General features: G+C 41.7%; 1 protein-coding gene and 1 long non-coding RNA gene across 13 annotated transcripts; one reads left to right on the forward strand and one right to left on the reverse strand.

The window, feature by feature from the left end:
* Positions 1 to 28,735: 28,735 nt before the first annotated feature.
* Positions 28,736 to 32,368, forward strand: LOC123375570. The gene is made up of 2 exons (XR_006581516.1): positions 28,736 to 28,874; positions 31,323 to 32,368. It is a non-coding gene; the product is annotated as an uncharacterized LOC123375570 (long non-coding RNA).
* On the reverse strand, positions 32,274 to 216,893 carry TGFBR3 (transforming growth factor beta receptor 3). Of its 12 annotated transcripts, none has more exons than XM_045026569.1 (18): positions 216,653 to 216,893; positions 189,046 to 189,225; positions 131,276 to 131,460; positions 98,523 to 98,660; positions 84,759 to 84,942; positions 78,573 to 78,741; positions 76,076 to 76,223; positions 70,759 to 70,948; positions 67,214 to 67,536; positions 65,486 to 65,638; positions 62,950 to 63,090; positions 62,656 to 62,829; positions 57,222 to 57,521; positions 55,669 to 55,789; positions 47,342 to 47,365; positions 44,918 to 45,025; positions 37,061 to 37,100; positions 32,274 to 35,845 (listed from the first exon to the last, which is right to left on the reverse strand). In XM_045026569.1, exons 2-18 carry the CDS (start codon positions 189,104 to 189,106, stop codon positions 35,797 to 35,799), a joined length of 2,508 nt encoding a protein of 835 aa, XP_044882504.1. In that variant the 5' UTR covers positions 189,107 to 189,225; positions 216,653 to 216,893; the 3' UTR covers positions 32,274 to 35,796. The 12 variants fall into 12 exon arrangements, with proteins under 12 accessions (XP_044882504.1, XP_044882502.1, XP_044882495.1 ...); XM_045026567.1 differs by having other exon boundaries at positions 47,324 to 47,365; XM_045026560.1 differs by lacking the exon at positions 37,061 to 37,100 and having other exon boundaries at positions 47,324 to 47,365; positions 189,046 to 189,222.
* Between the last annotated feature and the right edge of the window lie 49,111 nt (positions 216,894 to 266,004).

Consider the following 266,004-nt stretch of genomic DNA (forward strand, 5'->3'; position numbering starts at 1 on the left):
TTTCCTCGGTGTCTGGCTGGTGAGTCCTTGCCCACATGCTCAGGTTTAGCTGATCATCATATTTGGGGTCGGGAAGGAATTTTCCTCCAGGGCAGATTGGCAGAGGGGCTTTTTTCGTCTTCCTCTGCAGTGTGGGGCATGGGTTACTTGCTGGAGGATTCTCTGCACCTTGAAGACTTTAAACCACAAGTTGTGGACTTCAATAGCTCAGACATAGGTCAGCGGTTTGTTACAGGAGTGGGTGGGTGAGATTCTGTGGCCTGCGTTGTGCAGGTCAGACTAGAAGATCATAATGGTCCCTTCTGACCTTAAAGTCTATGAGTCTATGACTATTTAATTTTCCTCTTACTGTGTTTTAAATAGTTTCTAACCCTTGATAATGCTTTCTCTCACACCCTATGACTACTCAGTTTCCTTAACCTCTTGTAAAGGACTTTAACAAGGTTTTTGAGAGTCTAAATGAACCATATCATCCAATTCTCTTTTTCCTCTATTTTGTTAACACACACAAAGAAAACTAGTAAATTAAAAGGCACAGCTGTCTTTTACAGAAGCTGAGCTTGCTTGTTACTATCAAATCATGTTCATCTATGTATTTAAGAATTTTATTTTTAATTACCATTTCAATCAGTTTTCCTGGGACTGAATCCTGGCCTGTAATTTCCAGGATTACTCTAATGCCATTTTAAAAACAGGCACAACATTTACCACTCTCCGGTCAACCAGGACAACGGATTTAAATGAGATTGCATATTTTTGTTAGCAGGTTAGCCACTTCATTTGTGAGTTCTTTCAGAACTCCAGATTGAATATTCTCTGGTCCTGGTTCCTAGTAATATAGTGTATTATATTTATTCCTGCATCTATTCTTTTGACACACCATTCTGACAGTAATTCTTCTTTATTACTTGAAAAGAGTGTTTGGGGTGGGTCTATTCCCAAAATCCTCAGCAGCAAAGGCAGAGGGAAAGAAAACATTTAGCTTTTCTGGAGTGTCCTTCTCCTCCTTAATTGCTCCCTTTTATTCCAGCAAACCCACTGATTCTCTCAAAGATTCCTGACTCGGATATACTTAAAGACTTGTCATTTGTTTGTCTTTGGCTAGTTGTTCTTCAAATTCTCGTTTAGCCCTCCTAAATTCCATCATACGCTATACCAGCCATACTTTATTATCCTTTCTATTGGGCTGGATTTCCAATACCTATGTGGTTCAAATAACCCCCGCAAATTTGCCATTTACCCACACTTTTTTGAAGCATACAGTATACTGCATTAAAAAAAGAAGTTATGTTTTTGAAGCAGGTCAGTCTATTGTTAATATATTAGCTTTCCTATTCAAGTGCTTCAAACAATTACTATTCTTTCTATATACTTGCATACAGCATGACACCATTCTTCAGACTGGATGGCTAAGGAAGGACCTTTCAAACTTCATAAACACCACTTCAGCCACAAGACTCACTGCACCTATCAAGACTGGACATGCCATACATACAAGACTTCTGGACTCTGCCAGGCTAGAGAATAAACTGAAAATATATTTATTTGTTTTGTTTTGTTACTCTGTGCAGTCAGTTATTATTCTGTCATGTACATATTTTCATGTATTCCACGTTTCTCTTCTCAACACAATGTTCCTAGCATGCACAGAAAACTGATTTTGACAAAAGACTTTCAAGAGATAAAGCTTGTAGTTTTTCTCTCCTATTTGTATTTACTTATTTTTCAAGGATACAAAACTTGTTGGTTACAATTTGTACAACTTTGGAGATGAAGTGGCATTGACCACTGTCAGAAGACAGAATACTGGGCTAGATAGACCTTTGGTCTGACCCAGTATGGCCGTTCTTATGTTCTTAAGACAAGTTGGCTGAGGCTTCTTCCAGACAAACAGAAGTTATGCTGGTGAGATGAAGGAAACAAGCTTTAAAAAGGTGTTAGAGGTACTATTAGCTCCCTCCGTTGGAGGAGATTGCTTGCCTTTTGTTACTCAGTTTTGCAACCTGGAGTATTGCAAACTGCTTCTGCATGCCCAGCTAGAAGCAGTAGCTTACAGTGCTTTTTATCAACACATGTGTCTAAACTGTTGTTGCTGTACGTAAATAATCTTTTAAAGATTTACCCATCCAGGGCATAAAGTATATCGAGTAACTCTCATAAAATAGAAGAGCAGAGTAAAAGAATCAACGTTCAAAACAAATAGGTGGGCCAAATGTGAATAAAAAGCTCCATCAGAAACTGAAAAGGCAACATTTGTGTGTTTATTCTGTTGTCAAGATTTACCAAACCTTTTCACTCTAATAGAGAATGGCAGCAAATATGGTTTTAAAGAGATTGACTTGTGGGAAGGCATCTTCAGTATTGGGGCAGAGAGTCAGGAAAGATCAGCAGCATCTGAGAAGGCGGCAGGTTTCTTGAGGGAGAGTGGATTTCAGAGCTATCGAGAGAGTCTGTGACTCCAGCACCAAATGTATCCACCCCCCCACCCCCAGCCTCCTCATCTGTCCTAATCTACAACCCCCAGAACCTTCCCTGAAAAAAATAGTCTAAGAGATTTAGGAGACAGATGTCTGTAAATAGGACTAATGACACCACTCCTATAAGGATTTTTATGAGTGCTGGAGGTAGGAGTTCTATGTAATGGGATACAAGCAGTATGCCTCTGAAATAATTTCACAAAGGCGCTGAAACAAACAATGGTAGACTAAAATAGTACAACTCCTGAAGCACTAAGTTTTTAAAGGAAACCAGGAGAGCCAAATCAGTCTTTGTTTCTTCTGTGGGCACAAAATGAAAATACACTCTACTTCTCATTGTAGAAATTTGTGCTGAGGGCAAGATCAATATCAGAAAATTGATTCTTCAAATTCCTCTTAACCAAAGATCAGTCTGAAGAAAGCATACTGAGAGAAGCCTGAAGTGCAAAGGTTGCTTCCCTCTTTAAAAAGGCCTACTACAGCAATATTTAAAAACACTGCAGTAGTGCTGTTGTAAACTGGTAATGTTTTGGACCATTGTGCGAGTATTTTCTCCTAGGAGGATTACTTCCAAGAACATGGAATGAGTAGGTCATGTTGTTGCAGCAGTGCTTCATTTGGCTACCAATACATTAAATAGTTTAAAGTTTTATTAGGTTTACTGGACTACCTCATAGTCTCAGCCTATTTGGGGATGAAATACCCATGCATCAGGGTTAATCAGAAACAGCTAATTCTAAATCTATGCAAATAGCAGCACCGGTAACTCTTTTTAACATTAACAGGAGTTATGCCTCTGCACTGAGAGGAGATTATATTACCCAGAGAAGTTACTTTAACCCCAGAACTCTGCGGAAGGGAAGCCTATTAAGCAGTTGTAATCCATTTTCTAATGTTCCTGTTCTTTTGAAGTACAACAGTCCATAGGCACTAAGTAAATTTCCTGAAAAACAGAACATTCTCTGCTTTCTTTTCTGATTGTCAGATATTTCTTTTGGAATCAGTCTAAGGACAAAATCCTTTACTCAAGGCAGTGGTATTGTTGCTTATGTAGAAAACTGCAAAATGTGACTCTAAGGGCCCAATCCTGAGAGGTGTTAAGATCCTTACACAGAGAGCTACACTGGAAGTGCCCTGCAAATGGCAACAGGTTTATAAGGCCAACACAACCCAGGAACTCTACTACATATTGTTGAGCATTGGCAGCTCAACTTTTTACATATGTATCACATTCAGTGTCTGATCCAACATCCTTTGAAGTCAATAAGAGCCTTTCCATTGACTTCAAAGGGCTTTGAATCAGGCTTTTAAGAGCACTCCTGTAAAAAAAGGTGCTGTGATTGTCCATTCCCTATTCCCATTGGCTCCAGGGAGTTTGAATTATGAACCTGTTGACATTCAGGAGATTTCAGTGGTTTCCAGGGGAGCTGAGGATACTCAGCACCTCAAAAGATCTCTGTATTCAGAGCCTGATGCTGATCTTTTAGATCAAATTTGTTTCCCTTTAGGAAACACTTTCTCCCATAACATAATTTTCTATTCTTAATACACCAAGTGCAGCACCCTTGTTGGATACTGCTATAATTTACAAAAAGTGGATAAGGCAGAAGCCTCCCCTCGGGAAGAGATTTTTAGAAACAGCCTTAAACCAAACAAACAGAGGAAAGTGAAAATTATTACTGATATTATTTGTTCGGAGTGGTGCCAACGGACTCCAGTCAGGGATCAGAACCCACTGGACTAGGCACTGTACAATCACAGAATAAAAGAATAATCCCTGCTCCAAAGAGTTTACAATCCAAACAAAAACACTTAATTTTAAAGCTTGTTTATAATCAATCTTGACAGTACACTGCCTCTGCTTTTGTCTGTGAGGTTAAAACACATTAATACTAGATCAGAAATGAGGTTTTAATTAAAATTCGGGTCCTCCTTTTCTAAGCATAGATTTAAAAGGAAGCATAGAACAAAGATACAGTAAAATATGCCTAGTATGATCATACCAAAATAAGAATGCAATAACAACATGCTATTATAAGTGCTTTTCAGACACCAAGCAAGTTCCATTTGGACTGGAGGGCCCACCAGATCGAGCCTTAATATTGTACTCATAATTCTCTCTATTCCTGGCCACATGGGGTTAATTTGCTATCATGAAATACAATATAAAACATGTGCTTCAAATCCACACAGCTATTTACACTTAATAAACACTACACTGTAATTATGCACAGCTCCTCACTGTCGACTGCACGCTGGAGACTTAAAGAGCATCAAGTTGGCTCATAAAGAGGCATTCCCAGCAACTGCTAACAAAATGCCTCTACAGAGGAAGAAAACCCTCTGTTGTGAAAGCTAAAGAAAAGGAATTTTAGGCGTGGAAGGTGACTAGATAGCTCATCTATTTCCAGCTCCCACTTTGAATTAGAACATTTTTTCTTAAGAGAATCCTTCACTGTCTTAAGGTTTCAACTGTCAAGTGTATGCACTTAGTTTTCCTATTAAATACCACTGTTTTAATTTATAAATTATTTCTTCAAATTTTTATAATTCAGGCATAGGTGTCCATCTAGTGCATCCCAAACAATTATAAAACACAGTATGCATATATCCACCTCAAGCCCATAGCCTCTCCCACAGCCTCAGAAGAGAAGGGGAAAGATTGACTTTGCATCATGCCTGGAATCTTAACAATCTCAAACTCTGGCAGACCATTGGGGGTAGAAAGTTCCCAAACATAGGACCTCTCACAGAGATCACCTTGCCCACGTCTCCCCCTCATTTATACTGAGGGAGCTCCAGTTTGAGCCCTTCTACTGATCTCAGCTGTGGCAGTATACTACACAGAGAGAAAAAGTCTTTAAGATAGCCAAGTCCCAAACCATTTAGGGCTTTATAGGATAAAACCAACAACATGAATTGAAGCCAGTGCAAATCATGGCACACGAGTGCAATGTGCTCTCCCAACATGCAGCTCTATTTTAATAAGCACTCTGCACTAGCTTCAGCTTCCAAAAGGTCCAAAGGTGTAGTCCCATGCAGAGGGCATTACAGTAATGGAATCTTAAGGTGACAAAACCATGCTTAATTGTGGCAAGAAAAGGTTGCACGCTTTTTCCAAGCATATATTACTCCTGGGGGGATTCTGCACCAAAAAATTTAAAAATTCTGTACCAAAAAATGTAAAAGTCTGCAAAATTCTGCAAACGTTATTTGTCAAAATAACACTACATAACCACACCAGTTTCAATTATTTTGGTAATTTATTTAAAAATACCTGCCAGCAAGTATGTCTGTAATAATACAGACACACAGAATATTCTCCCATGAGTACAGAGTTAAAGAAACCCCTACGACAACCCAGTTCCTGTTTCTCTGCCCCTTTCCCACTCCCCACCTGAGCCCAGCCAGGTGGCCATACACCCACAACCCTTACCCCTCAAGCCCAGCTGTGGGGGACCAGATACCTGCACCCCCTCCCTCCCAAAGCTCAGCCATGCCCCCCTCCCTTGCCCAGACACCCACCCCTCCCCTCCTAGAGCCCACGGATTCAGAGGGAGAAACTGCCTGATGCTTGGTCCCAGGCTTGCACAGAGTCTCCTGTGCGCCACCCCCTCCTTCCCTCAGGGCATGCTGGGAACTGCAGCTGTGAGGAATCCACTAGCTCCCTCCCCCTTCTCCCCAGCAGTGGCTTCTATGTGCAAAGTAGGCTATGCTGAGTCCAGCATCCCCTAGTGGTGGCTAGCAGCACTGCAGGTGGAAAGGAAATTCTGCACGCACAACATTAATTTCTGCAAAATTCTGCATTGTGCAGTGGTGCAGAATTCCCCCAGGAGTAATATATAGAAAAAACACTCTTGGCCATATCTTCTATCCAAGCATCTAAGAACAGCCTAGAATCTAACATCATGCCCACCTGTTTTACAAATGACTATCACATTCTGTATGTGAGGGGGCACTAATATAAATTCTGTCAACCCTTTGGCTGCTTACCCTGGCCCAACATCATTCCATAGCGCCTTTCATTTGAGGATCTCAAGTGCTTTACAAATATTGATTATCCCTCACTGTGAGGAGTAAGGGACCACTTCACCTGTCACTGAAATGCCACTAATGCTGGGGTGGAACACAACAATTTGCAGTAATGCTACACAAAACATGTATGACTGTCCTGACTTGAAGGAGTTTGATCAGAGAACAATGTTTGAAAGAGTACCACTGCTTCCCTGACCGTGCCATCAAACTGACCTCTGTAAAAACAAAATAAAACAGCATTTAACATTTTAACCTCATCATTTAACTCATTAATCTCACTTTGACCCGTATGTTAACACCTCACTTCTACCCATCGATCTGATCAAGGTCTTTTGATTTCAAAAAGAGAATATTTGCTTATTGGAGAATACCCAGTGTATAGCTCACAATAGCAGGCAGCTCTACTCCTTCCTGAAGTGTTGCTTAATTTTTCTTTTTCTTTTTCCTGAATTACTCTGTTGAGCTCGAGTAACAAAGATCCTCTTGTAGGAGAATTTTTATTTGGGGTTTCTCTTAATGTGGTGAGATCTTGCTCTTTGTTGCCCACAACCCCTTCCCAAGTCCAGAAGTATACACTAATTATGACAGACACTAATTTCCTCCTTTTATTTATTAGTGCCCTAGTTGGGTGAATGCTGCAGGTGCAAACTTAACAGTTCTGAGTTTGCACTAATATATTCCTCTCGCTTGCACACAGGGGAGTTACTGCCCAGTACTTCAGTGCGTACTGCTATTCAGATCTCCTTAGTCCAAACTGCAAGGCACTGCAGACATGCCTTAGGCCACAAGCTAATTATCCCGGGCAACTAATAACATTTCTCTGTTCCTGACTGAAGCCAGAGTTCACAGAGTAGTTATTGTGCTTTGGTCAGCTATTTACTTTTTCTCCAAATTGTTCTTGACCACTTTAGTTCGCTGTAAGTTATTTATCAGAGGGGTAGCTGAGCTAGTCTGTATCCACAAAAACAACGAGAAGCTGGGCTCCTCGTTGTTTTTGTAAGTTATTTAAATATTCAACTACTCCTTACACCCTAGCTAGCTCAGCTGTCCAGTTTCCTACATCTGTTTCTCTTGTAGTGCATGCTCTCTGGAGTAATGACAGCAAACTTTCCTTTCAGTAAGCTAGTACTAAAAGAGACAGGGCTTCCTTCAAGGCTATCTATCTGGATCAATCAACAGAGACTGTGAAAGCAAGTTCACACCAGAGTATCAACATCATGGAGTACCAACACCTCTTGAATTTTGTCCTGGAGACATAGTTCATAAAAATCTTAGTTTTCATTTAAAAAAAAAAGTGTCTAGTCCTTGTGATTGCAGAGAAAATCTTGAAAGTGTGAAGCCTAAAAGCGTGAAGCTCAGAGGCTGTGATTTTAATATAGATCCTTTCCCCCAGTTCAGCAGCAAACCGAGTCCAAAGACTGGTGTTGGCTATGTGCCATGCCTTGTCCTTCTCAGACCAAGGAATGGGTGCCATGATGCAGGGCGTTGGAGGAGGATATGGGCGGGGGGAGGGAGCGGCCGAGGTAGGTCAGCAGAAACCCTCCAGCTCAAGAGCAAAAATGGGAAATGTCAATCAAAAAATGGCAGGCGAGGCTGAAGGAAAGACTGAAATGAGTGGGAGGGAACAAATGCATTTTACAAGAGTGGGATGGGAGAGAGAAATGCACAAAATACAAAGGAGAATGCAAGAGAAGAAAATTACCTGAACTGATTCATTTCACTGGGGACTCAGCCAGATAACACGTGAAGCTGTTTGTGTTTTATTTTTTGGTTACTGCACCAATTCAGTTAATAGTGACAGATTATTGGAGTGGTAGCTGAGACTCAGAAATAAAAATCTATTCTCCAAGATATTAGAATTTCCTTCCCCCCCAGATTCAAATGCTCCCCTCACCAGGAAAGAGAGAGTGCGCATACATACATACATACACACTCGCCCGTCTCTTCCACCCCCGCCCTCCCCCGCCACAACTCAGCTCTTACTAAATGCCTGTCAAAAAAACATGAGCTTTGAAGAATGCCATTTGGGCTATTTCAGGCCAAGTGAGAGTGAATGCCATAAAGAAAGGGTCCTCCCGAAGCCTCTTCAGTTTGAACATTGTATAAGGATAAATGCACCTCCACTGTAGATATAACTGTTCCATAAAGCACCAGTAATCAAACAACCGCTCCCCCCAGATGGGAAGTTTTTTAAAAGGTCAAACTATAATATTACTTTGTAAACAGCACAGGTCTAAGACTGCAGTGCTGAACAAAATGTACTTCTTTTAACATTTGATTCCAGTAGTTATCAGCTCAAGGATATTGAAGCGAGAGATTGTTGTTAATGACCTTCTGTATCTTATTTGATCTGAGCTGCCTTGTCCAAGGCCAGATAATGAAGTATACTTGTCCTTGATTTATTAGTGTGACTTGTATTAAATATACTCTTACTCACAATAGTACAGTAAGGATTTGAAAGTTCAATGTCTTATACTTTGTTCTTTCTAAGTAAAAAAGCATAAATCAGCATCGCAAACTCCCATTAATCCATAAAATACAAGTCTTTTAAAATATAATATAAAGCATGCTCCTGAGAACATGCCCAGTGGCTTTAGATTCAATATTCAGTGACACACTAATTGTTAAAACAAAATCTTTAAATCCCAGCATTCCTGCTATGTTTCAGACCTACATTTTAGCTGTGACTGATCAAGGAGTGAATGTCTGAGGGCAAGTCAACACTTAAAATGATGGTGTAGTTGTGCTGCTGTAGCGCTTTAATGAAGATGCTCTATGCTAACAGATACCCCTGAGATGTGGTAGCTATGTTGATGGGAAAAAGTGTCCCACTGACATAGCACTGTCTATGCAGAGGGTTAGGTCAGTATAACTACATCTCTCAGGGGTGTGACTTTTTCACACCCCTGAGGGACATAGTTTTACTGATAGAGGTCTGTAGTGTAGACCAGACCCAAGTCTCCCCTTAGCAGAGGTAATATGGAGAGCTCTCCCCTAGCTTTGTATAACTGCTTTGGCGTCTACATAATTGAGAGGCCTTGTCAAAGAAGTACCATGTTCCCTAATGATCATCACTATAATGTATTTTAAATATGAGGGATTTTTAGCTTATTGTATTGCTTTCATTGATTGATTCATTATCTCAGTTGTATTAAAAAATATTACTTTTCTGTGAGATCAGTCACTGCTACCATATACGTGGATTATTGCTTAAGAACTAGGGACTCCTTTATAGTATTACAATTAGATACCTTTCATTGTTTTTTCACTGAATTACTAGTCTTTGTCAAACCAGTACCAGTGCAAGTTCATCGTGGGGCAGTCCACTGAAGTCACTGGAGATACCCCAGACAGGAATTTGCCTGTACTTCTCCTCACTTTACTACCAGACCAATAGACAAGAAATTATTAATGTCATTTGAATACAAAGCTAAACCAACTGGAATTTGCCAGTATCACTTACATTGCATAGAACTATTGTTGCAAAAAGAACTTGTTGCATCTTTATCATCTCTTGTATTAGTATTTTACAACCACAGCAAAGTTTTCTCATACTTCTTGAGTAAGGTCCATTTGGTAGTATCCAGCGTGTCTGATCAGCTGAAACAAAGAACATGGATTTGCTTGCTCTGCTTATCAATTAAAAGGTGACCAACAAAGAAAATTAAAGATGACTCAGCCATTACAGCCAAGGCACATTTGTGGGGCTGGGGCTTGGGAGGATGTAGACCACACACCCTGGGACGTGCATGCTTGGTGGGCAGGCCCCTCTTTACAGGGAAACCCCCATTGGGTGCTTCGTGTCACCTGCAAGGGAAACAGAGATGGTCTGTCTATGGGCTGGAGCAGCCTGCAAGAGGCCCTGCAGCCAGGAAGCTGCTCCGTGTCAAATTAGGCATCAACCTCTGCGAAGGCTGGAATTAAACAACACCCCTCCCCACCTACCCCCCAAGAACACAAACACAACATGTTTTATAGAAGACCTGTGACATGCCTTCTTTAGAGGCTCGACTATTGATTGGTATTTATGAGAGGCACTCAGATCCTGTGGTGATGGGACTATATGAGTATTTAGATAGATAAGAACCAGAGATAGATGGAAGTTCCACATGTACCTTAGAACAGTGCCTCACTCTATATCCAGGCAAATTAAATGAAGGTTAAGCTACATACGCCAGAAAGTCTCAATCAGATAACTGAGATTATAGACATTTTTACTGAGGCTAAAATATCATTGCTGTATAATTGAAATTTATTACACTGTTGTTTATCTCGCATTTTAGATCTTTGTCCTCTGTTTCTGGGGCCCCATAGTGAATAAATAACCCATTAATGTTCTACATTGCTCGTGAAGATTCTAAAATTGAAAAAGCTAGCCCAACAGAAAACAGATAGGAATGATGTTTCTGTATGACATCAGAGTAATAATAGTAAGTTTCATTGTGGGCACTAACAACAAGTCTGCATGGGTATTACAGACATACATAAACCTGGAAAAGTTTTCACAAGCTGGGACAATTATTTTTAACTAAACAAAGTCAAACCTTTTAACACCAAAACCAGAGATGGAGGCTGATTGGCACTAACATCAGATTTAAAATCATCAGGAAGAAACAGTCAAGAGTCCTTGGGGGATAGCCGCATTTTGTAACAAACAATCCCTGCCTGTGCTACACACACTGAGGGAGTAGGAGGATAGAACAAAGGGAATGAGAATAAAAATCCTGCCAGTCAATCTCACCGCTTTTGGGAAACAGTACAACACTACATACCAAAATGCCTCAACTGTTTTTCTTCCCTTATTTCATTTCCATATGGTTTCATCATTTTCTTTCTTGGTCCATGGACTGGTTTCATATTATTAATTTATATTTATGGAGAATCTTTCAAAAGGTTTCCCCAAAGTACTTCATAAACTGATATAAAACCTATCTAATAATATGTATTCATTATACAATAATAATAAAATTCATGTAGCACTTAACTGTTTCTTCAGTCTCCCATCCAACAACTACCCCATTTTGCTTAACTGGTGAAATATTATGGGATCACAGCACAAGGTGAAATGGCTATACCAATCTCTTCCAACCCCTTTTGTTTCAAAGATCAGAGAAAAAGCAAATAAACTACTACCTGCATAGGGCATTCAATGGTCATTAAGCAAACGTATACAAGTTACTTACCATCTTACAAACAAAAGTTTTAATGAAGTCAATACATTACACAACAGCGTCTGTGTAAAGAAAGAAAAGTTAGTTTTTCCAGACTTGGAACTGTACCGGAGACATTGCAGACACATTCACAGCTGTTTTTTTCTGGCCCCAATCTTGAGGTGACTGAACATTGAGCAGGTGGTGATCTGATGCTCATTTGTAAGTAGAACTCAGTTAAAGGAGAGAGGAGATCAAGTTGTTACAATTGTATTAAAGGTACCTCAATTTAACAGACTTAGTTACAGGTCTAATATAAAAGCATAGGTCTATTCATCTTAAAGGAGCTTTAGCAATAAGTATAAAAATGGTACTCCAATGCCGTTGGCTCCATTTGACCTACTGATATCTATTGATATAAATATCAGAAAAAGTAAGAGCTGACAATGAGATTTTCTATACAGTGAGTTCAGGTAGGTCTTCTGCCAATATTCTACATCTATTTACCTGTGTTTCACTAAAAACCTAACTCATACTGTAAATTCACTTAATCTATGGTTTATTTAACTCATTCTTGGTCACTGTCCTCTTTATTGAGTCTGTATGTGCCAAAACCAACAAATCCTAGATATTTCTTGAGCATTTCAGTACAGATCAGTATTACTAATATTAATTTAAATTTATTTTGTTTTAGGTGTTATTAATGCAGTTTAGAAAACTAGTGCATTTTAATAAAATAACATGCAAAATAACTCCCATTGACTTGGTCAAGGATTAGATCACTAACTTTATTACTCTGATTACTCAAAAAGAACTGTGAACATTAGATGTATTGTTCCCCATTCATGCTGTTAGACTAATTTTGAATTTAATTCAGCCTGAACAATGACTCCAGACTAGCCAGTTCTCCCTTCTGGTTCTTAGGCACTAAGCACAATCCTGTTATGTTGGAGGCTGCAATATTTCTAGGAAATATTAGAATTTTTTTTTAAAAGGTATTTTCTTGAAATTTTTATATAATTTTCACTGAAAGTTAAAATACTCTAAAACACATGAAAGGCCAATTCCTCATGCCAGCCTCCAGCATGAGCAGCTGGGCTCAGCTCTGGGCAGATGCATGCTCGGCTGAAGAGGGGGGAATCTAACTGGCTGAAGTAGTTGTTTCTTCATTCCCCTGCCATGGTGGGGAGAGGAGGGAAATCAGAGGATTTGCTCAATGTTTTATCTTTGGCCCATTCCTACTTAGTCTGTCCCTATTTCCCCCACCCCTATGCATTGGCACACAGGGAGCTCCCAGGGGTCAGGATTCTGTGCAGTGTAATGGCCACCCTGTGCAGCCCCCTCCATTCATCATTGGGACCCTTCCAGTTTTATCGCCAAGGGATCCTCCACAGCCCAGGTGATAGGATCAGCATTTGCCCCATAATATTCCTGTCCCTTCCCAAGTCCCTCACCAGACACAGAGAACGTGTGTCCTGCAAAACTCATTAAAATAAGCAGTTTGAGGGTTTATGAATCCATTTTGATGCTTTAATTGCAAACAAAACAGACATGAGAAATGGATAGAAAAGCTCAGACATAACCACACAGTCCGCTGGCCCCCATTCCTCCTCCCAGGAAAGTCAATGGGAGTTTTTCTGATGACTCCAGTGAGAGCAGGACTGAAATGCTCATTTTACTTATCCCTCAAGTGCGTGTGAACAGTATTTTATGAAGAATTTTATATCAACAAATATTACAAGTAGTTTAATATGCACATTTATTCCTCGAAATAAGTCCCTCTCCACTCCATTCCCCCATAGTGAGAAAAAAACAGAAAGCATATCTTTCCCTAACTCCTGAGTGAAGCTTGATCCATAAAATTTAAATTGAAGTAACATAAAATAATATGGTACTGATCTGACATTCTAGTTAGTCTTATGCATCACTACTGTGCATGGTCCATAACACTCTCCATATACTATTCCCTCCTAGCAGATGCAGCATCTCTCATACAAAGTCTGTGGGATCAGTCTTGCTATCCATTCAATCTTTGTCAGAATTTATGCATGGTCTTTCTAGTGTCCCTCTTTGCTGCCATTAGAATACAGCTGTACTTTAATAAGAGTCCCTGGAAATAGGCATTGTGGGGTCTATATTCAGCGTGTCGGTGATTCTAGACCAAAGGAGATCAGTTTGTAAGCAAAAAGAAGGTTTCTTAAACTATCCTGCCTTGATTTTTCAAGTTCACAATGGGCTCAGACAGTCAAAGCTGGGTTTTTCCCATTATCAGCTGTAAAGAATCTGCAGGCCAAGTTAGTAACACCTTTGCAATCCCATTGCCTTCAGTGCACAAGTGTGACAGATAGACCCTGTAACTTGAATTTAGTAAACTGTTCTGTTGATGTATAAGAACAGCTCAAGCCCTTTTAGGAACTACAGAGCTCACAGGAGCAAAAAGTAAAAAAAATAAATACAAAATTACTAAGAATAATTTTGGTAATAAAAATAACCCTGAATATACCTAGAAGACAGATCTAATGAGTAAGCAGAGTCATTATAACAATTTTAGTGAGTCTCTTTTCAGAGTATAATCACACCTTAAATCAACACACGATAAACTGATAATTATCTGTTTCTTCCTTGGAGATTATTCCCTTTCTCACTGCAGAAAATGGAATGATTGACATAGGTGATTGGTCCTCGTTAACAATAGTGACAATATTCCTATTACTTTGCCAAAAAATAAAACATTTATTTTAGATGCATATCTCTTTATATAGAACATTACTAGTCAAAATACTAACCTTACCGTACACGCAGTAAGAAAATGCAACTCAGAAAAGTAAAGAACCAGATGTTGTTGCGCTTGACTATTAAGAGATTTCAGTTACAATCATAGCTGGATGATTACATAATAAGAGAGATATTTCATACACCCCCCCAACCACCCATAAATTTCACTGAATTATGTGCTTGACTTTTGATTAAATCCTTGTTTTGCTCTCCACTTCTCCCTGCCTCAGTATTTACTTTGCTCATCTCCCTCATGACCTCCACTGCAGGCTGCATGGATAGTTGAGAAAGTGTCTTCCTTTGAAAGCTATGTCATGCTTAGTCTCAGAACAAGAGGGGAGTAGTTCAACTGAAATGGGAAAGCATGAGTTCCACAGGGAGTTTATTGAAAAACTCTGCAGTGATATAGCCAGCCTCTTCTGTTTCTCTCTGATCCCTGTGCGCCCCAGCAACAATGAATGAGTCACCGCCATGATACAGCCACTAGTTAGTGCACACAAATCCATCCCAACAAAATAATGTGGAAAGGGAATCTGTGCTAATGTAGATTAACATGGGGTGGGGGGAAAGAGGATGACCTATTTCCCAGAAAAGTCCCAGGAGAAAGTCCTTCTTCCATTTTCTATTCCCTAATTTCACAGTGGCCAGGATGGACAAAGTGCACTCACATCATAGAAGCATTTGCCATACCCCTCCCATTTTTATCTGTTCTTTGTTTGTTTAGAATAGGGGTAGGCAACCTATGGCACACGTGCCGAAAGCAGCACACGAGCTGATTTTCAGTGGCACTCACACTGCCTGGGTCCTGGCCACCGGTCCAGGGGGCTCTGCATTTTAATTTAATTTTAAATGAAGCTTCTTAAACATTTTAAAAACCTTATTTACTTTACATAGAACAATAGTTTAGTTCTATATTATAGACTTCTAGAAAGAGACCTTCTAAAAACATTAAAATGTATTACTGGCACGCGAAACCTTAAATTAGAGTGAATAAATGAAGACTCAGCACATCACTTCTGAAAGGTTGCCGACTCCTGGTTTAGAACTTACCTGTTTCTGACTGTTCTCAACCCTAGAATCTGTGGGAGGAAGAGTCCAACATGGAGGAGGACAGGCAATTGATAGAAGGAAGTATTGCTGTGGGCTGAACTATGCTAATCGGGAGGTGGAGCTATGGTTTGCTATATAGAGAGTTCTGTATAGAACTGTTTACAGCAGATAATTAAAGTAGTGCTAGAGAAGGGAGGACTAGTGAATTCTCAGCCCCTAGAAACCAGGAGCCAAGCACAGATTCATAGCTGTTCACACCAAAAGGGACCACCATTATGTTAATCTAATCTGATCTCCTGCATAACACATTTCACCAAGTAATTTCTTCATCAAGCCTATGACTTCTGGTTGAGTTAAAGCAATATATTATGTATATATTTATTATTTTTTCTTTCTGATTTGTACTGTTTTTATAACAAACGCACACACACACAGTGTGCTCAGCCTAGAAGTTTAGAAACATGTTATTATGGATCATTCTGCATTACATGAAATACGTTGTGTTAACAGACAGGACAGTCCTACAAATGAGGCCCTGAATCAAGGATGAGGCTTCAAGAGCTCACCACCTCCATCAGCCACAAGCCATGCTGTGTGTAATCCATTCTGTATACAGGAATGGGGAGTAATGGAGACCAGAAAAGAGCGTCTCCCCTGGGGTGCACAGAAAATCTATGAAGTAGTGCTCTGTAGTGTTCAGAATCACACACTGCTACCTGGGGTCCCCAAATCCAGCTTTGTCCCTTCTAAGTAGAGACAGGGAGCACCACAGAGAAATGGCCACATTATTTAGGTTTTCTCACACACCAGCCTAGATATCCCTGCTAACACTAACTAAATTCTGCAGGTGCATGTAGCTGAGCATTAGTTACTGAGGGGGAATGACACACAACAGAAGTCTAAGGCAGGGGTTCTCAACCTTTTTCTTTTTGAGGCCCCACCAAACATGCTATAAAAACTCCACAGCCCGCCTGTGCCACAACAACTGGTTTTCTGCTTATAAAAGCCAGGGCCGGCATTAAAGGGTAGCAAGCAGTGCAATTGCCTGGGGCCCCATGCCACAGAAGCCCCCCAAAGCTAAGTTGCTCAGGCTTTGGCTTCAGCCCCCCCATGGTGGGGCTCAGGGCCCCAGGCTTCAGCCCCATGCAGCGGGGCTTCAGCTTTCTGCCCTGGGCCCCAGTGAGTCTAACACTGGCCTTGCTTGGTGGACCCCCTAAAACCTGTTCAGGGCCCCCACTGGTCTAACGTTATAACATGAAGGCAAGGGGAATTCTCCATAACCAACTCCCTTTTGCTCATAGATGGCTGGGAAGGGAGGGTCAGAGGAGAACCCAAATGTTCATGCCTGAAAGCTCTATCTATTTGGACCCAAATCCAGTCAGCCCTAAAGTTCAGGATAGTTCTAGTTTTGGCTCATTTCTAATTTAGAAGAAGTAGTGAGTAGCCAAGAGCAGATTGGCGCTGGCTGGGCATTTGGCATTAGAGTGTTCCTGCAGCAGTTGCAGGATAGGATCACAGAATCCTAAGACTGGAAGGGACCCCGAGTGGTCATCTAGTCCAGTCCCCTTCACTCATGGCAGGACTAAGTATTATCTAGGCCATCCCTGACAGGTGTTTGTCTAACCTGCTCTTAAAAATATCCAATGACGGAGTTTCCACAACCTCTCTACACAATTTATTCCAGTGCTTAACCACCCTGACAGAAGTTTTTTTTTAAACATCCAACCTAAGACTCCCGTGCTGCAATTAAAGCCCATTGCTTCTTGTCCTATCCTCAGAGGTTAAGGAGAACAATTTTCCTCCTTGTAACAACCTTTTATGTACTTGAAAACTGTTATCATGTCCCCTCTCAGTCTTCTCTTCTCCAAACTAAACAAACCCATTTTTTCCCAATCTTTCCTCATAGGTCATGTTTTCTACACCTTTAATCATTTCTGTTGCTCTCCTCTGGACTTTCTCCAATTTGTCCACATCTTTCCTGAAATGTGGTGCCCAGAAATGGACACAATACTCCAGCTGAGGTCTAATCAGTCCTGAGTAGAGCAGCATTACTCCTCGTGTCTTGCTTACAACACTCCTGCTAATATATCCCAGCATGATGTTTGCTTTTTTTGCAAGTGTTACACTGTTGACTCATATTTAGCTTGTGATCCAGTATGACCCCCAGATCCCTTTCCACCGTACTCCTTCCTCAGCAGTCATTTTCCATTTTGTATGCAACTGATTGTTCCTTCTTAAGTGGAGTACTTTGCATTTGTCCTTACTGAATTTCATCCTATTTACTTCAAACCATTTCTCCAGTTTGTCCAGATTAGGGATGTAAATATTGGTTAAAAAAAGTTAATCAATTAAATTATTAAAATGATATAGTTTAACTGATTAACTGTTAACTGAGGTCACTTGCTCTGGCCGGCCAGCGCAGGGAGGCCGGCACTGGAATCCCTCTGGCTGGTGTGGCACAGCTGGGGTCACTTCAGCTGTTTGGCAGGGGGCGGCACAGGCTGGAGTCCCACCGGCACAGCCGGGGCTGGGTTCCCTCTAGCTGGCCGGCTCAATGCAGCTGGGGCTGAGATCCTTTCAGTGAGTGCGGGCCGCCGGGGTTAACGGTTAAGGTCAGTTAACGGTAAGCCTAATGCTTACTGATTAATCAGTTAACCATTTAACCTTTTACATCCCTAGTTCAGATCATTTTGAATTTTAATCCTATCCTCCAGAGCACTTGCAACCCATGCCAGCTTGGTATTGTCTGCAAACTTTATAAGTGTACTCTCTATTCCATTATGTAAATCATTGATAAAGATATTGAACAGAACCAGACCCAGATCTGATCCCCATGGGATGCCACTTGATATACCCTTCCAGCTTGACTGTGAACTATTCTCTGGAAACAGTTTTCCAGCCAGTAATGCATCCACCTTATAGTAGCTCCATGTAGGTTGTATTTCCCTAGTTTGTTTATGAGAAGATCATGCCGGACAGTATCAAAAGTCTTACTACAGTCAAGATATACCAAATCTACCACTTTCCCCCATCACAAGACTTGTTACTCTGTCAAAGAAAGCTATCAGGTTGGTTTCACATGATTTGTTCTTGACAAATCCATGCTGACTGTTACTTTTCATCTTATTATCTTCCAAGTATTTGCAAATTGATTGTTTAATTATTTGCTCCATTAAGTTTACCGGTACTGAAGTTAAGCTGACTGGCCTGTAATTCCACGAGTTGTCTTTATTTCCCTTTTTATAGATGGGCACTATATTTGCCCTTTTCCAGTCCTCTAGAATCTCTCCTGTCTTCCATGACTTTTTGAAGATAATCACTAATGGCTCAGATATCTCCTCAGTCAGCTCCTTGAGCAGTCTAGGATGTATTTCATTAGGCTCTGGTGACTTGAAGACATCTAATTTGTCTAAATAATTTTTAACTTGTTCTCTACCTATTTTATTTTAGGATGGCTCAGGCCAGGCCAGGCCAGGCTGGTTGGTATGCTTTGCTGTTTCTTTTTAGACCAGCAGCATGTGCTCCTGGCTAGCATGTGCTGGCCACAGCACATACACAAACTAATTAGGGCATTGGATGACTCCTCCTCTAACATCACCAATGTATTACATCAAAGTGTTAAGAGACAGTTTAACGTTATTCCTTGGCCCCAATCACCTGAAGTGGATCCTAGGTACAAAGTCTAATACCCCCATCGCATGGCAAAAGTCAATATTCACTGTAGTAGTTACAGATGCATTTGAGATATCTGACATGGCTTGAGTAGCTGTTCCCAATTCCCAATGTTATCTGAAGTGCCCTGGAGGGATCTTGCCCTGCTAACTGTGTATAAGGAAGGAGTGGTGTCTATACCTTCTCCGCACCACACACCACCCATGTGGCACAGGCCAGGATTTTGTCCCTAATCTCCTTGAAATGTTATAGTTTAAAATATGGAATACTGTGAAGTCTGGTGTAGGATGCAAGCTGCGGAAGTACTTCACAGTGCTGAAGCAGGGAGGCTGAAGAACACCTATTACTTATTTGTATTACAGTAGTACTGAGAGCTCCCAATCGAGGTAGTGTATTGTGTGAATCACTGTACAAACACATAGGGAGAGGCAGTTCCTGAAACAAAAATATTTATTGTAAGTAAAAAAAAAGGGTGAGAACAAAAACAGAGAGGGAAAGGCCCAGATCCTCAAAAGGTATTTAAGCACCTAACTCCTATTGGGCCAAAGTACTTGTCCAAGGTCACAGAGCAGCTTAGTGACAGAGCGAGGATTAGAACTCAGTCCTCAGTTCCCAATGCAGTGGCCTTATCTGCTAGATAACTACTGAGGTCTACAAATGAAGCTACCATATACTGAATGCCTCAGTGTTCATGATGTGCACAGCCCTAGTGTTACATCTAAGAGTACAGCATGAGCAATTTTAATTTAAACTAGCTTTGGTGGAAGTGATAGATCCAACTTATTTAAAAAAAACTTTTAAGCATTCATGATGAATTTTAAACCAATTCTCCTTATACTGTCCTACAAATCAAGTGTATTAAGCAAAGGTATTTTCTGTCCATCATCAACAGAACATTCTCCTTAAAAAAAGTGAAAAGTTGCATTAAGTATAAAAGAGAGAGCCCTGCATTCATCTCTCGGAGCTGAAGTAGTCTCAGAACAGGCAATTAGTTTTGAAAAATACAGTCAACAAAACACAGTTGTTTTAAGTTTACCTTGGATAAAGATATTTCCTCACCATGAGAAACCCTTTCTGGGGCCTCTTGTTCCTTAGAGTGTTTAGTTTACAGCATGACATTTAATACTTGTGCAGACTTACTCTTCCACAAATTACATCTGTTGTGACATACACATGGTTCTGTGTCCACACCAGATGCTAACCAAAAAAAGACTAGATAACACTGAGGTTTCTCTCTCATACTCAAGGTATTGTCCTTTTATATAGCTGAAGAATTTATGAGTACACAGAATTTCAAAACAGAAAGGCAGTTATATCAATAAGGAGATCACTTTCCCTCAAAATAGCAGCTCCTGGGTTCTAGTTCTACATGCAACTACACTTAGATAACAATAAAACAGCCTCACTTAATTCTAATTCATGGTGTTATTTACAGAGGAAAATACAATCAAATATTTCACTGAGCTTTACCTTTGCAGATAGTTTGGGCGAAAATAGATTAATGATTGAAATGAGAAAAGGCTCCAGAATTTAGTTTAAAATGTAATTAAAGCTTTCTTCACTTAACTCCTGAAAAAAATTCTATGAACTCTGAAAAAAGGTGGAAAATACAAATTTTCATACGTCTAGCTGGCATAAAACATGAAGTTGTTTAGTAAGGGAAACGCTTATTGAAAACAGGTTTTTAAATAATCTTTTACATTTTGTTTTTGATGCTAATTCACTTTAAATACTTTATGTAAAATTCCTTGAGAAATCAAAATATAATATAAAGAGGAAAAGAGTCCCAATACTTTAAACTTAGATAGTGTCCTGCATCTGGGGTTTCACACCCTTCTTTGTAAAGTGATATTTCCACTTTACAGACAGGGAAACTGAGGCACAGAACAATTAAGCAATTTGGCATTGTTATTGACCGAGTGAGGTATGCAATCTGGTTCATGTGACTCATCAGGTTTGATTCTCCACTTGCTTGCACCTTGCATAATTGTTTATACCTGCGCAGAGTGGGTAAAAATGGTATCCTATCAGAATGGTATTTTGACCACATTCACTAGGGCAAACCCCTGCTTGATGGGGAACGGGCTTTTTCACGATCATATAGGGCAGACAAGCGATGCTCCAAAAGTGCCGCAAAGAGTAAACTGCATGAATCTCAATTTATTTTCCATAAAGTATGAAGGACTGATTTTCTGGGATTTTATCTGTTTCTCCTGAGTCTGGGTGCCTGATTCTGATCCCACTCTGCTGAGAATCAGGAGTAATGCCACTGAAGTCATTGGAGTTATCTTAGTGTGAAATTTGAATCAGACTCTCTTGGTGCTTTCAACCTAATAGGCAAGGTAATCTGACTCGGTGTCTTCCACATCTAATTCACCGTATATGAACCTTTTACTCTGAAGGTCAGTGCACAAGTATTGCGAAGCCCGGGGCACATGAAGGCAACAGGAGCCAATAAAAGGTAGGCTGCTAAGAATTATCTGTCACTGTCAGGAATTAACGGAGGGAAGTATGCAAGAGTAGCTTTTATTGAAAATGAACTCAAACTGTCAGAGGAGAGGATACATAAATAGAGATCAACAGTAAAGGGACCTATTGTTCAACTGATCTGCAGGAGACTGAGATTTACATGGGAAATTCCCACAGGAGCTCAAAAGATTTATTCACAAAGCCCCTGTACATTGATGGGAAAACAGATCCTTAATATTAGATTGCATTTATATACTAGAAGGCAATGCAATTTTCAATTCCTTGGGATCTGGCTGTTCATATTGACCTCATGGAATATCAAAGAACAACCTACTACTATGAAAAGGAGCTACTAGAGGAATTGTTGTTCTTTATATTCACTGCTAAAAGCTTGTTAAGCTTTCTCCAATATGTGTAATAATTTGCTGCATACACTAGGTTTACATTTTAGCTTTGACTAATCATTTCTCTGCTCTCCCCCACATAGCAGACATCATTTTGTGACAATGAGTGAACTCTTCACAAGAGTATTTAAGAAGTCTCTCCAGTATTGTATTTTGACTGTTACAGTGACAACCCACATAAAGAAAATGAACAACCCAATATCTTCAAGTCTCCGAAATAACAAAGCAAATGTGCAACTAGTCGATTTCCTCAGCCAGCTGCATCTATAATATCTATTATAATAATAAATAAATAATAATAATTGGAGATATACCAATCTCCTAGAACTGGAAGGGACCTTGAAAGGTCATGGAGTCCAGCCCCCTGCCTTCACTAACAGGACCAACTTTTGCCCCAGATCCCTAAGTGGCCCCCTCAAGGATTGAACTCACAAACCTGGGTTTAGCAGGCCAATGCTCATCCCTCCCCCTCCATCTATTGCTGAACTCAGAGACAAAGGAATGTAGTTGGATGATGTAACTTCATTAAGCAACTTGAAATAGGCTTAGGTTTTAACACTAGAAAGCATCAGATAAAACAAACAGACCTAGAGAAAATAACCTTTTCTTGTGGAAGAGTTTGACAACTGTGTTTGAATCACACATTTCATAAGAGCTATCAGTCAAATATCACTTAACAGGAGTATCAGAGGGCTTGGCTACACTTACAAATTTGCAGCGCTGCAGCAGGGTGTGAAAACACATCCTCTCCAGCGCTGCAAATTGCGGCGCTGCAAAGCGCCAGTGTGGTCAAAGCCCCAGCGCTGGGAGCACGGCTCCCAGCGCTGTCCGTTATTCCCCACAGGGAGGTGGAGTACGGACAGCGCTGGGAGAGCTTTCTCCCAGCGCTGGCGCTTTGACTACACTTAGCGCTTCAAAGCGCTGCTGCGGCAGCGCTTTGAAGTGTAAGTGTAGCCAAAGCCTAAATAAATCTAAGCAAACCATGGAAAGATGAGAAATGCAGCAAGTATCACTACTATAACTTAGCTCTGTAAGAAGATGAATCACATTGGGTAGGTTGAAACCACATCTCATGTTGTATGAAGAGAGATTTATTTTCATTCAACTATGTTACAAAACTGCCACAGGCTATCTTTATATCACTGCATGACAGTTACATGTATCTGTGGAAGATCTATAATTTGAGAATTTAAATTATATTTTATTTATAGAACAGGGCAAAGAATTCACAATATCCAGTGTATTTAGTGAATGTAGTTCTTTTTCCTGTTTGCTCATAGTTTGAGAACAGAAAATTACTTACTATTTTGGTTGCTATTTGAATGTATTTGATGCATCCTGTGTGTGAACACATTTCAGATTATAGATTGGTTGCAGACTCTTCACTCAGAATATTTACGATATGTGACTGGTTACCCGAGTCACATGCTATTGTTTCTGTTCTCTGACTGGATGATCTAATTTATAAACTACTGCTCCCAGAAGGTGAATAGACTCTACATAGGTCAAAAGTGAAGAGAAGTTTTCCTTTGTCAAAACAGTACTATAGGATGGACTTTAGGTATAATTCTTAACACTGGAGGGGCAAAGAACTGAAGGGAACAAGAGCAAGAAAAGATCCTGTCTGTACTGGTCAAGGAACCATTGTTAAAATCCCACTAGCAACAATTGTGCTTAATCACAGATAATGTTAACTAGCATGGTCTCAGCTATAGCATGGACAAGGCTTTAAAATGGTTGCCAGTTACACACATCTGGAACCATGCTATCTGAAGAGAATGCATAAATGGGTGGGATGATTACAACTAACTCATATGTGACTAATCCTAGCACGTTCCCTAGAGGCCTGACCACATGGATACGAATGTGGTGATGGGCCAGTGGGTGATGTCATGGTTATCAGAAGTGATTCTGAGGTGGGTGAGTGGCTTGGAACACAATTTGTTCTAGACATTACACGTTGGTAACAGCTAAGGCAAGCAGATTCCATCTGAGGCATCTTTAGAAATGTTTCCTCTATCTGACAAGGGGACAATAGAAGTTTGCCTCAGAAAGCCACTGTGTCAAATAGCTTTCTCCCAAACTGAACGGGTATATCTGTCTCACTTCAATTTAAGAGAGGCCATAATTTTAAGCCAAAAAATGAAGGGAAAAGACGTCAGGTGGATGTCCCTGGATAAAGTTGTTGTTGAAAATCTGATAAACTAACTACCAAGGTCTTTCCAAGAACAGAAAGAACCTGTAAGCGTTGTTGTGAAATCGATATCTAAATGACTAATTAACATTATCCAGAACACCCACTAGTATCTCCTTAGGGTGATTTGTACTAAGATCTGCATTGTTCACTGAGGTCAGAAGAGCCCTTTATGCAGGCACTTAGCATACCCCACTTTGGATTTTGTATGTTTGCTTGTTTGAATCAAACCATTAAACTTTACATTTGCTAATCCCAGAATGAAATCCCTGATATAAATACAAACACTGATGCCAACAATGTGTAAGTGAAACTCTTTTTTGGGAATGTGAGACTCTGAGTTGGTCTGGGAAGGATTAAGACTTTAGGAAAGAACTTTGGTGCTACAGATTTAAAATCAGGTGTACGGGGGGGGAGTGCTGGAGTAAAATTATAAAATGTCTGATTTCAGAGACAGGGGAATAATTCCAGTTTTGAAGAAACAAATAAAGGGGGAGGAAAAGAACTAGAATCTAGGGAATAATATTTGGATCTGAGTAAATATATTGGCCTGTATTCAAACAGGCTGTTTGTCAGATTTATATTTCTGGTATTCAGTGCAAAAGAACAGCTTGTACACTTAGGTCAGACCCTTAATTGGTGTAAACTGACATAACTCACTGATGTCAATAGAGTTAATTTACACCAACTGAGGATCTGGCCTTTGAGTGTTTGCTCCAAACTTGAAATAATCATCCTGAATAATTCCTGAATGCTAATCAATCATTCTTCCTGGCACATAGCATTGATGCACCCTCCCCCCACCCCACATATACACACACAGTAAAAATTATGAATAAAGCTTGTTTATAAAACCTCACAAGTAGTGAGCCAACAATAATCACTAAATATTGAATTAACCTATCTGAGGAAGCAGGTAGCTGCATACCCTTAGTCCAGTAACCTTCCTTTTCCTTTACCCCATTCCCACCCAGCTGTTTGGTATCCCCATTGATTAAGTCAGAACTACATTTAGGTTGCAAGCTCTTTGTGGCAGGGACCATACCAGCCCATTTCTATTGCATAGCACTCAGCACACACAAATGCTGAGAAAATACTAATTAATTCCAGTTACACCACAAGATATTTATGAACTTTTTGGATTAATGTTGCTGCCCCCGGCCCCAGAAATATTCCAATATTTCAGGTCAGAAAAGGCTTAGCTACTGTGGCAATAAGCACTACAGAAAAAACATTGGAATAAACTGCCTAGGGAGGTTGTGGAATCTCCATCTCTGGAGATATTTAAGAGTAGGTTAGATAAATGTCTATCAGGGATGGTCTAGACAGTATCTGGTCCTGCCATGAGGGCAGGAGACTGGACTCGATGACCTCTCGAGGTCCCTTCCAGTCCTAGAGTCTATGAGCTTACGAATCTATAATCTCTGTCCGTTTTCAAATCTCTCCTTAAAACCCACTTCTTCTGAGAAGCCATTAACACTAGAATGACCTATACCTCACCAAGAGTACAGCCCTGCAGCATCACACCATGCTGGAATTCTTGTCCTGTGTATCGTTTTGTCTGGGTCAGACTCTTTGGGACAGGAACCTGATTCTTGTTTATACAGAGGCCGTTTTACACCACTCCGCCTGTGTAAAGGGGCCTTAAGGTGGGTGTAAATGTACTTTATGCTCACTTCAAGGTCCTTTTACAATGCCAGAGCACTTTAAATCAGAATCTGGACCATGGTTTATATTAATTGCACTACAGAAATAATGAGCAGTGACTAGTGCATGATGTTAAATAAACAGTGCAACGCATAAAAAGGAATTGGGAGGAACAAGCATATAGTTTTGAGCTGAGGGTCTAAATTCAGACCTTGTATAAACATAAACATAACAGAATTGCACCTGCTTACACCAGCTCTGAATTTGATCATCTAAGATTAAAACTTTACTCATGCAAAAGTAGAGAATAAAGCAATTAAGAAAAAAACCCAAAGCTTCTCTAACATGTTTAACACATCTCCAGTGCTATATATTTTTAAATAAAATAAGTTATTGTTTCTCATTCATGCTAGAACATGATGGTGCCAAATGTAGTGTATTTGAGACATAACCAGGTGAAAGTAAGATGATCTCATGATATATGAGTAGCAAAAACTTTTCACTTCATTAATAGTTACCTTTTCTCTATCTTCTGTGAAGCACTTAGCTCACTACTGGATACTGCAATAATTAATACATTATACTGATTTGTATTGGACTAGCTGTATTTGAACATATTTTGCCAAACCTGAAATTGAAAACAGCCAAATTGATTCTTAACTAACAGAGAAAAGACAAGTGTGAAATTGGGCTCACTAATTGGTGTTCAATTCCATAAAGATTTCAGAATCCAGGCATTCAGCATATCAAAGGAAAACTCTGAAAGGCATCTGAGAGCAGGTGCTATCACCATTCAGAATATTATAGATTCTGATTTATAAAACAAAATGTCCCCCATTTCAGATCTCATAATGTCAAATATTCCCCTCCAAATGTAGCAGTGGCTTGTCTCACCTTACTTTTTTCCCCAGCAGGGTGCAAGAGTTACCTCAGCTTTCCTCTTTGGTGGGTAATTTAGCTCTCTGACTAAACCAAAAAGTCTCCACCCTTCCAGTGTGAAGAAAGTCCACAAATAGAAGCCAAATGAAAGGCCAAACCATCAGAGCCTCTCTCTTTGTGTCACAGCTTTCCCAAAATGACTTGTCCTTCTGCCCCCTTTCTGCAGTACAACAGCAATGCCCCTCTGTTAAAGGGAGGTCCAGCAGAGGGGCCCTCAACAGCGAGGCAGATGGCATCTCTAAACCTGGCTTCTCTTCCCCTCAGAATTCCTTCCTGTCAGGAAGCAGGACCCACAGCAGAGCCAGGCTAGCAGCAAGGCCTGCAGCAGAGCCAGTATCCAGGCCATGTAACGAGCGCAGCTGGCTTGCAGCCTGATTAGCCACTTCTCCTGGTGGTTGGAAAAGTCAGCAGATGGCTCTTAAGCCTAGCAACAGCAGTTCACTGGCTGCTCAAAGTGTTTGCCCATGGTTGTGATAGCCCCTGGGTGCCTGCTCCTTCCCGGCCCTTCTCCAGCCTCGGACTCTGTCTTGCCTCACTCCAGGTAACCTGGCTCTGATTGTGGGTGTCTGGCTTGAACAACTGGGCATCACTACCCACATCCTGGTCATATGATACTTCCTCTGTTCTGCCCCACGCAACACTTCTTCCAGGGCCCATAGCAAAGAAATCTAAGGCTTTTCCCTTTCTTGGTCCATCTCTGTTTGGAGGGAAAAGGTTGCCTGTATCTTCAGAAGCTCCTTCCCAGCATCCCTTACTGAGCGAGCCTCTAATGCCCATAAGCCATGAGAACTAGAACTACAAAATTACCTTGTTCTGGATTGAATGGACCAGCATCATGCTGGGCCTGTAGCCTTTCTTAAAGGCCAGCACACTCTGCTACATCACTAACACAGAGGGGAACAAATGGATGTTAATCAAGTGAAAATGACCCAAAAGTTTAGAAAGAGGGGACATAAGGTCAACACATCAAGCCTCCTTCCTCCCCACCCCAGAAAACCTTCCCTGCAGTTTCAGAGGAGACTGCCCTAGGCCAGTGGTTCCCAAACTTTAACAATCTCTGAACCCCTTTCACTAAAATGTCAAGTCTTGTGAACCCCCTCTTAAAAATGAATATTTCCAGGGATTTTCTCCCTTACCTGAGCATAAATTATAAAAGCAGTGATCTTGGAAATATGAAATTTGTTTTTATGACATGCTTATTACACACGTTATTATTATTTATCATTACAGTATTTTTATTACATTATGAAAACGGCAACACTCTTCCAAGATCTCACTTTCATAGCTTGTATCACTTTGAATAAGCCTGTTATAAGACATGGCTCCTATGTTTTATCAAAGAGTATCAGATGAGAAACAGCATGAAGGTATTTAAGAAGCCGACTCAAAGAGTTCCTCGTACACAAGCATTCAGGTCTTGAGCAGTCTAGGCAAACAACGCACGTTACAACAAAGCTTAAACTTGTTCTTCATAATAATTTTAAGAACAATACTAGCAGCCTATTTAATTTAAAAAACAGCAAAAAATATCCACCTCCCTTTCCATTTCTTATAAGGAAACTTTAAGTTTAAATCTCCACAGTGTGATATATATGCTTGCTTTGATCTGCTTAGCTCTTGGAAGTTCCAGGGGCTTTGGGCTGCTGGCCCCATGCTGCCCAAGGTCCCTAGGGACTGCTCTGTCTGCCATTAGGAAATTTTTTCACGAGAACCCCCTGTAACATTTCATGAATCCCAGTTGGGAACCACTGCCCTAGGCAAAGGTGCTGCTGGAACTAGGGGTACAGGGGGTGCTGCAGGACCCCCTGGCTTGAAGTGGTTTCCATTATATACAAGGTTTAGTTTGGTTCAATGGCTCTCAGCACCCCCACTATACAAATTGTTCCAACAACCCTGGCCCTAGGAACTGGCTGTAGAGGAGTTTCTCTACCCTGGAGAATCTCCAGCTGGGGAGATCTGTTTGCTTTCTCACCCATTTGCACAGTCACAGCTGCAGAAAGGTCCTGAACAGCAATCTGGCTCCTATCGCTTGGAGAGGACAGGGAAGAAGCTACATTGGGAGGTCTCTTATCTTGAGTTTCTGAATGTGTTTATAATATTTGCAAAGTACCTACTGAACTCCAGATCAGTGGTTTAGAAGTGCTTTAATAAATAACATGAACGTATCCCATCTGAATATCATAAGTAAATCGCACCTTAACTTGCCCTTTACTTCAGGGGTTTGTTATGGGTCCCTTTTAAATTTCACAGTGCTTTTTCAGCTACTGTAAAAGCTGCAGAGTTGCTGCTACATGGAAAGTTTATTTGCATTAGAACATAATTCTGTTACTATACTAATTGTGAGTCTCAGGCAACACATTCTGGAAATTCAGTTTCACAGGCCTTGCCACCGGGAAAAGGAACAATGCTGCTTAGGTGTAATTCTCTAATATTACTCATGATTTGTGAAAGTGAATTTCTAGTGGTATGCAACCTTGCCTTGTGGTATGGGGCCCTAACCTTAGATGCTGTTGGCATGGGTGTGGTGCAGACCCTTACTATAACAGACACTTTTTTATGTTGTGAAAGCTAGCCAAGACACTTAAGGTCCATGGAACATTTCACTTAAGTTTCATTTCCAGGTCCTTTATAAGTGCTTCCTTAACATTATTTTATAGTTTCCTTGCAATGATTTACATTTTCTACCATGTTCTGGCACTCATGATGTTTTTTAAGAGGGTAAATATTATCAGTGTAAATGCTCTGTGTATATGGCAATTTTAATCCTGTTTCGTTTCTTCTTTTCATTTACTAGTTCAGAAATTACTGTGTTATTAACCATTTACCGTGAAATCAAGCACTGCAGAGAAAGACTTGTTAAGTGGAGTCTTTTCCCTGATCCCAAGTTCCTTATGGCTCTAGAGAATACTTTTACTGAGACTAATGAGTAGTTTACGAACTTTTTGTTCTCTTATCAGTGCTCACAAGGAAAATCTGGAAATTACATGCTCAGCATACCAGCAGCAAACTGCTCACTAGAGCAGCTGCACATTGACTTTAACTGGGACTCCTTCAAAAATTAGCATAGCTTGCAAACTAAGCAAACTAGACCGAGCCATAGAAGGCATCTTTAAATTCAGCCACTCTTTGATTCACCCTCAAATTAGCGACTTAAAGAAAAATCTAAATTATTTCAATATTACTTTAAAGTACCCTATGTCCTTTGCTGGAACGCTGTCATGGGCAGTTTACAGGCTGGAATAAGTAAGAGCAGAGTGAAAGAGACTCCACCCAAACTGATTTTTTTAAAACTGTCTTTCAGATATAGATGCCAAAATAACTGAAAAACTTAAAAAAAAAAAAAAAAAAAAAAAAAAAAAAGGTTAGGTGTAACATCTTTTGCTCTCTTTGGTCGCATGACCCTCTGTTAATCTGTTATTTTTCCCTAAGTATATAGCAAAACTACTGGACAAAACTGAATACTAGCTGCATACAACCACATCCATTGCTGTGGAGCAGACCAAAAGCCATTTCAGTGTCCAAAGCTTTCCCTACAGGTTGTAGAGAATCCCTTATAGTTTCCAGTAAATGAAGAAGTCCATAAAAATGTGATTTAAGCTGTGACCTTTTTTGGGTAGGTGAAGTGATGTCATTTAATCTTTTTTTGTGTGTGGAATCCAGTCCATGTAAATGAACACAAGTTCAGAATGTCTGAAGAACTGGGAATAAAGTATAAAAATGAAGGCAGCAAACTGACGTCAATCCTCATAAATATGTTTTACAACTACAAAATGACAACTATGAAAATCTATCAAAATATTGGACCCTTTTTCTTGTATATATTCTTGGAGGGAATGCTGTTACACATTTAATTCTGTTTAGAGTAGAAAAGGTCTGGACTATGTTTTTCTTGAAATAGGCCCATAGTAATATTTCTTCTCTCTCCAAAATGCTTATATCATTCACAAGTGCCTGGCAGAAACCAACACTTTATAAATGTGGATGATCACTTAATAATATTGAAGGATTTTATTTAAGACATTTTAAAAATAGTCATGTAATCAACACAAAACTTGATGGCTGTGATTTTTTTAATGAAAACTTTAAGTAAGACACAGATCATCTTTGTTCCATATCACTCAAAATATAAACCTTTTTAAGATAGTGAAGCACAGACCCAACTTTTTTTTTTTTTTAAAACACTGAAAATTAGACCTGGACAGCTCTGTGCCAAAAGAAAAATAGCAGAAACTGAAATATAGTCACTATGAAGCTCTATATCTATTGCACCTAGGATGACCAGACAGCAAGTGTGAAAAATTGGGACCGGGGTGGGAAGTAATAGGCGCTTATATAAGACAAAGCCCCAAATATCGGGACATCTGGTCACCCTAATTGCACCTCTGTGAATTATAACTCATGCGTGCAATCTGCAAACTTATGACTGCATCTTATTAGTGAGGAATTTTGCATTTTTGGGAGTCTTGGCATTTAAAAAAAAATCACTGAACATTTTGTATCCCTTTAATAGGAATTTAAGATTGCAAATTAACTCGGACATTTGAGCAACTTTGAAGCTACACTCGACTTGATCTTGCATGGTGCCGATGTGGAGAGTTGTGCACATAAGCACAATGTATAAAGGAAGGAGCAGGACAGTGATCATCAAAACCCCGGGCCTGCATAAGAGCTGATGCATGGCTGCCAAGCTACACGTGCCTAGTAGTTGAAATAAGACCTATGAGGAAAAATACATACAGTAGCTAAGCTCCTCACGAACATGATGAAAATCATGCTGAGACCATGTCTCCTCAGACGTTCTCCTCTTGTACCGTGGACACTAGCAATTAAGAGAGAGAGTGCAACAAGACTAGGGACTTCTACTGATCAGTGTGAAGGATTATTGGTGGCTCCTTAATCTTACTTGTGCCTGGCATTTGTGCTGCAGTAAAACACCATTATATATTCTGCTGTGTACTATGTAAGGACTTGCAGGATCAGGATTAGGATGAACAGTGGTGGAGGAATTCAATATTTCTGTGTCTGTTTATTGACTTTGGCTGTAAGCCATGGTAATGAGGAGCCTGCAAAAGGCCAGAGATGAAATGTGGAAGGGGACGGAAAGTGAGGAAGGACAAAGTAAAGAATCAGACAGGAACACAGACTGCTCTTGGACATGCAGTTCTGATTGAAGCTCCTGGGAGGTGAATATGAGCTCTTAAGGCACAATATGGCCTATACGTTTTGTCAGTGTTCAATAATGCCTGTACTACTTCAGAAAATGAAGCAACACATTTATTAATAATTGATATATAACTTTATTATGCACAGACGAAGATGACATGACACTGTGGTTATCAAAACTGTACAACTAAGCATTTCCCCAAGTCTTCTGAAATACTGAACACAGAACTAAATACCAATGGGGTGTTCAGACTGGCCAGAGGGATTAATGGATTCATTTCTCCCATTGATTTTTTTAAAATACATCTGTGATGAAATTTTGTAATTAAGAACTGATTAAAAAACAAATCAAAGTACTGTGTTTGGAACCAGTTGAAAACATGATAGCTAATACCAATTAATTTCATGAACACCCCATGTCTGACTGACAAAAACAAAGCACAACAGTTACCTCACAGAAAGTGCTGTCAGCATAACCAGCAGTACAAGTCTTCTTGTGAAGCATGAGGTAGATACACATTACAGAAAAGACTGGTATATACATTACAGAAAACAATTAGAAGAGCAACGAAAAGAATTTACAATCATCTCTAGAGACATTATGCAAAACCCTCTTCCATCTGGTAAATGCAATGGAAAAGCCCAGTTCAGAATGTTTTGACTTCTTAAAACGATAATGTAACAGCTGCCCAACACCAAATATTTTTAAAGGTTAAAGCTAGTGATTAGACAATATATGAACACAATAAGCAGTCTGCCTTGGAGTTTAAGTATTTCACTAATGGCTTTTATAGTCAGAAGCTGTCTTTTTTAAAGCCCAATTCTGCCATCCTTCCACCGGATACCCCACTGGATTCAATAAGATTACTTGTGAAATTCACCTTGGCAGAAGTCCAGCACCAATTACGTCTGGTGAGCCCCATTTTGGGTAACTAAATGGGATGTAAATGGCACATAGGCCTTGTGCTGCTCCTCTCAACAAGGTACATCTCTCATTTGAGTAATGATGGCAGGATCAGGCCTCTTGATAGACTCAAGAAACTGTGGCTTTGCAGTGAAACATTCAATGATATATAACACGAATCAACTTGCAGTAAATATAAATGGCTGTTTTATAAAAGAGAAGTTTATATTTGTAGCAGTATTCTGAGTTGCAGTAGTCAGTAACTGCTGCAAGGTGTGGTACATTCTTCTAATAAAGCTATTCATTGGGAAATGCCCTTGTTTTACTTCTCTTGCCTACAGAAGTGACTGTTCAATCCTATAAGAAACTACACTTGCATTTGATGACATCCATTGTCCAATTAACATATTGATAATTTTCCATTAACTCAGTTTGAAATATTCTTAACTCTAAACAGTTAAGTACATCAAGCTGAGCCTAATTGAAATTCTATCCTGGATATAAGGCTAAAAAGTCAATTTTGTTTTTATGCATTGGATTTTTTGGTTTGTCAGTTTGGAAATATAAATCTGTAAATTTTAAAATTAGAGTAAATTATTGATAAAATCATTGATAATGCAGCATGTTTCTCTCAAAAATATACAATTAACTATCATAAACCTGTCCATCACAACAACAGAATTTTCTAAGACTTCCTATGAGACTCTACTTTTTTTAATCTGAGAAGGAAAGGGTTAAAATGGTAATAAGAATTTACAAAAATGTAAAATTCACAGTAACTGAAATTAAACATATATAGAGTAATTTAAATTTATCTAAAAACACTTAAATATATCTTTATACACAAATTTAATGTAGTAAAATATAGCTATGATTGACTTAAAGACTTTAGTCTTCTTTGAAGACATCTTTAAAGATTTTATACATAGAATATGCTTACACAATACATTCTGCTGAAGGTTAGGCAAAGCGCATTATTTTCAAAGACACAGGTAGCATATTTGTTCTCCCCACATGAAGGATGCAATCCTGCAAACACTTATGTATGTGAGTCATTGTGTTGAACTCAATGGAATTATTCATTGGTCTGATCTTGCAAAGGGTTTCACATGTGCTCAACTTTACTCACTCTGAGACTGATCACAGGGCATAAAGTTAAGTACATGGATAAGTCCTTGCAACATCAGGTTGGTCTGTAAGTTTACCCATGTGCATAAGCATTTGCAGGATCAGAGCCAAATGTGTTTAAAAAATTAAGGGCAAAATTCTGCTATCTGATCCTGAGTACGTATCTCTATTGCACATTTTGATCTCATTATACAGGCTGAATATCCATTGACAATATGAGTTGTATACATGGCATGAGTGTAGAGTTAGCAATAGAAATATTGAGTTCAGACTTAGGAGAATATCACCCTAATATAAAGAATTTTATTCTCCTGCTGTCGAATACAAGCAGCCTCTACTGAAGTCATTCATATCCTGTGACAAGAGAATAGCATTCACTTAAAAAACAACAACAACAACAAAAAAACAACCCAGAGGAATCAGAGCATATTACAGTTGCAAAGTGACACCATAATATTCAAAGTAATTCACATCTAACTTTTCCCTCCATTTGGGATTTATTGTAAGGTCAGAGTATGGCAAAAGCACTAAAATAATACTATGAAAATTAGTGCCTTATTGCCCATCTCACATTCTAACATTACTTTGGGAATATCCAATTGCAAAGTTCATATGACTAACTAGTAGTTTGACACAAACCACTGTGGACTGTTATCTTAAAAGCAGTTTAATTTTTATATGCAGTGTTATATACAGATAGGCTCGGTTATATATCCCTTGTGCACTCAAAACCACAGTGATGTCAACTGGAATTTGAAGCACACAAAAAATGTAGGACTGAGCCAAGTATATTTCAATATACTTTTTTTGTATATTAATTTCAAAATATGCATATAAACTAAAGAGCCAATTATAAATATCTAACAACATCCTCATGGGTAGGGTGGGATATTAAGATCATTTTCCCACTCTAAAAATATAGATATGCTAGATTAAGTAAAATTGTGTATACGGTGGTATATACATTTGCATAAAGATATACCATTAAGTATACACACATTAACATTAGTGCATATTATCTTTCTTTAATCTTAGTAAGTATAAGGGCATAGTGGGTAAAAACCCCTAACTGAAGATAGTTTTGGCCCAGTGAACAAGAAAGGGAAAGTTGCTTTAGTGAGCATTATAATTACCAAAGGCAAACACATTTTAAACACCTGAAACTGTACACAAAACTCGAAAGCAGGTAAGATGCTATAGCAGTCAAGCTCAAGAATACAAGGCACTATTTTGAAGTGGTTAAATATAGCTGAAGTAATAAAATGGTTTTTAACCAAGTAAATCTGAGCTTGAGACTTTCTTTTTCTGATGTGTAGGAATCCTTTGACCTAAGATCTCCTTTATTCTACTTATCGTGTTGAAATCCCTTTACGAACACCTTGTCAGTGAAAAAGTTTAGGAACCAAAAATTATTTTGTATAGACAAAGCAGCATTTTTCAAACTGGCATGTATTTCGCACTGAGAGCCCACACACCCTTTTAACAGGTTGCAGTACTGTAGAATTAATAGCTTTGTCTCATGTAGCATAACAGGCTGTAGAAAGGTCCAAAGACTGTATTTATCCAGAAGATCAGGTGATTTTTTTTTCTACAGTGAAATCCCTCCTTTCTCAAAAGAAACCAAATTAATCCTTCCAACTTTAGACAGCTAATGTCAACAAACTGTCTCTTTGAACCTCTGCCCTCCTATGATGCTCCTTGGACTTATTTCCCCCTGGGTTAGGCTGTACTGCTGCTAGAACAGGGGGTGCTTTGTGTGCTGCCGATACTGTGTGCGGCACTGCTGTTTTCAGAGGCTGGTGGGTATGTGGGGACCTGCTGTCTTCCTGCTGTTTCCCCTGGGGGGGAAAAAAAGGAAACAGAAAATGTTATATGCTACAGCAAAAATATTTCTACCAACTTCCAATGTTCTTGTCATTTTTATTTCCATAAAAGCTGTGCCCTGGATATATATTTCAAATGGAAATATTTGTTAAAGATGTTACTTGATTTTGACACCTCTGGGTAGTATTTAAATGGAAAAAATCTTTTCTAGTTGCTTTCTTAATTGTATAAAAGCAGCTGACAGTGAGCTCAGCTATGGATGCTGTGTGTACCCTACAGTCAGCAGTGTATCAACTGAGGTTCAGTCACCATACTCCTGGGGGAATTCTGTGCAATAGGGAGGAGAGGGGGAAAGGGTGTGGGTGTCTGGGCCAGGGGGCCCTGCGGCTGGGCTCTGGGGAGGGGGTTCAGGTGTATTGGCTGGGGGGCCCCCCATGGCTGGGCTATGGTGGGAGGGGTTGTGGGTATCTGGCCTCCCATCTGGAGGGGTGGGGGAAAAGGGGGCAGAGAAACAGGAACTGGTTTGTCATAGGGGTTTCTTTAACTCTCTACTCCTGGGGGAATTTTTGTGCGTGTCTGTATTGCTACAGACATACTTGTTGACAGGTATTTTCAAATAAATTACCAAAATAATTGAAGGTGGCGTGATTATGTGGCGCTGTTTTGACAAATAAGATTTGCAGAATTTTAAAATATTGTGCACAGAATTTTTAATTTTTTTGGTGCAGAATGCCCCCAGGAGTATCCCATAACTCAGATCAGGATCAGACCCTAGATTTTTGTGGGCTTTTCTGTTTGATGGAAAACAGCTAGAAAAGCGTAGAATGTTTTGTCTTAATGCCAACACATGGAGCAGTGCATTTACTAAAACCAATGAGTTGGATCTGAAAGCACTCTCCTCCCCCTCCTCAGTCACAGGAGGATGGCACGTATTCAACCATTTGTTTTCAGAGTAGGAAAACAGCCTATCCTGTAATGCTGAGTTGATTTGCATATCCCACTCTAAATGTAATGTGGCAGGGTTACAGCAAGCTTCCACATAACTACTACAGTATGAGCAGCAGTTACAGCACAGTATAAGGTACAATATTCTTGCAATTTCATGCTCAGAGTGTAAGTACACACACACACACTACTGTTAAAAGAATGTTATTTGGATTACAAAGTCAAGCACTAAAAAGTTAGAAAATGCCTGATTTTATGGAGGCCTGTGCAATATTAATACTTCCCTTTTCTTGTCCATTTTGTGCACTGAATGAGGCAGAGGTCCTGTGGGGGGAAAAATAGTATGATTGTGTAATTAAAGATAGTATCACAATGCATATGGGGGGAGGAGGGGATTAAGGTTGCACAGGCAACCATAAATCTGGCATTGCCTAACTTTGAAGTGCTTAACTTTGTAACCTTAATGTTCTTTTAACGTAGTCCTGCGGTTTCCTAATGTTTTTTAAAGAAAAAGGTTACAAGTTCTATTATTTGGATCTATAGCCCTCCTCCCAATCATCAGCAGTGTTAGAACCCTGAGTCTTCAGCATTACAACACAGCCTTCTGCTACTTGAGCTGCAAGATTAACAATATTTCCCAAAGGGAAAACAGGACACCATGCGGGGCTGGCTTGAGCCCTTCCCTCCAGTCGCCTGCCGCCCCTCCCCCCGGGCTGGCCCCAGCCACCCCCCCCCCCCCGCTAGAGGCTGCCACTGGTTACTCAAACCATGCCCCCCCCCATCCACATCGTGCCTCCACACCGCACTTTTTTGAGAAGTGGGCATTTGTCCCGTTTGCTCTTGCCACGTGATCCAACTTTTGCCAAAAAAGTCGAGATGGACAGGACAGGGCTTAAAAAGGGACTGACTGTCCTGGCCAAAATGAGACATATGGTCACCTTAGGCCTAGCAGCAAGAGGGGAGACAGAATTGCTGGTTCTGGAGAGTGTTCAGGGGAAGCCCAGGCCAGCCACAGCTGGGATAGCTATTGTCCCATGCGTTGTCCCCAGATGGGTGACTGACCCCTGGTACCATGTGCTGGGTCCATAGGAGCAGTTGAGGGGACGCTGACCTGTCTCTCCCTCCCTCCCCCACTCCTTCCCTGCCCAGGAATTGTCAGAGCTCCTGCCACACGTGGTGCCCCCAGTGGTAAATGGACTACGGGGGGCCAGGATTTACAGTGTTGGAGCAGGCTGGCTCACTCTCCTCCTTGTCCCCTAAAAGCTGCTCTGGCAGCTCCCCGTTGTTCCCACTGCAATGTGTGCTGCTGCAGCACCAGCAGCGACATGAGCCCAGCCTTGGAATGGTTCAGAAATTTTGGCAGGTTGCCAACATTTTCTGGCGGAACACAAGTGACAGAAAGGAAATGGTGATTTTTAACACTTTGTAGCTCACCCCATTTTTTTAATTTAAAAACTTTATTTGTATTGTTTTTACATAAAATATAAACACTTAACAAAACACATATTAACAACAACATTAAATGTCACTATTTGTAAAACCTGGGAAAAAACAGAACAAAACAAACCTCTGACCCCGTAGAGGTCAGGCAGGGCATCAAAGCTCACCCATATCTGAAAGGAATATAATGGGCGAATGAAGAGGCACTTCTGCAGCACAAGGGGATTCCCACCTACTAAATATCAAAGCCCTGCTGCAAACAATGGAGGTACGAGAGCTTGTCAAGAGAAGAGGTCACAAGAATCCTTCACAATTAAAAGTCCTAGGCAACCTAAATAGAGGGGTTGCTACCAGCTCATCTGACAATCACTGCCGTATGCCTAACTAGTAATTCCTACTATCTAAAGAGTGCACACCTTTTGCCTTGCACCCAACTATTTTCAAGAATAGGAAGAAAACTCCCCACAAACACTCTTCCTCAATTAAGTCAATGGCAAAAAAGGTAATAATTGGAGATATACCAATCTCCTAGAACTGGAAGGGACCTTGAAAGATCATCGAGTCCAGCCCCCTGCCTTCACTAGCAGGACCAATTTTTGCCCAAGATCCCTAAGTGGCCCCCTCAAGGATTGAACAGGCCAATGCTCAAACCACTGAGCTATCCCTCCCCCTAATGGCACTGCATTGCTTTAACAGAGATCAGAATTTTGCCCATGGATTCAACACTAAATAAGACATTTAATTTTGTGGGGCAGTTTCTGATCTGTACAAATCCAAAGTAATTCCACAAATTATAGACTTCTTCTATGTGAAACTGAATCTAGTACAGCATTTCTTAAATATTTCATTCCTATCTTTTCATTAGAAACAGCTTTGTATATAAACAAAGTAAACTGTAGCAAGTAGTTTCTTGTTGTGTTATCTTATTATAATTATAAGCTTTTCATAAACCTCGTTTGGGCATTTTCTCCTTCATTATAAAATGTTCCTCTATCCATTAGTTGTTTTGGGTATAAGCCTCCCTTCCTGTCATGTTAAAGGACATATCTATAAGTCAGTGATAAGTAAACTCCCTTTCATAAAAAAAAAAAGGCTGTTGCCACTGGAACACAGGAACTGCAGTTACTTCCATTCCCTTAATAGGGCCCCTCAACATCTCTGCCAAGAAAGCAGTTCTGCAAAACGTAGAACTGGCCCATATTCCCTGCTGTTAGGTCTTATTACAGCTTCGCTGTCACCCATTTTACAAACCGCATGATTACACATAGTTTTGCATCAGCATATCAATACGATCTGTATAAACTCAACCATAACTTAGTTTATATGCTGAATACCTCTTCTTTTTTAGGAAAAGTGACAAGCACAGCTGTCACAATCTCTTTAGAAGCCAAATAGCACTACACACCCCATTCCTCTGCTCTTCTGGAAAATTTCCTAGGAGGCATCTTCCTTTAAAAGTTTGGGGGTTGAGCACTTTGCCTCAGTGGCAAAGACTCTGCTGTCATTTAATTTCCTCTTCACTGCTCCATGTCTAGAAAATTATTGGCCGTTCTGACATATAACAATCTGTTTGTGCTGGTATCTCTGTTACACAATTTGCACTGTCCTTTAATTGAAGTATCAAATCTTAGTGAGACTATGAACAGAACCTACCAATATATTTAGACTGACTTTTGCTTAGTCTTATAGTTATTTTTCATCACCTTGATAAATTGTCAAATTATTTTGAGTTTTTTATTGAGAAGATTTAAGTGAAGAGAAAAAAAATTATTTAATACACCACCACCTACTGCAGCTTCTTGTGTCTAATGTTAGTGCTTGACCACTCCACAAAATGGCCATGTCCTATCTATTGACTGTAAACAAGCTTTTACCCATCTGAATGTGACAACATGTACTTTATTATTCACACTTAGGAAAACTGCCAGTAGTACTCCCTGTCCAGGAAGTCTGAATGTTTGCTTTTCTATCTCCATTTGCCAAATATAATTGGTTGCTATGTCAGTTTATTTTAAATCAGATCCCATTTTAAAAACAAGAGAAGGGGAGACCTTTAACTTCCAGAGTTCTGGAAAATTTTATCCTGTTAACTTGAAGCATTTTCCGAATAAGAGAAAATCATGCTTTCTAAGAGGATTAGGTGACTGATATGTGTGCCATACATAATGGAGGGTTTAAAATTGTTGGGTTTATGTTTAGCGAAGTCTAATAAGTTATCAAGCTATTCCATGTCCCTTGTACTTATCCCTTAAGCATGATAGTTTATTCACTTAAAGCAGAATTCTCCAGTCATAGATAATTTCAAAATTAACTCCTGAAAGGTTACTGCACACAAACAGGGTTGCAGCAAGACTTTTACTTCTTCTAAAAAGGCTCAGGTAAAGAGTATTCAATACTAGCCAAGCTCCTCTGGCTTCCTTTGTTCTAGGATCCTCTCCAGACAGATATTCTATTATTGTGGAAAGGTTGATAGCCACCTTTCATGTTCTTTAACCAGTTGGAAAAAATGGACTAAAAGAGAGAGCTCTGGCCTGAGAAGGAGGATAGAGCACCTCTCCATTGCCCTGCTCTCTTCTTTGCCTCTCCGTCCTTTAGTACTCTCTGAACTCAAAGCCCTGTGTGCCCAATGGCAAACTGGACCCAAATTTTCCAGTAAAACTGCTAGATTTTTGTTGACATTCTGGTGGAAACTTTGCAGCAGTTTCAGATAATTTTTTTAAATGTTATTTGAATGAAATCATTAAAGTGAGTAATACAATCAATAACTTAGCTACTAAGTTGTTTGTTTTGATATTCAATTGCATTTATTTTATGCTGTCTCTACATTTTCAGTTATCTTTTGGTTTCAGAGTTAACAACCTATTAAGATGAATGGGGGAGTTCATTCATTTAGGGCCTGGTCTATATAAGAAAGTGTTTGCTGGTACACCTCTACCCCGATATAACGTGACCCGATATAACATGAATTTGGATATAACGCCGTAAAGTAGCGCTCCGGCAGATCAAAGCAAGTTCGATATAATGCGGTTTCACCTATAACACAGTAAGGTTTTTTGGCTCCCGACGACAGCGTTATATTGGAGTAGAGGTGTATATACTAGCAAGCCTTCCTAATGTAGACACAGCTAATACCAGCAAAGTAATTCTTTTGCAGATGTAGTTTATACCAATTCCGCAAACAAAATAAGGTAAACTGGCAAAATATTTCTTTTGTTGGTATAACTGCATCTACAGTCTGGCTTTTGCCAGTATCAACAGTCATTTAAACACCCTTCCCGCCCCCCACCAAGCATCACTACTATGCCAGTAACAGACCTAAGAGAGATTGTTTCACGCTGCCTGCAAACCTAGGATGAAACCATGGCATCACTTTTGAAAGATAATGTTATGTAAAATGAAAGTTGGATTATGCTCTGGAATCCCAATTACAAGGAGTGAATTATATGGCTGTAGTTCACACAGGACCCTATCTAAAATATGCAGCTTAGCTATATATTTATTTATGCTTTATCAAAAAATGTCTTCAGCAGACCCCAAAGCCTTTCAGATGAGGCTGAATTATCTTGTCCATTGCAATTCTCCACTGAGGAGTTATGGTGGCCAGAGGCAGTCCCTGGTAGCAAATCTCTACTACAAATCCCAGTTTGTAGATGCAAGTGACTGTGCATGGGGGAAAATATGTATACAGGAACAGCAGTCCATTTTGAGGCTGCTTTGAAAATCTGGCCCCCTATATCTCATTTCTAAAATTCTCTAATCCCAGGAATTAGAGAGCCTGCATCCTGTCTTCCCTTTTCTTTTTACACTCCCCCATAAGAACATAAGAACGGCTGTACCGGGTCAGACCAAAGGTCCATCTAGCCCAGTATCTGTCTACCGACAGTGGCCAATGCCAGGTGCCCCAGAGGGAGTGAACCTAACAGGCAATGATCAAGAGATCTCTCTCCTGCCATCCATCTCCATCCTCTGACGAACAGAGGCTAGGGACACCATTCTTACCCATCCTAGCTAATAGCCACTTATGGACTTAGCCACCATGAATTTATCCAGTTCTCTTTTAAACATTGTTATAGTCCTAGCCTTCAGCTACCTCCTCAGGTAAGGAGTCCCACAAGTTGACTGTGCGCTGCGTGAAGAAGAACTTCCTTTTATTTGTTTTAAACCTGCTGCCTATTAATTTCATTTGGTGACCCCTAGTTCTTGTATTATGGGAATAAGTAAATAACTTTTCCTTATCCACTTTCTCAACATCACTCATGATTTTATATACCTCTGTCATATCCCCCCTTAGTCTTCTCTTTTCCAAGCTGAAGAGTCCTAGCTTCTTTAATCTTTCCTCGTATGGGACCCTCTCCAAACCCCTAATCATTTTAGTTGCCCTTTTCTGAACCTTTTCTAGTGCTAGAATATCTTTTTTGAGATGAGGAGACCACATCTGTACACAGTATTCGAGATGTGGGCGTACCATGGATTTCTATAAGGGCAATAATATATTCTCAATCTTATTCTCTATCCCCTTTTTAATGATTCCTAACATCCTGTTTGCTTTTTTGACCAGCTCTGCACACTGCATGGACATCTTCAGAGAACTGTCCATGATGACTCCAAGATCTTTTTCCTGACTCGTTGTAGCTAAATTAGCCCCCATCATATTGTATGTATAGTTGGGGTTATTTTTTCCAATGTGCATTACTTTACATTTATCCACATTAAATTTCATTTGCCATTTTGTTGCCCAATCACTTAGATTTGTGAGATCTTTTTGAAGTTCTTCACAATCTCCTTTGGTCTTAACTATCTTGAGTAGTTTAGTATCATCTGCAAACTTTGCCACCTCACTGTTTACCCCTTTCTCCAGATCATTTATGAATAAATTGAATAGGATTGGTCCCCCCCCTTATTTTTGTCTCTCAGGCAATAAAGTCAGAACAGCTGCTCCACTTGCTATTTTACATGGTAACTATGACTGATGTAGTTAGTCACTAATTATTTTAATAGGGTTGGTCCAAGTTCCATTTTGTTGAAGGATTTATTATGTCAACTTCCTATTGTTTTTGACAACGGGATTTTGTCAATTTTAATTACTCTCTCGTCTCTTGTGTAATGCTGCTATTTATTAATACTGTAAAGTTTAACCACCACTTGTGACATACAACACATGTCCCTCTAGATCTCTCTATAATTGAACAGAGATTCAATATCTCTTGATAAAGGATGAAAGCTTAACAAAACATTAATTAATTCAAAAATTCTTTAAACCTGTTTTTGTTAAAGTGATCTAATTGGAGATTCTTTCCTTAACTTGTATGTTTTACCCACAGGAACTGTATCTCCCGTTCTTCCCACATGTTCCAGCAATGGAACATTTATATTCATCACACCCTTTGAGGTACCCAAATTTGCTTTTGACTTCCAAATCAGCTTCATACACAGCTAATGCATTCAGAAATATTAATTTCCTTATCAAAAGCTGTTGTATAATCAATTGGAAACAGTAGATATCTGCCAGTTAACTTAAATTCTAAGCTTATAGTGTTTACAGAAGCTTTGACTATATAAGACCAGATTCTGGCCCCTATACCCTGGTTCCAGTGGTATGAAGCAGTTGCAACAAGTTAGGAGAGAAGCCCCTTGACCCGAGAGCAGCATAGGGTTGACACTTCACCCTTCTTCCTCCTCCCAAACCCTGGGTGGCCAAGAGTGGAAGTGGCCCAGAGCACAGACTACTCTGGGGATTCTGGGCTGGAGAGCAGCACATAGGAAGCCCAGGCAAGGCTGCTGCATGTTAGAATAGTCCATGGTGCTGGTCTAACCATACACCAGAGAAGTTCTAGTTACTGTGGCAGCTCAGAATCCAAGTGGAGCAAAAGGTGATGTAAAGCCACCTTTGCCTCCCCTCCTCCTCCTCGGCATGTCTCAGGAGACACAGCAGACAACCTAGCCCATGATTAAGGGCAGATTTATCTAGTTTGCCATGGAAGAAACTACTGGATATGAGTTCCTCAAAGATTGGTTTTCATGCAATTTGCACTGGTTCAACTAAAATTGGGTTTCAGATCAATTTACTTAAAACCATGGAAACACTTGTTTGGCTCACACTTAAACCAGCTATCAGTGACTATAAATTTAGCTTAACTTTTTAAAAACTGAGAATTTTAATTAAACCAATGCAAGGTAAACAAAGCCTATGAAACATTTTAAATTGCAGTTGTAGTCAGAAAAGGGCCTATGTAAATATGGCGTCTTTTTAGTCATTTGATCTGCTCCTGGTGTGTAGTCAAAGTCACATCTGCTTACTTTACTACCTAAAAAGATTTAATGGATTCTCTTCTGGCTCACACATCAGTAGAATTAACTAAATTCCAATTACAGAATCTTTATTGGTGATGGCACATGAGCTATAAAATCTCAGTTGGACTTTCAGATCCCAGGGTACGTTTTCACGGTTAGCAGTCGAAAAGTCTCCCAATTTCTAAACAAAATATCAAAAGACATAATATCCCTCCATTACCTAGAGGGGCAGATACAGCTACCCGGTTAACACTTTCAGTCTGCTGTGGGGAGTCGCTGGAAAGCGCCTTAGGGAGAACGTGGAAAGCAGCAAAGACGACCTAGTCTCCTGACTCATAAGCATTAGATCTCACTGCCTCCATTGCAATGTGCTATGCCAAATGGAAGCTGGGGAAAACAACTGTACTAACCTGTGTGAGAATAGATAAACCACAGTGCTCCTGTCAGCAGTGCTCCAATCACAAATGCTGCGAAGGCGATGCCCACAACAGTCAGAGTGTCCAGACCATAGAAAACTGCTACAAATAAAAATCAGTTTTTTCATTTTGAATGCTGAATAGTACTTTTAAAAATTCCTCCTCCCTTTTTCACACAGAGTTTTGTGACATTTTCATATTTAATTAACCATCATTTTAAACGCAAGAAAAGAAAGCCCCATGATACTTAGCAGATTATTGTGATTTGTGTCTAAGGAGGACAAGCAATGCACATGCTTGCAGAGGTGAGCATGAAGAATGTCTTTAGTTTAACAAACAGTTCTGAGTCACAAAGCAAAACTCAGCTCAAAACATCCCAAATCTAGCAAAACCAGAATGAATTCAAAGTGTTCTCAGTTTCTTGTTAATTATTCTTTGTTTTCAGTTAAATGCCAGGTTTAACTTAACTATATATCAAAAGGCTGTGAAGCCTTACTAAAAGATTACTTTTTATTCACATCCTACCATTCAAGCCAACTTTACTCTATATCCTCTGCAACTTCAGCCCTATATCTAGGTGGAGAACGGAAGCGCTGTTAAGTAAGAAGTGGTGCCAGCTCAAAAGTCAGCAAAAACATAAATAGGAGCAATTGTTTTTCATATTTGGCAATGTTCTTAATAACAAATTAATTCCAGATCACAAAAATAGAACAGTTTCAAGGGGAGGGGACCTTTATGCAGTATAGTTTGTATGGTACTGCATCTGGTTCCTGAATGTATGGCTCCAAATGTTACTTACACAATTATAGCAACTTCCAGCCATTGTCTTGTATATTTCTTCTCTTTGATCAAAGACACCTAAATATGGTTCTCATACTGAATCAATTATTTTTTGTAGTTTTTCTTATGACTAATTTCAGATGTAGTATTTCTAATGTTTATGGGAGACATATGAAATAGTTTAAGCTAGTGAATAACTTTTTAGTAATTGAGTAAATAATGGAAAAGATTGAACACAAAGACTCCAATTCACCCCAGAGTCTGTGTTCGTGGGTGAGGGGCACACGGAGGAGGCTGGCCAGGGAATGCTTAGTAGATCTCCTCCAATTCAACTTCTTCCTACCTAGTTTCCTGCATCCAGCAGCATTCCCTCGAAAAGGCAGGCAGCAGCACCTCTACTTGCTTTCCCTCTGTCATTGATAGGTGCACTTGCATGGGTACTATACCTTTAAGACCCCTGCTTCCACTAAGGGAGCTCTTCAGAATCCCTTTCTGAGTATGTGCAGCCAGATTTGGGACAGAATGAACAGCCCAGGTAGTGGCTCAGTGGAGTTTTCTCCTATTTTTGACATGGGTCCATTTCTGCGTCACTTGGTCATGTTTGGTTATTTTAAATCCAAACTGTAATTGTGTTTGTTAAACAGAGATGCCTCTTCTACAACTGTATCATCTCATCATCTTCTTGCCTTAAGATGCAGTTCACTGACAGCTAGGTCCCACTCATAGCAGGACACAGGTAGCCCAGTGGAAGGAGGTAAATTTTATCATTCCCTGTGCCACCTTGTGTGAATCTAGTTCCAAGACCCAAAGAGAGAAGCTCTTTCCCCTCACTTCTTTCACTCTTCACTTTCTAAATTCTCACCCTTCAGCTATCACTTTTCCTTCCCTCCCATCTGCGATGTATTTCTAGTGCTACCCACTCTCCTCAAGAGCTGACTGGGCCCTTTAGCATGGTTGAGATTTTCAGCATCAGGGGAGTTGGAGAAGCTAATGTTGAACTCAGAGTGAAAGTCAGAGCCACATTTTATCACATCTGTGGTGCTGTTGGATGATGGAGTACTGCAATCACCTTTACAAACTACTGCTCTCCCCTCATGCATTCCTCTCTCTTAAAGTTAGTGGGAATGGCCCCGATCCTGGGAGTCATGTGCCTAACTATGTTTGATGATCTGGGATACTGTCCCCAGCCACACTAAAACCAAAGACTTAATTCTGGTCTAAGTTTAAAAAGCTTTACGATAAATTCTCTTTGACTTAACCTTTTGTCTGGAAGTCGTTAGATCAGCGGTTCTCAAACTCGTGGAGCAGGACTCCAAAGTGGGTCGTGACCCTGTTTTAATGGGGTTGTGAAAGCCCAAGCCCCACTGCCCAGGACCAAAGCCTGAGGGCTTCAGGTTATAGACCCCCTGCCTGGAACGGAAGCTCTTGGGATTCAGCCTTTGGCTTTGCCGCCCCTCCCCCCTTCTCTGCCCAGGGCGGCGGGACTGGGGCAGGCTTAGGCTTCAGTCCCCTTTTCTGGGGTCATAAAGCAATTTTTGTTGTCAGAAGTGGGTTGTGGTACAATGAAGTTTGAGAACTCCTGTGTTAGGTCAACAAAATAGACATATATGCATAACTTACGTGGCTGCATCCCATTACCTTTTGGCTTGTGAGCAAGTGGACCTGTTTAAAAAACAAAAAACACATTAGTTGCATGATGCGCCATAGTAGTACTACACACTATATAGTCTCACTGGGAGGAAAGTCTTTAAATGCTGCATAATGTATTAGTAGCATTTCAGGAAATCCTGTCAGAATTTATTAACCTGGATCAGTATGTAAAAAATCCATTTGTATCTTGTTTAGTCTTCAGAGGAATATATCCATAGCACAATGCAAGCAGCATGTTACAGAGTGCTGGCAGATGCTGTGCAAACCTCCCTCACCCAGTTGTCATCAATTCTCACCTGCAACAACTCCTTCAGATTGCTGAAGTTGTTTCCCGTCTCTGGCCATGAGACTAGCACATGAAATCATTTCAAGACCCAGCCCCACTTTTCCCCTCCTGGGAAATGTTGCTTCTAGATATGATGGACCCTGTCCTGACCAGCCTACATGCACATGTTTTGATTTGTACATTTCCACTGTGCTCTGTGATGTGCATAAATTACTTGGTATTCTATCTTATTTATATTGGAAGACAAAGATCAATGCTATGATGTTAAAGCTACTATTTTGAAATAATAATCATCAACATGGAATGGAAAGAAATACAAAACTGTCTTTAGAAATGCATCATTACCCCTACTCTCTCTCTTATTTAGTATCCCTTCTTCATATATATGCCTGGTATCTCCATGGAGGAACTATTAGATGTCAGGAGCCCGCTTCCTCTCAGGATACCCAGGCCAACTTGAGGAGCCAGAAACCCATATCTGGATTCTAATTCAAACATTGTTTTTGGTAACCCATGTTGCAATCTCTAGATCACCAAGCTGCCCAAAGGATATTATTTAAATTCTGACATGTTTGAGTGTACCACATGCTTCCACTATGACAAGATTTGGCAAGGTACTGTAATGACACATATTTTTATATCTTTTCACAATTGGAAAAAATTTGCTTTGATCAAGGGGCAAGAGTAGTTCTAGAAGTTTCAAAATATACTGAAAGTTATTAGTTTTCTTTTTATTGTTTATCCAGCATGTATTTATATGCCAGGATTAGTGTTTCAAACCTCTTCAGTAGCAACTGCATTAACTGACTTGAACTACACAGGGTACCACTTGGCCAAAATTCTGTATCTGATTCATTACATTTTCCTCTCAGAAACACATACCTGCAATATCCAAAGCATTTTTATTTACTCCAAGAACAAACTAAAGCAGTGTAGTTTACCAAGTGACTATCTTTTTTTTTTTAATACATCATCCATGGCAAGTGGACTAGACTAGCAGGTTAAAACAAGGCTGGGGAAACTGGGACAATGTTAAGGTTTTTTGGGTGACCTTAAGAATTTGTTTCCTGATTTAAGTGGTTTTTTTTTATTCATGCATTTTGGAATATGTTATTGTTTTTAATATCTCAGCCTTAGCTTTCTCAAAATGTAAGTTTTTTTGTTTGTGAATATACTAACGAGTTATCAAATGGAAGTCAAAGCAGAAGTATAAATGAATGTAATGTTTATGAAAGGCAGTGGATTGAAACACTAGAGAGTGAAATAGTACAACATGGGTAGCAGCACTATAAGTTTGTCCATATATCCAGCTAGCATATCCCAACCTTGGACTAAACCGAATGTCTCCAGTGGTGACAGGAATTAATTTTCCATGCTAATTCTGTCATTGGCCTCTCCACAGAATAGGAAGGTTGCCAAACAACAAACAAACAAACAACATTGCCAATTCACTGAATTAGTTATCCAGTTCCTTGGCATTAATGTGTGTTGCTTGCTGCAGCTTTGTGCAACACAAGAGGGGTGAGTGTGCCCAGGAAAAGTGTATAATTTTAAAATAAGAGACACCAGCTATAAGTAATGCAAATGGTTTTCTATATCTTGGGTTAGGAAAAGTGCTTGTCGGTTGAGCACTTGACCTCTCTTCTGTGATCTTGCTCCCTTCACTGAAAAAAAAATCAATATTTTCCACATCTTGCATAAATTGAACAAACAGTGAAATGGACATATACTCTTCTTTTGAAAAGTTCAATTTCATAGACTTTAAATAAGTTTCTTTCTACACCTTTCATTTAAATTGTGCCAAAGAACAGATGTGACTTAGAGATGCCAGGATATGAATAATTTTTTTTAATTTGTTTGGCCTTTTTTAGGAGGTTTCATGGGAATCTGATACAATAAGGTGAAGAAGCAAGCTTGTAAAAACCTATAAAGCAAAATGCAAACTAGAGGCGGGTGTTTTCTTCTAAATATACAGCCACGGTTTCCATTACAGTCAATGGAAGTCACATGCATGATGTATGGAGAGGAAAACAGACACCTTTGCATTGAACAATTTGTGCTGGCTCCCAAAATGTCAAACGTACAAGTGTCTTCATTTGGCTTACAGAGCAGATATAACATAATAGTTCCAATAACATGGTTTGTAACAATACCTATGAAAGCTGGCCTTTTCCACATCAAAGCAAATGATAATTGACATCTCTAAGATGCAAATACTCTTATTTTAGTAATGCAATATAATTTGTTCTCAATCTTACAGATTCACTGTGCAGTCAATCACAGCAGTTAGCCTTTAGAAAAGGGCCATTTGATTCATTGTGGAACAACTGTGTAACAGAGATGTTAAGGTGCTAATAGTTGTGCATTATGCTCAAAATCTGCAATATGCTGGGAAGAGTTCCACCAAACATTTAGACAAGATCTCCCACAATGCAACAATAGAGTCTATCAAGCAACTGTCTCCTAGTAAATCTGGTTTGACTTTTACACACTAAGGCCTGGGGGTGGGGGGGGGGAGGGAAATCGATCTAAGTTACGCAACTTTAGCTAAGTGAATAACATAGCTGAAGTTGACATACTCAGATCAACTTACCGTGGTGTCTTCACCATGGTGAGTTGACTGCTGCTGCTGCACCCCCGTCGACTCTGCCTGCGCCTCTTGCTGAGCTGGAGTACAGGAGTCGACGGGAGAGCACTCGGGGGTTGATTTATCACATCTAGACTAGACACGATAAATCGATCGCTGCCCACCAGTCTGGCAGGTAGTGAATACATACCCTTAAACCTTGTACTCTTTATACAGATATAACTCCAGCTGAAGTTATCCATGGGAGTTGCCCACACAGCCCTGCACACCCAAAAGGAGAATAAAGCTCTGGGTGTAAACCGTAAACCTGTTTGCTGAAGGATAAACATCGGTTACCCAGTTTAATGTGTTCTGTCAGGAATGAGTAAACACGGAGATCAGTAGGAGTTTTGCTGAGGAAAGAGTACAGAATCAGGTCCAAAAGCATAGTTTTAATTGTACTGCATTTACCAATCAAATACTTGCTTTTCATTCTTAGTGGATTTAATTTGCATTAAGAAGAATCATGTAAAAACATGGGCTGCCTTGCAGAGTTAAACAAAAACAATTGTTGCTTATGTCCCCCAGCAATGTTCCATGGTACCAGATGCTGTTCAAACACTAAAAAGCATGCACTGCAGAACTGAGGTTAAAGGATTTCTGATCCCCCATCCTTTGACTCTCTCTGGAAAGCATTCCAAAATTTCAAACAGACGTTGCATGCAAATGGAAGATTTTGATCTGCAAGTGAAGCTACTGAAACACTCTAAACTACCATGCTAGAGCTAAAAGAGAATGGACAATGCAAATGTTTTATTAATGTTCAAAGGTGCATCCCTGCTGTTGTCAGAAAGGCCCCAGTAAGAAATACATTCACATAAGATGAAGCTGTCATAACAGTTCTTGTTTTCCCATCTCTCTATACATACACAGGGGCAGAGCCTTGGCTGGTGTGAGTTATCAGAATTCCATTGACTTCAATGGAACAATGACAGTTTACACCAGCTGAGGATCTGCCCTGCTAGATCCAGTTTGCCTTTAGATACGTGGGTACAACTCTCATTGACTTGTTCTGGAGTTGTAGCTTATGCTAGAGGGCAGAACTGAGCCCTCTGTATTAACTTGCATTTACTACACTATAAATGTAAACAAATGTTCTCATAAATGTACAAACACTGAAATAAGATATTAAAATGTCAAAAGCACACACCATGTGGCTACACAGGATCCATCACAAACATGTAGGATCTGGAAGCAACATTTACAGCTTAGTTTCTACACAGAGAATAGTTCTCTGCTGAATCCCACTTAGGGTCTGGAGTGGGTCAGTGGCCTAGTCATATGCCAAAAGAATGCATTTGATTTTAGCAATCTTGATGGCCATCTTCCTCTTAGAGTCCAATCAGTTAATTGACTATTTCATTTTTCTAAAACCATCAATACAAGTCTTATAATACTACACAGTCTGTTTCCTATCTAGGGCATAAAGCTTAGTTTTTTTCCAGGGGAAAACCAAATTATGACACAGTGTAGGTAAAACAATGGGTTAATCAACATGAAGTCTAATTTTCACTTTTGGGACAAATACCAAAAGATGAAAAGCTGCCTTTGTCCTGAAAAAGGTCAAGTTATGAAGGTAGGTTATCCATCCACCAGAAGAAAGCTTATGACCTCCAGAAAGTTCTTAATCTAAAAGTTCAGGTTCTCTGCAGTTGGACAGTATGGGTATGCTCTGGTTAGGCTAAGGCAATGAATGCCTGAGAAAGAGAGGAGACTTCTCTTCATCACCAGTTGATCCATCACCAGTTTCATTGACTGTGGTGCTGAGTGTTAATGAGATAACCTGGAAGTCAGCAGAAGGAACAATTACTTATGCCCTGACTTGCCTGGGTTTCTTCATAACTCCTTAATCAGGGAGAGCTGGAGGAAAAGGGCAGGCTCTCCAATTTCCTTGCCCATTGACAGGTGAAGGCATCTGAGTATAGAGCTTTGGGGATGTACCCAGGAGCAGTAACAGGGAACAAGGCACTGACTCAAACTGAACTGGTCTATGGGGTCTAACAGGGACACAAGAGGTGCTGGCAGAAACTCAGGGTACGTCTACACTACCCGCCGGATCATATAGATTTATCAGGGATCGATTTAGACGCGATAAAATCAATTCCCAATCGCTCTGCCATCGACTCCAAACTCCACCGCGGTGAGAGGCGGAAGTGGAGTCGATGGGGTAGTGGCAGCGGTCAACTCGCCGCCATCCTCACGGCCAGGTAAATTGACCTAAGATACTTCAGCTATGCGTTGCATATCTTAGGTCAACACCACCACCCCAGTGTAGACCTAGCCTCAGGAATACTTGGCTTTCTGGGAATTAGCTGGTGATTGCCGAGTCAGTCTGCAGTAAAGCAGATCTTTCCCTGCAAGATATACTGCTTGAAATGAGTGGAGACAGGATTGTGTCCTTCAGAAGTCCTGCAACAGAAGCGACTCATACTGCCCTGATGTTTACATAGGCTATCATTACTTGGTTACCATAGTTACCATTTGCTGGTCCTGAGTCACACACTCATAGGCTTGGAGAACTAGGAGATTGCCTAGAGCTCCAGGAGAGTAATACTAAGCTTCTGCTTCACAAGCAACCACTCTCTCAGCCTGGGGTGTGAGGTGCACACTCTGAAAGTCTGCCACCAGCAAAGTTTGGAAGGAAGGGGGAGGAAGGGGGAGACATAAAAGGGGAGGAAATAAAAGGCATACACATCATGCCAGAAAAGTCTGAATGATTGGGGGAGAAGGAGAATTCTCTTGCAATTGCAATCAGTGTCTTTTCCCCAGCTGTCACGGTAGAATGCAGCCCCACAAAATTTAAGATGTTCTCCTGATGGAGAGTGTGAAAGAGGATGGTGGGGAAATGGCTACTCAGAGGGGAAGGAAGGTTAGAAAAGTTCTAACAAGTTTCCTGTTTGTCATCATGGCCAACCACACTCAGAATATTCCAAGCTTTGAAAGAGAAAGCAGAGGAGGGACTATGCACTGAGAAAGGGAAGCTGCTTCTAGGAAACCAGCTTAAAAGGGTGAGAAGTGTCTAGCGTGCTGAGTAAAAAGGATTCCTACATAACTTGGAATGTTTGTTTTAGTGAGCTTCTGGGGATTCTTCCTTAAAAGTAAGATTTTTTTACCCCAGTAAAAAAGTCCAGGTATTTTAGGGCTTGTCTATGTGGGGAGTTACTCGTGATTAGCTCTGTGTGTGGATGCTCTTATTCCAGAATAAGCTAATTCGAACATCCCTATTCTGGAACATAAAGTGTCAACATATGGAGTTAATCTGCTTTAAAGTCATAGTTAATCCACTCTAAATTCACACTTTACCTTATTCTGGATTAATTTTCATATGTAGACAAACCCTTAGATTTGGCATGTAACTCTGTTCCAGCCTTCAAGCCAAATGGGCATAATCTATTGAAGTATTCAAGTACCTGGAAGGAAGCTACCAGAAAATAGTTTAGCTTTATTTGTCATATTTCAGAGTATGGGGCTTGGAGGGGGAAGAGAGTGAATGCTGAGATGGGGAAGAGGGTGTTAGTGACCACCAAGGACATGGGAAATACCCTATGAGGCTTGTCAGAAGACAGGGAGCCTCTGTAGGGCAGGGATGATGTTGAGGCTAGAAGGGTGGAGAAAAAAGGCAACTTGAACCTCTGAAGAGGGTCCTGTTTAAAACTCTCATTCCTGGGCAGAGCTTTGGGGCTCTCCACACCAAAGACTGCCAGAGTACAAAGGTTCAGAATCACAAGCAGTTGAGCAGGATGTCAGGAAAGGGGGTCTAGAATGGTGTCTAGAACTAAGTGGGGCTGGACCTGGGTCATCTTCCTGGCTATTGCCCTGGAGCACAGGAGCATTTTCTGCACCAGACAGGGATTGAGGAATCTGAGATGTCAGTAAAGGCAGGATTATGGGTAGGATGGCTCTGATGGTTAGCTTTAAGTAAGCCTGAGAGAAGCCAGTTTGGGGAGGTGGATCCTCATATGAACGGAGTGGTACAGGTGATTGCTAGAAAGGAAGGTAGGCCCAGCTGTTTGAACGAGCCATGGAGGAAAAGCTGCACCATGGAATCAAAGTGGAACCACCAGAGAAGAGTTCCTGTGAAGTGTGAGTGGCACTGGCAGCAAAGGCATAGGCTGTAACCCAACAACAGGGGGGAGATGGATAGGAGTATCAAAGATGCAATGCCTGAGCTGCTCATAGCCCCAAGGCAGCAGAAAAATTGGCCTATAGCTACAGAACTGTGGGTGCTGGCAGGGATGTGAGGATAGAGCAAAGTCCTTATCTCCCAAGAGCAAGCTGCAGTGGGGAGACAGCATCAGACAGGCTATTGGAGGCTGAAGGAGCTCCCTGGACAAAAGACAGTTGATTACAAGTGAATCAGTTCAGAAATCTGAAGAATGGATTTAAGTGAGGGTTTTGCTGACTCTGGATTGTTTTTTGGATTAGACCTTTTCAGTCACCCTCGCTCAGAGCATCTAGTACAGAAACAGAGTTTTCTATCTGCTACCCAGGTTCTTCTCCTTTCTTCCTGAACCGCCTCTCTTTACTGTTTAGATTTTTCTTTCCCTTTCTTAAAGGAAGAGAACTAAGTCAAATGCTTCATGTTTACAAGAACAAGGAGACAAAAGAATTGAAGAAGTGTGGATGGGCTGTTATTTCTATACAGACCTTGTCAGTCCCTTTGCCTCCAGACTTCTTGGCAGGTGGAGCCATAATGCTGCCTCCTTTAACTGCTTATGCTGGGAAGATGGCAGAAATGGACTATTTGACAAAGAATCATGTGCCTTAGAAGCAGCACAGCACCCAGGAATCGACACATTTTCATGACTCTGTACTTGGAGTTTTTTGTAAAAATGCTAAATGAGTTAAACAAACCCCAATAGAAGAAAACTAATGAAACACTACAGTTTCACCTCTTCATCTTACTTACAGATCTAATCGTCTAGTGGAGCTGGTTTCCCTGTGGCTAACCCTTTACTTTACAAACCCCTCAAGCTTTAATATTTCCAATACATTGAAATTTCAATGCAATTACCATGCTTAAATATTTTCAGCCACAAAGAAGAAATTATACAGCAGATAGTAAAGAATTGCTTTCAGTTTCCAAACAAGAATGAATTGCTAGAAGCAATTCTGCTATATTAATACTTATGAAACCATAAGTTGTAAAGCATAGGAAGAGTATTCCTTTCTCAACAGCAGCCAAATTACATTTCCCATAAAACAGTAACTCCGGGCATTCAGATAAGATGGTGGACTGCGCCACACAAATGTCTATAAATGAACAGCTTTAATAAGAACAAGAGTACCTTATAAAATATAAAACCGTATATGCCTAAAGCTATCTTTTTTCGCAATACAAATGATTATATGTTGTATAATGCAACAAAGTTATGTTAAGAAGTTCAAAAGGTATGTTGGTACCTTTTGGTTTTTCTTCATGGGTTATTACAGCAAGGGGCTTGGTGAAAGTTTTCTTATTGTGCATCATGGCCAAGATCATATCAACATTGAGTGAGGTGCAGGCTTCATCAGGAGGAATGCACTGTGGATGGAAACATCTAAGGTCAGGGATTCACTCAAAATAAAATACAGTATCAGCCAGAGCAGCTGCACAGCTGCCTCATTATCAGTGTTTGCTCAGTATTGTTTACTAAAGAGAAACAGGAGATCTGAACGTTATCAACCCTCCAAAAAACAATCTATGTAATATACTGGCAAAGAAAACTTATTCTCAGCTAAAATGTCCAGATGTCCCAATATTAGGGGCTTTGCCTTATATAGGACCCTATTGCTCTCCCTATTCCCACCCCCACATCCCAATTTTTCACACTTGCTATCTGGTTACCCTATTCTCAGCTGCATCTTAAAATGTAAACGTGCCTTAGTGCTACATTACTTAAAATTCTATGGAAGTTTTACTATTGAATTGTTGCTGTAATAGTTGCATATTAGGATATTAAAGGCTGATGTTAACTACATAGAGGGTCAATATCTTCAAAGAGCTCTCTTCCAAAAGTACCTTCACTTGTCACAGCTAGCTTTTATACTCACTGAGTAGTTGATTTTTCATGTATAAACGCTGTGTGTATATTCAAATCCAGGCTTCTATACAAAAATTTGGACACACAGATTTACAAGCACAAAAATAGAGTCCACTTTTGAAAATCTGGGGGCCAGTTCTGTAGCTCACTGCTGCATATATAGTGCATATATAGATCAATAATGTACAGGTCTTTTCTTATGTTAAAGAACTACTACAAATAACTCAAATTTTGGAAGTTATGCAGGTAAGTCCCAAAAGTCTGAATAAAGTCAGAATACCTAACAGTTCATTTTTTGGCAAAAAGGATGTATTTTTAGTTATATACTATTTTTAAAGTAATAGTTAGGCAGCAGTCTCACAACAAGCAAACAGGAAATGTTAATTCTCCTTAAATATATTGGAGTGAACATTCAATACAGAGAATTTACTATAAATACAAAAAAGTAACCACACTGAACTCTGGAAAACAAATGCAAATATTTACTTATTTCCCATCAAAGTCCTCCTGAGAAGGGCCAACGTTACAGTTCACATATGGATGTTCAAAAACAATTACAATATTATCTCAGCAGGCTCTGGAAAATTAATGTTAATTTTGTTTATCCTATTGCTATTTTATCTGAATAGAACAGATAAATCTGGACCACTCCCTTAATGAAAAGCAATCTCTGTTTACCACATGTAACCACTTACTTACATTTTCCACTTTAAAATGTCGACCATGTGATCAAGATTTAGCATAGCTGAGTAAAAAGAACCTATAAAAATTATCAGGTTCACTGATAAAATGTTAATTACACTAATCTAAGTCTATAAAATCTTCAAATAGAAAAGTTAATCCCAGGAACTACTATGATCTGGAACTTATCTTGTAAAAATTCTCATTTTTTATCTAAATCTGAAAGCTTAAGGAAGTTAATAAACTACTGACCTTTGGCAGTCCTTGCGTGTCTTTTTCTTTATTTGTACACAAAGTCAGCTCACAATGAAGAAAGAGCAATGAGATGTTGAATATAGGTTTAAACACAAAGCTAAACCTCTTTTTGTCCATCTGTGCATGTGGTATAGGAAAGTCCACCTTCTGGACATTGTAGAATTTAACAGATTCATCTTTAGGACAAATGTTTTCTATGATGGTGTAATCAGATATCATATCAGGGTTTGAATATGGTGAAACAAAACATGTTTGGATTGCAAAACCCAGGGCTCTGTCAGCTTTCGTCACAGAAACCTGCATATGAAAAACAATTTATTAAAAACTTAGCAGTGGTATTTTTGTTAGCAGCATTCACATTTTGGATGATTATGTGGTTTTCAGATGCCAGTTCCAATCAAATATTTCAAGCCTAAATTGTGAGGATGTATGGGCTAGGAAACGTTTAAAGGATGGACGACAAGTTTTGTGGGTTCAAATCCAACTTAGTCATTGTCCTAGCATGTAATTTTTTTGGAGGGTCAACCCTCCCTGTCCTTCAGCCAACTCACCTGAAATATCCAGTGAAAAGTAGGCCCACTCAATAGAATGAATGCTATATCTGAACTGCGTTTTTGGGAAATGGGAGGACACTAACACCACTCCTCCAATAAGTTTACAAACCACAGTAGAAGGCTATGGGAGGTGATTACAATTTCCCCACTGCTGTATCTGCATAAATCTTCACTTAAATATAAATACACGCACACACAGAGTGAAATGCAGAGGCAGAGTGGAGAGGTTATGGTTTGAAGCAAGGGTGGGGCTTATGAGTTCTGTGGAGGAGCAGGCTAACAAGAAGCTATGCAGCTGTAATATTTTCTGTGTGATCGCTACAAACATCGCGACTCTCTAGTCTTTTTTGGGGGGGTTGGGGGGAGGAGGAAACCCACTCCCAACCCTCAGTGCACTGATATTATTCAGCCCAACTGGAATACGAATGCCACAATGCAATTTGGGGGAAAAAAACTATACAGGTACATTTACATTTTCCATGCACATTAAGCATGTTATTCCTATAAAAACTGGAGTGTTGCCCCTAATTATCAGAACAGCATGATGAAGAGTCTCACTAGCCTTAATATCCTACTCACAAAAATGTGCCATATGCATGCATGCATGCATGCATGCATGTGTTTTGCATACATCCAGTGGAGAACCTGCCAAACTTTTCTACAGTCTAGAAAGAAATCTAGACTGGAGCCAGTGGATTGCACAGAAAATTCTCCTTTTCCCTCTAAGTATGCAGAGCAAAACCACTAATTTAATTGGAGATAAAGTGGTTGAAGCATCTAAACAATAGAAACAATCCGTTATTAAGAACAGGAAATAGAGGGTGAGGATCAGACAGGCACATGGTGGAAAAGAAGAAAGGCGAAATGGTTTGAATGAAAAGGAGTTGCAGTAGGAAGGACAGATGTGGTTTATGCGTAGACAAGCCCCAAGGTCACTTTGTGTCTGAATGACTTGGTTGATTTCCCTTAGTAACTTTCCTAGGTGAACCCGGGCAGACGCTTCCTCAGGGAGATCCAAACTACCTAGGTGAATGAGTAACACTGCAGCAAATGAAATTTGGTGTTGATAAATGCAAAATCTACACCCTTCTGCAGCAGATAAGAGGCTCAGGGTGTGAACTGGCCCATTCATCTCATGGGATATTCTTACATTAAAAAGTACATTTAAAGGTGATAAATGAAGTCAGTAACAATACCTCTTAGATGTGATAACTGTTCTGTTCATAACAATGGATGTTCTCACGCCCTCCCGAGTTCCTAGATGCCTGTATCATTTACTGAGCATGTCCATTCTTAATCCCTCCCGCCATGTCCCAGTGGTATATATCCGCTGAAAGGACTGAGCATGCCTGTTCCCAGAGCCTGGTACAGATTCAGCGATGAAGTGAGGGCAGTAATTAGAAATAAAAAGCAATACAGTATATAACAGATAGGGAAAACAGTGCAAGCAACAAGAATTAGAAGTTATGAAGTGAAGTCAATTGATAAGGGACGCTAAAGATATGAGGGGAAAATCCATGGCTGGCAGGGCTTAGCACTATAATGAGTTTTTAAAATATATGTTATGAACTAAAGAAATGCCAGCAGTGGTATAGCCCCATTGCCAGATGTAGATGATAACACTTAATGATGAAGACAGACAGAAGTGTGTAATAAATACTTCTGTATTTGGAAAGAAGCAGGATGATGCACTTGTATCTGATGAGGATGATGAACAATTTTCTAGCTAAAGAGGATGTTAATCATCATCTTATGGGACCAAACCTTTTTAAATCTGCAAACTCAGATAACTTGCACTCAAGAGTCCAAAAAGATTTGGCTGAAGATTAGCTTTCTGAAGTTAATTTTTAATATATCTTGGAACATTGGGGAAAATATTAGAGGACTGGAGGAGTGCTAATGCTATGCCAATATTCAAAAAGGGCAAATGGGATGACCTGGGCAACTATAGGTCAGTAAGCCTGATGTCAATCCTGGGAAAAACAATGGAAAAGATGATACAGGATTGCATCAATAAAGAATTAAAGGATGGGAATATAATTAATGCCAGTCAGCATGGTTTTATGGAAACAGATCTTGTCAAACAATTGTGATTTCATTTTTTGATAAGATATTATGTTTGGTTGATAAAGGTAACTGCATAGATGTAATAGACTTAGTCTGTAGTAAGGTGTTTGACTTGGTACCACATGACAGTCTGATTAAAATTAGCACTATACAGTATCAATAAAGCACACATCAAATGGATTAAGAACTGGATGACAGATCTAAAAGTAGATGTCAGTGAGAGAATCCTCATATGTTTCTAGTGGGGATCCACAAGAATTGGTTCTGGGTTTGATACTGTTCAACATCTTTATCAATGATCTGAAAATAAATATCAAATTTGTGGGTGACAAAAAGATTGGCAGAGCAGTAAATGATGGTGATGACAGAACACTCACACAGAGCAATCTTGAGCCCTTGGTAAGCTCGGCCCATTCTAACAAAATGCATTTTAATACCTCCAAATGCAAAGGTAAACATCTAGGAACAAGGAATGTAGGCCATACCTACAGAAGGGGGGACTGTATCCTGAAAAGCAGTGACTTAGAAGGGATTTGGGGATCATAGTAGACAAACAACTCAACGGCTCCCAGTGTGATGCTGTGGCAAGAAGGGCTGGTGCAATCCTTGGAAGTATAAACAGGGGAGTAACACATAGGTAAAATTACCTCCCTACTCCCATCTGGATAGCACTGGTGAGACTGATGCTGAGGGGCTGCGCTCAATTCTGGTGTTCACATTTTAAAAAGGATGTTGAGAAACTGGAGAGAGTGCAGAGAAGAGCTACAAAAATGATTGGAGGGCTGGAGAAAATCCCTTAACGTGATGGACAGAGCTCAATCTGTTTAGTGTATCAAAAAGAACGAGAGGTGATTTGATTACAGTGTATAAATACCTTAACAGGGAGAAAATACCAGATAGTAGAGGGGTCTTTCATCTAGTGGAGAAAGGCATAAAAAGAACCAATGACTGGAAGCTGAAGGCAGACAATTTCAAATTAAAAGTGAGGCATGTTTTTTTTGTTTTTTACAGTGAGGGTGATTAACCAGTGGAACAGACTTTCAAGAGAGGTGGTGGATTCTCCATCTCTTGATGTCTTCAGACAAAACTGGACGCTTTTTTGGAAGATATGCTTTAGGCAAACTCAAGTTGTTGGGCCCAATACAGGGGTAACTGGGTGAAGTTTAATGGCCTGTAATATACAGATCAGACTAGACGATCTAATGGTCCCTTCTGGCCATAAACTCTATGAATTATAACATTTTGAATTTCATCCAGTAACACAAGTGGTTTTAGAAGAAAAGTAGGTGAGCAAGGATGAGCAAAAAGTCACCACATAAGAAAAGAGAGAAACAAGATCTACAGAGACAGGATGTGAGATGATTATAGAATTAACATATTGATAAGAAAAAACAAAGCAGAGATAAAGGAAAAATGCACAAGTGATTACAATAAAGAAAACAATTCTTATCGAAACAGAATCTATGCAGAAGAGACAAGTACCAAGTCCTTAGAGATTATGCATGAGTAATTTATTGACGAAAGAGATAGACATTTTTCAAACAAACAAAATACAATGTTTTTTCTATCAGTGAAGGATGGAGGAACAAATGCCTGAAACAGATACTAATTTTCCACTGTGCAGAAAGGAGAAACAGAGGGGAAAAAAATCAAGCTCATCCCAGAACAGGTGATAAAGAAATTAAAGTATGTATTTGAAGAAATAACTCCAAGACCAGACAAATCCAGAGCCAGAGGGATTCATCCCAGAATGCCGAAGGAAGTTGACAATCTTTGTCCAAGTGAAAAACTAATACCTTTTACTTTTAAAAAAACCCTTAACTAATTTTGATGTATTTTAACCTTGCTTCAATTTCTTTTAGTGTATTTCTCACTATATAATTCTGAAGTATTTGAAAGAAAGTAATTTTTATAGGTAGAGGACTGACATGCAACTAAACATGTACAGAACTGTTACACTAACTGAAAGTACTAAAAATCATATCTGAATATTGTTCCCAAATGTGTTTGTTAAATATCACTGGTAATTACTGCTAGAAAGATGTACTTCTGTTTAAAGAAGGTTTGCTTATATAGTGGACCTTATTTCCTAAGGTCTTCTAAGTACATGGGCAAGTTCCTGTGATATTCTCTTGTCATTCTACTTGGTTGTTATCTTACTAACAAAGATGCATATCCAATATAAAGATTTTCACAGCATATATGTTAACAACCACTGAATGAAAACAATAATTTGTACAAGAGAGGAAGTGTGACACCTGTTTGGTATATCAAAACGTGACTGGAAGTGGCTTAAAGGCGAGATGGAATTATGACGACACCGTTAACACCCTTTCCTCCACCATGTAACCTGTGGGGGGAAGGGGAAGCTGTAACCTGTGGGGGGAAGAGGAAGCTATAGCTGTTTTGTACATAACTTCACCTGGAAAAAGTAGCTAAGCTATATTTCTGTATAAAATGAACTCATTCCTCACTGACAATTCTTTGTATTGATGCTTGTAATTATCCAATAAAGGTCAGTAAGAGCTAAGAGACCAGATTCAAGTACTGTTCCATACTGCATATCTGACCAGACTCACAGACTTCTTTTAGTTGGATTTACCCATTTTGAGAGGATTCTTTGGTCTTCACCACAAAGAACTGTCTTATTAAGCTATGATGTCCCTTTTCTGAAATCACAGAAGTACATATCTATCTGAGAGAGGCAATCACATAATGCCAGTTTACTGCAGGCAAGCACAAACTTGGCTAAATTTACATGGCCTTGCCGAACATTCCTGTTAATCTGAAAGCCTTTCAAAGTTTGTTACCTCAACGTAAATCTGTCCATTCTCAGCAACGGAGAAGAGTCCTTGTGAGGGAAAGAAGAAGAGGTCTGTTTTATAAAGCTCCATGTTGAAGGTCACATTGCTGATTGGGGGTTCAGGAGGCGCAGGATTAGGTGAGCGTTTGCCACCCTCTGCCTGGTGAAGTGTGCAGTTAAACTAAAACAAACAAAATACAAATAAATTACAGAACTTTTGCCCCATAGGATGGAAATGAGAACAGAATTAGGCCCAAAGCTAAAAACTTTAATTTCAATATAAATATAAGGTATTACATACCACAACTATTTCAGGCCTGCTTGGAAAGGTAGCATCTGCTTCATCAGTGTCTCCTGGAAATCCATTATCACCCGATTCGACATCTTCATCATCAATTCCCCAACCACTACTTTCCACTGGTGAGGACAGCTGAATAACAATCTACATAAAGGAAGTGGGAAGTGAAAACTAAAAGCTTTTCTACAAAGGTGATTGTGATTCTCTTTTCATGTTAATTGTTTCTTCCTTTCTTCAGAACAACATGAAGACCAAGAAGTTGTGGCAGCCAACCAGCTGGGGAAAGCACGCCATCCCTGCAGCCCAGCACTGAGCATTTTATGTATGTATACTATATATGTGGAATAACCTTCAGTTTGTTCCCAGAGGTCAAAACCAGTAGAGCTGCAAAACTGCTCTCTATGTTGGAAAAGCAGCCTGGGGATTGGTATGTAAATGAGCATACCAGCAGTCCCACTCTGCTTCTGGTATTTCTGTATCCAACACTGCTAAAAGAAATGGTTCTCTGAAATAGATTAACATACCTTCTAACATTCAGTGACTGACTCCTGGAAGAATCACAAAAAGTTCTAGCAGGTAGCAGGATTTTCTCCTGTAAAATTTCTGTGTCACCCCCACCCCCTCCTTTAAAAAAAAAAAAGACATAAGCTGGAAAACTTGCTATCCTTTTTCACGTCTCTCTTCTCTGGACCCCTACCTGACCCCTCTTTTTCCCCTCCCCCACTCTGTTTTTTCTCTTTCCTCTGAGATACCTTCTCTTTGGTGCTCCACTCATCCTCTGTCTGCTTTTCTCTCTCTAACCTTCGCCAAGGAGCTTCTATGTTTCCCCATCTGCTCCTCCATTGCTCTCACAACTTCAGCTTTGTTTTCTCAGATATAGTACAGCTTCTAACAAGTGACATTTTCTTCTGAACTGTTTGGACACCTCACCCTTTCTGCAGACTGCTGAATCACCTTTCAGTGGGAATTCTCCCAAACCCTTGGAAGCTCAGGGCCTTGTACAGTGACATGGAGCTCCAATGAGGTGCTTACTGAGAGGTGCTTGGATCAGTTTTGGTTTGACCCACTACACAGACTGGGTCCAGACACAAAGTTTAGATTGAGATGTATTTTCTCCACAGTTTGGGGGTGTTTAGATTCAGGTTTTTGGTTTGGGCCCATCTCTAAGTCAAAAGCTAGAAGGTCTTGCCAGTACAGAATAGTTTTAGCCAGGCTAGGTCTGATCAAGTGGCTGTAACTATCCTTGGGTTTCCTTTGTTTGCCAGAGATACTATAATGTGCTCAAAACCCCCAGAAGAGTAAAACACGTTAGTGCTTGTTGGCCTGGCCTGGCCAGGCCAATATCTATTCAAGTTCACAGTGCAACTACTGGTAGTAGAAAGCCTAGAAGCAAAGTGGGATTCTTCACTTACATACCCGTATCCAGATTACATTCCAAGTACGCAGCTGTATGAGAATTCTGAAACCAATTTTCAAACTGGGGGCCCACGTTGGGTGTTCAGATCAGTACTTAGCTATCGGGGTACCCACAGTGCCCATTCAAATAGCTGTTTGGGCACCCAAGTTGGGGAATTGAATTCTGTACATGGATTCAAAACTTGAAGTCAAGGCCTGTCTTGCACACAAATAGATGAGCACTGAATACTTATTTTAAAATATGTACTTGTAATGAGGCCAATGCTCATGTGAAAAGTAACAAGTGACACAACAGCATACAATACTGCCTTCCTGTATCCAGAGAATAAACACACTTGAAAGCACATTTGAGGAGCTTATTGGTAGAGTCCACCAACGTTTCATTGTGGAAGACTTGGGTTCAGGTATTATGTTAGTGGACACAGGTGAAAATGTGTATTTTAGTGGGCACTTGTTCCTTTGTAAAATAGCACCACATAATTTGCCATGACCAGCAGTCTGTGCTCAGGAGAAGCCAGGCCTTCACTGAATGGCAAAGAGCAAGATAGAAGCCTGCACAGATTGGACCACTTCCTCAATTTCAGGAGGATTATTCATTCAAAGTTATAGAAGAGAAATGTTACCTACAGGAGTTTTAATTTATATTTTCTTTTGTGATCATAAATCTTTGTTGCCATACCACGTCAGGGCTAAGTCGTGCCAGTAGTGTGGGGGAACTGCAGAGTTGCCCTGAGGGAGCTCAGGGAAGACTTGTGCCTCCCTCTCCAAGCAGCATGGTGCATGAAGGAAGGCTGCATCATCTTTTGGAATAGTGCAGCTAGTTCCCCACAGTGCACAGCTTGCTCTAATGCCTAGTGCGGAAGAGGGGAACACACTCCCATCTCCTCCCACTCTCTTTGGGACGTCATGTGCCCCCAGCAGCACACTGAGGGAGCAGCCTCGCACTTTCCTGAGTACAGGGACTGTAACTGTGACTGGCCCTAGCCTGGGCATGAAAAGATTGAGAAGGGGGCACACCTCCTTAATACTCATATGAAGTCCAGTCACAATCTGGTCCCTATAGCCTTATTGTACCATAATAATACACAGCAAAGAAAAACATCTCTCCTTGTAAAATACTCACAGAGTTAAAATAAACTATGTTATCCAAGGCATAGTCTATCTGTTGAGTCCCACAGCTGTGCAACGAAGATTCCAAAATGAAATGGGTACCATTCATCTTCGCTTTACAGGCAGGATCTAGTAGTGAGAGTTCTGTTCCTGTGTAACCATTAGCCTAAACAATGACATTGCATAAATGGCTGAAACCTCAGTGAAAATACAATTGCATGAGATACATACTTACAAGTTATACTCTTATTTTAAGTAGAGCGTATATATTTTTGCATGACTATTAATAAGACTGCCATTGAACTGCATGTCCTGTGACATTTACTACAAAATACTGTCACACAATGACATTAATTGTTGGAACAATAGAGGGGACAAGCATCACATGGAGTAAAAAAAAGAAAATAGCTATACAGTAACGCCTCACTTAAAGTCATCCCGGTTAACGTTGTTTCGTTGTTAATCAATTAGGGAACATGCTCGTTTAAAGTTGTGTAATGCTCCCTTCTAATGTCATTTGGCAGCCGCCTGCTTTGTCTACTGCTTGCAGGAAGAGCAGCCCATTGCAGCTAGCTGGTGGGGGCTTGGAACCAGCGTGGACCGGCAGCCCCACTATCAGCTCCCCACTCCCCTAAGTTCCCTGTGCAGCAGCTGCCCAGCAGGCTAGCAATTGCAGCTGTCCCTCCCCCACACTGCCGTGTGCTACTCCTGCCCTCTGCCTTGGAGCTGCTCCCTGAGACTCCTGCTTGCTGTGTGGGGGGGGGAGGGAAGGAAGAGAGGGGCTAATGTCAGGGTGTCCCCCTCCCCTCTGCTCCTGCACCCCACGTACCCCATCTTCCATAGAGCACGGGGGACACACCAGGGCTCAGGACGGAGGGAGCTTGCAGCAGCTGCGGTCTCAGCAAGCTGATCTAATTAACAAGGCCATGTATTTAATGGGGAAATGTGCATATCTCCCTCCATTCCCACTGCCTTGTAAAATGAGAGAGTTAACCCTTGAGGGCTCAGCCAATTGCTACTTCATCATTTAGCAGTAAGGGAAATATCCCACCCTCTGACTCCTCCACCTCAACCAAGCTTCACAATCACCATCACTGTGTACCAGTATTAAATTGTTTGTTTAAAACTTATACTGTGTGTGTATATATATAATACAGTCTTTTGTCTGGTGAAAAAAAATTCCCTGGAACCTAACCCCCTCATTTACATTAATTCTTATGGTGAAATTGGATTCACTTAACATCGTTTCACTTAAAGTCACATTTTTCAGGAACATAACTACAATGTTAAGTGAGGAGTTACTGTATTTTTCATTCTAGTATGAACTTCACTGTCTGGCCAAAACTGAACTTAAAAAAGAAGAGGCTTATTCTGTACAAGACTTCCATCCACAATGCAAATTATTCCTCCCTAAGGCACAAGCAACCTCTGTGTAGATGGTGGTAGGAGAGCTGTAAATGCCATTTTTTATGGATCATAGTGGACGTCCATCACAGTCCCAATCTCTAGTCTCTGGCATCCAGCAATTGCCTCTTCACATTTCCAGTCGTGAAGAGCCTGTAGAACCACCTGTCTACAAATTCTGGGACAGGCCAGAATCTAGAATTGGGGGAAAGAATTTTTGCCATATGTTTCCCCTTCAATCTGTGGGTTATCTGGAATGTGGCTATGGGTAACAGCTGGTCAGGTTTGGGCCTTCTGTAAAGTGTTTCACAGTCTGGGATTAAGAGCACAGACTAACCTGCAGGGAGTCTTTTTCTACTGCAACAGTCATCATTTTGTTATCACATTTTACTGAGAGGGCTACATCAATGCTTCTCTGCACCTCTTCAGGTTCTTCAGATTCTTGAAGCAGTTGCTCATAGAAACGACTCATTATTGTGCCTTCTGTATCCCTTGGTAAGGAGATTCCTTCTCCCACCTTATCGTGCCTTCCTCTGTTAATGTGAAAAGGAAAAGCCAGGCCGTCGCTTAATGTGGGCTCCTTCAAAGCAGGTAGAGGGTTATCTGGCAGTTTGGTCAGCTCTGGGGGAAGAAAAGGGTGGTCTTCATCATTCATCTCTTCTAGAAACAGAAAAGAATAAATCAAATCATCATCATAGAATCATAGAAGATTAGGGTTGGAAGAGATCTCAGGAGGTAATCTAGTCCAACCCCCTGCTCAAATCCCAACTAAATCATCCAAGCCAGGCCAACCCCAACTAAATCATCCAAGCCAGGGCTATGTCAAACCTTAAAAACCTCTAAGGATGGAGATTTCACCACTTCCCCAGGTAACCCATTCCAGTGCTTCACCACCCACCTAGTGAAATAGTTTTTCCTAATATCCCACCTAAACCTCCCCCACTGCAACTTGAGACCATTGCACCTTGTCCTGTCACCTGCCACCACTGAGACCAGCCTAGCTCCATTCTCTTCGGAACCCCCCTTCAGGTAGTTGAAGGCTGCTATCAAATCCCCCCTCACTCTTCTCTTCTGCAGACTAAATAAGCCCAGTTCCCTTAGCCTTTCCTCGTAAATCATGTGCCCCAGCCCACAATCATTTTCGTTGCCCTCTGCTAGACTCTCTCCAATTTGTCCACATCCTTTCTGTAGTGGGGAGCCCAAAACTGGACGCAATACTCCAGATGTAGCCTCACCAGTGCCAAATAGAGGGGAATAATCACTTCCCTTGATCTGCTGGCAATGCTCCTACTAATACAGCTCAATATGCCATTAGCCTTCTTGGCAACAAGGGCACACTGTTGACTCATATCCAGCTTCTTGTCCACTGTAATCCCCAGGTCCTTCTCTGCAGAACTGCTGCTTAGCCAGTCAGTCCCCAGCCTGTAGCAATGCATGGGATATTTCCATCCTAAGTGCAGGACTCTGCACTTGTCTTTGTTGAACCTCATCAAATTTCTTTTAGCCCATTCCTCCAATTTGTCTAGGTCACTCTGGACCCTATCCCTACCCTCCAGCTTATCCACCTCTGCCCCACAGCTTAGTGTCATCCGCAAACTGTATTCTATTCTAGCCCATCAAGTTCTTTATAATTGGAACATTCCCACCTAAATGTGAATGCTAATGAATGAAAACACTGTGATGCTATCTAACAGGTCACTAGTTCTCGGAGGCTGGCAGACCAGCTCAGATTAGAGCAATAGCGCAATTCACTTGTGTATGAATACCAAAGAAATGCTAAAAGGTCATAGTGTGTTCAAACTAATTCACTTGCTAGTATAGATCAAAAGGAAATACTAATGTTATTGTATCCACTTGTCTATTTCCTGTGCTTGCTATCCTTGTACTTAATTAATCCTAAACCAATAATGTGTGTTAATTTTTAAATGTGAATTTACTTGATGTGTAAAAGTACATGAAAACTAATGAAGGATTGTTTCTGGCTATCACATTGTCTTTACGTTATATTTACCCATTGGAGACTGTAGCCTTGGAAATGTAAATTAAAGGTTTTTTAACTTCAAAGCAAGGGCCATTAAGCAAAAATGAAAAATATATGAACTTTGTCTGTTTAGTCAACAGAGGGAGAGCCCATGCTGTGTTAAAAGCACTTTTCAGACTGTTTTCAACTACAAGAAGGAACTCTGGGATCAATTCTGCATCTCTGATCTATCTGGATGCTGTCAGGGGGCATTCCAGATACAAGACAGAGATCCCCAAAACTATTTTGGGAAACCATGAGAGACTTATGGGAACTAGCAGACATTACATCTCTGCTATCAACTGGACTTACAAACTCAGACACACCTCTTCTATATTTTACTTTCTTTAACCTCTCAATAACTCATTTCTTTTTCTTTAGTTTGCTAAAGACATTGGCTGTCAGCATTGTTTTTGGTATGAGATCCAGAGCATCCATTGACCTGGGGTGAGTGACTGACACTTTGGGGTTGGAAGAACCTAATGTGAGGTGAATTTTGGTTTTAATAACCTTTCATCACAAAGTCCAATTTGTCTGAGTGGCAAGATGCGATGGAGAGCCTAAGGGGATCTTCTGTGGTTCCATGGTAAGGCTAATACAGTAATCCAGGAGTACACACTTGGTACTGGTTTGGTAAAATCTAATTATAGACTATACCACCAGTTTGGGGTATCTGTCCTGTTTTCTGACCAGCTGACCTGACTTAGGCACACTTGGTTTTGAGCCACATCCTAGACACCGTGACAAACATTATCCAGAATAACTGTCCTTGCGGAAAGCAACAGCCTCTTCATATTTATTAGATAACTACAACAATTTATCCTTTATAGAGTGAAGTAGTGGATGATGGGCCCTGTAAGTCTTTAATCAGGCATATCTACTGCTGGAATTTTGTTTCAGTAAGGATTGAAAAAGGACTTTGAGGAGTGGGCCTATTATCTGCAAAGAGTAAACAAATGAGAAGGAAACATCACAACCAATTAATACAGTATATTCACTTCAACAATGTTGCTGTCACACATCAATTCCTGGAGTAAAATTTTCCTGTTACCTGCCAGTGTAAATCCAGAATTAACTCAATTGGAGTTCCAGACGTACACCAGGGTAACATCACTATTCAATAAAATTCTCTTGATTTACATGGATGGGCAAACAAGAGTAGTGGTTGGCCCCGAGGCTCTCTGCATTGTTATTCAGGGTTGAAATCACAACATCTGGCCACAAGCAGTTAATTATCTGGAAGCCATATAACTACTCTAGAAACACAAATATAAGCTTTTTATTATGCAAAACATTATTCTCAATAGGCCAAATTCAGATCCAGTGTAAGTGGCTATTCTTTAACCGGCTTCAATGGCACTGGACCTACTTTTGCCATCAGTGACTTTGGCTCAATAACTCTATCTTTTAAAAGCCTTTTTATTTACTATCTTTGCTCAGGCTCTTCTGTTAAGACAATTTTGTGTGTAAACCATTTAAAATAACCCAGGGAAACATTATGTTCATATTTTTGAAAGACAAAGCCAGACTAATTAACAACCTGTCCAGCCACTGGCAGCCCCTAATTCCAGTGAGCACTGAGTACAGTTAATTGTATTAGCTTCAAGTTGTGGTAAATGCAGCTACTCAATTCCACCAATATTTCAGGTAATAGCAGTCTCCAGGGGTTTCCTACTAGAACTCTCGTAACTTTTTTTGGTAAGATTTTGCTGATTGGAAGATGTGAGCTCCCTTGATACTCTGAGCCTGGAAGTACTGAGATCTCAGTGAATGAAACCTCAAACACAGGCTCTGTCAAAATGTCACTTACCTAAGAGTATGGTATGTTTTTGTATATGATAAAAATCCACCCTCAGACTTACCACTGTCTTCAATTCGTAGATGGAACCTATTAGCCACAGGGGCTATTGTGTAGGAAGTAACTGGGCTATAGCCATGGTCATAAGCCCACTTAATCAAATTCTCATGAGACGAGGGAATATCAGGTATTACTAATTTAGTCATAATCATAGATCGTTCCGTTTCTTTTCCAAAGCCAATACTGTTTGGTGCCTGCACATAAAACAGAAATAGATTGGTTGGTTCGTGAATTGGCACTTGAAGCTTTTTCCAGTCATAGAAAAATGAATTTAAAAATGCGAAAGAACAACATCTATTGCATCTGGTTTGTCAACATATTTTACCCTTTCCTACTAAAGTTCACAAGGACAAACATATGACCCTTAATATAACCATATACTTTTCAGACCATGAGTTGAGGTTAGCCATAAGTTGAGGAGAACCACAATAAGAGACCTGATTTTTTCAAATGACCATCTTGCCTCACTAGACACTATGGGGGTGGGTGTCATTTTAATTATGTATGCAAAATCTTCATTGTACCACTAGTCCAGTCTCCTGCACAGTATGGCAGCAATGAAAAAGGCACAGCTTAGGACCCAATCCTTTATGGTACAGCTGCACATCATCTATTCCACCTTTGAAGCCAAGGGACTTGAGGACACAGACCCAGATCCTCAGAGGTATTTATGCACTAACTCCCATTGAAATCAGCTGGGCCTCAGTGTCTCACTAGAAGAGGCTCTTAGAAATTGATCCTACAAAGTACCAGATGCCTCCTGCAAAATGCTGAGCATCCTCAAACATTACTGTACATTTTTCAGTCACTGGAAATCTAGAGTACTCAGCATCTTTCAGGTCTATAGCTAGCTATAAGACATGTTTAAAAAAATATATAAGTACCATTATGTATATTCTCATAAATACAACTTGTGCATAACTTGATAAGCTACAATATGAAAAGTACATACACAAATAAATTCATAGTGATATTACATAACAATTCCCAGCTGATTACAGATGTCAGTTATCTTTCATTTTTTTTATAAATAATTATGCTAAATTTCAAAATCTCTCATTTAAATCTTCAAATCAAGGGGATAAAACAAGCATCTCTAGCTGTTACAGGGTCCGTCATAAAATATTTGCTGTTATTCCACTTTAAATTTATTTTAAATATTTGGCATCTTGGGTTTAAACATATATTTGCACAAAGTTAAGTTTATAACAATCACATTAGCTACAGATCAAGCTGAATGTAATAATAATGTCCAGTAAAGAGGAAAATGGACCACTTTTTAACAACTGCTGCTATGTGCCTGCAGATCATACTATTTTCATGCTGCACAAGAAACACTTTCATTTCCATGCATGATTATTTTCTCCATCATATATGCTGCATTTTTGCTAAAATCCCCATTTGTTTCCCATTTTGTTTGCTGTCAACATGACCAAATCTTAATCCTTTCCCACTGTAGGGCTTTAAAAGATTTACAATGCTGACCTGTCTTTGCCAGCTTGCTGCAGGACAGTTGTCATATCTGCCTGCTGCTTCAGATCAAGGTTCAAAGAAATAAATTCCCTCTTAATGTGTCACCAACCAAGTTTTTGGACAAGGAAATATGAGTAGGTAGGTCTGTTGATAACACTAAAGGTCCAATCTGACATTTTTTATACACTCAACTTCCAGAAAAGTTAATGAGAATTCACTATCAGGCTCCTTAGACATAAAAATTTGATATCTACAGTTTAATGATCATACCATAAGCGCAAAGTATAATGAGAAGTGAGCCGGGTGATCTGTAGCCACAAAGTTTTCTGCAGCATTATCAATATAGGAAATCTTTCAAGGAGGAGGAAAAAACAAAACAAAAAGGAAACAAGGGACATCCCAATTTTAGTGTCTCCTCTTAATACCTTGGTTCAAGTAATCTTTTACTTTTCAGCAGATACTAATCTGGATACAACTTCATATACATTTCAAATAAACATAGTTCTGACTGGCTGGAATTACTATACTGCCCCAAATTTGCCATATTTTCCTTTCTGACCTCACTTTTTAAATTTTGTTGTTAGGACAACACAGCCGAATATTATTGTCATAACTGGCACTGGCCAATTTTAGGATTTGTTTGCACCTCTCCATTACACACTGAACCTGCACACCTTCACTCCTGTGCATAAACCCACTGAGACTAAGTGTAGTAACAAAGGTTGGCAGAATTGGGCAATTCATTTGTATGCCCTGTCAACATCCTGGTTCACACCTCGAGGACCCATATTCATAAACCATTACGTGTTAGAGCTAGAAAGCTATTTACATATTTTCCAGATGTTGTTGTGAAGATGTAACAGCAGTTTCCTCTGGTAGGTTCCAGAATTTTTTCTCCTTTATACTTGGCAGGCATCCCAAAACAAAATACACAAACAAACACAGCTACCCCAAATGCAGTCTGAAATGGAGACCATTTCAGAACTTGGCATCATTTATTGTATTTGGTTATTTTTTCTTATCCAAAGCACAGTCCTAACATTTCTCCAAGCATTTAAATCATTTGTTTTTTACCCTACAAGAATTTCACCCATTCCCACTTGCACTTATATATGCTAAAATGAATGGGAGATAATAGAACTTGGCAATACATTGTATTTTCTCTTCCTCACCCACAGCACAACCTATAGTTTTGAAAAACTTGGTATGCTTGAATGAAGTGGTTAGAATGCCAGGCATTCCAAGTGGTGTTCTAAATGTGAGACAAAAAATAATTTGCATTAATCTACTCAGGTACAATACCAATTAAAATACGTAATGCTGTACAAAATGGGCCAAATTCAGCCATGGTGTGAGTGGAACTGTGCCCGCTTACCTCAAGCTGAATTTGGACCATTGTGCACTATAATTTTGTAATTCCTTTTTCCATACGAAATACATTACTGGATTGTAGTATTTAATCAAAAATCTCATGAGCACAGTAAGCTGTGGGATGGACTAGATGACCTAATTGGTCTTTCCTTCTCTAATTTCCATGAGTCTATGAATCTGGACCTTAACTCACTTCCCTGGTTTAGAGGCAGCTTAGTATTCACCTTTCAATGTTTGCCAATACTTTCTCCCAGGACAATTGTGATTTGTGCAGAGGGCAAGAATTTAGGAAAATTCAAAAGTGTGGAACTGATTCAGCTGGTAAAAAAAGAACATAATGAAACATTACCTAATTGTTTTGTAATGTTTTTACGCAATATCCAAAATTGGGTTTGGAAAGAACTTCATCTGAATAGAGGAATAAACACAGCCCAATTCTTGGATGAGCACTGTAATGTACAGTCTTCTTGAATGATATGGGGACATTCAGTTCTTTCCCCCCATAATTACTGTAGGCCAAGGATGTATATTCAGAAAGGGATGCATTTTGAATGACACAATGGAGGAAATATTTGCCCAAGAACTTTAGCATGGAAATAAAAATGATCTGATGTCCTAACACTTCAAAATGTAATATTGTTTCCTGTTTTTGTTATGCTAAATGAGAAACATTACATTGTGTCATCCACTTAACCAGGATAGACATGGATGTTGTCCTTAGCTCTGTTTGCCAGAAGCTGGGAATGAGCAACATGGGACGAATCACTTGATGATTACCTGTTCTGTTCATTCCTTCTGGGGCACCTGGCATTGGCCACTGTTGGAAGACAGGATACTGGGCTAGATGGACCTTTGGTCTGACATAGTATGGCCGTTCTTATGTTCTTATGAAATAATACATTCTATCTTTTTTATTGAATATTTAATTGAATTATAAAAAGGGACCATTTTAATAAAAATCAATAATCTTGCTTTGTGCTCTTAACACCTAATAAACATTTGAGACATTTTACTGTCCTTTATGATTTCATATCACAGCAAATACATAAGCCACAAATGGCAATTTTTTTAGGTAGCTATATGCACATGCAATTTAGGTTCTAGCTGCCTATGAGCATGCAGTGGATTTGCTCTCAATTCTACAGCATGTGAAAATACTCCTTCAAAAAGGCATTGTCCCAGTTTATGCCTAAAACATTCAGTAGCAAATTCTATGCAGTAATCCCGACTGAGAATATGAACTTTTTTTTTTGGGTCCGTGTTTACAGATGTGCTAAGCTCAGTAAACTAAGCTTGGGCTTTCCCTTATTGCACATGACTACCCAGGGCACACTTTACCCTTCCACACACTGGCATGGGAGGGAGATTTTGAGATGTCACAAAGGACAACTTTTCCTTCCATAGCCTGAGCATCCCTTCTGTTTTCCCTTGACTTCCCTTACCATCAAGACCCTGCACCCTGCCTACAATCCTCCCAGGAGATCTAGATTCAGCTCTCTCCAGGGCCTGTAGTACTGCTCCCAAATCAGCAAGACAGGAGAGCTGTCAAGCAAAGTGATGTTCTTATAAATGAACTACAGCTCACAGAGTGTCCTCCAGTTAGCATGCAGCACTTAACCATTAGGACACAGGTCTGGCTCCCAACAAAGATATCTTTTATTTAGTTTATTAAGCTAAACAGAAAGCATGCAACATAACTAATCAAATATGACAGATATGGGCCACGCTGTTTATATGGTCAAGATCAATCTATTTTTCACTAGGGAAAGCTCATTATTGTGTTCTCAACAGATATGGTGCTGAGCCATAGAATATGCATCAGGTGTCTTTCTGAAATGGAACTTCCAGCTATGCCTAGATACGGATTTAGGAGTCTAACTTCAGGTTTGAAAATGTTTGAAACCTGAGCAAAGGTGAGGGCAGTCTGAGCAAAGGTGAGGGCAGTCTGGCCAAACACGATTATGTGGATAGAAATGAAGTCCAGTGTTATTCCCACTATAAGAAGAACTAACCAGTTCCCACTTCTGTAGGAGATGTGGGTGTGTTACTTGTAGTTATGATTATGCATTCTGCCCTTGCAGGCATCTTGCCAACTTCTGAGATGAACTTATGAATTCATTCACTGAGGTGCTGGCACATGAGAAGTGAATATTTTTTTCAACGTGTAAGGAATCTGCATACATCTCATGGGTGTCAGATAAGTGGGAGGGATTTATGTTCTATTCAGCAGCACCATCCACTTCTGGCCCAAATGTCACCAGCTGCCAGAAGAGTTTTTCTATGTATGTGTTCCTCTGTACATATGTAGAGACTTCTGAATGCTGCTTTGTGAAAAGTGCTAATAACCCAGGGATGTTAGCTAAGAGGGAGAAGACATTCAGAGAGCAGTATGTTATTGTACTCTAACTCATTCACATAACATATTAGCTATTAACAGCATTTTGCTTCTTGAAAAATTAAAAAATACATTAACTTACAATCACTTCCAGTTTTCCCTGAACATCATGTGACTTGATAACCCAATTGACAGACTTTTTACACTTGAGGATAAGTATGAGGTCCTTGACAAGCATGACGTCTGGTTGAGATGGTCTAATGTCAATGATTATATCCACCTGGAAAGCACTGTATGTGGAAAATAAAGACAAAGTAAGACCAAAATGCCAGAATTTTTCAGCTATCGAACTTCTTCCAGTCCATCATGATTCCAGTGTCTGGCCAGCTGATTAAAATCCTGGAGATTATCCCAGGCAACACAACATGTGCAAAACAGATTGTTACTTCACACACACTAAAATGATTTTACGTTAACAGAATCAAGTGCTTTTTCAGACTAATAATTATTGTTAAATATTTTAATCTCTTATTTACAGAAAGTTTTTGTTACTTGTTCCAGCTGTTATTTAAGGTAGATTAAACTGAACCACTAGCAGTTTGCTTTATACAATATTTTTTTCCTCATTTTAACAAAACAACTCTTAAATATAGTTATTTCAGTTTTCCATGGGTATACATATATTAAATATCAAAAGATCATCCCATCGTACCAAAAAACAAAATAAACTAGGCAGGTTCAGCAACACAAAAAAGTACAAATAATGTGTTTTAGTAAAATATCTGCTCTTAAAATATTGCATGTATCGTAGAATTATTATACTATTGTGTTTAGTTTCCAATACTTCTGGATATATAGTTATTTATAAAAAAAAAAAGAAAACAGACATTCAACCTACTGATTGCTGGAAAATTTAGGAATACAATCCAGATTTTTAACAGCATAGTAAAATAAGTAGAGCAAGTGAATTTTATCCAGCAATAATATTTCCTCATGCAGAATATAAATTCAACAGAAAATCTTCATTTCCACCATGATTTTACCAAGTCATAGACCATAAAAGTATGCTTGTTGCCAATTAATGGGCCTCAACTAAACTTTGCATTTTGATTTAATATCTCAGACCTTTGTCTTATCTCCTGTAGTTATGAACACGTCCCTCTTAGTTCCTGTTGGTTTCTCTGTAGCTCAGTGGGTAAACACTTTGCACAGACAGCTGCCCTTTCAACATGGGCAGCATCTGGGCATATAGCAGGATTGAGGCAGGTACTGAATTAGTACACTTCTTTTTTAATCCTAAATTTTACTAGTACATTTAAACTAAGAAACATTTGCAGTTTAAACATCTGAAAAATAAACTCCCATTATGCACTTTCAGCCAAAACCAAGACCCAGAGCTCCACCCAAGCAGAAAGCTGTAACTGGGCATCCCTACAGGAGCCAGTGGTGGCAGTGGTGAAAAGGATCTGCTCCATAGAAGCTATGCTTCAGCACAATGGCTGAAGTAGCCCTTTACCATCCCAACTCATGCCATGCAGCAGCAAATCCATGGGCCCTACCCTGCCCTGCTTCTGTCATGACCCAGCCCTCCCTCAAACTCCCAGGCACTGCTATTTAAGAAACTCCTGCAGAGCTGGGTTCAGCATCATGCTGGGTGTGTGCATCCCCTGTGTAGCCCTCTCCCAAGCGAACTCCTTTGTATAATTGAGGTGTACCAATTCCACTGCCAAGGAGCTGGATTTGCTCTTAATGAAATTATGACAAAATTGGGTAACTCTTAGGGATTTGCCTGGTCTCTTTGGTAAGCAGACATTAGTCTCTTTCCATTGTCTTTGAGGAATACACACTTCTACTGGTGCCTGTGGAAAAGCTGCACTGCTATGCTGACAGTGAAATACAGATTTTATGTACAATAATAATACTTAGCACCTATATAGGACTCTACAGGTGGGATTTTAAAAAATGCTCTACATTGGCCTAACTCTGCTTCCACTGAAATCAAGCAGAGATTTACCATTGACTCCACTGAGACCAGTTAGGCTACAAGTTAGTACTCTTTCAAAAAAAAAAACCAAAAAACCCACACAAGTCACACCCCAAAACTTGCCCTAAATCTTCATGGCATTTTAGTTAAGCTTAATACCCTTGACAGCAATACTGTGAGGAAAACTGAGTCACAGAGGTTAAATGATTTGGCAAGTCATTGATAGTGCCGAGATTACAATTTGGGAGTGCTCGCTACCAGATGATGCTCACTTCTTTGTGCCAGCTGGCTTCTCTTGAACACTTCAGGCCAGGCTCTGCCACCCTTACTCTGTGAATAGTCCCACAACTTGAATAGGAGTTCTGCCTGCAGAACAATGGCAGGATATGGCCCACAGGAACTACACTTTACTTTTACAGTCCAAACAGGAAAATGAATGTATCGTTTTGAGGCATCAATCCAGGGTCCTGCTCCAATATCCTTCTTGTACTAAATATCTCAGATTTCTACCTAATTTAAAGCAGAACAGGTCTGATTCTTCAACTCTTTCTTATAATGACCAAGTCCCATTGATTTCATTTTTGACAGATATTAGGGTTTTTAGTTATCTAATCCTCACAAATTTAAGTTATAACTTAATTTGTGGACACTTTACCTGTAAGGATTGGAGTTTGGAGTGATTAATTCAATTATATGAACCTCTCTTTCTTGGTCTGTGGCAGACATAAGGCACCCCTCCGCTGTCTTTGGTTGTAGATATCCCGCAAGGTAATTCAGAGAGAGGAAATTCTTTTCTATGTTGCATGTGGGAGGAAAAACTTGATCTGGGAAAAAAAAGTATACACATATGCACTGATATATAAGTATATACCCCCACTCAACACACACACTCCACTTAAATGCAACACTTCCTTGTAATCCTGATATAAGTATACTTACTTTCGTAAGTATGGATGATACACCAACAATCTTGAAAAAAAATGGTGTTACTGTTCTAACAATATAGGACATCTCTGAAGCAAACGCTATAAATAATTTATAATTGATAGTTTCCATTTACAAGACACAGACATCTGAAAACAGGTGTAGTAAATTACAGGTGTAGTAAAGGTGATAGCTGAAAAATGATGGGTGTAGTAAACTTTCTTCAGAATGAATAAAAGTACAGTTAATCTAGTGCATTGTGTTTAAAAAAATATTTCTTCTGAATGTAATTCACAAATAATATTTAAAAGGGATACCTTCAACTAGGGTGACCAGATGTCCTGATTTTATAGGGACAGTCCTGATATTCAGGGCTTTTTCTTATATAGGCGCCTATTACCCCCTACCCCGCATCCTGATTTTTCACATATGCTATCTGGTCACCCTACCTTCAACATATAACCTAGACTTCCTTCCTTCTGAATTTTTTTTAGTCATTAGTTATAACATCCAAGGTTAATATAAGTGAAAGAGATCAGACATTTTCTCTCTCTATTTTCAGTTTTCTTACTTTGTGTGTTTGACCATACTTCGTATATAGTCAGTTTAACTGTTTTCTTGATATACCATTTCCCTTGTTTGTATACCTTTCATACAGCAAGAGGGAAAACTGACTATAAAGTCACAACAGATAGATTCAAGGGCAAATGTGGTACCTGAAACTACTATACTATACTTTATTTAATACTGCTGACATTCCATGTTGATGGTGGCCCTTTGAGTCTGTGATGCAAAACAACAGAAGCAATAGTTTTGAGGGCCAGATTTTTAAATAGGGCCTGTAAAATTGCATTAAAAATACCAGTATTTCCATAATAATATTTTGCATTTCTGTAAGACCTTCCATCCAAGGAAGTGAAAGTGCTTTAACATAAGAATTAATCTTCACAATATGCCGTGAAGCAGTTATCCTCATGTTACAGATGTAGGCACTGTGGCACAGAGATTTTAAGTGACATGTCCAAGGTCATACAAGAAGTCAGTGGCAAGGACAGAAATAAAATCCCAAACTCATATCCCTTTGCTCTAACCACAAGATTATCCTTCCAAAATCAGTAGCATGATGAACAGCTACTTAGTTTTCATGAGAAAAATCAGGATATGGTACAGTAAAAATTGCACAACAGACTTGGAAACTGAGCTAAGCCCACTTGTAACATTTGGTTCTTTATGTTATGGCTGACACATCATCCTTCAAGTGACTTCCAGTTTGGTACATAACTTCATATAGAGACTCCTGCAATCCCTAGGCATAGTGCAACCAGCTAAGATGGCTCCTTTCCCCACCTCTGTACAAAATAGTCTTTGAATACTCACTTTGCTTCCTCGTCTAGATAATCTCTTTCTCAAAACTATATGAGACTACAATTATGCAGGCTGCCCAACAGAGCTCTCTGCTAACATCTGTTATGTGCCCAGCCAGATGATGAGCCCTGAATGCAGCTGCAATTCTGCCAACTCCTCCCATGTAGCAAAGGATGGAAAATGATCCGTACTGAACTCAAATAAATAGATATTTAACCCTCAGCAGCAGCACTGTAATACATTTCATGCCATAAAATAATTGCCTCTCAGTAGGCCACGGATGATCACCACATGCTTTATATCATTAGCCACCGCAAAGAGCTTGATTCCTGTTCCTGGCATCTTCATTAAGTATTTCTAGAATGTTCAATCAATCAATCTGTTTCTCCGGCTGCCACTGGTACTGAGACTCCTCACACTGGGCCTCTTCTCGATAGTACACTCTCCCTCTGCTCTTCATTTTAACTCGCTCTCACTGGCTATTTGACATATACACATGTATTTTTTCTTTTTCCTCCTCATAAAAACTGTTTACTCTTGCCACTGCTAATTTCCAAGACACTGATTGTAACAGAAGATAAAAGGAAACCCATTCTGTCATTACTTTCTAGTTTATGAATTTTCTAGTTGTTTGAGAGGGGGAGTTTAGGGTTTTAATAATCTGTTTAATTGGTGTTTAAAAAATTATTTATGGAGTGGTTGGTTTACGGCCTCTCCACCTTCCTGTAATCTCCAGACAATAATACTATGGAATTTGCTGTAAAATATTCATGGAAGAATACATGATAGGGTATTTGGTCAGAATATACAGATGCCTTGAAACACAGTTTGCCAAAGTGTACCCACTGGAGTTCTGCAGTGTAGCTGGCAGATGCTTCATCTTCAGATCCTGCCAGATTGCTTGGATTAAGGTGGAATATTGTACACTGGGACCTGTAGTTTCTGTGGGCAGCACTTCCATTTTAAAGATAAGGGAGGCTGCATTCTGCTACATTCTGTATGAACTGGGTGTTACCCTTGGTTCTTGGCCAATGTGACCCTAAACTGGACACAGTTTAGTGCTCCTGGCTTACAAGCATTAGGAGCCATTACTTGTATCACCTTTCCATGATAAACCACTGTTTAGAATTCAGCTGTAAAAATTCCGTCCAACTGGAACTCGCCTTTCAAAGTCTAAGTCTGGTATAAGGGAGAGGTTTGGGATTTCAGCCCAGGAGCAAGCAGAGGAATCTCTCTGTCACTCATGTTGGTGGTTTAACTCATTTCTTTGCACATTGCTATTCCAGAATGTTGAAGAGAGCACAGAAGTCTCAGCTTTAAAATGGTACCAAGGAAAATTTAAAACTACTGTGGAGATTTTGTTTCCCAGCAGGGGAGTTGGTGCAATTCTTCAGTGCAAGGGATGGGGAGGAGTTTGGAGAGCTCCTCAAAAGGTGGGGGTGAGGAAGGGGCGGGCCAAGGAGAAGAGAGGTGAATGTGATTTCAAGCAGTAACCCCAAAACTATTAAAATGATTCAGTACAAATTTCTGTAGATTAATTAGCAAAAGCTTGACTATTAATTCAGTGAAATATATAAAGCAGTAATCCTGCAAACCATGTGGTATAGCACCACTTTATACCCACCACACCTATCACTGACAAAGAAATTAACTACAGGGCAGGCACCCAAATATTTATGGAGCTTATACTCACAGGATTTCTGAACTAAACAACAAAGCCATCAACTGTAGTAAATGGTTGGAAGAACAATTAGTATCTACAGTAATAGCATGCAACAGGCTATTTAACTGATGCTAACCAAACTGGGCCCCATCCTACATAGAAGTTTTAGCATCTGCACCGGCAATGTCTGATTACATTTTATCCCATAAGCATTTTGTAGAGTCTGTGTCCCAAAACATACATGTTTTGTCATAATAGGTTATCCTAACTTTTGCAGGACAAAGAATTGCTGTCATCACATCTGTATCAATAACATCCTCTTAAATACCATTAAAGGGATTTTTCCTTGTGTGTGCCTGGCTGAGGTCTTGTATTGAGAATAGTTCCACTGACAGGTCCCTGCAAACAGAATCCAGTCTCTCTCTGAACTCTGATAACAGTGATCAGCGTGTTCTCCACTTCAGTTCTTTTCTGAGTCCCTCTTCATTTTACATAGTAACACTGTTTCACATATATTTCCTTGGCCCAGGATTTCAGTGCAGTCTGTCTAATGTTCTGATTATGCCCATCCATCTGATCTCTAATCAGCCAGTTCTATTATATCCTTGAGGTATGGCATCCCCATGATTTGTATGCTCCTAGCCCTGACCTGGTTTTCTAGATTTCCACTTCCCTTCAGCAGCCATTCCTTGCTTCACCAGAGTTTTCTTACAACAGCAAAGTTAGAAGTGATTTTGTTCTTGGAAAGAGCTTTCTTCTTCAGGTGCCAGTCCTTTTTTCCCCATGAACTGAATTTTCTATTCAAGTTTATTCACAGTTAGGGCCTGAGCCTCTAAAGAGCTGAGCTCTTCCTGGACCAGATTCTGCCTCCTTTACTCATGTTGAGTAGTACCATGCTATGTGAAGTCTTTTTGAAATCAGGTACTACCCAACACAGGTATAGGTGACACAATCAGGTGCCCTAATTCATGCCAAGCACAATTGACTCTCACTGGAGCCAGTGGAAGTGGAGGGTGCTTAGCACTTTACAGGAGCCAATCATCAGCTTGCAGGCAGGGCTCTGGGTAGCCTAACCTTTGTTTCAAAAGCCTGAAACTTCTCATTTGGTGTATGTTGCATTTTGTCCAATTCGGTATTTTGTTTCTCAGCAATTCCCTTATTAAACTTGCAGGGAGGGATACTGCAAAGAGATACTGTGTGCAATGGATCTTCTTGTCATTTGACTGCTGTGGTACATAATCCGAAGAAATCTGATTTTTCACTCTTCTGCCCATTTGAGGACTCAAGTCTCAACTTTCCAGGAGTTAAAAGACCTTTTAATCTAAAACCCATATAGGGGTTACAGTTCAACTTGTTTGTAGAAACTCCTTGAAAGTGTCGATCTTGGTTGCTTGCCAAGCCCCATCTCGTGTGGTTATTCCTAGTTGAATTGTGGTGTTCAACATTTTTTTAGCTGTAGCTAGCTTCTTATATATTTAACTGCTTATCTGATTGGAGACTTGCAGATCAGCCTACAAAATTCAGTCAGATTTTTGAAGTATCTAATTAATCGTTCATCTCTACAGCATACAGACAACTACCACCAACATACATATGTTCCAAGAACAGCAATGAAGGCAGTTCAGTTTAATAAACTAATAAATATATTTCTGAATGACCCTCTGGCATTAAAGTCGTAGACTGGTGCCAAGTAGAAAAAAAATCAAATGGGGGAATCCCTGCAGAAATTTGGCAGGTTTTGGATAAAACCAACAGGCATGTTCTGATTTGCGGGGGCAAGACTCATGCTTCAGGAAATAAAGTGATCATATGCAGGCGCTTGGGAAAGCATGTTTTCTCCACATAGTCTTGTGTAACTGGCTAGGTGAATTATGCAGCAGTTTCATCTTCTCCAGCATTACTGCAGAAGCACTGCTGAATTAGGCAGCCCACTGGTTCTGGTAAATGCTATATTTCTAATACTTGCTGGAGTTCGCTAAAATTTCCCACTGATTTCTACTGTTCCCAGTCATAGTAACGTAAGGAGTCTCATATTGCTAGATAATATTCTGTGCCAGTTTTACGATACCGGGGCTAACAGTTGTGCTGAAGCCTTCACTTTGAATCTCTGGACTGTGCTCAGTCTGTATCTCAATATTATTTACACTGTGTTTTGGTACCAACATTGCTTTGATCTACAACTCTGATTATACCTTCAGAGCACTAAATAAAGAGAAAGTTGCAGCAAGTTAGGGACAGGCCTGCATGATAACTGATAATGGAGGGTACCAGTGTATTCTGCATGCATATTTGGCATCAGAAAAAGTCAAGAGTCATTCACTAACTAATTCAGGCTGAATCCTTGAGGCTACAAAGTACACATGTCCAAGTTGGGGGCTCCTTATCTTTCAAAATGGTAGAAGGGAACAATTCTTTGTGCAAAGCACTCTAGTCCCTGTCCATTTCTTGGATTAAAGCAATAAACAGAGAAAAAACTCAGTGACTTTCTGGCTAGCAAAAATAAATCCCACTCAGCCTCAGTTTCTGAGGATCAATCCTTTAAATGAAGAGTACAGGCTACCTGATTAGTCGGCACGATTCATTTATCCTTTTAGAAAATGCAACTTCTTAAATATTTGACTCCTCTAATGGATTCTGGGCAAAATTTCCAAACTTGGCTGCCTAAAATAAGGCATCAGAATCCCTACATAGGAACCTAACTCCATGGCCTGACATTCAGATTTGTTGTTCCCCTCCCACCACATGCCCCTTAACCATGTCTCCATTCTAAAATATTGAGCATTATATTTAATTATTAAGATACAGAGTGTAAAATACAAACTATAATGCGCCTCATTCTCACCATCCTGCTATAATGCCTTCCCTGTTCTGTTAAAAAAAAATCCTTACCTTCTCCCACTTTGATGTAAATGTTTCTCGATATTTTGAGTTCAGTGAAAGACGTGACTGCTCGATATTCCTTTTGGGCCCACTGTAACAGATGTTCATTTCCCTGAGGGAAAGGCTTTTCCTCGGTTTCTGTTGCCAAGGAGAAATTTCCCTTCTCAAATTGAACAATGGAACCTGGAGATACCTGATGGGATCAAAAACGTATTTTTAATATGACACATTTACCTAGTACAGAAGTATAATTTTTTTAAAAAGCCATTTAATGTGTCACACAGAAATCTGTTTTTTGCAAGTGATGAAGTAACATTTGCCACCACTGCTCTTATCTTAAACTTTGCATGTTTTAAAATCCGCTTAACAGACAATTTTTAAAAACTATTTAGACAACATGTAATCATTTTAAATATCACATGATCAGAAAGAACACAAGGTCATGCTTGTCCAGGTTGGCCGAAGATAATGACTGAAAGCCTCACCAGATGAGAATACTTACTTTATTAAAGAAAAACTCATTTTGTTGCTTTCTTGACAGGAGCATGTGTCTGGAGGCTTGAAATGTCTGGTCCAAAATGTAAGAGGAATCATACACCTTTAGAAAAGAGCTTACAAATACACTACACTATCTGAGGCCCTGATGAGCAACCCAACACCTCACTCATAACCACTTTAAAAATAATGAAAACTGAGGAATAGTGCATGTCACTATAATGATGATATGTGCAAAAGCCTTGAAATATTCAAATATGTTGGCTGCAGAAACAGAACAGAGTGAAATGAAGAATGAGAGCCAAATAATTCTTAGTTGTGTCATGGTAAGGCCAAGCAACCCCAAGGACTTTGGTGGAGTAACAATGGAGTCAATCTGGACCAGGTGAGATCAGAGGGCCAGATTCTCACCTGCATTGGGCTGCTTTCTGCCATACTGGTGGTGAAAAGCAGCCCTAAATCCAGCATCATTAGCCCAAGGAAGATCAACCCAGTCTAGGGGGGTTGTCTGGTATCACAGAACTGACATTGCAACTCCTACGACATCCTCCTCCCGGAAGCTGGTGTATGGGACACTTCCTTGCACCCTGGCAATTCCTGGCTGTCATATCGATCCTTTGGGGCTGGCCACTGGCAGCTAGTGTAATTTAGAGCATCTGTAGGTGGTTCTAATGTACATCTTTGGACTGGATCAGCACATAGCTGGCTCAGGATTCGAGGAGCTCAAAGGCAACTAAAAGTCATGAATCCTACACTGTATTTTGTGCTCGTTCAATGTGACTGATGATTGGTGCCTGATATTTGCTCCACATGGTCTAGCAATGTTGGTCCTTCAAGTCCTGGTTGAGAGTCTATCCAGTCAAGTCTAATGAGAACACGGGGCGGGGGGGAATACAGGAAGATAGATAACTTTTCTTTCACGTTGTGATATCTCAGTTCAAAAAGGATTACAGCTTAGGAAATTTCCTTCTGTGGGAAAGCAGGAAACTCTCTGATGTTTGGACAGAGTAAAGCAATGATAAGGAGAGAGAGAGATTTAAGATTTCTTCAGACTGTATATTTTCCATAGCAGTATGAAAAATGTTTGCAAGGATATACTACTCAAGTCCTGTATATACCCTAGATAATTAAATCAGCAGGCCATTGGTCCAAATAATCTGTTCTGAATGAATTAGAAAACACTTTGCTGACTTAATCCCAGAAGACTAGATATGTCTTATAACAACACTGGATGTGTGGCTATGCATAAAGCTGAGCTGCAATTACATTTAAACAAAGATTTAGATGGTGGCAGTATGATCAAGCCCCAGTCTGGGAGGGAGATGGTGACTCCAGAAGTCTCCTCACTGCTTTGAAGAAGGAGTAAATTGCAACAGGTCTACCACAGTCTATCACACACTCTGGTGCTGCAGAGAGTGTTGGTGGTGAAAGGAGGTGTAGAGTCTTGACTCCATCCCCTGCCCATCCACCATGCATGATTGGGGGAGGGGTAATGTTGCTGCTGTGCAAAGCTGAAAGTGGCAATATGATGTACTAGTGCAAGGGAGAAATGGGGTGTATCATGCACTTTCGTGGCTTACACAAGCAAGCAAAACAGGCCACACTCTTGCCCCAAGAGAACAGATATTTTAGCATTCATATTGCTGCAACATGAACATCTTTTTACTGCAATTCATCCTGCACGCTTCTTTTGATGGAATGTACATGTAGTCTGGTTTTGAATTGCAAGTCTAATGAGACTTCAAGCATTATAATCAGAGCAATGAATAAACATCATAATATCTAACCTATCCTGCGCATTATTTATGCACATGCTTCTCCAGAATAATAGCCATTTACATCTGTCTAGCTTTATAAACAGCAAAATACATCATCAATGAGTTCATTCAAGGGAATAAACTAAAGTTGGTTATTTTTACAACATTAAGCATCCATCATTGCAAACCAACAGCAACTCGTTATTAACTTTACTGGAGCTATTGTTAAAAGTACTAGTTTGGGACATTGTAAACCAACCTGCTTAGAAAATACAAATGATCATCAAAGCTGAGAAACAGCTTGTACGTTCCAGCATGTTAAACTCTTCTAAAGTTCTTTCCTACATCCACTGATATTTGTTAGTATTATCAATCATTTTTTGCGAGGACACACTGCACAGATCACATAAACTTCTCTTTTTTGAAGAGAGAAGATCCTTGTACTTCAAAGTTCATTTTGACCAGACCTGTCATAGAAAACAGCTTAGGAATCCTTTATCCCTTTGCCAGAATAGTTTTAGAATTTAGACTAACATCTGTTTTAACTCTGGATGATCTTTATTTGTTGCTGTTCATATGATTATCATAAAATATTTTCATAAAAAGATTATATTCAGCACAACATAAGATACACGAGTTTAGCACATTTCTGAAGCAACAAAGTAAATTCTGCATACCATAGGAAAAAACAGTGAGGGATCAAAACACTCTGTCTAAAATGTATTTGACAATTATGGCTTGATTTTCAGTGACACTGAGCACCTGTATGTCCCCATTACAGTCTGTCTACAGTAGGATAACCCCGATTCTATGGTTTTGGGAAAAGGCAGCAACAAGTAGACATATCCTAAATAGAAAAGTACAATTTGTTAAAAGAATTAATCATTTTATAATGCAGATTTTGAAATCCACTTTAAATTGGGGCCAAACCCATTTCTGGAGAAATTCCAGTGACCGTGATGCAGCTACACGATAGATTAATTTGACCCAACGCATCTCTAATGTATGTTCTCATTGCATATTAAGGTGTAATACAAGGTGCCTTACAAGTTTTAATCTACCTAGCACCGGTAACAATAGTAGTGATGACATGGTGGCACAGGTTTAGTGTGGACTAACAATCCAAATACATGCCTGCTGGGCCACTGTGTGTTCACTGCAGCATAGACATTCCCTAAAATGTAATTAATTAAGCCCCACAAATGTTTATGCATGTTCCAACCTTTACATATGTGAGTTAGTCCCATGGAACAATTCTTGTGCATATAGTTAAGCAAATATATGTTTGCAGGATCAGGGCCTTGATCAGCTATGACTGTACACTAGAAGTCAATGGACACCAATATACCACTGCACTTATCACTATCAGCAATAAGATGAACCCTGAATTACCAGAGTTATGCTACACAGTACCGAAGAAATGTGGGTCCTCATTGTCATTTAAACCATTTGAAAATGCCGTGTGAAGGTGCCTTACTGTAAATGAATATCAGGCCTATGAGCTTTAATGACCAGAGTGTCACTAAACATTATTCAGCAGACAATAGAAAAATGTTGGGATCTTTGGATGGAAATGGTTATCTAAATGCCAGTAATTATATCTACTATTAATGACTGCAAGTTATTACATCATTTAAAAAAAAATTTAGTGCAGGCATGTTGTTCTGACATTTACTTATCAGGTTCATTTTAAAAGACACATTGACTGAGAACTTTCTATGCAGAGGAAAAAAAGATACTTTTGAACACTAAGCTGAAAAATATATTAATATATGGTAGTTTACAGTAATGCATTTTTCATTCTAGTTTCCATGTATGTTTCAACTGATCCCACCATGTCTAACTGCATAGGTTTCCTCCTCAGAATTCATTTGATTTTCTATTTGTTTGCTAATTGAAACTTGAAAATGCTCTGAACATTCTTTGGCATGACAAATATCTTCCTGTGGGAATGAAGCTGACAATAAGATCTAAAGATCCTTTCTCTTAGTAGGAACAAACTGAAGGACAGAAGGCAAAACAACTAGCAAATGTAAGGGTATATTATAGAGTGGAGATGTTAGATAGCTAATCAAACATCTTTAAATACACATTAAGCTCTTCATTCACTTTTTAAAAAATCATGCACAAAAGTTTGCATATGAAATTTTGGTCCCACTACCAGATTTGAAAAAGAAAAGCAGAACTCTGCTTTGTCTGCCAGTGCTGGGATTTTTACTACAAGGACTTAAGGCTAGGTTAAGTGAGCCAACCACATTATTTTTTTTGGACTGGGTTCAACAAACTCTTCCAAAAGAAAGAAAGGAAAAAAAAAAGAAGTAACCATCACTTTGTTTCAACACCTGCCTTTGTACATTAACTACTTACCCTATCGAACCGATCTCTCTGAAAGTAGCCTTACTCCTAAAAGCACCCAGGACATGCAGGTGCACTGAAATTAAAAGTACCTCATTTAATTAAAGATATTTATAGCATTTATCTGAGTGCTACACAGCTCAATTGGTTGGCTGGTAACACACCATGTCAGGCATGCTATTGTCTTCTCACTCCATCTCCTTCTTTACTTGCTGGCTTCATAGTCATAGGGTGGAAAAAGTATTCCCGCACACTCTCTCTTGCTGTTGCTTTTGATATGGTGATTTCTAATGCCCTCAGTCCTGCTGCCACCATTTCCTCTCCCGTTGAATGAACTGAACATTCTCAGGTGATGGAGTGAAGGGGAATTTCTCAAACTTAACACACTAAGTCTGGAAAAACGGTGCGCAGGCCCAAAAGATACTGATGGGGAAGGTTACTAATCATAGAAAAGAAAGTGTTTCTAAGGGCTATTCTGCATTTCAAGTAAATGAGAAGGGCAGCTACATCCCTTTCTCCATGCAATATTCCCCCTCTCCCCCCCCAAAAAAATCCATTCTTGGGGCTTGGAGAGAATTTCTACAGAAAACAAAAACTATTTAGGAAAAGATATTGTCTTACTTGCACACTCCTATCCAGCAGCAGCATGTTGGTCACAGAGGGGAACTCACACTGCAACAGGGATTTCCTTTCATTGTCCAGAGACAAAAAAAACCATATGTCCTTGATCCTAAAGAAGATCCTGTATATGCCTCTTAAGAGAGCTATGCAGCCTTATAGAAAATGTGTCCTTGTAATGCTGCCAAGGTCCTTTTTTGCTTATCTTACGAGTGAGTGCTTATTATGCAAGTAATAGCGCCTCAGGGGCAACATTAACTTGAATACCCCATTTTAAACAATTTCATAAATATTCCATTGGTGAATGGGAACAGTTTACACATTCAGGATGGTTCCTTCTGCCCCCACAGGTTAGTTATCTTAGTGGGAGATTATCTACATTAATCATATGTAACTAGCCAGGCATGTCACATTAATTTATCTGAATGGGTAACAATATTCTAAACTGATGTCATGTTTAAATTACACAATCGAATGCACATAAAGATCAACAAACTAAATAAGCCAGTTGAAGGCTTCTGACAGAGTCTACTAGAATTTTTCTAGGAATTTGTTTCTATTTAGTAGGAAGAAAAGAAAGAGAATTACGATACAGACATATAAGTCATTACAGCTGCCTGGTTTCCACTGGAATCAATGACTAACACACCCTGTAGTGACTGATTATTTCTGCATTAATCACTAGGTTCAGTTAGTGGGATGCAGGAGCCTTCTCCCCACTTCTGCAAACTTCCATGGGCTACAGGATCAGTTTCCTGTGGCATGGTAAACCTAGCCACTGAAGCAAGAGAAGAGGAGGAGGAGCCATGATGATACAAGGGAGGAGGATAACTCTGGATGCCAGCTCCACCCCTTCTAATTTCTCACTGGAAGAAGATGGTGGGTGAAACTGCCATCTGGGAACACATTTCACTCTCCAATACCAATATGGCTGCTCCTCTTTACCTTCATGTCTTGGCTTAGTGTCAGGCGAAAGGTGCATATATGGAGTGGCAGTCCTAAGAGTCAGGCTTCCTGTCACCTGGCATTAGCTCAAGGGTGGGACTTCCTATAAGAGTGAGCCTGCTTGACCAGTCATAGGCAGGGCAGAGATTTGAGGGGATACAGGGGAAGTAGGGATATGGGAAGGGGCTCTTCACAACAGCCATATGAAAAGGCCTGGTTATAATATAAGGTAGGAGCTACAGCCTAAGAGGCATGAAGAAATATCAGGCAGCAGGACCTAGGTTATGGAAAGAACTGTTGAGCCCAGCAAGAGGCTGAAGTAACTGGAGTGGGAAAAAGCCATGTTTTGATTTAAGTTGACATTTGACTATATTGTTTTAATAAACTGATCTCAAGGAGTGTAACCTGACTCAAAAGCAGCTGGATGCTGAGTCCTGGAAGGAAAACTGAGGCAGGGTGCTAGACTGGGTAAAACCTTGTCATACTCACGCTGAAGAATTATGTGGCAGCACAGAGAGGCTTTTCCAAAGATTCCTGCCTGGCTCAAATCCAGACAAAGTGATACACAATATAGCTGAAAGGTGTTTGCATATTATAAAGTTCAGAAAAATATTTTGGGATGTCACTGGTACTGCAATATATAGATATGTTTGTCATGCTCCATAATTGTGCAGCAGTTTGTGTAGCTTAGTCGAATTGCTGCCTCTCCTTTCTCTGATTCCTTTGTGAAGCAATTTTAAAATGAAAAATCCAGTTATTTAAAGAAATACTGGTGGAGTTTTAGGCTTAGATCTGATTTATTGTACTGTAAAATTTGATCTGATTTGGATAGTCCATCAGATTCTAAATATATATTTAACCTATCATTTTCCATCACCTCTACCCCCATAAATCCTTCATCTATTGCAAATAACTTTAAAAAAGCAACAGCATGAGTAGCCTGAACTCCCACCTGATGTGCATGAAAGTAGAATAAGACCCCACTTTTGTAGCCCCTATAAAAACAATACTTTGTAGTATTCTGAAATTGTCTATGTGACAAAAGTTCACAGAGCAATTTTCTGGCATGATAAAGCCCTACAGAAGTTACTGTATACTGAACACTGTTTTTAATTAACCCGTGTATTATGCTGAAGTTATTTCAAAATACTTGTGTGGGAGACATTTGCCGAGTAGAAAAGGGCAAAACACTGGAAGGATGGGGAATTATTTTCAGGCTTCTCAGTGGAAAAACAATGAATATTAATTGTAAATGTCCTTTTAAATTATTCTAAGCACAATTTCCCGACACTGAAAATCAGCTGCATTTTCTTGCAATCATGGAAGGTCACTATTTATACACATTTATCACTAGTTATGGCATTTCCTATCTTATCTCACTCTTCTTCTAGCTGAGTGCTTTGCTTACATCTGCAGCTGTTTAACAAGTGATTGGAAATTTAGCCTCCTGATTTCCCGTTAAATACTAGGCACAGGAAAACAAATAGCACTTGTTTTTCAGTGAGTTTTGTCAGTCATCCAAAATGTAGTGCAAACCATACAACTGCCTGTGGTTTGGTGGCAGAGACCCAAAATATTTGAGCCATATTTTTTTGTCAAGTGAAGAGAGTAAACCAACTTTTGGCAGAAATAATGACTATACAGCTTCCCTCCTCGCCCTTCAGAAATGCATAAGTGACTTTTAATTACTAAGCTTTATCCTGGAATTAATTTAATTTTTTCACTGCAGTAAGTTTTTTTTCTTTTAAAATCTCAAGCCAACAGACATAATACAGTTTTTCATTTTTTTTAACTTGTTCCACTTTCCCCCCCCCCCATTTTACTGACATGAGTGATTCCTTTAAAGTCACTTGGGCTGCTCACATGAGTAAAGTTACTCATTTGTATAAGTGCTTTCAGGGCCTATATCCCTTACTCACTAGGATGTCTTAAGTGTGTACCCTTCAAAGTAAGAGTTCTGGGTCAGGTTCTTCATAAACAGTTATAAATAATTACACATGATGATTTCTGCCAGAACGTCAAAAAAAAAACTGAGTATAAATTTTCTATGACAATTTAATTCTAATTTCTGCACTAAGATGTTTCATTTTCCTAGCAAAGGTGTTCCTAGGCTTTAAAAGCCAGAGGGAGGGCTGCCACTTGTAGTGAAAGCATTCACCAGCTAAACAGTGCCTGTAAAACCCACCTTTTTGGCAGTTCCATAAAAACCATGGTTTTTGGGCAGGACATTTTTGCAACAAATCATTCTAAGCAACAACCACCACCAAAAAAAGTGGGTTTCTGCTGTTGTTGTTTTAGGTTGTTGTTGTTGTAAAAGTAAACTCTTCTCCATAGTGTTTTTGTTTGGTTGGTTGGGTTTTTTGCAAGCCTCCGCTCCACGCCTGAGCTGTAGCAAGGCAAGATGTTTTCTACAGGCTTTAGGAACGGCTTTTATAAATTTTCAGGCATCAGAATCTGACCATTTGAATCCTCTGAGAGCATCTATTTTACTTATTTATTTCCCTCAGTTAAGATTTTTTTGTCTCATAGAAATCAGAACTATTTCCCCACTGCTACTAAATTAACCAATTAGTGCAGTGCAGAATGCATGTCCTAACCGTTTGAAAATAAAGCCTACCTAATGTTCAGTGCAATTTTGTTCACCATGCAAATAAAAAAACCCAAAAAACCATTTAGTCATCACACATTCACTTTTTTGTGACTCATATACTGAAATTCATCATTTGACTCACTGCCCACAACTTCAACAGTCTTGATCTTGCTGCTGTTTCCTAGGTAGCCAGAACAGCTTCAGACAGAGCACACTGTTAGCAGAAACCAAGCCCCAGCAGCAATCTCACCCTTCAAAATACTTTGTGAAAAAAATACAAAAGAAATTATTACTAAGAAATAGTGTAGTAAAAACAATATACTAAAATGGTGGGAATAAGATGAAATTGGCCCACTTAACCTATTGCACAGCACTACGTACAGAGACTACAATACTGCAGTCCTTATCGGGTCACTTGTGAGGACAGGGATTACAGTATTTATGTAGACTTCACCTCTTATGAGTTAATGATCCCATCTTTCTCTTCACAGTGCAGACACTACTGGGCTAAATTTTCCTTTGACTTGGTTACCATGCAAGTCCATTCATTTCAACAGTGTTGCCCAGGCTGTGAGTTGCTATTGTTTGCTAGATGCCAGCAACTGAATCTCAGTGATGACCAAGACAATGCAGAGTGGGTCCAAAATTTGCATCAAAATTACCATAATCCATTATGGATACAATATTAATTGTTATATTAATATACTGATAGACTAATAATATTTAGCTCTTAAATGCAACTTTTTATCCAAGATCCCAACACATTTTGTCAAGGTGGATAGGTAATATAATCCTCAGTTTACAGATGGGGGAATGAAGCAGAAAGAGATGAAGTGACTTGAGGAAGATTACACAATAAATCACTGAACGAGTGGGAAACTTCTTACTCTCAGTCTGGTGCCCTGTTCACAGAACACCACAATTTTCCTATTTATAACGCTACAATTATATGAAGCATTATCTCACGTCAACTCACATTGTATAAAAGATTATATTAAAGCAAACTGAAGTTAACTATGTAAAAGGCATGGCTGAAGTGCATAGCACTCTAAAGAGAGTGCAGTATACATTACTTCACGTGTAAATCATAGTAGATCTTTTGCCATTTAGTAGTTTTCTATAGGATTTTAGTAATATTTGGTCCACTGTTTGACTTAACACATAAACAGGAATGTCTTGTAAAGAAATGGCTAAACTGTGAGCCACTCACATTACATTTTGAATAGACACTTTAACCGTCACTTTTCCCTGAATTAAACTATATGTATAACAAGGCAAAAAAAAGTCTTTAAATTTTTTTCCATGTGCACCAAACAATTCAGAAATGCATTTTACATTTTTCTACTTTAAAGTATCTTGCAGGAAGATTTCTAGATACTTATGCTTCTTAATTACATTTAAATTATACTAAGAAACAATGGATACTTTTCAGTTCCAATTTCCTCCCAAAACAGAGTCAGGCATGAAACAAAATCCTAACTCTAAGCATATTGTTGGAAAGTTCAGATTCAGATACTGGCCCCTGTCTGTATAATGGGCTACAATGGATCGAATTCCCCTGAACTTTGGGGAAGTCCTGATCTGATCTTTGTAGCCTGAACCCATCTCCATTCCAAAGACAGGACCTGGCAGCACTGTACAATGGCCAGAGCACCACAGTGGTAACAAAGAGACAGAGGTTTGGTCCTGGCTGTGCCACTGACTCACAACATAACCATGGATGAGTCATTTACCCTCACTGTGCCTTACTTTCTCCATCTGTAAATTAGGGCTAATAGTGCAGATAACCTTTGTACAGTGTGTGCAAAGGACTATGTTATATGCTATTACTGTTATCATCCTCTGCAGTACTGAGGCCATTTAACTGAAGTGTTTGGCTTGGGTGCTAAGCTTGCTGTTCTTTTGGTCACTTAAAATTCCATGAACCAGCCAGCTGAACATCTTTTCATGTCTTCATTTTCCTTACTGGTTGGTGATTAATCTCTAAAGAAACTGCAGATTGTATTAAAACACAGAACGGCAATAAACTTATAATTGGGGTAAAAACAGTATATCTGTTTGTTTTGTGAAATGCTTGAAAGAAAAGCTAGAAAGTCAGCAATTACCCCAGGGAAATGCTTCCATTGAGACAGACACAATAGTTATGACACTGCAGCAGTATGTGTGACTTACGTTTCGGCCTTGAACATATAATTTGTGGAAATAAAATACAAGGAATTTATTTAAATTTGAAACCTGCTAGGAAAGAACCCATTAGTAATTAAGATTCAAAATAATCTGTTTTCCACGTTAACCAAAAGTTCAAGAGAAGTGAACAACGGAGATAAAGCTGAAGTGGTGCATGGATAAGCCAAAATATTTTAAAATAAAAAGGACCAGGTAATGTATCCTTCATTCTACACCTAACGGAATCTTAAACTAGAACTGTGTCAGACTTCGCTGGATGTTGTGGCAAGAAGGAAGGGTGCCTTTCACTCCCTTGGTTAGAAACATTGTGTATGTCTGTTCCATGGTTCACTTTGAAATAAGGATCACCCAAAGTACTTCCAAACGCTGCAGGCCAGAGAGGAAAGAGTGGAAGCCTCTAGGGTACTTCTTCACTGCAGATTTAGCCTGGATGATGAGCACTGGGGTTAGCCTAGCCTGGCTGTGAGCAGACACAGTATGAAGCCATACCCAATTACTGTGTCCTCACTGGTGCTGCATCCCCCATATGAGGCGCTAGAACTTCTGAGGGGCACGGCCTGTAGTTCTGTGTGCTGCTGTAAGCTGGGCTGCTCTGATTCTTTCCGAGTGAATTGCGGGCGAACATGACTGTCCTACTCAGCACACAGAGAGAATTGTGGGAAGGTATTGGAGGATTGACAGAATTCCAGTGATTTAGTCTACATCCTCACTGCAAAGTGGCTGGGTGAAAGCAGAACCCAGGCTCTAACTCACACCCCGAGTCAGGGCAGCTAGACCAGGTTTAAATCATCACTAAACTGAGATGAGAGGTTTCTTTATGTGGACAGGCAGGGAGTTAGGTACAGGGCCGGCTTTAGGCCGATTCCCCCGATTCCCCGGAATCGGGCCCCGCGCCCGCGCCTAAGAGGGCCCCGCACCTTATGTGCCTTTTTAATTTTTTATTTTTTTTACTCACCCGGCGGCGGTCCGGGTCTTAGGCGGCACTTTGGCGGGGGTGCGTGTGTGTGCCCTTCACTCACTCCGGGTCTTCAGCGGCATTTCGGTGGCGGGAGGTCTGCGGAAGACCCGGAGCAAGGGAAGGACCCCCCACCGCCAAAGTGCCGCTGAAGACCTGGACTGCCGCCGGGTATTCAAATCGGGCCCTGCAGTTCCTAAAGCCGGCTCTGGTTAGGTATAATATCTGGGTAAGACCTCAGGCTAACTACAGTGAAGACATGTCTGAACAGTGAAGGGAGAGGAAGAGAATGAAATGCTGGGTTGGGAAGTACTGCAGGTCTCAGACTGCGGCAGGTTATGCACTCTTTGGATGCAGCCATCTTCTTCTCCAGGTTCTCAACTTTTATTACAAAACAAAACAACCCCAAACCTCTATTCCTTGTGGTTATGGAGAACACTGTGCATGTGGGAAGCAGGCATAAGCTGATGCACTGATTCCTAACTGCATCTACAGAGCACCGGCTATTCATCCCAGTGACTAAATTAGCTCAGATGCTTAGTGATGATCCTTTAAATGTCAACACTGGTAACTAATTTGCTACTGTCCCACATGTGAACATGGAAAGGGAGGGTCACGCTCTGCACACCCTACTGTTAGTAAAGTCTTTTTTGGTGCCATGAAGTGGACAGTCTTTGAGAACATTGGCCAGGATGGGCTGGGTCGAAATGGAGACACTGGGTTGCTACTTTACATGGTATTTTGAGTGTACATGAAATTAGCCATAAAGATGCACAGGATAGACCTCAGTCCTGCTCCTATTGAAGCCAATCTGAATTTTGACAAACTTAACTGTAAGCAGGATTAGGTCCTTCAAAGCTTAAAACATTAGGGGCTCAAACCCCCCTCTCCTCTTGCACCTTCAACAGCTCTTGAGGAAAATAGCAGCTCTTGCATTCCACTGAACACTAGGGTTACTGGAGTCTAGCATCGCAGCTAGCCAGCTGCAGGGGGAATACACAGTGAATCCTCTTCACCTTGCACTCCTGGTGGCATTATACCTAAGGCACAAGGACTCTCTCTGGGCAGTGCACCACTGTACTGTCCACCACTGCCAGCTGTGCCTTAAAAGCAAAATTAAGCCCCAGATGGATATCCTGCAGCTATAAATAATAATGTTTACTTCTGAGATTATGATTGAAAATAGTGAAGCTGCAATTCTAATAGAGAAGACTCATCCTGAGACATTATGTCATATGCTAAAAATCTAATCCAAACAACCAGTCTGTTTCACTACAAATAGCAAACTTGAATGTCCTGGCAAACTGAAAGAACAAGATTTACAAACAGTAGGTAGCATTTGGAGCTTGACATATAAGCAGTGCTCCAGCTTTCTGAGAAACACTAATGGCTTCGTTTGGTCCTTCCCAGCAGTGCAAAAAAACCTCATGTCAGAAATAAACTTTGCATTGTACTCACGAGAAGCTCAGCTTATACATATTTGTATTTTGGTGACAGACCACACAATTAGCAGCTACTTGTAAGATTTCCTATTGCTCTGATGTTTTTAGCATTATAGTACATTCGAGACTTTTAATCAGGACTGGTGCTATGTCCTAGGCTACACAACTTCTCAAACCAGAAGTATTGCTAGAGTTAATAATCACACAATAGGTAGATTCCACAAAACCAGTTTGGTTTTTTTTTTTAAATTCACATAACAAATAACTGGGCACTTTCCCAAACTGCTTTCCCATGCCACCTAATTGCTCCCCAGAGTCCCACACTGAAACTTGATCTTCTGTTAAGTTTTTTAAAGATACAGTTAAAATCCTTCAAAATGAATACCATTCACTCCACATGTTGTGTTACAGAGGACTTGGTATACTTACGAAGAAAAATCTTTGGACTCCAGATGCCAACCTTTCTGTTTTCAGCTTCCAGGTCAGGGGCTGAGGAGAATTGAGTAGGAACACCACAGGCTTATGGTGAACGTGCACTGAGGAAATGGGATTCAAATGTAACGTGACCTGCAGAGCAACAGAAAAAGATGTAACTATTTCCCTCTAACTGTTCAAAACAAAATGAAATATAAAACTCTGATTGAATAATCAGGTCATCTTTACATACATTAAGGTTTCTAGAATTCGGACCTTCTGACCCAGGACGGAGGGATTAGCCTACTCCAAAACTGTCAGTCTGTTTTAACATTTGTGTTCTGAAGTTGCAAAGTGCTGCAAAAGTGTTTAAGAAAACCTTGGGAAATGCTGATCAAAAATAGTGTGGGCAGAAGGTCAAACCACTAAGCTGAGGGTTAGAGAACACAGAGATAAACAAAAGAACTGCAACCTGCAAGGGGAGCTCAGATTTCTGATCTCTAAATGAAAGGCTGCAGAGGCTATCTAGCAAGAGGCCTGAACCTGCTGATACTGATGGGACTGAAATCACACCTGGAAAATACAAAAAAACAACAAACAAACAAAAACAAAATTACACACAAGAGGAACAAGTCCAATAACACAAGAAGATACCATTACACCAGCCCTGACCTTTCTAGAGAAGGGATTCAACAGAAATCTAGGTCTACAAAGGAATACATAAGAAGAAAATTAATAGAATTTCTAAAAGGACCATGTGGAAAAAGATATGGTAAACAAGACTTTACATTACAAAATAATGGGCTTTATAACCAAGCCCCTGTATTTCCCTAGACCTGCAGGGAACAAAGGAACAGAAAGAATCATCTATGATCAACAGGCTAGGAACACAGCCAGTGCTCTATTCTTTCTAGGGAGAATATCAATAGCCGTAGTGGATTGCTGCCTCCCTAAAGGTGGTCCCATAAGACAATGAAAGGAAAGTTAGATGACTCACATGGCCACCAACAGGAGGGGAGGTGTTCCACCTAAAGATTAATAGGAGTGGAGTGCCCAAGAGACTATTTGTGTGATTCCCACTATGAAGAAGTTTGAGACTAGCCGGTATTCGGAATATCACAAAGAGCAATCAAATCAGCTACACTGTGGCAATAAAGGCTCATTTTTTTAGAATGGCTCTTAGTACAGTATTTCTAACTAAGGTTCTGTATGGGTAGGGTTCTCCTAGCCAATAGACCTTGCTCTACCACTATATCCCACAAGCCTTTGCCACACAGGTCACCAGCTTCCTCCTCTTCTCCCCAAGCCAGCAATGCCCACAGGTCACTGATCCATCTGTACTGCCTTCTGCTGTCTCTAGAGCAACAGGATGTGCTGCAGAGACAAAGACCTTCTGCAACTAAGGAAGCTGACTGGGGGAGCACAATATATTCATCTTGCTTGGAGAGTGAAGATCTCCACCCAATGACTGAGGAGGAGATGAAATCCTCCCCAGACCTTTGATCACACTGAAATTCAAAGGGCAAGATGAGAGATGCAAGCGTGTCCAGCAACTCTGTCTGCAGGAGACAAAGAAAAGGATGAACCTTGCTGTAGGCATTGAGTGGAGAGGATGAGAGCAGCCAAAAGGGAACACCCAGGGAAGAGACCTGGGGAGAATTTGTTATTTAGGGTTAAACCAAACATAACATAAGAACGGCCATAGTGGATCAGACCAAAGGTCCATCTAGCCCAGTATCCTGTCTTCTGACAGTGGCCAATGCCAGGTGCCCCAGAGGGAATGAACAGAATAGAACAGGTAATCACCAAGTGATCCATTCCCTGTTGAGGGGTTTGGAGTGTGGGAGGGGGCATGGGCTCTGGCTGGGGGTGTGGGCTCTGGGGTAGGGCTGGGGATGAGGGGTGCAGGGGGAGGCTCTGGCCTGGGACCGAGGGGTTTGGGGTGCAGGAGGGAGCTGGGGCAGAGGGCTGTAGTGTGGGATGCGGGCTCCAGGCTCCAGGAGGGAGTTTGAGTGCGGGAGGGGGCTCAGGGCTGGGACAGGGGGTTGGAGTGCGGGAGGGGGTGTGGGCTCCGGGAGGGGGTGTGGGTACAGGAGGGGGCTCAGGGCTGGGGCAGCGGATTGGGGTATGGGCAGAGGTTCAGGGTGCAGGCTCCAGGCGATGCTTTCCTCAGGCAGCTCCTGGAAGTGGCTGGCAGATCCCTCTGGCTCTGAGGCGGAGAGGCCAGGGGGCTCTGTGTGCTGCCTGATCCCACAAGCGCCGCTGCCACGGTTCCCGGCCAATGGGAGATGCGGAGTCAGTGCTTGGAGCAGGGGCAGCATGTGGTGACCCGTGGCCGCTCCTGAGCCTCAGAACCAACATGCTGGCTGCTTCCGGGAGCCACACGGAGCCAGGACAAGCAGGGAGCCTGCCTTAGCCCCACTGCACCACCGACCGGACTTTTAGTGGCCCAGAGCCACCAGGGTCCCTTTTTGACTGGGCGTTCTGGTCAAAACCCAGATGCCTGGCAACCCTATTCTTGGTGCCGTTTCCACCCATCAATAACAGCTGATTCTTTCTGGACCCTGTTGACTCTAATATACCCCTTTCCTACCAAGTAGGGTAGTAAATCTTAATTATAAGTCCTCTGTGACTTTTTAAAAATTTAAGAGAATACCTCAAAAAACCCTCTATATAGAAAAATTAAGAATCAGACACTTGATGCACGAGATTAGAACATAATATTAATTTATTAGTCCATATTGTCCTTTTTAAAAAAAAAAGTACTCCCAGCTGATTTTAATAGGGAGTTCTGATTAGAAATTCATAACACAGTATACCCAGTTGAATGCAAAATACTTGACTGTGGAATGTCTTTCTACTGCAGAGAATTAGTTAGAATTCATACTATTTAGAACTTCTGAGATTTGTTGTTGTTTTGTTTTTTAAACCACAGAAGTCAAGGAACCATAAAACTGCTATGACAAAAGAAGCATTTGTCAAGTTTTACTAACAGACCCAGCAAATTCCATCTCTGCAGCACTTGGTAAGGGTCTACTGGGTAATAAGAAAATGAAGCTACATCATTATCTATATTTAAATTGATCTCAAACAACTGTGTTCAAAACTAACAACTAGAGTCCACATAATGAAGTACAAGTTTGACTGTCTGACGATTTTTGCTTGTCAGCAAAGTTCTGAGAGACAAAAAAGAACCACATTTCTGAGGCTGGACAGTCAGACGAATTACCCTGACTGGATGTGCCATAAGAATGCTTGGTTATTATTCCAGTAGGTTTTGGTTGTTATTTCACTCTTTGGTTTTTTAAATCATCATTGCTGCATCTGGCTTTCCCCCCCCCCCCCAGACTTCAGCACATGGGGGGCCACCTGCCATACAGATACAACACTGCCTTCTTTGCAACTATTGTGTGGCTCCTAGCTGGGATAACAGGATGGGGAAGAGCTACATTATATATCGCAGTCTTCCCACATTCCAGAAAGAAAAGTGCATGCTGGTTCTTGAGAAAAGTTACAGAAAGTTAGAATTGAAAAGGAATTTTTCACAAGTAAAAGCTGACTTTTTCTGAAAATTCTCTCACACACACAAAACCAGCACAATTTTGCACTTTTATCCTCTCCAAACAAAAACAAACAAACAAAACTTGTCTGAAACTTGGCCTGGAAACCTCTTAGACCCAGACTCAATGAAAATAAAGTGCTAAAAAAGTATACTTTTTTTTTTGAAGACTCTGTGATGATGTTCCACCAGAGTGGATGGAATTCTCAAGCCATCGGGACCCACACTCTCCGTGTCATTACTCTTCAGGTCCCACCTAAGTCAGCGAGTCTCCATTAGCCCCTTATCGCCCACCTCCATTCCTGTCATTTGCTATTTTTTTGCTAATGGGTCTGTCAGGTTTTAAAAACCGAATTAATAATCTAGGTACCAGCACAATGCGATTTCTACAATATATTTAATTTAGTTCTTGATCCACAGCCAGGTGTAGTTTCCTCCTATTTTTCTTTTGGGGGCACACTGAGCAAATAACTTTTCCACTTGCCTCTCTTCTGTAACACTGTTGACATCATCACCATCTTCCCCATCCCTCTGGCCTGCAGTGTGGCAGCCATTTTTGATCATGTCACTTCCCTCTTCAAATCCCTCCACCCGCTCCCAAAGTGCTACTGCATCAACAGTAAGCTATGTCAGCACATTCAAATCTCTGTGTAAAACTCTGCCTCTCTCTGCTTATCTGGCCTTGTCAAGCTTTTTGCCACTTTGGTTCTGCCAACTGTTCCCAACCTCTTCTGCTTGTCTATCAGCTTCTTGCACAACTGCCTCTTGACAACATTCCTTATGTATGGCACCACCTCCCTGAGCTCATTCACATACATCTAAGTCCCTCTTCACAAACCACTTCTGCCATGCTGCTAACAATGAATCTAGCAGACACGTATAAAAAGAACCCTATTTGTTGTTCCCCTTCCCCTAAAGTGAGTGCCTATCTATCTGTTCTTCGACTGTGAGCTCCTCAAGGCAGGGACTTCCCCCTCTTCAAAGTCCGGAAAGTGTCAAGCATACTGTAAGTACCACATAAAACAAATTAATAAAAGGGTATTTGACCATTGCAAACCATTAAGCCAGAATGTATTTACGGAAAATGTTAGTAGAAGAGACAAGTTAAATAGAAAGTTTTTCCTTCTTGTTCTCTTTTTGTATTTTGTCAGACTGAATGCTTATTATTATTAAATATTTATATTATGTAGTGCCAAGAGGCCTCAATAAGAATCGCAGCCCCACCATGTTAGGCTCTGTACAAACAGCTATGAAGACACAGTGTCAAAACCTGGCTCCGTTGAAGTTCACAGTGAAAGACCCATGGGGCCAGAATTTCACCCATGATTTACCTGAAAGCATTAGGGAAGTTACTCTATTTTATATGATGCCTTATGAAGTGATACTCCCCCATCCATCCTTCTAAATTTAATTTAAACTATTTATGTGTTACATTTTTGTTGCATTCAGCATCATAATATCTTAGCCAACAGCTATTAAACAGTCATCCTCCATTTTAGATGGCACTTGTAATTCTGTCTGAGCACTTGAGTCAGACAGTATCAACATAAAATAAAAAGTGAATAATTAAATGAGAGAAAGAGCTATTAGGTCATCTAGTTTATCTACAACATAGTTTCTATTGCTTTCTCCAGCCTCCTTTTAAAATGTCCTAAATGATGGAGTTTTCACCAGTTCCCTTGGAATAGTAATAGCAAATAAGCACATATGTCCCAGTATCCTCCCTTGATGAAGGTTTCACTGATTATTGATGTACCACAGTCAACATTTTCATAAACATTAATCTAGCATTTCTGGGCATGCTTTTAAACAATAGTCCTTTCAGTTAAGCTTACGTCCCAGAAGCTTTGTATGCCAAAATAGTACTGTTCTTCCAGAATTTCTGTGCCTCTCTCTTAGGCCTGGTCTACACTAGTCTGTTATTTTGGAATTAGCCGAGTTAATTCAAAAAAAAAAAAATTCCGTCCACATGACCAAACCGGCTTTTTTGATTTAAAGGGCTCTTTAAATCGATTTCTGTACTCCACCTAGGCAAGTGGAGTAGCGCTTAAATCAAGATCGCAATCCTGGGTTAAAGGTATTGTGGCCAACGTTATTGGCCTCCGGGAGCTATCCCAGAATGCTCCCTTGTGACTGCTCTGGACAACACTCTCAACTCCAATGCACTAGCCAGGTGGGCAGGAAAAGCCCCGGGAACTTTTGAATTTCATTTCCTGTTTGATCACCATCAGCACAGGTAACCGTCAGCACAGTCCACCATCACAGGCGACCATGCAGAGTCCACCATCACAAGAGATCACGCAGTCCCGGATTTGCAGATGAGCTCAAGCATGGTCCGAAGGGGAGGTACTGGATCTCATCGCATGTTGGGGAGACGAGTCTGTTATGGCAGAACTACGTTCCAAAAAAAGGAACGCAAATACGTACGCTAAAGTCTCCAGGGCCATGATGGAAAGAGGCTACTCCAGGGACACAGAGCAGTGTTGTACAAAAATCAAGGAGCTCATACCAAAAACCCAGGGAGGCAAACGGGCGCTCTGAGTCACAGCCCCATACATTCCGCTTCTACTGTGAGCTCCATGCAATTATGGGGGGTGACACTACCACTACCCCACCACTGTCTGTGGACACCTGCAAGAGGGGAGTTGCACAGAGCGAGGAGGAAGAGTCATTGGAGGATGAAAAGAAGGAGGAGGAGGAGGACAGTGAACAGGCAGCAAGTGGGGAATCCGTTTCCCCCCCACAGCCAGGAACTATGCTTAATGCTGGAGCCAATAGCTTCCCCCCCCCCTCCCAATGCGGGCTCCCGGACCATGACCCTGGAGAAGGTACTTCTGGTGAGTGAGAGCCTGATTGGAGCCATGCGGTGGGGGGTGGAGGGGGGGGAACCCAGCCACACTGGGCTGTTCGTGTATAGTTTAAAGGGCTCATCCCTGCTCAGAGCCTCATTGGAGCCACGTGGGGGCGGGAGAGGGGAGTTGGATGTTGTGTGAAGTGATCATCCCAGACAGCCCGTAGGCCCTCCTTTATGGCAAGCCCACCAGGCATTGCTTGCTATGGGAAAGGGGTCCCAGCAGTTTGAAAACATTTAAATGAATGTAGAAGAAGCAGAACCCCGCGTGCCCCTAGGCTGCCTGCAAGCTGAATTCTGTTGCCCGGCTGTGTGTGATGGCTTACTCACACCAAAGTGTCCCCTTTGTTCTCTGAAATGTATATTTTAAAATACTACCCTCCCTTTTTGCTCCTCCTGCAGGTGCAAATGTTTCAACACAGCCCCTATCTACTCCGTCCCAGAGGCTGGTCCAGATTAGAAGGTGGAAAAAACGAACTCGGGAAGACATGTTCGCTGAGCTCATGCAGACCTCCTGCACTGATAGGGCCCAGCTGAATGCATGGAGGCAAATAATTGCGGAGTCCCGTAAAGCGTGACAGGAACACGAACAGAGGAGGGATGCGCGCGATGAGAGCAGGCAGGTCAAGCTCATGGGGGAGCAAACTGACATACTCCCCTGTATGGTGGATCTAATGCGGGAAAGGCAGCAAGACCACAGACTGCCGCTGCAACCAGTGGTGTGCTGGAGCCGGTTCGCACTGGTTCGCGGGAACCGGTTGTTAAATTTAGAAGCCCTTTTAGAACCGGTTGTCCTGGGTGGGACAACTGGTTCTAAAAGGGCATTTAAATTTAACAAGCGCTCCCTGCTGCAGCCCCAGCTCACCTCAGCTCTACCTCCACCTCCTCCCATGAATGCTCTGCCCTGCTTCTCCTCCCCCCCTGCTTCCCGCGAATCAGCTGTTCGCGCAGCAAGCCTGGGAGGGCTGAGAAGCAAGCAGGCTTCCCGCTCAGGCCCAGGAAGACGGAGCTGAGGTAGGGGTAGAGGGAACGAGGAGGGCCGTGCGCCCCGGCCGGTCTCTGGCCGCGGCCCTGCCCGGCCCCAGCTGCCCAGCCCCACGTCCCCAGCCGCCCGTCTCCAGCCGCGTCCCTTCCCGTCTCCGGCCGTGGCCCTGTGTCCCCGGCCGCCCGGCTCCGGCCACGGCCCTCCGGCTCCAGCCGTGCGGCTCTGGCTGCAGCCCTCCAACTCCGGCCGGCCAGACGCCCGGCTCCGGCTGCGCGACTCCTGCCCCGGCCCCACGTCCCTGGGCTCCCGGCTCCGGCCGGACTGTAGCGCTGCCAGCCACGTCCAGGGAGCGCGGTAAGGGGGCAGGGAGGGGGTGTTGGAGAGAGGGCAGGGGAGTTCGGGGTTTGGAGGGGGCTGGATAGGGGCCTGGGGCGGTCAGAGGGCAGGGAGCAGGGGGATTGAATAGGGGCAAGGGTCCCGGTGGGGCAGTCAGAAAGGATCATGGGTTGGATGGAGCGGTGGGAGGCAGTCAGGGGCAAGGGCTCCAGGGGCAGTCAGGGGACAAGGAGAAGGGGTGGTTGGATGGGGCAGGGGTCCCGGGGGGCCATCAGGAATGAGAGGAGGGGTTGAATGGGGCAATGGGGGGCAGTCAGGATACAGGGAAGGGGGGTGGATGGGGCGGGGTCCCTGGGGTGGGGGGGTGTCAAGGAACGCGGGGGGTTGGATGGGGCAGGAGTCCCGGGGGGTGGGCCATGACCCCCTCGTGGGGTGAGGAGGGAACCAGATATTACGATTTTGGCAGCTCATCACTGGCTGCAACCCCTGTATAACCGCCCTCCCTCCTCCCCAAGTTCCATAGCCTCCTCACCCAGATGCCCAAGAACACGAGGTGGGGAGGCTATGGGGACCCACACACTCAACCCAAGAGGATCGCCCAAGCAGCAAAAAGCTGGCATATGTGAACTTTTGATTTGGTTTGTCGACTTGTCCTTCCCTCCTCCTCCACCCCCCAACCCAACCCAACCCACGCCTCCCGCTCTGCCTTCTGATTTCTCTCAATGTGTTGTGCAACAAATAATAAAGAACAGTTTTTAAACAACTTAGATTTTATTACTTTTCAGAGAGAGAGAGAGAGAGAGAGAGAGAGAGAGAGAGAGATACATAGATAGGGGGCAGCTAACGTCAAGAGAAAGAAACACAACTGTCACCCCGTACCCTGGCCAGTCATGAAACTGGCTTTCAAAGCTTCTCTGATGCACAGCACGCGCTGCTGCGCTCTTCTAACTACCCTGTTGTCTGACTGTGCAAAATTGGCAGCCAGGCGAGTTGCCTCAACCTCCCACCCCACCATAAACGTCTCCCCCTTACTCTCACAGATATTGTGGAGCACACAAGCAGCAATTACAATTGGAATATTGGTTGTGCTGAGATCTAACCGAGTCAGTAAACTGCACCAGCGCGCTTTCAAACGTCCAAAAGCACATTCTACCACCATTCTGCACTTGCTCAGCCCTATAGTTGAACTGCTCCTTATTACTGTCCAGGGTGCCTGTGTACAGCTTCATGAGCCATGGCATTAAGGGGTAGGCTGGGTCCCAGAGGATAACTATAGGCATTTCAACATCCCCAACAGTAATTTTCTGGTCTGGGAAGGAAGTCCCTTCCTGCAGCTGTTCAAACAGACCAGAGTTCCTGAAGATGCGAGCATCATGCACCTTTCATGGCCATCCCATGTTGATGTCGGTGAAACGTCCCTTGTGATCCAGCACTGCTTGCAGCACCATTGAAAAGTACCCCTTGCGGTTTATGTACTGGCTGTGCCAGGGTCAAGATAGGGATATGTGCTCCATCTATTGCCCTGCCGCAGTTAGGGAACCCCAGCACATTAAAGCCATCCACAATGGTCTGCACATTTCCCAGAGTCGCTACCCTTGATAGCAGCTGGTCAATGATTGTGTTGGCTATTTGCAGCACTGCTGCCCCCACAGTAGATTTGCCCACTCCAAACTGATTCCCGACTGACCGGTAGCTGTCGGGCGTTGCAAGCTTCCACAGTGCTATGGCCACTCGCTTCTCAACTGTGAGGGCTGCCCACATTTTGGTGTCTTTGCACTTCAGGACAGGGTACAGCAAGTCACAAAGTTCCATGAAAGTGGCCCTATGCATACGAAAGTTTTGCAGCCACTGGGAGTCATCCCAGACCTGCAACATTATGTGGTCCCACCAATCTCTGCCTGTTTCCCGAGCCCAGAATCGGCGTTCCATGGCATGAACCAGGCCCAATGCCACCATGATCTCCCAATCGCCACATGCTGTGCTTCTAGGAATGTCTGTGTCCATGTCCTCATCAGTATAGTAATTGCGTTGTCGTCGCTTCCTCACCCAGTTTTGCAGGTACTGCACATAGTGCTGGATAATGCGCGAGGTATTTACAATGGTCAAAACTGCAGCGGAGATCTGAGCGGACTCCATGCTTGCCACGCTATGGTACCTGCATGGGCAATCCTGGAAAAAGGGCGCAAAATGAGCTGTTCGGTTCAAGATGGTCGATAAAAGACAGTAAATGGTTGTCTTCTGTTGCTTTCACGGAGTTGGGACGCACATTAGAGCTGCAAGAGCGGGAGAGCAGAGTTTGCAGCGGAAGCTGTGTGGCTCTGTTCACGATGGCCCAAAAACGGCAGGGAATTGTTGCCTTCTATAGCTTCTACGGGAGCCCAGGACAGACAACAAGGAAAAAATGGCGGAAGCTGTATGGCTCTGTTCATGGTGGCCAAAAAAATGGTGGGAAATGGTTAGATGAAAGAGTAGATAGAAAGACGAGAGGACATGAGAGGTGGAGTCATAGTACCAGGAGACAGGCGGTGCACCTTGCTGCACCGTCTGCTGGCAGTATGGCATCTGCCGTAGCTTTCACGGAGGGAGGAGCGAGTGATGGCACACACCCAGAAACACCCACGAGAATGTTTTTGCCCCATCAGGCACTGGGAGCTTAACCCCCAATTCCAATGGGCAACAGAGACTGCGGGAACCGTGAGATAACTACCACAGTGCACCGCTCCAACATTCAATGCTAGCCTCGGTACTGTGGACACACTCCACCGAATTCACGCGCTTTAGTGGGGGGATACAACACCGAACGTATAAAATCGCTTCCGAAAATTTGAATAAAATAAGTTTGAATTAATTTCATACTATAGATGTACCCTTAGCCTCCTTTGAGTCACACTCACTCACTCCCCCAAATAATAAATTTCTAGGCACTAAAAGAATATTTTAACTCATTCATGGACAAAATTTAACTTTAGGGCTATGCCAAAACGCATTTACTCAAAAATGATGGCAAATTCATTAAAAAAAATCATTCTTGCTTTGGCAATTGTTCCAACAACAAAATATATAGTTGCAGAAGGGAAATGATAAATACAAATGTCTAGTTGTCAGGTCAGTTAGAATAATCATTTAATATATGCTGTAAAAAGCTTTAAAACTATTAAATATGAGTTGAAAAAGATAACATGTTTTATAGGGGACACATATCTCAAACTAAGGCAAGTATTACCTAGCAAACAATATTTGTGTGGGTGCTTATGCATGTAACCACTGTCTATACAGTTTGTAAAAAGTTCTTTTAAGGCCTCTATTAAACATACACAATATCTACAAGGTTAAGACAGCTGCAAAGGTTTCTGTTTCCCGGGAGATGATAGTTTCATGGAAGGCTGAATATCACCACAGCAACCAAACTACAAAAACAGTCCATGGGCTCCTGCCCCATTACTCTGGTAAAGCAATTTGTACTACGTGAAAGGCTAAGGCACAAATGTTGAAAAATGATCAAAGTAAACACCGCTGTTAAAGTACCATTTTGTTTTGCTGACTTCAATGCATCAAGTCAGACTCAGTTTTGTTATGAAAGATGAAAGTCAAGTGCCAGGGATTTGTAAAGTTGAATTAACTACTCTAGTGTGAAGGTCTTGCAATAAATTCATAGCACATTTTCCAAAACAACCATTACAAATTTGTGCTAATAGACCAGGGCAAAAATATGCTATTATATCAAGTTACACTGCCCATACTAAGACAGCTGTTCAGTAAAGCAGAAGAGAAAAAGGAGATTAAACCCAAGAGTGTACACCACACCACTTCAAGTCACAAAAACTGAACAAGGTGCACTCAAGGAGGACTTAGGTGAACGTAATTACTCAGCTTTGAGTATAAAATTAATCCTTTTCCCTCTGACCGAATACAAATAGGATCTAAACTGCATTTAGAATAGATATATGGAAGCATACCGCTTTTCTTCAGTTCTGTCTATAAATACTTTGAATCCTGTTCAGTCAATATTCATAATTAATCATTATCCATAGGATACAAATTATTTTGATAATACATACTAGTGAACAGAATTAGTGTGATGAGAAGATCAGCCTATCTTAACATTCCACTAAGTCCTAATATCCAATATAAGAGATTCAGAAATTCTACAGGAATTCATTTGATGAAACATAATGCCAATGCACTGGCTACAATGGAGTTCCACCCAGGATGAATTACATCTATTGAGTAAATCATGATTTAAAAAACAAGGGATGTAGGATTATGTCATTTCTAGGGAAATATTTGCTTTTTCAGTTGTTTGGGTTCTTTGTCCGCAGGAGACAAGTTATCTTAATTTTCCTCCAAAAATAAAGAGAAAATATTCTTCAGGCAGGGACTGTAAATCCAAAATGGCAGCCACATTTTATCCAGATTTTCATCTTATTTTTGTAAGATTTACTTTACTCTCTTTAAAACATTTTGGGTGTTACAGATATGAAATGAATAGGTTGTGCAGCAGAGTGCTGGTGCAAAAGCACCTAATTAGCCCCCAGTCAGCTCCAATCAGGGAGATTGAGGCTGATGGAAAAGGGCTGATGCCAGCCTGAGGATTGGCAACACCTGATGGCCTGACAAGCCAAGGGCTATAAGGCTGGGAGAGGGCCAGAAGGCAGGGGGCAGCCAGGGAGAAGTCAGCCTGGGAGGCAGGGGTGGCTCCAGGCCCCAGCACGCCAAGCGTGTGCTTGGGGCGGCATGCCGCAGGGGGCGCTCTGCCGGTCGCCGGGAGGGCGGCAGGCGGCTCCAGTGGACCTCCCGCAGGCGTGCCTGCGGAGGGTCTGCTGGTCCCGCGGCTTCGGTGAAGCATCCGCAGGCGTGCCTGCGGGAGGTCCACCGGAGCCACGGGACCAGCGGACCCTCCACAGGCACGTCTGCAGGAGGTCCACCGGAGCCACGGGACCGGCGACCGCCAGAGCACCCCCTGCTTGGGGGGGCGAAATTGCTAGAGCTGCCCCTGCTGGGAGGGAACTGGAGGCCTCCTAGCTGAAGGCTCACTCTGCCTGTAAAAGCGGTGGATAATCCTGTACAATTTGTATACAGACAGACACTGGTGGTGGGACAACTTTAAGTAAATAAAGACATGGGTGTTGCACAACCCTGAAGCCTCTGTGAGCCTTATTGGGGGGCAGCAAGCAGGCCCCCAGGAAGAGGGGCGGGTCATGGACCCTATTACAGTTGCAATTTACAGTTTTAGGGAACCAATAGGTTCTGAGAAACAGAGAATGTGCCAAACTTTCAAAGAGGAAAAGTTCTGCACATGGTAATTACACTCACTAAGAGAGGTGAAAACATTATCTTGTATCTGCTCACATAAAACAAGCAATTGCATGTGCAAGTATCCACCTGTATATGAAATCCCATTCCACAGTTTCTGGTTTTCAAGTGTACTTACCTGATCTTACAAATGCAACTTAAGCACAAATTTTTCAAAATTTGGCCCAGAAAGTGAGACAGGAGCGTGTCTGTGTACATGCAAGTCTGCAACAGAGATGACTCAATAAGACATATATACCTGCACCCTAAGAGAAATTCTGCCTAGAAACTTCACAAAACTCTTCAAAATGTGTGATCAACTTTGAGAAAGAGAATACCGATTAACAAAAGCTTTTGTTAAAACTTCCATAATGAAGCAAAAGGAATATTTGTAGAGATCTTCCTGCTTTCTCACTTGAAACAGTCATCTAAAATACATTCTTCAGCTAGTGTGGCGAAGCATCCAGTGGTTTTTATTTTCATTATACCACTGGTTTCTGATTCAGTTAAAAATGTTAAGTAGGAAATCAATATGCACATATTGTTAGACTCATTCTTCTGAAACTCAGCTGTGTCCTTTAGCTACTACTTGGAATTGGGGGTGGTACTAGACACCGCAAAGCAACACGCAGCTGACAGCCATGCAGTTACAGTGAAATCTTAAGTTAACAAACTAGCAGTGGTCACTTGAATAGAGTAAATGTCATTAGCAAAGTCCTGATGTTCTCTTTCAGAACCTACAGAAAGAGGATCAGATTGACCAAACAGCAGCTTTCAGCTTGTTTCACTCCAAACATAACCCCACTGAAACCATGGGAATTAAGTCAGGGATTACTTTGGTCCTACATGTTTTACCTAAGAAAAAGTAATACTATTGCATAACTCGCTGACCCTTACAACCTGCCACCCCAACAGGAGAACCAGGTTTCTTCAAAAAGGAGGTGAGAGCACAGCAGCTTCAGAGTCAGCAAGGGCTACATGGCTACGATCCAGGGCCCAGTGCATTAGTTCCTTTTGCCCTTGCAGACTTCCCATTACGAGACACAGTCAGGAACCAGAAATCTATAAGAGTCTGTTTTTATTAATTATTATTATTATTTATTTATCCTATAATAGTGTCTAGAGGCTAAGGCCCCACTGTATTAGACACTGTACAAACTTAGAGAGACAACCCCTTCCCCAAAGAGCTTAGAAATCAAGGAGTCCAAATCATATTCTTTTCATATTTGTTACAATCTATTTAAAATGTCTTCAGGGCATCCCTGTAATATAGTGTGTATCATGAACAATTCAGAGCGGGAATCCTGGCCACACTGAAGTGAATCACAAAACTCCCACTGACTTCAGCAGGTCCAGGATTTCACCCCTGGTTTCAGTGCTATAGCTCTGTGAAGCAAAGCAATGTACTGAAATACAAATACAATCTTTAAAGCGGATCTAAGGTCCATTCTGAAAACCAGACATAAAAGCTGACCTGATCCAACCTCTGTTAGCACAGCAGCTTTACTTGTGAATCTCAAGGCCCGCTAAAGTATTGTGCGTAAAATGAAAGCTCTGGAGTTTACAGAATATCAAAATATTATCTGCAGCCTCTCTTTCTCTCTCTCCTCAAGCCACCTTTAGGGTCTGTTACGTATCTAGAACAGAGGTTCTCAAACTAGGGGGCAGGTCCCCCCTGGGGAGGGCGCAAAATGTATTCGAGGGGGCGCAAGCAGCTTTAGGGAAGAAAACTTACTGTGTACATTTTACCCACAGCAATGAATAACTAGCAAAACTGATTCCTCCAGACATGTCAGGTCCTCAGATGGCGCTGTGCATTTTGACAGATTTCTGTTAAGCTTGCATTGCATTATACAAAGTCGTTGCCCTCTATATGTTAATCTGTTTGTTATGACATGGTGTACACATTTAATAGTAAGCATGGACCACAATCACAGTTTCACTTTTGCTCTTATTACAACGGATAGGAAAAACAACAGGCAACATGCAACGGACCCCGCCCCCCAAACTCAAATGAAAAACAAAGAAGCCGAAACGGATTCAAGGGAAGCACCACTGCCGCATATCTGTATATGTACTTGTGTGGCCGGGGGGAAGGGGGAAGGAGGTAAATTACTACAGACACAAAGAAGGGGGGTGCAATCAAATACGTTTGAGAACCACTGCTCTAGAACTAAACACACTAAAGGTCAAATTCAGATCTGGTGTAAGAGGATGCACTTCCAATAAACTTGCATCCTCTTACACTGGGTCTCAATTTAGACACACCAGCCAGTGGAGCAAAAAAAGTGAACTGCTAGCAGCAGTTCAGTACTGGATCATGGAAAAATAGGTTTGGATATAGTAAGGAACATACACTATTATAGACATAGTAACAACATGTACTATATTAAAACTATTCTTCAATACCTGGCAACAGTACTACGTACAACTAATTTTTAACAGATGTTTTAGTGTAGCAGAAAGACTTTCTCCTAAATAGTTTTAAAGTTACACAACAATATTGATAGGCTCTTACTGGAGATAAAGTAGTTCAAATGGAACTTTAAAGGGCACCAAAGTTAGCAGAAGTGTCAGAAAGTTCCACGCACAAACTGAAATTAGGAAGCAGTCTCCATTTTACTTTATTATAAGTATGATCATTTCTGAACAGGACTTGTTCATATACATTTACTTTAGACAAAAACTGCTAAATCATTTCTCCTGTTCCAAAGCATTTTTTTAACTACAGCTGCCAACTTGTTCAGATTACATTAAATGTAACCTATTTACACAATTATAGAGAAATAGAATATACACCTTAAAAGAAAGGTCTTTCAAAGTGCTTCTTATACTCCTGACACATGTTACCTGTTGTGCCACTGGTAGGACAACTGGTAAGGGCTTCTCTACATTAGAAAGTTGTACCACTTTAACTGTGCCAGTATAGCTAGTGATACCACCCTTCCATACCCCAGTGTGGACACAGAATTATAGCAGTATTAATGTGTTCTATACAGTATATACAGAATGAGGAACAACTATAGTGATATAAGGGCTTGTCTACACTTGAAAGGCTACAGTGGCACAACTGCAGCTGCGACACTGCAGTGTCTACACTGAAGCGCTACATATGCTGACATGAGGCATTCTACCATCTGTGTAGGTAATCCACCTCCCTGGGAGGTGGTAGCGAGGTCAATGGAAAAATTCTTCCATTGACTTAGCACTATCTACACCAGGTGTTAGGTCGACTTCACTACATCACTGAGGGTGCTGCACTTTTTCACAACCCTGAGCGATGTAGCTGAGTTGACCTAACTGTTTAGTGTAGACCAGGCCTAAGTCACCTTTATATCAGTCTAACTTCATTCACACTAGGGCTTTAGCCATAATAATTATTTTGGTAAAATGATCAAACCCCTAATCAAAACAGATGTGCTGGTAAAACTTTTAAGTGTGGACCAGGCTTTAGTGTCTATGCTGCTCAGCTGCCCATGTTAACTTCCCCTACCTAGTTGCTACCAAGTCCAACTTATCCTGGACATATGGAATTGTAGTTTTAATTTGTTCTTAATAATCAAAAACGTTAGTAAAGGTCAAGATGTCTGAGGGAAGCAAGGGTCATTAGAGCTCAGTTATGTTTTATTTAATGTAAATACTTTTTGAAAAAGAATTAAAAAACTGGCTACAGCACATAGTGTAGGCAGACTATGTGCAAACTTCCCCATGTAGTTCTGCCAACACAGTTTAATCCTCATCTGCTATTCTAGTTCTGGGCACCTACTAAGCAGAAGCTGCCACACTGTTGAGTCCTGACAAATTATATGGTGGTTTTGTAATATGGACAAATGCCCATGAGGCTGAGATCACCAAATTTATTTAATCTCTAATCTAAATCAGATATAAATGCAGGCTCCCAAAGACGAAACAAAACCACTTCTGCCATTTGTCCCTTCATGACACTGTTAGGCTTTCAATCAAAATGATCTAAAACATGGTATTGTCTTAACTCTGCATAGTGGAGTAGAGGTCAATACCATTCACATACTGTACAATGTATCCTAAGGGGAAAGTCCTTCTTTTACATATTTCATGGGGAAGTTTCTTGTTTATTTTAAATCTATTTAAGGGCATAGAACCCAATCCTGCAGCCCTTATTCAAGGCAGCAGTCATGCTGATGTCAATGGGACTACTCATAAAAGGAATGATGTGTTGGGCTCATATGTTTTACTTTCCCTAGCAATTTACTACAAGAGACGGTCTAATTAAAAAGTGTAATGTTTAGAATGACACTTATTACACTATTACGGGATAGTATTCTACACTGTACGTAGGGCCCATTGTGATAGGTGCCATACAAACACAAAGCAAGAGACGGCTCCTGCCCCCAAGACATCACATCTGACAAAGACACACAAGAAACTTAACAAAATAAGACAAATGTGGGAAACAAAACACATGATCGTAGGTTGTGGTATAAAGATTTTATTGTCACATTTGAGAACTCCTGAGTATAATGCACTCATAACTCTGCCCCTCAGGATTTGGAAGCCATTCCACTGGTAGAAAGAATTTGCATCATCATATATATATTTATATTACACACACAAAAACTATGTTAAAAGCACATTACTAAGGTTGCAAAATCAAGCACTCAAAAGTTAGGAAATGCCAGAAACAAGGTTGTGGGAGGGGGTGAGGGGTGTGGGCTCTGGGCAGCACCTATCTCAGGTAACTCCCAAGAAGCGGCGGCATGGCCCTCTGGCTCCTAGGTGCAGGGGCAGCCATGGGGGCTCTGTGCACTGCCCTGGCCTGGAGGTGCCACCCCCACAGCTCCAATTGCCCATGGTTCCTGGCCAATGGGAGCTATGGAGCCGACACTCAGGCAGTGCACGGAGCCCCCAAGGTGGCCCCTATGCCTAGGAACAGGAGGGACATACCGGGAGCTGCACGGAGCTCGGTAGGGAGCCTGCCAGTCCCACACCAACCGGACTTTTAATGGCCCAGTCAGCGGTGCTGAGCTGAGCTCCCAAGGGTCCCTTTTTGACAGGGCATTCTGGTCGAAATCCAGACACATGGCAACCCTATTCCCCTCCCCTCTCCCCCGGTCTGGTTCTTGTCCCCTTTGCATTGAAGTCAGGCTGCCACCTCCTCCACAATGACAGGGTACCAGCAAGGGGAGCACTGAGTGTGCAGGACAGAGTGTCTCTCTGCTCTCAGGTCCTGTGCCTCGCACAATACCAACCTGCAGCAGCTAGAAGCAGCAATTACAGGGAAAATCCTGCTCAGTCCCTGCAGTCCTGGGCTGGAGCATTCTCAGGGCAGACAGAATCTGCAAAAATTTAGCTACCAAACTCTAATCCATCTCAACTGAGCATGCAAGAAGTGAGATTTTTTTGAAGGTCTATAACAGGGGTTGGCAACCTACAGCACGCGTGCCAACATGGCACGCGAGCCGATTCTGAGCGGCATGCAGCTGCCTGCCACAGTCCCGGCCTCCAGCCCCACTCAGCCCCTGCGCCCAACGCTCTCCCTTGCGGGGGCAGGAGGCAGAAGCATGGTTCTATGGCAGCCAAGCTCCCCCTCCCCCGCTTCTTCCCCCAGCGTGGTGCTTTCCTGCCCCCCACCCCGTCCCTGAGCCAATCAGTTGATGGCCCTTGCGAGGGGGAGGGGGAAGAGCAGCAGCGTGCAGGCAGCTCCCGGCAGGACGCAGAGAGAGGTAGGGACGGAGCCTGGGGGAAGGGGATGGAACAGGGCACATCTCTTCCAGCCCTCTGCCCTGACCCCCCCCCCACACACTCAGCATTCTGCCCTGCACCCCCATACCCCTCAGCCCTCTGCCCTGACCCCCCCCACACTCAGCCCTCTGCCCTGCACCCCCCATACCCCCCAGCCCTCTGCCCTGACCCCCCCCACACTCAGCCCTCTGCCCTGCACCCCCCATACCCCCCAGCCCTCTGCCCTGACCTCCCCACTCAGGCTTCTGCCCTGCACCCCACCATACCCCCAGCCCTCTGCCCTGACCCCCCCCACACACACAGCATTCTGCCCTTCACCTCCCATACCCCTCAGCCCTCTGCCCTGACCCTTGAACCCCCCCCACACCCAGCCCTCTGCCCTGAACCCCCCCCACCCTACACACACCCAGCCCTCTGCCCTGCACCCCCACACACCCCCAGCCCTCTGCCCTGACCTTTGAAACCCCTACATACCCAGCCTTCTGCCCTACACCCCCCACCCCAGCCCTCTGTCCTGATCCCTGAACCCTCCTCCCCCAGCCTTCTACCCTGACCCCTGAACACACACACCCCCAGGTCTGGGGTCCCGGCCGCAGGCTCTGCTCAGCCCACTGCCAGCCTAGGTGAACAGAACCCCAGGCTGGCAGCAGGCTGAGCAGGCTGGCGGCGTAAGATCAGCATTTTAATTTAATTTTAAATGAAGCTTCTTAAACATTTTGAAAACCTTGTTTACTTTACATACAATAGTTTAGTTATATAATATAGACTTATAGAAAGGGACCTTCTAAAAATGTTAAAATGTATTACCGGCACGCGAAACCTTAAATTAGTGAATAAATGAAGACTCGGCACACTACTTCTGAAAGGCTGCCGTCCCCTGGTCTATAACTTGGCCAAATTTGTTTCATAGGAACAGTAAAAGGCACAGCTCTGACCCAAAGGCATCCCCCCCCGCCTAATTTCTCATCCCTGCTCCAAAGCAGGGAAGCACTAGAGTATCTCAAACAGTTATACTAATTGGTTTTAACATGGGCAAAACATTTTTTCCCCCAATCTCATTCTCAGAAACAGCTGAACCATTTGTGCTGAAAGTTTCCAAAACAATTCAGCCTGAGGCAAACACTCTGCATGCATAATTTCAGACTGAATGGTTAAAATTTGATAGTTATAAGAAACTGAAAGTTTCCAGCAAGCTTAAACATAAACATTGCTACCAGTTTTACCTATAATTCCCACCTCGCACAAAGGTTAGGTGCCATAACCTCCCCCAACCCCCACCCAAAAGAGCACCACCTATCTGATTCTAACTCAATCCCTTACTATACAATTATTTCTATTAAGAATATATGGGATTTGAGGAAATCCATAAAACAAACATCAATTTGATCCCAAAATCCCAGGATTGCAAAATAACTCTAGAATTCGATTCTCTACAGCCACAATTAGGATTTTGTTTCCTACAGTGTGACAATATCATTGTTACAGCCGCATCTTATCTTTAAAAGATGTCATAAATCAACATAATATGGCAGATTAATAGATTTGGGTTTGGCTATCTCCACCACACTACTCATTTAAATACCAGAAGTTGTGGGAATGATAATAATTAACTTGGGAAAATCCACAGAATTAAAGGCAGTGATGCCATTACAATAATAATAGTGAAGAAGGATGGTCATGTGACTAAGGCATTAGACTGGGGTCAGATGTTGAATGAAGGCCTCTTGCTTCTACTAGACTACAAATAGCGACTGCTGAGGAAGCAGTGCCATTAATGTCTGTGCAATTTAGTGACTTCAACTTGCAAAGTAAGATCAGTGCATGCCATGGTTTGTGAAATAAAGGTTATGTGTCAGCTATTATATCTCCTGGAATTTCTAAATTAGTGTTGCTTATTTGATTCCTATGTTTGTGACAAAGAATGTTGACACAACTAGAGTTTCCTGCATGACTGAATTCCTAGTTCTTCAGACCAGAAAGATCTACACCTATCAAAGAAACACAGGTATTTTCCAGAAAACTTTAGAGAAAACAGCAGCACACAATGATGCCTATTTAGAAGTGAATGAGATATTACAAGCACTAGAGCAGGGGTCAGCAACCTTTGGCATGCAGCTTGCCAGGGTAAGCACCCTGGCGGGCCGGGCCGGTTTGTTTACCTGCCGCGTCCGCAGGTTCGGCTGATCATGGCTCCCACTGGCCGCGGTTCACCATCCCAGGCCAATAGGGGCAGTGGGAAGCAGTGGCCAGCACGTCCCTCGGCCCGCGCCGCTTCCTGCAGCCTCCATTGACCTGGAGCAGCGAACCAAAACCCTGCGGACACAGCAGGTAAACAAACAGGCCCAGCCCACCAGGGTGTTTACCCTGGCGAGCCGTGTGCCAAAAGATGGCCGACCCCTGCACTAGAGGAACAATCATGGTCTCACACATGGTGTTTCATAGTCTGCTCTTTAAAGGGAAGGAACTCTTATTTTTAAATAAAAGACGAATTTTTACATTTTAGATGTGTAAAAACACAGAATTATTTAGGCCTTTCCATTTTAAAAAAATAAAAAGTTACATTTACTGAAAAATCCAATCTTAGTTACCAAGTCTTAATTTAATTCAAATACATGTGTTACCCAATTTACAAATGTGATCATCCTTCCCCAATCCCACAATCAAATCCATGTGGCTGGAGCCTCTCTCTTGTGTGGCGTTTCATTGACTACAGTGGGGCTCTGTATTAGCATGTATCTTCTGTTGCAGGACTAGGGCCTAAGTGAGCAGTTTCAGGAAATAAGATGAAAAGAGACTATCTAGTAGTTTAGGGCTCATTTTTATAAGTTTGTATTAAAATGGGGGGGGGGCGGGAGAAGGGTTAACCAAACCCAATGTTTTAGGAGTAAAAATAAATCAATGAAAGCTGTTGTTAAATAAAAAGTGCCGAAACCCAAGCACAACACAGAACGATAAGTGCCAGAGAATGTTTCTGACCAGTTTTGTTTTGTTGTCCAAAGAACATGAAGTACACAAAGGAAGCAAATAACAGGGGGAAAGTTTTAGGTCTTGTCTACACGGTACATTAGGCTACACCAGAACAGTGTAAATTCTAGTGCACACTAGCGTTTTCTGCACTAACTGACCTAACTAACTGACATTGCTGGTGTGCATGAAAAGTTCCTAGTGCTCATTAATGTAGTACTTTTTGAAAGGGGACTACATCAACATTTAAAATTTGTTTGATAACACAATTAAGGACTTTAACTTGTGTACCTATTCAAATATATTTATATGTATGACTTAAGAGATATGTGGAGCTCTGTTTTGTCAAGAAACTTTTATGAATAGGACTCAAAGTGTTTCTAATATGTATCTTTGCTTTAAAGCACAATTCCACTTAAGAAAAAGCTTTGTTACAGAAAACTTAAGGCTCAGTTTAATCCACAGACCCCACATACGACTCCAGATGGGTAGGAGAGAGGTGTGTCTCAGAGAGGCTCAGCATAAAATGTGGAATTCACATTTGTGCTAGGAAAAAAAACAACAACTCAGTTTCACATTTCAGAGCCAGGATAATGAACTTGTCTGAATACACTATGTGTCCATGAGTTCAAAACAAAACAAAACAAAAAAAGAACCCTGAAAATTTATATAGGATCCTTTAGAGCAGTTGCTCTCAACCTTTCAAGACTACTGTACCCCTTTCAGGAGTTGGATTTGTCTTGCGTAGCCCCAAGTTTCACCTCACTTAAAAACTACTTGCTTACAAAATCAGAAATAAAAATGCAAAGATGTCACAGCACACTATTACTGAAAAATTGCTTACTTTCTCATTTTTACCATATAATTATAAAATAAATCAACTGGAATATAAATATTGTACTTATATTTCAGTGTATAGTATACAGAGCAGTATAAACAAGTCTGGTCTCTATGAAATTTTAGTTTGCACTGACTTCGCTAGTGCTTTTTATGTAGCCTGCTGTAAAACTAGGCAAATATTCAGATGAGTTGATTTACCCCCTGGAAGACCTCTGTGTACCCCCAGGGGTACATGTACCTCTGGTTGAGAACCGCTGCTTTAGAGTACCACAAGCTTTAGGAAGGGGATGTGTGAGACTGTATTTATATCATCGTGGACATATACTGTATCAGCATGAGGAAAGAGGGGCACGTATGTATCTGTAACTTACTTTCACGTGGAGTTCAAATTGGATGTAGAGGAAACATCTTCATTAATGGGATTCCACATAACCTTATTCAGCGTAATTCTACTATCAGCACTGGGAAGATCCTCAGCTATCCAGATTATTTTTGTTTCAAATATTCAGTGTTTTCTTATTGTCATGATCAAAGTTTTCTTCTATGTACAAATGAAAATGGAATTGTTTAAAAGTAAAACAATAAATATAGGAATTATTTTAGTACTGTCAGAACATTAATTGCATTTGAATAAAACCAAGGAACCAGAGTAACTCAGCTCAGTGGGACTACTTCTGTGGGTAAAGCTACTCACAAGCATAAATGCTTCCAGGATCAGGATCTACAAAACAGAAAAAGAATATTCCAGGAACTATGAGAAACTCATAACTGTCTTGAATATTTTCACAATAGTGATGCCATACTCTTTTGATCTGCATTGTCCGGCTTCTACTTGTTTACAAATTGATTTATAGCATCAAATACCATCTTAACTTTGAACTACTATTTAATATCCCTGTGTTACTTCCTGTTTACATTATTTGTGTGCATAACCTCAGGTATATTCTGTGTGGCCAATTGTTCCTCCTGTAATTTCCTTCCTGTAACTATCACTCTGAAATACAAATAAATTGTTGTAGGGAGGGGAAGTCATAGATATCTATTCAGAGAAGAGTACTTTAAAAAAAAAAAAAGCAAGTCTCCTGTTCCCCCCGAGTTTCTTCATCTAATAAGAGGTAACAAGGGACTGCTACATATATCCAAGAAAAAATAAATGCTAAGACATCCAGAAAAGGTTCTAACAAAAAGCAGTACAAATAGAGGCCCCATTAGCTAATGCACCCCTTTTCAAGACAGCGAAGTCCCACTGAAGTCAAAAGTATTAAGCACATGCTTAAGTGCTTTCCTGAATCAGGGTCATTAGCTCTGACTCTGCAATGCAATATGTCCACAATGGGTCAAGTTCCCAAGTGGGCCTCTAAATTGCATTTACATATTTTGTATGTGCACAGCATACATCTGTGATTGCAAAACAGATAATGTTCAACTGCTTGACTTGAACATGCATAACTGAATTTTGCACATGTAAGCAGGTGCTTACATGAAGTCTGTCAATGGAATTGTATAGGCCCCTTTGATCATTTGACACAGTATATTTCTGTTACTATAAAAAAAGCAAAATTTTCATGAAGATAACAAAGGCCACATGTTAAAGATCTCTAATGGTTCTGCACTCCAGCCTTTAGTAGGAACATAATTATAAAGACTATTGAAAGAAAAGTATGTGGAGGACATATCTACAATGAAAAAAGTCAGGAAGAATACAAGTCCAATCTGTAAAGCAACAGAATCAAGGTCATTTCCAGCAAGATAACATGTTTGATTATTAGAGTTCTTACCCATCACTAGGGTTCTGGACCACCACCAAATTCAGCTCTCATGCTAGCAATGTTAACTGACACTCATGCTCATCACATATATGATAGATCAGGGGTCGGCAACCTTTCAGAAGTGCTGTGCCGAGTCTTCATTTATTCACTCTAATTGAAGGTTTCGCATGCCAGTAATACATTTTAACGTTTTTAGAAGGTCTCTTTCTAGAAGTCTATAATATATAACTAAACTATTGTTGTATGTAAAGTAAATAAGGTTTTTAAAAAGTTTAAGAAGCTTCATTTAAAATTAAATTAAAATACAAAGCCCCCCAGACCGGTGGCCAGGACCTAGGTAGCGTGAGTGCCACTGAAAATCAGCTTGCGTGCCGCCTTCGGCACCCGTGCCATAGGTTGCCTACCCCTGTGATAGATGGACCATGGCCATCAGAAAACATTTCTGTATTTTAAACTATAATGGCATGTAAACAGGAAACATGATTACTGTATTCTGGCAGTCTTCTAGGTAGCTGTTAAAAGGGACAGTGTCAATTTAAAATCTAGGCAGCTTCCAAAAACAAGTAAAAAGTATTTTCAGGTACTACACCTGACCCCAAATCCCTGATTGGTATTAATCTTGCTGGCTCAAAGAGTCTCTATAGGCAGTAACTCTAAACAGATGATCTCTTATGACCCTGAGAAGTGCTGGATCAAGCACAAAAACAAGAGCTCAAAGAAATAATGAAACCTACCCAACTTGTCTATGATATAAAGGTGCACCTAAAGCTGCCATCACTTTCTTAATTACTTTTCCAAAGACCAGGGAATTGAAGACAGGGTGGTAGTCGACATACTTCAGAGTGTATCATGAAGAGACCTTGTGAGGATGGGTCAGGGAGGACAAGGACTGGAACCACAGTTGAATTTCAGAGAACCCAAACCTAATGTATCTGTCTCAAATTGTGTGTGCCCGCATGCATGAGTGGAAAAGAAGGAAAAGACGCATCTTTCGACCATACATGCCTTTAAAAAAATAAATAAAAAATATAAAAATAAATACCTTTTGAGGATCTCTGCCTCAGTGCCAGCAGCCCAGTTCTCATAAGAACCCTACAATAACAAATCAGTATCTGTGTGCACACAGTGCAAGAGAACAAATGTCAGTAAAACAGATTCTCGTTCAAGCTCCCAACAGGTCATTTTAAATAACGGGGGGGGGGGGGAGAGGGGGAAGAGGGGAAGTGTTACAAAAGTGAATCTGACATTTTCCTTTTAGCCCTTTTTCTTGTTTGCCTTGCCATTATTTCACCGCCAGTTCCAGGCATCTTTGTGAAACTGTATTTTCATGGTCACTTTCAACTGGTATACAGCAAACCATCTCATTTCTAAGAACAGAAAATACTTGGGGTTTTACAGGGAACTTTCACCTCACGATAATTCATTCCTGTTCCTTTAAGCATATAGTCATTAACTGATGCTTCTGACGAACATCATGCTCTAAATAAACAGGCTCTTCTGGCTGTCACACAACTTCCTCCTGAAGTTCTGGTGGGTAAAAGTTGAAAAAAATTGCCAAAATACAGAGACCAGCAACTTCTGAGCTGACTTAGGCCTGGTCTACACTACACTTTTAAACCGAATTTAGCAGCGTTAAACCAATTTAACCCTGCACCCGTCCACACAACGAGGCCCTTTATATCGATATAAAGGGCTCTTTAAACCGATTTCTGTACTCCTCCCCGACGAGAGGAGTAGCGCTGAAATCGGTATTGCCATGTTGGATTAGGGTTAGTGTGGCCGCAAATCGATGGTATTGGCCTCCGGGTGGTATCCCACAGTGCACCATTGTGACCACTCTGGAAAGCAATCTGAACTCGGATGCACTGGCCAGGTAGACAGGAAAAGCCCCGCGAACAGTGCTGTGTGACAAGCTTAACGGAAAGCCAAAAAATCAAATGGACGCTCATGGAGGGAGGGAGGGGGTACTGAGGACTCCAGCTATCCCACAGTCCCCGCAGTCTCCGAAAAGCATTTGCATTCTTGGCTGAGCTCCGAATCCAGGGGAAAAGGGCATGAAATGATTGTCTGCCGTTGCTTTCACGGAGGAAGGATTGAGTGACCCGCGACACTGTTTTTGCATTGGGATCTCAACCCAGAATTCCAATGGGCGGGGGAGACTGCGGGAACTATGGGATAGCTACGGGATAGCTACCCACAGTGCAACGCTCCGGAAATCGACGCTAGCCTCGGTACATGGACACACACCGCCAAATTAATGTGCTTAGTGTGGCCACGTGCACTCGACTTTATACAATCTGTTTTACAAAACCGGTTTATGTAAAATCGGAATAATCCCGTAGTGTAGACATACCCTTAGATAACAATCTACAAAGACTTCAGTCCAGAGCAAACAAGATGAAAAGCCACATTCAACATGGCTGGATTTCTATACTAGCATGAATACCTTAAATTGCACCATGCATCAACCAAAGTAATTAAACTAATTGCACCTGTCACATTTTTAGTTGTGTAGGAGTCTCTGCTGTCAAAATGAGAACCGTTCATTCTAACATGTACAGCATCACATTTGAAAGTAATACTGAGTGACTTACCACAAGGACTTACCAGAGAGTATTTTAATATCAAAAATATACCACTTAATAATGGTCCCAGAACTGTGAAAGTGCCCTCTTCTGCAGCCCTTACTCACCAGAGTAGTCTCATGTAAGTCAAATAAACTACTCCAGCAAATATAGACTATAGAACCAGACCATTAAACAAGACAACCTGAGTATTTTGAATATTTCTAGTGGGACTCCTATCAGCCAGCAGCAGACTCGAAGGTCCGTGCTCTGGGTTCTTTTAAAACTTCTAAGACTACTGGCCTGGCTATCCCCAATTTCAGAGGAAGCCAGTCAGTTTGACAAAGGCTCATCAGGTCTAGGAGGGCTGTAAAAATGGCTGGCCTTATCTTCACTGAGTCTGTGCTTGAGAAGTTCCAGAGCAGAGTGAGAAGTTTAGAACAACCCAAGGGAACATTACTGAGCGTCTATTAAAAGGAGGTTGGTAAAGCAGTGGTGTATTTTAACAAATGTTTAGAGGATGAAGTAAATGTATAAATCAACTCTACACTAACACCAGATTAGGAGGGATCATGAACAGAGAAATGGACAGAGATAAATTACAAAAGGATCTTGAGAGCATGGAGAAATAGATAATTATTAACAAATTGAGATTTAATTCTGATAAATGCAAAGCAATATGCTTAGGGGGAAAATAATAATGAGTAATACCAGAGAAGAGACCAATGGTTATAATGTAGTAAAGGTGAACTGTAATACTGAACTGGACAAATTAAGTGTGATAATGTTAACAAAAAAAAAAAAAAGAGCTCATGCAGTACAGCAAATACCCAGATCACTCAACCCTCGTAACTAAACCTCTTGATTAACAAATCTGACTTCTTTCTCCTCCTCCCAACACCTCATCAAGAGCTGTACAGACATAGTAACCCTGGATGAGAACATTCTCAGGCCAAATCACAGCCCCTATACAACAGGTCAGTCTCTTTTCAGTGCACTGCGTATGTGAACTCTTCATCCAAACCTCCCTTTATCTGAAAGTTGTGGTTGGTCCCAAAGACCTTTGGATACTCAGGGTCAACGGGATGCCCGAACAAGGATGAATTATTACACTGAATATAGCATTAGTAAGGCCACACTAGTGTCCTTTGTACAGTATAAAGCATGTTTTTAAAATAAATGATACACAAAAATAAAAACACTGATAAAGTGGAGGGGAAACCCAAAAGGGTTCAGGAATCATAAGGGAATTACAAAATATGATTTATGCAGAGAGAGTAAAGAAATTTAACATGTACAGCCTAGAGGAATGATAAAAAGCAGGTGTAACTATCCAAACACTTGAGAGTTCTGAGATTTAAAGGGGGAACAGTTGTAAAGCTTAAAGAAGTGTCATGAAAATAAAACCAGAAAATTTAAAATAGAAAGCATTTTTAACTAAAGTTTAAGTCCTTGATTCTGCAGAGACTTACACACGCTGAGTAGTAGCACTGTATAAGCCTTATGCACATGTGTACATTTTTGCAAGAACAGGACGTAATAGAAAGACAAATTATTCTGTAGTTTAATCTATAAAGGGATGGTGTTAGATCCCTAATTTTAAGGGGTTAATTTTCAAAAGGACCTTTACCAGCCCTCCACTTGTATTAGCATAAAACAACATGCAACCATACACATACCCACCTTTAGCACACCTGCAGGCACTTGAAACAGTCTGAATCTTGGGTGCATACAGATGTTAGACTATTGTTTAAGTGTACACACTGGTATTTGCACCTCTTCAGGGTGTGAAAACTTTGCACATAACATATTCAACTTGAAGTCTGAAAATGTATCCCTAAAGGTGTATCCAAGTTTTCTTTTGAAAACAGCTGAGATTAGTAGAGTGGAAAATCCACTACTCATGCAGAAGAATGGATTAGATGACCCAGGATTCCATTCCAATCCCCATCATCCAAAACTCTACAGTACTAAAAACAAATTACTTTGATGGAGAATGAAGAATAATCTGTCATCATGAAGTTCTACAAGAATAACTGTGAAAAATGTTGGTTCAGGATACGTTGCCAAGGTCTTATGGTAGGAATAGTTTATCAGATGGTCTATGTTTCAGTTTGTCCAGACCTAGACGAATTAGTGTCTCTTCTGTTCCTAATTTTACTACTTCTAAAGAGTCAAAGCTGGATCTTTTTGGAGTCTCTCTTATAAATTTGGGCTACGATAATTTCCCAATCACATGAAGCAGCCGTTACACAATGGGAGAACTTATCATAGCCCAAATTTACTAGAGATACTTCAAAAAGATCCAGCTTTGAATTTTTAGAAGCAGTAAAGGTGGGAACAAAAGAAACACTAATTCAGCAAGGTCTGGACAAACCTGCCACTTTACTGTAGGTGCTGCATCTTCAGATTACTGAGGAAGAGGATGTAAGTGAAAACAATGGTGAATGTATTGCCAGGAATTCTGATTTAAATTCTAAGTATTCACATGAGATTAATTTTGTATTTCTTTCCCTTTAGCTATTTTGATCATTAGCTGGGTGATGAAGAAACTCAGGACAGTTTAAACCAACATTTAGTAGTAAGAGAATCTGCCACTAAGATTGTGTTACATCTTTATATAAACAGTGTTCTTCATCTTTGAAGAAATTTATTTATAATTTTATCTCTATGTATATTTCTCTGGTGCTAATCTCTGCACAGTGCCTTTATAATCATCAGTTAATTCTCCCAACAGCTCACAATAGGCAAAGATTATCCTCTTTTTACAGATGGAGAAGTTGAGGCTGAGAGGCTGCCCAAAGCTAAAGAGAAAGTTAGTGCTAGAGGTAAAATTAGAGTGCATTAGAATCTGGTTCCCATATTAGTTCTCAGACCAATCAACTCACTCTCTGATGACTATTTGATCAAATAAACCAAAAAAGACTCACATCTTCCATGCCAAAGCCAACATTCACACTCATGTCTATTACGTATCCTGTATTCAACTTTCCATGACAAAGTATGGCAAAACTGAAATGTTAGGGCACAGAACATAAAACACTAATGGCTGAAAAAGACTGAAGTTCAGTATCAGAATGGTCATTTGAAGAAAATGCCTTGATAGTTTCAGAAAATGAGATGCCACCCAAATAGTTACAAAATTAATGAAGTGAAATGGAAATACAGGAAAGCAAATAAACCCCTTGAAAACAGCAGCCATGATGCAGCATGTCATCACATGACCTTTTCATTTAGCAGGTTTTAACCTTAACCTGCGTGATCATCAATTTAGTATTGTGCTGGCTGCTGCAAACCCTGCAAGTTTTTAAGCCAGCTATTGTTTTCAGTGTAACATGCATAAATAATTCCCATTAACCTTACTGGGAACTTTGTGCATGTGGCCGAGGAAGTCAAGATGCCCCCAAGTACTTAAGTTCAAGAGAGCTTGTTTTCTGCATGTTCTAAACAAGTGTCAACGTAAATTACTTGTGTGTACGTGTGCGTGTATGTGTGTCCACATGCGTGTGCATGCCTTGTACATTTATGAGTATCATGCTAACTAAAAAAACATGTTTAATGCATCAGTCCTACAGAAGATTTGCTGCAGGGAGGGTGTATGCTCCTCTCAGTAAGTAAGGAATGTCTAACTTAGCAGTACCCGTAATAGGACAAGTTAAAAAAACAAAACAAAGCAAAATAAAAGAAAACCCACACCACACTTACTCCAAGACTTACATAATTTAAAGCATTTTAAGTCCTATATTCCATGCTATCAGAACCTTGATAGATCACAGAGTGCATGTGCAATCTGTTTTAAATACAGTTTAAATGCTGTGTCTGAAAAGAAGGTATTTGCAAACAAAAAGACTATTTTTATTTCTATAAACATATTGTACTATAAACAAATAAATCTCTGCCTTTGCTATCAGCATTTGCAGGCATCAGGAAGCATCCTAAATGGTGAAGTGACCTGACCTAACCTAACATGAGGTGATGGATGCATTTTACTTTTTAAGTCAAAAGGGCACTTAGAGTTGATTTTTACAATGATGAAAAAGATAACATTTGCTCTGCTTTATTTTCAGACTCTTATCCTATCAGTAAAATCTGATCTTTCCGAGTTGTTTACACGCTTCTGCTCTCTGCTGTCGCCAGAAAGGCTTTCTCTAGCTTCCTGTTCATTTTCAGAGGAGTCATCTCCAAAGGCTATGATTGTGGTAGGGTTGGGAGACAGGGGAAGGAGGTTAAGGGCTGCAGATGTAAAATATAGTGTATGCCACTACAGCATCAGTGTGTCACCTAATACACCAAAGAACACTAGAAAGATAGATATGGACAAACTGTTTTGATAAAATAAGCATGTTAGATGTGACATAAGCAGCCTCTTTCTGCTAGACAGAAAACATTTTGATCTAAAAGTTAAATATTTATCTGCTATAATTGTGTCTATGAGATGTTAAGTGCCGAGTCCTGCAGCCTTTGTACTCAGATGACTTCTACTGAAGAGATGTGCCTATGCAACAACTGCAGAATCAGGATAATCAAAAAATAAACTTTCAAATTACAATATGGGCTACATGCCCATATAGTAGAATGTACAGCACCTGTATCTTTGTAGACATTTATACTGCACTCAGAGTAGTTTGTAAATACTTTATGAATTCTAAAAATGCTACACCAAAGCAGCTCTACTTCTCTTGCCCATTCCTAGCAGGACTGGTATTATATCTGTACTTGTTGCAGGATGGTTAGTCTGAAGCAGATCGCACATGTGTGGCTGAGGGCAGCCAGTGAGGATGTCTACTGAAAAGATAATGAATCACCTTTCCATCATAATCTGGAATTTTCAGACTGTGTAAACAACAGTTGAAATTTCAGTTGGAACATACAATATACATTCCACTGATACCACAGCCTGGGCTCAGCAGTCACGCTCCCGTTGAAGTCAGTGGCAAGATTTCTACTCACTTCAGAGGTGACAGTCTACGACCCTATATATTAGAAGTCAGTACACTTTAACATTCTTTTAAGCACAGGCCTCTAAGTAATAAGTTTTCTCCCACTGGATCTATTTCTTTTTCTAATGCTACCAATTCAGTTAATTGTATATATACATGGTGCTTTCACAGGCAGCAGTAGTGGTTTGGGATTTCTTTTGCTTTGTTTTTTGTTGTTGTTGTTGGGTTTTTTGGGGTGTAGTGTTGTAAGTACAAGAGTTAGGGAGCTGAGCTGTCCTGACATGAAATGTTTTCTTTCCACTTCAGCAGTCTGTTTTGATGTGTTTTCAGAGTAAACAACAGTACTGCACAAGTTAACATCAAGAGTTTTCTGCTGTTGTTGCTTATAGCAGCTAGAACAAAAGTTCTCTCCAATCCATCTGAGTGAAGCCTACATAAGTAATTGCGCTGTGCTTAAGAACTACTATAGTCAGCAATAGTTGCTATCTGAACTACATTCCTTAGCAGTTAAGAATTAAAGATGTATTACAAGGGTAAAAGAATCTGAATTTAAGAATTTGTTTACAGAGACCATGGCAAGGATCTGAAAGTATTTGTGATAATTTACAACACATTTTGGTAAATGATCTAGTGCTGAAGATGGGCAATTCAATACAGGCCTCCTCTAGATGAAAATCTGTTTCTTATTCCTCATTCTATTTTTTGTTAGTGAACTTCTTGCTTGTGAAAACTGTGGATGGAATGACAGCTTGGAACACCAAAGGGATTTGTTCCTATACCAAGCAAAGCATGGACGGGCAGCGATAGTGCAAACACCCTACATTTCCCTGTAGTGCTTCTGTTTATGTTTAAGAAATCTCCTTCTTCAGCAAGTTAATGTTAAAAGAAAGCCTTTTACTGCTATTTTGGTACTTTCTTGCTTGGAAAGTGCTCAATCTCTCCTTTACCTCTTTTTCATGATGGCCAAGACCTTCCTCTGGATTTCTGAGGTTGAGGATGTGCACCTCCTGCGGCAGGCCCATTGTGCCTCTGCTTGCACAACCAGATAAGACGGTAAAGCTCTCCAGCAAGGCATGAACTGGGTGGGAACTGTTGACAGCCGATAACACACATTCACTCCTAGGCACAGGACCTGTAGAGGAAATCACAGATACACACCATTCAGAGACAAGAACCAGAGTAAATGACATCTTTTAAACTAGAATTGTCTTTTTGACTACAAAACCATTGGAACACAAACAAACAGAGGCTTCAATTAGTTATCTGCAATATATAATGGAAATAACTTTTTTAGTTATCATAAATAATAATTTGTTTCAATTACTTTGCTTATTTACTTATTTTGTCATTCCTTTTTGGTGCTAGATCTTTAATTCATTTCTCTGACAATCCTCATTTGAATCGTGTATTCCTCTCCTTCCCAAAATTGTAGGAAGTCCACCGTACAACAAGAAAGTAAGGAAGGAAATAAGGACTGAGAAAGAAAAGAATGAAAAAAATAAAAAACAGGGGGGAGGGATTGGTTTGCCTGAGATGCAGATTATTTGTCTATGTGAAACATCTTTATGACAAAAACAGAAAACATAACTACGCAATCATATATATTCCTTTTGAAGTAGAGTGGCTATATAATGCAAACATAGTTCAAGTGCCCTGCCACATTACTGCAGACATTTATCACATGGCAAACTGAAATGTTGTTTGCCAAGTCTATTTTGAATCTGACAATGATGATCTAAACTGATAACAGCTATCTAGTCCAAAACATAGTCAATGTCCTTTCAAATAATCATTGCCATGCTTTTATGTTGTATTTGAGACAGTGTGATGTGATATAGCAGGATAGCACAACAGTGAGTGTGTATGGAGTAGTTTACATATAAACTATATCTGCAGGAAACTAAAGGAAGACAAATATCTATGAAAAGCAGCTTTGCTTTTCCAAAATGGTTCAAACACACCATTATAACAACAGATACAGTATGTTTTTGATTGCAAAGGTCACTGAATTAGGCCCAGATGCGTGCCAGGTCAACTCAAAGATTATACATAGAAAAGACAGGGCACAGGCTTGAAGAATTGTGATATCTCAGCCTGCTACACATTTGCTAGAGGGAGGAAAAAAACGATTTCCACTGAAGAAACTTTTAAATGGAAAAAAAAATCCCCCTCCCCCCCCAACAGAAACATTTTGCAGATTTTTGTATATGGTTCATAAGCAGTTACATATCACTAAAGATCATCAGACCAAAACTGTATAATCAGCAAGTATATATTTTTTAATTCTTGTTTTAGCATTGACCCATAGTTTGCTTATTAAATAAAAAGTAAGGTCCACAACTGATCATTTTAAAAGAAACTATCCAACTCTCAAACAGACTTTTTCTAAAGGAAGCAAAGGTGTTGAGAACAATGAGATTTTTGCAATGTCTTAGATCATGCATGTCCTGTCCCGTGAAAGGGGCTGTTTCTATAATGGTGCATACTACAAGTCCTGCCAGCTCCCAAAGGACAGGCATGCTTTTTAAAGGCATTGCTTGAGGCATGATTTACACCTGCCCAGACATGGAGTGCAAAGGATGAGCAAACAGAACACTCTCAACATGAGAAGCTTGGCAACAGCACTGAATGAACACTGAAAGGGTGGGAGACTTTGAATATTTTTTTAAGCAAGAATAAATGATACAGCCACGTAAAATAAAAATACAGACCTCAAGCAATGATACATACTATACTTTAAGAAAGCCTAATAAGAATGTTGTTTCTTTTATTGCTTTAAAAAAGTAGTTATCAGTAACAATAATACAACTGACAAATTAGTATATTATTATTATTACTGTACAGGTATAATGATAGTGCCTTGAGCCCCATTGATGGACCAGGACCAGATTGTGCAAGGCACTGTACAAACACAGTGCAATGAGACAGTCCCCGTCCCAATCAGCTCAACCAGCAGCATATCAGTCTTGCAGCTAAATGAGTTTTATATGAGCTTGTAGCAGGGTGCTTACCCTGCTTCTGCCCTGAAGGGCTTAAAACAGCCCTGGGGGAAGGTTGTGGCTGGGAGCTACTAAGCTGGGCTGATTGGGAAGGTAGGTTCAGCTGTGGCCAAGCCCCAATCAGGCCCAGCTGGTCCCTATAAAAGGCTGTGAGCCAGAAGCCCAAACAGTCTCTCTCAAGCTGTAGAGGGAGAAGGGCCTGGTTGCAGGTAGCTAGACACAAGGTATCTGAGTGAAGCAGGGCTGGGGAAAGGTAGAAGAGCTGGGGAGCGCTAGCCTGGAAAGCCCCAGGCTGCAGCCTAGCATTGGGATAACAGGTACTGGGGGTTGCAGAGGGGTAGGCCAAGGCAGCAGGCCCAAACCCTCCTTGCCAGTGATGAGTGGGCTGATACTGCAGTCTGCCCCAGGGGGCTAGACGATGACTGGCAGTATCCATATACTGAGGCTGGGTGGGGGTTCCCCGGAGAGGGGAGACCCTAAGACTGAGGGGATTACTGCTGGGGAGCAGCACCCCAGGTAAAAGGGCACCGGGTCGTGGGAGGGACATAGGGCCAAAGGACAGGTGAATCACTGGCCTGCAGAGGGCGCTCCAGAGCTGGAACAAGCTAATTCCCAGGAGTCACCAGCAGGAGGCGCCGCAGGGGTGGGTCTGCTGTCTACAGAGCTGTACAATAAATATTCCCAAATGCCATGCCAGATACTTGGGTAAGGGAATGAAAGAAGGATTAAGGAATGGTCATTCACTTGAGCTCCTTTTTGCTGGCCAATTTACTGAATGGATTTGGGGTCTGTCACCCAGCCTCTCTTCCAACTGCAGAAGCAATGCAACAGTAGAACAATTCATTCATAAGAAGAGGCTCAAGAAAAATACAGGGCAAGTCAGCAACCTCTACCTAAAGCACTGTCAGGTGCTCATCTGAGCCAGCATTTGCATCAAGGGCAGGGCAGGCTAAGTGAAGGGTGCACACCAAACGGTTCTTGGAAGAAGGCAGGAAGAAGTGAAGTTGATGAAGCAATGTTGACAGAAGTGTGCACTTTTCTTAGTGACATTCTGGAGGAAGATCAACTATCTGCTTTCCAACAGGATATTTCTGAGCCTCCTAACTAATTTCTAAAAATATCCACCCATCCTTCCCTCCATCATACAGCCTGGTCTTTACTTCTGTAACAACAATGTGCATTTGTTTTGGGTGCTACACCAAGCTTTCTAGGGCTCTCAGATTCTCAGGAACAGCAATTCCTTCTGATCTGGCAACACTGGAAATCACATGAACAGAGAACTGTGCAATGACTGGCATGAGTTTGCACATCTACAACCAATATCCCATGGAAATCATTAAGGTTTTCGTGTAGTTCCATATATTTTCACCAGGTCTAAATACGACCTGAAGCAATTCTTTCTAGCACTGCATACAGGGTGCCAATCCTCTTCTCATAAAAGAAGTCCTGTTATCCCTGCAACCCTGTCTATATAGTAATGGTCCCCAATGTGGTGCCTGTGGGCACCATGGCGCCCGCCAGGGCATTTATGTGTGCCTGTCCAGTGCCCAGCAGGGGAGAGAAGCCGGGGCCCCACCCCTGCTGGGGACAGAGAACTCCGGGGCTGCAGGCTGCGGGCGCCAGTGTTCTCTGTCCTCCTGGCTTCTCTCCGCACTGCCCAGAACTGGCGCCAAAAAACCCCAAACCCAAAAACAAAACAAAACAAACCACTCCGACTCTGCAGAATGGACAGAATGCCGCCCCGTAGCATGTGCTGCCCCAGGCACGTGCTTGCTCCACTGGTGCCTGGAGCCAGCCCTGTATGTGAGTAATTGTTGGCGCCCGCCACACTCTTCTGAAAACATGAATGTGCTACTGGTCACAAAAAGGTTGGGGACCACTGCTATATAGGGTCTTATACTGCGTTCATCACCGTATCCAACATGTACAATTTATAATGCTGGAAAACCAAACAGATTAATTACAAAAATAAAAAAATAAAAATCTCTCTCTGTGATACCACTAATCATTTTATTTATCTTCCCCAGCACAGCCTGCTCATAGCTGAAGCCTTATATAAAACCACCACCTCATCCTGTCTCAGCTTTACTTTCCTGTTGTTTTGCCATGCACAAGCTTTAGATCCATTTCTGCCAGTCTTCTCATTACATGCCCACATCCTGTCCTTCCCTTTTCTACTTCACTATCATCAACTATGCTAACACACCACCCATACTTGACATTATCACTGTTTAACAGAATACAGACTTACCCCTATTGAGACTATGTATTTTAAGTTGAGTTTGTACTCACCTGTCTTGCTGTTGTACTACATGTTCCATTTCTTTAACAGTTTTCTTATTTTAAAAAAATCCCAGCTTGTAATGCAACTAAAGATTAATTAGTTATGGTTTGCAAAGCCCTCTGAAGATGAAAACCAGGTTAAGTAATCTCATTATAACTGATATATACTCCTATGTAGCACAACATATTTCAGGGTTACAACTGTTGGAGAATTGTATTAAACATTTTTTCCACTTTCAATAAATAGCAATTTTTTAAAAAAGGCCCTTAATATAGATCCAATTCTGTTCGATACTAACATCTGGAACTTATTCAACATCATTTAAGCACTCTGTTTCCCATATCACCCAAGCTCCTAATGAGTAACGTGTGTTCTGTTGTAATAAAAACGGTAGAGATGGGGTGGGGGCAATGTTATAACCCAAAACCAACTCATAACTATGGTGGATTTGATTCAAATAATAATATAGGCTAATATAGTTTTGTTATATTTCCATAGGGACTTCTGCAGCTCTGTCAGAAGAAAAGCGTGACCAACTCCCGCAAACTGTGTGAATCTGCATGGCAGGCTCCAAAGCACGTTAACATTGTTCCATAGGAATCCCAAAAGGCCCTGCAGGAGCCTGCAAACTGCAACAGCAGAATCCAACACTTCTTAGAGGAAAGCACAGATTTAGTCTAATTGATTTTCATATGGGGAATGTTCCATATTTGGGCATTTTGCATAAAGGCAAAAGTTTCAAAACATCTGGAAACAGCAAAGTCCAGAAACACCAGGGATCTCTGAGCTGTTAATTTTGAAGTAATGTAAATTACTATAGACCAGCTCTGTAGGCCTTTGGGAATCTAGCTAGACTTCACCACTTTTAATATCTAGACTCCATATACTTTTGCTGGTAAGACTATCCCAAGTGGGCCTAAATGTCCAAACAGGAACCAAATATGCCCAGGTGACAAACTTGTACAAAGAAGTGGCTTGGGTGTGTGTGGTAATTTAGTGGCACTTTTTATTGGTTTGTAGCATGATGAATGGAACTAGACAAAGAGGGTCAGGTTTCAGGAGAGACTTAATTTGATGTATCACTAGGGGGCTCAGGAATGCAAGCAGAGGCCAAGCTCCTATCTCCCCTTCTGTAGAGCCTCAACATGAAACACTGACCACTCTGGATACTCAGTAAAGATCTTTCATATACTTCTGCTGCACCACTTATTACTAATGAAAAATAGCCAATGCAGGGGGCGGAGACAGAGACACACCATTCCACAGATAGCTCAGGAAGGGATTGTATTCTCCTATATGTTCTCCTTTGATCAAGGACTTTTTATTGAAAGAGCACATTTATCTGAGCATTTACACTGTATTAATATGCCAGGGAGAGATCCAAAGCAAAGAAACTGGGAAAGGCCTCAGTACTTCAACTCTTTCAAAGAGAAAATATTAAACTTCCACTTGCCTTTCTTGTATGTAAACTATTCTATGCTATGAATAGACCACCCTATCTGACCCATCCTGGGAAACTAGAGCCTTTGGATTGCTTTGCTTATGCCACATCAAAATTACACACAACAAATTTTAAAGAAATGTCACTAAACTGATAACCAAGTGAGAAAAAGCAAGTAGTAACGTGTGGGAGCAAAGTGAAAATGGGAATATCTAGGTGAGGTAAGGGGATAAAAAACCATCCAATATCCCCTAGAACCCAGAATTTCTCTTAGGAACCCAACATCTAAGATCACTCAACTTCAACAAGGAAAGAAAAGCGTTAAAGAATTAGTAACAATAAGAGAGAGAGAAAAAAGAACCTTCACTCAAATAAAAAAATTATACTGAATTTAAGAGAACTATTCCCATATGGCACCTCTTAGAAGGAACCCAGTACTGTAATACAAATATGACTTACTATCAGGACAAATGAGATTTCTTTGAAGATTTATGGGTTTTCTGCTGATGGTAATGGCACAGTTTCCATTGCCTCATATGGTAATCTGTTGGCATGGACTGTGCTCTGAAGTGCCTGGATAGTAAAAACCCAAGAAACTGTCACAGTAAGAATTACACCACAAGTTATTGTTTTTAAGAGTATGTGTCTGAGTGAAGGAACAGGAGTAACAGCAAGAGGAAGGCAGCTAGGTAGTCTCTGGATAAGGGAAAGTCAAATAACGGTGTCAAGTTAGTGTATGCACTCAAGCATCTTAGATTACAGGCCACATGAAATGGTAAATTCTAGATATCTCTGTTACTGCATATTGCTAATTATATTAGGAAAGAAATTTTACCTATGTTAGTGATAATTAGCAATACCTACAATTAGCCATCTCATTTAAGAGATAGAGAGGCGTGTTAAAATTGTATTTACAAGTAAGTAAATGGAGAGATCCATTTACTGTTACATATTCCTCCATGACAAAGAATTGCACCATCAGCCATCTTTTTGAGAAGGAGCAAGCGAATGAGAGGGGAAATCTACAGTCACTAACACATGGCCAGACAGTCTCTCATCCTTAACTTAGAACCCACCTAAACACCAGAGTTTTTAGATTTAAACCAGAACCTTTGAGGATCCAGTACCATTTGGTTCAGGTAAAAAGCAAGTTCTGGATGCTCTAAAACTTATCTTATTCCTTAGCAGTAGAACAAGGATTACTTTCAAACAATCTTAATTGTTTACATAGCTTCTACAGCTAAATGGATGTTTGTGCTATATTATATTAAACTGATAATTTACTGAAAACAAATTACATTTCTTTTTGCAATAAATCAAAAATATTTCACACAACCCAACATTTTTGGAGGGAAGAGAGGGAAAAGGGAATGATTTTATGGTATCAAATAACTGTTGTTTCTTTTGTTCTAAATTGTGATATTTTCTCTTTTTTGCCATTCTGATGTGCATGTCGAGCAATAAACTAACAAACCAGAGAGACTTTCAGAAATGCTCAGCACTGGCCTAACTCCACTCCAATTGACATCAATGGCAATACTGCCATAGATGTCAGTGGGTGTATAGTTAAACCAACAATTAAAACACTTTTGAAAAACCTGCCCTGAAAGTGTTAAGGGATTATTGTGAGGATGCTATCTCAAATATCACAATACTTTTCCACAGCCATTATCATGGATTAAATCCTGAACACAAATCTCACATGTAGGCCCAGTGAAAGTGTCGGAGTAGGCCCAGAGTAGGCTTTAACATGTGAAGGAGACAACTTGATTTCTACAAGACTACTTATGGATGTAAATTAAGCAGGATTTTGTCCCAGGAGTTGCTCTACAACAGTAGTTCTCAACCAAGGTGCATGTACCCTGGGAGGGGAGATGGGGGCAGGGGACACAGAGGTCTTCCAGGGGTTATGGCATTATGCCCCATATTCTTCATAGTAATATTATGATGATATGAGTATGGCATAATTATGATGTATTTTGTGCAAGATAAGGCACTGAAAGGTAACGATTTACTGAATATGATTACTTTATTTGTATGCATGTATCATTTTGGTATCTGAAGTTAGGAATATTGTCTATGCATCTCTTACAAATGTGTTTACATTTGGGGAATGCCCACTAGTCAGAATACAATCAGTCTAGATGGGTGGTTGGGAATGGCCATTAGGGAGAACCATAGGTCTTAGAAAAAAAAACAGGAGTACTTGTGGCACCTTAAAGACTAACAAATTTATTTTAGCATGAGCTTTCGTGAGCTAAAGCTCACTTCTTCGGATGCATAGAAGATGCTAATCTCCCACTGGGGAGCCTTCCTGAGAAGCCTTCCTAGAGATGCTGCAAACAGCCTCTGAGTCACTGCTGTGGTGGCCCTATAGGGACATATGACTAAGTCAGCTGGTACTGGACTCCACAATACTACTACTGTTTTTCCCACTAACGGGATGGGGGAATCAAACTGGGAGACAAAGGATTCCCCCCATATGCTAAAGCTATTTAAGGCAGGGGAATGACATCATTGTGGTTCGTTCTTCACTGACTCCCTACCCAAGAAAGAAGACTGCTTGAAACACCTGAGAAACAAGAAGACTGAACTAGGGGGGGAAGGGCTGAACCCAGACTAGAGGTTGCCTACCCTGTGAAAGGAATAACTGAGTTTTCAGCTGTAAGGAAGTGCAGCTTGCCTTCAAGAATCTCTGCAATCTGCCTAAAACAATATTTAGCGTGAGAATTTGCTACTTATAACCAATTTCTTTGGTATATTAAGCTGAGATTGTGTGTTTGTTTTATTTGCGTGGTAATCTGCTTTGATCTATTTGCTTTCCCTTATAAATAACTTAAAATCTATCTTTTGTAGTTAATAAACTTGTTTTGTTTTGTTTAAGACCAATGTGTGGGAAACATTACTGAGGGGCAAAAGCTTTTGCATATCTTCCTCCACATTGAGGGAAGGGGCGAATTTCATGAGATCTCTGTGCAGTGCAAGACAGTACAATTTTGGGTTTACCCTCCACAGTGGGTTGTGCACTTGAGTACTGGGTAGTTCCTTAGCTGAGCCTTCCCATGCAGAGCTGATTTCAGCATCTGTGTGTGTATGTGTATTGGTAAAGTGCAGTCTTAAGTCTGAGGGAGGGCTTGCCAGGCTGCAGAGAAGTACAATGTAAAGGGAACCCAGGCTGGTGGGTCAGGCAGGCTCAGTGGTATCCCAGTCCCAAGTGGCACCCGGGGGGGGGGGAATATGGGGGGCATCACATGGGTACATCAACTTACCTAGATATTTGCCTAGTTTTACAACAGACTACATAAAAAGCACTAGCAAACTCAGTACAAACTAAAATGTCATACAATGACTTGTTTATACTGCTCTATAAACACTATACACTGAAACGTAAGTACAATATTTATATTCCAGTTGATTTATTTTATAATTTTATGGTAAAAATGAGAAAGTAAAGCAATTTTTCAGTAATAGCAGGCTGAGACACCTTTGCATTTTTAGATCTGATTTTGTAAGCTTAAGTGAGGTGAAACTTGGGTCTACGCAGGACTCCTGAAAGGGGTACAGTAGTCTGGAAAGGTTGAGAGCCACTGCTGTACAAAACTAAAGCTTTTCACTTGTGTTTGTTCTCTGTTTTGAGTATTATACATTCAATTCACCTCACACATTAAAGTAGTGTCAGTGAATTTGGGCCAGATCCTATTTTATTTGAAGTCAAAACACACATGAAGCAGGATTGCAGTTGAGCAACATTTCTGGAAGCACACGTAGCATGTCTTTCCAGAGAGGAAAGATGAGTAGGACACTAATAACTGTAGATGTAAAGCAAGGAGGCAAACTCTGAGACACATGTACCACAGGCGATGTAAAGGAGCTGCACCAAACATTGGGCAGTATACGACCTGTAGTGTAAAACCACAAAGGGCAGGTGGGTAGAGATAAGCAACTATTAGGGACAGCTGTATTTGTTTACTGTAATACTGAAACCATCTGAAGGCAGAACATTCAGAAGTTTGACTGTTTCTCAAATGTTACTGGTTTCATACTTTGCATAGAATAGATGGGAGGAAAAGAATGAGGGGGTGGAAAAATGCAATGAGAAAATGATGTGCAAAGAAAATCAAATACAGAAAGAGCATGAAAAAGGAGGAGAAAAAAAACCATTCTATTGAAATAATAAATGGCATAGATATCGTATGCAAGTCTACATATACTGCTCTTAGGGGACCTTAACTTTCTGGGGGTTCTTTTATTGCCAACATTTAGCATAAGATTACCTTCAGCTAGAAAGGTGTATTTTCGGTAGTGGTTCTTTTGAATTGAATTACCCCGAGGCAAGGGAGAAGTGTAGAATCAAAGGGGAAAAGTTCACAAACTCAGACTAGTTTTGTCAACTCAAAACCCACTATGCAACACCACCTAATCTCTGCAAGAAAGTGAATTTGGCCTGTATATTATCTTCCCATTGGTGTATTTATGCAATAGCATATTAAGATACATGCCAATCTCTGATTTGTTTTCAGGTTGTTCAGCAATCCTGCATGCAACCAGAGTACCAATGAATGCACTCCTCATCCCAATATTATCACCCTTACTAATTCCTATTCTGTACTATGATCAATTCTATCCCAGAGTATTTGCATGCAATGCCCAATCCACTCTGTTGCATTCACATTGCATTGCAAGTCAAATGTAAGTTTAACCAAGATACTATTTGCCTCCTTTATTTTCTGTAGTGTTTTTAAAGGATTTTTACCATGTATAGCATAAGTATCTGACTTCTCCCACCTGCCCATTCAGAATCATCCTAGCCTTCTGCAGAAGTTGTGTGCTGTTCTCTTGTTGGATTGTAACTATGTACGGCACAATCCCACGTCTGATTTTCTCCCTGTGAAGAGGGATTTTTGATGCCTCTTTTGAAATATTCCCTTCATTCCTGGCTACTGATAAAACCATACGGCCCACTGTCTCTGCCTCAGCAGAAGTGATCTAACCTTCTGTACTGCTGCATACTCTGGCATTTTTCCCTTAGGCAGGAAATGCAAATTGCCTTTGGAACTAGAAATTTTTCCTTCCACTTTTTAAGAGTAAGTTTCTGCCTCTGTGTGTGTGTTTCTGTGTGCGTGCACACCGCCAAGAAGCAAAACTGAGGTTAATTAAATTATAAATGGTGTGCTTGGAATACTTCAGGATTAATTTGAAAAAGATAACTATCAGATAAAACTCAGATTTTGTTGTAAGGTATGGTTACTAATGAAGGAGTAAATTACAAATAAAGGAGTAATTTTATGAATAAGAGACCAGGTCAAATTAGTTCCTGATTATACATTAAAGTCCAGTTCAATATCTGCTGAAGCAGAGGAAAGTTAGCCAATGTAAACAATATACTGTAAACCAAGCTTAGCAAGAGACTACAGTTGTTTAGGTATATAGTAATTTGATTAAACAAAACACAGGGAATGAATGAGAAACCTGTTCAGCTCAACATCTGCTGAGCACAACTTCATGACAGTATTACAAATACAACATTACCCTAGAAAACAAACATCTGTACCTGGGAAAAAAAAGTCCAAACAGATGTACTATATGTTTTATTAAAGTGCCATACTAAATTTTATGCAATGTTTTCTGTACTTATTTTATGACCAAAAACTGTCAAGGTTCAATTTTCTGCTTTTTTGGATTTTGCAGTAACATGCTGTTTACGGGGAACTTTTCCCCTAGTACTTTTCCATCTCCAAATAATACTCTTCCTCTCTTCCTCCCAAGTGAGCTTTCAGGAAACATTCAGGAATTCATCTTTTCTCTGAATAATCAGTATAGTCCAAATGGATTGTTTTTCATTTAAATAATCCTAACATGCAGAGCTTTTGTTTTGAATGCCGGTGAACTAAAGACACAATAGTTTGTGTTACAGACTTCATCACTGAAAATATTCATACTAAGCATTTGTGTTATGGATCAGCGAAGTTTCCAGTGACCAAATTTTAATTTAGGTTATTCTACTGTGCATGCCTAAGCTCCCCCCTACAGTACTAAGTGCATCTAATAGTCTCTTTCTAACCAAAACTGTTATTTAGTGTTGCTGTGTCCTATTAACCATAGTCCATACTAGACATGGATGCATTTCAGTGATGGCTGACTTCCAGATGTATGAAGATTGTAAAACACTATGGGATTCGGTCACATGGAAGTCTATGTAAAAATAGGATATGGCTGTTATTTGAACAGGGATTAATGGGGGAAACAAAATGTAATATTCTCTCTTGACATTTTTGTTAGTAATCAATCAAGATGTGTTTAAATCCATGGCTACTGAAAGAAGAAGAAATGAACAAATCTAGAACTACTGCATTATTTCATTATTTATTATTTCATTTCATTATTTCAAGCTGTGGCTAACTTTAAAAATGCTTTTTGTTGTGAAATAGTTCCTTTCCCCAGAGATAGCTCATAATTGTCTTGGATTTTAACCTTCTTTACTGTAGAAAGGATAGGAAGTTGCATGGAAACAATGAATGGAAGTACATTTTTTTATCAAACAAGGGCAGGAAGCATTCAGCTGGCTTTACATTAGAATTCCATATTGGGGCCAGAGAAAAAAAATAAACCATGTTGTTTTTTTTAAAAAGCCTATTTAGATTCAAAACCATTGTATTTTTAATAGATTGCTATTGAAACTTCAGAAACCAACCTACCCATATTACTGCTGTTATTGTATTGCTGAAAATGAGTCATAATAAACTTTTGGTAAATTAAAGACAATAAGTAATGAAATTCCAAGCCAATTTAAGGCCGATTTGATGAGGTGAACACAGAACTATATTTATTTTTATATCCAAATAGACAGGAATTCATAAGGCAGTAAACAGCACGCACACACACACGCACACACACGACTTCAACATCTACGTTAGGAGTTTCACAGAAGCCAATGTCCTCTGACTTTTCCTTTCCTTTAAAGGAAAAGGTTACTTATTTAAACTGAGAATAAACAGATCTCAATTCTTTCAATGCTCTGATCTCAAATCTAACAGACCCTTCTAAGAGCAGCACATGCTATCTATCTATAGGACTTATACAGCCCCTATCACTGTAGTATCCGAGTGCCTCACAATCTTCAATCTCCTAATAGCACTATAGAATAGGGAAGTCCTCGGATTCCCATTATACAGATGGGGATTGAGGCAAAAAGACACTAATGGTAAAATTTTCAAAAGCACCTATGTGCCTCAAGATATATCCCGTTTCCAAAAAAAGTCCTATTGATTTTCAAGGTCACACAGGAAATCTGCAGTAGTGCAACGAATCAAACTCAAGTCTCCCAAATCCCAGGTTAGCACCCTAAACACTACACCATCCTTTCTGGGGATATTCCATGGAGAGGAACTGCCCTACTGGAGCAGGCTAGCGTTCTATCTAGTTTGGTATCCTGTCTCTGGCCATGTCAGTACATGTAGATAAACGTACCAAAACATGCAGAAACTTCGTGCCAACGATAATGTAGTTAGTTACTATAATATCAAGATTATACATGCCACACTTATTAATTCCTTGGAGTCTTTTAAAAAAGTCTAGATGATTGAAAAATGATGACAGGAGAGATTTTTCAACGGCACAAATGGCATTTAAGACACCTAACTTCCAGCTGAAAGTCAATGAGAGTCAAACACCTAACTTCCATTTGTGCATTTGAAATTTCCCCCCAACAGGTCCACAATTACAAGGTCATTTATTGGTCCCATTAAAAGGGCAGACACAGTGCAGTACAACAGTCTACAGCTGATGTTTTTATACATGTCTGATGTGGATGACCTCAAGGATGCCACCCAAGACTCTGGCTGGCTACTCAAGTTAACCTCTTGTAGCACAGCACACCACACTCATTAGCTACGCTTCCCGTCCGGCAATATTTTACAGCTATTGCTCTTGAAGCCAGGCAATTCTACTATAAAGACAGAATTAACCCACACATAGCTATGAACCCATTACTGTGTTAGATTATAGCAGCAGTTCTCAAACTATGGGGTGGTCTCCCAAGGGAGTGCAGGAATGTGTCAAAGGAGGCACGAGCGGTGTTTTTTTGGTTTGTTTTTTTTTTAAAAGAGCTCTGGGTGTCAGCCCTGGGTGGCTGGGACTCAGGCAGAAGAGCCATGCAGATGTGGGAGGACAGCCAGAGCCCCGCTGCCCAGGCTCAGGCTCTCCTCTCTTGCCCCTCCATCCATCACTGGGAAGCAGCCTGGGCTCGAGCTTTCCTTCCTCCCTCTCCCCAAATCCCTCACCTGGAGGAGGCGGCAGCCAGCCCCGGATGTGGGGGGCTCTGCTAACAGCTCAGGCTGCCAGCCCCGGGGTGTCAGCAGCAGCACAGAAGTCAGGGTGGCAATGGAGCGCTAGTCTACTGTGAGAAGTGATATTGACAAATATCACAGAGTGTTTTAATATTGTGTGCTGCAAAGAGCCACTTACAGCGGGCAAGCCTCAATCTGAGTATCACTGATATATACAAACCACTCAAACCTTCTCCCTGTGGTTTATGGCATCACAATCCTCACCCAAACTCAGAGGTGGAATTATAACTATATAGTTCAAATTTGTCTGTTTTTAAGTTTTTTATATGGGACAAAACCAGCTTGTCTTTCTCACACAGGCAGAGGCACTGAGCTCAATGGGATTATACGCATAACTAAGGTAATCAGGATTCAGCTCTATATTTATCCACTCCCTCTTTTCCCTCTATCCTTTCCCTTCCACACCGCTCCCACCCCTCCTCTTCATTTGTTTCTTCCCACCAACTCTTCTCCCTTCATCAAATGGCTGCTGTGTAGCCCAGTTTGGCTTCAGCTGGGATGGCACCACGTCACGCATTGTCTCGGAACACAAACAGAGCAGCTCTTCTTTGTATGAACTGGATTGTTTTTACTTCTGCATGCTGCATTAGTGGCAGCCACAGCGGGTATATCTACACTGCAGCTGGGAGTGAGCCTCCCAGGCTGGGGAAACAGACCCACACTAGAGGGACTCAAGCCAGCATGCTAAAAACAGCAGTGTGGATGTTGTGGCTCAGGCAGAGACTCAGGCTAGCTGAGACCCAGGAGGTTGGGTGGGCTTGAGAGCCCTAGTTGCCACCTGAGCCGCAGTGTCCATGCTGCTATTTTTAGTGCACTAGCTGGCGCTGAGCAAGCATGAGTCTGACTACCCGTGCTGGGAATTACACCTCCCAGCAGCAGAGTAGACATACTCTATTGGAGCCACTTTGTCTGCTCATGCCGGACTAATTTCCTTCTCCAGGGAGGCTGGTAGCAGTGACCCCTGCCCAGATTGGGCTATCACTGAAGTACCTGGGCCACGCCCCAGAAGATTCACATATCCAGGCACTCAAGGAGAGAGGAGGAGCAGGAGACACACGGCTTTCCTCTTCCTTCTTCTTGGCCTTGTCTGCCACAATTCTCTCAGCATGGTTCACAGAAGCTCCAGCCACTGCAGAGCTTCAAGCAAGGACATTAAGTAGGAGACTTTAAATGTACTCTGTTCTCTGAGCCCAGCAGAGCCATGGAGCACAGCTAACAATTAGAAAGTGCCAATTTATTCTGCTAAAAATAATTGGGACATTTTACTTTGAGCTGTATGTCAGGAAGGTCTAATGAACTCATCTCCAGCTGTTGAGGCAGAATGAAACTGACAGGCTCCGAAAGGAGAGTGATTCTCCCCAATCATGGACAGCTTTGATTCTGCCTCACCCCAGGCCCAAAACGTAAGCAGGCTGAAGACCCACTTTAATGGATGTGGACCTTAGTGCGATGAAGAAAAAATATGGTTGTCACTCAGGTTTATAGGTCTGGTTAGCAACTTCAGTTTGTCTCAGTAAGTTGCAAGAATGTTACTCCAAAGACAGAATTTGGCCTACTGCTGGTAAAGGTCACATTTACTCTGTGCCACCAAATGCAGACACATAGGTCTCAGAAAAAAGCCAGAAGCCAAGTGGGAGGAAACAGGCTTAGGGGGAAGAGGAGTCCATAACTTACAACGTGCCAGTCCTTTTCTAATTAAAGAAAACAAGATTACAAGTTCAAATGAAGGTTGAATTCCTATAACTGACCCTTTAAGGGTAAGTTCACTATCATTAAATGTCTCATTGCACAAACCTTGAAAACTGATCTTGTTTCCACAGCTTAAGCAAAACAAACCTCTCTCTTCATAATACTTTAAGCTTCAGCCTGGTCTTTTGTTCTGCCAAAGGTAACAAAAGTGATGGCAAATATTTATTTTTCTTCTTTCTCCCCTCTTTCACTCAGTCACTGTTACTTAGTAGCTCTGCAATGTGAAGGGACTGCAAAGCTAACCCAGCTGAGTAAGTGCAGCAATGATATTCGCTATGCAAGCTTAAAAGTTTTTCTTGTTTGTTTGGGTTATTTTTGGCTTCCTAGTTATTTTTTAAAATTTAAGAAGGAAGGAGGTGTAGGGCTGAACTCTGTGCCCAGAATTGTGAGGGTACACAGTGGAGAAAGAGGACACAAAGTCCTCTCCAGATCAAGGACTGTGTACGGCATCCTTGCACTATTCTGAGCTCAAGAACTCTGAGTCTAGAACCCTCAGAAGGGATGTGGAGAGAGGGCCTATACCCTCCTATTCACTGGTCAGTGTGGGCAGGGCCGGCTCCAGACCCCAGCGTGCCAAGCACGCGCGTGGGGCGGCATTTTAACGGGAGGGCGGCAGGCGGGTCCGGCGGACCTTCCGCAGTCATGCCTGCGGGAGGTCCAATGGAGCCGCGGGACGACCGGACCTCCTGCAGTCATGACTGCGGTGGGTGCGCTGGTCCCGCAGCTCATGTGGACCTCCCGCAGGCATGACTGCGGAAGCTCCACCGTAGGCGCGGGACCAGCGGCACGTCTGCAGGAGGTCCCGCGAAGGTGCGGGACCGGCGCCCGGCAGCGCAAGCAGCACAGTGCGCCACCCTGCTTGGGGTGGCGGAATTTGTAGAACCGCCCCTGAGTGTGGGCAAGCCATTTGTCTGGTTTGAAGCCAGGCAGTCCTGTTTTGAAATGGTTTGTCCTCTGCTCCTTACTGAGACAAAACCCCAGATGAGGTTCTGTCTGGTATCACGCTTGGGGAACACCATTGTGAAGAGCTCACTGCTCTGCCTGGCTGGTGAGACCGTACCTGCGAGGTCATGCTGGAGGGGGCAGGGCACTCTTCAAAATGGCATCCTCCATATGGCCTGACCTTGGATGCATGGTCATGCTAGTGGGGGCAGAGTCACTCAGGCAGTGGTGGGCCATGCCACTCCCAGAATGTTTAGTATTTTGGGTGTGTACGAGTGGTCACCCAAGGCCAATGGCCAAACAGTGACACACTGTGCTCCCCAAGCTTCATGAGACGTTACACCTGACACTCAGTGCTTCCTAAATCTACTGCTGGGTGGGCATGGCACCACATGATCCCCAGCTGTGAATAGCAATTTAAACCCAACAAAGCCCATGGTAGAAGCAACAAATTTCGTAAAGTTTAGTATAGTACTCACTCAGTACCAAAAAAATTCCTTCTGTGTCATACTGAATTGCATTTAATTGGTCTCCATGACTAGTGAACAAAAAACTAAAATCTCCTTTGTGTTCTATGGAAATTTGTTTTGAATTAAACAGTAGCTATTAAAACTTCCAGTGGAGAATGGAGAGCCCAAACACAGCTCCGTAGCAGTGAGCCTGGTGCTATAGACACATCACACCTTTTATAACTTCAGAAAAATATAATGTGATGAAAGATTTAAATACAAGCTACATTTTTCTTCTCTCCCTGCCTCACTCCCCGCCCTGAAACCACCACAAAAAGTTGCTTTTCTTTTGAATACCCTGGGCCAAATTCTGCTCTCTGGGTCACTTGTGTACATCCATAGATGCAAAGTTACATTGGAGCACAGAGAAAGAAAATTAGAATAGAATTAAATATATGGGCCAAATTCTACAGTAGGGTGAGCAGCTGGCTTAATTTAGGCTTATGGAAACATTTATCTTCAGCTATTCCATATGTTCTGGTTATTCCTCAAAAATCTTTCATGATGAAGTGTGTGTGTGTGTGTGTGTGTGTGTGTGTGTGTGTTTAATTCCTCTATGCCTATAGCTTTCGATCTATTCAATGAATATACATTGTACTGTAAATCATTTGCAGGCTTGGGCGAACTGCAGCTAGCATTAGACAATATGTTAACACAGAGCTCCATGAATCTATGTTTTTGCAAACAGAGTATCAGAGAACATCTCGTAAAATAGAGTAAGGAAGGGCATTTTCTAAAGTCCGGGTGCTGGAATATTTAAAACATGATTTAAGATATTTATGATCATAAATGAGATTCAATTCCCTGCTTCACGACGAGGTCCGCTACAAAGGGACGTTATGACCTGGGTTTAAACACTCAAGACTCAGACAAATAATTGCAAAAATAAAAAAGCAAGACCTATTTAAATCTTCAGTATATTTTTTGTTTACACTAGAAGAATGATTAAAGAATGGGCAACAAACTGTCTTCAAGTTACCATAGTGATATTCCTTCCCCATGCAGTTTACCATTGTGAGCTAGTCCCTGTGGACATCATTTTTAAAACTGCCTGAGCACAACAAATGTTGGCCCATGTTCTCCAGCAGAGCCATGAATATTCTGAAGGTCAGAGACAAGCATGGATTATTTTCAATTAGAAAGCCAATTTTGTTGGAAGATATCCAGAAACAAAGTTTGGCCTGGGCTCAGTGTGTTCAAAAGCATACAAACCAGCAAGCATTAAAAAAAATCCTCCATTTTGAACTGGTCTGACACCAAGCATACTATTTTAACAGTGAGAAAAACGAGATGTGATTAGCATGTACTGTACACTAATAGTTTCATTCCATCAGTCTCTATCAACTGAATTACTCTGCATTTACAAAAACAATGAGGAATCCTTGTGGCACCTTAGAGACTAACAAATTTATTTGGGCATAAGCTTTCTTGGGCTAAAACCCACTTCATCAGATGCATGGAGGGCTAACGAGGCTAATTACTCTGACATCAGACCCTCTGTGAAAATTGGAGATAGGACTAAATCTCCATTTTAAAAGAAATGCAAACTAAAACAAAAGGTGCCTTTAATTAGGCAAAAGAGTGGTAGGTCACACAAAGGATCCCACAAAACAAAGTAAACATTGTTGACAACTGTTGAGAATAAGCCACTTCCACCTTTATTGAATTAGCCTTGTTAGCACTGACTCCCCACTTGGTAAGGCAACTCCCATCTTATGTGCTGTAATATTTATACTGCTTTCTGTGTTTTTCACTCCATGCATCTGATGAAGTGGGTTTTAGCTACAAGGTCTCCTTGTTATTTTTGCTGAGAGAGAGACTAACACGGCTACCACTCTGAAATCTGCATTTATGCTTATGTAAATGAGGGTAGAATTTGGCCCACTGAACTGGATATGACTTATTAGAAGAACAATCTGAAGAGACCCATTAGAATAAATTACCCCTATATGTACTATTAATTCTGTATAAGGATTATGGAAAAACAGGAAACAAATGCAAAGAGACCTTCCTATACAGGTACAATTCTTTTTTTTCCCTCCTAGTCCACGTTCAGCACAGTTGTAGCACAAAATACTAGCTCAAGAGCTTCATTTGCATTCTCACTCTAACACTTTCAGCAGTCCACCTAACATACTGCATGCTTACAGAATCCCAAGTAAATGTATTCTCGTGATGTCCTCTGTTTAGTGGATCTGCTATATATTCATTACCTTTACACATATATCATATATCTCTTGGGATGTTGTCAGGAATATGTTTGGGAGAGAAGATGAAGTGTTTGAGACTGTAATTACACGTAAATACTCATCTGGGCCAATCTATTTTTTTTTTTAATGGATGTGGAACAAGGACCCATAGCCCTAGCCCTGGCTACATTCTTGCTCTCTAGATTAATATACAGAAGATGTACACATACAGTTATTGAAAACACCATATGGTGTTAACCAAGATAATTTTATGATACTTTTATTCCCTTGTAGATGCTATTTGTTCATTTTTGACAAATGTCATGTCACAATGGAGAGTACAATAATCATACTAGCATTGCGTTGGCATGCTTAATAAATGTATTAAATTGCTATTCGTATTTTAGGGCTGTCAATTAATTGCAGTTAACACAAGCGATTAATGCAAAACAAATTAACTAGATTAAAAAAATAGTCGGGATTAACCACAGTTTTAATCGCACTATTAAACAATAATAAGAATACCAACTGAAATGTATTAAATATTTTGAATGGTTTTTTACATTTTCAAAAATATTGATTTCAATTGCAACACAGAATACAAAGTGTACACTGCTCACTTTTATAATTTATTACAAATATTTGCACTGTAAAAAAGATAAACAAAAGAAATAGTATTTTTCAATTCACCTCATATAAGTACTGTATTGCAATCTCTATCATGAAAGTGCAACTTACAAATCTAGAATTTTTTTTTACATAGCACTCAAAAACAAAACAATGTAAAACTTTAGAGCATCCAAGTTCACTCAGTCCTACTTTTGTTCAGCCTATTGCTAAGACAAACAAGTTTGTTTACATTTATGGGAGATAATGCTGCCTGCTTCTTATTTACCACATCTCTTGAAAGTGAGAACTAGCATTCGCATGGCACTGTTGTAGATGGCGTTGCAAGGTACATCTGTCACATAATGTATATCTGGCAGGTAAGAAACTTGTTTGTCTTAGTGACTGGCTGAACAAGAAGTAGGACTGAGTGGACTTGTGGGTTCTAAAGTTTTACATTGTTTTGTTTTTGAGTGTAGGTATGTAAAAAAATATTCTACATTTGTAAGTTGCTTTTTCATGATAAAGAGATTGCAATACCGTACTTGTATGAGGTGAATTGAAAAATACTATTTCTTGTTTATCTTTTTTACAGTGCAAATATTTGTAATTATAAAAATGAGCACTGTATACTTTGTATTCTATGTTGTAACTGAAATAAATATTTTTGAAAATGTAGGAAAAAACATTCAAAATATTTATAATAAATGTAAATTGGTGTTCTATTATTAACAGTGTGATTAAAACTGTGATGAATCACAACTATATTTTATCTCATGCTTAACTGCCATAATTTTTTAATTGACAGCCCTATACATTTTACTTAATAAAAATATGCCTCATGCAATAGATCAATCTAAATTTCATATTAATATGTCTACTTGAAACTACTATTTGACCTAAATTTACTGGAAATTTAGTGGAAACAAGCACAATCAATTACAGTTAAGTCATATAAAGGGATTTGTTCCACTCTTGGGAGCACACAGGAGATTGTTGTTTCTAAACAAAGCTTTTCCTGGCATAACTTCATTTACTTTTCTCAGCATTACTAAATTCACCCTTTACAATGGCAGGACATTGTCGTCATGACATAAGGTCTCTCAGTAGTACCTCTCTCTCCAGTCTTCCTGCAAGCACACTATTCATACCTCACAAAGGGATGGGCAGGCTGGGGCTAACTATTTCTTAAAAGACAGCTAAACAGCACCATGTCAAATGCTGAAAATTTAAAACAATTTTTTCTCCTTTCCCTTTATTTTCCATTTGCAGCTCCTCAGTACCAAAATGAGCAATAATTTAGGGGAACACTACAAAAAGTTCTCTCCCATGCATCATCTGTCCTCCAGTGGTAGAGATTTAAGGTCTGGAGCTGTTTTAATGATTTTTTTAAACAGGACACACTGTAGCCTTGATTAATTTACACATAAAGACTATTGTGATTGCAGTCCTTCAGATACCATGGAGTTACTCATTCTTTTTGAAAGAATCAGTCTCTTTACTTAATGATCTAACCCAGTGGTCCCCAACCTTTTCGTCGAAGGACCATGACGGCGCTGGAGCATCCGCCGAAATGCCTCCAAATTTCTGTGGCATTTCGGCGGCAACGCCTCATGATGATACCGCTTCTGTGGCATTTCGGCGGCAACACCGCATGATGACAATTCGACGGCATTTTGGCGGACACTCGACCGCTGGCCAGGACGCGGGCACATTTAGATGCGCCCGCGGACACCGCGTTGGGGACCCCTTGTCTAACCATTTTTCAAGAGGCTTTAGAGGGCTTAGTAGTGCTTTCAATTGACTAGCTCTTACTGTACATCTACATTGCAAAAAAGGTTCTCTTTGCTAACTAAGGTTAAAATGGCAGTGAAGACACAGCAATGCTGCTTTTAACTCTCGTTAGCAGCTAAAATTAAAGCCTATATGGGACCATGGGGTTGAACCTTAGCTGCTAACCAGAGTTGAAAGTCGAGCTGGTCTGTCTTCACCACTTTTTTACCAGAGGTGGGCAAACTACGGCCCGCGGGCCACATCCGGCCTGCGGGACTGTCCTGCCCGGCTGGGGAGACTAGCCTCCAGCCCCTCCTCTGCTGTTCCCCTCCCCTACAACCTCACCTCACCGTGCCGCCGGCGCTCTGGTCCACCGCTCCTGCCAGGCAGCCTGGGTGGTGTGGCTGGCTGCGGCAGAACTGTGAGCTTCTGCTTCTCTGAGCAGCATGGTAAGGGGGTGGGGAGTTGAATAAGGGGTAGGGGGTCCCTGGGGGAGTCAGGGGACAGGGGGCGGTTGGATAGGGCGGAGGTTCGGGGTGGCAGTCAGGGGACAGGGACCTGGGGGTTGAATAGAGGGTAGAGGTGCTGGGGGGGCAGTTGGGCGGGGGTCCCGGGAGGGGGCAGTCAGGGGACAAGGAGCAGGGGGGGTTGGATGGGTCAGCAGTTCTGAGGAGGGGCGGGAAGTGGGATGGGCGGATAGGGGGCAGGGGCCAGGCTGTTTGGGGAGGTACAGCCTTCTCTACCTGGCCCTCCCCTCCTTACAGTTTCGCAACACCGATGTGGCCCTCAGGCCAAAAAGTTTGCCCATCCTTGTTTTAAACCCTAGTTAGCTACCGCAGGTTAGCTAATTGAGTTAAGAACACAGAGGTTTTTTGTTTTACTTGTTTTTGCAGTGTAGACAGAATCTCCACAACCAACTCTCTCTCCCAGCTTCAAAGAAAAAAAGACTGCTTAAAAATATAAGAATGGATGTCAGGGGTAAGAATACTGTTCTGAATGAATTGCCTGGATTACAGATTTGTGAAAACACAATGAATTATGTTCCTATGTATATGACCAAAACCAGTATTTTAGAGCTTTTAAAAGTGTGATTACAACTATAAGTGTACTTGAGAGTTGAAAACAACTGCACATCTTATCTCCAGCCACAATTATCTTGTACATCATCTTTTCTATATTACTGGCCAGCTGGAAGCCTAACCTAACCACCATGCCCACTTGCAGCTTTCACCAAATAATAGTTTGCTAGCAAAACAGGACTATTTCCAAAAGGAACACAAGTACGTTAGAGTAAGAATTTACTGTACTGCTCTTCAATCAACATGCAGAAATCTTGAGGAACTGTCTAAAATCACTTCATTCACTAAAAGTAATGGTATTGCAGCAATGAGATAGGGAAGAAAAAATATCAAATAGAAAGCATGAAGTATTAGAAGTGTAACACCATCAAACATAGGCACCAACTCCGTGGGTGCTCCAGGAAAAATTGGTGGGTGCTCAGCATCCACTGGCAGCTCCCTGCCCCCCCATCCCCCGGTCCAGCTCACCTCTGCCTCCTCCCCTGAGTGCACCACATGCCCACTTTTCCCCCTAGCTCCCAGCACCCTCAGGGAAGAGGTGGGGCCAGGGCTCAATAGGGGCAGAGAGGAGGCAGAGTTGGGGCAGGGACTTTGGGAAAAGGATTGGGATGGAGCAAGGGCGGGGAAAGGGTGGAGTCGAGGTGGGGCCGGGGGTAAAAGCACACACCAGCGCTGAGGAAAGTTGGCGCCTATGCCATCAAGCCACATACATTTTAACTTCACTCTTCAGTAGAAGGAGAATCAGTCGTCATTTCGCTCATCACTGAAGTAGGAAAGTTCACAGGTTAGAAAGCACTTATGAATAAATGGTGATTTTTTAAAAATACTTTTAAATCTCACTGGTGCAAAAGGGTTAAATTTGAGGAAAACTAATGGTTATTTGCATTCCAGTATTTTTTTTTTAATTTTGCTCCTTTGAGGAGCTAACAACTCACATTCACAGTGGACTCCAGTTCTAGTTTCCAGTAGCTGCAGATTAAGAACTCTCCATTAGTAGGTCCTAGGTCAGGGGTGGGCAAACTTTTTGGGCCGAGGGCCACATCTAGGAATAGAAATTGTATGGTGGACCATGAATGCTCACAAAATTGGGTTTGAGGTGCAGGACGGACTAAGGGCTCTAGTTGGGGGTGCGGGCTCCAGGATGGGACCAGAAATGAGCAGGGCCGCCCAGAGGGGGGGGGCAAGAGGGGCAATTTGCCCCAGGCCCCGAGCCCCACGGGGGCCCCCACCAGAGTTTTTCGGGGGCCCTGGAGCGGGGTCCCTCACTCGCTCCGGGGTGCCCGGCAAACTCTTGTGCGGCCGGGCGCAGGAGCTTCTGCCGCTCCCGGTCTTCGCCGGCGGGAGGTCCTTCCGCTCCGGGGCAGAAGGACCCCCCCGCTGGCGAATTACCGCCGAAGACGGAGCGGGACCTGCCGCCGAAGCGCAGCCCGGTCTTCGGCTGCGGGGGCCCCTTCTGTTCCGGGACCCGCTGCCGAAGTGCCCCGAAGACCCGCGGCGGGGCCCCCCTCCGCCGAATTACCGCCGAAGACCGGGCTGCGCTTCGGCGGCGGGTCCCGCTTCGGTGGTAATTCGGCGGTGGGGAGGCCCCCGCCGCGGGTCTTCGGGGCACTTCGGCGGCGGGTCCCGGAACGGAAGGGCCCCCCGCCGCCGAAGACCCCGGGCCCCCGGAATCCTCTATGCGGCCCTGGAAATGAGGAGTTCAGGGTGCGGGAGGGGGCTCTGGGCTAGGGTGCGGGGGGGAAGGGAGGGGATCAAGGCTGGGGGAGGTTGGAACATGGGGAGAGACTCAGGTGTGCAGGCTCCGAGTGGCTTCTGAAAGCATCAGCATGTCCCTTCTCCAGCTCCTACGCAGAAGCGCAGCGAGGCGGCTCTGCACGCTGCCCCATCCACAGGCACCGCCCCTGCAGCTCCCAGTGGAGCGCTGGAGGGGGCCATTGGAGCAGGGCGATTGGAGTGAGTAGGAGCCGGAGGGGGTCCATGCCGCTGCTTCTGGGAGCTGTGTGGTGCAGCCCCTGACCCTGCTCCCTGGAGGGAGTGCCAGAGTGCCAGCGCGGGGCAAGCCCCAAACCCCACTCCCCAGTAGGAGCTCGAGGGCCGGCTTAAAATGGCCCGCGGGCCAAATCCAGCCCGTGAGCCATAGTTTGCCCACCCATGTCCTAGGTGATAGTTACTCAGAACTCTACTTTGACTGGAAAGCTCCTTCCTTAAGGAAACTGATTTAGTCTAAATTCTACTGAGATTTGTAGTGGGACAGAGTGTGTAGGCACCTGATAAAAAATAAGGCATAGTAGCATAGAGAGTGTAAAATGCATAGTACATCTCACTGTTGGGAGGGGCAAGGAGGAGCTGGATCACATTTTCGTATTTACTCTGTGGTAGAAATGGTCCATAATACAGGGTGCCTGGGATTAAGTATATCCTCACGAAGCAAAAAAACATTACTTACCTGCATTGTAACCATTGTACTTCAAGATACCATGCAGATGTGTATTCCACCAAGGTGTGTATGGGCTCAGCGCATCAAAGCTGGAGAATTTTGCCTAGCAGTACTCACATCTTGTGGCTGTAGTAGGCCCTCCCTTGGCTATAGGAGGTGGCACTGCCCCAACCCCTCCCAGTTCCTTCTCACCAAACTTCAAGAGCATAGGCTCCGATGCAGAGGGGAATGGGGATGTGTTGTGGAACATGCATCTGCATCACATCTCGAAGAACAATTATAGTTCAGTTAAGTAACTGTTTTTTATTCGAGTGGATGCAGCTGGTATTCCACATAGGTGACTCATAAGCAGCTCTCGCAGGAGGTGGAGTTGGGAACCTAGTTAAACAAGGATTGCAGAACTGCCTTCCCAAAGTTTGCATCTGCTCTAGATGCTGCAGTAATGGCATAATAGTTTGCACATGTGTGTACAATTGACCAAATGCCAGCCCTGCAGATTGCTGTTTTTAGGTGACATTTCAATATTGGACATTGACGTAGCCTGCACTCAGGTAAAATGAGCTTACACCCTTTGAGGGGTGTGTGACCAGAGTGAAGATGATGCTCTGCTGGGGTTGAATGTGGCTTAGGATAGAACACAGGTAAATGAAACTGAGAAACCACATTAGATAAAAACTGAGGGTGTTGTCACAAGGTCACTTTGTCTTTGGAGAACTGCATGTAAGGAGATTCTGCCATCAAAGCCTGCAACTCAGACACTCTCCTCGCACATGTTATTGCCACCAGGACCACATTGTTTTGACACAAAAGACAAAAGGAAGAAGATGCTAGAGAGACTCAAACGGAGGTCCCATCAGAGCCAGTAAGACTGTAATAAGGTCCCACAAAGAACTGGTTCTCTCAATGGCAGGTAGAGACGAAGGACTCCTTTCAAGAACATTGTTACCATGGTATTAAAAAATATCCACCTCCTATGGATGGGCAGACGAAACACTGAAATCACCATCAGATGCACCATCAACAAGCTAAATACAAGACCTGATGACTGGAGATATAATAAGGATTCCAAGATGTCCCGGATATCAGCCAGCTTTGACTTAACTCCGTGGGCCAACAAACATATCGAAAAATGCTTCCATTTGTCCAAATAAGCCATTCTTGTAGAGGGCTTCCTACTATTGAGTAGAAGCTGTCATACAGCTTTCAAATATCACTGTTCCTCCTCCTGTAACCAGGCACACAGTGTCATGGAGAAAGCTGAGTGCAGGATGCAAAATCTGACTGTGATGCTGAGTCACGGGGTTGGGATGAAAAGGAAGGGATTTGGAAGGCTGAATCATTAATGCGAGAAGGTCCAAGAACCAACATGGCTTCGGCCATGCCAGAGCAATGACGATGAGTCTGGCACGATCCAATTTCAATATGAGAATGACCTGCAGAGTGATTGGAATCAGAGAAAAAGCATATAGGAGTGCTGATTCCCAACTCAGGTGAAAAGTGTTGGCCAGGGAGCCTGGACTATGACCCCCTTAAGGGCAGAACTGACAGCATTACTAGTTGTCTCTCATGGCAAACAGGTTGATCATCTGGATACCCCAAGCTGCAAAGGCGGATGGCAGGACACAGAGCTTCAGTGACCACTTGTGACACAGGGAAAAATTCCTCCTGATGTGATCCGCAAGTTGATTCTGAACCCCAGGTAAGTGATCAGCCACTGGAGTAATGCTTTACCTGATACAAAACCGACAGCCTGATCACCTCCTGACACAGAAAACTTGAGTGTAGTCCCCTTTGTCTGTTCACATAATGCATTGCAGTGGTATTGTCAGTGAGTACGTGAAATACTGAGCTTTTGATGTGGACTTGGAAAGTGTGACAGGCATTGTAGGTGACCCAAAGCTCCTGGACTTTGATGTCAGGCAGTGAAGTTTCCTATTCTGACCACAGGCCCAGAACTTTCAGTGACCCCAGATGAACTCCCCAGACCATCAAGGAGATGTTGACAAGAGTCCTAGTCAACAAGGGCTGAAAGAAACATCCTGGCATACGTTGCCATGAACCGTTCATCACCGTAAGGAGTCCAGGATCAGCAGAGGAAGTGGATCAATCCATCCAAGAGATGATTGGTTGGATAATAGACAGACAAGCCACATTTGGAGTGGGTGACAAAATGGACCACTTGCGTGCATGCAGCCATGTGAGTCAGCACCCTCAGACACAGTTGAGCTGTGGGAGAGGATTGAGACTGCAGCTCCAGACAAATCTGGAAACGGTCGGCCAGCAACAATGCTCTCAAACTCAGAATCTATTAGGGCCCCAACTAATTTGCTTTTTTGAGTGGAGACAAACATTGACTTCTTATTGTTTAGGATAAGGCCCAGGCAATTGAGTCAGTGTAATGTGACTCGTCCATGAGAGAGGACTTCTTCCCTGGACTTGCCTCTCAGTCACCAATCATCCAGATACCGCAACATATTAATTCCTTTCAGCCTGTGGTAAGCCATCACTGCAACTACAATTTGTTAAAGACCTGGGTAGCAGAGAATAGGCAAAAGGGAGTACGGTGTACTAATAGTGCCAGTTCACCATGACAAACCAGAAGACTTTCCTGTGGCTCAGGAGAACCACTATGTGGAAATAAATATCCTGAAGGCCCAGGGTAGCAAGCCAGTCATTGTGATTTAACGTGGGGAGGACCAGTTGTTAGGGTGACCATCTGGAACCTCACAAACCTAATATATTTGTTGAGGTGTGGCAGTCAAGAATCGGTCTCACCTCTCCCTTGGATTTGGGAACCAGAAAGTACCAAGAATAAAAAAAACCCAGTCCTGCTGCTGCAAAGGAACCTCATCCACAGCTCCCAAAGCTAGCAGAGACTGAACCTGCTTGAGGAGCAGTGTCTAAGAAGAGGAGTCCCTGAAGAGGGATGGGGAAGGAAGGCAGGGAGGAAGGATGGAAAAAAAAACTCGATGGCATAACCTGATCTGACAGTGCTTAGGACCCAGTTGTCTGTGGTAACTGAGTCCCAAACACTGTAAAAGCCAGCCTATCCCTGAAAGGGGGGACAGGTATGTAGCAATCATGACTGGATCACTGCCCCAGACACAGAATCAAAAACAGTCACGCAATAGACACTGGGGAGGACATGAGTTGATTGGCTGAAACTAGAACCAGAAGGCCTTTGCCTCTGAGATCCAAGACTTTCTGGGGTATTCCCACTACTTTGCAGGAAAGAAGGACTGCCCAATGAAGTGCCGAGAGCAGTACTGCTGTTGCTGACTGCCATAATGGTGTCTTTGTACCACCGCAGGATACACTCCTAAAGAGTGCAGCATGGCTCATGAATCTTTAAAAGTATCTTATCTGAGAATAGCACCTGACCATAGAAGGAAAGGCCCTCAATAGCCTGTTTCACCTGAGAACCAATGCCTGAATTCTGCAGCCATGACACCTTCCTCATGGTGACAGCTGAGGCCATAATTCTGGCCAATGTATTAGTCATGTCCAATGCTGACTACTGAGATTTGACCACCAAACAACCTTCAACCACAAAAGCATTCTGGAGTCATCCAGCATCCAGAAGTCATATTTGTATAGCAACACTTGGTTCATGATACACATTTGCAGGGAAGAAGGTATAAATCTTTCTCCCGAGTAAGTTCATCTTCTTGGACTCCTTTTCCTTGGGAATAGATTGATACCTACCTTGTCAAGCCCTATGGTTCGCTGCAGTCATTACAAGAGAATTAGGGACTGAGTGAGAATAGAAACTCACAAAATCCGGCATAGGGATGAAAAAGCACTTCTCCAAATGCTTGGTAGCACAGAAGCCCTTGCCTTCCCAGGTCATTAATAGGGAGCACTATTCTTCCCAGCACAGACAGTTGGAGAATGTTGAGAACTTGTGCATATTCTCCTGTAAAAATTCTGCCTGGATGCCCAAGGAAGCAGCCATATGTACCAAATACCGTATTTAAAGAAAACCTTCCAACTTTCCAGGGAAAAGAAGGCAGAATGGACTTTCCTGAGACTTCAAGCAGTAGTTCCAAAATAGAGATCTGAACGTCCTTCATAAAATTTGTAAACCTAATATTCAAGTGTCTGATTTTTCCATTTTAGGATATGAATAATTCTGGTGAATCTTAATAGGATTATTCCTATGCAAATACTCTACAGTGGGAGACTTAGACCCTTGTTCTTTGGGAAGACTCAGAGTAGAGCAAACAGCTGCCTTGAACCACACTGGACTTCGTCTCTATCTGTAGAAAAAACATGTGACTGTTTGCTTCAGCTGTAATGCAATACAGAACTGAAAAAATATGCTGATTGGTCCAACATTTGCCTGAAATAACAAAAATGTTTTCATTCCAATTGGCATTTTGAGCCTCCTGCTGGAAGGAGCCATCCTGATTAAAAGAGAAGTCAAGTTGTGTTACTAGTGATGTAGGAGCCCAAAGTAGGAATACAAGCTAGTTTCCAAACTGCTGTAATAATGTTTTAACAACCCAACACAAATAACTCTATATGGATTTATGACATTTATACTACACTTTTGAATCACTTTATCTTAAAGTTTACACACATTTTGCTTGCTGGACTCTTTGTTAACAGAGTTGGTGAAATCCATGTTTCATCATTTACTGTTGTTCTGGAAAAGGCCAAATGGTAATTTGCTAACAAAATACCCATATCAAATATGACAATGAGAGTGAGACAACATCACATTTACCATATACAGAATAGCGAAAACAAGAAGCATGAGTCATCTGATTCAAATCAATTTACCATACTGGTCTGATTGTGGCAGATGATGTGATGTGTAGTCTGTTGCCTCAAATGTGAAAGGAGAGAGCTTTTCAGAGGGGGGGGGAAAAGGATGTGTTCTCTATCAAGAAAAGAAGCATCTCTGATTACACAGAGACTTTGGAAGTACATTACATTGAATTGCAGATAGCTTTAATCCATAAAAAGTACTTTTCCTATCCTACCACAGGTAATATCTCATAGATTCACAAATCATAGAACCAGAAGGGGCCAGAAGGGACCCCTGTGATCATCTAGTCCAGTGGTTCTCAACCTTTCCAGACTACTATACCCCTTTCAGGAGTCTGATTTGTCTTGTGTACCAAGTTTCACCTCACTTAAAAACTACTTGCTTAGAAAGTCAGACATAAAAATACAAAAGTGTCTCAGCACACTAGTACTGAGAAATTGTTTACTTTCTCATTTTTACCATATAATTATAAAATAAATCAACTGGATTATAAATATTGTACTTACATTTCAGTGTATAATAGTATATAGAGCAGTATAAACAAGTCATTGTATGAAATTAAATTTGTACTGACTTCACAAACGCTTTTTATGTACCCTGGTGTAAAACTAGGCAAATATCTAGATGAGTTGATGTACCCCTTGGAAGACCTCTCCGTATCCCCAGGGGTACACGTACCCCTGGTTGAGAACCACTGTCCAACCAACTGTAAAATACAGGCCATAGGACTTCACACTCCTGTTTAAACTAGATGCTTTTAGAAAAGCATCCAATCTTGATTTAAAAACTGCCAACGATGGACAATCCACCAAAAACCCTTGGTAAACTGTTACAGCGGTTAATCACTCGCACTGTCAAAAACATACAACTTATTTCCAGCCTGAATTTGTCTAGCTCCAACTTCCATCCACTGGATCTTATTATACCTTTGAAGAGTCTTCAATCTACTAGACAATCTATCAGTTTTTCCCTCATGTAGGTACTTATAGACTGATCAAGTGACCCCTTTAGTTTCCTTAAGAGAAGGTAAAGAGATTGTGCTCCTTGAGTCTTTCAATACAAGGCACATTTTCCAATTCTTTAGTCATTCTCATGCTCTTCTCTAAACCCTCCCAAATTTATCCACTTCTTTCTTGAACTGTGGAGACCAGAACTGGACACAATATCCCAGTAGTGGTTGCACCAGTGCCAAATACAGAGGTAATATAACATCTCATCTCTTCTACTCAAGATTCCTGTTTATACATCTCAGGACTGCATTAGCCTTTTTGCTGCAGCATTTCATTATGAGCTCATGTTTAGCTGATTATCCTCCATGAACCCCGATCCTTTTCTGAGTCACTATTTCCCAGGACAGAGTCTGCCATCTTGTATCTCACTATTCTGTAACTTATACTAGAGGCCCATTTAATAGAGTTTTCCATAATATCTGTCTAAATAAGTGTGTTTTGCTTATCTTTTATCTTCTATTTCTGTAATGTCAATAAATTTACTTTTATTTAAGCCAAATGTCATGTGATGTAAGGTGGCAACAATCTTTGGCAGGTGTCTTGGAAAGATACAGAACTTTGATCTTGGATAAAACTGACTCAGTAATGAGTGGCAATCTCAATGCAAGGCCAGGGGCCAAGTGGCTTGTGATATTCCCACTATGAACACTGCCACAAAAGGACTGACAAGGAAAAATATGGGTACCAGAAAATCTAAGCAAAGTGAACATTAGTAGGTTCAGTACATGGGCTTTGTAATCTGTTTAAATTAACACTACACATTAAAATTTTCCTTCTATTAAGCTAATAATGAAGAGTTCAAGAAACTCTCTCCCTGGCCCTAGGTTCAGAAATACACCTCTAATTATAAATCTAAACGAATAAGTTTCATAATATTTCCAAAAGGTCAAGGGCTTCATACCTTGAACTTCTAAACTGTTTTGCCTCAGCAAAATGGGTGCAGATTTTCTAAAGCCATCACTCATTTAAAGGTAATTTTGAGATAAATGCTTTGCACAAACATGACTGTGACTACATTCTCCTTTTTTACAACCTCTTACTGTTAGAGCCACTAATTTACAAAGCAAAGGAAAATAGGTGTTTAAAGAGTTTGCCCCTTAGGCAAATAATTCAATGGTTTTAAATTTAAAAGACTTCCAATTAATTTCTATTTACCTAAAGCAGCATGTTTCTTTTGAGTGCTAGATATTAAAAACACCCTTCATAATTAATTACCTCTTCATAAAAAAACCCAAGCATGAACAACATATTGTTAAACATACCAGATGGCAAAGAAACAGAAAGGGAAAAAAGGGTGACTTACAGTAGTGAATCCAAGCACTAACTTAACCTTGGAATACGTACAGCATATAGAATGTGTACAGTTTATAACTTTAGCACACACTGGTTGTCCTTCCTTTTTTTTTTAATTAATGGCCCCTGCCATGGAATGTGATGCTATTCATGAATGGGAAGTGATACAGAGCAAGCTTAATAGTATACTATTTCACAATGATTTGATTAGGCCACACTAAAAGAATGTTTGGCTTAGCAGCACTTTCATAACTATGGGTCTGTCAGAAGGGACCATCATGATAACCTGGTTTGACCTCCTGCACATTGCAGGCCACAGAACCTCACCCACCCATTCCTGTAATAGACCCATAACCTCTGGTTGAGTTGCTGAAGTCTTCAAATCCAGAATTGAAGACTTCAGGTTACAGGAAATCTACCATTTATCTAGGTCAAACGAGCAAGTGACCTGTGCCCCATGCTGCAGAGGAAGGCAAAACAAAACAAAACAAAAAAATCCAAAATCTGCCAATCTGGCCTGGAGGAAAATTCCTTCCTGATCCCAGATATCACAATCAGTTAGTCCCTGAGCAGGTGGGTGAGACCCACCAGCCAGACACTTGGGAAAAATTCTCGGTAGTAACTCAGAGCCCTCCCTATCTAGTGTCCTATCTCCAGCCATTGGAGATATTTGTTAATAGCACCTCATGGATGAGCCACATGTCATTGTAGGCAGTCTCATTACACTATGCATTCCATAAATTTATCAAGCTCAGTCTTGAAACAAATTAGGTTTTTGCCCCCACCGCTCCCCTTGGAAGGCTGTTCTAGAACTTCACTCCTCTGATGGTTAGAAATCTTTGTCTAATTTCAAGCCTAAACTTGTTGATGATGGCCAATTTATATCCATTTGTTCTTGTGCCAACATTCACCTTAAATAACTCCTCTCCCTCTCTAGCATTTATCCCTCTGATATATTATAGAGAGAAATCTTATCTTCCCTCAGCCTTCATTTGGTAAGGCTAAACTTGCAGGGGCGGCTCCAGGCCCCAGCACGCCAAGCGCGTGCTTGGGGCGGCATGCCACGGGGGGCGCTCTGCCGGTTGCCGGGAGGGCGGCAGGCGGCTCCAGTGGACCTCCCGCAGGCATGCCTGCGGAGGGTCCGCTGGCCCCGCGGCTTTGGTGGAGCATCCGCAGGCGTGCCTGCGGGAGGTCCACCGGAGCCGCGGGATCGGCGACCGGCAGAGCGCCCTCCGCAGCATGCTGCCGTGCTTGGGGCGGCGAAATTGCTAGAGCTGCCCCTGTAAACTTGCCAAGCTCCTTAAGTCTCCTCTTCTAAGGTAGGTTTTCCATTCCTCCGATCATACTAGTAGCCTTTCTCTGCATCTGTTCCAGTTTGAATTCATCTTTCTTAAATACGTGACAACAGAATTGCACACAGTGTTCCAGATAAGGTCTAACCAATGCCTTGTATAACAATAAGAATACTTCCATATCTCTATTGGAAATACTGGACTGATGCATCCTAGGACTACATTAGCCTTTTTCACAGCTGCATCACATTGTTGGCTCATAAATCACCCTGTGATTGACCAATACACCCAGATCTTTCTTCTCCTCCTCTTTCCCTTCAACTGACATATCCCCAGCTTATAGCAAAAATTCTTGTCATCAGTCCCTAAGTGCCGGACCTTGCACTTTGCATTACTAAATTTCATCCCATTTTTATTACTCCAGATTTCAAGGTCATCTAAATCAGGGGTTCTCAAGGAGGGGTACACTAACCCCGGGGGTACAAAGAGGTCTGTCAGGAGGTATCTCAATTCAAGGAGGTATTTGCCTAGTTTTACAACAGTCTACATAAAAAGCACTAGTAAAGTCAGTACAACTAAAATTTCATACAGACAATGACTTGTTTATACTGCTGTATATACTATACACTGAAATGTAAGTACAATATTTATAATCCAGTTGATTTATTTTATAATTCTATGGTAAAAATAAGAACATAAGCAATTTTTCAGTAATAATGTGCTATCACACTACTGTATTCTTATGTCTGATTTTGTAAGCAAGTTATTTTTAAGTGAAGTGAAACTTGGTATGCAAGGCAAATCAGACTCCTGCAAGGGATACAGTAGTCTGGAAAGGTTGAGAACCACTGATCTAAATCTTTGATGATATTCTTGTCCTCCTCCAAATTGGCAACACCTCAACTTTGTGTCACCCGCAACTTTATTAGCACACTCCCACTTTTTGTGCTAAGGTCATTAATGAAAATGTTAAATAAGATTGGTCCCATGACCGATCTCTGAGAAACTCAACCAGTAACCTTCCTCCAGCCAGACAGGTCACCTTTCACTATGACCCATGGTAGCCTCCCCTTTAATCAGGTCCTTACCAACCCTTCAATTCTCGTATTAATCCCCCCCATCCACCTTTCAATTCTCATATTAATCCCCATCATCTTCAATTTAACCAATAATTTCCCATATGAGAAATGCCTTACTGACATCCACATAGATTAGATCTGCTACATTTCCTTTGTCTAGAAGATCAGTTATCTTCTCAAAGAAAGAGATTGTGTTGGTCTAACACAATATACCATTGGTAAAACCATGTTGTATTTTATCCCAATAACGGTTTACCTCTCTGTCCTTAACTACTTTTTCCTTCAAAATTTGTCTTACCAGGACCCAGTTACAATTATTATTTTCAAAGATTTTGAACATAGTTTGGTGCACATCCAACAGCTTCTGTATGTTAAACAGAACCAGAAATTAGGGACAACTAATTGAATTAACTGAAGAATTTCATACAAACTAAAGGGGCCACTAACAACACCCATTACTACCCATAACTCCTCCTCCCCCTCCAATCACAAAAAGGCCCCACTGAAATTAAAATCTCAATTATATTAGAAATGTGGGTTTGGGAAGTACTCTTCTGCAGCAATAGCCAGAAGCACCAGGGCAGGGATAGGCCCAGCTGGAGCCCCATGGAAATTAGCAGGACAAGCTCTCCACCTCTGGTCATGAGGCCCTAGCAGTCCCCCTTCCCCAGCCATATGGGCTGGGAGATGAAAGTAGGACCTCCCAGGGCGGGGGAGGACGGGAAGCCATTCCTCCCCCATATACTCGTGATGTCAGCAAGCTGCTGAGAAACTGCTGAGCTCCAGTTCATCTGCAAATTTGACACCATCAGCTCAGGACTAAACAAAGACTGTGAATGGCTTGCCAATTACAGAACCAGTTTCTCCTCCCTTGGTTTTCACACCTCAACTGCTAGAACAGGGCCTCATCCACCCTGATTGATCTAACCTCGTTATCTCTAGCTTGCTTCTTGCTTGCTTATATATACCTGCCCCAGGAAATTTCCACCACTTGCATCCGAAGAAGTGGGTATTCACCCACGAAAGCTCATGCTGCAAAACGTCTGTTAGTCTATAAGGTGCCACAGGATTCTTTGCTGCTTCTACAGAACCAGATTAACACGGCTACCCCTCTGATAAGATGAATCATCATCAAATGCTGTGTCTCGGTCCCAGCCAATAAATCTTAGATCTTACATTCCATGGGCCAAATACCACATGGAAACAACTAGCCCAGACTCTTGTGTCCATGAAGATCCTACTGCACAAATGGTGTCTATATGAATAAGGTGCTCAGCATAGATACATCTGATGTAAAGTATTGACTTCAGGATTTGGTTGTGATACAGTTCACATGCTTGCTGGCCCCTAGACTGGTTAAACTGCAAGTATATTACCATGATTTGAATTCTCTGTGGGAAATGAAATTGCTTGGTCTGTGTGTGGACACTGTGGCTCATTGAAAATTAATTTTCATTTTCTGAACACAGGTATCGAGACCTTCACAAAAGGTGGAGGAGGGACTTCAACTAGGGGTCTCTCACATCCAAGGTGAGCACACTAACCACTAAGCCAGAAGTTAGGAGGGAAAGAATCTTTATCCTCCTTCTCCACACTACTGTGTTGTGTAAGCTCACCTACTGGGGACTGATCCAGTAGGTGAGCTCAGAGCATGCATACCAGATTGGCATTGAGGGATAAGGGTGGTGATGGGTTCATGACTTAGTTCTATTTTATCCTCCTATTCATTTGTCTTTTATTATGGAGGCTGGGGTGAGTAAATGGGGTCGGGGGGGGGGGAGATGAGTGGAGAGGAAAGGGAGGGGAGAGTAGAGGAAATGGAAAGAAAAGGGAGAGGAGACAGGAAAGCGAGGGACTTCGAGGGAAAGGAAAGGGGGAAGGAGATCAAGGCACACAGCCAGGCAGCAGACAGAAAATAGCATCCAGACTTCACAACATATAGAGCAGTTTGCTGACATCATGAGTATATTCATATTTTGAAGGTAACCACAATGAATGTAAAACATGCAGTTTACACAGTCAAAATGTGGAAATGAAACTTCAGTTTGGGGCTGTGCCCTAAGGTTACCAAAGGGGGCAGGGGGGAAAAAAGAAACCGATCCTGAAAGCAAACCATCTAGGGAAGACGAAACTGATTGATGTGCTCTCTTTCCATCTGCCCTGATCTATGTTTTGTTTAGGAATTTCTCTGTTAAACATTAAGCATGTATTTTTCTTCATTCTCTGACCAATACAACATGCGCCCTGTTACCAGCAACTCCCATATCACTCGCCCCCGCCCAAAAAAGTGAACAGATTATTTTTTTGTTCCTGTTTTCTTTCTTCCCTTCTTTCCAAGCGCCCCCTCCCTTTTAAATATATGCTGTTTTCTATATCACTGGATTTGTCTTGTCTTGTTCTGAGATAGTGATATTTAAGGAAGCCAGAAATGTAGCTCTGCAAGAGTTAACTGACTCTGTATTTTGTTAATGCATTGACCAGCTGTTTCTTGTTAGCTGTAACAGAAGAGAGCGTGCACATTGGTGGCTAACTGTTAAACTCATTTTCCACAATACTAAGAAGTTAAAAACAATTCAAGTCCAGGACAGCAGCGTGCTGTACTCCCAAAACATCATTAGCCACAAAAAGAGAACTGATGTGGTCTCCCTATGAAAGCATAATGGTCCTTCTCCTTGAAAAATCTTTCATACCATTTTCTTCATTAAGGGGAGGCAGAGCAGGGAGTTAATTCATGATCTAAATCATATGTGTCTAATAGAGATACATGTATTATAAAGAATGTATCCCAATGATCACTGCAACTTGGATAACACCTAATGGAAACATAAAACTGATTAAAGTTTAATTGAAAACACAAATGTTCACGAACAGTATATTAGAAGTTCATCTCTTGCTAAGGCCTTGTTAAAACAGGGAATAACTCTTTCTCGTTATGCTGTTTTAGTGAGCAAAGTGTATTTATTCTCACTTGTCTTTGATTAGAATTATTTAGAACTAAAAAGGTCTCAAAAATGTATGTTTTGGTGACATTTTTTTTTCCCAGTGCTTGGTACCCAAAGTCCTGTGGTGCCTTAAAACAAAACAAGTTATATTTAAAGAAATCCAAACAACCGTTTAGTGGTTCCAATGTTTATGGCTAGAGTCCCACATTTACAGTTATTTGAGTATTGCATCTGAGCATCTGTACTGAAATATACACACACTGGGTTGACTGTAGAACAGGCAAGAAGATCGTGGAAGCCTATTTTTAATACCCCGGTTTTGTATTTGATTCCATCAAATCATTATGATTGGAGGTTCTTGAAGCTGCCACAGATTGAAGAAAAAAAAAAAAGAATTTGGTTTGGTATGAAGTAGGTGGTGACGGTCCTGTTACCTGGACACACATTTACAGTTAGAGCCTTAGTTGTGGCGTGGCAGTGCACATGTATAAAGGAGTGAATTCGAAGACAGAGTATTGTGGTCCTCAAGCCATGATCTTTCACTACGCGGCAGTGCGAATCAAGTCACACCCTGCCCTTGATTAAACCCAAGCAACCCTGTTGATTTCCTAGTACAATGGCATCCTGGTCCCAGACTAGGCCTGCAAGGTGCTACCGTAATAAACATCATGCAAATTAATAATGAGTTTGCACATGTGTAATGCATGAAGAGTGCGCTCTTGTATGATTTCAATTTTACACTTTGTACTAAACTAACTTCTGAAAGATTGTATCCAGTAATCACAGGTACAGCGGTATGTTTACCTTAGTATTTGTATGTACAGTAACAGTAAGATTAAAATTTTTCACATTACCAGTGACTGAGATTATTCTCATGTGCATTTTCTGAACATGTACAAAGCCCTTTTTAAGTGTTAGCAAAGATGCTGAGAGTTGTCAGGCTTTGCCAAATTATGTTTTGCATTTCTCGCATATAAAGAAATCTACACACAGCTGCAGTCTCTCTCATACATGTGCAAATGTGGGTTTAACTCTGGGTTTAGATAAGGTACTGAAGTTGTGTGCAGTGGCTTATTAACAAAACAAAAAAATGTTCCATACAGCAAGATTAGTGCATGGGCTTTCCCTACTCTTGCAGTACTGTAAATAATTGAGGCCTAAAAGGTTGTCCATGTACTTTGAAGTGGTCACTTTCCCCCATAAAGGGCATAAAAAGCGCACAACAGAGCATTAAGCAATATGAGTAACGTGACCTCCTGCTAAACATTAGAGATACATGTACAAGCTATTATTACTGAGTCAGCACTCAGCTGGGGCAGTTCCCATCATAAAACCAGTTTTGCAGGAATTTATAACTGCTGATATTTCATCAGACTGATCGTTGCCTTACAAGTTGTACACCAGATTCAGGGGACTCAGCAAGCTGGTCTCCACTTCCTGGTGTCTCCTACCTAAGACCTAGCGGGAAGAGGTCTGTCCTCCTCTAAGGCTGGGTCCTTCTGAACTGGGCTTCTCCCATTCCAGGCTCCTTCTCCAAGATTGGTATGCCTCACGGATGGGGTCTACCTGAGTCCTCAGCTGCTTTTTAGCCCATACTCACCTGGTACGGGGTTTGTGTACCCCATCACAAGGAGATTCTAACTCTAAAAACCCTTGCATTAACGTGGTGCCAGACACAAGCCTGTTCCTGATCCCAACAGAGACAATGGTAAAACCTCCACTTACTTCAGTGAAATCAGGACCCCACTGCACTGTAACAAAAATGCCACTGTATTTTATTTGCATGTCACAAGAAGCACGATAAATTAAAGATTATATAATGCAGAAGCAGTCTTCTGATTGCCTCAGTTTCTCATTTCCTTTGCCAGCATGGCCTAGGAGCTCTGCAAAAGAAACATCCTTGTTTCCAGTTTGAAAGGGAGAGCGTTGCATTGCCTAACAATGACCTTTTCCTCAGTAATTAAGAAATGGCAGAGATACAGGCTAAAGGGACATTTTCATCTGGAAGGATGGTGGGAGCAACATGCAACTTCGAGAGAAAAATGGGGAGGGATGATTCCTTAATGATCAAACTGAGAACAGGAAATTTGGTTTAGCTGGAAAAAAAATAAATCCTTGCTTTAAGCACAGCCGCACTTGTTGAGTTAGGAAAGGGCAGGCTACCGAATTATCTGCCAAGTTTGTTTGTAGGGTTTTTTTTTTTTGTAGCTGTGTTGGTCCCAGGACATGAGACAGACATGGTAGGTGAGGCAATACCTTTTATTGGACCAATTTGGTGAGATAATTCCTCACCTACCTTGTGTCTCTCATGTCCTGGGATCAACACAGCTACAAGCATGGTTGTGCTTAAAGCAAGGATTAATTTTTTTCCAGCTAAAGCAAATTCCCTGTTCTCAGTCTAGCAAAGTTCCAATTATGATAAATGTATTAGAAGTTAGTGTTCAAGTGTATCCCTAACCACTGTCTTTATAACTGTCCATGACAGTCACTAAAAATGCAGCCACATGATTAATAAAGCCAGCTGCAATTTTCACTCAATGTAAATTCAAACAGACACCAAAAATAAACACTGGGTAATCCCATTTCCATTGCATGCATTTATTTTGTTTATATTAAGAGACTAAAATTTAACTACATTGTTGAGATTAAATGTTCCTGAGATTATCTGGGAGATTAGGAGGCTGGTTGTTTTAAAGTCCAAGTCATCTGATGTCCATTTAAATGCACATGTGTATTTTAGAAATATTACAAGCATCAAATACACATTAGGAATACATCACTCAGACGATATATCAACACATTCCTGTGATATCAGAGACACAAGGTGGGTGAGGTAATATCTTTTAATGAACCGACTTCTCTTGGTGAAACATCCTGGGATAGCAACATTTACATTATTTACAACAAAATATTAGAACTAGAAGAAACAACACGGCCCAACATCCCCCACAAGATAGCAAAAAGTAGGAGTGTCAGAGATGTGATCCACTTTATCTCTGGGAAAGATGGATTATGTTTATTGGGTCACTTTGAAGAATTTGACCCTCTGATAGCAACCTCTCACTTAACTGACTACTTCACTGGCTAAATTAGCACCAGCTATGGCTTGCGTGACAAAAATTAAGGATGGAACAATTAATAAAAAGTGGGACTGGGTGCATGGGGCAGGGCCGCCTGGGGGAGGGGGGAGCAAGTGAGGCAATATGCCCCAGGCCCCGTAGGGTCCCCCACGAGAATATAGTATTCTATAGTACTGCACCTTTTTTTTTTATGGAAGGGGCCCCTGAAATTGCTTTGCCCCAGGCCCCCTGAATCCTCTGGGCGGCCCTGGCGTGGGGGGAGGGAACACATATGGAAAAGAAATTACCAAATCAAGACAATCAGGTAGTCAACACCTCAGCACAAAATCTCGAAAGCAAATTCCTTTGGGGAATCCCAGGAATGAGCTATACTAATCAGGGCCGCCCAGAGGGGGGGGGGCAAGAGGGGCAATTTGCCCCAGGCCCCGAGCCCCACAGGGGCCCCCACCAGAGTTTTTCGGGGCCCCTGGAGCAGGGTCCTTCATTCCCTCCGGGGGGCCTGGAAAACTCTTGCCGGGCCGGGCGCAGGAGCTGCTTCTGCTCCCGGTCTTCGCCGGCGGGGGGTCCTTCCGCTCCGGGGCGGAAGGACCCCCCACTGGCGAATTACCGCCGAAGACGGAGCGGGACCCGCCGCCGAAGTGCCCCGAAGACCCGCGGCGGGGGACCCCCTCCGCCGAATTACCGCCGAAGACCGGGCTGCACTTCGGCGGCGGGTCCGGCTTCGGCGGTAATTCGGCGGCGGGGGGGGGGCCCGCCGCGGGTGTTCGGGGCACTTCGGCGGCGGGTTCCGGAATGGAAGGGCCCCCCCGCCACCGAAGACCCTGGGCCCTCGGAATCCTCTGGGCGGCCCTGATACTAATCTGAAATCCCCCCAAAAGATCTTCCAGCACTAAGTCATTAAAGATATTGCAACATGTGATCACACGTTGACTCTGGGGGAAATCAGAGATCAAATCCTGAACTCATTCCTATTTGCAAGTACTGGCTGCACTACAGAAAAAGCAGACTGAATCCCCAGGGAAGAGTGCTTCATGTTATTCAGGAAAAAAGCCTCTCATGTAGTTCATGTGTGCCAATGCATGGGCTAGCACTGAAAAGTTCCCAAAGGAGTCACAGCCAGCCCTTCCCAGCTAGAGAGAGTACTGCTGTAATCAAAACCACTGAAAGGAGTTGGGGAAATGGAAAAAAAGGGATACCCAGAAGATCCCCCAGAATATAAAGTAATAAATGATCATCTAGTCTCACAGTTTGTCCATTTAGAAAAACAAATCCAGCTCTAAGAAATTCTGACTTCTTTGCTCAAGAAAAAGTTAAGAATCTCTTAAGATCACAACAGGTACTTGAACACTTGGACTTCTAAAATCATTGCTAAGTATAATATGATTCCTTTGGGGAGTAATCAGGCAATGGAAGCAGTGTGGTGCAGTGGAGTGGGTACGGGGCCTGGGATTTGGGAGACCTGGATTCTATTCCTGGCTCTACATGGACCTGTTGGGTGACTTGCCTGGGCAAGTCACTTCATTTCTCTGTGCTCTAGTGGGCAGGTTTGGCTGGCAGGAGTTCAAGTAGGCAAAGGAAAACTGTTTTCAAATCAAGAATGTCAGAACTAGCCAGCTGGTTTGTAAAAGTTGTGCCAATCACAGGGGCTCTATGAGTCAACACGGCTAACTCTAGCTAACAGGGCACAACAGGTATGTTTATGCAGGGATAAGGGTCCTGCAACTGGCCCAGATGAACTGACTTGGGCTCACTGTGCAGACATTTGGGCTTGGGTTGGAGCCCAAGACTGCGACCCTCCACCCTGGCAGGGTCTCAGAGCTCAGGTTCCAGACTGAACCTGAACATCTACAGAGTGATTTTTCAGTCCCAGAGTCCAAGCCCCATGAGCCCAAGTCAGCTGACCAGGGCCAACCACAGGTTTATCATCTCTGTGTAGACATACCCAGTGAAGCAAGTGAGCATGCACAACGGGACTCCTCAGGGAAGAAATATTTCCTCTGCAAACAAATACCACACACAGTTTTTATGTATAACATTAGTTTAAGGCATTTCAAGTGAAGAAAAACAGAAGAAATAGCTGGTTGTGTTATGCCTTCTCTACGTACAGAAAGATTTAACAAAACTAATAAATGGCTCAACACTGAGAAAGGTTTAATTAGAATTCTTTTCTTCTGAATCACATCAATAAAGTCAAGGATTGGTCTGGTATTCGTAAGTGTTGACTTTCACAGATGCTTCTCGCTGCAGATGTACAGCTGAGAGATCCTGTAAATATAACACAGAGCTAGAAAATTATACACAGTGGTATCTTAGGCCCAAAACTGGTTTAAGAGATCTGGTTTTGCTGATTTTATATAAAGGGCAGAAGAGAAAGTTTATCAGATTACATCAACAGAACAGGATTTTTTTGGTGTCATTTTAATGTCATTAATAGCAAAATAATATTTCCAGTAACACTGAACTTTTTGCATTAATAATGTGAATCTACTGCTATTGCGAAGGCTACAGCTAAAGTTAACCATCTGGTCTCCTAACAAGAAACACTTAGGAAGCATTTAATTAATGCAGTTTAGGAGATTTTGCTTCCCTTTTTTAAAAAAGAAAACATGTTAAAGAAATTCCCTCTGACAACGCATATTTTAGCCCTCCTACTTCCATCTGTGAAGATATCTGGTATCAGAGAGATCAAACATTAGTGCCTGTAGAAATGAAGGGAACTGCAGGGAACAATATGGCCATGAGCACTATTTCGGCAAGAAAAACAACTATTACTGGCCAAGATCCAAAAAGCAATTGAGACGAGTAATGTCCAACCTAATCTCTGAACAGTTTTCTTGCCAATTTTCTCAGGCATCAGTTTTTCAGATTGAGCTTCAAATGGTAAAATATACCTTAAAACAATTAATAAATTACTGCTTTAAATTCATTAGCACTATACAATGAAACTCTGCCAGACTGTTTCGGTACAACATTTCAGAAACTAATTAAATGTACTTTTAAACTGAGGAAAACTGGCACCCAGGATAAGCTTTTTAGAAAGTGTGAAGTTAATGAATCTTTGAACTGCCCCATTTTCTCTAAAGGTCAAGTTTGCCCCAGTGCAGATAGCCCAGACAACTTAAGCCTCACTTAAAAATCCTTACCATGTAACTCAAGTAGTGCATGAGATCTTGTGCAGGCCACATGCACAGATGCAGGGTCATCCTAAGTGATCTGTTAGGAATGAGTCACAACATATCGAGCCTGTCGTTTCACCTGAAAAATCTTTTTGCCTGTAGTTAATTAGAAGCTCTATCCCATACCACTTTTGCTGTTAGTTTTAGTATGGCTCTTCCTAAAAAGTGATGTTTAAATTATGGATGGGATTTTAAACAAACAATCAATAAAAACTTTTCAGGGCATCATAAATAAATTCACAATTTCCCCATTTCCAAAACCTCAGCCTCCTGCTCTTTCCCTACCTGAAAGCACAGAGAATTCCTACACTCCTGTATACATATGCATAAACAAAACAATTAACTTTGTCTAAAAAAATTAGAGGAAAGCAACAAGAAGTCTGGTAGCAGTTTCATTATACCCTTTGCCATTTTCATACCTTAAAAAATGGGGAAGTCTGAAGAATTGAGAGATTATTAATAAAATAGCAGCATCTTAGCACCTAATTTGATCCAAGTGTAACCCACACACCTTCTGGGTGTTGTGTTCTGTCCCATCTAGTGGCACCGAGACCACTTAGAGAGAGATAAAATGAGCTAAAAGCCAACTGGCTTTTAGCAGACTCATGCTCATGCACTAAGCTCCAGAGATCCCAGGTTCGATCCCACCCGCTGACGACCGGGCCTGTCGGCATTACACAAGCACTTTACAGGGATATGGGAGGACTAATTTAATGTCTGCAAAGGAGGTAGGCAGGCTAATATGCCCATTTTACAGCTCAACCCCCTCAACAAAAATATTGTGCCCTCTATTGTGGAGAGTTCTCACTTTTCAGAGAATTCTCCAGAGTAAACCAAATATGGAAAGAAGAAAATGTAAGCACTTCAGACTTTTTTGACTTTTTTTTCTTCTTCACTGACCTCTGCATTTCCTTTTTGACACAAGTTTTGAAAAAAGGGCACTGCTGCATGATGCAAGCTGTTATCTATACCCATCTCAGATGATTACACATGCCCTAGTGCAGTGGTTCTCAACTAGGGGTGCACAGAGGTCTACCAGGGGGTATATCAACTCAGAAAGATATTGCCTAGTTTTATAACAGGCTACATAAAAAGCACTAGCAAAGTCATTACAAACTAAAATGTCATATAGACAGTGATTTGTTTATACTGCTCTATATACTATACACTGAAGTGTAAGTACAATATTTATATTCTGATTTACTTTATAATTATATAGTAAAAAAATGAGAAAGTAAACATTTTTTCAGTACTAGTGTGCTGTGACACCTTTGTATTCTATGTCTGATTTTGTAAGCAAGTAGTTTTTCAGTGAGTCATAACTTGGGAAGAGAAATCAGTCTCCTGAAAACGGTCCAGTAGTCTGGAATGGTTGAGAGCCGCTGCCCTAGTAAAATGGGTACACCACGTTGTGAATGAGCAAAATTCTAACGTAACACACAGGCACAAGTCTATGTAGCTTGAAGAGGATTTCAGGGTTGAAACATGTTTTCATAAAAATCAGGCTGAGGTGGAAGGATCAATAAATATAGACCAAAGCTGGATTTGCTCCCCAATAAATAATAATAAAAAGCTTTTACAGCTGCATAAGTACCAGGCAAGTGTTTAGGATGTAGTGGATCACAATGAATATTCTGCTTAGAGGAAGGCAAAAAGTGGAGAAAAGAACCACAATAAAATGTTCACCCTCTTTTGGTTCTCAACAGCACATTTTTTTCAAAAAAGGAAAGTAAGGTTTCTTGAAGAGGGAAGAAGGGCAAACTCTACAAAAACTTTGAATTTCTTCATTTGTGACTCTTTCTGTGTACTACTTTCTCATAATTACCAGAGATGGAAATATATTCTCAGTTTACCATTTACCCTGCCAGGTAAAATCCCCTTTTTAACAAGTCCCACAATGCAGCAGCTGCCAGATGATGAAACAATAGCTCCATGTTCCATAACAAGTACAAGTTTCCTTGTAACAAGTACAAGGCTCTTAAAACAACTATCTTTCATGCAATTATATGCAACCTCGGCTATTGTCAATCTGGATCAAATTCATCCCATCCCCAATTAAATTCCATTGACTTCAAATGAGCCTTCACCAAGGAGGAATTTTGCCTAATGCCTTCCAATAAGAGAAAACTGAAGGATACAATTTGTGTACTAAAATACATTTTTCCCTCAAAATTCATCTGTGCTAGGATATATGGACTGAGGAATTTAAAACTCCATTTATTCTGTCATTAACAAAAGAAGATTCTAGACAGCAAAAAGTCAGTGTAAGACATACATCTGGCACAATGTTGGCACATGCAAATATTATTCCAGTGGAAAAAGACAAGAACTGTGGGATCCCAATAATTTTAATGAGAACATCATGGTAGTGATTGTTTTTCCAACAGCAGATGCTCCATTTCTCATTGAGACATTTACGACCATATTCCAATTTCTTTTTGGTATTACTGTGTGTGTAGCTTAATTTCTCCTCCAGACATTCTATACCAGTGGCACTCAAACTTTTGTACTGGTGACCCCTGTCACATAGCAAACCTCTAAGTGAAACCCCCTTTATAAATTAAAAACACTTTTTAATATATTTAACACCACTATAAATGCTGGAGGCAAAACAGGGCTTGGGGTGGAGGTTGACAGCTCACAACCCCCTGAGGGTCCGACCCCCAGTTTGAGAACCCCTGTTCTATACTGTTTGACAAGCATGCGTATTCTCTACACAGTATTCAGAGCTCTACAGGCTGCCAGTTATTTGGGCACATCATGTCATGGGGACTATCTTTAAGTGGTCACATTAAAAGAAACAAACAGGACTATCCAGAAGATCCATGGAGATAGACCTACTGAAGAGGCTCAAGAAGTTCTACTGGAAGAATTTATACTATATTTCACAATACAGAAAATAACCCAAGAGAACAGGGAATGTCATTCTCCCCGGTATTCATTCTTTCCTGCATACTGCCATGAACATGGAATAAAATTATGATTCTCTAATTCTCTAATATGGTGCTTCAAATTATGACGACGTAACCAGGTTCAAGATGTCCGTAGGATGGAGCAAGTAAGGCAGCTGAGGAAATCAGAAGGTATGAAGAGATTCATTTAAAAGTTATGTCCCAAAACATATATGGGCTCCCTTTGCACACTTCTGGATTAAGGCAACTGCTTAGGGCCTTTGTTTGAGCTGAGGCAAGAGAAGAATGCTGATTTTTATTTAATTAAGTATAGTCTTTGATATTCTTCATCTTAATTTCTCTTTTCACCACTTATTTCTTAAACTTGAAGGAGAGATGAAGACAAGGACAGATGAGGAAGGAAAAGGGAAAGAACTTTCACTAAATCAGGGCCTACATAGGGAGAAGGGGAAAAAATGGAGCTACAAGAAAGGACAACATCTCACTGCCCTCTTGCAAATAGTATACAGATGATTTTTCGCATATTATTTATGAAATGGTTACATGGTATTTTGAGCTTGTTAAAAATGTATTACAGAATTTAAGATAATCTATTTCCTGACAAAGATAAGGACAAATATAACTTCATTGTAATATACAATTAAAGACCCCAATTTTTAGAAATGTAGAAATTTTTATAATCCTGAGCTTTTCCCTCTAAAAGTACTGGGAGATACTGTTAGGTGGGATTGTACAATTAAAGTACTGCATGCTCTGTTCCCTTCCCTGGGGATTTCACTTTGAGGTAGTGGAAAAGCATGTGTGTTCCAGTGACCCTGAAGGTATGTCTACACTGGAAAAAAAAAATGTTCTTAACTTGGATTACCTAACCCATGTTAGCTAATTTGGGTTAAAATAGCAGTGAAGACATGGAAATTTAGCATTTAACTTGGATTAGCAGCTCAAGTTCACACTCAGGCTCCCCTACTGGCTAAAACTCAAACTTCTAGCCTGAGCTAAAAGCTAAATTGTTGTGTTCTCACCACTATTTTAAACCAAGCTAGCTAATGGGATTAGGTAACCATGAGTTAAGTACACACTTCTGCAGTGTAGACATACCCTGAGAGCTATGCTAGCAGGAGCTTTAACTCCCAGTAAGGACACCCAACCTGGACAGGTCAAAGAATAGGGAACAGATGGTCCTCCCTGTTGGGGGCTGAGCAATAAGTCAACAACCTAGCCATATATTAAAAAAAATAAGTTATAGAAACAAAAAGCAGCTATTCCACATAGGTATGGAAGAGTCTTGTTTGTACCCTAAGCAATGTTTGACAGCATGGAGGTATTTAGATGATCTGCTTGGTGTTTATGAGAAGAACTCCACTATAGTCAGCTTTAATTAAAGTGCCATACTTTCACATTTATTCAAAGTCTCCAGCTCAGCAAAGCACTTAAAACACCAGTAAGTGTTTAATTGAATCTGCACTTAAGGCCCCAATCTTACACACAGCTCCATCACTGCAGGAGACTGCCTGAAGGGAGCAGTTCGCAATATCGTAGCCTTGCTGATGAAGGGAAAATGGATCTGGTGTCTGAACAATTTTAGCTCCTTTTGCACAATTTTCTTTCCTCTAAAATGGGTAACTCTGTTCCCTTCCCCTATCATTCAAATGATGAAATCTTCGCACCATTTGTGGAAAGGTGAATACTACTTCCGAGTGACTTCAATGACGTAGGACTTGACTCTGTCAAGTAAATTGTGCAAAGAAAAGAGTTGGGCAGTGCCAAAATAGTGAGTCTAGAAGACCAGAGTAGAAAACTAAAATATACAGAAACAGGTGAGCAAAACTTCAGTGCTGAATTGGTGAAACCATTAGTTCAGAACAGAATCGTCAGACACATAGATGAACATAATTTGTTGAGGAAGAGTCAACATGCTTTTTGTAAAGGGAAATCATGTCTCACCAATCTACTAGAATTCTTTGAAGGCGTCAACAAGCATGTGGACAAAGGGGGAATCCAGTGAATATAGCATACTTATATTTTCAAAAAGCCTTTGACAAGGTTTCTCACCAAAGGCTTTTAAACAAAGTAAGCTGTCGTGGGATAAGAGGGAAGGTCCTCTCATGGATCGGTAATGGTTAAAAGATGGGAAACAAAGGGTAGGAATAAATGGCCAATTTTCAGAATGGAGAGAGGTGAATAGTGGTGTCTCCCAGGGGTCTGTACTGGGACCAGTCCTAGTCAACATATTCATAAATGATCTAGAAAAAGGGCAGGGGCAGGATCTAGCCTCCTCTCCCCCCCAAGTTTTGCAGGGGAGGTCTACTCACCCTTGCCCCAGACGGAGCTCTTAACTGCAATAGCTTGAGGGTGATATGTGATGAGTTCGGAAGCTGGGAGAAGCACTGCCTTTGTGCCAGGGAGTTTGTTTATAAACAAAGGCAGGGTGATTAAGATAACAAAACGCTTATCATTAAAGTAAATTAAGGATAGTTAGATGATCCTGAAAGCATTGCCAGGCATTTAAGTTAAAAGACAGGAAACAAAGGGTCGGAATAAAAGGTGAGAATGGAGAGAGGTAAATACCGGTGTCCCTCAGGGGTCTGTATTGGGACCAATCCTACTCAACATATTCATAAACGGTCTGGGAAAAGGGGTACACAGTGAGGTGGTAAAATTTGCAGATGATACAAAATTACTCAAGATACCATATATACTCGTTCATAAGCTGAATTTTTTAGTAAAAAAAGGAAACACCAGAGAAGGGGGTTGGCTTATGAACGAGTATAGAGAGGGAGGGAGAGGTGGGACACAGCCCCTCCTCCCAACAGAGGGAGCAAGGAGAGGCAGCACAGCAAGCAGAGCCAGCAGGGAAGAGGCGGGGCCAGAGTCTCTCCGCTTCTGGCCACACTGCTCTCCCCCCAGCCTCCGAAGCAGCTGCAGCTCTGGGGCTGGCAAGCTGCAGCAGTGCTGCGCCGCCCAGCCCGCTGGACCATGCCGCGGCCGCGCTGCCCAGCCTGCCGGAGCAGCTCCAGCCAGGCCTGAGACATCCTCCCCTGGCCCTCCCCAGATAAGGTGAGATGGGATGGGATGGGGAGGGGGTCCTGGGCTAGGGGTAGGTTCATGTGGGGGGGTGGTCGAAGGGGTTATTTCCCTGAGCCCGAGATTCTCCCCCCAAAAAAATTTCCCCACCAGCTGTGGTCCCAGCCCGTAAGGGTAAGCAGCTGGCACACCGGGACACTTCGTTTACTTAGGTTTAACTCTGTGCCTGCAGATGCTCGAGGTAAACAAACCATCTCAGCCCGCCAGCGGCTTATCCTGATGGCCTGGGAGCCAAAGTTTGCTGACCCCTGAATTATAGGGTCAGCTTATGAATGGATCATAAAAAAATTCAATATTTACTTCTCCATCTTACGGGGGTTGGCTTATAAATGAACTGGCTTATGATCAAGTATATACGGTAGTTAAGTCCAAAGCAGACTGCGAAGAGCTACAAAGGGATCTCAAAAAACTGGGTGACTGGGCAACACAATGGCAGAAGAAATTCAATGTTAATAAATGCAAAATTTTGCCAAGTGCATTACATAATCCCAGCTATACATACAAAATGATGGGATCTAAATTAGCTGAACCCGTCCATAAAGAGATCTTGGAGGCATTGTGAATAGTTCTCTGAAAACATCTGCTCAATGTGCAGTGGCAATTAAAAAAGCTAACAGAATACTGGAAATCATTAGGAAAGGGATTGATAATAAGAGAAAAATATCATACTGCCTCTATATAAATCCACTGTACGCCAACATATTGAATAGTGCATGCAGATTTGGTCACCCTATCTCAAAAAGATATATTGGATTTCGAAAAGATACTGAGAAGGGCAACAGAAATTATTAGGGTTATAGAGCACCTTCTGTATGAGGAGAGATTAAAAAGACTGGGACTTTTCAGCTTGGCAGAGATAAATAATAAGAAATAATAATTGGAGATATACCAATCTCCTAGAACTGGAAGGGACCTTGAAAGGTCATTGAGTCCAGCCCCCTGCCTTCACTAGCAGGACCAATTTTTGCCCCAGATCCCTAAGTGGCCCCCTCAAGGATTGAACTCACAACCCTGGGTTTAGCAGGCCAATGCTCAAACCACTGAGCTATCCCTCGCCCCAATTAACACTGGCCTAAACAGAGACTGGAAATGGTTGGGTCATTACACTAATTGAATCTATTTCCCTATGTTAAATTCTCCTCACACCTTCTATGGGCCATCTTAATTATCACTTCAAAAAGTTTTTTTTCCTCCTGCTGATGATAGCTCATCTCAATTGATTAGACTTTTCCTGTTGGTATGCATACTTCCACCTTTTCATGTTCTCTGTATGTATAAATATCTCCTGTCTGTGTGTTCCATTCTATGCATCCGAAGAAGTAAGCTGTAGCTCACGAAAGCTCATGCTAAAATAAATGTGTTAGTCTTTAAGGTGCCACAAGTACTCCTGTTCTTTTTGCGGATACATACTAACACGGCTGCTATTCTGAAACTTACCGAAGATGGAGTGTCATATCAAATGGGACTTGAGAAAGTAAACTGCAAGCAAGTAAACTGCTACTCAAGCACGAGGTTTAGAAGAACTAATGAAGCAATTAAAAAAAGGGACGTAGAGAACCAATTTAGGAAGCAAAGCAGTTTTTTAGCTAAACTCTTAAAGGGCAGCTTAAACCAGCATACGTGAATAAGTCTAGTGGGAAACCTATAATAAGTCTTAGCTGTCCATTTCTCTCTCCAAACCCAGTCTGTCTTCCTGATCACAAATATGGCAATTTGGCACAGGGGGAGGGCCACTACCAAACACCGAGGAGCCCAGAGGCACTGCATAGGTGCAAGTAACTGTCAGAGCTCCACTGACTTTAATGGAGTTATGACAATTTACACAAGCTGAAAATCTGCCTCACGGCTTCCGAATGGATGTCCCTGGCCTATGCAGATCCATAAGATGTAGGAGACTAAACCTCCTCTTGTTTTGCATCACCCCCCAATTGAACGAGAAAGTGGAAACACCAGGAGGCCAAACTAAAAAAAAAAAAAAAAAGTTTTCTGCCTCCTCACATAAATAACCCCCTTAGTGGGGGATTTGGCCCTTGGGCTTTGCAGCATCTATTCTTTTCTGTTCATCTCTGTTAAGTCATTTCAGCACCATGTACACAATGTGCTCAACTAATAAATATTTGCCAGATAGTAAAAGAAATGTGGTTTAAATCAAAGACTGAAACCAATCACACTGATAACTCAGTGTGAATAGCTGTACTTCTAAAATCTACAAAGCCAAACTTGCTTATGAGGTTATCCAAGATTATGTTGTTTGCACTTCTAATTATTTATGTGAAGTTCCTACAATCCATTCCAGGCTGCTAGATCTTTGTTTATCCTCACTTCAAAGGTTAAATTCTTTTAGACAGCCAGGTAGTTTGGCAGCAACTCACTACTCTGCCTTCAACAAAGGACTCCAGGATTTTCCATGGTGAAAAAAAATTTTTTTTAAATAGAAATCCAGGTTTTCCTCCCAGAACTTTTACCTAAAAGTCAAAGACCATAAACAAAAGATTAAACAAAATTTGTTTGCGAACGAAGTAAGGTGTGATTTTGGAAAGCATCCACAGATGCATCTGGGTAGTAAAAAGGGATCTAGAAATGGGTATATACCCTCTTGGCTATTACATGGATCAACTGCAGTATTTGCAAAATTTATATAACTATCTATGAGCTAGAAAATCAACACATGGAACACATGCAGTTTTATAGCTTAGATCTGAATTAATTTTCCTGCACATCGTGACAGCCTTCTCATTTTTCGTTATTAACCCATACGGCATCTGAGGCACAATTAACACTGGTACCCTTCAGGGCAATAGAAAAAAAATCAGTGGGCATTTAAGCAGAAAGAGCAGAGTCAGTCTATAAGTGCCTCATTTTACCCATATCCAAAATGCAACATTACTGAAAATAAGAGAACAGGTCAGCATCAGCAAGTATGTCAGCAGCACAGAAGTAAATTTAGGCATTGGCTTCACAAAGAGGTGTCCTCTTCTATGCAACTTTACCATTTAAAAACATTAAAGGGGCAGAGAAACTCTAGCTGGGGAAAAAATTCAGTGTGTACCAGATATCTGCTTAGGGAGGTGGTGCCTGACTTATCCTTCACCACAGAGACAAAGGGAAATACTTTTACCAATATTTCTTATTTATACTTCTGCTATCAGGAAACATTTAATATAAAGGACCCAAGCCTGAAAACTCTCTCAGTATAGAGCTCCTACTGATTTCAAGAGCCAGCCTATGCCACTGACATTCTCATAGCTGAGATACATTATGCTTCTCTGCCATGTTGTTCCTTTGGGCACATATCTATGGAAAACCTCTTTCAGCCTTGCCTACAGTTTTTCCAACCAGCACCATAATACCATATCTTTGTTTAAAAAAAACCACCACAATTATTATTTGATATAATAGCTCTAAAAGCTCAGTGCTGCCCCACAGAAAACTCTTAGAAAGCTCTATTTTAAAATATAGTCTACTTCTATATGTCTTTCCCCTTAATTTTAATTATTAATTATTGTAAGGGATATTTGACTAAAAACATTATCTTTGTTTCATAAGAGCATCTGCTCGTGGGTCTCATTTGTAACCTGGAATCAAACTCCTCTGTAAGTGACATAAAAATTAGCTGTTTGGAAATTATCTTGGCACAGATAGATGAATGACTAAAACAGATATGGCTTTAAGGCAAAAAAAGCCACAGGAGCGTGTCAGCATATGCCATGGTCACCATGCCTCAACTGAACACTGACAAATACATAACTGGAACACAGTCTGGCTCACCTGTGTGTTAATATTGTTAAAATAGGTGTTACAGTTCTAAGAATGTGTTTAGACTTTATGGAATGCTTGTGAGTTGCTGCACACCTAATCTCACTTATAACCTCTGCAACATAATATATGACCATGTGCATCGTAAGCCTCTGCAGTTATGGAAATCAGCAGATAGAAGAGAGACATTAATTAGTGTGAAATGCTGGCATACCCTACAAAGAAGACCCACCAAATAGTTCATCTAAGAGGACAAAAAGACTGTGGATTACTCTCCTCCAGTCCCATAGAGAGGAGATGTGCAAATGTATTTCTCCCACCAGCTGAGCTGGTAGTTCAGAAAAGGGAGAAATGGAATAAAAATCCCTGACAAGGAGAAACTCTCTCTATGCTGCTCGGACTCTGGAGGGTAAGGTTTTCTAGGCATAAGACAGACCTCCCCAGTGTTCAGCCTGGGTTAGCCCTAAGGGACATACGGAATTTGCTTATTATAGAAGTTTCTATTACCTTTTGAAACATAAGACTAACTCATTTGAGTGTGTTAACCTGCTTTAACCTCATAAAATAACTCTTATTTCCTTTTCCTAGTGAATAAATCTTTAGATAATTTATTAAAGGACTGGGTACATGCATTTTTTTTAGTGTGATATCTAAGGTGCAACGGACCTGGGAAAAGTGACTATCCTTTGAGACTGGGAGTAACCTGAATATGGTTGTGATTTTTGGCGTAAGGGACTATCTACAACAAAGGCAAGCTTGCCTCGCTGAAAGGTAGATCAGAGTACCTGTGACTCCATAGCTAGGCTGCTAGTGCCTAAGGAGTTTACATTTGATAACTGGTTGGTGAAATTTAAGTATAGGCCTTACAGCCAATTTGGTGTTTGTGCCCTGCTTCTCAACAGTCTGCCCTGAGGTTGGTATTCATGCTCTTGAGCCACTGCAGGACAACTTGATAGAGGGAAACAGATCCCACAAAACCATTTCTAGCCCACCTACTCTCCCGCTCCAGATTCACCCATTTTTGCTCCCTTCTGCCAGTGCAAGTGAAGGAAAGCATCAAGCTCTGAGTAATGTTGTTTTCTTGAAAATATCTTAAGCAAATAGAAACAAGAGAAAAAATAAAACAACAAAGAAGTTTCAAGTTGGACAGATACTCCAAGGTTCCCATGAGGCGTGAATTACTTTTTAATAATGATACTGAGTGTGATATCACTATATTTGATGTAGTGCTCTTCGTTAATATCAGTGTTAGGTGTAGCTTATGCTTGGATTAGTAAATTGCCCCTTCACCAGAAGACATGAAAAGGAACTGCCAATACAATTAAGAAATAAAAATCAACAAGTCAGATTTACATACTGGCACTTTTTTAAAAGTAGGTTTCTTTCTTTTTAGAACAGTTATGATTTCCTCTACTAAGCAGTTATCCTTTTCCCATCCCACACTGGCACTCATATCCTCATCTCCACATGCAAACATGCTCACAGACAGACACACCCCATATTGTGTAAGATTACTTACAACACAATAAGCTCATTGCAGAACCTTAGCATCAAGTACTATTAAATAATCAGAGTTACTAGTACTGACTGGATGCTTACAATGTAGGTCAGCCCTGGACAAAGTCCCTCAAGGTCTGAGGGCATTCTTGAAACAGCATTTTCCATGTAATTGATGAAAGGAAGCCAGATGGCAATGTACTTGATTGCTTAGACATGTCTCTTCCAAAGTTGGTAATCTTTTCCACAATGAGGACATCCCAAATTTAAACAAGTCATCTGTCCAGTCTCCCCACTACCTCATTTTGACTGGCTGCATCTCTGTTTGCCACTCCCCAGTGAACAGTTTTGGACAATATTCTTGCACACGAGGAGAACACAAAGCGAAGGGTGCCTCACTAAGGCGAGACAACTTTAACATACATATCTAAATTTAGTGGACTTTTCAGAGTATCACAGAAAATGCGTGTGTGTGTGTTTATATAGAGACTTGAACCTTCAGATCTTTTTATTGCTGCATTTAGGAGATGTTATAACAAACTAGTTAAAGAGTATTTACATGTGACAAAAGATGGAGCAGATCCAATTCCTGTAAATGGGAATGTATCTCCCTCGTCTATATAACTCCTGCTAACTTTAATGCAATAGTCACCATTAAAAGTTTTTACAACTGTCCTTTAAGATAAACAGTGTTCTCCATATCAAGTACAGGCCCTAATCCTGCAAACATTAAGTCCATACATAACCCCAGCAACCCTACAGCAAGGACTAGAAAAATTTACCCAGGACCTAATAGCCCAAGGATTAAGTCTACTCCCCAGACAGAAAATATACTAGTGCCTGAGCTTTTCCTCTCCTACTCAGTCTTGAGCTGGTCAGATACTCACTCCCACAGGATCTTCAGACCCAAGAACTTTCAAATGACAGAACTCCTCACCCCTAATTAATACTACATATACAGCGCACGCACACAACTCATGTTGTAATTCACTTGTATTATGAGCGCCTAGACGTCTCAACCAGAACTGAGGCCGCATTTACTAGGCGCTGTAAAAAAAAAATACAAAGAGACAGTCTCAAAGACCCTTACTGGTCCCAGCCCTAACCCCAGCTTGGGGATACTTACTGGCTCCAACCCAAAATTCTAGCCTAGGGAGCCTGCCAACTCCAAACCTAACCAAAGCCCTGACTGGCTTATCGGCCCCAACCTCCCCCATCCCACCAACAGATGAATTCATTCTCAGTTTTTACACCAAATCTTTTTTTCAAGTGGCAAGAACATCCTTCCTCCAGAGCACTCTGCTGGGGTGACAAGGTCGTTTTGGCAGGATCCCTCCCACACATGTACTGGGTGACTGACCCTCTGCCCTCTCATCCTGGGATACCTGCAAAGATGGACATGCTGAGAGCACAGCTGCCATACCCATCTGAGAAGTGTGGGTATGTCTTCACTGAGTTTTAGCCCAACCTCTCCCCACCATCCCCACAGAAAAACCTCTAACCAGATTAGGAGGTGCTTTAAGACAGGGCTAGTTTAAATGGATGAGGAGGATCAGTTAGAGCCTGTTTCAACTCAGTCTGGAACCAGCAAATTTTGCAGTCAGGACACAGGCAAAGACAGACAAGTGTTGATAGTTCATAATTCCCCCAATGACCAGTTCTCCTGCAATTGACACAACTGACTGGGAAAGAAACCTAGAACATCACAGTACAGGACAATGGGATATGCCCCCAAACACACACGGGCAAGTGCAGAAACAGTGAGGACAGAGTAACATAGGTAGAGCTTTGCTGAGGGGATGCTTGCAACCGCACTAGGCTAACCTGGTCGCTCAGACTCAGGTGCCAATCAACCAGGTTAACTATCAATGAAGACACACACACACTAACAGTGGAAAAAGCAGTGGACTGTCTCTCTGCAGACTTAGGAAGACATCGATGCACCATTTACAATTAGTCCACGTTTGGAAGGATTTCTTCAAAACCCAGAAGACCAGAAACTTAATTCTTTTTTAAATGAAAGCTTAGATTCTGCAGAAGTTGATGGACTCACCCACACAGATTCCTACTGGCCCTGGACAAGACAATTTTTTGAAGTCTTGGTCATAGGGATTACCATAAATATTGCCACTGACATAATAAATTGGTAAGGCATCTTATAAATGTTATCTATTTAGGATTTCTAACAGAATGATTGCCAGTGAATATTAACTATTTGAAAATAATTTAAAGATTCTAACAGCAACCATAAGTAAGAGGGCTCCGTTATAGAAGCAGAGTTATTTCTCATCAAACACTCAGTACTTTCTGGTATATCACAATCATACATTATTGCTTCATATCTGCAATTAGATTCTACACAAGTCTTACCTGACCTAAATTCTTCTAGCATGAACATTTATTTTTGATCAATAATTCCAAATGCACACAATGAGTTACAATGAACACAATTTACATAATGCCACCTACCTGCAGCTGCTAAACACAAAATCATCAAAGCAAACACTGGAAACACACAACTTGAAGTCATTTTTGCAACACTGGGTCTTCTCAAATCAATTCCTTTTGTAGCTCTTCATGTAGATGTACTTCCTTTGAAATCAGTGATGTATGCTTTGAAATCAAGTCTTCCAGACTTTTAATTATCTACTGAGAGAGAGAGAAAAAAACATTTTAATAGAAATATGTCCTATAGAAATGTCCTCACCTATTTAAAATTATATCTTTTTGCATCATATCTAGCAAAACAGATAGTTCTTAAAGGAGAATTACACAAGTATTTTTTACATTGCTGAATATCCTAAGCAGCAAAAGGGACACTTAGCAAATAACTAATCTTTTCCCCTTTCATTTTCTGTCTTGTCCATCCTCCCAAAATAATCACACCAGCTGTGTCCTGTTCCAAACAGATGTCCCAGAATGCATTCTGGGGGACAGCTAGATTTGGAGTCCTGCTGAAGCCCAGAAGAAGCCCATATGGACTCAGGTAAGTTTATTTTAAGTATGCAAATTTCTTTGGGTCACTGAAGTCAGAAGATATATTACCCAATCTTAAGACTATCATGAGAGGAATTCCCCACACACAGTTTGAGTAACACAGTAACTCTGACATGCATTCCTAAATTGGCACCACAAACACGAAAACCATTTCAAAGACCCTGAAACTAAAACATTTGCTAGAGTAAAACACAAAACCCCTAAACCTACAACTAACTTAATATATTTTATGAGAAAAAATAGAATACCCCTACCCTACACTGGCTCTCCTTCAGGCAGCTAGCTGCCCAGAACAAGAATCTGAAGTCAGCAAACAGGGAACAGGAACGCTGATACCATATTCAGTCAAATAAAGCAAATATATTATATTTCACTACCAGCCTTCTCAAACACAAAATGACAGAAGATGCCTCAGCAACCAACAGATTACTTATACAGCAATGTAAGATCTTAAAAATCACCACCACAAACTGGGTGATAGAACAGAGCTGAGCTGATAGAGAATTCCAAACTGAGGCGAGATTACCACTACTTAAAATGTATTTGCTCACCTTAGACTCAAAATAGTATCAGGCAAACTCAGATACCCCACTATGTGATCTGCACCCTGATCATAGGGTAATAATGGGTGACTCTGTGACCACTGACAGCCTACAAAGGGCAAATGTGGTCCTACATCACCCCTTCCCACAGAGATTCTGTGAGTGGGAAGAAGATTCCAAGAACTTCCTTGCAACATTTCTCCAAAATAATTCTGAAGAGACAGGATTTGCCCCCTGCAGAATAAGATGAAGTTACTCTCTAGCAAAAGCCATCAATGCAGAGATTCCATTCCGCCACACTGACTCTGGTGTGGACCCCAAACAATCCCTCCACTCCCTTTCTGGTTCTGTGATTCCTATAGAGCTAGTAGGGCCTCCACTGATCACAGCTGTCTCACAGATCCCTCCCTGAGAGAGGAAGAGAGAGTTCCCTCCATGCAAATAGAGCTGTATTGAAAGCTGTATTCTAATCATTGCAGGGCTGTTGAGAGGCAAACAATGCAGCACATGGCCCAACAACCTCATACTTAAGTTCCCACTCTCCCCCCCCCTCCCCCACTAGATCTTGACACTGAAAAGACCCCTCTGCAGGGTCCCATAGAATGGAGGAGGAAGAAGACAGTGCAACAGAAGTTCCATTGGCTGTAAAAAAATTCAAACAGGAAATAAGGCATACATTAATGAGAGTCATTAATCATTTGAACAATTTACCAGGGTTCATAGTGGATTTTCCATCACTGACAATTTTTAAATCTAGATTGGCATTTTTCTAAAAATATATGCACTAGAAATTATTTTGAGTAAATGCTATGGCCTATGCTATACTGGAGGTCAGTCTAGACTGTCACAATGGCCCCTTCTGGCCTTAGAATCTATGGGTATGTCTACACTATGAAAATTAGGTCGAATTTATAGAAGTCGATTTTTTAGAAATCAATTTTATACTAAAGACCATTAAGTTGGCGGAGTGCGTCCACAGTACCGAGCCTAGTGTTGACTTTTGGAGCATTGCACTGTCGGTAGCTATCCCACAGTTCCCGCAGTCTCCACCGCCCATTAGAATTCTGAGTTGAGCTCCCAATGTCTGATGGGGCAAAAACAATGTCACGGGTGGTTCTGGGTAAATGTCGTCAGCCCCTCCACCCCGTGAAAGCAACGGCTAAAAATCGTTTCTTGCCTTTTTCCTGGGTTACCCGTGCAGACGACATACCATGGCAAGCATGGAGCCTGCTCAGCTGTCACCTCACTGTCAGCTCACATGTCTCCTCGGTGCTGCCAGACATGGTACTGCATGGCTACACAGCAGCAGCTCATTGCCTTTTGTAAGCAGATGGTGCATTACAACTGGTAGCCATCATCACTGTCTCCTGGGTACTCTTTTAGCCGACCTCGGTGAGGTTGGTCAGGGGCGCCTGGGCAGACATGTGTGCTCCTGGCTGGCCTTGGTGAGGTTGGTTGGAGGCACCTGGACATAAATGGGAGACTACGATGGCCAACAGTCATACTGCATCGTCTTCTGGTGAGCAGCCAGGAGATGAGGATGGCCAGCAATCGTACTGCATCGTCTTCTGGCGAGCAGCCAGGAGATGATAATGGCTAGCAGTCGTACTGCACCATCTGCTACCAGCCTAAGATGTATAAGAGAGATGGAGTGGATCAAAACAATAAAGAGACCAGATTTGTTTTGTATTCATTTGCTCTCCCCGCCCACGGTCAATAGTGGGGGGAGGGATAGCTCAGTGGTTTGAGCATTGGCGTGCTAAACCCAGGGTTTTGAGTTCAATCCTTGAGGGGGCCATTCTGTGTGCCAACCCTGTAAGCCATGTTGTCAGTTTCCCCTCCCTCTGGCAGAGCAACAGCAGACAAATTGTTTCCCACCTTTTTTCAGTGCAGACGCCATAGCACGGCAAGCATGGAGCCTGCTCAGATCGCCACCGCAATTATGAGCACTGTGAACTCCACATGCATTATCCTGCAGTATATGCAGAACCAGAACCTGCAAAAGCAAAACCAGGCAAGGAGGCAACAGCAGCACGATCATGAGAGTGATGAGGACATGGACACAGACTTCTCTCAAAGTACAGGCCCCGGCAATGTGTTAATGGGGCAGGTTAATGGGGCAGGTTCATGCTGTGGAACGCCGATTCTGGGCCCGGGAAACAAACAGACTGGTGGGACCACATAGTGTTGCAGGTCTGGGACGATTCCCAGTGGCTGCGAAACTTTCGCATGCGTAAGGGCACTTTCATGAAACTGTGACTTGCTTTTCCCTGCCCTGAAGCACAAGAATACCAAGATGAGAGCAGCCCTCACAGTTGAGAAGTGAGTGGTGATAGCCAACGCAAAGAGCTGCTGCTATCAAGGGTAGTGACTCTGGGAAATGTGCAGGTCATAGTGGATGGCTTTGCTGCAAATCGATTCCCTAACTGTGGTGGGGCGACAGATGGAACCCATATCCCTATCTTGACACCAGAGCACCAAGCCAGTGAGTACATAAACCGCAAGGGGTACTTTTCAATGGTGCTGCAAGCACTGGTGGATCACAAGGGACATTTCACCGACATCAACGTGGGATGGCCGGGAAAGGTACATGACGCTCGCATCTTCAGGAACGCTGGTCTGTTTCAAAAGCTGCAGGAAGGGACTTTCTTCCCAGACCAGAAAATAACTGTTGGGGACCTTGAAATGTCTACAGTTATCCTTGGGGACCCAGCCTATCCCTTAATGCCATGGCTCATGAAGCCATACACAGGCACCCTGGACAGTAGTGAGGAGCTGTTCAACTATAGACTGAGCAGTGCAGAATGGTGGTAGAAGGTGGATTTGGACGTTTAAAAGCATGCTGGTGCAGTTTACTAACTCAGATAGACCTCAGCGAAACCAATATTCCCATTGTTATTACCGCTTGCTGTGTGCTCCACAATATCTTGGAGAGTAAGGGGGAGAAGTTTATGGCAGGGTGGGAGGTTGAGGCAAATCACGTGGCCGCTGATTACGTGCAGCCAGACACCAGGGCAGAATACAGGGGGGCGTGGTGCGCATCAGAGAAGCTTTGAAAACCAGTTTCATGACTGGCCAGGCTACAGTGTGAAAGTTCTGTTTGCTTCTCCTTGATGAAACCTCACCCGCCTTGGTTCACTCTACTTCCCTGTAAGCTAACCACCCTCCCCTCCCCACTTCGATCACCACTTGTAGAGGCAATAAAGTCATTGTTGCTTCACATTCATGCATTCTTTATTAATTCATCACACAAATAGGGGGATAACTGCCAAGGTAGCCCAGGAGGGGTGGGGGAGGATGGAAGGACAAGGCCACACTGCACTTTAAAACTTATTGAATGCCAGCTTTCTGTTGCTTGGGCAGTCCTCTGGGGTGGAGTGGTTGGGTGCCCGGAGGCCCCCTACCACGTTCTTGGGCATCTGGGTGAGGATGCTATAGAACTTGGGGAAGAAGGCGGTTGGTTACATAGGGGCTGTAGCAGCCATCTGTGCTCAAGCTGCCTTTCCTGAACCTCAACCATACGCTGGAGCATATCAGTTTGTTCCTCCAGTAGCCTCAGCATTGCTTCTTGCCTTCTGTCACCAAGCTGACGCCACCTATCATCTTCAGCCCGCCACCCTGTCCTCATGTTCATATTGTTCTTTCCTGGACTCTGACACTGTCTGCCTCCATGCATTCTGCTGGGCTCTTTCAGTGTGGGAGGACTGCATGAGTTCAAAGAACATTTCATCGCAAGTGTGGTTTTTTTTGCCTTCTAATCTTCACTAGCCTCTGGGAAAGAGAAGATAGTGTGAGCATTGAAACATTTGCAGCTGGTGGAGGAAAAAAGGGAGAGTGGTAGTTAAAAAGACACATTATAGAGAACAATGGGTAGACTTTTACGGTAAACCTTGCTGTTAACATTACATAGCACATGTGCTTTCGGTACAAGGTCGCATTTTGCCTCTTATTGAGGGTATGCCGGTTTGGTGTGAGAGATCTTTCATGCAGGGCCGGGCAACAGAATTTGGCTAGCAGGCAGCCATGGTAAGTAACAGTCTTTTGGCTTCTTAACCTTCATAACATATGGGAATGGTTTCAAACAGCAGTGCCCTCATTTCCCAAACCAAGCAGCCATTGGGTTGGCCATTTAAAAGGAGGAGGGGCTGCGGTTTTCAGGTGCAGCACAAACCCAACTAAACCCCCCACACACAGCCCCAATTCTCTTGGATGATCGCTTCACCCCTCCCCCCACAGCATGGCTAACAGCAGGGAACATTTCTGTTCAGCCACAGGCAAACAGCCCAGCAGGAATGGACACCTCTGAATGTCCCCTTAATAATGTCACCCTATTTCAACCAGGTGACCAGGAATATCATATCACTCTCCTGAGGATAACACAGAGAGATAAAGAACTGATGTTGTTTGAATGCCAGCAAACACCGGGACCATACGCTGCCATGCTTTGTTATGCAATGACAATCATTAAACATGCTTGCTTTTAAACCACGTATAATATTTACACAAAGGTACACTCACCAGAGGTCCCTTCTCCGCCTGGCAGGTCCGGGAGGCAGCCTTGGGTGGGTTTGAGGGGAACTGACTCCAGGTCCAGGGTGAGAAACAGTTCCTGGCTGCCAGGGATAATGGTTTCTCCGCTTCCTTGCTGTGAGCTATCATCTTCCTCATCCCCAAAACCCGCATCCCTGTTGCGTGCTACTCCATTGACGGAATCAAAGCACAGGGGTGGGGTAGTGGTGGCTGCACCACCTAGAATGGCATGCAGCTCATCATAGAAGCGGCATGTCTGGGACTCTGACCCGGAGAGGCCATTTGCCTCTCTGTTTTTTTGGTAGGCTTGCCTCAGCTCCTTAAGTTTCACGCAGCACTGCTGCGGGCCCCTGTTATAGCCTCTGTCCTTCATGCCCTTTGAGATTTTTTCAAATGTTTGGGCATTTCATCTCCCCATACAGCGAACAGATTCCGTACCTCCCATTCGGTCCATGCTGGGGCTCTTGCGATTCTGGGACTCCATCATGGTCACCTCTGCTGATGAGATCTGCACTCACCTGCAGATCGCCACACTGGCCAAACAGGAAATGAGATTCAAAAGTTCACAGGCCTTTTCCTGTCTACGTGGCCAGTGCATCTGAGTTGAGAGCGCTGTCCAGAGCAGTCACAAAGGAGCACTCTGGGATAGCTCCCGGTTACCAATACCGTTGAATTGCATCCACACTACCCCAAATTCAACCCAGCAAGGTTGATTTCAGCACTAATTCCCTCATTGGGGGAGGAGTACAGAAATTGATTTTAACTGCCCTTTAAGTCGAAAATAATGGCTTCATCGTGTGGACGGGTGCAGGGTTAAATCGATCTAATGCTGCTAAATTCGACCTAAACTCGTGTAGACCAGGGCTATGACTATTTGCCCCACCCCCTTCTGCACAAAACAAAGTACATCTGCTCACAGAAGGCTCCTTTTCCACCCTGAGACAATCTAGAGCCTGATTTGGCTACTATAAAACCAGCTCTAAATCAGTGCCCTTCCTTATTGCTGCATCCCCCTCTGCATCAGTGTTGATCTCAGGGCACCGAGCTGGCATGGTTTATAGGAAATCATCATATTTAAGGAGGTAAGATTTCTGGCATGGGTATATTATTCCTGCCATTGTTAATTACAGAATCCTTTTTTTTTGGTCCTAACTGTGGGATAAGAGGTGCCTTCATGCATCATGTATGTTGCATATCTGAACTGACAGCATGCTACATGTATTTGTATCCTCCAAAATATTACACAGATTGGTTGTAATATCCCAAGCTACCAGTGATCTTCCTTAAAAACTATAACCCAGAAAAACTTAATTCCTTCTCAAAAATTGAAAAAAAATTGTGTATATATATATATATACACACACACACACACACATTTTGGGCTTGGCTACACTTGCAGGTGTGCAGCGCTGGGAGTTACAGCTGTCTTCGTACAGCTGTGTAGGGAAAGCGCTGGTGTGTGGCCACACTCACAGCTACCAGCGCTGCAGTGTGGCCACATTTGCAGCGCTGTTGGGAGTGATGCATTATGGGCAGCTATCCCAGCATTCAAGTGGCAGCAACGTGCTTTTCAAAAAAGAGGGAGGTGGGGTGGAGTGTGACAGGGAGCGGGGGAGAGAGAGAGAGTGTGGATTTTTGGAGCCGACACTGTGTATCAGCTCCCTGCCCCCTCATTTACTCTTAACTGCAAACAGCCTGCAGACCAGATAAGCAGCTGCTCCAACGGACTCCCTTTCTCCCTCCCTCCCCCGCAGTTTCTCTCCTCCAGCAAACACTCATCCCCCTGCCTGCCTCATTCACAGCAAGGTAGTGGGTTCTCTCAATTGATTGATCACAGCAAACAGGAGCTGTGTTTGTTTTTTAGATAAGCAGCTCCCAGAGCCCCGAGTTCACAACAAAACAAAGAGAGGCATCATAACAAAACAAGAGAGTAATTTAGTTAAAAGCATTCTGGGATATCTCCTAATACCCTGGAGGCCAATAACAGCGCTGGTTTGTGGCCACACTTTACGAGCAGCGCTGTAGCACCAGCGCTGCAATTGTTATTCCCCAAGCAGACCAGGTGTACAGCCAGCGCTGCAGTCAGGGACTTGCAGCGCTGGATGTGCCTTGCAGGTGTGGACAGTTACTAAGTTGCAGCGCTGGAAAGCCTCCACCAGCGCTGCAACTCTCAAGTGTAGCCAAGCCCAGAGAGAGAGAGAGAGAGGATTGCCAATTCAGGAAAATAATTCTGGAGAAGGATGAATACAGTAGTGGAGACAATAAAAAGCTTAAAGAAAGGAAACCTCCAGAAGATGACTGCTTCCCTGGAGAATTTTATAAGGCTTATAAAAGCTACTGGTCCTGACACTAAATTCCAGTTTCATCCCCCACATACAGTGTAAGAAGCAGTCATAACGTTAATCCTCTAACCCAAGAGAGATCCTAAATTCCATGATAAGTTAAGGCCAACCTTTTGATTTTATTAATCAAAGACAATAAATTGCTGACAAGCATATTGAACAATCACCACAGCAATTTTGACCACAAAAGGACCCGTATCAAGTGGGCTTAATGCCAAAAGGCAAGCCATGAAGAATTTATGTCGGATCTTGAACATCATCTTGGAAGTCAGAGAGAAGCTGAAACCATTTGCTGCTATTTCTCTGGATGCAGAGAAAGCTAAATCAGTTCAATAAAAGTATTTGGTTTCTGACTCAGCTTTTTAGAGTAGTTGCAAAGACAAAATGATCATATACAGTAAATTCAAAGTTTTTAGGCAAAGCTAGTTATAAGAGAACATCAAAATGTGCTGCATGATGTCATATATGCAAATAGTCTATGAATAAACACTCTGAAACTTGAATTTGCTATACATAGCCATTTCATGAACAATGAACAAAAGAAAAACCAGAAAAGAGAGAGACTAGAAACAGAAGAGCTAAACAGAGCATATTCAATAATACATTGAATAAGAAATTCCTAAGCATTGATTAGATCATTCTTTCATTAACATAAGTGTATAATCCAACAATGACCGTTTTTTAAAATATACAGACCCATGCAAAAGTAGCATGCACAGAGAGAGATAGGAGATAAAGCTACAATGGTCATTATTACTTAAGGCCCCCACCCTTCCTTTAATCACAGAGACTACCATGTAGGTTTGTGCAAACGAGTTTTAATTCGGTTTTCATGGCATTCTTGAGGGGGGGAAGGCACACAGTTTTGCCCAATGAAGAGACAAGAAGTTGTACCTCTGCCCCAACCTGCAGATCAACAAAGATTTCTGGGTACCCACTGGAGCTGAGGGGTATCCAACAGAAAGCCCTAAACCTCTACTCTGCTGCTTGATCTCACCAGCTCACAGAGCATGAATTCTGGAGATTACAGCTAAATCGGTCTGAGTTGCACTAAGAACGGGCTCTCAGAGTTGAAGATTTGTTAGAAAATAATTTGTCTCTTTTTCAGATTTACAGAAATAAAGGAGGGTTATGTACAACACATTTTGAGCAACTGAGAGCTAATATGAAATGACTCATAGGCCCAGCCTTAAGATAACTTGACTGCAAATTTCAGGAATCTAATTTAAACTATACCCAATTTCCCACCTACACAGATTTTCGATGTAAAGCAATCCAAGTGTAACAGCACAATTAAGGGCAGTATTGAAATGAAAAATACCAATACCCAGGCATACACTAGGCTACACTCTGGTGAAGTGAAATATACATCTTTAAAAATTACAACAATCTAAAACATTGAAGAAGTTATATAGGACAATGTTGCAAATACATTATCTTTAGCTCAGAGATTCAGGTACATGTTAATGATAAATAGCTTTCAGAGTACCGGTATGTTACATAGGTTAAGGCCATTCACAACTCTTTATGAAAATAATAGGAAGAAGGGAAGAAAAGAAGCTATACAAAGACATTAAACTGACAATATCAGAAGGCTTTTCTACTTTAGACCGTCACATGGATTTCCAGGTGTTTCTAGTTTAACCTGGTTAAAAACAGCTCTGATGCTTACCAAAGAGGTAACTTGGGAGATATTTATGAAAAAATGAAACTATTTTCTGGAAGCACACGCATTTTATGAAAGGGTATCATAAAATGGAGAAATACTTGAAAGGAGTTATACCAGGGATGCATTTGACTCAGTATGTTTAATGAGATTTGGATACACAAATGCTTTTGGAAGTCTGTAACAGATTGTTATTTGTCAATAATCCATATTTGCTATAGAACAGAATGAATATTGAGAAATCATCATTTTAAAATGAGTCCTTTCTGTTTAAACTCTAACACAAAACATAAAGGACTCCAGTTGCAGGTTGAAACCTACTGTCAGCAAAATTAACATGTGAAAGTCTGGTGGTTAGCACAGCACAAAGAACCGACAGCCCACTAAGTGGGAGGGTGACTGCTTTGAATTAAGATGTGAAAAATGTACAGACAAACAGGAACCTAAACTGTACAACTACAGTGGCAAAGTGGAGTTGAGACAAGAGACATTTACAAGAGACTCATCCCCACAAGGGTACACCTGGATAACTACTTTTGTGAGCAAGGTCACAGGAGGGCAAATCAAAACTGTGATAACTGCAGGATCCCAGTGAGGAAGAGTGAGAGAGGATGACATGAAACATCCAAAAGCAGAATTTGCATCTCCAACACTGGCTGCCAAAAAGGGTCTCAGAGACCAACTGGACCACAAAAAAACTATACTGTAGAAAAGCAAAATATGCTATTTTCCTAAAATGACACACAGGGAATACACCTAGATTAGTTAAACAGAGTATAAAACTAGATACATCATACATGCTGTTTACTTGTTTGAATTCAATTGTCTCTGCTTATTCTTAATAAATCTTGTGTTACTTATGAAGATTTCATGCACACCATCCCAGAGATGTGAGACAACCTTCAAGCTATAAGAGAGAGCCAAGGAAGAGCATTTAGAGCCCAGTCCACTGAGGATTTTTCAGTCAAGAAGGCACAGACAAGAGGATCATCTTAATTTAGATCTCTTGCAGTAAGGCCCGTGGTCCTAATGATGAAGAAACGCCTAATGACCACAGATGAGAATCAGGTTTAAGGGGACAAAAAACGATAATCAAGGTGTAATCACCATCTATTCAAGTCAAGAAAAACATTTATTCTACATGTTAATGGAGCTAGAAAGAGGGTCAGGGGAAAACCTATGCAATGATGAAGACTATTATGGGGCAGAGAGACTGAATTAACTGCAGTTTTAATTTGCATCTTAGAAACATTCAGTAAACTTGTGTATTTTGATACATGAAAAATTGAGTCTATGTAACAATACAAGCAGAAAACACAATGTAAAAAAACAAAACAAAAAACAACCATGAAGTTCCTAGATGGTTGTCACTATGCTGAACACTATGGCTGTTCTGAATCACATGGTAACAGCAGGGATAGATCTCAAATCCTCCTCCCTCCAAAAGTACAACTCTCACTACCTCTTGAAGAATTTGTTATCTGCTAGCACAGTCTATGGCAGACAGCAGAGAGAATCTGATGCCACCCTACTAGAACAAAGTGGTAAAAACACATACAAGACAGTTCACTACAATATCTCACCAATTTCTCTACCTTTACATTTGCTTCATATTTGTTTCTTTATAAGTATCTAAAAATCAAATTTCCCCAGAACTTCCAGGCTTCTCACAGGAGAGTCTCTAAAACTATATTCTGCGTCAGCATAAAGACTGTATGAGAAAGTCAGTTTTAATACTAAAACTTGCTCAGGGTTTTCAGAAGTGAAAGCATCCTGCTTCAGATAATGTCCTTACTTAAACATGTCTTTCTCATAGGCAGCTTCCTGTTCTCACTGACAGAGACTGCCAAGCTCTGCATACTGAATACCCAAGCACACTTTTACTTGGTCTACTTCTATATTTTAGCTAAATGACTATTGCATCATATTCCCATTAGCAACTTTTCTCCCTTCTTCTAATTCTACTTCTTCTTCTAATTCTTCAAACTACTTCTCCCTACTACTCCTTCTTCTCTAAGGCCCAGCACAGTAATAAAGATGTCTACATAAGGCCACAGAAAAATTCTGGGGTGCGTCCGTTTCCTATTTTGGACTTGCACTGCATGAGAGCTGGACATACTCATTGTTCAACCAGGTCCTTAATGCTCTAATTTGACCTTTTATGTTTGTTCCTCCCAATGACTTTTCCCCAAATGTCACAATCTGTTTCTTTAATTATATCCTCCCCTCCATATGTATGTCCTGGCTTTGCTTTAAATCCATCCCCTCTATCATCTTCCCCATGTACCCTTTTCCTTCACTGGCTGAAGAATAGCTTCCACTTCCTCTTTCCCTTACCACAACAGGCTTTCTTTCATGCGGTCTCCCTTCCCTGCTCACAAGCTGAGGTTGTTAACCTCAAAAGGTAAAATACCACAGCACAAGACTCTCCCATCATATTGCAACAGCTCATAAACCTTTTGGTTACCAATGTGAGCCAAATCCTATTCACCTTAATCACTGACTTCAATGGGAACTGCTCAGGAGAGGCAAGCAGGATTTGTCCGAGTTGTTTTGCCATAGCAACGGAAACCCAAGTTTCTAGGACATCCAAGAAAGCTCTTCAAGGCCAAAGCTTTTACACTTTTTGTTTGTTTTAAACATGGCAACCATTTTACTTATTTAACCATGCTCCCATTGGTTCTCTATACAATAAAATGTGCATTCCACTGCACAAATAAAAAGCCAATTGTTTAATCAGGTATGCCCAAGCCCAATTTAGATGCTAGATTCAGTTATACAAGCATTCAACGCACAAAGTGAAACATGGTTTTTGAAAGAGAAATATTATAACCCCAATCCTATTAAACATCCATTTTTCAGGATATGTCTTTTTTTAAAACTTGATGACACTTATTCTCTAAATACTGTATGATTTGCATATGTACAGGCTGGAAGGCAGACTAACTGTATTTGCAAATATTATTGTGGGATTCAAAATGCACATCAATCGTTTTCATGTCTACATCCAAGGTATGCACGCAAGTCCCACTGTGCAAAACTTAAACAGTAACTTATTCATAAACTATTAAGGAGACTGATTCTGCTTTATAAACACCAAAGCAGTTTCATTTCCAAGGAATAAGGAGAGTAATAAAACTAAATATCCTGACATATCAAAAGCCCAGGGAAAAAGTTATTCTGATGCCTAGCAGTTCATACGCTGCTGTGCTTGTAATGGGACATTTCAACGAGTCACAGTTAAAGGCTATGGGAACTGGAACAGACCTAAGGGAAGAGGCTTTATGCCACTTAGAAACTGTGCCCCCTCTATTCCAGATTGCTTTTGTTTTAACATTTTGTTTATTTGTACACTAATGTTTTACAATGTGTTCTGTCAAATTACAGGAAGCTACAAAACATGCACAATCGGTCCCTGAAAGAATTAGACAATTTCACCCTTTTTGCTTGAAAGGCCCTGATAGCAGCAAATCACGTGCACCACAGCACGAATATTGCACACATTTGGCACAAAGGTTTGGCTAGGATCGGAGACAGCCATTCTCAATCTACACTCAAGTTTTCCTTCAGCCTACACAGGATTTGCTGTCAATTCACTTTAATTGTTGTGAGTTTACAGCAGAAAAGCAAAATCATTAAACCAGACAATGTGGGAGTTTTGACTGAACCACCACTGCAGGATAGGGCCTGAATGCAAAAGAATAGACTAGAAGAAGAGAAACTATCTTCTTGTAGGTTAGAGATTTTTCCTAGAGAGCAAGCTGGGGGGCCAGCTCTTTCTAGGGTAAGGGCAGGGTTTCTTTGCTATGGGAATTAACGGACAATGCACATGGAACAAGCACTTGAGATGTCTCTCTAAGGGTACGTCCAGACTACCCGCCGAATCGGCGGGTAGCGATCGATTTTGCGGGGATCGATATATCACGTCTCATCTAGACGCGATATATCGATCCCCGAACACGCTCCCGTCGACTCCGGAACTCCACCGGAGCGAGTGGCGGTAGCGGAGTCGACGGGGGAGCCGCGGACGTCGATCCCGAGCGGTGAGGACGGGAGGTAAGTCGGGATAAGATACTTCGACTTCAGCTACGGTATTCCTGTACCGTAGCTGAAGTTGCGTATCTTACCTCGACACTGCCCCCCAGTGTGGACCAGGCCTAAGAGAATCAGGGGGACATGGAGGTAACTCCTTATATTCAGGCATAGGGGGCTCTCTTCAGGTGGAAGTACACATGAGAAAGTCCTCTTAGCAGAAGGAGTACATGAGTGTCTCCTCAAAGGGAAGTAGGACAGAACATGCAGAATGCTCTTTACAATAAGGCAGCAATTCCTGGGGATCATGGAAGTGCATCAGGAGTCTCTACGGAAGGGAGAGTGTATCGCACTGACTATAGAATTTGACAAAACGGCAAATTTTTAAAAAAGGGAGTAGTGGCAGGCACTGCATACATAACCTGTAGTTGTAAGTACTAAATCAGAGCTTTTCTCCTCTGACATGAAGCCTTCAGTGACACCATGGATCACAGCAGCTCTAAAGGAGACCAAGACAGATCTTATGATGGTCTGTGCCTAATGTACTAGACTGTGACTCAACTGATCTAATCACAGCTCTGCCACACATTTTGTGTGGAAAACTGGGTTACTCAATTCTCCCATCTGCAAATGGGGATAATTATAGGTATTCTGACATTACAGTGATAAGGCCATATAAGTATCTAGACCAGTGGTTCCCAAACTTGTTCTGCCGCTTGTTTAGGGAAAGCCCCTGACGGGACGGGACGGTTTGTTTACTTGCCACATCCGCAGGTTCGGACGATCGTGGCTCCCACTGGCCACGGTTCGCTGCTCCAGGCCATTGGGAGCTGCTGGAAGTGGCGGCCAGTACGTCCCTCAGTCCACACCGCTTCCAGCAGCTCCCATTGGCCTGGAGCAGCGAACCGCGGCCAGTGGGAGCCGCGATCGGCCGAACCTGCAGATGTGGCAGGTAAACAAACCGTCCCGTCCCGTCAGGGGCTTTCCTTAAACAAGCGGCAGAACAAGTTTGGGAACCACTGATCTAGACAGATCATATTAACTTATCTCATAGGGTTGTGGTGAGAGTAGTTCTTTTTCAAGCCCGTGAGATGCTCAGATGTTATGGTGATAAATGCAACAGAAAAGACTATGAACAATCATTAACAAAAAATACCGCGGCCCTTATCGTGTAGTAGCATTAGCAAAGTTGTATAGCTGTTTTCTTGTTGACAGTTCAAGTAATAGGAGTGGGTGGAAGGAGAAGCAAAAAAGTCTGATGACAGATTAGATGACAACGTGCCAAAGGCAGCACACGAGCCGATTTTCAGTGGCACTCACGCTGCCCAGATCCTGGCCACCGGTCCGGGGGGCTCTGCATTTTAATTTAATTTAAATAAAGCTTCTTAAAACATTTTAAAAACCTTATTTACTTTACATATAACAATAGTTTACTTGTATATTATAGACTTACACAAAGAGACCTTCTAAAAACATTAAAATGTATTACCAGCACGCGAAACCTTAAAAAAGAGTGAATAAATGAAGACTCGGCACATCACTTCTGAAAGGTTGCCGACCCCTGTATTAGAGTGAGAGTAACATTTTCAAATGTATCAAAGTGACTTAAGGGTCTACGTCCCATTTTCAAAAATAACTTAAGTCTCATTAAAAGTCAGTTAGAGCCTAGGAGGCCAAATTCCATTGCAAGTCAATAAGAGCCGAAGCCATTTTTTAAAATGGGACTTATGCTCCAAACTTAGGGTAAAATTTTCAAAAATGTTTAATAAAAACAAAAAGCAAAACAGTAACTACAGCACAGAGATCTGCAGGACAGACCTAGAAACCATCAAAAAGGCTAGCAGGCTCTAAGGAATAGGTCTATGCAACCTTTCCCCTTCAAAAGTTACGTTTCTTTGGCCTAATCACCTTATTTTTATGATTTCTAATGGAAACAGAATAAGTTTCCTGGCATTAGAGTATTTTACTCTCTACAAATACAATGCTTGCCAACTACCTCACACAAACACCATTAATCTTGGTTTTATTTGGCTCAGTCCCTAATTGCACATCTTAGCCAAAATGATAATCGCTCAAACATACATATCGAGAACCTTTGCAGTAACCCTGGATAAGGCATCATCTTCTTATGGCCAGTCATAGCAATAGTCACAGCAGGATGGAACCTTACCTCCACCCAGGTCCTGTCTAGGTAAGATATCTCATCGAAGGCACTCTCTTACAAATCCTTGATGCAATTATTTTTTTCATACATAGCAAAAGATTATCTAAAACAAGTCCTAATGGGAGAACTCCCTATCAGAAAATAAACTGCATTAATCTTTGGTGGATTTAAATCTGGAGTAGGAGCCATGTTCCCTTAAGGAAGGGAAATAATAATTGTTTGCAAGTTTGCACACAAAGAATACCGAGGCAGGGAAAAAGTGGGCAAAGTTTTTACAAACAAACTTCCCCATGGTCATTTGCAACAGGAAATTAAAAGTGATGATAAATGGATTACAATATTAGGAAACAGTTATGTACAAAATGGCAAAAAGATGCATTAAAATGTTTATAAGATCAATAAGAGATAAAAGTTTCACTCTGGAGCAACATTTAGTGAGTAAGATTCAGTAAAATACATACTTTAGAAAGAAAGCGTCAGTTTATTTTCTAAAGCTGCTAAGCAAAAATCCCATTAAGATAATCATCAGTCAGTAATCTGTCTCTAAATCTTCAGAAGCACATTTATGAGTTAGGAAACTTCTCCCACATATGTGGGGAAGACCTTATAGTGCAACATTGTTTTACCAATGAGTCAAAAGGTGCTTCCCTTTGAGTAGGCGTCATCTATCCTCCCACAAATTGTCTGCCCGATAATCATTGTGGTCTATTTATTATGCAGAAAAGCACAGTTAAATTGAAGTGAGATATCTGTTCTTAAAAAATGAACATAGGAAAATAAAGGCATGTTTCAAAACAGTGTGCAAGAGGATTTGGCAAAGTTCTGTGCATTACCTGCACATGCCACTCAATTTGACTGACAATAACCTGTGAAAAACTTGGTAATTTTTTAGGAAAAGGGAAGACTTTCAATTGCCTAATAAACATTTTTAAAAACTCATTTCTCCATATGGGATGCAAAAAGCCCCAAACAGCATGTAATTAGTTATAAGTGCAAAGATCAGAGGGAGTGGGATAGGAAGTCTATGAGCCTACACAAATTGTATGCAAACCTTATAACCCGTGGAGCCTGGCTCAGCAGGGGATCTTTGCACCTTAGTGAACTTTTGGCTGGGTGAACCAAGGCCACTGGATCCATAACTATTGGGATATGCTGGGTATATCTCCCTATTCAAGAAGGTGGTAGGGGAAAAAGAACAAGTTATAGCAACTGTGGCTCCACCACTGCTCAGGGCCCTTAAGAGGAACTGATCCCTATTGACCTCTGGAGACTTCCTTAGCACACAGTACAAGCTGCATGTGGGGGAGATGATTTGGCGTTTTCATGTGAACAACTGTAGCAGTCATACCAAAGAGAAGCCTTCTCAAGAACTCAGAAGAACAATTTTGTAAATCATAACAAAATTTGCCTAACCTGTCATAACTAAAATACAAAGTATTTTAAGACTATTGTTAATACGATACTACCATCGTTCTCAGTGTAGAGAAGCACATGACCATTGTTATCTGGAAGCTCATCACCTCCTAATTTCTACCAGTAAGTATCTAACCAGTTTGGTGCTGGTAGATCAGCCATTAGGGCAGTTGTAATGTAGTTGTGGCCCGCTATCAAGGAAGTGCTGTTCCCCCAGATAATATGGCTAGGCAATGCATACAAAGTTACTGATGGACTTGCACAGCTGGAGTTACCAAATTGTACTAGGACCATTAAAAGGACGCATGTGCCCATTCTTTACCCTACAGACCCAAGCAGGCCTCAGACTTCTTTTCTCCACAGTGCTCCTGGGCTGGTTGATCACTGTGGAAGGTTCACCAATAATATGTGGGCCGGGCTGAAAAGGTCCATGATACCATAATCTTTAGAAATTCTGGTCTGTTTTCTGCTATGAGAAATGGAGCTTCTGCTCCTATTGTCTCTGTGGACACTGATGTTGACATTCCTCCAGTCACACTGGGAGACTGAATTTATCATCTGCTTCTCTTGCTTATGAAACTGGACACTTGAATAGCTGAAAGGACTCATGTAAATATACCCTAGGCAGCTGCAGAATAGCAGTGGAGTGTGCATTTGGAAGATGGTAAGGTAGATGAAGGTGCCTGATGTTGAGGCTGGTGGCTGATGAGCAGTATCTGCCTCGTGTGATAGCTGCTGGCTGTGTTTGCAGAACATATGTTGGAGGAATGAGAGTGTCTTTCCAGATGGAAGGACAAGGTAGGAAGACTTCCTGAACATTTTGAACAACCAGAGAGGCGGCCTCTGTGAAATGCCACAATTGATCAGGGACAGTGTCAGGGATGCATTATGTTCTTGAGGCTTAGGCAAACTTGTAAACGTATGTACTTTTGTGTATGGCTTTTATCATGATTTTTTATCATACCACTCCACAAGCTTAAAACCTGTGTAAAAGGATTTTAACAAGCTTCATGTGAGGAGGTTATCATCCTTCAGGGGTGTCTATTATAGCACAGGTGGGTATTTTACTTATTGGGCAAGGCTCTCGTAAAGTTTTCAAACAATGCCATGCCATTTTCAATAATTAAATAACCATACCAAGTTGAACATTATTTAATAAAAAAATGTTATTCGACATACATAAGAGTACAAAGTTAAACCCAGTGCAAAAGATTTAAAAAAAAGTTCAGCATGCATTCAAATTAGTGCTTTTGTGGTTACAGATTTGTGTAGGTTTTGGAGTGTGGGTCAGAAATGTTCTATGCATCTTGGGATGTGGAACAGTGGTAGAAGGGCCTGAGTCCTGTGAATGAGAGAGTGAAGGGGGGTCTCCCAGTATGCACTGTTCTCCTTGTTATCTGGTGGCACAGAATTTTGAGGAGAGGGCCTGTTCCTTGAAGTTGAAGTGAAGGGTGTATCCTGGCATACAGAGTTCTGAGGGAGAGGGCTGCAGAACACGAGTAGGTTGGGGTGGTGTCCTTCAGTATAATGTCACTATGCTCTCCATTAGGGTTGTCTGCCTCTCCATGATCCTCAGCAACTGTGCCTGTGAAGTACTAGCCAGTGCCCTGTCCTTTTTCTCCTCTAGCCTGCTTAAGGAAACCTTCCCTCCACTCCTCTGTCCACACACTGAGGTTGGTAAACCATGTCAACCCTTGTCCTCTTTCTCTTCACATGTAGATTGGTCAGGTATTCACTCACTGATAGTGCCCCTGTCCATGGTCATGCCAATGTGTTAGATGCTATGGAGGGAAAGAGGGGGAAAAAGAGTTATTGTCCAAATTGTACTCTCTATGCCAACAGTGATAAAATGTTGCTTTTTCCCAATTTTGGAATCCCTTTCCCAAAGACTCTCCCCAGTCTTCAGTGAGCTTGGAGATGGTAAGATGTTTTCAGACATTCTTCTCTGTTTGTGTAGGACTGCTGGGCCTGTGGTGATGAGGGGTGGTTGGAGGATGGGTTGGGTCACCTGGAGGGAAGTTACTAATTGGATGTGCACCTATGCAGACTGCCAGTAGCAGGGCAGAGGAAGACGGGCCAGCAGGGAGAGGCCATTAGTTGCACATGTACCTCTGCAGGATGCTGGCAGGCTGAGGATTGAGTTTGAGGAGGGTGAGGGAGAGCAGCAGATGCAGGCTAGTAACTGCATGCACACCTTGGTAGCCTGTCTTTATTTTGAAGGATGTTACCCTGTGGCATGTTCCCAAATGGCAGAAAATGATTTTGTTTAAAAAAAAACGCAATGTGCAAACAAGGACAACATGCCATACTATTACTTGCCGGGGTGGTGCTTTGAGAGCTTGTGCAGAAGTGGAAAGGAACCACAAGGTATATGAGCAATGCTGAGAAAGCTGCACTGCTGTGCAGTCAGGATGCCAAAACAGAGCATTATCGTTCTCTCTCTTGAACACCCAAGGATCAGCATAAAATGAAGCAAAAAATAAAAACAATCCCATAGTAACCCAAAGACGGGCATGCTTGAATGCCTTAAAATCCCTTTCCTTTTTGAAATGTCTGTGTAACATGAGTTGGATGATTTACCTCAAAAGAACTCAAGTTTGCTCAAAGTTGAAGGAAGGCATTAATAAAACTGCTTGCATCCGAAGAAGTGGGTATTCACCCACGAAAGCTCATGCTGCAAAACTTCTGTTAGTCTATAAGGTGCCACAGGATTCTTTGCTGCTTCATTAATAAAACAGAGTCAGAAAAGCGTTTGTAGTGCTTTTTCTTTCCTGCGTCTGCTGCTACAAGAAGTGTGCCTTCCTTTCTATCTCTCATTTTTACCCACATGATGGTGCCCTCTTGAACAGAAGGAAGGGGAGGGCTGCTGACAGGAGAGAGATGGACCAATAAGCACCATGGTAAATGCTGTGGGGGTGGGACCTGGTAAAACTGAGTGGTGGCTGTGTTTGCATATTTCAGAGAAATAAACAGTACAGAGTTTTTAAACTCTCTGGCACAGCCCCCATTTTGAACATTGGGGATGTTGGAGATTAAAACCTGAGGAGGTGGAGGGAGGATAGCCCAACGTGGAGGCATCCTGACAGTATCTCCTGTATATACTCGTTCATTAGCCCATTCATTTATAAGCCAATCCCCCAAAATGGATAGGTAAAAATAGCAAAAACCGTATGACCCTTTCATAAGCCGACCCTATATTTCAGGGGTTGGAAAACTTTGGCTCCGAGCCCGTCAGGGTAAGCCACTGGCAGGTCAGGACGTTTTGTTTACTTGGACCATCTGCAGGCAGCCATTCCCAGCAAATGGGAGCTGCGGGAAGCGGCATGCCACTTCCCACAGCTCCCGTTGCCTGGGAATGGTGAACTGTGGCCACAGGGAGCTGAGGGGCTCTATGCCTGCAGATGCTTCAGGTAAACAAAACGGCAATGTATTAGATATCCAATTCAATGATTCCATAGAGTTTTAAATCATAAAATTTTGGTGTAGACCCATTTATAAGCCGACCCCCGCTGTTTGACGCATCACTTTTTTACCAAAAATATTCAGCTTATGGACAAGTATATATGGTAAGTTGTTTAAATCACCCAGTACAGTTGTATTGTAATATAGCACATCACACTTACTGGAAGAGGTTTCCTCTCCAAATTGGGTTTCCACCTAAGATTCAGGTTGGTCCTCTGCTTGTGATTTTGAGAGGAGGACTTCTGGATCTCTGGTATTGTCTGAGTTGGGATTCAGTGGGTCGATGAGATTGTGGATTTTAGGATAAATCCCTCTGGATCTGCATCTGCCAGGGTATCCTCAATGGAGTCCATAATATGCTGTGGTTCAGTGGTGGCATCTCTGTCAAAAATATGGTCCAGCTAATCATAGTAGCTGCAGACCACACAAGCTCTTCCAGAAACCTTATTGTGTCCCTAATATTCTTACGACAGGACCACGAGAAGCACAGTGCTTGGCTGCTGGATAATCAGGTTTTTACTTGATATGTGTGAATCTACCATAAGCTGTAGTCACATAGTGCCTCTTCTGGCTGTGGCCAACATTTTAACAGAGAAATAATATCTGGTCAAGATGACGCAGGAGCAACAGAGAACACACAGGTAAAATAGACAGGCCAATCCAGGTAGCCAGCAAAGCAGTGTAGGATACCAGGGAGCGGATTTCCAGATGCAGAACAGTTGTTTCAGGATGGGGATGCAGCCAGACCTCTTTGTTGCTGGTAAACTCATCTCACAGTTTATTAAACCTCAAATAGGTGTAAACTTGCTTCCAAAGTGGGTTTCTTAACACAGGGTAAAACACCAGATGATTCGCAACAAGAACTCTGGCACATGGATGTAAGGCATTTTATCACAAAGTAACTCAGGTTAATCTGCAACATCTTTCAAGTGTAGATAAACCCTTAGTCCCCTAATCTATCTACCTGGCTCTTGATAAGAAAACCCTGCTTTTTTAGCAAATACATGGTATGTGTTAAGAATGTTGGACATTACAGAAGTTTTTATTGCCCTGATGTACACAAAGACCTCACTGATTTCACTGGGAAATGCATATGCATGCAGAGGAAGATATAGCATAAGCTTTAAATGAATTTCCATCTTTTCCTCATCATCATAAAAATTACTTCACAATCTGCAGATCCCACTCCCTTTGCCTACAGAAAAACAATGTATGTTAGTCCTAAATTTAACCAGCTTCAGCTCATGACCTTTAGATAAGCCATTCTCTTGGAATCTAAACCAGTCTTTTTCAAGGTCACAGAGGCACCCTTTTAAAATGGGAGTCGTCGTCCCCAGTTGAATTTTCTCCCCATCTTGTGACATACTGTTACAACAACACAAAAACTAACTTGGGTCACCTGTATTACTTAAGTTAGACACTTACTATTAAGAAATACTTGTATTGCAGTGAATGAATTTTGGCAATGGCAAAAGAAATAATAATTAAAATGATCCATTCAGAAGTACCAGTCACGCCATGCACATGTGAAACAATACCGATATATCTCAGTTTCCCCAAGAAAACCAAACACTTATTTCATTATAAATGCTGTCATAAACTAGCACACAACTTACCAATTAAAAAAGTTTCTCTCTCAGGACTATAAAAGAGTCTGCTCTGCTGAACTTTACAAATCAGAGATTTTGCATACAGCAAAACGTAAGGACCCTGCTTACAATGACAAATGATGATTTAAGAAATTCTCTCTCTTGTGAAATAAGCAAACAAGAAATTCTGGGATGGAAAGAGACCAAGAAACTACTCCAATGTCCATCCCCCAAAGGACTTCCAGAGTTGTGTACATTTGTTTCAGTTTGGCTATGAACAAAGCTAATTGCTGCTATCATAATACTGCTCTACTGGATGATCGCCACATCTCTGTGATGGCTTTCCACAGTTATGGAATAAAAGCAATTTCTACTTTACTACTTCTTAGTGGATTAAGGTATGCTTAGCTATAAATATACTACTAAAGAAGTTGTTAAATGCTAGTGTACATTTATTAATTCCAATACATATTAGAGCTATGGAAGAAATAATCCCATATTTATTGTATACATACATCTTTTAGAATTAAAGGTCAATATAAAAAAATGCACTGGAAAGCTATTTCTAATCCGCAGCCCACAAAAAAAAATTTATACTCTGGATAAATTGTATGCACCTAGATAATTCATTTAAGATAAATATGTATTTGGCAACAAAATTATCAAAGAAAACATTATAAAGTACTAGAAACATATTTTTAAAAGCTCTAGTTAATTTCCGTTTTCTCCAAGTTTTTTTGCCAGTTGGCTGCACCAAGTTTCACTCACCCTACTGAAACAGTAAGGGCTGAGTGTAGCATACATATGACCATCAAAAATAATGCTTTTTTTAGTAAGTACCTCATAGCACAGAAGAAACCAGCAAGCAGATCAGTACAGACCAAAATGGAAAATCATTTGTTTGACCTTTGATAAAATAAGCAAACAGTGGGTCAAGGACATTAACAATTCCCTTAAATATGAAAGGGTGAACTTCCGTATTTAAAAATATTCCCTTCTGTAGCAAAAATCTTATGGCAATTTTAAACAGTAGGAATGGTTTTGAGGGAGCTTCAGTTCCCTGGTGACATACAGTGGAAATCCTGACAACTTTAGCTCTAACATTGTAGAAGTATGTTATACCATTGCCCAGGTTAAATGCATTTAACAATTTATCATAAAATCTCCCTCAACTTTAAATGCCTGAATACTAACTTGCAAACATTTTTAAAGAGCAATTTCACTTGTGCGTCTTAGGTAAACCTTAAAACGTGGACTAAATTCAACTCTGGCACAATTTACGCAGGCATAACTCTCATTCAAATCAGTGGTCAACATGCCAGCAATGCCAAGGCTGAATTTAATCCACAGTGACAGAAAAGCACAACAAGTTAAAGTGCCTTAGCATCAAAGCCCTGCAATTTTATCTTGTGGACTACAGTTCACCTTTGAAGAAATACTATTAAAAGTACAACCCCCAAATTTAACTAATTGCAATTAGTTAGAAGAGCGTACATGAATAGTGTTTGGTGTTCCCCCTGCTGGTTTTGCACTTAATTTACAAACACTATTCCTCTGGGTATCACTTGATAATACTGATGTTTAAAGGATGTTTTGGCATGACAAGGAAATGGAAAAGGGAAAAATAAGATTAGGCCTGTTTAGTTTAGAAAATAGATGATTAAGGGAGGTCGGGGGTGCAGGGAATATGATATAAGTCTATAAAATGAGTGGTGTGGAAAAAGTGAATAGGGATGTATTATTTACCCTTTCACATTATACCAAAGCTAGGGGTAACCTGATGAAATTAATAAGCAGCAAGTTCAATACAAACACGAGCTAGTATGGAAAAATTACAACGCAGAACTACCTTGTGGCAATTATAACCATGGGAATGTCATGATGGCCAAAAAGTATAACTGGATTCAAAAAAGAACAGGATAAGTTAATGAAGGAGAGGTCCATCAATGGCTACTAGCCAAGATGATCCAGGTCACAACCCCATGCTCAGGATGACCCTCCACTTCTGACTACCAGAAGTGGATCACTCCAAATTTCCCTGTTCTGTACACTCCCCTGAAGCTCTGGTACAGGCCACTGTCAGAGACAGGATACTAGGAAAGATGGACCATGGTCTAACCCACTATGGAAGTCCTTGCGTTCTTATGATGCTGAAGTTGTGTTTGTTAAAAGAAAGAGGCATGATCATTTGAAATACATTTTTATTCACATAATCTGACTGACTATCTGAAGTTCTGGATACATGTCCAAAAGCTAAATAATCAAATACGTGTATTAGCACAAGTGCCCAACATGAACCCCCTCACAACTAGAACTTTCCCATCACCCATTAAACCCCACTTTTACAGAAAAAAGCCAGAGACAAAAGAAACTCTAAAAAGTGTGACCTCAAAGACCTCAAATTTAGGTTTGAGCAAACAACTGAGGGAAGCAAGTTCCAGAACTGAAATCATATAAGTGTAGTGCTGGAAGGGACCTCAAGAGGTCATCAAGTCTAGACCCCTGCACTGAGGACCCTTCATTGAAACAAACAATATACCCCAAACCTCTCCTGATTAAACCAAGGAGTTTTTAGTTCATACACCTCAGCTGATTTCAACAGCTGCAGTATCTTCCAGAAAGAGGGTCAATCTCTTCAGTAGCCAGGATCCAAACCATCTACCACTTTAGAGATTAAATGAAAGTTGTTCTAAAGAATCCATTTTTCCATGAAAACTTTCATGAAAGTTCTTGCTGAGAACATTTTTATACAGCTCTAGTTAAAACCAATCAGTACCTGGAATTCAGTAGGTAAGGTACTTTTTGCAATAAGTGCTACTAAAGAAATGAGAATATATACTTTGCACTAGTTGTAGTTACTGGGTAGTTCAACTTTTAACATGTGTGTGTTTCATAAAAGCAATCCTGAGCATTGCTACTATCCAAGCCTTCCAACTCATCTTTAGACTAATCAGACCCTGAGGCTTTGGACATTAGTAACAAAAAGTTGGCACACTTCCTCCATGAAGGGAGCCAATTGTCATCTCCAGCCTTTCTTCTGCTATTTACACAGTCAATTAGCATTTTCGAGATCTTATCTAGTTTGAGTTTCAGCCAGCTTGCCCTCAGATCCAAGCCTCAGCCCCAGCCACAAAGGTAAATAATATGTTCAAACAGAGGTGACAGGACTATTTATTTCTGAGTAGAAGGGGGGGGAAAAGTCAAGCTATTTTCATTTTATCAAACAGATTACAATGACTATCTGCATGCAAGAAACAGGAGTCATAAAAATATTTCCTCGTAAAGCTAAATTATATTGATTGACACCTATTGGAGAACAAAATGATGCATAGAAAAGTTAAAATGAATTAATAATAATGATTTATAGAACTAATGTCATTCAGAATTATGTCATTTTGATCGATATAATGGAGTTTACCATGGAAAGTAAACACAAGGACAGAAAGGGGAAAAAGGCAATGCGCACACATATATGCCTTAACTTATGCTTGAAACACCCCTTCTATTTAACAACTTAGTCAGGATTTTTGCTATTTTGAGAACAACCACAACCTCCCTCAATGCCACTCAATTTCGAGTGACATAACTTTGCAACTATACATGAAGCTGAAATTGTGAAAGGTCTAATAATTTTTTACTTACATTTAACTCTCCTTTAATTGCACACATTGCAGTACTTTGATTATTGTTATTCACAGAAGTAGTAAATACTTACAAATCTGGAGTTACTGAATTGCAGTACTTTCACTGCAAAATATGCAGCAGTAAATCCCATGTGTCAACAACCAAAAAGCTATCTTTTTCTGTACTATATCAATGAAATTCTACTAAAATGACATACCATTGGTATTTGTTCTATCTTCCAAAACACTAAACATTGTGAAATTATACACTGCACTACTACACTAGAAAGTTCATAAGCCAAATTCACTGCTGGCATGATGAAGTTCCAGTTTATATCAATAGTGAATTTGACCTGATGTCTTTATATACAGTCACTAATGGACTACAAACTTCTGTAGCTTTCTTTAACGTACGGGTCTGAAAAACAAAAGAATTTGCATTAAAACACCTGTAGCATTTAACAGGAAAACTGCCTGCCTCATAGTTCCAGTATTTTTTCAAATACAGTGCTTTGCACTTCTAACATTCTCCCATCTACAGGGTCTTTGATTCTTAACAAACATTAATGAACTGATCCATATCCCACCCAGGCAGTGGACATTATTATCCTCTTTTTACGTATGGGAAAAGAAATACACAAAGAAGTTAAATACTTTCCCAAAGTCACTAAGTTACTCACAGAACTGTAAACAAATCCCAAATAATACTAAAAATAATAAAAAAAATCTTTACTACCAAACTACAAGACCCAAGTTTGTGCTAAATATAAGGCCCCTAATTTGCTCTGTTATAGTGGTACCATCCAATTAAAAATCAATAGGATGCACCAGTGTAAGTGATAATCAGTCCCTACTGCTTAAAAGAATGTTTTTGTTTATCAAAATCTAAACCTACCAAGAATCAAACAGTCATGGTCAACAAATCATGCCAATAATAATAGCAATGTTTGCACAACAGCAAAGAATGTGACAGAAGACAATACGCTCCAACTACAGTCAGTCTTTTCCCGAGTTCACAGCCTACATAGAAAATGTCAGAGGGCCAACTTAAATGTCAGAGCACAAAATTCTGCCGTTAATTACTCCCAGGCGCTCCAACGAAGTCAAGTCCTGCTTCGGGAACAGCGAGCGTGTCAGGGGTGTAACGGGCCGGGGAGGGGGGGGGATACTGTGGCCCTGTGACTCAGCTCCCATCAGGGTTCTGCCACCCCGCAGCTGAAGCGCAGAGACACCCACACCCAGAGGAGACGGACCCACGGGAGGGAGGGTGAAGGCACTTGCGGGGAGCCTCCTCGGGACTACACGCGCGCTACTTCCTCTTCGCTTAGGATGATGCCGAGCGGGGCATCCCGAGGGCGCGCAGCTCCAGGCGCAGGGCGTGCGCCGGGCAGGGACCCCGCTCAGCCACCCCGAAGGGCTGCCGCCAGCCAACACACCCCGCTGGAGGCGGGGGCGCCCCCGAAGCCCTGCTCGGGGGCGTGATGTCACGGGCAGCGGCGGAGTCAGGAAAAGCGCCGAGCAGCCCCAGCGCCGCGGACATACGCAGCAGGGAGGCTGCCAAACCAGCATCCCCAACGGCCCGCCAGCGCCTCACACACCCACCCGCCCCCCGCGCGCGGAGGGACCCCCTGCGCTGCCCCCCGGGCGGCTGCTGCTGCTGCTGCTGAGGCCGCCCGGCCCCCCGCCCGGCCCGGGCAGCGGCTTTCCCAGACCTACCTCTCAGCGGGTCTGTCAACCCGGGACACCCCCCGGAGCCACTGCAGAGGAAACGGGCAACCACTTTCCCTGCGCTCCAGGGCTGCAGCCCGGCTACGCCATCCGGAGCCGGCTGCCCCGGGCGGAACGGGCCGCGGCAGGGGCCGCGCCGAGGTGCCTGCGAACGCGCTGGTCGCCCCGAGCGGGAGGAGGAGAGAAGCGCCCACCCGCTCCGCCAGAACCCTGCGATTCACCCCATCGGGCTGCGACTCCCAGCAAGTTGGAGCAACACGCACCGGGGCGGGGCCTGCTGCTCGGCCGCGTCAGTCAGCGCCCAGCGGCCCTGCTATTGGGCGAGGGGCGGGGACTCCTCCTCCCTCCGGCCCGCTCGCTCTGCGCCCCTCCCCCCCAGCGGATAGATGAGCCCCGAGCGCTTCTTCGCCCTTTTTCCCTGCCCCGGGGCGGGTCGTTTCCTCGCTGCAGCGGAGTGCGGGGCTGGGAGATTCCTCAGGCCAGGACATGCACAGCGTGTTGCTTGGAGGACCAGTCCCTCCTTCCAGCGAGACGCACTGGCCGCAGTTCGTCTTGTACGTTTTACTTTGGTTTAAACCCCAGACACGTTATGCAACATTCCAGCTCAGTTTTTCCAGGACAAGTTTGGGATATTTTAACTTTGTCTTTTCAAGATCTGGGTAAAAGATTGCCAGATCTAGCTAATGGGGCCCTACCTTGCTAGTTCTTCCTGTTAATAATGGACAAGTGTAGATGTAGGTACTCCTTTGACATTAAAATAAGAAAATCTAGTTTAGTCATATTGCTGCAGCTGGATCCAGATTCTGTCGGTGGATCTTCCTGGATTCGGACAGTTATTGGTTGCAGTCTCTCAAATTCTACTGCCTAAATAGAGAATATTACCACTCTTGCTGCATCTTATAAATCTGGACCCTACTGCACTCCAGTGCAACAGCGTTACCAAAAAAAAAAATCAGATTCAGCATCTGTATCCTGATGAATTCTGCCAAATAGCACCATCATAAAACAGAGCAAGTGTTGCTTCTACTATTACATACACACGTGCAAGTGTTGCTTCTGCTATTACACACACACATACAAATTGGCTCCAACACATCCTAGTACTGCAAAAACTCAGTTTTGCCGTTGTATCCTGTTGCAGCTGACTAATTTTGGGCTGCATAACCCTGAATTTTACGGACAAAACCTTCTCTGACATATGCATCTAATCCTAATCCACTGTAATAACCCAGTGCATCCGACAAAGTGGGTATTCACCCACAAAAGCTCATGCTCCAAAACGTCTGTTAGTCTATAAGGTGCCACAGGATTATTTGCTGCTTTTACAGCTCCAGACTAACACGGCTACCCCTCTGATACTTGTAATAACCCAGATCCCAAAGTATCATGGTGCAATTTAGGATGACATAGGAATTATAAAGTCACAAAGTGATTGGCTGGGATGTCCTAAGGGCACTTTTAGATCCATGTTAGGTCACTAAGTTCTCTATGAAGTGTATTGACTAATCTGCTAGAAGATTAATTGTTGTAGTAAACGGGCTGAATATTTGTTTTCTGTGCTAATACTGTAGGCAAACATTTAACAGGACATTTAAATTTCATGTACATTATAACTCTGTATGGAAAACATAACAATGGTAATAGCTACAAGAAAGAAAATAATTTGAAAAGGAGAAGATGGTTGGTTGCTATTGTGTTCTATAAGTTAGATGTGTGAATCTGTGCCAAGTTCCTTGTTTTATAGGTGGAAGTCTCCCTCCTGCTTATAACAACCTTCAAACTGACTCATATTAATAGAATGAATCAGGTATTTTCATTATGCAGAACAGTAGATGAGAATGATAGTCAGAAGTGGAGTGGGCTAACTGTAATTGCATTGGACTGGAAGGCACGACACTTGGCTCTGTCAAGAACTCACTGCATGACCTTCAGTAAGTGACATAACCTGTCTGGGCCTAATTCATCCTTGTTGTAACTCAGCAAAGTTAACGGCAGAGTTGTTTGAGAACAAGTATTTCCGTTCTGTGGAGAATTCTGACATTTTGGTGAAGAATTGTTCCCAATTGGAATGAAAAGCTAAAATTTTGAAACTTCCTGCAAAACAAAACAAAAAAGAAATTTGATTTGCAACCATCTAAATGTTTTGTTTAGATAATATCAAATAGTTTTATTTTTAAAAAGTCAAAATGTTTCATTTTGTTAAGGTAAAAACATATTTCAATACAATTAAAATGTTTTGTCTTGACTATGGTTTCAATTAATTTCACTTAGACTTTTAATATATTAAAATATGATTATACATATTAACAGTGTGTACATCTATTATAATTAATATTTTAATATATAAAAATCTAAATTATGAAAACAGTAGTTGAAACAAAACATTATTGAAAACCTTATTGAAACTAAATATTTTGATGTTATCAAAACAAAGACATTTAAATTATTGGTTTAGACATTTTCCTGTCATTTTTTAAAATTAATATTGTTCCTGCAAAACATTTTGATTATTGACAGCTGCATTTCTTTTATGAAAAACTGTTCTGTCAAAAAAAATTTCAGCCACCTCTAGGTAAGGGTTCATAATAGATGAATCCTTTAAGCCTCATTTTACCAATCTGTAAAATGGGTTTGATAATACTAACCTCCCTGACAATTAATTATTATGAGAATTAATTATTGAGGCATTTTTTGGGTCTGTAAAGGCTGCTTTATGTTGCTCTAGTGTCCATTCCCCAATTTCCCCTTTAAAAATAATCACCATACTTAGCACATATAGCACTCTACAAATTTTAACAAATTAAGGGCCTGCTCCTCCTCCCCCTGAAGTCATTGACAAAACTCCCATTAACTTCGGGGAGCACAAAACTGAGCCGGATTCCTGACAACACCCAAGCAAGTAAATATCATCATTTTCAATGTACCTATGGCGAAACTAAGCTACAGAGAAGTGAGTGGCATTTTAGGATGCTTTTAGAAAGGTTTATCTATTGAATCTATTTTACTATTGTAATTGTTGTAACTGTTTGTGCAGCACGCTAAGCACCTTGACTTCAGTGGAGACCAGTAGTCTGATCCTGTATTGCAAATCCTATGTTCCTATAAAAAGCGACAAAGAGTCCTGTGGCACCTTATAGACTAACAGACGTATTGGAGCATAAGCTTTCGTGGGTGAATACCCACTTCATCAGACGCATGTTCCTATGACTCCTTCAGGGAATTGTAATGATTGGTTGAATACAATTGATCAGCCTACACATTTCAATTTGCAATTAAAATACTTTGCTACTACCACTAGCTCTACTGTTTTGTCTTTTATCCCTTCCTGTCCCACCCCTCCCCCATTTTACTATTCCTCTTAACAAGGCCGGCTCCAGCTTTTCTGCCACTCCAAGCAGGGGGGGCGGTGTGAGCCGATTGGCAGCACTTCGGTGGCAGCTCAATCAGCGGCGGGTCCTTCACTCCCTCTCTTCCTTTTTGGCAGCGCGATTGAGCTGCCGCCGAAGTGCCGCTGATCGGCTTTTTTTTTTTTTATCAGAGGTGCTGCCCCGATATCAGATGGAGTGCCGCCCCTTTGTATTGGCCACCCCAAGCACCTGCTTCCTTCACTGGTGCCTGGAGCCGGCTCTGCCTCTTAAAAATACTAATTCACTGCTTCCTGCAGCACAAACCATACATCACACCTGCCTGTGAGGTGCCAATCACTCATTTTCAGTGGCACTGCTAAGCACCTCCTGGAATTAGGCCCAAAATCTTTATTCTCTGAAATTACTCTGTATTTCAGTGGTACTTTATCAAGTGAATCTACAGCTGCAGTCATGAATACTCACTTTAGATTAAACAATTTAGTAAGTAATCTTATAAAACCTGCAGAAACAGGCAAAGCAAAAGTTGGGGCTGTTCCCTGTCAGCCTCAACCCACCTAGACTCTTTTTGTAATTAATTTTGTAACTGTTTGGAAAGTTTTGCATGTTAGAACATGACATGCCCCTATCTTATCAGTTTCAGGCTACATCCAGGTTGCAGACTCTGTGTGTGTAACAGAGAGGTATGGGTGGGGAAAGTCCCTGAACAAAGAGGAAAAGTAATATACTGCAACTCTGAAATGCAAACTTTGCTATTTTAGAAGTTTATTCTGTGTCTACTTATATCCACATATTCAAATTGAATAATACTGGTTAGATATGAAATCAAGCTAAAGAAAAAGGAAGGTGTTTTGTTTTATTTTAGATATTAATGTAGGCCCCAATTCTGCAAAGATTTGTACGTGTTTAAAACTACCAATGTGAGGGTTCCATTGAAATCAATGGACTAGTGAGGTATGTGAAACGTGTACAAGTCATTGCAGGATCAGGGCAGAACATGCCTTTGTTCCCTTTGAAGTTAATAGTAATATTCCCATTGTTTTCAACTGAGACAGAATTAGACCCTTTGTGCCCAATTCTATAAGATACAGAGCGGCTCTTAGAAGGTGCTTGTCACTGGGGCTGGCCAAATGGCACCTCAGACAAAGAACATCTTCTGTACACCCCCTCCATTGCTTAAATTTTTGAATACCTTATTTTTATTGCATTTATAGCCCATTTCATGACTTGGATGCACAATTTAGCCCTGTCATATAAGGCGATAAATTTGTATGCAAGATCTTTAAATCTGTATTTATTCATGCCATATATAAGCAAATAAAAAAATTGTTTCCTCTAAGCTTATAAAAACTTTTTAATTTAAAAAATAACTGAAATATAGTAACATCAGGACATTGGACCAGTATTAAAGAGTGTTACAGTATGTGACAGTCTTAGAATGTTAACCCTAATCCTTTAGTTCAAAGGGTTGCTTTTCTCGCCTTTGCACTCATGAATTGAGACAGAGCAACAGCAGAGAGATCCAAAGACTGGCCAAGGCATTTTCAAGCGATAAAACAGCAAAAGTCTATGTTCCGCAGTCGTAGAAAGTCATCAAACGTTACTTGTTAAACATGGCAAAAGAAGTAAGAGTATTTAATGTATATTGTTGCATAGATAGGGGTAGATAGATATCTCTGGTGTCTCATTAAATAGGTCCTTTATTAGTCGCTACTTATACTCTTCAAGTCTTAAAACACAAGTACACTTTCACAATTACACAATAAAACAAGGTTCACAATATCGCATCTGGGCTCTCACTTCACTTCTTTGGGTACGTCTACACTACGGGACTATTCCGAATGTGCATAAACCGGTTTTGTAAAACAGATTGTATAAAATCGAGTGCGTGCGGCCACACTAAACACATTAAATCGGTGGTGTGCGTCCACGGTCCGAGGCTAGCATCGACTTCTGGAGTGTTGCACTGTGGGTAGCTATTCCGTAGCTATCCCATAGTTCCCGCAGCCTCCCCCGCCCCTTGGAATTTCCAGGTTGAGATCCCAGTGCCTGATGGGGCAAAAATCATTGTCGCGGGTGGTTCTGGGTAAATGTCGTCAGTCACTCCTTCCTCTGGGAAAGCAACGGCAGACAAGCATTTCGCGCCTTTTTTCCCTGGATTGCCCTGGCAGATGCCATAGCATGGCAATCATGGAGCCTGTTTTGCCTTTTGTGACTGTCACCGTATGTGTACTAGATGCCGCTGATAGAGGCGATTCAGCAGCGCTACACAGCAGCATGCTTTTGCTTTTGCATGACAGTAGAGATGGTTACCAGCCATACTGCACCATCTACCAATCCATAAATTGGTAAAAAGATGATCATGGCTACCAGTTGTTTTGCACCATTTGCTGCTGTCATAAGTGCCCCTGGCTGCTCTTAGCCAGGGGCGCAAAAGCCAAAATTGGGAATGACTCCCAGAGTCAATCCCTCCTTTTTGGTATCTAAAAATAGAATCAGTCCTGCCTAGAATATGGGCAAGTGTACTAGAGAACCACTGTATCAGAGAGCACAGCTGCTCTGTGTCAGATCCTGCAGAAATTATGAGCTGTATGCTATTCACAGGGGGTGCTCCTGCAACAACCCCACCTGTTGATTCCGTTCTTCCCCCAGCCTTCCTGGGCTACCGTAGCATTGTCCCCCCACTTGTGTGATGAAGTAATAAAGAATGCAGGAAGAAGACACACTGACTTTTTAGTGAGAAATGAGTGGAAGGCACCCTCCAGCTGCTATGATAGTCCAGACAGGACAGTAAGGAGTGTGGAGGAGAGGAGCCCAGCATCCCTCTGCTAGTCCAGGGGCAATTGAATCTTTTTTTTACACATGAAGGGTGGGGGCTGACAGACCTCAGTCCCCTGTTGCTATGACGACGATGGTTATCAGCCATACTGCACCATCTACCAGGAAAAATTAGGGCCAGGCGCCCTTGATCGACCTGACGGATGCTAGTCAGCATGGTTACCAGCCCTTTTGCACTGCCCCATGTGCCAACAGGCTGATGATGAGGACGGGTACCAGTCGTTTTGCACCATCAGCCACCCATGGCGGGGTGGGAGCAAGGATGTTGGTGTTCAGTGCTGCAGCATCGCGTCTATCTGCAGCATTCAGTAAAGATAGGGTGACATGTAAAAGAGTCAAGAGAGGATTTTTTTCCCTTTCACTTCTGGGGGTGGGTGGGGAGGTGCGTAAATTGCCGAGCTATGCCCTGACCCACCGCAGACACTGTGTTTGACCCTAGAAGCATTTGGAGCTCAGCCAAGAATGCAAATGCTTTTCAGAGAGACTGCAGGAACTGTGGGATAGCTTGAGTCCTCCAGTCCATGAGCGTCCATTTGATTCCTTGGCTTTCCGTTACGCTTGTCACGCAGCAGTGCGCTGAGTCCCTGCTATGGCGTCTGTCTGGAGATTTTTTAAAAATGTTTTTTAATTCGTCTTCTGTAACGGAGCGCTGATAGAACAGATTTGCCTGCCCTTACAGCAATCATGTCCGCATGGTCCATGCGGGAGCTCTTTCTTTATTTTGATTTTTAACTGCATCGCCACACGTGCTGATCGGAGCTCCACACTGGGCAAACAGGAAATATTCAAAAGTTCGCGGGGCTTTTCCTGTCTACCTGGCCACTGCATCCGAGTTCAGATTGCTGTCCAGAGCGGTCAGTGGTGCACTGTGGGATACCGCCCGGAGGCCAATACCGTCGATCTGCGGCCACACTAACCCTAATCCGATATGGTAATACCGATATTAGCGCTAATCCTCTCGTTAGGGAGGAGTACAGAAACCGGTTTAAAGAGCCCTTTATACCGATATAAAGGGCCTCTTAGTGTGGATGGGTGTGGCGTTAAATCGGTTTAACGCTCCTAAAACCGGTTTAAACGCTTAGTGTAGGCCAGGCTTTTCTTATATCTCACGGACTGACTGGCAACGCCCCGCCCCTTATATGCCCGTGAGAGCATAGCTGACAACATTCTAAGAGGTTCAAGGAAAATGTAGTTCTCAGAAAGTCTGAAAGGTTCCATGAGATTTTACAAAGGTCCAGAATATTCTAGGAGGTTAGTAAAAAATGAATCCACATATGGAATACCTATAACATTTTACTTCAAACGTTCTATTTTCCCTTTTGTCACTAACAACAAAAAGAGCACCCTGAGCCCAGCGCCCCCACAAGCCTGGCACCCCAGGTGGTACCTGGGTCACCTGTCCCTAAATCCAGCCCTGGCAGGCTGGTCCTGTAAGGGGAGTCACAGACCAGCTTACTTGTGACAGGCCCCTATAAAGGGAGAACTAGCCAACTCAGACCCACTTGGAAATGGTCAAATACTGAGGTGGCTGGTTAGTAGCTAATTAGCTAAGGACTCGGAGCCTGCTAAAGGGTTACCAGGGCTCAGATGAGGTGATTTTTAGAGCTTCCAGGAGACCTGAGCAGGAGAGCTCACCAGAGCAAGGGACCTGGAAGGTGTGCTGAGGGACAAGGAATTCCTAAACTGTGGCAGGAAGTCCAGCCTGTCAGGAACTACTTGCTGCCCCAGAGTTCAATGAATGAAGATTCTGAAAAATGTTATAGCAGGGGTCGGCAATCTTTCAGAAGTGGTGTGTCGAGTCTTCATTTATTCACTCTAATTTAAGATTTCGTGTGCCAGTAATACATTTTAATGTTTTTAGAAGGTCTCTTTCTATAAGTCTATAATATAGAACTAAACTATTGTTGTATGTAAAGTAAATAAGGTTTTTAAAATGTTTAAGAAGCTTCATTTAAAATTATTTTAAAATGCAGAGCCCCCCGCACTGGTGGCCAGGACCCGGGCAGTGTGAGTGCCATAGAAAATCAGCTTGCGTGCCGCCTTTGGCACAAGTGCCATAGGTTGCCTACCCCTGTGTTATAGTGAAATGCAGCTAAAGTGAACAGCTTGTCTGATGGCTAATTTTATTTTTTTAGTTTCATGGCAGAGTAAATAGGAAATACCTAATTTCCTACTAAAACCAAAGAAAATTCCTGTAATCTTAGATTTCATGTTAAATCTTGGCAGATGTTGAGCACATATAAACATATGTAATTTACATTTTGTTTATTTTTAAACTTAGCTACTTCAGTGGTTATGCACTTTTTGTCCAGGACATGACTGAATTATTTCACTTTATAATCACTCGGCCCAATCCTACAAGATGCTGCATGCCCTCAACTTTAATTGAAGTCTATGAAAGTTGTGGCAGTTCACCTTTGCAAGCACCACTCAGCACATTGCAGAATTAGGTCCTAAATAAATGTCAGTCCTTATCTTAAATTACTAGTTTCAATTCCATGTTCTTTTTCTGGGAGAAGAAACTAGCCCTTATATAAATTTCGAAATTTTTCAGGCCCAATCCTGTAACTTGCACAAATAGTCCCATTAAAATCAGTGGGAGTAACTCACAGAAATAAGGACCACTCATGGAAGTAAGAGTTTGTAGGACTGGGCCCTTATCATTTACCAGCTTCAGATCATGGCCACAGTGCTCTACGCAGAATTGGCTTTTTCAAGGCCTGCTATGATATGATTCTTTGAAATACTTTTATACTATAATCAAATTGAAAAGTCACCTATCACTGTTCTATTTTCAGTGCTGAACATATTCAGATCTTGAAGTCTTTCCTTGTATTATGGACCTTCCAATCTCCAGAGAAACCTTCTAGCCTTTCTCTTCACTTTTTTTATGAATGTGAACATTAGTTTTAAAATTTGATACCTGGTACTATGGGCACAATACTCCAAGTGCGATCTTCCATAGGTTTTGTATAGTAGAACCATCTGATATTTTAAAAGGATTTAGGATGTGAACGGTTTGGGGCAGAGAACTTGCACCTGGATTCTGATCTCACAGTGGTTTTGCACCAGTTTAATACCATCAGTTTAAACGGAGTTATTCCAGATTTACACCATTGTGGAAGCAGATATCAAGTGCTTTGATTTCAGGCATGTTGGTAAAATGCTCTGCATGCTGTTGGCCCTGTATAAGATCTCTGCCCCACAAGGTGCTGAGTGTGCTAGCGCCAGTCCAGCAAAGCACTTAAGCACATAAACAATGCCTCCAAGGTCAATGAGAAGTCAGTAAAGTCACATTTAAAATTGAGCATATACTTCAGTGATTTACTGGATCAGGGCCAGAGTGCTCAGCTACTTGAAGGATCAAGCTCTATATAACCCAGATCAGGTGGATGAAAATTGATGTTTTGGGGGTTTTTAAATAAAAAATATCAGATTTTTAAAATTTAAATTAAATACGGGAATTTTTTAAATAAAACCTATCCAACTTAAATTGGAATTGACAAGCTATGTTAAGGTCTAACCTTATTATAATATACAAAAATAATTTAAATTAAATACAAAAATAGTATTAAGCAGTACATATTAAGCAAGTTTGCAGATGACACTAAACTGAGAGGACTGGTGGATACGCTGGAGGGTAGGGATAGGATACAGAGGGACCTAGACAAATTAGAGGATTGGGCCAAAAGAAAGCTGATGAGGTTCAACAAGGACAAGTGCAGAGTCCTGCGCTTAGGACGGAAGAATCCTATGCACTGCTACAGACTAGGGACCGAATGGCTAGGCAGCAGTTCTGCAGAAAAGGACCTACGGGTTATAGTGGACAAGAAGCTGGATATGAGTCGACAGTGTGCCCTTGTTGCCAAGAAGACTAATGGCATTTTGGGCTGTATAAGTAGCAGCATTACCAGCAGATTGAGGGACGTGATCATTCCCCTCTATTAGGTATTGGTGAGGCCTCATCTGAGTACTGTGTCCAGTTTTGGGCCCCACACTACAAGAAGGATGTGGAAAAATTGGAGGGAGTCCAGCGGAGGGCAACAAAAATGATTAGGGGGGCTGGAGCACATGACTTATGAGGAGAGGCTGAGAGAACTTGGATTGTTTAGTCTGCAGAAGAGAATGAGGGGGGATTTGATAGCTGCTTTCAACTACCTGAAAGGGGGTTCCAAAGAGGATGGATCGAGACTGTTTTCAGTGGTACCAGATGCCAGAACAAGGAGTAATGGTCTCAAGTTGCAGTGGGGGAGGTTCAGGTTGGATATTAGGAAAAACTTTTTCACTAGGAGGGTGGTGAAGCACTGGAATGGGTTACCTAGGGAGCTGGTGGAATCTCCTTCCTTAGAGGTTTTTAAGGTCAGGCTTGAGAAAGCCCTGGCAGGGATGATTTAGTTGGGGATTGGTCCTGCTTTGAGCAGGGGGTTGGACTAGATGACCTCCTGAGGTCCCTTCCAACCCTGATATTCTATGATAGTCTATGATATTTTCTGCCAAATTTTAAAGGAAGTCAGAATACTGAATTGGTAGAGTCACTGGCTAAGCACATGTAACCAGAATTTACTTGAAGCGCTAAGCCAGCTTTTGACAGTAGTAGCCTCTTCTGCAGGTGCACAGAAAATATTTTCTTTGTTTCAGTTTATTCAACTAGTTTACTTTAATGACAAGTTCATTCAAAGTAAAGAAACCAATTGGGAGTTGGAAAAACAGGAAAGCTTGTTTTCCTCATCCATTCTATGAATAAATACTAGGTGTGAGAGAATGAGATCGACTAGTTCTAAAATCTTGAAGGAGGGTAGTAACCAGAAATCAGTTACATTCAGTAACTGCAGACAACACTTCCTTTATTTAATAAGTGTTAGTTTTAAATGCAATACATGTTTGGATATTAACTTTTTTCTTCTGTATCCAGCACATAAGAATAGTGTCATTTAATTTAAAAAAAATTAGTTTTGTGCATTTTTAATTGAATTTGAATTTCCATCCTAATAGAACTTGACACAAGTAAAAAACAAATTAATCATTTAGTAAATGCATCATTCACCATTTTCCAACATAATAAAAAATGAAAAAATTAAGAAACTGAATAAATGTAAGTTAACTTACATACCTGTTTAAATAAATGTGTATAAATGCAGTATATCTTCCTAGTTAGCAAAAAGCAGCACCACATTTAGTCTAAAGGCTATATTTAGTTGAAAATCAACATGTTTTAATGGTTACCAACCAATAAGAATGAACCTTTCTTTAGGAAAATAGCTATAAAAGTTAATCACAATTAAAATCACTGATTTAAATCACTGTTTCCTGCTTTCGGATTTAAATCATGATTAAAATTGGTGATTTAAAACAATTAATATAATATATTGAGTTTGACATACAATTTGTGTAGGAATTAAGTAGTCCTCAAAAACTTTACCCGAATAATTATTGGTTGCCCGGCCCTGAACGCAGTGTGATCTCTCATATCACTGACTTCAGCAGTTCTCAATTATAAGAATCAAAATGCGACCTAAAATGTAGGGTTGGAAGGGATCTCGAACAATGTGCTATGTAATGTTCCAGCCCACTGTGATGAGGTTCACCAAGTGAAAGAGTCTACCCATGTTCTCTAAAATGGGTGTTTTTAAAATACTCCTAATCTTAAAAACCTCCAGCGATGGTGATTCCAGAGTCTCCTTCGGAAGTCTATTCCAGAGCTTCACAGAATGGCTCTACCATAGGCAAAAAAACCACACTAGGGAATGAAGGATGTTCATAATACTACTTTAGCATTTCAACATCCCCAACTGTTATTTTCTGGTCTGGGAATAATTCCCATTGCTGCATGCCGTTGTAAAACAGTAAAAGTAGGCATACTTCCTGAACGACACGAGCGTCATTGAAATATATGGGCCATCCCACGTGGATGGTTGGTGAAATGTCCCATTTATATTTCATCCGTCATATAAATGTCAAAAAGTAATTTACGCATCGGTTTATGTAGCTCCTAAAAAAATGTCTTAAGATAGGGATATGCATTCCGTCTATTGCCCCACCACAGTTAGGGAATCACATTGCAGCAAAGCCATCCACTATGACCTGCACATTTCCCAGAGTCACTACCCTTGATAGCAGCAGCTCAGTGATTGCATTTACTACTTGGATCACAGCAGTCCCCACAGTAGATTTACCCACTCCAAATTGATTCCCGACTGACCGGTTGCTGTCTGGTGTTCCAGACCACTCACTTCTCAATGGTGAGGGATGCTCTCATCTTGGTATTCTTGTGCTTCAGGGCAGAGAAAAGCAAGTCACATTAAATCAGTGGAAAGTATACCCATGGTCGAAAGTTTTGCAGCACTGGAATCGCCCAGATGTAGCAACACTAGTCCCCGTGGCCCACCAGTTTTAGCATGTTTTCCGGTCCCAGAGATCAGTGTTCCATGAGGGAAATAACCTGCAGTCATGAAATTCCAAAACAATGGATACAAATTGCCAGGGCCCATGCTTTGGGAAAATAATCAATTGTGTCCATATTCTCCATCACTATTGTGATTGCGCTGTCAAAGATTTGGCATCTTTATTGCAGGTTTTTCTGAACATACTAGGATAGCCATACCAAAAAAGGTGTTTACTAATAACTCAAAACTAAGCAGCGGCGATTCTTTCCTAAAGTCATGATTGCCTGCAATCCTGCAGGACAGCAGGAATTTCCAGAGTTGAAGCAAGCGGTGGAATGATGACGGTTTGCACTGCGCACATTCCTGAGAATAGGGCCCATGTTCCCGTGAGGCCTCATGACTGAGAACATGAAGAAATTCACTTTGAGACATGAGCAGGAGAGCAGAGTTGCAGCAGAATGGTGGATGATGCTGTTGAAGACTTCACGAGAATAGAAAAACAAACTCAACGATAACTCTGTGAGGTGGTTTCATGTGCAGCAGTTTTAGAGCCTGTAAACTTCTGCACCATAAGCGGTCCTATGATGATGGTTAGCCAGTCCTACTTTAAATATCTGCTGAAAGCAGTTTATGAACTGCCATCTTCACGGGAAAAAAGGCGCGAAACGATTGTCTGCATTATGCGCGGTGAGGAAAAATAACGGCGTACTCAAAACCAACCCACAACAATGTTGCTTTTGCCTCAATCAGGCATTGGTTGATTCAACCCAGAATTCCCAATGGCAGTGGAGACTGTCTGTTTAAAGCCTAATCCACAGTGCACGCTCTATGATAAGTCCATGCTAAATTGTAATTTCTTCAGAACGCACTCCGCCGACTTAACTTGCGCTTAGTGGGGACTAACACAATCGACTGTATAAAATAAATTCCTAATATATACATGACCTTCTCTAAATTCAAGCCTATATAGTAAATAATTTAGGATTCAATAGCCATAGAAGCAAAGCTTCATGGAAGTTTTCTGTACTTGAATTCAGAGCAGGATGTGGACATGTTGGAACAGTATTCAATGTCTCCATGCACAACATTGGGACCTACATTACTAAATGTTGTCTTAAAACTGAAAGATGTGTGCGTCCTTGCAAACTGAAATCCATATTACGAATTGAATTCTTTGCATGAGTGGTAAATATCTCAGCTAAAATCTTTTCATGTATATCCCACTGACTGTTTTCAGGCAAAGCTCTTTTACTTAGGTTTTACTTGTGGGATCAAGTTTTGGTCCTTAATGAATAGATTAGAGAAATTTACTATAATACACAAAAGGGGGCCAAAAGGGGATGCAAATAAAGCCTGAAAGTAAGCAGTAATCTTGATTTATCAGTTAGCATGGTTTGGGGTTTTTCTTTTTTGCTTTATATATATTGAGGATTCTTTTCTTCTGTTCCCCAATTCCTTCTAGAACTTTTAGTTCTCATTAACAAAGTTAGGTTTGGTTTCCTATTGCATGTGATAAACAGGATGAGATAAGGAGGGCCAGACAATAGTATGGGTCAGGGATGGGGCCTTTCTAGAGGGCCTCACATAAAAAAATGGCACTCATTATGAAAGTTGAGTCATGTATTCTGTCTAAATAACTATTCTATTTCCAAGTCACCTAAACCCTTGAGTATCAAAATGTCTTGCAAAATTGTTCTCCATTACCCCAAAGACAACACCAAATTTCATGTTTAAAGAGAGGTTTCCTGCCAATCACAATAATGTTCTGTTCTGCTTGGATCATCAGCATACCACTAGTTAAGAAAAATCACAAGTATAGATTTCCTACGATGTGTGTTAAATATTAGCTTCTGCTGTTTAAGAATGGCCCCTGGCATATCAATTACTAGTGTATTTTGTTTCACTTATATGGGTGATTATTAATCTTTGTACTTTGCCTTTATTTTCAAACATTGCTCTCTTGTGTATTTTAGTCCATTATTTAAATTCTGACCAAGGAACAACGTGCAATGCCATCGTATTTTAGAACTAGCTTTCTTTTTCTTTTTTCTTTCTTTTTTTTGGCACAGAGGAAACTAAGATTTTTGAATACTGAAACTACTGAGACTAATATGAAAGATTCTCATGAATCCCATGAGTGACTCTCAGGTTTAACTTTGTTGGAATTCTGAGTGTCATTTAGGACCTTCCCGAAATCACATATACGCTTTACATTGTTTGCTATTTAAGGTTATGTATTTTTCCCCAAATGATTTATAATACAATTTGTTTCTTAAGTTATATGTATTTAAAGTTCTGCTGCTATTAATACCTTACGTGGATACTGGTTTGTTTTTCCTGTGACTCTGTCTTAGACTACCAGCCTTGGAGTATCCTCCTCTGAGTGGAGGTAAATGGACAAAGATAGAGAATACCCAACCCTTACGCTGCTAAGATCTGTCAGCAGGCTCTTATGTATAATGTGACCATTTATATATTTTGCCACATGATCTGGTACCTGAGAGAATATCTCTGTCCTTCAGCCATGCTGCCCCAACTATAATCACTGAAGTACTGGAGAGAACTCCTTTGCTATAAATAGGAAATGACTGCTTTGCTGACAAGATTATTCTGCAGAAAGGGATGTGGGGTTATAGTGGAACAAGCTATTCCCCTGATTTAAGGTCTAGAAAACATGGATTTGTTAAATTTCTGGACACACCAGAAAGACCATCTTTTTCCTCAAGCTTTTGGTGAGGGGATGCCTTGAGGATTGGAGCAGGCTGGGTTGATATTTTTACTCAGACTTGCTGGTGTATATTTATGTGATAAAGAGAGAGGCACATCCACTATCCTGTGTTTTGTTGTATATTCTAATGAGAGGGGAACCCAGAGCACAGGAAGGGTACTGATAGTTTATATACATCTACATAAAATAAATAAATGGAGCTTAATTGACTAATATACAAGAAAATATCTTTGACATCAAACATTGAAGTATCAAATTACAGAATCATAAGGCTGGAAGGGACCTCGAGAGGTCATCTACGTACACCATTCTTAAAACTGTTTGACCATGGCAGGAGCTTTCCAGCAAGTGGGATAAGATATATCTAGACCATCCAACTGGACACACCTGGAAACACTGAGGGGCTGGTGGGAGTATGGTCCAGGCTAGAAGGAGTTTTAGCCTGCTGTATCGAAACTGGAAAGCCAATGCAATTTGTGACTTCAGATTCCAGCAAGTTTATGCCCCTATGCAATTTATTCCAGTGCTAAAACTACGCTGTTAAGCTCAGTTGCGGTTTTTTGTTTTTTACTAATGTCCAACCTAAACTTAAATCTACTCTTGCTGCAATTTAAAAGCCCACTGCTTCTTGTCCTATCCTCAGAGGTTAAGGAGGGAACTGTGCTTATTTCTCTCCTCCTCAATTGTAACAACCTGTTTATGTACAGCGCAAGACAACTATTATAATGTCCCTGTGACGGGTTTACGCTCCAGAGTGGAGTGCCACTTGATGTACTGGGGCAATTACCATTGAGCTGAAAGCCTTCCCATGCCAGTACTGGTTTCAGTGTCTGTGTCCTTTTTGCAGCCTGAGTGTGTCCCTCAAGCCTCCTCTAGCACACACAGGGTAGGGACACACTGGCTTAGCAAAAAGACACAGGGACACTGAGGGAACCAGGCTTGGTGGAAGGCTTTCAGCTAGTACCCCAGTCACTCAGGGTGGCACTCCCACTCTGGAAGCGTAAACCCGTCACAGGAATTATACTGTTTTCAAGTACATAAAAGGTTGTTACAAGCGAGGAGGGAGAAAATTCGCCCTTTCTCCCTCAACCTCTGAGGATAGGAGAAATATGCACAGCTGGGCTTATGAATTGCACAAACTGAGTTTAGGTTGGACATTAGGAAAAACCAAGTGTATTAAGTACAAGAAGTAGATTTTAAGTGATTATAAGGGATAGCCAACAGACCACCTTAGTAAATAAACAAAAACCGCAAACTGAGCTTAACACGCTAGATAGTTAGGATATAAATTAGCAAATTCTTACCCTGAGTGATAAACAGGCTGGCAGACTTTTAAGGCACAAATTGCATTGGCTTTCCCAGGTTTCGATACACAGGCTAAAAATCCTTCTAGCCTGGGACCATAACTTCCCACAGTTCAGTCCTTGCCCCTATGTTTCCTGTGTATTGTTGGATGTCATATTAAGCTCCTTTTATATATCTTCTCCCACTTGATGTATATAAAGCTCTTTTGCTGTTACCTGGGTCAAACAGTTTAAGAATGGTGTAGTGCTGTCTCTGAGAGGTTTCTATTGCACACAGTTCCTGGGGTAATCCTTGTGCTTGTGTGCATTTCCTCAATAAGCCATTAACATTGTTTAGCCTTTTTACTGTTGTACCTGAAAGGCTGTTTGTGAGACTCAACCTCACAACATGTTTCAGTAATAAATACATACCCAAACTTTATAACCTCATATACAACGATCACACACACAATCCAACAAGATATTAATGTCTAGCAGATCAAGACTTTTAGAATGATACCTCTCTTTTGTACAAAATATATCCTAGTTACACAACAGTGGTGAATATTGGGGTGTCAGGGTGTCCCAGCCCTCTCTGTCTTCTCTTCTCCAGACTAAATAAACTCAATCTTTTCAATCTTCCTTTACAGGTCATGTTTTCTAGACCTTAAATCTTATTTAGCTTGTGATCCACTATAACCCCACATCCCTTTCTGCAGTAATCCTTCTTAAGCAGTCATTTCCTATTTTGTATATGTGCAACTGATTGTTCCTTCCTAAGTGGAGTACTTTGCATTTGACCTTATAGATTTCATCCTATTTACTTCAGAGCATTTCTCCAGTTTCTCCAGATCATGTGGCACATACAGTATAAACCCTTGATACATTATACATAGTTGCCTGCCATTCCTACCGACCCTTAGCCAAGGACTGTAAGGGCTGATATGATGCATTCTCTGGCATCCTCCTGTCAGTTTACCTCCACTCAGGGTGAGGAGGAAATTATAACTCCAAGGCTGGTAGTCTAAGACAGAGTCACAGGAAAAACAAACCAGTATCCACGTAAGGTATTAATAGCAGCAGAACTTTAAATACATATAACTTAAGAAACTATTACATTGTATTTTTTCTTAACTAGTGGTATGCTGATGATACATAACCTTAAATAGCAAACAATGTAAAGCGTATATGTGAGGGAGAGCTCCTAAATGACACTCAGAATTCCAACAAAGTTAAACCTGAGAGTCACTCATGGGATTCATGAGAATCTTTCATATTAGTCTCAGTAGTTTCAGTATTCAAAAATCTTAGTTTCCTCTGTGCCAGAAAAAAATGAGTGAGCCATTAAACCATTGTTGTGAGGCTGAGAAAGGCCCCACGCTGGATAATATTGTCTGGCATCTCATCCGTTGTTCACATGGTCAGAATTAGGAAACCACAAAAGAAACTTTTACAGGAATATGGTAAAATGTATTACTCCAAGAAGGAATTCCCAAGAATCCTCAATATATATAAAGCACAAGATACTCACTCTGCTTATTGATGTAAACACAGTTAATTTTATATGAAGTGATAGTTTGGAGGCCCCCATATTTACAGTAAATTTTTAAATCTATATCTATTATATGGGTCTTGATCCCTATTCAAGTAAAACCTAAGTAAAAGAGCTTTGCCTGAAAACAGTCAGTGGGATTTGACGAGATAAGTAGGGATCAGAGAAGCTCTGCAGAGGAGCTATAGCTGAATATGGGGGAGGACTAGCAGATGCAACCCACCGTGGTCCCCTATTCCTCCAAGTAGCTCAATGGATGCATGTTGTGCATGAGGATCTGAATATCAGGCCATACTTATTTTGGGGCCTAAATAAGGATATAGGAGTCCATGAACTTTGCTTACACATGAGATTGATTACAGTACGAAATTAGGTCGAATTTTAAAAATGTAACTAACTTGACTCAACTTTTAGTGCCTTTTTACAGTCGATTGTGTGTGTCCCCACTAAGCGCCCTCTACACCTGCATCCCTGACCCATGGCTAGCATGGACCTTACAGAGCGGTGCACTGTGGGTAGCTATCCTCCTTAATCTTATTCCTGATAAGATCCCTATAAACTCATGGCCTAACAAACCAAAACAGACCAGAATAAGGAGAAAAGAGAAATTTCAGAGATGGGGGAAGGAGGGTAGGCAATCAAAAGATCAAAAGCAAAAAAGAAAAACGTTTCGCGCCCCAAACTTTCATGCAGACAAGTAGGACTGCTAAAATGCTCCAACCACTGCTTACTGCAACTCTGCTTTCACTTTTGCTTGCCATGAATCCACCTCACAGGTTCTCTTCTTTTGTGTATTATATTGTAAACTCTCTCTAGGGAACGTCATCCATACTTCCGCTGCAACTCTGTCACACCTTATGTCACAATAGTGAAAATAAGTCAAGAAATAATGGGCTCATAACATGTGTTCTTTATACATGAAAAGATTTTAGCTGAGATATTTACCACTCATGCAAAGAATTCAATCTCCTGTCTGTCCTGCAGATGCCATTTCACGGCAATGGACGCCCACTGAGCTCGCCGCTGCTGTTGTGAGCATTGTAACCTTGTGCATTATCCTGCAATGTTCAAACCATGAACCTGCATAACTTTACTCAAATGAGTAGTCCCATTGAACTCATGTATTCATGTATGTTTTTGCAGGATTGAATCCTAAATTATTTACTATATAGGCTTGAATTTGAAAGGTCATGTATATATTATGGATATTAATTTATTTATTTATGTAGCACTTTATGGGCAAGTATGAAGACAAGGCCACTGTTCTGAAGAAATTACAATTTATTGACTTCAATAGGCTTTGGATTAAGGCTTTTTTTTTTTAAGCACAAGACAATACCAAGGATGGAGCAGCCCATCACTGTTGAGAAGTGATGGTCTGGACAGCAGACAGCTCCTCGGGAATCAATTTGGAGTTGGTTTTTTTTGTGGGGATTGCTGTGATCCAAGTAGTCAATGCAATCACTGAGCTGTTATCAAGGTTAGTGACTCTGGGGAATCTGGTCATAGTGGATGGCTTTGTGTGAACTTGTTAGGATGGCAGTTCATAAACATCTTGTAAGAAGTATCCTATCTTGGGACCGGACACACCAAGGCAGCAGTACTAAACCGCAAGGGGTACTTTTATGGTGCAGAAGTTACACGTGGTTTAAACAGGGACATTTCACTGACAAAAAGGGATGGCTTGGAAAGAGTTATTTGGTTTGTTTTTCTTTACATCTCAGGAACTCCGTCTTCAACAGCAGGATAGGACTTAGCTTCCAGACTATTGTGTCCAATAACTGTTGTGGAGTTGAAACTGCCTACAGTTATCCTTGGGGACCCTATACCACTAATGCCATGCTCATGAAGCATTCCAGGCTTCATTGGAAAAATTGAGGCTGTTGCAAGGATTGCAGGATCATGACTTTAGTGCAGAATGGTGGTACAATGTGCTTACTGTTTTGAAAGTGAGCTGGCATTAGGTTGACATCAGTTAGGATCAGCGAAACCAATATTAATTGTTTTATTAGTGCTCACAAAAATCTGTGAGAGTAAGGGGGAGATGCCAAATCTTTGATCAGGCAAATTGCCAGTAGGAGTCTTAAGGCCAGACACCAGGGTGAAATTAGAAGATTATTTTCCCATTAGCATTCATTTTCCCTACATCTTGTATCCATTGTTTTGGAATTTCATGACTGGGTTATTTCCCTCTTTGTTGGACTTTCTCTAGTTACTCTAAAACTTTTTTAGAGGGTCTGGGACTTTGTTGCTACATCCAGTTCCAGGGTCACTGACCACTTATATCTTCCACTGATTTAATGTAAAACAGTGCTTTTAAATCCACATACAGTACAAATAGGGGTATAACTGCCATAGTCTTGGCCCAGGGAGATGACTGGAGGAGGAGGGAAGCACCGGGCAGGGTGGTGGATGAGGGAGGAGGGGGACAAGGCCACACCGCCTTCAAAATGTATTGAATGCCAGCCTTCTGTTGCTACTGGGCAGTCCTTTTGGAATGGGTTGAGCCTGGAGGATTTGCTGTCCAAGTGAGGAGGCTAATGGAATCCTTGGGGAGGAGGGCAGGCGGTTTGAGCAGCAGCATTTTGCTGTTATTGCCTTTCCTGCAGCTCCACCAGACACCAGAGCATATCAGTTTGATCCCCCAGTTAGCCTCAGCATGCATGGTGCCTCCATAAATGCAAGACATCATTAAACTCTCATCTTGCTCCCACCACTTCTCTTCAATAGTAATTCTTTCTTAAAGTCATGCCTTCTGTCCTCGCATTTTTACTTTCCTGGACTTGACAGTAGTTTAGCCTCCATGCAGGCATATGTTTATATCAGTGCGGGAGGAGCACTGCATGAGTATATAGGAAATCCTTCTATCCGTGAGTGTGGTAGAGCCTTCTGTGAAGCCTCTGGACAGAGACTTCCGAAGGAGACTCTGGAAACATCGTTGCAGGAGGAAAGAAACTGGTTGGACAAACACCTTCAGAGAACAATGGTAGACTCTTTCACGTGTCCAAGCTGTTAACAGTGGGCTGGACTTTGATGCACATTTGTTTCCCTTCCAGCCCTACATTTTTAGGATTGTGTGATTCTAATAGAACTCTGAAGTCAGTGAGAGGTCTGCGTTCAGGGAAGCTAACCAATAATTATTTTTATAGGGTAAAGAATTCGGCTTGCAGGCAGTCATGGTAAGCCACAGTCTTTCAGCTTCTTTAACCTTCATAACATGTGGGAATGGTTTCAAACAGCAGCGCCCCCCTTTCCCATACCAAGCACCCGTTGGGTTGGCCATTTAAAAGGAGGGGCTGTACTGGCCGCGAATGCATCCCAAGTCTTCAGGGCAAATTAATCATTAAACACGCTTGCTTTTAAACCATGCGTTATATTTACAAAGATACACTCACCAGAGGTGCCTTCTCCGGCGTCATGGTCCGTGATCCTGCCTTGGGAGGGTTGAAAGGGTATTGGCTCCAGGGTGATAAACAGTTCCTGGCTGTCGGGGAGGATGGTTTCTCCACTTGTGTGCTGTGCACTATCCTCATCCTCCTCCACCTCCTCATTTTCCTTGTCCCCAAAATCCTCATCCCTATTGCATGAGACTCCCCCCTTGCAGGTATCCACGGACAGGGGTGGGATAGTGGTAGGGTCCCCCGCTAGAATTGCATGCAGCTCATCATAGAAGCTGCATGTCTGGGGCTCTGACCCAGAGTGGCCGTTTGCCTCTTTGGTTTTTTAGTAGGCTTGCCTGGGCTCCTTAATTTTCACATGGCACTGCAGCATGTCCCTGTTGTAGCCTCTGTCCATCATGCCGTTGGAGATTTTTTCAAATATTTTGGCATTTCATCTTTTGGAACGGAATTCTAATAGCACGGATTTGTCTCCTCAAACAGTGATCAGATCCAGTACCTACCATTCGGTCCATGCTGGAGCTCTTTTGCGATTCTGGGACTGCATGGTCACCTGTGCTGATCAGCTCACCAATGCTGGTCAAACAGGAAATGAAATTCAAAAGTTCCCAGGGCTTTTCCTGTCTACCTGGCCAGTGCATCTGAGTTGAGATTGCTGTCCAGAGCGGGGAGGAATACAAAAATCAATTTTAAGAGCCCTTTAAGTCGACAAAAATCGCTTTGTCATGTGGACAGGTGCAGGGTTAAATCTATCTAACGCTGCTAAATTTGACTTAAACTTGTAGTGTAGACCAGGGCTATGTGGTGAAATTCACCTCTGTACAGAGAGTCAGTACAGGGCTTGTACACTGCTGTGTCTCATTTTCGCCCTGTTTGAGGATTTAAAGGGTGCATAGGCCTTTCACCAGTAGTGCACAAAGAGATGAGGAACCCCCTTGGTAGGTGTCTCCAGTGTCTGAACATCACACACGACAAACATGGTACTTCCACTGGATTTGGGACCTTGTGTTTACATGGGGGACACCAGGATTTACCCCTAAAACAGTTTTGAAAAATACACTTTTTTAAAAAGGCAGATTTAACTGCATGCAATGGAATAGTCATACAGTGCTCTTTAGATTTATTAAGAAAAAGCAGCTAACTTTTCCTTTGGATCTAAAGGTTCACTGTAATGCACATAAAGGTTACAAATTCTCTTTGATGCACAGAGGATTATGTATGTAATTTTAACTGGTGTATATAAATGTATATAAATCCCACACATATTGATAGGAGAAAATCTGATTCTTTTTTGTACTAATCTGGAGGTGTTTCTCAGGGAAGAGGTGGCTATATCTGAAATACATTTTTCTTTCATCTTTTATAAAAAAAATTGTTAAAGTAATAAGAGGGATGAAAGATATAGGTGGAGAAGAAAGGTTAGGGTAGGGTCATGGATATAAAGGGTAACTAAGATGTTAGTGATTGAGCTGTTCTCTTTGGTGACTACAACAAATGCATTTAACGTTTAAGAGTAGATTTTGTACTACAAGTAATAACTTAAGCCCAAATAGGCTTTGTTTATTTGGTTTACTTCTGTGGTTTAAAAAACACATATTCTGCACTTTCAATAGAATTTCTATGTTCCACTTCCAGTTTTTAAAATGTGGGTGTTGTACTGCCCAAAATTAAGCCCATGGTATCTATTAGTATTTTATTAACTATTCCTATGTATATATTTTTACTGTAACCATATACATTTCTCATGGGGACAAAAGCTGGGGAGCATGCTTCGCTCATATTTGTTTTCCATCTGCAGCTACACATATGGTGAACATCTGTGTAAATTGTAAGATTATCTTTATATATTGCACATACTATAGAGCATAATATGCACACAAATGTGTGTGAAACAAGATCTGAAGCAATTTAAAAAAAACATACAGGTACATGATCAGGTTTTTGGTAAATAAAATCGGATATGTCCCCATAAAACCTAATATTTTGTTTATAAAGAAGCAAATTATTCAGCATTACAGGTTTATCCGATCACAGTATGAGCAAGCAACTTAACCAGCCTTTATCAAACTTCAGAATCATCCTCTGTCAAAAGAAAATCTCTAATGGAACTTTAACTATGGTGTCATGACCCAACTCCACCATAGTAAAACACAGAAATGGAAAAGTAGACTTAGAAATACATTTTCTCCAATCTTTGTGTTCCATAAATAAAAATTAATACCAGTGGAAACCGAGTCATCATTCGAGAGAAAAATAAGTACTTTATGTCTTTAAATTATGATTTGAAGACTTCAGTAACTAAACCAGAGGTTGTGGGTATCATAGGAGTGGGTGGATAGGTTCTGTGGCCTGCAATGTGCAGGAGGTCAGACTAGATGATCATGATGGTCCCTACTGGCCTTAAAGACTATGAGCATAGGAATCTGCTGTGCTGGAAGGGAATACCTGGGGCTTGGAGGAGTCCCTGCTTTGATAATACAAAATAATAATAATAATTCTGCCACCAAACTGAAAGGAAGGTGGGGATGATTTTCCTATCTCTGATGGTAGTTTGCTCCTTCTCTAGATACTTCTATGTCATTCCTGCCAGAAATATCTTATACCCAAGGCTCATGTAACGTATCTGAAGAGTAACTTGTTGGCATTTGGAATGGCCACACTGCACAATATAGGTTCCTTTAAAAAAAAAGAGATACTTCCCTTGGTGGATATTCCCAAACCCATCCCCACACAAAAGACCAAAAGATTTAATCCCATAGATGGTACTAGTAAATTAATCTTAAAATCAGACAGATGTGAATCAGGCCAACATAAGAAAAAAAATTTAATTTCCAGGGTATCATGGGCCCCAATTCTGCCAGCCTTGCTCACTGGGACCACTCAAATATTATTCAAGATGAGTAAGAGTAGCAGAATCAGCTTTTTGAGAGCAAAGAATCCACATTTTAAAATTTATACATGTGTTCACCAGTTTGTTTATTTTTATTAATGAATTAGTTGTCATTTATTTAACCATTGGTGATCGATTGACGAGACCTATTTTTTCCTCTTAGCTATCAAGAGATATCAGAATCAATTTCTGTAAATACATAGGGGTTAGATTTTCTTCCTGCAGTCCTGACAGACAGATTGGGTTTGGGGCTGGAGAGATGAATATCCTAAGAATGTAACATACAATAATGACTTACAGATGTCAGAGCAATATTCTTGGACCTTTCTATCATTCTAACCCCAAAACTATCATTTGCAACACTAGCAGCACGGAAGCTCTATGCACAAGATTGTAAAAAAGCTTCTAGCCTTCCCTAATCATTTGGTTTAACAATGTTAAACCAGTCTCTACTATTGGGGGAAAAAATTATTTAATATTGCACATTAAAAAGTGTTTTCTTGTGATCTTACCGCTGTTAAAGCAGTTTGGAAGTTAGTTGACAGTCTCTTCCACTAGGCTGTCATACTGACAGCAAGATGGTTGCCTTTATCACAAGGGTTAGAGATGCCACTTGTTTAAAAATAACCAAAACGCACAACCACCATATTTGACCTAGTGAGAAGTGCTTGTGAACTTTGTACTGTTGAGGCTGATCAAAATGTACTAGACTAGACTAGTCTAGCTGTACTAGACTATCCATATGAAAGGGAATGAAAAAACACCCTATGTTGCACAGCTGATGTATGTCTAGAAGAGCTTACGTTATCCAGATCTAACTTAAATTCTAAACAATGTAATATACAGTTAATTAAATTTCAATAATAAATATTAAGATGTTGAGTGACTCATTTACTGTGAAACAGAGTCAAGGATTATATTTCAGATGACCTCATTTGAGAGAAGTTGTTTAATAGAAATTATTTGTGTACTTATATAACTATATTAGTTTTAAATCTTCATCCCAGCACCTAAATGTCTATTAAAATTGTTAAAGATTAAATGTTGTGTAAAACCTGGTCACACTGTATGGAGGTAAAAGATTCCCTTTTACAAATGAAATCAGAAGAGATTTACTACCATGTTTATTCCGGGAACTACAAGAAATACCGGTGGCGCTAGTACCTACCTCCCCACCAGTTTGGGAGCCAGCTCGTTCTGTCAGCTGTGCTGACTGGACGCTGCCAGGTCCCCTGTTTGACTGGACTTTCTGGTTGAAAACCGGACACCTGGCAACCCTATCTGATTACATAGTTAATTACCTTAATGGGAGAGACTTCAGTAAAGTCTCACTCACCACTTTGAAAAATTATGGCCAGCTGATTACAAGTAAAATGTAATGTTTTTCCTTTGAGTTGACATTAAGCCACAGTACCACACTTTCTGTAGTTATAAGATTAATGGATATAATTATATTTCCCCATCATCTCATGACAGAAGCCCAATTATCAGACTTGAATATCTAAGGCCTAGTCCACACTAGGACTTTAATTCGAATTTAGCAGCGTTAATTCGAATTAACCGTGCACCCGTCCACACCACGAAGCTATTTAATTCGACATAGAGGGCTCTTTAGTTCGACTTCTGTACTCCTCCCCGACGAGGGGAGTAGCGCTAAATTCGACATGGCCATGTCGAATTAGGCTAGGTGTGGACGGAAATCGACCTTAGTAGCTCTGGGAGCTATCCCACACTGCACCACTCTGTTGACGCTCTGGACAGCAGTCCGAGCTTGGATGTTCTGATCAGGCACACAGGAAAAGCCCCGGGAAAATTTGAATTCCTTTTCCTGCCTGGCCAGTTTGAATCTCATTTCCTGGTTGGACATCGGGGCGAGCTCAGCAGCACCGGCAACGATGCAGAGCTCTCCAGCAGAGGAGTTCATGCAATCTCAGAATAGAAAGAGGGCCCCAGCATGGACTGACCGGGAAGTCTTGGATCTGATCGGTGTGTGGGGCGAGGAGTCTGTGATTTCGGAGCTGCGCTCCAAAAAACGGAATGCAAAGACCTACGAGAAGGTCTCCAAAGCCATGAGAGACAGAGGATACAGCCAGGATGCAACGCAGTGCCGCGTGAAAATCAAGGATCTGAGACAAGGCTACCACAAGACCAAAGCGGAAAACGGACGCTCCGGAGCCTGCCACCACTGCCCCACCAGTGACCGTGGACTCTGACGATGGGATAGTGTCGACGGCCAGTTCCTCGGCGATGTTCGCGGACGGGGAAGATGAGGAAGGGTTTGTGGAGGATGAGGCAGGCGACAGCACTTACAACGCTGGTTTCCCCGACAGCCAGGATCTCTTCATCACCCTCATGGAGATCCCCTACCAATCCTCCCCGGCCGTTAACCCGGACCCTGATTCAGGGGAAGGATCAGTCGATAAGTGCTTTAAACATGTAAACTTTTATTATTAATGGAACAGGAATCTGAACTATGTGAAAAGGAGGTCTATATATATGGGGATAGAACAGAAATCCTCCTGGGAGATCTCCACGAAGCTCTCCTGGAGGTAATCGAAAAGCCTCCGCAGGCGGTTCCTGGGGAGAGCTGCCTTATTGGGTGCTCCGTGGTAGCACACTTTTCCGCGCCAGGCTTTCATGAGGTACTCAGGGAGCATTGCCTCCCCGAGCATGGCTGCATAGGCCCCTGGTTTGTGCTGGCTTTCACGCAGCATGCGCTCTCTATCTCCTTCAGTGACCGTCCTCAGGGTGATCTCGCTCAGAGACTCCTGCATCTAATTAGGGGAATTACTGTAATGTTACGCCTGGTCCAAAGTATTTTTAAAAAATCTCCAGACAGACGGCGTAGCAGAGACTCAGCACGCTGCTGCGTGACAAGCGTAACGGAAAGCCAAAGAATCAAATGGACACTCATGGAGGGAGGGGGGACTGAGGACACAAGCTATCCCACAGTTCCTGCAGTCTGCGAAAAGCATTTGCATTCTTGACTGAGCTCCCAATACCTGTACGGTCAAACACATTGTCCGCGGCGGTTCAGGGCATAGCTCGTCAATGTACCCCCCTCCCCCACTCCCAGAAGGAAAAGGAAAAAAAATAGTCTCTTGACTCTTTTAAATGTCACCCTATGTGTACTGAATGCTGCTGGTAGATGCGATCCTGCGGCACTGTACTGTAGCATCCTCCCCCCCCACCCGCCTCATGGATGGCTGACGGTGCAATATGACTGATATCCGTCGTCATCATCAGCCTTGCGGTAGATGGTGTAGTGCAATACGACTGGTACCCGTCCTCGTCATCAGCCCATAAGTAGACGGCCTGCTAACCGTCTTCATCATAGCAACAGGGGGCTGAGCTCCATCAGCCCCCGCCCTTCATGTGTAAAGAAAAGATTCTGTACTGCCTGGACTGTCATAGCAGCAGGATGCTGTTCTCCTCTCCCCCACACTTCTTAATGTCCTGTCTGGACAATCATAGCATCTGGAGGCTGCCTTCCCCTCATTTCATTTCACTAACAAGTCACTGTTTCTTATTCCTGCATTCTTTATTACTTCAGCACACAAATCAGGGGACACTGCAACGGTAGCCCGGGAAGGCTGGGGGAGGAGGGAAGCAACAGGTGGGGTTGTTGCAGAAGCACCCCCTGTGAATGCCATGCAGCTCATCATTCCTGCATAATCTGACATGGAGCGGCTGTGCTCTCTGGTTCTCTGATACACTGGATCTCTACTACACTTGCCCCATATTCTATGCAGGAATTATTCTATTTTTACATACCATAAAGGAGGGATTGACTCGGGGAGTCATTCCCAGTATTGTCTTTTGCGCCCCCGGCTGATCTCGGCCAGGGGCACCTATGACAGCAGCAGAAGGTATAATGCAATACGACTGGTAACCGTCATCACATTGCCAATTTACAATGGCATGGTAGATGGTACAGTATGGCTGATAACCATCTCTGCTGTCATGCAAAAGCAAATGAATGCTGCTGTGTAGCGCTGCTGAATCGCCTCTGTCCGCGGCATCTAGTACACATACGGTGACAGTGACAAAAGGCAAAACAGGCTCCATGGTTGCCACGCTATGGCGTCTGCCAGGGTAATCCAGGGAAAACGGGCTCGAAATGATTGTCTGCTGTTGCTTTTCCGGAGGAAGGAATGAGTGACTACATTTACCCAGAACCACCCGCGACAATGAAATTTGCCCCATCAGGCACTGGGATCTCAACCCAGAATTCAAAGGGTCGGGGGACACTGTGATGGGGTGGGACAGGGGCAGAGTTTATGCTTTCCGGATTGCCTGCAGCAGGAGTGCGCACGAGATAGGTGCTGTGCATGCTCTGGTTCACAGACACAGATTAGACTGTGTTCATTGTTCGCAAAAATGTATCTTTGCAAGGAATTCACTCCCTTTTTCCCATCACACAGCTTCGACTGTCTCCAGACCTGCCACAGCATCCCCCTCACAGAGGCTGGCAAAGATTAGGCGGCGAAAGAAAAAGACACGGGACGAGATGTTCGCTAAACTTATGGGCTGCTCCCGAGCCGAGGCGGACCAGCAGAGCCAGTGGAGGGAGACCCTCTCTCTGTACCAGCGCTCACACAGCGAACGGGAGGAGAGGTGGCGTGAGGAAGACAAGCAGGCGAGACAAACGCTGCTTGGACTAATGAGGGAGCAAACGGACACACTCCGGCGCCTTGTGGATGTTCTGCAGGACCGCAGGCAGGAGGACAGAGCCCCCCTGCAGTGTATCTGCAACCGCCCTCCCCCGCCACAAAGTCCCATACCCCCCTCACCCAAAATAACCAGAAGGAGGGGCGCCAGAGGCTGTGAAAACTGTCACTGCACCCCAGCAGAGTGCTCAAGTACCCAAAAGCTCTCATACCCTAAATTTTGAGACGTCCTTCCCTTCCTGACTCACCCAAGCCCCAATCCCAGTTTCATCCCCTAACTGTCTAGTTAATTATTAAAAATACTTTGCTGTTAATTACTGTTTCCGTCATGTTTTTTTACAGAAGACTGTGTTTGAAGGGGGGAGGTGGGGAAGGGGGATGGTAATTGCATAGGACGGTCACCTTTACTAGGGTACAGACACAGGGGCAGGATCAGCAGCAGGTCACACACACAGTGCAGTCAGTAGGCACCCTTGTCGGTATGGGAGGTGGTTTCCAGGTTCTGTGTGGGTGGGGGGGGTACGTGACTTTGTAGCGGGGGAGGGCGGTTACAGATCTTATGCAGCGGTCCTTGTCCTGGACCGCAGAGTCACACAGCATAGGAATCTGTATCCGTCCTCCTCCGCCAAGGTCACATAGCCCCCGCACACAGAATCCCAAAAAGGAGGGATGGCAGGCTCCGTTGAAACAACCAGTCCGGCACTGCGGACCGCTTTAGGAGCAGGATCCTGTCATTCCTCGAGTTTAGAGGCGGTCTTTACATCACTGCACACCCTATGCAGCACAGTCTGCGTCCCAGTTTCAACCCTTTAACGCAAAGTCATTAATAAAGAAACCTTTGTTAAGTAACAATGGAACATGTATTTTATTTTTACACGTGTGTTGGAAGTGGGGGAAACGGGGTGAATGGGGTATGTAACTGCAGAGGATAGTCAACAGTAACTGGGTAAAGAAACAGGGGCAGGTTCAGCTTCTCTGTAAAGAAACTGAACAGTCACAGGTCACGCTGCTCGCTGCTCGCAGGTACTTGAAGAGTTCCTTGTTGCTGTCCAAGGCGCCTGTATAGGGCTTCATGAGCCAGGGCATTAGCGGGTAGGCTGAGTCCCCGAGGATCACTATAGGCATCTGCACATCCCCAACAGTTATTTTGTGGTCCAGGAAGAAACTACCTTCCTGCAAGTGTCTAAACAGACCACAGTTCCTGAAAACACGCGCGTCATGAACCTTGCCTGGCCACCCGACGTTGATGTTGGTAAAACGTCCCTTATGGTTCACCAGTGCTTGCAGCACCATTGAAAAGTAGCCTGATTTCTCAGCAGCTGACTGTGGAAGAGGTGGACAATAAGGTGCGAGGAGGTGAAAGCGGCCATAACTGCAGCGGGCTCCATGCTCGCAGTGCTGCGGTGTCCGCGCTGTCACTGACCAGAAAAGTGCACGAACAGATTGCCCGCAGGCGCTTTCAGGGAGGGAGGGTGTGATTGACGGTTCAATGATGACAGTTACCCAAAACCACCCTCAACACATTTTTTCCCCCAGCAGGCATTGGGGGCTCTACCCAGCATTCCAATGGGCAGCGGGGACTGCGGGAACTGTGGGATAGCTTCCCACAGTGCACCGCTTCCAAAGTCGACGCTTGCCCCGTTAGTGTGGACTCACAAAGTCGAATTAGTGTCCTTAGTGTGGATATACAAATTCGACTTCGTAAGGTCGATTCCACAAATTCGACTTAAGTTGATTCGAAGTACTCTTGTAGTGTAGACATACCCTTAGTTAAGGTGCCCAATTCTACATTTTGATACTCAAGTTAGTATGTAGCTAGTTAGAATAGGTATATGGATACCTAATTTCTGATTTTAGGGTCTAAATGTGGATGTGTGTGTCCTTAGGGGCCCAAATTTCAAAACGGGGGCCCACACATACCACATGATGCATTTTGGTAAGGTTCAGAAAGTATTCTTCTAAAACAAGGGTTTATAACAGAAGTTCAGTTATGACAGCAATAATTCAACTATTGTTTTGACATTCAGCAATTGTTTACCAGTCTGTTCCTGATATTCTCTCCTTGATTTAATTTTTCGCTCTGTAACAGGACCACTAGCTACAGCTGAGTGGAAATTATGATCACAGCCCCAAAAGTCAGCCCCCCATCCCCCCCCCCACCCAAAAAAAAGGGACAAAGAGCTCTACTCTCAGCCAAAAAGAAATAAAGCAGTCACAGGATAGCTCCCGTGGTCACCAGTCCAAACAAAACAGAACAAACACATGGAAGTTTCCTTCCACCTGGCACAGTTGCCCACAATCACAGGGCTGCTTCCTTCAGCCAAGGGTCCACTTGGAAAACAAAACAAAATAGAAGTTGTTCTGACTGTAGTTACAGCTTCTGGCAGTAGAACAGTCCTTCTCAGTCAAGGTAACCAATTAATTTCCCAGTCCCTCCTCAGTCCTAAACAGGACAGAATCAAAAACAGACTTGTAGATCTACTCTGCTCCTCTCTCTTCCTAAAGAACTCCTCTCAACTCTCCCCAATCAGAAACCTTCAATTTTTACCTCTACCTTCACCCAGAGTTCTGAGTTCCACTGTGCAACATTCTAACAAGGCACTGCGGCTAGCTCCTTATTTCAGGTCTGGCAGCTCAGTCAGTCTTTCAGTCTTAACTTCCTCCTTTCTGTTCAGTGAAGGGGTTTCATCCCTTCTTTGTTCAAAAGGGGATGGGCCACATATACCCATTCACATACTCCCACTAATGCTGATGGGAATTTTCCCCTGTTCCATCTAGGGGGAAATATATGCATGGTATTCAACAACCCAGGAAGAACAGGCTTCTAATAGAGTATCAGACATGAGAGTTCCTGACCCAGGGATAGTTTTAGGGGCAGGCTATGAAGGTGATCAACTAGGGTGCCAGGCTTGGGGGGTGCCAGGCTCAAGGTGCTGTTTTTGTTATTAGCAAATTAAAATTTAAAAGTTTCTATACGTTTAGAGGAAGCAATTTTTTTATTTGATTATATATTGTATGATTAAATACAGATTTCCAGATCCTAATGTGCACATTTATCATCTTATATGACAGGAATAAATCATGCATGCAAATCACGCATCAAAGTTGTGAAATGGGCTACAAATGCAATAAAAAAAATAAAGTATTCAAAAATTTAACAAATGGAGGAGGCACAAAAGACACTCTTTGCCTAGGGTGCCATTTGGTTCTAGGGCCGGCCCTGCCCTGACCAGATGCCTGAGTGAGAACTGAGAACTACACGTATGAGTTTCTAGAGTGTTTTCACTATGTTTTCCAAATATAAAAAGCTTCACTGTTATAAAAAAGATGTAAGCAGGATATAAATGAACTGAATGAATTCTCCCCTGACAGCTAGCTGGGAGCGGGAGACACTTCAGGAGCAGACTTTATTTATACGAACACACCTACTCTGCTTAGATATCCAGCAGATAGAGTGGTGTTGCCTAATCAACTTTAGCTGGTGTTGGGTTACAAATCACTTTAGTACTGAATGCAGGGGTAGTGAAATGCTGTTATCAATGTGTTGTCATTATTGTATGAATGAAGGGGAGCAGAACAGTGCTTAACTTGTGCCAAATGAGGAGGTCACCCTCAGCTGAAGAAGGGACCTTGTTAAGCCAGGGTCTTGAATGCCAGAGCCCTGTGAAAATAAGGGGAGATGGGACACCAGGAGGTGTGGACTCTCCCACTGGTTTGATCTGTTCCTTCCCACTGTTCAAAGAAAGAGCTAAATAGGCTTCATTAGGAGCCTCTTTATTATTTTAAATGCTCAATCAGAGCTGAATTCAGTTTTGGTGGGACTGAGCTAAAAATCAGCAAGAGACTGACCAGCGGAGAAGCAGGTAGCAGCAGCAGGTGACTGATAGGTGGTCAGTAGGAGTGGGCAGTGAGCAAGTGGGCAGCAAGGCAGCCAGCCAAAGCAAGTGCTCAGAGGGCAAAGCAAGCAAGGTGCCATCTTCCCAGGGGGGTAGGGAGAGGAATTCACACAGGTGCACCTCTGAACCCTTGGTCCTCACTGACCAAGGACAACCACTTTGAGTGGGGTGTGGTAAGGGAGCAGAGGGGGCACAGTAAAGGAACTTTTGGTTTTAGAACTCAAGAACATGAGGCAGAAGGCTCTGCCCCACACACTCTAGGGTGGGTGTCCTGCTCAGTTTTATGTTTATGAATCCTGCTTGTGGCATTTTCCCTAATAAATGTTCTCTCCTTTTATTAAAAGCTTTTTTTCTACACTCAGACTCTGTGCTTATGAGTGGGAAGTATTGCCCCTCAGAGGCACCCAGGGGTGGTGTGTAATTTTCCCAGGTTACTGGGTTGGGGCTCAAGCCAGTTCTGTGTTGTATCAATGGAAAGGAACCCCTAGATACTGAACCCAGCCTTGGTTACTATTGGCTTCACCTGGCAGAAGAGTTACAATATATTAGGTTTATCCCGGAGGAACACTAGAGGCTCCCAAAATCTTTGAAGCTCATGATATTCACAACACACTACTCATGCAATATTTGCCCCTTTCTAAAATGCAGTGAATGAGGGCAGCAAGTGAAACTAGCTGCAATGAAAAGAATCAGGGCATTGTTTGATTCTGCTGTAAAGACAATTTTGCTGATATCTTACAGGAGTGAGTGCATAGGATTGCCATACTACATCAAATCAGTCATCCATCTGCTGCAGAATTCTGTCACAGAAAGGCCAATACTCGATTTTTCATAGGAAGGGGCAACAAACTCTGCAGAAAGCAGTTATGGGGTAACCTGTCCCAGGGAAAAATTCTTCTTAGCCCCATTAGTTAGAGGTTGGTTTATGCCCACAAGTATTAGGGTTTACATCTCTTCCAAAACTCTTGTTTATTTTCTTAATATTTACTATTACAACTCTGGATATTCTTGGTATACATATTAACATCTACTCTTTTTTTTAATCTTGCTAAGATATTGGCCTCAATAATATCTGTGGCAATGAGTCTTACAGGCAAATTGTGCATTGTTGGGAAACAGTATTTCTTTTTATCAATTTTGAATCTGACACCTTTCCATTTCATCATGTTATTTTTTTATGAGACAAGGTGAATAAAAGTTCCGGAACTATCTTCTCTATACTAGTTATTACTTCATATAAAATTGAGGTAATAAATACAATAAACAAACAAATATATTATGTTGTGCCTTACTTGTGTCATCTCCAAGGTAAACAGTCTTTTTAATTTTAATCTGAATTTTCAATCTCTCTTCATATGAGAGTTTTTCCATTCTCTTTATCATTCTTGTGGCCCATCTAATTCAATTTAATACTCTTTAATTGTAGGTGAAGTAAATATTTTGAGAGAAGGAACATCTAACTACATGCCAGGTCCTGCTAGGTACTATGCATTCACCATTCTGACTGAGTTCAGTGCACCTAGTTCTCTGAGGTACTGAGAACCACTCCCAGGAATGGGTACATTGAACTTCATGGGAATAGGGAACTTCATTTGCCCTTGGTGGAATGGACTCTGTGTATTTATAGTTGCCATTTTCAGGGTTTGGGGTTTTTTTAAAGCAGATCATTGTACTCTACAGCTGCAGAGGACTGGTTTCACCTGATATAACCAGTGACAGTAATACAGTCAGTGGAAGCAAAAATGGAAAAGTGCTTCAGCAGCCTAGGTCAGTCATTTTAGGGTCAGGGCCGGCTCCAGGCACCAGTTCAGCAAGCAGCTGCTTGGGGCGGCCAAGAGAAAGGGGCGGCACATCGGGCTCTTCGGCAGCAATTCGGAGGCGGGTCCCTCGGTCCCTCTCGGAGGGAAGAACCTGCCACAGAATTGCCGCCGAAGAAGAAAGTGTCACGGTGGAGCTGCCGCCGATCGTGATCATGGCTTTTTTTTTTTCCGCCTCTTGGGGTGGCAAAAATCCTAGAGCTGGCCCTGTTTAGGGCAAGCCTGACAGTACTGAGAACTGGTTAGAAATTATGAATATCAGAGTAGTGGCATTTAATGAAACTTTTAACAGGAAGAGAGAACAGTGTGAGAACTGTAAACAGTTTTAACTTAATGGAAAGGGACACTATGTATTTAAAATTGAAAAACACATCTCATTAAAAAGAACCTAAGCCACAACTTTCAATTTAGGCTTCCCAAGAGTCTGGAAACAGAAAATACTGAGTGGAACTTTTTCTATATCTATATTTCATGCAGCTTTGGAATTACCTACAGAAAATAAACAATTTCCTAAATTAACTTGCTGGCAAACAGTGGTTAATTAAGCACTAAAGATGAAATTTACATTCCTTGTGTAACAATCACATAAACAGATTTTGCATAAGAAACCAAACTGGGGTTTAGAGAGAGAGGATTTTCTCTCCAACCAGAAGGTAATGAATGTGACACTTGCCACTTTATTGCTGCTGTTTCAGTGTCCATGCAGGACTCTGGGCCAGCAGGTTCTTGCTGTGTGACGATCCGCTGATTACAGCGGTGCTGCTCTCCTAGATGAACCATAACCCCCATCTCCAGTCTTATGAAGCTGAGTGCCATGGAGTACAGCTCTGTGACTCAGAGAGAGAGAGATTCATGTATGTGTTCTCAGCAGCGCAGCCCAATTCAATTCACCATATCCAGTTTAAACACTTTGAGCTTCTCAAAATATAACATAAAAATATCAGATATAAAGTGCTGCCCAAACTTATTAGTTAGGCATCCCTATAAAACCCCAATTCAATCCACCAACCCACCACCTATTCAAATGGTCACAAGGAAATTTGCCACAAAGGTTTACAAATCCAAGAGCATTAATATTCAAGCTAACAATATGCTATAATACTATGACACAGAAGGGTAGAATTAAGGTTACATCTCAAGAGAAAGTTTTATGTTACTCAGCGTGAAAAGTAAATGTAAGTTAAAATCCAAAATCCTTAACTGAGCATTTCCAGACTTTTAAATGTTTACGTTCTTCTACAGAATATTTTCAAAATGGGGAATAATTTAGCAACCTTGAATTAAAATTTACAAAGATTTCTGTCTGAGAATATAAATAAATAAATATTACATAAATGCTACATGTATGGATGTATACAATATATTTCCTCATTCTAAACAATGCAACCTTGATTATGTCAGGAATACATAAAACAGGACTGTAAGGATGAATGTTTGCTGTCAGTATTTTAGGGCACTTCTACCTTGCCCTGCAGTTCAGACTAAGCGGGCACGAATAGCAGTGCACATCAAAGTCTGAGCTGTAACTCTCCCGAGTGAACACTATGGGTGTGAACATAAAGGTATCAAATTCACACTAGTGTATTCCTCTTCAAGGAGACAGCATTCAGAGAGGACCACATTAGTGAGAACTCAGGATCGTTTAAGTTTGCACCTGCAGTGTCCACGCAGGGGAGTTACAGCGCAGCACTTTGATGCACACTGCTATTCATGCCCCCTTAGTCTGAACTGCAGAGCAGTGTAGACATGCCCAGAGACAGAACTACAGTTCCTGTTCTGAAATAAGAATTGCAGCAAAAAGAGGGCAATTTTTTTTTCCGAAAATACACACAATTATTCATTCTAGCTCCTGCCCAATAACATCTAGAACATCTGCTACAACTGGAACATTCAGTTATACTTAGAAAATACGCTCACAGTGGCATACTAAATCACTTCTGTTTATACTGCTAACCTGAGATCTCAGCTGGATATTAATCAATTAATTTGATACCTTATATTTCAATTAGTTTGTTTTCATTTTAGTGAAATTGTAGAATAAGAAATGTTAATGAAGTGACATCTACTCTTCTGTTTCAGCAGTTTTCTTACTGCAAGAAACAGCAAAGCAAGATCTACAAATAACATTTGGTATTTGGCTAATTAAAAGGGTTTACTGAAACAAGTTTTATCATGTTGGATCTACCCAGAAGTTATTTTCTCTCCTAATAATGAGTAGAATTTTATAGTCTACATTTGTCCATTTCACTTCTCACTCAATAGTACTTTTGCCTGAGGAAGGACTATAAGAAATCATAGGTCTGATCCTACATCTATTTTTCCCTTTCTCTCAGACACTGCAGAGAACCTTTTTCAAGTTCTGTTTTATTTTAGCATCTTTCACAAACACTATATTAATTTTAAATTAAGAAAAGCAAAAAAGAACATATCTGTGCCTAACATGGGAATGAATTGTGAAGCAAATGTATTGTAGGCTTATTGTCTGGTTGTTTTTTTTTAAATAAGAAACTGATCCTGAGAAACACTGAACGGCTACAATTGTCATTGTGTTCAAGAAGTTGCAGATATTCAGCACTTCTTAGGATCAAACCCTAATCCATGTAAGATTCATTTAAAATCTGTCTATTATTTTGTCTCTGTCACTGGCATTTGATGAGAAATTAAATAGCAATAGCTACCAAAATTAATTGAAAATATATGAAATACTAAGCCAAATTCTGTTTTGTTTTTTTTCTCTGCTACACAGGTAGCAGAGGCCAGTGGGACTGCACTAATGTAACGCAGCCAAATTTGTCCTCTTGCATCCAGTGATTCTTTACTTGTTCATTGTGCTAAAGGTCATTTCTCTCTGTTCCCATCCACATATAGATCATTCTAATGTTGGATGGATATCACAATGGATTTATGTTTGGATGAATCACCTGCAAAAGGTATAAGAAGAAAATGAAAATGAGTTGCAGTTTTTGTTCCTCATAGAGAGAGAAAAGCTGTCTAGAGCAATTTGCTCTTAATGGCTGTTTTAGCTCAAAAGAAGCCCTGAAGTGAAGAACAAACAAACTGTCACACGAATGGAGAGAAAGTCTCTCAGGATCAGGGTTAAGGTTCATTGGTACAACAGCTTTGAGGCAAAACATTACTAGACCTTGGATTAATCCTGGCATGTAGATAAATGTAAACGTACAGCAGTAGTGCACACATACTGCCTTTCGTGTAACCACTGCACATACATTTGTATCTGCATGCTTAAAAAAAGAAACTGTAAACATGAAAGATGAGTTCTCACTGTATTGAAATGGAGGTTTATAAAATCTGACAAATATAGAATAATAAACAACACGTAGATGAATATTCTCTACTGGCTCAACCTTTCACAAATAGTGTAACGCTTATTTGCGCTAATGCAAGTTTGACTTACGCAAAGACTCCAAACTAACTAATACCCCCAGCTCAAAAAAGAGCCATTAATTAAATTAAGGTTTTTTCCCCTCCAATATATTATTTTTGTTTTATTCAGGACTATTTGCCATGTTTGGATCCTTTCCACAAATAAACTGTTCCACAGTGCATATCAAATACTTTGGAGAACCAGCTTAAGGATTCAGAGAACATGTATATGTTGCCTTTCTTATATTTGTGCACAGACTTCGTGCATGAGGGTATCCTTTAATATTTAATTAGACCTTATTTTAGCACAGGTTTCACAGCAAACATTCAATTCAGCATCAGATAAATGCCTGGCTGCTCTTTCTGCTGCTTTTAAATATTATTTAATGCACAAGAGGCTGTGCTGTCCTCTTCTGTTGTAGGTATGAAATCCAAATGAAAGCACCAGCTGTACAGCTTGATCTTTGAATCCACTGAGCTGCAGCAAGTGAGAGATACTCCTGGATGGCATCAAAGTCATTGTAGGAGACTCAGAGCTATTGCAAAAAGGTCTGATGCAAGGAGGGCTGATAATCCTCAACTCTCTTTGGACCTGCTCCTGCTTGTATCTGAAAGTCTATTACTGTTAAATATTATTATTCTTTTATTGTATTTACAGTTCTAATACCCTCAGCAATACAAAGTTAAAATAATATTTGAAAAAGAGCAGAGAAATTCAGAGGTACAGGCAATTCAGAGGAGAAAATAAATATCCATCTGCAATTTGAAAACATGGTGAGATGATGAATTGGAAAGATGCATGAAGACTATTCTAGATCAATGGTTTTCAAATTTTTTTTCAGGGGACCCAGTTGACGAAAATTGTTGATGCCCACAACCCAATGGAGCTGGGGATGAGGTGTTTGGGAGCGGCTCAGGGCTGGGGAAGAGGGTTGGGGTGCAGGGAGGAGGGCTGTGGGGCCAGGAATGAGGGGTTCAGGGTGTGGGAGGGGGCTCTGGTCAGAGTAGGGGGTTGGGGTGTAGGAGGGGGTCAGGGCTCTGGCCTGGGCTGCATGCTCTGGGGTGGGGCCAGGGAAGGGGGTCTGGGGTGCAGAAAGGGGTTCTGGGTTGGGGGGCTCAGGGCTGGGGCAGGGGTGTGGGAAGGGGTCAGGGCACTGGGGTGGGGTGCAGGCTCTGGGCTGGGGCCAGGGTTGAGGGGCTTGGGGTGCAGGAAGGGTTCCAGATTGGGGGGAGCTCAGGGCTGGGGTAGGGGATTCAGGCATGGAGTTGAGGAGCAGACTTACCTCAAGCAGCTCCCGGTCAGCAGTGCAGCCGGGGTGCAGAGGCAGGCTTCCCACCTGTTCTGGCACCATGGACCATGCTGCGCGCAGGAAGCAGACAGCAGACAGCAGCAGGTCCGGCTCCTAGGCAGAGGCGTGCAAGTCGCTTCGCATGACTTTCGCCTGCAGGAATCGCCTCCTCCAGCTCCCATTGGCTGGAGTGCGGAGCTGGTGCTCAGGGTGAGGGCAGTGCGTGAAGCCCCGTTGCCCTCCTGCCTAGAAGCCGGACCCACTGCTGGCTGCTTCCAGGGTGCAAAGAGGTAGGCCCTAGCCTGCCTTAACTGGGCAGCACCACTGATGGGGGGGAGATAGAACAAAGGAGAAAGATTCTCCCTCTCTCCTGATCCACTTCTTTTGTGCTGTTCAGGCGATGCAAAGGAAGCTGATATTCCTGAGTCCCCTGTTCAGGATACCCATGGGAGTCCGCAGAAAGCATAGAGCCAGCAAAGGGCTGCTACACGTCCCTCTTCCTTCAACCTCCAGCATAAAGGAGGGAACAAGAAAGAGGAGTAACCGCAATGCAATGTGCTCTACCTATCCCCACTTGGCATATAGTCCCTAGGGGACCAAAGCTACTTCTAGCTTTTCTAACTTGGGCTAGGGATGGGGTTGAGGCAGACTCAGGGAGCTGTAACCAGCTCCCTGACAGCCTCACCCCCACAACTCAGCTGTGCCCAGACACAGCAGAGAATCGGCCTCATGGTCTAAAAAGTAGACATGGCAGGTCTACGAGAGTCAGTGGAATCATCTGAAGATGGAGTGTAGTGTTCATGTTTCTTTGGGTATGTCTACACTACCCACCGGATCAGCAGGCAGCGATCAATCCAGCGGGGGTCGATATATCACGTCTAGTCTAAATTGACCCCCCCGAGCGTTCTCCTGTCACCCCGCCCCCTCAAGTGTAGACCAGGCCTTTGTATATCATAAGGTGGTGGCTCTTGAGGGGGGAAAGTCGTGTGTATTCTCAGCACTAGTCAAAACCATCTGCTCACCATTCTTCCGTTAACACTCACTGGAATATTTCTATAAAAACAATCCAGCTTTAGGCTTCATTCTGAGACCGCTCCATGTGTCAAGGACAACAGGAGTCCTGCACGCAGAGCTGCTACAGAATAAGCCCCTCTATGGTGATAGAAGCCTATTAACCAATCTACTTCTCCTGTTTGTCAGACTAGTAACCATTATAATTCTTATTGTCTCTTACAGACACAAAGAGACAAGGCAGGTAGAGAGGACAAAGAACCATGGCCCCATTCCCCTTTTACCCACAGTGACCAACAGAAAAAAAAACTGGTGCACATGGAAAGATGCTGCTTCGCCCAAAGGTTTGTAATATTGAAAGTAGCTCCACACCATCCCCAGTAGAGGGCTATGCCCTAAAGATACCCATATGGTGCTCTGACCATAAATAGATTCTGTAAAGGGGATAGAAACCCCATAGGGAGAATTCTTCCAGTGCAGGAGCAGCATACAGCCAACGTATGCAGCCCTACGTTGCCCCGTCACAGGCTTCGATGTAGATGGCTGGGAGTATTGTGGGTGGGAAGCGGAGAAGCTGTAGTACTCAGTGCTACAGCCATTCTGGAGTGCAGAGCAACATACCCGTGGCTATAGGGAGGCTACCCTAAATAAGCACCTCCCTCTGGGCACAGCGCTTACTGTCATGAATAGTTCCATTGCCTTGAAACACTAGTCTAAGCACCAAGCCCTATAGTCTGAATATGCAGGATTGGGCCTAGAGTCAAATTTTTCCAAAAATTGCCCTTAAAGTTACACTTATATAATTAAAAATAAAACAGAGGAAATTGGTTTATTTTTCAGTCGAACCTCACTTCAATTTGAAGTATCCCTCTTCTGGTTATAATATGTTTATACCAACACCATGTTCACTGATGCTCTGATAAAAAAGATACAATGTGAATCCTGATTCATTTATTTTAATTACTTTCCAAATGAGTGAAATGGAGTTAAAACAGTTATAAGCTGACATCTACTGGTAGAACATTGTAAGTTTATGGACATAATTAGGAAACTTTTGTCAACCTATTTTACTGAGGTTCTCTGAGTGGAAATCTGGCTAATTGAATTAGATGGGCATGGAACAATGTAAGGCCTAAATTTTCAAGAGAGTCATTGGTTTTGATGCCTCAAGTCCAACTTGAGACACCTAAAACATGATTTGCCAAGATGCTAAACACCCAGGAAAATCAGGTTCCATCTTTAGATAGGCACAGTGGCATCTGATACTGAGGAACAAACAGGGCTATGCCTCAACAACCAAATCTTCATTCCTTTATTCATTTAAACAAACAAAAAGCTTTGGCCCCATCCACACACAGAGTTGCTCTGGTTTAGCTAAAGGTGTGATTTTAAACTGATGTAGTTAAACTGGTGCAAAAGGCTATGTGTGGATGCTCTTATTTTCATGTAAGGCAGCTTTATTTTGGTTTAGTTTAAATAATTTAGGAATAAGAATATAATAATGACCAAACTGGGTCAGATCAATGGTCCCTCTAGCCTAGTATCCTGTCTTCCACCAGTGGCCAGTGCCAGATACTTCAGAGGAAATTAACAGAATGGGGCAATTATCAACTGATCCGTCCATCTGTCATCCAGTGCCAGCTTCTAGTAGTAAGACGTTTAGGGACACCCAGAGCATAGGGTTTTGTCCCTGACCATTTTGGCTAATAGCCATCGATGGACCTATCCACCATGAACGTACCTAATTACCAATAAATCATTCTGAGAGCAAAAGGAGATAGACCAGTGCAAAGTTCTCTGTGGACAAAGTGCACCTTTTTAACCAAGCCTGTCAAGTTAATGTGCAAATAGAGTCTTGTGGCAGATCCCTTTTCCCCTTCTCTCCAGCAGCATAACAGAGAGCCGTGGCTGGAAGTTGGGGGTCTGGCAGCATCTAGTGCCTTTGATAGAGTACCATACCTCCTGTTCCCAGTAGGATAAAAGTTGTATTTTTAAAATGTTAGCTAACACATTTGAATTAACACTACTTAGAATCCTATTTAGATAGGGCAAGTTGGATTGTAACATGTGTTGGCAGGTCAAGGTAGACCCTAGGGGAGCACCTAGCAAAGGATCTCCCATGTAGCCAGCTAGGGCAGCCTGGGGGGGGGGGGGGAGGGATAAAGAAGAGACCCTGAGAACCAACAGCCAATTAGGGCTCTTCAATTCTCTGCCCCTGCCCTGTTACAGGTTAACACAGCCTTAGGTCTGCTGCAATTTGCACAAGCTGGTGACCATCCCAAAGTGAATACACACTAGCTAGGGATAGCCAGAGTACAGTGCACATCAGCCACTCCCCTCTCTACCCTTGACACTCACTCTGCACTAGAGGCTCCAGGAAGGAAAGCCAAGAAGCTAATTGTGTTAGCTCTGTGCCTGCTGGAGACTCTCCCATGCCAGGGGAATCCCTATCAGGACACTTGTGGCTGGTTTCTATTCACTTTGCATTGCCTACCCAGCATAAAGGGAATGGTACAAGACAGGGAATCAGCCCCTATGTTTAGCTTTGTAAGGCTAAAGGGGGAACAGGGGGAACCTGTAGTCTGGGAGTGGGGAGCGTTAGGAAGCAGATGGGCTGGAGCCACAGGATTTATTTGAGGGAGAGGAGGCAAGGGAGCAGAGCATAGGGCATAGCATACCTGATAATTTTCCAGATAACAACAGACTGGTGTGTGGGCTATAGCAGAGGACTCAGACCTATTGGGGAAAGGACACATTGTTTAGTTGGTTGATTATTAGCAGTGATTGCACATATGGCATTGTCAGGGAGGGAGCTAATTGCCAGTACCAGCCGCTTATTATGGCCCTCAGCTGCCACTAGGCACTCAAAACTTGGCACACTCCAAACCAATAGACAATTTTGAATAAGTTGTTTGAGCAGGCATTGATGGAGGGATGAGGAAACTGAGGGTGAGATAATATAGTGGGATGGGCTTAACCTGTGTGGGTCACATGACGGGTAATTAAATGATGTGTGGTAAGATATGCTGCTGCTTTGTATGGTTTTATATTTTCACACACCCACTTGGCTGTGTTTTTAAATCACTCAGAGCTCTTATGTGCACTCTGGTGTGGAGTCTCAGGTTAGACTAAAATCAACATACATACATTTTTACAAATAACTGGAACAATGATTTAATATATTTTTCTATCATGAATGCTCATGTATACCCAGAGCAACAAATACTGAAGTCATTGGAGTTATTTACATCAGTGTACCTCAGAGTCAAATTTGGCCTGTAATTTACCACCAATTGCCAGATCCAACTTCTATATCCAGCTGTGAAGTTTGAGTTGTATAATAAAGCTGTGTCTTATTTGGGAAGTTACAATCCCTATTAACTTCATTGTTCCATAATTCCCTTAGTATTTGTGCCATAGCCCTAAAAGTCATTCAACCACATTGCTTTCACGCTGTGAAAGGAGTTCTTTAAATATTCATTGGGATACCAAAATTAGTTTGTTATAAGTGAATGCTTTCAGGAAATATTCTTCAGTGATAATAAATTAAAACAAATCAAAATCCACAGTCACACAAAGATTTCAATTTTGTTTGCACTTCATGAGTTGTGTGGCTGACTCAGCACAGGTTGAGAGCAACAGTCAAAAACCACAAAGTCAGCATATACAAAAATTGAGTGTTTGTGTATAACAAAATCAGTTAATAAGAATAAATTCCAATGATCACTGTAAATTACTGGATACCAAAAATGACTAAGATTTGAAAATAGGTAGGTGTTAGAAATAAAACTGAATTATGGTTCTGATTTATAAATGATGCTATTCTTTTTTCACCATCTCACTCTAAAGTCTTGTTTGTAAAACACAGCATGTATTATTCTCTAAAGTGTTTGCCTTTATTTAATGCAAATTTCCAAAACAGCGAAGGTGGTGACGTTACTGAAATTCACTTGAGGCAAGATGTAGGAATAGTACAGCTCTGTCTGGACTAGCAATGGTGGGAATGCTAGTGTAGACTGGCCACCAACACATAAATCTCTGTCTAATATACCCATGTTCAGAACAGATCTAGATAGTTCTGCAATTGGTTACTGCTATTTTAAACCATCAATGCTACAACAGTGATCATATAGCAGAGGGAAATTTTTAGAAAAATTTTAGGACAAAGTATGAGAGAGACAGCACATTTCAGCCCTGATGTAACTCCATTTTCATCAAGTGTTTCATCTTAGTTTCATGCTTTTGGAAAGAACAGGATGAATTTTAAGATGGCATAAATTTTAGGGGGCTCTTTCTGCCCTCAGTTACACCACTCTGTTACCATAGAATTACTCCATGGAATTCAAAGGAGTTACTCTAGACTTATACTATTGGAGTCAGGGATTTCCAATTTCCAATCCCCATGGAAAAAATGCCCAAATTTGGCCTTTGTAAAATCTTAGTTCACACATGCACAGTAGAGGCTTCTTAGGCCTTGTCTACACTATGGGGAGAGATTGATCTAAGTTATGCAACTTCAGCTACAAGTCAACATACTTAGATCTACTTACCGCGGGGGCCACACTACAGGATGTCAACTGGAGACGCTCTCCCATCGACTCCCCTTGCACCTCTCATTCAGGTGGAGTACAGGAGTTGACTGGAGAAAGACCGGTGGTTGATTTAGCAGGTCTTCACAAGACCTGCTAAATTGACTGGTGATGCATTGATCGCCACACGTCAAATCCCTGGTAAGAGTAGACAAGCCCTTAGTTTGATAGCTAAATTCTCCAAAGATTCCATCTATACTGAGCATGCTCCCACCTGTCACTAGGCTGCTCATGTGCCATCCCCACACAGTAACTGAGCATGCTCCATCCCCTCAGTGCTCCTATATGTGAATGCACTGCTCATGCACCATCTCCACATAGTGATTGAGTATGCTCCAAATGGGTTCCCTAAAATATTCCATATTGTAGGACAGATCCTCAGCCATGCACTAGCTGTGCAAAATAGTCCTAATTGGCCCTCTGATGATTCCTTCTGCATTGGGGAATCCTTAGTGTGTGGAACAATCAGCACAGCTTCTACTCCACCTCTCTCCTGATCTCCAGAGCAGGGGACATATCCAGGGAAAGCGGGCCTGTCTCACGATCCTTATGACACACTGATCCCAAACATGGTGAACATTTACATGCATCCGACGAAGTGGGTACTCACCCACGAAAGCTCATGCTCCAATAGTCCGTTAGTCTATAAGGTGCCACAGGACTCTTTGTCACTTTTTACAAATCCAGACTAACATGGCCCCCTCTCTGAAACTTGATTTACATTAAAGAAAATCATTAGCTCTAGGACAAAAGGAAGCCATTTCTGGGTATGGTATATATACACCTACTACAGTACACCTCTGCCTCGATATAACGCTGTCCTCGGGAGCCAAAAAATCTTAACGTGGTTTCACCTATAACGCGGTATATTGAATGTGCTTTGATCCACCAGAGTGCACAGCCCCAGTCCCCTGGAGTGCTGCTTTACCACATTATATCCAAATTCGTGTTATATCAGGTCGTGTTATATCCAGGTAGCGGTGTATTACATTTACTAGTATTCTTACTATAATTTCCTCTAAGTCACTAGATGCTGCTCACCCATCCGTTCCCCTATGAAAACCCATGTACTCTGCAAAGTTTACTAGCAACCCTATTAATTCTAAAAAATACTTATTACATATCAATTTCCTTGCTACTAAATTTTGTAGATTAGGTGGGTTTTCATGAGCAGAAAGTGTTCCCATTGCTCATAGAATAAAAAAACCTCTGGAATGTAAACATTTACCAAGCTGGGTGATTCAAAAAGATATGTTGTAGTTCAGTCACAACCCATGCAAGAAAGATACCTATTCTGGTTTTAAGGACTGCAAGAGATGGAGCGTTTATCATAGCCTTATGGCATCAGTTCTAATGGTTAATTACCCTCCATTAGAAATCTGCATCTTAATTCTTGCTGGAACTTTCCAGCCATCAGATCTTGAAATGCTTTTGTCTGTTAGCAGAAAGAGCCCTCTCTTATCAGATACCTTCTCCCTGTATAGGTACTTACAGATCATAGTCAAGTTACTCTTAACCATCTCTTCAATAAGCTAAATAAATTAGGCATTTTAGGAATAATGTCCAATACTGAATCCCCAATGGACTCCCTCCTTGGCACCTGGTATCATTATGAAGTCCCAGGCCACTACCTCAGATAATGAGAGGGCCCAGGTTGCAGCATCTAAGATGTAGAGGGCCAAAGAACTTTGAGGTACAGAATATCTTCAAGGAGATGCAATCCAACCCACCCCATGAAGAGAAGAATGTGGACAAGAAATCTACAGGTGAGATGGAAAGCCCTTTTTATTTTTTAAAATTCATTGCTTGGAGGCCATAGGGAACATTGTTTCAGATGTCAGTGTGGTGGGAGACTCCATGACACCTCCTGCTGGCCATTTCAGGAGTTAGCACACCTACTGACCAGACCTATCTGGTAGTAGTAGCTCTCTCATCCTGATCTCTGCCTGCAGACCAGGGCTGGCTCCAGACCCCAGCATGCCAAGCGCGTGCTTGGGGCGGTGTGCCACAGGAGGGCGGCAGGCGGCTCTGGTGGACCTCCCACAGGTATGCCTGCGGAGGGTCTGCTGGTCCCACGGCTTCAGTGGAGCATCCACAGGCATGCCTGCGGGAGGTCCACCGGAGCCATGGGACCAGCGGACCCTCTGCAGGCACATCTGCAGGAGGTCCACCGGAGCGGGACCGGCAACCACCAGAGCACCACCTCCCCCCCACGGCGTGCCACCTTGCTTGGGGCAGCGCAATTCCTAGAGCCGCCCCTGCTGCAGACCCACTGCAGTTCTGGTCTCTCTGCCTCATGGCACAGCCCTCCAGCTGTGTCACAATCCAGGTTCCCCCCTTCCTGTAGACTCCTTCTCACAGCAGCTTGGCAGGCCATAGTCTGGCCACTTCTTCAGCAGCAAGTGTGGGGAGGATGGGATCCTGTAAACAACAGCTTCCTGCTGCCTCTCCTTTCTTTCTCCACCAATCTGTCTCAATTCCCTGGGCTACTTCCCCACAGCCCCAGCACCTTCAGCTCCTGCCTCTGGCTCCTTCACCCTCTTCCCTGAGCCTCAGGCCTGCAAGCCCTAGCAGCCCTGTTCACAGGGCTAGTCTCTGTAGCCCTCTAGCAAACCCATCTCCTCCCTTAAACTTCCTACAGCAGATTACCCTGCCCTGCAGTTTCCTTTTATATGTGGGCCAGCTGGGCCCTGATTGGCTTTTTTTTCCTTGCTGCCCTCCAGGCTGGGTTTTAACCCTATCAGAGTCAGTATGGGGCAGATGCCCCATCACACAGGCTTTAATGTAGGGTGCTACCACTGTTTTTGAAATAGCAGAAGTGGCTTTGTATGAGGATGGCAGTGCTTTTTCCTTTCCCTCTCCTTCTCTCCTCTCCTCCAAGTGGTTGCATGGGATGCCATTGTCACCCAGAAGTCCCCAATCCACAATTATCAGTGGCTGTCTGGAGTCATATCCCACAGCCACAGTCAAAATGGCAGACAGGCGTGATGGGGAGGGGATGAATATTAATAATAAAATACAAATCCAGCACAATGAACAAAGGTATAACCAAGATGTGCTGTATTGCTGTAAAACAAGCTGCAGCATTCTGTCTACACAGCATATGAGAAGTGAAGCATTTTAAGCACTGTTCTCATCATGTTTAACTGAAACCAAGTATTATTGTAATATCCTATTTAATCCTTTTTAACATCAACAGTACATCAAAGGAATTATAATTTCAAAGTACAGTTTTCCAAGTGATTGTAAATAAAACAATATGATTTTCAAGCACAGTGTTTCCATAGCCACAGAATGAGACAGAAAACTTATCTGACTAAAGACAAAGACAAACAAGCAACTGCAAAATGGAAAACTTGAGGGAGAAAGCTTAGTGAGAAAGTAAGAAAGGATCCTGTTCACTGAGGGCAACTTGTCTCCGGTGTAACCATTCAGAAAGTTTGTCCTTCCTACTCCAATGACAAAAGATTTCTGTCCATGTCTCTGTCAATGAGGGAACCTTCCTCTCCACTATCAAGAAGCATTTCTCTCTTATTCCAATGACAAAAATCTCTCAGACCCACAGTTCCACTGCACCTTGCCATTTATAAAAGTTTATAATAATACTTATCCCTTATATAGCACTTTTCATCAGTAGATTTCAAAGGACTTCAAAATCTGTCATGGATTTATCCTCACACCACCACTATGAGGTAGGGAAGTGTAATTATCCCCATTATAGCTGAGGAACAGAAGCTAAGTGACTTGCCCAAGATCATGCAGGAAGACTGTGGTGCAGCAGGAAATTGAATCTGGGTCTCCCGAGTCATCGTCTGGTGCCCTAGCCACTGGGAGGATTTCCACACTCTCACTGAAACAGTCTTCCTCCTCCCCCTCTTCTTCAGAAGTGGGAATCTCTGACACTCCAATGAAGGAGACTCTTGTACCCTCCTGCTGCCTCTAAAAGATTCTCCCCTCTTCCTTCAGCCCCATTCCAGTAAGATCATCACAGGGGTAGCAGCTCTTAGCCCTTTCTCCTGCCTGTCCACCTACCTGCTTTGAAAAGAGTGAGCTGGTTAGGATCAGAGTAAAAGCTGGATCTATCTGGATCTATCTGGACCCTGTACCTTTTTAAATTCAAGCCCCATAGTTGTACCATCAAAATGGGGGAAAAGTCCAGCTGCCCTTAGAGCCTAAGTAACACCCAGACACTGACACAGCCCAGTGCAGCAGTGCTGCAAGAACACAGATCCAATACTCTGTTCTGC

This window comes from Mauremys mutica, chromosome 8 (assembly GCF_020497125.1).
Source record: "Mauremys mutica isolate MM-2020 ecotype Southern chromosome 8, ASM2049712v1, whole genome shotgun sequence".
NCBI classification, from domain to species: Eukaryota; Metazoa; Chordata; order Testudines; family Geoemydidae; genus Mauremys; species Mauremys mutica.

Excerpts from the sequence above, each read along its gene's own strand:
- TGFBR3 (XM_045026560.1), bottom strand. The coding sequence starts at position 189,106 with ATGACTTCAAGTTGTGTGTTTCCAGTGTTTGCTTTGATGATTTTGTGT. Across the intron at positions 65,639-67,213 it reads TAGAAAAAGACTCCCTGCAG|GCTAATGGTTACACAGGAAC; the intron begins GTTAGTCTGTGC and ends GTCATTGTTTAG. Across the intron at positions 35,846-44,917 it reads GTTTATCTATTCTCACACAG|GGGAAACAGCAGGAAGACAG; the intron begins GTTAGTACAGTT and ends TTTCCCCCCCAG.